Source organism: Tachyglossus aculeatus, chromosome 9 (genome assembly GCF_015852505.1).
Source record: "Tachyglossus aculeatus isolate mTacAcu1 chromosome 9, mTacAcu1.pri, whole genome shotgun sequence".
NCBI classification, from domain to species: domain Eukaryota; kingdom Metazoa; phylum Chordata; class Mammalia; order Monotremata; family Tachyglossidae; genus Tachyglossus; species Tachyglossus aculeatus.
The window spans coordinates 28,087,191-28,375,548 of record NC_052074.1 but is presented as its reverse complement, the minus strand read 5'-3'; the positions used below and the strand labels follow the sequence as shown (position 1 = coordinate 28,375,548).

The 288,358-nt window shown below is 42.0% G+C and overlaps 5 protein-coding genes and 1 non-coding gene across 14 annotated transcripts in view; 4 read left to right on the top strand and 2 right to left on the bottom strand.

Moving 5' to 3' along the window:
* Positions 1-9,626, top strand: part of PLA2G7 (phospholipase A2 group VII) — a 34,662-nt gene extending 25,036 nt beyond the window's left edge. For all 5 annotated transcript variants that reach the window (XM_038751745.1, XM_038751746.1, XM_038751744.1 and 2 more), the window contains 5 exons: positions 796-909; positions 4,879-4,970; positions 7,929-8,099; positions 8,168-8,316; positions 8,928-9,626. In XM_038751745.1, the coding sequence (XP_038607673.1) occupies positions 796-909; positions 4,879-4,970; positions 7,929-8,099; positions 8,168-8,316; positions 8,928-9,022 (621 nt within the window). In that variant the 3' untranslated portion in view covers positions 9,023-9,626. The remainder of the gene's footprint in view (positions 1-795; positions 910-4,878; positions 4,971-7,928; positions 8,100-8,167; positions 8,317-8,927) is intronic.
* Positions 9,401-26,240, bottom strand: TDRD6 (tudor domain containing 6). Its single transcript, XM_038751741.1, has 5 exons — positions 20,239-26,240; positions 16,960-17,078; positions 16,787-16,876; positions 12,832-12,895; positions 9,401-10,002 (listed from the first exon to the last, which is right to left on the bottom strand). The coding sequence occupies exons 1-5, from the start codon at positions 26,198-26,200 to the stop codon at positions 9,845-9,847; spliced, it is 6,393 nt and encodes a 2,130-aa protein (XP_038607669.1). The 5' UTR covers positions 26,201-26,240; the 3' UTR covers positions 9,401-9,844.
* Positions 26,241-33,906: 7,666 nt separating this feature from the next.
* SLC25A27 (solute carrier family 25 member 27) lies at positions 33,907-53,218 on the bottom strand. 2 transcript variants are annotated; one of them, XM_038751425.1, is made up of 9 exons: positions 51,863-53,218; positions 48,865-49,056; positions 46,695-46,779; positions 44,338-44,460; positions 43,192-43,304; positions 42,693-42,777; positions 41,336-41,428; positions 40,100-40,202; positions 33,907-37,456 (listed from the first exon to the last, which is right to left on the bottom strand). In XM_038751425.1, the coding sequence occupies exons 1-9, from the start codon at positions 51,966-51,968 to the stop codon at positions 37,385-37,387; spliced, it is 972 nt and encodes a 323-aa protein (XP_038607353.1). In that variant the 5' UTR covers positions 51,969-53,218; the 3' UTR covers positions 33,907-37,384. The 2 variants fall into 2 exon arrangements, with proteins under 2 accessions (XP_038607353.1, XP_038607352.1); XM_038751424.1 differs by lacking the exon at positions 33,907-37,456 and having other exon boundaries at positions 39,879-40,202.
* Positions 53,219-53,784: 566 nt separating this feature from the next.
* Positions 53,785-99,414, top strand: LOC119932568 (24-hydroxycholesterol 7-alpha-hydroxylase). Of its 2 annotated transcripts, none has more exons than XM_038751869.1 (12): positions 53,785-54,195; positions 63,254-63,317; positions 66,274-66,448; positions 67,650-67,799; positions 69,545-69,638; positions 71,782-71,892; positions 76,763-76,853; positions 80,108-80,241; positions 86,534-86,629; positions 90,102-90,190; positions 96,988-97,075; positions 98,450-99,414. In XM_038751869.1, exons 1-12 carry the CDS (start codon positions 54,022-54,024, stop codon positions 98,519-98,521), a joined length of 1,338 nt encoding a protein of 445 aa, XP_038607797.1. In that variant the 5' UTR covers positions 53,785-54,021; the 3' UTR covers positions 98,522-99,414. The 2 variants fall into 2 exon arrangements, with proteins under 2 accessions (XP_038607797.1, XP_038607796.1); XM_038751868.1 differs by having other exon boundaries at positions 53,787-54,195; positions 63,254-63,389.
* A 25,027-nt stretch (positions 99,415-124,441) lies between these two features.
* On the top strand, positions 124,442-285,843 carry RCAN2 (regulator of calcineurin 2). Of its 3 annotated transcripts, XM_038751419.1 has the most exons (6): positions 124,454-124,536; positions 129,730-129,785; positions 149,335-149,564; positions 261,130-261,303; positions 262,269-262,440; positions 283,105-285,843. In XM_038751419.1, the coding sequence occupies exons 3-6, from the start codon at positions 149,337-149,339 to the stop codon at positions 283,263-283,265; spliced, it is 735 nt and encodes a 244-aa protein (XP_038607347.1). In that variant the 5' UTR covers positions 124,454-124,536; positions 129,730-129,785; positions 149,335-149,336; the 3' UTR covers positions 283,266-285,843. The 3 variants fall into 3 exon arrangements, with proteins under 3 accessions (XP_038607346.1, XP_038607347.1, XP_038607348.1); XM_038751418.1 differs by lacking the exon at positions 129,730-129,785 and having other exon boundaries at positions 124,442-124,536; XM_038751420.1 differs by lacking the exons at positions 124,454-124,536; positions 129,730-129,785; positions 149,335-149,564 and adding an exon at positions 234,448-234,750.
* Positions 239,823-239,960, top strand: LOC119932667. Its single transcript, XR_005452409.1, has one exon. It is a non-coding gene; the product is annotated as a small nucleolar RNA SNORA7 (small nucleolar RNA).
* Positions 285,844-288,358: the final 2,515 nt, after the last annotated feature.

Below are 288,358 nucleotides of genomic sequence, written 5' to 3'. Positions count from 1 at the left end.
CATCTGCTGTGGGACCTTGGGCAAGTCACTTAACTTCTATACCTGTTTCCTAGTCTTTAAAATGGGGATTGACTGAGCCCCATGTGGGACTGTGAGCATGTTGTTGGGTAGGGACCATCTGTATATGTTGCCGATTTGTACTTCCCAAGCGCTTAGTACAGTGCTCTGCATACAGTAAGTGCTCAATAAATGTGATTGAAAGAATGAATGGATGTGGGACCTGGACTGTGTCCAACCTGATTATTTTGTATCTACACCAATGTTTAGTATACTGCCCGTCACATAGCTCTCTTCCTCCCTTCAAAGCCCTATACTGAGAGCTCACCTCTTCCAGGAGGCCTTCCCAAATTGAGCCCCCTTTTTCCTCTCCTCCTTCCCCTCCCCACAGCACTTGTATATATTTGTACAGATTTATTACTCAATTTTACTTGTACATATTTACTATTCTATTTATTTTGTTAATGATGTGCATATGGGTATAATTCTATTCTGACGATTTTGACACCTGTCTACATGTTTTGTTGTCTGTCTCCCCCTTCTAGACTGTGAGCCCGTTGTTGGGTAGGGACCGTCTCTATATGTTGCTGACTTGTACTTCCCAAGAGCTTAGTACAGTGCTCTGCACACAGTAAGTGCTCAATAAATACGATTGAATGAATGAATGGCACATAGTAAATACTTAATACCATGATAAAAGTAGGCTCAAATTGCAAACTTACAATGGGAAGAGGCATAAGAGTATAAACCTTTCATATGAAAAGGTGATTTTTTGTCTTTTGTTGCCACCTCATCTAGGTTCTGCAAAGAGCAAATGAGTGCAGGAATGCTCTTGATTTGATTCTGGATATTAATAGTGGAAAATCAGTAAAGAATGAATTGGGTTTGAAGTTTAAGTTCGAACACCTAAAGGTAAGTGAAGAAAGTGTTTTTTTTTTCCCTAGTATCATGCTCCTCTTCCTTCCCCAAAAGCCACACTAACTTGAGGCAGAAATGACAAGATGAGGTAAGAGGGATGCCACATCCCATATACATTAGAAATTTATTGAAGGCAGGCCTTCCAGTGCTTAGAACAGTGCTTGACACATAGCAAGTGCTTAATACCATTTTCTTTTTTAAAAAGGTATTGCTGGAATCTGCAAGAGAACTGCCCTGCAGTCTGAAAACCCCAAGGAGTTAAATTCCCACAGTGGACAAGGGGCAGCAGCATAGTTTGAGACTTGTCAAAAGAATTTGAGAGTCACTAGTGTTTTGTATGTGTCCAAACATCAGTGAAGCCAACAGGGAACACTTACTGTAGATTGCTTCCTTGTGCGGGCCTCCCACCAGATCCAGAAGCTTACCCTGTTTTTTTTTCACCTACCCCGCAGCCCCGAGGTTCATCGTTGGATGAAACATCGATGGAGGGGATGGTGCATTAAGTTTCATGTCAGGTGTCAGAACTCACTTCTGTTTGAAGTGATTCAAGGTTGGGCCTCCATTCCGTCGTATTTATTGAGTGCTTACTGTGTGCAAAGCATGAACTAAGCACTTGGGAGAGTACAGTATAAAAAAGACACATTCTCTGCCCACAGTTCAGCAGGTTTACTGGAAATAGTCTCACTCCCCCCCCCCCCAACCCAATTTCTACAGGATTCCTGGGCAAGATGCCAATAAATCATGTGGCAGCATTGGAGGGGAATCTAACCCTTTCCCTGACCCCTGCAATCAGAATAGGGTTTACAGCTGCAGCCTTTGAAAGAGAGTGTTCAGGGCTGTTGAGGGGCTTTTTTTTTGGTGAGGAGGTAGGTAGGGGGTGCTTCCTCCTGTTCCCCATCCCCCAACTCTTCAACGGGGTAACTGGGGACAGCAGATCTCCAATAAAGGGGTGGGACATGTATGAGATTCGGGTGAGGGCAACAGTGTAGCTCAACAGGAAAGTGGTTGAGTACATAATTTCTGAGGCTCCTAGAAGAGCAAAATTGATTCCCCTGACAGGAAACTTGAATCAACCTCAGTGATTGGCACAGCATAAGGACTTGATATATCACTCTTGTAATTAATTCTCCAGGCCCATTGCCAGAAACATCAAAGATAGGGTGGTGGGTTGGGGCAGAGTGGAAACTCTTTTCTCCTATATATGTTCTCCAGGGAGTTTAGCCTTCAAGGGTAGGTATGATTCCCTAAGTGAATTAAAAGTTGGGACATGTTTCACTCTAAATCCCTAGGTTGGGAAGGATTGGATTAGAACTCTCTCCACCAAACAGACAAGACTGTTGGAGTGCCTTCACAGTGGCTTACTTTGTCCACTTCAGAGCGTCTCCTTGCAATCTGATGCTTAGCATAGGGTTTGCCCTGGGTAGAAAAGGGGTCCACATAGAAAAATGTCCCTCCCCAAGTCACGCTTTCCTGGAGAAGCAGCGAAGTCAAGTAGAAAGGGCAGAGGTCCTGGGTTCTAATCCCAGCTTCACCATTCACCTGCTGTGTGACCTTGGGCAAGACAATTAACTTCTCTGGGACTCAGTTTCTTTATCTGTAAAAAGGGGATTCAATACCTGTTCTCCCTTCTACTTAAACTGAGCCCTGTGTGAGACAGGGACTGTGTCTGTACAGATTGTCTTGTATCTACCCAGTGGTTAGTACAATGCTTGGCACACACTAAGCACTTGCTACAATTATTATCATCAGACACAACTTGGGGACATGCAGTAGTGTTGATGATCCAATAGGATGATCTTTTATCACCCCCTCGCTTAATAAAATGCCTAGCAAACAGTAAACCCTTAAAAAGTACCATTACCATCAGCAAACAGGAAGGAAAATCTTGTAAAGAAAAGAAAACACAAACTTTTTCTAAAACTAAGATTAGGTGAGACTATCTCTTTTTTCTTTATTACTGAACTTTGAGCTATAAAGACAAAAAAAGTAGAACATGGAGAAAGGGAAGAGAGAAGAATTGAGGAATAAAAGCCTGCATCCCTGTAAACTGTAAGCTTTTTGTGGGCAGGGATCATGTCCACCAACTCTAATATACTGCAGTTTCCCAAGTGCTTAGTACAGTGCCTGCATTCATGTACCCTTGTTATACACTTGAATGATGAAAGAATTAAATTTTCCTGAGTTAATCTGTATAGAAATTATCCTGTAGCTCCTCCTGCTGGCTGAATGAAATAAAGCTAAAATGTGTAATAGGTGAACTTGATCTGCAAATGCTAAAATCAAAGCAAGAACCTTGTGTTTCACAACAGATTAAATTTATTCTGAGCATACATTAGTATGTGGTTGCATTCCTTAAAAATATTGAAAATTACTGTGTTTCACAACAGATTAAATTTATCCCGAACATACATTAGTATGTGGTTGCATTCTTTAACAATATTGAAAATTATTAACAAAATTATTATTTCAGAGAGAATATGGAAGAGGCATGGCCTAGCGGACAGGGCAAAGGCTTGTGAGTCAGAGGACATGTGTTCTAATTATAACCCGGCCACTTGTCTGCTGTGTGATATTGGCCAATTCACTTAATTTCTCTGTGCCTCAGCGACCTCATCTATAAAATGGGGATTAAATCCTTCTCCCTCCAACTTCGACTGTGAGCGCCATCTGAAGCAGGGACTGTGTCCAACCTAGATATCTTGTATCTACCCCAGCACTTAGTATAGTGTGTGCTTAGCAAATACCATTAAATATAGAAGAAAATGGTAAATAGAACTATAATGATGGTATTTAGTGCTGCTTAGGGCAACCTCAATTGGTGCTATTTAATAATAATAATAATAATAATAATGGCATTTGTTAAGCACTTACTATGTGCTATGTGCTATAGAGCACTGTTCTATGTGCTGGGGAGGCTACAAGATGATCAGGTTGCCCCTTGTGGGGCTCACAGTCTTAATCCCCATTTTACAGATGAGGTGACTGAGGCACAGAGAAGTTAAGTGACTTGCCCAAAGTCACACAGCTGACAATTGGCAGAGCCTATATTTGAACCCCGGACCTCTGACTCCCAAGCCCAGGCTCTTTCCACTAAGCCACAGTGTGCAGAGCGCTCTACCAGGCACTTGGGAGAGCACTGTATCCAGCACTTAGTACAGTACCTGGCACATAGTAAGTGGTTAACAAGTACCATAATTTACAACAGATTCAGTAGATATGTTTTCTGCCAACATGAAACTTGAAGTCTGCAATTCCTTCCCAACAGTCTTACAGTTCTGAAAGGTTTCTAAAGTCCCCCTGTTCCTGGAAGAAGTAGAGTCTGTTTTCTTGAAGTGTTGGGAAGGAGGAAAGCTGCTTTGGGCAAACAGCCTCCCTGGGAATGCTAGGGATCATGATCACAGGGCGCACCAGGTCCTGACTTGGTGGGTGGACTTCCTTGGGGGCAGACACAGTGGACCAAGGTCAGCGGGGAGAAAGGCATGTGAGAAACAGTTAAAGAAATCCCTCCAGGGAGCATGCTCACATGCATCCACTCAAGCGATCTCACTGCCATAGGCTCCAAGAGACTCTGCCACTTGTCTGCTCTGTGACTTTGAGCAAGTCATTTCACTTCTCTGGGCCTCAGTTACCTCATCTGTAAAATGGGGGTTAAGACTGTGAGCCCCATACGGAACACTGATTGTGTACAACCTGAGTAACATGTATCTACCCCAGTAAAGAGAGGCTGTTTCCAAGGGTCAGAAGTGTCAGGGTGATTTAGAGCAGGCAGGCCAGAAACAGCAGTTAGGGTGGTGCATCTCTCGGATTCCCAACACAGGGAAGCTAAAAGCTCTTGCCTGGAAAATGAGCCAGTATCTGCAATCTATGAGCGGGCCTTCGGTGACACTCCTGCCATCTTCTAAACTAAACCGTTGTTATGCAAGAAAATGCTGTAAACATCTAAATGTTTTATGTTCCATACAGGATGCTATTGACCCTAATCAAGTGGCAGTAATGGGACATTCCTTTGGGGGAGCTACAGTGATTCAGACCCTTAGCCAAGACAAGAGATTCAGGTAAGAGTAAAGTAAAAGATCACTGTGAACCTTTTCTGGTGCTAGGTTTAGAGGCTTGCTTGGGTTTTAGACAATAATAGGATGGAAGAAACGGCTACATCTAGTTTATTTCCTTTCCTCCACACAGCCTGCTCACTGAACACTGCTAAACTTTACTGGGTAGGCTTCTTCCCTTTTCCTCCAAGCCATCCTTACAACAGATGTTCTGTCATGCCTACAGCATTAGAAACAAGTTTTTCATGGTCAAATTGATTGCTGGAGGCGAAGTTCATGATTTCTGTCCTTGTTTTCCTCTCTCCATTGCCCATGTGTTCTATTCATTTAACTCCCTCCCCAAACTCCCTTACCCCCAACATCCTCCAAGTCTTTCCTCTATTTTGGTAAAATTGAACCTATCAGGTGTGATCCCCTCGACAAAAAAAAATCTCCCCTTCTCTTCGACTCACCCATCTTTCCCAGCAGTATCTCGAGATCTCCCGCCACCTCTTAATCTCCCACCTCACTTTTGCACCTTATCAAAACTCACTTCCTTTCTTCTTTCCCGATCACCATCTTTAACCATTCATTATCCAGTGGCTTCTTCCCCACTGCTTTCAAACATGTTCCTATCCCCTTTCCCTAAAAAAGCAAAAGCTCAATCCTATGGCTCCCTCCATTTATCACACTTTCTCTCTAACCATTCCTCTCCAGACACTTTGAGCAAGTTACCTACCTCCACTGCCTCCACTTCCTCTCCTTCGAGTCTCTCCTTTGCGCTTTCCAATCTGATCTCCACCCCCTTTCTCCACAGAAACTGCCTTCTCTGAGGTCACCAATGACCACCATTCTTGCCAAATCTGATGACTTCTACTCCTATCTTAGTCCTCCTCAACCTCTCAGCTGCCTTTGACACTATGAATCACCCCCCTTCTGTTTAAAACATTACCAAACGGCTTCACTGACACTGTCCTCTCCTGGTTCTCCTCCTGTCTCTTCAATCACTCCTTCTCAGTCTCTTTTGTGTATTCCTCCTCTTCCTCCCACATGTTGGAGTCCCTTGAGACTCAGTTCTGGGTCTCCTTTTATTCTCCATCAACACCCACTCCCTTGGAGAACTCATTCACTCCCATAGCTTCAACTACCATCTCTACACGGGTGTTTCCCTATCTACTTCTCCAGACCCCTCACCTCCCTAGTCTTGCATTTCCACTGCCTTCAGGACATTTCTATCTGGATGTCCCAACACCACTTAAACTAAACATGTCCAAAACAAAACTCTTCACCTTCCCACCCAAATCTGTCCTTCCCCATCTCTCATCACTGTAGACATCTCACAAGCTCTTAACCGTGACATTATTCTCAACTCATCTCTTGTTTCAACCCATGTATTCAATCTGTCACCAAATCCAGTTGGTTCTACCTTCACAACATCACCTAAATCAGCCCTTTTCTCTCCAGCCAAACTTGTACTATGGTGGTCCAAACATTATTCCTATCCTACCTTGACTTCTGCCGTCTGCTTTCTCACTGACCTCCCTGCCTCTGATCTCTTCCCTACTCCAGTCCATAAATCACTGTGATGCCCAGGTCATTTAAAAAAAACATTCAGTCCACATCTCTCTACTCCTCAAGAACCTCCAGTGGTTGCCCGTCCATCTCCATATCAAATTCCTTACTATTGGTTTTAATGCCCTCATTCATCTCCCTTCTTTCTACCTTGCCAATTTCCTACTACAAAAAGTCTGCACATTACACTCCTCTAACCTGCTCATGTGTACCTTAAGCTCATCTATCTTGCGGCTAACCCACTGCCCACCTCCTCTCTCTGGCCTGGAACTCCCTTCCCTTCCATATGACAGACCACCACTCTGCCCATCTTCAAAGTCTTATTAAAATCATATCTCTTCCAAAAGGCTTTCCCCATTAAGGTCTTTTTCTCTACTCCCTCTCCCTTCTGTATTGCCTATGCACTTGGATCTGTACCATTTAAGTACTTGATATTCACCCAACTCTCAACCCCACAGTCTGTATTTCTATTAATGTCTGTTCCTCTAGACTATAAACTCCTTGTGGGCAGGAACCATGTCTACCAGTTCTGTTGTATTTTATTCCCAAGCACTTAATACATGGCTCTGCACACAGTAAGTGCTTAGATACCATTGATTGATTCCGTCCAACCCCCTTAAACTGAATTACTCTTTCAACATGTCAGACTCCTCTTTCTGGATTGGCCTATTTACAGTTAATAGTAAATGCCTGATGAATACCACTATTATTATTATGTGGCAAGTACTGGAGTATATAAAATACTCAGGTCAGGTAGTTCCTGTCCCATATGGGGCTCGCAGTCAGTCAGTTGTATTTATTGAACGCTTATGTGTTCAGTGCACTATACTAAGCCTTGGGAGAGTACAGTATAACAGACACATTCCCTGCCCACAGCGAGTTTATGGTCTAGAGCTCGCAGTCAAAGTAGGAGGGAGAAAAGGTACTAAATTCCAGTTTTCCAGATGAGGAAACTAAGGCATAGAGAAGTTAAGTGACTTCCCCATGGTCACGCAGCAGAGTCAGAATTAGAACCCAGGTCCCCTGACTCCTAGGTGTATGCTCTTGTCAATAGGCCACGCTGAAGCCTAGTAATCCTGTAAAGGTGATGTCATGTTACAGACATGACTTTTTTTTTTCCAAATTGTTGCATCTCTTAATCTGCTGCTTCACCCCCACCCCGATGTCACTGCACATTTCTGGAGTCAGAGGTCATGGGTTCGAATCCTGGCTCTGCCACTTGTCAGCTGTGTAACTTTGGGCAAGTCACTTAACTTCTCTGGGCCAAAGTTACCTCATCTGTAAAATGGGGATGAAGACTATCAGCCCCCTGTGGGACAACCTGATCACCTTGTATACATACCCCCAGCACTTAGAACAGTGCCTTGCACATAGTAAGCGCTTAATAAATGCCATTATTATTATTATTTCTAGGTGTGGAATTGCCCTAGATGCCTGGATGTTACCCTTAAATGACCAAGTCAGTTCCAGAGTTCCTCAGCCACTACTGTTCATCAATTCTGAGAAATTCCAGGATCTTGGAAGTATCCAAAAAATGAGAGCTCTTTACCAGCCTGGTACAGAAAGAAAAATGATCACAATCAAGTAAGTATAAAGTTATTCTGACTGCAAAATGAGGTCACCATGGTATTTAAATATCTATCATTTTTCAGGGGCTCCGTCCATCAGAACTTTGCAGATTTTACCTTTGTGACTGATGACAGGATTGGAAAGTGGCTCATGCTGAAAGGAGATATAAATTCGAATCTTGCCCTTGACCTCAGCAATGAGGCATCTTTAGCTTTCTTGCAAGAACACCTAGGTAAGAAACCAGTGGATCCTAAATAAAATGAACCATATATGTGTGTGTATTATATGTGTGTGTGTGTGTGTGTGTGTGTATATAAACACACATATATAATTAGAGCGAACTATTTGGCTTTATTCCTTCCTGGGAGATGTTTAAAGGCTGAGGTACTGCATCATTCAACAAATCATCCCAGGCCAATTGTGGAATTATCATATTTGATACTGCAAAGTAGCGTTTGCTGCAGAGTGACTCAAAGCAGTAGGCTGCTTTCTAACAAACTATCTCCTTCTTAACCAAAGGCCATGGACTAGGAAGAGAAGCTAAGTCTTGATGGAAGCTTCTTTGGGGCAGGGAGCATGCCTACCAGCCGTGATTGAACTTTCCCAAGCTCTTTCTACCGTACAGTGCTCTGCACGCATTAAGCGCTCTTTGTATGTGATTGTTAACACACAGGCAAATATCCTGACATTCTCTGGCTTTTCTGTAGGTATCTCATAGCACTTTCTTCATTACAGCTCTACACCTGAATTTATTTCTGGACTAGTATGTGAATGCCTAAGAGCGTTGCCCATGCAAGGTGGCTTGGTGTTCATATCTGTACCTGTCTTCTTGCATTTTTATAGGCCTTCAGAGAGACTATGACCAATGGGCTCATCTCCTGGATGGAAAAGATGAGAACTTGATTCCAGGCAGCCCTTTTGATGAGCCTCACCTTTAACCTCCTCCATGTAGGTTTCCTGATACCAAGATTATAGGTTATGGCAGGAATACTCAAATAGCACTATGCCCCTGCTGGAAAGCCCTCATTTTCCTACAAGGCTTTCCTTTAGAATAATTCTTGTCCCACCACTCAATCAATCTTTCACATACTAATTTTCCTTCACCTTTAAACTCCAGAGCAGCTAGGGGAAATGATCTGGGTGGGGATGAGAAAACAATCAGCAGCAGAAATGCTAGAATTCACAGATCAGTTAATAAGAAATTTAGCTGGCTGATAAAGGGGCAGGGCTGTCTGTAGTCTGTACAGATCCTACTATCCACCTATTGTGAGGTAGCTGTTCTCTTGGAAGATTAAAAAAAAAACAACACAAACCACTTTTGTCCAAAGAGTCAACTTTATTCAAGCTAGATTGTATTATAATAACCCCAACATTCAAACAGAAGCTCTATGAAACATGTGACCCAAGTGAAATTCAACACTATTCTAACCTCTGAAATATGCTATCCTTAATAACTGGTACATCTTCAGCTACGGGAGGGTTGATGCTACCCTGTTCACAAATCCTTGGACTTACATCAGACTTGATTTAGCCCCTGCTTAAACCCTGAAGATGAAACAGTATCAGGTGAAGAGTACCATCACTTAATTAACATGTAATTAATATGTAAAATGAACCCTAAAACTGGGAGTAGAGTTCTCCCTGTATATTCTTCATATGCAGACCACTACCCCAAAAACTAGGTGAACAAGGTAACGATCTATGATTTTTCTTTTAAGAACCTTTCAGCATTAGCAGGCTCTTCTGGGAGACAGATGCACTCACAGTTCACCGGAACCTTCTTGGTTTAACTCCTGTAAAGACGACCTCACAAATTCAGGGGTGTTGTCTGAATTGCTAGGCCCCATCTCAGCCTTCATGCTTAAAGCCGAGTCATTAGCAGAGCTCCTTTCTGGTAATACGAGGGGCAAGCCTGAAGCTGAGAACAGAAGGAGCAAGAAAAGATTGATTATTTCTCAAGGCTGTCTATCATTCGTGTCACTTTCACCTCGATCTTTTAATGGCCCTACAAATATTGACCTAGATTCATCTATTTCCTTCTGGACTGGTCTCTTCACTGTATATAAACAAATGCTATTTCAAAAGATTGATGGTGTCCTCAGTATATAGATAGGGTAGCTTCTAATGGTCTGAAACAGCAGATTTCTTAAAATGGTTGTGTGTTTTAATAATAATAATAGTGATGGCATTTATTAAGCACTTACTATGTGCAAAGCACTGTTCTAAGTGCTAGGGAGGTTACAAGGTGATCAGGCTGTCCCAAAGGGGGCTCACAGTCTTTATCCCCATTTTACAGATGAGGTAACTGAGGCCCAGAGTGACTTGCCCAAAGTCACACAGCTGATAATTGGCAGAGCCAGGATTTTAACCCATGACCTCTGAATCCAAAGCCCGTGCCCTTTCCACTGAGCCACGCTGCTTCTCACACAACCAACAAGCTAGTTGTGGTCAGGGAATGTGTCTGCAACTCTGTTGTACTCTCCAAAGTGCTTAGGACAGTGCTCTGCACAGAGTAATGGCTCAGTAAGAGCCATGATCTTCTGACTCTCAAGCCCGTGCTATTTCTGCTATGCCATGCTACTTCTTGAGTCTGAAATTAGAGTTGGGGAAGGGGTGGAATAGGGGAGGGCATGGACAGGCAGAGAGCAATGGTTCCCCATTTCCCCACTCGCCAAAATTCCTGGCTGTTGCCCTCAAAGTTCCTTCCACTCAACTCTTTCCCCTAAGACCTCCAGCTCACACTCCCCTTCTTCCTGGAACTCACTCTCCCTTCATTTCTGATGGACCACTCCTCTCCCCATCTTCAGAAATCACATCTCCTCCATGAGGCCTTCCTTGATTAATTTTGAATCTCCTTCCTCCTGCCACTTCAGCACTTCTATGCCACCCAAGGACTTAAGTCCTAGGAACCCTATTGTAGCACTCGTATACATAGTTTAATTAGTCTAATTTCCTAATTTATAGATGTCTGTCTTTCTTCGCCACCCCACCAGATTATATGAATAATGCTCTCAAAGATTTTAACTACTAATTCTATTTTACTCTCCCAAGTCCTTAATACAGTGCTTTCCATAAAGCAGGCACTCAAAAAAGTTATTGATATGACAATTTGGGCCTTCGGTGTCCCTTGTATGCAAGTCATTTGACAGTTAATATAGGAAGCTCATCTAGAGTGAGATCTCCATTCCCACCAAGTAACAACAACATCAATAAAAACGAAGACTCAAACCCCCTTACATCCCCTGACTTGGGCTACTGAGACCAGAGATAAGTGCACAGGTTTTCTTTCCAGTTTCCAGAAAAATGCAAAGATTATTGAAGATGGAATGGCAGCATAGAGCTGGCCATTCTGTCGTCTCTACTGTTGTTGAGCTTTAACTTGTGATAAAAATATTTCCACTGCAGAGGCAGAGTAGGATTTATCTTAAACCAGATGAAGACAATGTATTGGGAAAACATTAAATAATAGTGGTGAGTGTGGCCTTCTGGTCACTCGATCCTTGCTGAGATGACTCCTGACCCCCCACCCCCCGAGCCCCGTCCACAACATCGCCAAGTTCCACCCTTTCCTCTCCATCCAAACCGCTACCTTTCTGGTTCAATCTCTCATCCTATCCCAACTGGATTACTGCATCAGCCTCCTCTCTGATCTCCCATCCTCCTGCCTCTCCCCACTTCAGTCTATAATTCATGCTGCTGCCCAGATCATCTTTGTACAGAAATGCTCTGGGCATGTTACTCCCCTCCTCAAAAATCTCCAGTGGCTGCCAATCAACCTATGCATCAAGCAAAAACTCCTCCACTCACTGCTTCAAGGCTCTCCATCACCTCACCCCCTCCTACCTCACCTCCCTTCTCTTCTTCTACAGCCCAGCTGGCACCCTCCACTCCTCTGCCGCTAACCTCCTCACTGTCCTTCGTTCTCTCCTGTCCCGCCATTGACCCCTGGCCCACGTCCTTCCCCTGACCTGGAGTGCCCTCCCTCCACACATCCACCAAGCTAACTCTCTTCCTCCCTTCGAAGCCCTACTGAGAGCTCACCTCCTCCAGGAGGCCTTCCCAGACTGAGCCCCCCTTTTTCCTCTCCTCCTCCCCATCCCCCCACCCTACCTCCTTCCCCTCCCCACAGCATCTGTATATATGTTTGTACAGATTTATTACTCTATTTATTTTACTTGTATATATTTACTATTCTATTTATTTTGTTAATGATGTGCATCTAGCTTTATTTCTATTTATTCTGATGACTTGACACCTGTCCACATGTTTTGTTTTGTTGTCTGTCTCCCCCTTCTAGACTGTGAGCCTGTTGTTGGGTAGGGACCATCTCTATATGTTGGCAACTTATACTTCCCAAGCACTTGGTACAGTGCTCTACACACAGTAAGTGTTCAATAAATACGATTGAATGAATGGTAACTGAGGTGAAAAGCTACATATTCAATCGTATTTATTGAGCGCTTACTGTGTGCAGAGCACTGTACTATGTGGTCAACACTCTGCCACAACAAAATGTGTCCAGGTTTAAAAAACAAAAGACAAACTCAAATTTTTCCCAGAGGTAACAGCTTAAGATTACTGCTCCCCATCTATAGATGTCACAGCCAAAAGAAATCATGTGCTTGGTTAATTCTCACCAAATAGTTGTATTTAGTTAAAAATGTATTTTACTGCTTTATATGAAGACACACCTGAGGGCAAAAGGGAGGAATTTAAAATGCTGGATTTAAAAAAATATATATATTACCTTCAGCTGTAGTATCCTCTAAGGGGTTAGAGCTGGCATTCTCTTCTGAAGTTTGAAAAACCACCTTAGAAAACCAAAGTGAATGACAGAATTAAGATGCCCTGAACCTTTGAGACATTCTCAAATACATCTTTCTTAAACTCAACATCCAAATATACTGATAGCCTTGGAAAATTCTATATATGTTTCAACTTAAAATACTGATCAGTTTTCACATAGCCTAGTGGATAGAACATGAGCCTGGGAGTCACAAGGGCCTGGGTTCTAATCCCAGATGAGCCAGGTGTTTGCTGTATGACCCTGGACAAGTCACTTAACTTCTCTGTGCCTCAGTTACCTCAGCTGTAAAATGGGAATAAGACTGTGAGCCCCATACGGGATAGGAACTGTGGCTAACCTGATTAGCTTGTATCTACTGCAGCGCTTAGAACAGCTTAGTGTTTGACACATAAGTGCTTATAACAATTCCCTTCATTATTATTATTACTATGGGTTGCAAGGTAAAAGCCAGCAATTAGACATTGGTCATCTTCTTTACATCATCTCTGTCAGGCTTTTGCTCATTATCCATCTCTCTACTCAGCAGCATTCTTGCTCAGCAATGTATTTCTCTGTACTTTCACTTGCAAGCCCACTTGGCTCATATTTCGGAATACTGTTCCTCAGTGTCCTGGGGGCAGGAGGAAAGAGAATTTAAGATTGTGACAAGGCAGTGTAAGCTCCTGAATTAGAGCCACCAGGATCTAATCAATCAGTCAACTGCATTTATTGAGTGCTTACTATGTGTGCAGCACTATACTAAGTGCTTGGGAGAGCACAACGGAATTAGCAGACAACATTCCCTGCTGCTTACAAACTAGGGGAGTAATGCTTGTCTCAGCAAACCTTCACTGGGCAGGACACTGGAGGAGAATGTCCGGCAGGTGGATGTTCAAACAACTGCTGTATTGATGAGGTGAAGTGCATGTGTGGTAGAGGGTGGGGGGGGACAGAGATGATGGACAGGTCAGCCTGCTGGGCAGAAATCAGAAGTGGGTTGATAGTCTTCATGCAGAGATTTTGGGAAAATTGGAACTTCAACAAAGAGGGGAAAAAAAACCCAAAATGAACACTGTCCTCAACACTGTGGATAACAAATGAAAACATGGGAAATTGTCACCTGACCACTTAGACTCTTTCTCAGTCGCTTTTTCTCTCTCCCACCCCTTAACTGGTTGTCCCATGAGGTCCACCTCCTTTCTCTTTAGGCTCACTCTCACTGCTCATCTACTTTCATGGCTTTAGTGACCATTCCTGTCTGATTGCTAGCCCTCTCACCAGATCTACAATTTTGCAACTCCTCTTACCTCCAACATCTCCACATAGTCTTTCCAATGACATCTCTAACCAACATGGCTGAAATTCAACTCACCTTCCCTCTTAAACATTTCCTTCTAATTTCCCCCATCAGAGTCAACACCACCACCATCCTACCTGTTCTAGATGCTAAGCACCATATCATCCTTCCACTTCACAGTCAGTCTAATAGTAAATCCATCATTTTCTTCCTGTAGTATGTCCTGGATAAACTCTTTCCTCTCCCCTCAGATAGTCTGGTTCAAGATGTCCTCATCCCCCAACTAGATTACTGCATCAGCCTCCTCACTTGTCTCACTGCCTTCAGTCTATACAACTGTCTGCCTGAATCATCTTTCTAAAATGTCATTCAGTACACCCTTTCAATCCTCAAAAACCTCCAGTGGTTACTCATTTTCATTACCCCAGCGCTTAGAATAGTGCTTTGCACATAGTAAGTGCTTAATAAATGCCATTATTATTATTATTATTATTATTATTATTATTTTCTTCTGCATCAAGCAGAGGCTCCTCAAGCTTGTTGTGGATGGGGAAAGTGCCTACCAACAGTATTATGTGGACTCTTCCAAGTGCTTAGTACAGTGATGTGCACACAGTAAGTGTTCAATAAATATCACTGATGGATTACTGTCTACTACTAATAATAATGATGATGGCATTTCTTAAGCGCTTACTATGTGCAAAGCACTGTTCTAAGCGCTGTGAAGGTTACAACGTGATCAGGTTGTCCCTCGTGGGGCTCACAGTCTTAATCCCCATTTTCCAGATGAGGTAACTGAGGCACAGAGAAGTTAAGTGACTTGCCCAAAGTCACACAGCTGACAATTGGCCCACACACTTCATACCTCTAACACCAACCTCCATCTCGTCTATATTATCACTGGCCTCTGACTTGGGATTCCCTTACCCTTCAACAGACCACCACTCTCCCCAGCTTCAAAGTCCTACTAAAATCACCTCCTCCAAGAGGCCTTCCCCGACTAAGCTCTAATTTCCCCTACTTCTCCCTGCCACATCACCTATGCACTTGGATTTGTACCATTTAAGCACTTGATAGTCATCCTGCCCTCAGCCCCACAGCACTTACATACATATTCCCTCTAAATTATAAGCCTGTTGTGGGCAGGGAATGTGTCTGCAACTCTGTTGTCTTGTACTCTCCACAGCGCTTAGTACAGTGCTCCGCACAGAATAATGGCTCAGTAAATACCATTGATCGATTGATCCATAATTTCCTCTAGACTGAAAGTTCCTTGTGGGCAGGGAGCACTTCTACCATCTCTACTGTACTCTCCCAAATTCTTAGTACAGTGCTCTGTACACAATAAGAACTCAAATACCAATGATTGGTTGATGAATGAGAGTGGATGGGTTTTGTTTTATTTCTGCTATTGGCCATTAAAAGCGAATGAAGTTACAAATTTAGTAACTGCACAGGGAAATTATGCATAAAGATCCAAAAGTACAAGTATATTCATTATGGCAGAAAAGAGGCCTTTAACCGAAGACTTATAAACCTGAATGTTTCTGAATATCAGAATTCAGTTTCTTCAATAAATCAATAATATCTGAGCATCGGTGACCAGAACACCTGGGAGAGCACAATAGAATTAGTAGGCATAATCCCTGTCCTTAAGGAGTGTACAATCTAGAAGGGGAGACAGACACTGAAATCATTTGCACACAGGAGGAAGGAGAAGTGAATATTTATGAGGGCACGCTTAACTCACTGTGTACAGAAGTGCTAAGGGTGGGTGCAGAAATGGCTGGTGAGGCATCCAAAATACGCCAAACCACTTGCACTGGCTGGATGAGTCACCTGAAAATTGTCTACCGCAGATTCAGCCCAGCCCGCACCCTCTGCTCCTCTGCCACTAACCTCCTCACTGTACCTCGTTCTCCCCTGTCCCGCCGTCAACCCCTGGCCTACGTCCTTCCCCTGGCCTGGAATGCCCTCCCTCCACACATCTGCCAAGCTAGCGCTCTTCCTCCCTTCAAAGCCCTACTGAGAGCTCACCTCCTCCAGGAGGCCTTCCCAGACTGAGCCCCCTTTTTTCTCTCCTCTTTCCCATCCCCCCCGCCCTACCTCCTTCCCCTCCCCACAGCACTTGTATATTTGTGCAGATTTATTACTCTATTTAACTCGTACATATGTACCATTCTATTTATTTTGTTAATGATATGCATATAGCTATAATTCTATTTGTTCTGACGATTTTGGCACCTGCCTGCATGTTTTGTTTTGTTGTCTGTCTCCCCCTTCTAGACTGTGAGCCCGTTGTTGGGTAGGGACCATCTCTATATGTTGCCAAATTGTACTTCCCAAGCGCTGTGTACAGTGCTCTGCACACAGTAAGCACTCAATAAATACGATTGAATGAATGAGTGAATGGTGGGGGATATAACATGGGGCAGAGAGAAGTTAATCAGGGAAGGTTTCCTGGAAGAGGTGGCAATTTGGAAGGGCTGGCAAGTCTGAAAAGAGAGGGCTTTGGAAATCTCTCTGCAACCCGGCTGTCAAATGCGAAAGTGAGAAAATTAAGTGAAAGATGATACACCAAGTAATTCCCAATAATAATTGTACTGTGTAACTCCTTACATCACAGGGGTTCGTATCTGACTTTGGTATTCCATTCCAAACATTTTCAGGGCTCACGAAGTCTTCGATACCATTCAAAAGGTTCAGAACCTGTATGAGTAGACAAAACTGTTTCAGTTTTTAAGACTTTCCAAAAACAAAACTGTCTGGCTAAATTTTAATAGGCTTCTTACCCTGGTACCATCCTCAGTGATTTCCAAGATCTGACACTCAGACCATGTTTTGTTCAGACTCGACCACACGACACACTTAGAGCCAACCGTAAATCCATCTAGAGAATATACATTTTCACCTTGAATAACAGAATAGAAGACTTATTAGTCTTTATTTTAGATGTCCCCTCATTGCCTACCCCCAATTTCAAAATTTTAGCAGTGAAATTCATGAGATCCCTGAATCGTTTTCACTCCTCCTGGATGCCAAGATGAACGTGTCCATTTTTACACAACTGTTCCTCAATTTTTTCCCCACTTCTTTCCATCCCCTCTTACTACTTTCTTTGTTCTTGTTTAAATGACATTTGTTAAGAGCTTACTATTTACTCCATTTTACAAAGGAAACCAAGGCACAAATAAGTGAAGTGACTTGCCCACAGGGTCACACAACAGCAGACAAGTGGTGCAGCTGTGATTAGAATCCAGGCCCTTCTGACCCCCAAGTCCATGCTCTATCTACTAGACCACAATGCTACTCCTTCCTCTCAGGCTGTGCAACCACTGTGTCTATAAGTAAGAATCTCACATCAAAATGTGATACTGCCTTTTTTGTTCAGTGCTGTTTTAGTACAATTCTCCCTCATCTTGTAGGGCAGGTAAATTCAGGTTATGGATTCAAATGGAACAATGTGTTGAAGACACCTACAAATCACTGGTAAGTTCTAGCTTGACATCTTTACCTCTATGTGCACCTTTTAAGGCATAGCAGTATGAAGTTTACCGTGGGCTTCGGATTACTTAAGGTGGTGGTAGGATTCACTAATTCTAAGGGCTATAGAAGAGTCAGTATCAGAATCACAAATTCCCAGAGCAAAAAAAAAAATCTCCAAATCTCCAAAGAACTCTTGTGTTTAAAGCCAAGGCCTTATATCTATAAGAGGGGAATTTGAGAGGGTGAACATTTTGCCTGGGTCACTGGCATAGAAACTGAACTAAAAGAGCTTTCATAAATGTTTATATGTTTCTTTCCCCTAATAGAGAATAACTTCCTTATAGGCAAGAGACCTGTCAGTTCATTATTCTGTACTTCCCAACACACAGTACCAAGCAGGTGCTTCAGTAAATGCTACTATGAGGGGGAAAAAAAAGCAGTATTGGGTAGAGTAATAAGCTAACAACTTAAAGGTGCTTGGCTGGAAAAGGGCTGAGGTTCGAATTCGGGAGGATCCTTGACTTGTGGAAGTCAAACAGCAAGATGCAGTGTGGCCTTAGTGGATAGAACACGGGCCTGGGATTCAGAAGGACCTGGGTTCTAATCCTGGCTCTGCCACTTCCCTGTGCTTCAGTTACGCTGCCTGTAAAATGGGGATTAAGACTGTGAGTTCCGTGTGGGACATGGACTTTGGCCAACCTGATTACTCTGTAACTATGCCAGCACATAATAAGCATTTAACAAATACCATTAAAACAAAAATGGTATTTAATGGTATTATTAAAGCACTGATAGGCAGTGCTAGAGATCACTATGTTTTTGCAAATGGTCTTGAAGCAGCATGGCCTAGTGGAAACAGCATGGGTCTGGGAGTCACAGGATCTGGGCTCTAATCTCAGCTCCACCATTTGTCTGCTATATGGCCTTAAGCAAGTCACTTCACTTCCCTGTGCCTCATTTAACCTCATCCGCAAAATAGGGATGAAGACTGGGGAGCCCCAAGCGGGGCAAGGACTGTGTTCGAACTGGTAAGCTACCCCAGTGCTTATTATGGTGTCTGGCGCTTATAAGTGTTTAAAAACCAATAAAAAAACATGCATCTCCACTCCAATGTAGAGATTAGCCTGTACTGTTCATTTCATCTTCAGAACTGGTGCACTGTTGATTAAGGGTGTTATCTGAGAGGATTAGATCACTAGTGGTGTACATTTATAGAGAAGTGTGCTTTGAAGGTTGAGCCTACCTGGAAAGGTTCCAGGCCCAATGGCCACCCAACAGAAATCTCTATGACATTGCCCCTTATTGCCCACGTAAGTCTATTGGCAGATTTTCTCTCACATTTTCTCTCACTCTCCCCTCCACCTCTTTCAATGGTCTAAAACCTCTGCTCTGGGGGCCCCCTTACACACCACTCCTCTCCCCCGAAACCTGTGGCCCCCAAGACTCACCCACCCACCTTCCTGCATCCCCTCCAGATGCTCCTGTCCCTGGGCTGGGCCCACATGCCAACAACCCAAACCCACCCAGTCGCTACCTGCTGTCCAAGATGCTTTAAAAAAAAAAACCCAAAACATAAACTTTTCTTTATTCGCTCAGCCCCCTTCAAGCCCCCATCCCCTTTTTCCTTTCCCTAAACCGGTGCCATCAAGGCTGCCCTAGTTTCACTCTGGATCCCTTGAAGCTGGCACCACCTGGGGTCTCGAAGCCATGGGTAGAGGGCACCTGGGGCCCATCCAGGTTTTTATTTTAAAACATCTTGGACAACAGGCAGCGACTGGGTGGGTTTGGGTTGTTGGCACGTGGGCCCAGCCCAGTGGCAGGAGCAGCTGGAGGGGATGCAGGAAGTGGGGTGGGTGAGTCTTGGGGGACAGAGGGGTCGGGGGAGAAGAGTGGTGTGTAAGGGGGCCTCCAGGGTATAGGTTTTAGACCACTGAAAGAGGCCTCCTGGCAGGGAAGGGGCACGAGGGCAACTGCAGAAGGAAGAATTTCAGGAGACCGAAGGCCAAAACCAAATGAGGTTAAGCTCTCATTTCTCAGAGTCACAGCACAGAAAGTTTAGGAATTTCTTTATTGATTTTAAGACAGATTCAAAAACCTAATACTCTAGGGTCTCATAATAATGACTTTTACTTTATTTAAGATCATTTGAGACCTGAAAGCTCTGGTTTTGGATATTACAAATATTGCTTTCCTCCACTAGTCCCGGGACATCGACTTTTATATTTATTGTTATACTGTACTCTCCCAAGCACTTAGTACACTGCTCTGCACACAGTAAGCTCTCAGTACATATGATTGAATGAGTATTTAGCTAGCTTAAGACATTTTTAAAAGTCTGACTTTAAGCATCAATAATCTTGCCAAGTCATTAAGATATTTCTTCCCTCAAAAATAACACCAAGTAGACACGACTGCTGCAGTTGAAGGGAAATATCTGTTTTCAAGATTTAAGTACATCCCGCGCTCATTTATACTACTTAGTTTGAGTGAAGTTTTGAAAAGTTAACTTTGCGCAAATAGGGACCCCACTAAAAAGAGTGGAAAGGGTCCGGAGGTGGGGAGGGAGGGAGACAAAAACTCTATACCTGCAACATGTTTTGTAGATAGAATCCTCTCGTCTTCCCCCATACTGGATTCTTCATCTGAGAGCTGGCTGGTCTGGAACTCAACGACAATATTTCTGTAGTCCCCAAACACTTCATAAAAGGGGCATTCGTTCTGCATTTCTGAACCACGGTTCCTTTTGCGAACAGAAATCCTGTGGGTCTCACAGCCAGAGGATTTTGCGCCACTTGGTTCTTTCAGGTCCTCCACGTGCATCATCTGGTCTTTGGGGCTCATTTCTGAGGCAAACGATTGAACGTCATCATCCACGGGAAACCGCATGGGTTGGGGTTTTGCTTCTCGGTCTTCTGCCTTACAACCAAGTGACAGAGGCACAGAATAGGGCTTCAGTGGCAGAAACTTGACTTCGTAACTCTGAGAAACCTGCACTCTTGGTGGTTTCAGTTCCAACTCTTCTTTTGGTTCATCACCAGTAAGGGAGAGTTGCAGCTCCAATGACTCCAGTTCTACGAACTCCTTCGATTCATCATCTAGAGAAAGTGGTATTTCAAGAGAATCCAATTCAAACACCTCCTTCAGTTTGCTCCCCTGAGGAGAAAGGGGTTCAAATCCAGAAATCCGAGGTGAGCGCTCATCGACCTTTGTCTTTTCTATGCAACAGGCTTGAGCCACATCTTTCTGTACCACACCGGTGTTATCTTTAAATGTCTCCAAACTGTTTGTGGCATTGTTCAAGTAGCGGTCGCTCCAACTTAGCTCCGGACAAAGCAGACCGCCCCTGGAAACCCTCCTCCTTTCTCCAGTTCCAACTTCGGGCCTGTGCATGTGAGGTGCTTCTAAGCGTCGATCTTTCTTCCTCTCCGGCCAAGTGCTCGAGAAGCTTGCCTTGACCGTGTATCTGTTCGCAGTGTCGAACTTGGAGAATTTCTTCATTTTTTCACCGATGCTCTCCCCATTACACTTCAACCCCACCACTGCTAGAGGCACATTGCAGGCATCGCTCTTGAACTCTACCACAGTGACGTCCAATACGTCTCTCGTCACGATTTCAAAAAAATAGTTCTTGGCCTCGGTCGAACAGACCCCCTCCAAGGTGCTGAGTCCTGCCAGGCAGCATGGGAAGGCCTGCATGGGTATGGACAAGAGCTCATCAGGGATGTGCCAGATGACCTCTCGGCCAAAATTCTCAACGTTCCCGTTGTCCACAAGCCTGACCGTTACGAGGTCCCTCCTGACTCTGGCCACAAGGGCTCTGTAGAATTTCCCATCTTCCCTGCACTTGACGATGCAGGCGTCGCCCTGCTGAATGACTACCATGCGGTCCGCGCCCTCCACCGCTCGCGCTCCTGCTTTCTGAACTTCTCTTTCTAAGCGCTTCAGGTTCGGGGTCTCGGCAAACTGGCACCAAAAATATTCGGGTCCGTCTATGACAGTGGCATAAGCTCTTAGAGTCTTAATGTCCGGCCTGCACCAGCTAAGTAAACTGCTCTGCAGCCCGTCGTCGTCTGATAGGGCCGGAGCAGGCGTTTCCTTGACTGTGGGTCCCTCGTGCAGCTTGAACCTGACCATCAATTCTTCGGCAATCACTCCCTGCTCGTCGTGTAGGATCACTTCCCAGGTACCTTCTACCTGTTTTACAAACTCGCACTTTACCTGGGCCTCGTTTGTCCTCTGGGAGAAGTAAGCCACACTCTCGGGGCAGTTTGTCATTTCAGAGAGCGGAATCCTCCCCAGGGAGCAGTGGATGCTCATCTTCGGCACTGCGGCGACAGGCCCGACAAGACTGCTGATATTGCTAGCCTTCACAACTGAGGTGTTGCCGTAATCTATAAACTGGATGGGGATCAGGTCCCCGGACGGCTTCTCCGTGATTACCGCCCGATACCACAAGTCATCTTCCGAAAAAACTGCACAGATCAAGTCTCCCTCTTGATACGGTGGCCTGATGATGGAGTCCGGTCTCGTTGCAGGGCCGTTCAACTTGTCTGAAACAACACCGAGTTCAAGCTCGTCTTCTGTTAACTGCACGTAAAAGTCCGACAGGTTGTTTACGTGAGACACGTAGATATTGGTTTTAAGACCAGAAACAATATTCTTCTGAGGAAGATCGCACAGTTTAAGAGGTGACTCTTCATTGTCGTCATGGTCCTCTGGAATGGAGGCACCTATTTTGGGTATGGGTTTTATCGGAGACTGGATAGGAGACCCCTGCACCTTGTTGTCGAAGATGGCAGCTTCAAAGCCTTGATCATCTATGTAATCCGGACCCTTAGTCGACAGAGTGGCCTTTGTTGAGCTTTGGGGTTGTTTCACTTCTTGAAAGGCTAAACTGATTTTAGGTCTGGAGGATTCTTTCAGGATCTCTGACGGGCCACCCGTGCTTTCCACTGATTTACTTAAAAGTCCGACAGGTGATTTCCTATTTTCGCTTTTTTCTTCTCTTGCGGCTACAGTGGAAAGCAAAACATCACTTTCTACCAACTTTGGGGAGCTTTTGTAACCTAGCAAACTTAACTTCTCATTTAATTTTGCGTTAATCTGAACGCTTTCGTTGTACAGCTCAATGACCAGTCTGCCTTCGGGATCTTTGGCTACCACCATAGCCTTCAAGGGCTGATCCAGGATAGCCTTTTCAAACCAGAGCGCGACCTCTTTGGGGATGTGGTCGTAGGCATCAGACAGGCAACATTTGATGGCTTGCATTGGCAAAAGTAGGAGGTCATAGGCATCACCGGGTAGAGGAAGCAGATCATCGTGCGTCACCTCGTAGGTATTTCCAAAGTCCACAAAGAACACTTCCTTAGACATCTCCTTTTCGGTCACTATTGCCCGATACCAGTTTTGGTCATTATACTTTGCAAGGCACAGGGTTCCAGGACTCAGCATGGTGGTTCTGAGGTTTTGCCAGACCTGAGCGACCTGATTGATGCGACGCGACAGCCGTTCCAGTACAGTGGCGCTTCTCGCAAGCTGGCAATAAAATGCCGACGGATTGTCAATGTGCGTCACACAGACGGCTTCTTCTCCTCCAATCTTGATGTCATGTGTAGAGTAATAATACGACTCGAGCCAAACCCCTGGCGCGAGAGAATTCTGAGACTGCACTGGCTGCGTGTGGCCCTTTTCGGTTAAAAAGTGGCAGATGCTCTGGAAAGGTGTAACTAAGTCCACGATATTGAAAAGCTCCTTACGGTTCAAGGATGCTACTGCAAATACTGTGCATTTTAATTCCAGACTGCGTTCCCAAGCACTACCGACAAAATCCCGAAAGGCCACAGTGGCTGTTTCGTCCCACACTAACGGATCCAGGCCAGTGGGTTGAATCAAGTTATAAAGACTGCACCTGAAAGCCTGGGCCTTTAATTTAAGAAAGTCCTCCCTGATAGCATAGAGATTTTTTACGGACACCACCTCTCGGTTGCCATAGTCAATGAACATGATTTCGACTTGCTCGGGGTGAAGCGCCTCACCGAAAATCAAAGCCCGGCACCATTTCCCATTTTCGGCTCGCCTGGCTAAACAAGCTGGACCGGTCCCCTGGTGGGGGATAGCTGACGTTTTGCAGTAGTCCTGAATTTTGCTCATGAGACCCGCAAGTTCTTGAATGTTTCTGGTCAGCTGGCACCAGAACTTGCCGGGGTTTTCGACAAAGGTCACCTTCACTTCTACCGTGCTCCCGACTTCCAACTGGCCTAGGATGGGGTAGCACGAATCGGTGCCCCAGTAATCCTGCCGGGCTGTGGAGGCAGTTGGAGGGCATTTGGCTTTTCCTCGAGTGGTCGGCACGCTTACGGGGTTGGTGGTAGATCCTCTTTCGGACGGGGGCTCCACGGGGAGTTGCCGTCGGTCGCCTTCCTCTGGCTTCGGCTCCGCGCCGCCCCACCAGGCCCCGGCCCCCTGCTGGCTGCCGGCCTGCCTGGCCGAGTGGACAGATGGCGTGGCCACTTCCACTTCCTCAAGCTCCTGGGATCTGGCATACCCGGCCTGAGCTAACCGCCGGCCGACGTTTTCCTCCCCGATCCTGGCTGTGTCGAAGATCTCGATGGCGTACTGGCCTCCCTCCTTACCCAGCACGTGGATGACCACCTCCTTGTGCAGCACGATCTTTTGGAAGTAGGAAACGGCTTCCGGGCTCCACTTTCCTCCTAGAGGGCAAGCACCTGCCAGGCTGCACTTCAGTGCCATGATTGGCAGCTGCCAGAACTGGGGGAGCAGTTCTTTGACATCGTCGCTGCCCACCACCCCCATGTCGCCCCGGTCTACCAAGTGCACCTCCACGCTTTTGTCTGCCGCCGGCCGAGAGATGACAGCACGGAAGTAGTTGCCGTCCTTCCATTTGACGCAGCAGACGCGGTCAGGCTGGGGCCGGGCGAGGACCCCGTCCATCTTCCCCACAGAAGAGTAGAAACTACACATGTTCCTCGCGAGCTGGCCGAATGGCTCGTTGTGCCTCTTCAGCCGCACCCAGAACTCGGAGGGATCTTTCACGAACTCCACCCGGGCATCATAGAAAGCCTTGGCCTTCAACTGGATCACTTTCAGAGAGAGGCGGGGTAGCTCGTCATAGGAGGAGGAAGCCAGAGGTGTCCTTTGCAACTCTGGGTCCTCCTCCTCCTCCTCCTCCTCCTCCTCCTCCCCCTCTTCTTCTTCTCCTCCCCTGGCCTTGTTTTCTGCCCCGAGCCCAAGCGGCATTCTGTCGACTAAGCAGCAGGCCTGGACCCCGAAGACTCTGTTAAAGTTGATCCCCTCATCCCTATACAGAGTGATGTAGTACACATGCTCCAGGGTGCTGTAGAACTCGACTTTGACGCTCACTGTCTGGCCCAAGAGGAGCGTCCGCAGGCGGCTCACCTGTGAGCGGTCCCAGCCCTGGCCCTGGTCCCACAGCCCGTACAGAGCGCACGGGTAGGTGACCACGGGCAGGCGGAAATACTCGGGCAGCAGGGCGCGCAGGCTCCCACTGCTGACCAGCTCCTTCCGGCCCGAGTCCACATGCAGCACTTGAGCCGGGCGCTGCGGGCTGGAAGCATCCAGCAGCACGGCCCGGTGCCAGCGCCCATCCGGCCCACAGGTTGCGCATGGGGACCCCGGCTTGGCGGGGGGTTCGGCCCTCGCCACCTGGGCCGGACCCCCGTAGGCTACCGCCATGCTGTCCGCCAGGCGGGCCACCTCCCCGGTGAAGCTGTGCAGCTGGCAGTACACGTGGTGCGGGTGGGAGACCTGCGTGACCACCATGCGCTCCATCAGGCCGGCCCGCAGGCCCGGGTGCAAGAACTCGATGGTGGCCAGTGGGTCAGGGGGCCCGGACGGCCCGAGCGGCTCGGACGGCCCCAGGGCCAGGGGGCCCTGGGGCCAGTTCATCAGGTAGCGCTTCAGGAGGGCCCGGAAGACCTGGTCTGACACGGGCCGGACCAGGCCCAGGTTGTGCATCTGGCGGGCCAAGGCGGGCACGTCGAGCAGGACCAGCCGCTGCGGGAGGAGCACGTCCAGCACCCGGCCCTCGACCTCCTTGCCCTGCAGCCGGGCCAGGAAGCTGGTGGCATTGCGGGACCAGTGGTCGGGCTCCCCGCCGCCGGCCGTAGTGGCCGGCACCAGCCCGGCCAGCACGCAGCCCAGCACCTCGGCCTGCAGGAGGGCCGGGGCCAGGCAGGCCAGGTCGGCTGTGATGGTCCGGCCCTCATCCAGCAGGAAGACGCGGCACTGGAGGGCCTGGCGACCGACCACGCGGCCCCGGTGCCAGCGGCCGGAGAAGCGCACAAGGCACATGCTGCCGGGCTGCCCCGGGGCGCAACCCGCCAGCTTGGGGGCCCAACTGCCGACCGCCGGGCCCTGGCCAGCCTGGCCCAGGACCATGTAGTCTTCACGCCGTTCCCCGACCAGCCCCCAGAGCAGCACCGGCACCACCTCCGGGTGGACCTCCACCGACGACACCCTCAGTGTCAGGGTGCTGCCGGCCAGCGGCAGCCCGGCCGACGAACACATGGCCGGAGAGGGCCTGGCTGGGCTAGGGCCCCACGGCCTGGCCTCACCTCACCACACCTCACACTTCACCTCGCCGCACCTCACCTCACACCTCGCCTCACCTCTCCTCACCTCACCTCACACCTCACCTCACCTCCCACTTGGCCTGACCTCACCTCACCTCACCTCCCACCTGACCTGGCCTCACACCTCACCTCACCTCCTCACCTCACAACTCGCCTCACCTCACTTCACCTCACCTCACCTCACAACTCGCCTCACCTCACTTCACCTCACCTCCTCACCTCACCTCACAACTCGCCTCACCTCACCTCACAACTCGCCTCACCTCACCTCACAACTCGCCTCACCTCACTTCACCTCACCTCACCTCACAACTCGCCTCACCTCACCTCACCTCACCTCCTCTCCTCACCTCACAACTCGCCTCACCTCACTTCACCTCACCTCACCTCGCTTCACACCTCGCCTCAGCTCACCTCACGTCACCTCACACCTCGCCTCACCCACCCCAACGGCCGCCCCTGCCCCGCGTAGGGGCTGGTGGCTGAGAGGGACGGGGCAACGAGATGGGAAGGCTTCCCTCTCGGCCCTGAGGGGATGGACACGACGGAAAGGAGGGAAGGGGATGAAGAGAAAGGGAGCCCAACGCGGCCGCTGCGGCCTGAACCGGCGTCACCCAGCGTCCAACGGCTTCGCCGTCCGTCCGGCCACCTGGCCTTTCCACCGGTCACGTGACGGGGAGGGGCCGGGCCGCGGCCCTCAGCTACACGGCCTATAGGGGGCGCTCGGCTGGCGCGCGGGCGGGAAAGGGGGCGTGGCCTGAGCTATCGGCCGCGTTAATAATAATAGTGATGCCATTCATTCATTCATTCAATCGTATTTATTGAGCGCTTACTGTGTGCAGAGCCCTGGACTAAGCGCTTGGAAAGTACAAGTGGGCAACATCTAGAGACGGTCCCTACCCAACAGCGGGCTCACAGTCTAGAAAGGGGAGACAGGCAACAGAACAACACATAGAGAAGCAGCGTGGCTCAGTGGAAAGAACCCGGGCTTTGGAGTCAGAGGTCGTGGGTTCAAATCCCGGCTCCGCCGATTGTCAGCTGGGTGACTTTGAGCAAGTCACTTCTCTGTGCCTCAGTTACCTCATCTATAAAATGGGGATTAAAGCCTGTGAGGCCCTCGTGGGACAACCTGATCACCTTGTAACCTCCCCAGTGCTTAGAACAGCGCATAGTAAGTGCTTAATGAATGCCCTTTATTATTCTTATTATTATATTAACAAAATAAAATAAATAGAATAGTAAATATGTACAAGTAAAATAAATAGAGTAATAAATCTGTACAAACATATATACAGGTGCTGTGGGCAGGGCAGGTAGGGCGGGGGGATGAGGAGGGGGCTCAGTCTGGGAAAGCGCTTACTATGTGCAAAGCACTGTTCTAAGCGCTGGGGAGGTTACAAGGTGATCAGGTTGTCCCACGGAGGGCTCACAGTCTTCATCCCCATTTTACAGATGAGGTAACTGAGGCCCAGAGAAGTGACTTGCCCAAAGTCACACAGCTAAGTGGTGGAGCAGGTGAACCCATGACCTCTGACTCCTAAGCCCGGGCTCTTTCCACTGAACCACGTTGTTTCTCACAACACGCTGCGTTGTTCATTCATACATTGTCGTATTTATTGAGTGCTTACTGTGTGCAGAGCACTGGACTAAGCGCTTGGGAAGTACAAGTCGGCAACAGAGACGGCCCCTACTCAACAACGGGCTCACAGTCTAGAGGGGGGAGATGGGCAAAAAACCAAAACATGTAGACAGGTGTCAAAATCCTCAGAACAAATAGAATTAAAGCTATATGCACATCATTAACAAAATGAATAGAATAGTAAACATGTATAAGTAAAATAAATAGAGTAACAAGTCTGTACAAATATATATACAAGTGTTGTCTGTCTCCCCCTTCTAGACTGTGAGCCCGTTGTTGGGCGGAGACCGTCTCTATATGTTGTTCAATTGTACTTCCCAAGCGCTTAGTCCTGTGCTCTGCACACGGTCAGCGCTCAATAAATACGATTGAATGAATGAATGAGTGAATGACACCTCTCCAGGCCCTTGCAGGAGGGAGATCAGTCCCCAAAGACCCTGTTTACAGAAGGATCATCAGCTCTAATCACGGTAATTACCCGCAGCCCTGAGTCACGGAAATGTCCACACTTGCAGGCACTGAGAAAGCAGTTGCTTTTTTTGTTTGTTTCGAAAAGGATCGGGGCGATTCTGTCCCCTGCTTTAATGTGCAGCGGGGCAGCGGCCTGGACCAACAGATTTGGGTCCCTAAACTGACCAGGAAACTGATTTTGGTGAGCACAATATCCAGCTGCAAAAATCAGGGTATGTCAATCCCATTCTCTAAGCTCCGTGGGGGGAGGGAACGTGCCTGCTAATTCTGTTGTATTGTACTCTCCCAAGCACTTAGTCCAGTGCTCTGCACACAGTAAGCGCTCAGTAGGTACCGCTGATTGTCCCCTAGGCCATGAGTTTGTTATGGATAGGGAATGTGCCTGCTAATTCTGTTGGATTGTACTCTCCCAAGCGCTTAGTCCAGTGCTCTGCACACAGTAAGCGCCCAATAGATACTGTTGATTGTCCCCTAGGCTGTGAATTTGTTATGGACAGGGACTGTGCCTGCTAATTATGTCGCATTGTACTCTCCCAAGCGCTCTGCCCACAGTAAGCATTCAATAGACACTGTTGATTGTCTCCTAGGCCACGAGCTTGTTTTAGAAAGCGAATGTACCTGATAATTCTGTTGCATTGTACTCTCCCAAGTACTTAGTACAGCACTCTGCACTCAGTAAGCATTCAATAGATACCAGTGATTGTCCCCTAGACTGTAAACACCTTCCCTGCCATAACTAATTTGCTGATTCTGTTGCATTGTATTCTCCCAAGTGCTTAGTACAGCGCTCTACACACAGTAAGCGCTCTATAGATACCTTTGATGGTCCCCTAGACTGCAAGCTCATCATGGGCAGGCAATGTGCCTGCTAATTCTGTTGCATTATACTCTCCCAAGAGCTTAGTATAGTGCCCTGCACACAGTAAGTACTCAATAAATACAATTGATTGATATGATTGGAAAATGCGATGAAGTCTCCTTAAACCCCAAAAGGGGTCACCTCAAGCATTTAGAAAATGTGGAAAAGCTACAGCAGTTGATTGCAGAGGGACCTGCCTAGGTGGTGAGAAGTCTAAAAATCACTTCTTGAAGTGGTTTGTTTTCCAAATTCTCCTTCTTACTGTTGTCTTGATCATCGCGCTTGTTACCATTTCAATCTTTCCACCTGTGTCCGTGACCTCCTCCCCTTCAGCCTATAAACCAGATTCTGCATCAGTTTAAAAAGTCAGCATATATTTATGCACACTATTATCATTCAGCTCTTTCATCAATGGCATGGAAAACCTTTTATTGGATTCCAGATGTAAAGAACTTTAAACGGAAGTGTTGAACCATACAAGTTGATCAGGACAATATAATTATCTTCAGAAGGGGATTAAAAGGCAAAATGTAAATATGTACCCTTAGTATGTTGCCTTAAATGTTGAACATTGAAAACAAAATTACCTGCCCCAGAACCTTTCCATATATTGATTTGATGCTCATATGAGTCCAGATGACCAAGTACATTTATTTTAACTGCTAGGTTAGAGGTCTTTCTTGGTCTTTCTGTTCAAAGAGTGACTTAATTGCTGCAGCCCAAGATCTAAAACCCCTGTTGCTTGCCCATAGAGTTTTCTGTTTGTGTTACAGTATTTGTAATGTGCTTTGAGGTCATGATGTTCTGTATCGTAGCTTTTTGAGGGATAATTGACCTCAAACCAAAACAAAAACAGCTGTGTATGACCCACAGAATATGGGTGGGCCCAATTCTCCTATAATAAGTGGGTTGCATTCTTGCAAAACCTTGTATTACATGGTGTAGTGGACACAAGGATTTTGAGGAGGGAGGAGGGTCGAGCGATATTTCAGAAGATCTATGCAGTGGTATGTAGTTCAGATTGGTTTGGGGTTGAGATCAGAGGCTGGGGGTGATCAGTGAGGAAACCTACAAACATAGAGCAGGCTGGTAGCAATTTGGGTGCAAAGGAAAGGATGGATCCGATGAAAAGAAGAGATTCTTGGAGTGTGGTCTGAAGCAATAAGTGTAGGGAAAAGTGACAGAAATTGGCAGTGGAACTCTAGCATAGTATGGCATTTGGAGAACTATAGTTTGTAATGTGTTGAATGACTTCTGCATGCAATTCCTTGCCCATGAAAACATGTTTGAAATAATGTTCCTAACATCAGAACTTGATGCCTTTGAATTTTCCATGGCCCTTAAAAACAGGGTTGATTTTGCTAAATATTAATAATAGTGGTATTTAAGTGCTTATGTTGTGCCAGTCACTGTACTAAACACTGGGGTGGTTACAAGCAAATCGAGTTGGGCACAGCCCCTGTCCCACATGGGGCTTCCACTCTCCATCCCCATTTTACAGATGAGGTAATTGAGGCACAGAGAAGTGAAGTGACTTGCCCAAGGTGACACAGCAGACAAGTGGCAGAGCCAAGATTAGAACCATTGACTTTCTGACTCCCAAGCCTGAATTCTATCCACTTTGCCATGCAATGGATAAAGCACAGGTCTGAGAACCAGAGGACCTGGGTTCTAATCCTGGCTCCACCACTTGCCTACTCTATGACCTTGGGCAAATCACTTAGCTTCTCTGTGCCTCAGTTTCCTTAACTGCCAAATGGGGATTCAATACTTGTTTTCCCTTCTGCTTAAACTGTGTGTCCCATTTGGGACAGGGACTGTCTGAGCTGACTTTTATCTATTCTAGTACTTAGAACAGTGCTTGATACAGTAAGCACTTAACAAACACCATTAAAAAAAATCAAAAGCAAGATCTGGTCCAGATACAGTCTTTTATTCCAGCAAATATATTAGAGATAAATTCAAGAATGCTTGGATCAAGGGTTGTTTTTTTTAAATATAACACCTCTGATTGTGATTCTGAAACGGCGTGCCCCAACACGAAAAGAATGCTGAAATCAAGGGTACTTTTTATTTTCATTTTTTTAACATAATGTCTCTGATTGTGATTCTGAAGCAGCATGACCTAGTAGAAAGAGCACAGGCCTGGGAGTCAGGGGATCTGGGTTCTAATTCTGGCATTGCCACTTGCTTTTTGTGTGCCTTTGGGCAAGTCACTTCACTCCTCTGTGACTCAGTTACCTCATCTGTAAAATAGGAATTAAGAGATGAGCCCCATTTGGGCCAGGGATGTCATTTAACCTAATAACTTTGTATCTACCCCAGCACTTAGAAGTTGTTGCCTTAAATGTTAAACATTGGAAAAAAAAACTGCCCTCCCCAGAACCTTTCCATATATTAATTTGATGCTCTTATGAGTCCAGACAACCTAGTACATTTATTTTAACTTCTAGGTTTAAGGACTTTCTTGGTCTTTCTGTTCAAAGAGTGACTTAGTTGCAGCAGCCCAAGATCTAAAACCCCTGTTGCTTGCCAATAGAGTTTTCTGGTCGCATTACAGTATTTGCAATGTGCTTTGAGGTCATGGTGGCACAAAGTAAGTGCTTAACAAATACTGAACATATGGCATCTACTGAGGGCTGGTTGACCAGGGTTCTTGAAAGAGAGAACCTGACAGAGTTCAGACGTTTCCTCAAAACTCAACAACTTAGTTGAAGTGAAGTGAGTGAAGTGAGCGGCTGAAGTGAGTGGTTTGCAGAGGGTCATTTGCTTTTTCTCATCCTTGCCAGGCATGTTCTTCTTAAGCGGTGCAACGAGTGATTTGGTGGGTGGAATGGAGCACATTCAAAGTACATGCAAATGAGATTTTTGTGCGGAACCTATTTACAGGCAAAATGAATGCAGATTATATCCAATGAAGTGGCGTAGACATACATAACCCAACAAGCAGATACCTTGGTAGCCTCTGGAGCCTATGTTCATTTTTCAGAATTCCTCCTGACCCTAAAGAGTCTTCAGTCAGAATCCTTCACCATCGGTGGCATAACCCTAACAGAGGTTCTCCACCACAGCATTTAGTACAGTGCCTGGCCCATAATACCATAAGTATTCTTATTATTCTTATTCTCCTGCTAGCAGAATCACTGACCTCGCTTATAGCCAAGCCCAATGGACTCGATTCATTTCTAAACAGGTAAGTATTCACAACCTTCCCCCCTCCCTGAACTTATGTATGAATCTTTTTATTCCTTTATCTTCTCATATCTGTAATATATTTTAGTGTCTGTTTCCTCTGCAAGAATGAAGCTTCTTGAAGGCATGACTCAATCAATCAATGGTATTTATTGTGTGCTTACTATGTGCAGAGCACTAAACTAAGCACTGGGGAGTGTGCACTATAATAGATTTATAAGACACATTTCCTACTCACAAGGAGCCCAGTCTAAAGGGGGAAACAGGCATTAAAATAAATTATGGGTATATGCATAAATGCTGCGGGATCTGAGCATGAATATCAAGTTAGGGGGCAGGTTTGCTTGTACCCACCCCAATGCTTAGTACAGTGCCTGGCACACAGTAAGCCCTTAACAAATACCATAATTACTATTATTACAGATCCAAGTGAATAGGCTACACACAAAGTAGAGGAAAAGATGGCTTAGTTGGGATAGCCCTTTTGGATACTCATTTTTTTGTATTCTCCCAAGCAGGGCTCTGCTCCTAGTAGGTGCTCAGTAAATACTAGTGATTGATAACAAGTTGGAAACTTTTTGGGGTGTCACTGGAATGTCTTCATTTTTTGAAGAGATATGTATTTTTCTTGCATTATCACCTCTGACAGTATTAGTCAGTGGGAGCCCTCATATTATCATCACTATCAGCATTTGTTTGCCATGCACAAAATAGTTTTGGATGCTTGGAAGCATGCAATAAAAGTAGAAGAGATAGTCCTTGCCCTCCCCAAATTGCTTTCTTGGAAATGTTTCCCCAATATATAGTATTATTGATTTGATGAAGCAGCAACAGGGTAAGAGGAAAAGGCTGGAGGCCAAGGGGAGAAAGAAAACAAACTCTTGGAGATGGTTTTTTATGGTATTTAAGTGCTAAGTGCCAGGCACTCTACTAAGCACTGGGGTGGATACAACCTGATCAGGTTAGACAATAGTCCCTGTCCCACATGGGGCTCACAGTTTTAATCCTCATTTTACTGATGAGGTAACTGAGGCACAGAGACGTTGGGTGATCTGCTCAAGTTCACACAACAGATACATGGTGGAATTGGGATTGGAATCCAGGTCCTCTTACTCTGAGGCCTGTGCTCTTTCCATTAGGCCACAATGATCACCCTGACAGCATGGTTTTTGGGGTGTGATCTAAAGTGAGACAAGTAGTATGTGGCTGTAAGGACATTGGGTTTGTGTGTAGTCTCCCCTGCCATTTGTTTGCTGCCAGAGGTTTCTTTGGTCCTATGGACGTTCTGGTCAAATAAGGATTTTCTCCTAGAAAAATCCTCTCCAAAAATGTATCTATTCCATTGTCATGGTACATGACTTCTCATCAGAAGAGCTAAAATTTAATATAAACACTTCTATATTTTCACACACAAGCACCCCACAAAGTTTTAACCAAATTTTATTTTATTTAAAATTGGAACATATTGATATGGCTCCTAATGTACAGACAAAATCTACAGTGTTGAAACCTTTGATAAAATTTACTTATTTCCTAAATATTACAAATACCTTAAACATTATTCTGACCAGTCATTTATACTAAGTATACATCAATTGTGTTTAACTTCATTTTAAACAGAAAATTGATTCATGACACAATGATTACATTGCTGCACATGCCTATTCTCATTAAAATTTGCCCAACAGGAGCATAATTACCATGAGTAAAAGTTTAATGAAAGAAAATACTAGGAGTCAGAAGTATTGGCAACAAGAAAAGTGTGGTCTAGAAAGTGCAATATTAGGAGAATTCATTTTACCTACCTGGCAGTTCTGCTCAAGCAGCGTTAGAGGTCTCTAAGCACCCTAATTTACCAGATATATGGTGGTTTCCAAACATCTCCCTCGCACAGTTGGATCACTTGGTCAGTTAGACCTCCCTGTTCTGATCACAAACAATGGTCACGAGTGGCAATACAGTAGTTGGAATAGATGCCCACAGTAAGTTCGTTGGAAACATGTCTACCAACTCAGTTATATCATACTCTCCTAAGCGCTTAGTACAGAGCTCTGTACCCAGTAAGTACTCAATAAATATGATTGATTGAGAGATGCATGAATACCGCCCTCCCTTGACCCACACACAAAAAATGCAAAGGCATCTTTCCCAATATAAATATTAAATATCCATTTTATAAAATAAAGCTTTACTTCATTAACCACCGGAGTTACGTTTCTTCAAGTTCTCATTGAAAGTAAAACCATAATTTACAAGAAAAAAAGGCTTATGGGGTTGGGGACTATGGCTTTGGTCATATTGGTCATATTTGGTCATTCTCTTTGACAATTCTTGTAGTTACCATACAATAATATAGTAATTGTGGTATTTGTAAGTGCTTTCTACATGCCAAACACTGTACTAAGCGGGATAGATACAAGATAAGTCAATCACAGTCCCTGTCCCACATGGGGATCACAGCCTAAGTAAGAGGAAGAAAAGGTATTGAACCCCCATTTTACAGATGAGGGAACTGAGGCCCAGAAATTAGGTCACTTGGCCAAGGTCCCACAGCAGGTAAATGGTGGAGCTGGGATTAGAACCCAGGTCCTCTGACTCCCAAGCCCATGCTCTTTCTACTAGGCCACTAACCTTGGGCTAACCAATCCAAACTTACATTCCCACAGGAAATCAGTTTCTCTGCACTCTTCATAAATCATTTATGCACTTTCCACTTAGAGCCCATAATCCAAGGGAAAATGTGAACTTGATCTGAACATTGTTAAACACAACTTGATGGAAGCACCAGCGTGGCAAGTGAGACTTTGTAGGCTTGATATGTGGCCACAAAAAACTGGTTTCTAAAAACTGAATATTAGAGAAGCCGAAATGGTGTACTGTATAGTCAACGTGAATATTGAGAAGTGTAACTGGTGAGGGAAGGTTATATTACAGTGGCATTATCAAGTTAGCCATTTTTCATTAACATACACTAGCACAAACCTGTGGAAAAATAAGGTTATAGCTTTTACAAGAAAAAACATAATTCATTGAGGGGGATATTTGGGGGTTTTTCTCACAATTCACAACAGCTTTAGGGAAAGGTGGGGAAAGACTATTGCTTTCTTCCCCAGACTTCCCGGGGATATCAGAGAGAGGCACAGAAGGAGGGGGAACAGAAAAAGAGGTATAAGGGAGCTGGAAGAAAGCAACAGATACCCACCCCAGCACTTAGTACTGTGCCTGGAACTCGATAAATGCTTAACAAATACCGAAAAAAAATCCCTAAGCAAATGGCAGAGCAAAAGGGACACCACAGGCAGAGTCGGTGGGGTACTTTTGTGAAACCAGAATAATCATCATTAAAAAAATGTATTGGGGCTGAAATTTGGGTAAACATGATGCACTTGCAAAATCCCTATAACCTCAAAGGAGAAAAGGAGGGAAAGATGAAACAAAGGAAAACAGGAGAGATGAGGAAAGAAGTTTACCATATCTGGTTTACTCAAACAGCAGCTCTACTTTTTAAAGCAATTAGCCTAAAGAATGAACTGGGGGAAGCAACAAGGCAGAGGATACTGAAAAATATTAAGAGTGAGAAGCTGAATAAGGCGGAGGCAAAATTTGAGGCTCATTTTGAAGTCAAAGAGAGCTACTGTTTCTAAAAGTGGTTCCAACTAGTTCCGGCCATTTAAGGGTTTACAATAATAAAATAATGTATCCAAGATAGATCCAGTTTAATTGTACATCTTTGAAAATGCAGTGGCCTTTTGAAGATTTTAGGAGATAAAACTCTGCAGCCAGAGGAATAAAAAGTTATAGGGACTGACTAGTTTACTGCATTTTAAATAGTTCATTAGTGGGCATGAATTTGGAAAGCAGAAAAAATAGGTGGTTTTGCCATAAAAAGGCAGTGCTTGAACATAACTTACTATTATAGCATTAATAAATTTTCTAGAGGTCTAGAACTAACTTCGGTCCTCACATCTGTGAGCTCCTGACCAAACTGTTCAGGAAGAGGAAGGTAGAGCTGCCTTTTGTGACTCTATCATCTTGAATGAGATATGAGGAAAGATATATGCCAAGTTTTCTTTCCCCAAAGGACAGCTCTATTTTTTGTACCTCTTAAGTACTGATGAAAGTAGAAGTTGCTAGAGTTAAAGATTTGCTTGTATCCACCCCAGTGGTACAGTGGCTGGCACATAGTAAGTGCTTATCAAATACCATAATTAGTATTATTAAAAGGAGTTTATTCAATGATCACTCAACCAAAGAAAATCTCAAGTGGTCACTTTGTTGATCAGCCATTCACCTGCTTGTCTACGGTTCTTGATTTCTGACAGGTTATTTTGCATGGTTAGCCAAGGCCAGGGGATTCCTGAAACCCTGGTAGAAAGCATAGTCCTTTTTTGGTCTTGGCATTGCCTGGGTTTTAATCAGTTTCAATGCCTTCCTTTTTTTGTGGCAGGAGAGAGAGGGTCCCATTTAAGATGCTCAAAATATTAATCTCTCTCTCTATAGTCCCCTTTCTTAAAAAGGTGTAAATATGAGCACAAATTGTGGGAAGTAAAAGAGTAACATTCCTGGTTGCATTGAATTCGTAGAACAGGCCTCTGCTTAAAATTCTTTTTGTGCACTTCAGGGTTGATCAGTCACCTTATTTCCTCGCTTCTTGTGTACAACCTCAGTAGGGTGATGTAGCAGCACCTTTCTACCATGTGGAATGATATTGTTTTAGACAACAAAAGAGCAAGGGTTTTGTTTTCTTCTTGGCCATAATTATTCACACCTACTAAGTCTCTCGAAGCACAAGTATAGAATATCAACCCACCCCATAACAAAGTCTCGATGAAAGCACTCAACAAATACCACTGAGTGATTGATTCCGTATCATCCTGAAGAGGTAGAAATAGGTGATGTGTTTACGAATGCCCACACACTGCAGTGATACTGAACAAGTGCTTTGTGTTTTTAAGGTCTTAAAATGGACTAACTCCACTGATCTTTCTGATTTCTTCGTATGTAAGCCAGAATACCAGTGACCAGGGAGTCTGCAAAGTTAACACACACACACACACACACACACACAGTTAGATGCATCTCTTTTAAAATTGGTTACCTATGTTTTCCTGTAATTCATATTAAAACATAACATTTCTAGACTTGCTTCTGTGTCCTGCACACAGAGATGTTGTCCACAATTCCCAGCACTTGACATTCCCAGCCTTCTGAGGTTCATACAATGCTACCCAAGTCATCTATTCCCAATGCCGACAAGGGTCAAAACAATTCATAACAGCCTTTAAACTCCCACTCTCTCCAGCTGCTTTCATACATGGAACAGGAAAACCTATCTGGAATAATGTCCTAGAAAAGTATGATGCACACCACTTACTCAAATGAATGTTATACCCATTTGAAATCAATTCAGCCAGGGATAAAGCATGTATGTAGTAACTCCAGTTTTCCTGTTTGTTTCAATAATTTCGGCAAATATAGTCCCAGTCACAAGCTAGTGAAATTGGGCACGATCCAGAGCAAATTCATATATTCATCAGTTTTGATGATCTGCTTTTCTTGTCAGCTAGCATGATATTTAAAAACATATTGACTATTAACTTCTCAGTCAACTCCTCTTGAAAATGATAACTCAGCTGCTCATATAGTAGACCCTTTTTTTTCCCCATGGATAATAAAGGCCACAGATTCTGGAGTTGTGTGACCTGGCCTTAATCGTATTGCTTTCCCAGATTAGACCATCAAGCAGGCAGTCTACTGAGATGGGAAATCTGGACAAAAGCCCCACCTGGCTACAGTTTCACCTTGAATTTCTGTTATTTCCCTGGTTACCCTTTCTGTCTGAGATTCTTCCACCTCCCACCTTCTAGTGGATGGGTATTTCAGGCAATGGTGGTGATGGGGCTACACAGAACTCTTGCTTCACCTTTCCATCTCCTGACACACTAGGCCAGAGGATATGCGTGAGTCTGAGACAGTATACGTGGGAGGGGTTGTGGCTGATAGTGTTAGTGGTAGGATTTATTAAGTGCTTACTTTGGGCAGAGTACTGTGCTAAGCAATGGGAGCCAGCATGATCCATGTGAAGCAGTGAGGTCTAGAGGAAAAAACATGGGTCTAGGAGTCAGATGACCACGGTTCTAATCTGGGCTCCCCTTCTTGCTTGCTGTGTGACCCTGGGCATGTCACTTTACTGCTCTGTGCCTCAGTTTCCTCATCTATAAAGTGGGGACTCAATACCCATTCACTCTCCCTCTTAGACTGTTAGGCCCTTATGAGACAAGGGACTGTGTCTGATCTGATTATCTTGTATTTTATCCCAGCACTTAGTACAGTGTTTGGCACATAGTAACTGCATAATGAATAGCACAGTTATCATTACTGGGGGGGATGCTGATCATTGTTCCCCCCTCCAGTCAGAGCCATTTTTCTTTTCAGTGGCTAACTCCTCTACCAGGCAGGGCTGTGACAGGCTGAAGTGAAAACTGTTACTGAGAGTACCTGGAGAATCCCCGCTACAGTCCTGCTTTCTGTGTCCCAATGCTAACCTGCAAAACTACCTTTGCTTTTCGACTATGCTGCTTTCTTCTTTTCCCTGTATCATCACCCTACTTGTCCCCCAGTTCCTTTCTCCCTTTTGGTAAGACACTGCTTTTCAAACCTGGCAGACTGGGCTAAGTAGGGTAGGTTGTTGATTTCGTCTTAGAGATTTAACACAGTACACCGTACCTATGCGCTAACCTGGGAGCTGGAGTCAGTATGCTATACCACTGTTCTCATCTGTTGCAGTGTTTCCTTTGAGCATAACTTCATGTGTCCTGTTTGATTTGAGCCACAGATACAGGAGAGATCACCCTTCCTCACTGTGGCTTAGTGGCAAAAGCACAGGCTTTGGAGTCAGAGGTTGTGGGTTCTAATCCCGGGTCTGTTACTTATAGGCTGTGTGACTTTGGGTAAGTCACTTAACTTCTCTGTGCCTCAGTTGTCTCATCTGTAAAATGGGGATTAAGACTGTGGGCCCCATGTGGGACAAGCTGATTACCTCGTATCTATGTCAGTGTTTAGAACAGTGCTTGGCACATAATAAGCACTTAACAAATACCATCATCATCACTCCCTATCTAACACACACAATTTAAGGTACTTCTGTTAACAGTTCATGAATTTAATCTTTGGAATTCTGGTGATAAACACTCCTCCCTGAAGGATTTTCATTTTTGGAAGATTCTCTCCTTTAAGTTTAAACAGAGCCCCAGTCTGGTTAAAAGGTTAACTGTCCCAAACAAGTGGAAGAGGAAGGTTTTGGACTGTATTAGGGTATATGAGTGGAGAAATAGGAATGAAGGAAGATGGATGGAAAGGTAGAAAAGAAAGAGATTATGCTAACTCTGCTGTACTCTATTCTCCCAAGTGCACAGTATAGCACTCTGCACATAGACTTAGTAAATACCAGTGATTAAGGAGAGAAATGAATGAGGAAAGAAGGAAAGTGACAACAGGAAACAAAGCACATCCTAATGGGATCATTGTAGGAATTGGGATATTGAGGGGTGATGGGAAACACTCAAATAATCAATTGCAAATTAGTAAAATATAGAATATTGAAAATGAATATGTAAGAGAAAAATAATTCTAATGGGAAAAAATAAATGTCATAGAGAAAATACTGATTTTACCATTCGCATCCAAGATGGTACAAAGCCTTTATACAGGCTCATGAATCCTTCACCTTTTATAGCCTGTATCAAGCAGTCAATAGAGGATTTATACAACAGTCCCCTAAAAAAAAAGACATACTTTCATTTTTTTCCCCAATATGTAAATACACAAATAATATTCAAACAAAAACACTAACATATTTGAATAGGTCCCTGAGGGGGTACACTTTAGAATTAAAGTTTCTTGATACTTTAAAATTAACCAGTCTCGATTAAAGATGATTTAGACATCATCTAAAGCAGTGTGGCTTAGTGGAAAGAGTATGGGTTTGGGAGTCAGAGGTCATAGGTTCTAATCTCAGCTCCACCACTTGTCAGCTGCGTAACTTTGGGCAAGTCACTTAACTTCTCTGTGCTTCAGTTACCTCATTTATAAAATGGAGTTAAGACTGTGAGCCCCACGTGGGACAACCTGATAACCTTGTATCTACCCCAGTGCTTAGAGCAGTGCTTGGCACATAGTAAGTGCTTAACAAATACCATAATTATTATTATTTACTGTGCTTATGCTAAAATGATACCAGGGCTGACTACTTGTTTTTTTTCCTTCTTCAAAATAAGAGTAATCCAGCCTGATTCATGCCTTTATACAGCTCCTACACCCTCTGACATCTATTTTCTATTGAGTAGCAACAATGTTAATTTGAGCCATGTCTGAGGAAATAGCACTAACTTCACAGGACAGAATCTTAAAACTATTTCTTGAATTTTGTATGTCTTGCTCTCCCCAAAATTTAGAAGCAAGAGGGATGCTCTTAAGGTGTCCAATTTATATTGTAAATTAGCTCATGGCTTAGTGGAAAGAGCACGAGCTTAGGGGCCAGAGGATGTGGGTTTCAATCCCGGCACTGCCACTTGTCTTCTGGGTGACCTTGGGCAAGCCACTTAACTTCTCTGTGCCTCAGTTACCTCATCTGTAAAATGGGGATTAAGACTGTGAGCCCCACGTGGGGCAAACTGATTATCTTGTATCTACCCTAGTGCTTAGAACAGTGCTTGGTACCTAGTAAGCACTTAAAAAGTACCATAATAATAATAATAATAATAATAAAGTAGTCAGTTTCATTCCAGACAAAAGAATCCATTAGTTCAACATGCATTTAATATAAATTATTCCCATTAAAGCAATTTTCCCCCTGCCCAAAACTAAGCGGTCACATTAGTGCAGATTAATTAACATGTGGACATTTATACCTTCCTTGTTTATCTCTGGGTTGATTCATTATTCGACTCTTGATGACATCGGCTGGAGTTCCCAGAGTAGCAGCAACCAATCCAGAACATAAACTAAAAAAACAATCGGTACATCAATCAATTAATGGTATTTATTGAGGGCCTACTGTGTGCAGAGCACTGAACTAAGCACTTGGGAGAATACAGTACAACAGAATTAGTTGACATGTTTCCTGCCCATAACGACCTCAGCTGAAGTAAAATTCATAGTTGCCTACCCTAAATGAGGCCATGGATACCTGATATTCAAGTACAAGGGAACATTAGATGCTTGAAAAGCATGTTATTTGAAATCCCCGTTTTCAGGAATGGAAATTACCACTCAGTGAATGAAACTGGGTGAAGAGGGATGAGTTTGAGATAAAAAAACCTCATCCCATGTTCAGGCTTTGGGCTTTATTTCACATTATTATTATCATTATATTTATTACAATTGTTATATTTCTTAAGTGCTTACTAGGCGTCAAGTCCTGCTTTACGTGCTGGGGTAGATACAAGTTAACCAAGTTGGACACCCATCCCTGGCCCAAATGGGCCTCATGGTCTAAGCAACAAGGAGAACAGGTATTGAATCCCCATTTTACGATTGAGAAAACTGAGGTGGAGAGACATGAAGTGACTTGCCGACAGCCCCAGAGGAAGCAACTGGCAGAAGTAGGATTAGATCCCATGTCCTCTGACTCTTAGGCCCATGGTTTTTTTTTCCCCATTAGGCCACATTGCTCCTCAAATTTTGATGGGCTTTGTTGTACATATATTAATTTATTTTTAAAGTGTAATTGTATGTTTACAGGAAAGAAAATCGGGGGATATTTTGTAGCTGGAAAACCATTCCAGCAATGGGAGACTGAATAACTCGACAAGTATCTCCAACTCTCTCTTGGCCTCTTTCTCTCTTCTCCGCTCATGATTCCAAACTTGTACCTTAGTACAACACAGTGCAGTACAGTGCTTTGCACACAGTAAGCACTCAGTAAGCGATTTCCCATTCAACCCCATTTGGGCTACTTGTAGGGCTTATCATTGTCTCCTACCCAGTCTTCCAATCTGGCAGTCAACATGAGGTTCTGAGCATCTCGAGGGCACAGTGTCTCCCTAAACAGCTGACTGGGTTACAGTCAGACTCCTCTAATGCACCTGTTGGTCTTTAAAGGCAACAGGGGAATCCATTATCAAAGAACAGAATCCTGGTTCTCTCCATCACACCACCACTGTTCCCAGCTTCCACAACAACTCAACCATCCAGGCTTCTGTCTGTGGAAACCTTGCAGAAGAAATATGCTGGAAATAACAGAGGTTACAGAAAAATAATAAATACCTGGATAAGCTATGAGTCAAAATGTTGTCCTGAAGTGATGTGTTCTGCAGTAAGAAGTGTTTCACTGAATCATAAGTGGTCAAATCTAAAAGAAAATGGAACCTTTAATCAGGTATTAGAAATAATAGGGGTTTAAGAGGCTTATCTTGGGCATTAATGAGATCAAAGCCATTCATTAATAGAAAATGTAACAGTAATACTCTAGTTTGAGTCAGATTCTTGGGGCCAGCTTTCTGCAAGTTCTACCTGTCTTCTAACTCCAGATGTTGTCGGTGCCAGGAGGAAGGGAATTGGTCTGGATGATCTGTCAAGATGTCTCCCAGCCCCCTGATGCTAATTACATCAGTTTTGTAGAGAGTTGCCCACTCCAATTCAGACCCCGGCAAGCATTCTTTTCTAGAATTATAGGGTTTCAGTTTTCCTGGCTTTGAAGGCTTCTGGTAGTTTTAATACTTGGGGTGTTTCTGGGTTCATGGTCATCAAAAAAGTTGCAATTTACCTCCCATGTTTACCAGGGCTGCCCTCTGAACATTGGGCACCCAGCCTGCCCAGAGACCACGGAGTCCACCCTCTGTCACAATTTTGGCAAATGCGTGATGCACGCCACGGAATCTGAGGAATAAAAACGCCACATGTGAAGACTCAATTCCTCTGTGGAAACAATCTAAACAGAATAGAGAGAAATGAGACAGAACATCTAAGCAGGAAAGCAAAGACCCATTTCCGCACCCCCATTTTTCTGGAACCAACACTCCTGTTAAAGTGAAAAACAAAACATGGAAGAGAGGGAGAGAAAGTTAACTGGTCCAATAAAGAAAAATCTTACAGAAATCTGATGTAGTCAGTGTATGTTTCCCACCAAGGAAAACACTTCAAAAACCAGTTAATTTTCCATAAATCTACCAAAACCTAATTTGGAACCAATAGGCTATGTATCGAACAAATTTTAGTTTATGTTACCTTTACATTTTTTGTGCATAATTTATTTTTTACTTTTACATTTATAATAATAATGATAATTATTATGATATTTGTTAAGTGCTTAGTATGTATCAAGCACTGTTCTAAGTGCTGGAGTTGATGCAGATTAATCAGGTTGAACACAATCCCTGTCTCACATAGGGCTCACAGTCTTAATCCCCACTTTACAGATGAGGATCCCTGTCCCACATAGGGCTCACAGTCTTAATCCCCACTTTACAGATGAGGTAACTGAGGCCCAGAGAAGTGAAGTGACTTGCCCAAGGTCACACAGCAGACACGTGGTGGAGCCAGGATTAGAACCCAGGTCCTTCTGACTCCAGGCCCGGGCTCTATTCCTTAAGCCATGCTGCTTCTATCTGGCCTATCTCAGACTTGATAGCATAGACAACAATTTTGGGGTCAGGACTGAAAGGGTTTCCTGTCAATTTCCAGTTTGAAAACAAATATTTATTTTTCTTGTCTGAAAAAAAGTTCTCATTAGCTGTGCCAATAAGCCTAGAATGTTTTTACTCACCTGGGCCAACAGACTATTAAGCTAGTTTAAAAAATCCGCCCAGAGCTGAATTAGCAGCAATAATAAATGGAAGCCTGATTTTAAAAGTTCCCCAAATGGAAGCCGAGGAAAATGGGAGTAAAAACCCAGTAACGTTGCAAAACTCACCGGGATGGTTTCCCTTCAAGTTTCCGCTTTCCCTCCATTTGCATTTGAACCTTCACTAGATCAGCAGGGTTGGCAAAAAACTGACCAATGACACCAGCGATCATCCCTCCCATGACTGCTTTCCTAAAACATTGGGAAGGAAAATTAAAAATGCACATCTCAACGACAATTTGCCTCTCCCCATCATTCTCATTCCAGCGAGTTAATGCTAGGACCCTAACTAATCTCAACCCTAGAGAAACTGTGTGGGAAAATAGTATCTTTTCTTCAAAATGCTGATCTCACCAGGGCTCTTATCATCTTTAAAACCACGGTTCTTGAAACTTTCATTGAAAAAAAACCCTCATTTTGAAAGCTAAATACCTTGGTGACCTTTGTAATTTTTGTAATTTATTTTATCCTTTTTTAAAAAACATAGAAGATATAATGGATAACAGCTTCTTAATCATGTTATTTTTTTCAAATCTTCCACCTCCCATTTCTTATTCTTCCGCCTCTCCTCTGATCTTCATACAGAAACTGATTCCTCCTCCTATCCTTTGACAGTGTCTTCCGGTCCTGGGAACTCTCATGCAACGCCAGCTATGTATGACAACGAGTTTTGTCAGAACAATCTTGATTAAGAACATTTACTAAGCGCTTACAATGTACCAGGCCCCAGACAGAGTGTCACAGTAAACACAGGAAAAGCAGTTAAGACTTTCGTCGATATTACCCTAAGTGTAAAAGATTTTTCAAATATCCTAGAGTTACAGGGCACTCATACAGGGTCAGTCAGCTAAAAAGGGTTGCCTCACATGACTTTCTCATCTTCTTCAACAGCAGAGAGATTCACCCCCTGAAATGTGGGATTCAGTCATTGTTCTCCTCCCTGCTTCCTTCATTAGCAAATGTTCTGCTCCTATGAAGCTCCTTCCCCTGGAAGTCCACCCCTGTCTTCTTTCATGGCTGGCCTAACCACAAAATATCCCCAAAGTTTCCAAAGCACAGAAAAAAAAACCCCAACACTGTTCTGTTTCTTCGGTGAGTCGGGGGTGGGAGCAATATGAGTTTAAGGCATCATTCAGATGAGCCAGACCCTTCCTAGAATGGGGGGGGGGGGGGGGGGGGACGGACTTCATTAAAAGTAATACAATTCACAAAATATTTCTACCATGAAAAACCACTAAGACTATGTTCCAAAGGGTAGACATATATTATAAAGCATTTAACCTGCATTTTTCACCAACTAGACTGAAAACTTATGGGCTGCTCTGCGCTGCAGTTGCCCTACAACTCATGAATAGTTCCCCATGAACAGAACTGCTAAAAGCAATATAACTTTAGGGTCTTCTCTGTGACAAAGGGTTTTCAAAAGCCTTAGCTCACATCCATTTTCTGACAAAAAAAGCAGGAAACACTTTCACATTTCAATCTATGTTTCTGTCCACATATTTCAAGCTTTCTATAAATTCCTTCAGGTTTTCAGACCTGGCTACTCTGAAAGAAATCTGTAATTAGCTTGAAATTATAAAGTGCCATTTTCAATTTTTTTTCCCCAAACTGGCAAAGGAATCCACATGCTTTCATCAAGTCTAGGGAAGAGAGGAAGGGATGTGAAAGTCAAAGGAAACTTGTTTCACCTTGGAGAAGTAAGACCCGAGTATTCAGTGACAGTAAGAAAAGAATATATGGACCTGGTCAGGGAACGTATCTACCAACATTGTACTTTACTCTCCCAAGTGCTTAGTACAATGCTGTGCACACAGTAAGCACTCAATAAATACCACTGATTGATGACTTTTTTTAAAGTGGGTTATGAGATTTGGGCACTATTTTGTAGAAAGGATAAAGAGATGGGTCTAATTCCAGCAATCTGAGAATCAAACTTCATTTTTTGGGAAAAATTAGCATTATGGGTATGCTGTAGTTGTGGAGCTAAATATTTCCGACCAGGTTTGTAATTTAGAAGTAATAGGATGACATTTTCCTAATGCTTTTTGCCAACCATTAAGCAAGCTCATCTTAAAAAAGTTCTTTAGCATGGTGTTGACCTAGAATGTGGCAATTATAGTTCACCTGGAACAGATTATTTTGAAAACTAAATCTCTTATCAATTTTTCCATGATCCAGCTGCATGCTCCAAGTTCTTTTTATCAACAGTGTTCTCTTAGTGGCGAGGTTTTATTTCATTTTAATTTGCTTGATGTTTTGGAAGATTCTACTTTTATTTTTAGCTTGTTTTAATGTTTTTATAAAAGAATCATATGAAATTTGTGTTATGAGTTATTTTTAATCAGTGAAGGTATAATCGTATAAATCTAATGTTTTTTAAAAAGGACACTGCCATCGCTGAAATACCCAACTTATAAACTTACCAAAGGGGAAAATGCTTATCTTCACTTTTGCCCAGCACCGATTCCCGAAGATATTCATAGGTAACCATACGCCCACCAGAGTAAACTGAAAAATAGGCATATTTTTTTCATTACATTGAGCTTTCTATTTGCTGTGTTTATTGTGAAGAGCATGCAGTTCTTAAAAACTTAATGTCATGTACACAACCAAGTGATAAAGACCATAAATAGCATTCATAAATTGGCCAGTATTCTATTCATATTTGTTAGGTGAAAGAGAGGGGAATAGAGAAAACAACAATAATCAAACCTGAAATTAGTAACCCAAGGATAGAATGCATTTCAGTGTTCACACAAGTGCCTTTCTTAGTCATCTAAGGACTTGATGATGAATTTTGGTAAAATCTATTAATAAAAATACTGCCACCTGGTACTTGCCCATGCACTTAGTACAGTGCTCTGCACCTAGTTAGTGCTCAATAAATACGATTGATTGATACTTTCCTCTTCCCCAAGCCCACCTCTCAAAATTCTGTAGACAAATCTCACACTCCTCAGCACTTTGGACTTAATCCGATACTTTTAACTCATTAACCATAACAGTATTTGAAATGCTAAAATCAATTCCTATATCTCCCGCATTTTGAAGGGAAGGTACGTTTGGGAACATGGAGTTCCATGAGAAACACAGGGAACTAGAAGAGCAAGTTTGTGTACAATACCTTTGCCCCACACAACCCCAGAGAAATGACTTTACTCCCTCTGATTCTAAGTAGATTGAGTTCAATCTATTTACACTTAATATAGTACTCTTTGCCTGGGTTTCACCCTAAAGAAAATAGTTCAGGAAATTTCCTATAGGATTCACTATATCGATGTTTTTCTTCATGGTATTTATTAAGTCCCTACTATGTGCCAGGCTCTGTACTAAGGCCTGGGGTAGGTACACACTAATCAGGTTGGCCACAGTCCATGTCCCTTACCTTCTCTGTGCCTTATTTGCCTCACCTGTAATATAGGAATTAAGACTCTGAACCCCATGTGAGACATGGACTATGTCCAACCTGATTAGCTTGTATCTACCCCAGGCTTAGTACAGTGTCTGGCATATAGTAGGGACTTAACAAATACCATTAAAAAAACCCCCTCTAACTACTTTCATCCAATTTGCTTTTCTTTCATACAGCTGGTGAAATCACCAGATGTTTTGGGGGCTCATAGTAATGGCATTTATTAAGCGCTTACTATGTGCAAAGCACTGTTCCAAGCGCTGGGGAGGTTACAAGGTGATCAGGTTGTCCCACGGGGGGCTCACAGTCTTAATCCCCATTTTACAGATGAGGTTACTGAGGCACAGAGAAGTGAAGTGACTTGCCCAAAGTCACACAGCTCACAGTTGGCAGAGCCAGGATTTGAACCCATGACCTCTGACTCCAAAGCCCATGCTCTTTCCATTGAGCCACATTGCTCAGGCTCTCAGCTAAGCTACTTCCTTGCCCCTGGAGGCCTTAATTCTCTTCCCTACTACGTTCCCCCTTCTTCCTCTTCTTCCCTCAGTCCCCAGTCAGATCGAGTCTCACTCACCTCTCATTCCTCCCCTCTGCTCCTAGTTAAGGGGAGTGTGGAGCCTGAAAAATAAGGAGACTGCTCCTCCCAAGAAAAAAACTGAAGGCCTGGAAATAAGTACTATCATTTAGTATTAGTCAAGGTAATTTAAAACTGCCCTCTGAAGCTAAAACAAGTAAACCCTAATTTTTAGATTTCCAAAGCAAACTGAACCCAGACTTGCATATTAATTGCAAGGTCTTTGAGAGCAAGAACTATCTTCTATTTCCCGTTTTATTCATTCATTCAGTCGTACTTATTAAGGGTATACTGTGTGCAGAGCACTGTACTAAGCACTTGGGAAGTACAAGTTGGCAACATGCAGAGATGGTCCCCACCCAACAACGGGTTTACGGTATTCTGGCCACAGTAGGAGCTCAATAAACGCTGTTGGTACTGATATTGTTCTGACTATTTTTCTTTTAAATTATAAAACACGTTTAATTCAGTGATAGAATAAAAATCATACATACCCACTGATTTCCAGCTCATTAACTGAAAACACCATTGACTGACTGATTGTGAAACATCTGGGACAAAAGTCAAAGCATGCAACTACTTGAGCAATTAGACCTCCAGTAAGTACCTAAATGTCTGTAAATGGCAGGCGTTACCCCCTGCCAAAGCTTCAGAAAGCCTTCTTCTTGAACTATTCCCATGGCTGTACGCAGCATGCCCCGATAGGGAATGCTGCCTCCTGATGGTTCTCCATAATGAGCAAGAGCAGCTTCCCCTTGAATTTGAAGTCGAGTTTTTGTGAGGTCGAGCGGAAAGGTTGCTATATGAAACACACAAAAAAACCCACTGTTCTGAAACAAAAACATTATGAAATACAAGTGACCCATCATATTCCACACCTGAATTCAATTTCACAAGCAGCATGGGTGAGAAGCAGTATGGTCTAGTGGATCATGCCTTATTGAGAGCTCACCTCTTCCAGGAGGCCTTCCCAGACTGAGCCCCCTTTTTCCTCTCCTCCTCCCCAGCACCCCCCCAGCCCTACCTCCTTCCCCTCCCCACAGCACTTGTATATATTTGTACAGATTTATCACTCTATTTTACTTGTACAGATTTACAACTCCATTTATTTTATTAATAATATGCATAAAGCTATAACTCTATTCTGACGGTTTTGACACCTGTCTACATGTTTTGTTTTTGTTGTCTTTCTCCCCCTTCTAGACTGTGAGCCCTTTGTTATGAGCCCTCTGTCTCTATATGTTGCTGACTTGGACTTCCCAAGCTCTTAGTACAATGCTCTGCACACAGTAAGTGCTCAATAAATATGATTGAATGAATGAATCGAGCACGGGCCTGGGGGTCAGAAGGACCTATTTCTAATCCCAGCTCCACCTACTCATCAGCTGTGTGACCTCTAGACTGCAGACTCATTGTGAGCAGGGAATGTATCTGTTTATTATGTTGTACAACAAGCTTACAGAATTCAGATTAGATCCAGGAGAATTAGAAGGGCTTGTTGACATGAAGATCTAGAATTTTGCATAGGCCATGTGGTCCAATGGGGGTGACAACCATAAGGTGACAGCAAAAAGACCTCAAGGTTTGGGTCCGTGGTTCTTGTTTTGAATTGCAATATTCTTGTTTCTCGAAAACGTTTGTGAGAAAAACCTGATGTGTGATTATTCATCCCTCTTAGTTCACTGAAAGTCTGATTTTTTATTAAATGCCTTAAAAAGTAGAAGTCGGAGCTAGGAGCTTGTGGTTTTTAAGTTGCCTCCCTCAGCACATGAAAAATGTCAAATTGGATCAAAATTGGGTTAGCCCAGTGTTCTGCACTCTGTAGGTGGTTAGTGAATAAAATCCATTGAATTATGGGTTCTGGGACAGTAGACAATTCCAGGAATTCTCCCAGGTTTTCTCTCCGCTCTAGAGACACTCCACTGAAACAGGGCATTTGGAATCCCTTAGTGTGTGTGAACAGCAGAGCAAGGTGTTTTGTGTAACCCTTCTCCCTCCCACCCTCCCCCGTCCCTTCTCCGATCCAATCTGAAAGGCCCCTTATTTTGTTCCCTCAAAATGAGATTCCGGCATATCTGAGGATCCAGGGGACATGAGTTCCCATGTGCCAACTCCGACACAGATATTTCTGTGACTTGGGAAAGTCACAGTCTCTGTGTCTCAGTTTCCCCATCCCAAATACAGAGGCAGAAATACTCACCTACCTGTATCACTGCTGTGAGGATGTAAAATAGCATTTACCTCATTTATAATTGCTATGGAGATGGAAAGTAGCAGTTACCTCATTTATAATTGCTGGAAAGATGTAAAATAGCATTTACCTCATTTGTAACACGTTTAGGTTAACTTTTGTATCCATATTTTCCATCGTAGATCGTCACCAGAATAGTTACCAAGTAGGAGTCAAATGTGCGGTTTAGCTAGAATGTCGGTGAGGTGTGGACAGGGAAAGAGCGGGGGTTGGGTGAATTGTTTGGCAGAGTCTGAAAGGGAAGCTCAAGTTATGAAAGGGCTTTAAGATGCCAAACAAAATGCATGCACCTACGTTTGAAAATGATTATGATTTAATGACTTCCATCAGGATGCGGGAAAAAGCCCAGAACACAGCAGACCTGGTGCTTGCCCACAGAGGAACTCCCAGGTTGGACAGTGTGATTTAGTGTATAGAACTCGGGCCTGGGAGTCAGAAGGAGTGGGTTCTAATCCCAGCTCTGCCACATGTCTGCTGTGTGACCTTGGGCAAGTCACTTCATTTTTCTGTGCCTCTGTTACCTCATTTGTAAAATGGGGATTAAGAGTGTGTGCTCCTTGTGGGACAGGGACTGTGTCCAACCTGATTAATTTGTATCTACCCCAGCGTTTAGTACAGTGTTTGGCATTTAGTAAACACTTAACAAGCACTATTATTGTTATTATTATTATTTCTGATTGAGGAGAAACGGGGCTTGGGGATGATGCTAATGTCTGTCTCCCCCTCTAAACCATAAACTCATCATGGGCAGGGAATGTGCTAATTCTGTTGGACTGGACTCTCCCAAGCCCTTAATACAGTGTTCTGCACATAATAAGCACTCAGTAAATACCACTGATTGACGAATCGCTCTGCTGCTCCCCCGCTAGCCCTGGACTCCTTCCCCAACTGCTACCATTCATTCATTCATTCATTCAATCAATCAGTCAATCATATTTATTGAGCGCTTATTCGGTGCACAGCACTGTACTAAGCGCTTGGGAAGGTACAACACAGCGATGAACAGTGACATTCCCTGCCCACAGTGAATGTCTGGTGGTGGTGGTGGTGGGAAGACAGACATCAATATAAGAAAATAAAATTACAGCTCTGTACATCCCTGCAGGCAGGGAGGGAGGGAGGAATCCCAGCCCTGCCACCTGTCTGCTGTGTGACCTTGGGCAAGTCACTTCACTTCTCTGTGCCTCAGTTATTTGATCTGTAAAACAGGGATTGAGACTGTGAGCCCCATGTGGGACAGGGCCTTTAACCAACCTAATTTGCTTGTATCCACCCTAGTGCTTAGTACAGTGCCTGGCACGTAGTAAGCGCTTAACAAATATAATAATAATAATGATAATAATAATGATAATACCTAGCTCGGCCACGATGGCTGCGCAGCAGGAGAGGAGGAACCTGCTTCCTCTGGGCCATCTCTCTGCCAGGGACCAACGCCTCTCTTCGTCCTTCGAGGGGGACATTCAGCAACAGAATGGGCCTCGTCGATGCTGCCACCACCGGCCCCTCAGGACTGAACCGGTCCACTGCGGATCTGGGAGCCTTGAACGCCCGGGCCCTCCGGTCCTTCAGGGCTGAACTGGTCCAGTCCGGGGGCCTCGAATGCCTGGGCCCTCCTGTCCCTCAGGACTGAGCCAGTCCAGTCCAGAAGCCTCGAACACCCGGGTCCTCCTGTCCTTCAGGACTGAACCAGTCCAGTCCGTGAGCCTTGAACGCTTGGGTCCTCCTGTCCTTCAGGACTGAACCGGTCCAGTCTGGGAGCCTCGAACGCTTGGGCCCTCTTGTCCTCAGGACTGAACCGGTCCAGTCCAGGAGCCTCGAATGCCTGGGTCCTCCTGTCCCTCAGGACTGAGCCGGTCCTGTCCAGGAGGCTCGAATGCTTGGGCCCTCCTGTCCTTCAGGACTGAACCAGTCCAGTCCGTGAGCCTTGAACGCTTGGGTCCTCCTGTCCTTCAGGACTGAACTGGTCCAGTCCGGGAGCCTCGGACGCTTGGGCCCTCCTGTCCTTCAGGACTGAACCAGCCCACTCCAGGAGCCTCGAACACCTACCTGGGTCCTCCTGTCCCTCAGGACTGAGCCGGTCCTGTCCAGGAGCCTCGAACGCTTGGGCCCTCCTTTCCTTCAGGACTGAACCGGCCCACTCCAGGAGCCTCGAATGCCTGGGTCCTCCTGTCCTTCAGGACTGAACCAGTCCGGTACTTAAGGACTGAACTGGTCCAGTCCGGGAGCCTCGAACGCTTGGGCCCTCCTGTCCTTTCAGGACTGAACCGGCCCACTCCAGGAGCCTCGAACGCCCGGGTCCTCCTGTCCTTCAGGACTGAACCGGTCCAGTCCAGAAGCCTCGAACACCCGGGTCCTCCTGTCCTCAGGACTGGTCCGATCCGGTGCAGGAGCCTCGAATGCCTGGGCCCACCTGTTCCTCAGGATTGGACTGAACCGGTCCAGTCCGGGAGCCTCGAACGCTTGGGCCCTCCTGTCCTTCAGGACTGAACTGGTCCAGTCCGGGAGCCTCAAACGCTTGGGCCCTCCTGTCCTTCAGGACTGAACCGGTCCAGTCCAGAAGCCTCGAACACCCGGGTCCTCCTGTCCTCAGGACTGGTCCGATCCGGTGCGGGAGCCTCGAATGCCTGGGCCCACCTGTTCCTCAGGATTGGACTGAACCGGTCCAGTCCGGGAGCCTCGAAAGCTTGGGCCCTCCTGTCCTTCAGGACTGAACCGGTCCAGTCCGGGAGCCTCAAACGCTTGGGCCCTCCTGTCCTTCAGGACTGAACCGGTCCAGTCCAGAAGCCTCGAACACCCGGGTCCTCCTGTCCTCAGGACTGGTCCGATCCGGTGCGGGAGCCTCGAATGCCTGGGCCCACCTGTTCCTCAGGATTGGACTGAACCGGTCCAGTCCGGGAGCCTCGAACGCTTGGGCCCTCCTGTCCTTCAGGACTGAACTGGTCCAGTCCGGGAGCCTCAAACGCTTGGGCCCTCCTGTCCTTCAGGACTGAACCGGTCCGGATCTGGGAGCCTCGGTAGCCCGGGCCCTCCTGTCCTTCAGGACTGAGCCGGTCCTCTCGGGTAGCCTCGAACGGCTGGCGCCGCTAATGTCAAGCGACCCCGACGCTCTCGGGATAAAGGGCTTCTGGGAATGGTAGTCCTCGACTCCGCTCCCTGATTGGCTGGGAGGGAGCCGCCCACCCCATCCCAGCCTCTGCCTCATTGAAGCCTGCCAGCTCGTCTCCATGGCAACGGCCCAGTTGTGATGGTGCGGGGAGGGGGGACCAGTAGGGACGTCCAGTGGCCTGCGCGGACATCGCCCTGCTGACCTAGACCAGCGCAGAGGGAGAAGAAGAGCCAGCAGTTCCGAGTGGCCGTCAGGATGCACTAAGCCAGCAGGAGCAGCTCCCAACTCATCTCCTTCATCCTTTCCCCTTTTCCTCCCGAGTCCCATTTCTCCCCCTTGTTGCGCTTTCCCTCTTCATCCATCCATCTCAGCGTCCTTTAAATCCTGGCCCGGATCGAAGCGGGGAAATGGATGCGATCTTGCCATCCGTAGCGATAGCTCTGGGTCTCGTCCTAATTCTTATCCGTCATCTGAGAAGCCAGCGCGGACCCCCTTGCATCGGAGGCTGGATACCTTGGTTTGGTGCCGCCTATGAATTTGGAAAGGCCCCCTTGGACTTTATAGAGCAAGCCAGAATAAAGGTAATAATGATAATAATCAAGCCGGAGTAACGATAATAATGATGATAATAATACTATAATAATGGTATTTGTTAAGCACTTATTATGTGCCAGGTTCTGGAATAGATATAAGACAATTGGGTTGGACAAAGTTCCTGTTCCACACGGGATTCACAGTCTTAATCCCCATTTTACAGATAAGAGAACTGAAGCCCAGAGAAGTGAAATGACTTGCCCAGGGTCACCCAGGAGACAAGTGGCAGAGGCAGGATTAGAATCTATTCCCTTCTGACTCCCAAACCCGTGAGGGGACCGTGGGAAACGTTAGTTGAACTGAATGAGAACAAGCCCTTGGGATGATTTCCTTCTTTTATGGGTATGACCTCAGGGGCATCTTGAAGGGGTTTAGGGAGCTAAACGAATCTCCTCAAACACAAGACCACCTCATCAAAATCACTGTTGATTATTAATCTCAAAAGTTAAGTTTGCTATACATTCTAGTTTGTGCCTTCTAATTGTTATGGAGTATTTTGGTGGATGTCATCCAGAAGGATTGACTTAAAGGTAAAGTAAAAAAAAAAAAGAAAAGTGTGGGAGCTGGCAATCTACCCAGGTATTCAGTGAATGCCTGCAAAATCACTTTAGAACTTTTGATGACTGCAAAATTTGTTCACAGCTTACTCTTTCAGAATGAATAAACAAATGCCGTCCTTAACTTTTAATTTACAAGGATATTTTATTTAGTGTCACCAGTGTGTTTGCTATTTCAGTAGTAGGTCAGGCAAAAAGTGATAACTTTTGAAATGACTGGTTCAGACTTTCATCTGCCTTCATTATTTATCAGTATGTAAGCATTTTTTTTGAAAGCTGTGGTATAAGAAAATGGTATGTACCATTATAAGTCAAATCTAGAACCCAACAATTGGTTAAAGAATGCTTAGTTAACAAAGTTATGAGAAAAAGGCAATGGATTACTGAATAATAGCAAATTCAGTTTGTTTTTACTTATCTATAGCTACCCATTTATTTGTCTGTTGCATTTATCAAGAATCTTACTGTGTGCAGAGCAATGTGTTTATATATAAAAATCCACCTATGTTGGCTATGGATGCATTTTTCAATCTTTTCCTCCTCTTCTCCCAAAAGAAGACCTGAATTTGAAATGTTCTTTCTTCCCAACTTAAGATCTAGTTATATTCACCTGTACCTCTGTCAATTGTCCATTGTTTGTCCCATTATGCAGTTATTGTTTCTCATAACAGTGGTGGTATTTATTCAGCACTTACTCTCTGCCAGTACTGTACTAAGTGCCGAGGTAGAAACAAGGTGAAACAAATTGAGGGCCACAGTCCAAGAGGGAGAGAGTCTGGGTATTTTATGCCTAGTTTACAGATGAGGAAGCGAAGCAAAAAAGTTCAGTGACCTGACCCAAGGTCTCTCAGCAGAGAAGTGGTGAAGTCAGGTCACACAGAAAATAAATAGAAAAAAAATAGAGTAAGACTAATAGAATAAATAGAGTAAAAATAAAAAAAGGATAAAATTAAATAAAATTAAATTAAAAAATAAAGTAAAAATAGCATAAAAAGTAGAGTAAGTCTCTAGTAGAGACTTAGATATTGTAAATCTAAGTCGGGGAGCCAGTTGTTTTCCCTGCTTATGAGAAGCAGCATGGTATAATGGAAAGACCAGGGCATGGGAGTCATAAGGTTATGGGTTCTAATTCCGGCTCCACCATTTGTGTGCTGTGTGACCTTGGGCAAATCACTTCACTTCTCTGGGCCCCAGTGACCTCATCTATAAACTGGAGATTGAGACTGTGAGCCTCGGATTGGACATGGTCACTGTATTGCTTGTATTGTATTTGCTTGTATCCACCCCAGTGCTTACAAGAATTATTGTGACAATTATTTCCTCTGACTGTGTAATTGGGTTCACACAGGGCTGGCTTCAGAGAGTTCACAGGGGACAGCATCAAAGCTGAGGAATGGCCTGGCACAACCTGGAAGGAATATGGGGGGAAGTCCATTTTAGGGAAAAGTCCGGGCCATAGTGGGGGTGCAATCTCAAAGGGTGTGGTCTGGGGACAATAGCAAGATGTCTTTGGGCAGGGATTATAGCCCAGGCTCAGCAGCAGTGATTTTTTTTTGTGGTATTTGTTAGGCGCTTACTACGTTTCAAGCACCTCTCTACCCTGGGGTACTAGCTAATTAGACTGGACACAGTCCTTGTCCCACGTGGGGTTTACAGTCCAAGTAGGAGGGAAAATGGGTGTTAAATACCCATTTTGCAGTTGGGGAGACTCAGACAAGTTAAGTGACTTATCCAAGGTTACACAGCAGGCAAGTGGCAGAGCAGAGATTAGAACCTAGGTCCTCTGGCTTCCAGGCACGTGCTTTATCCACTAGAACATGCTGCTTCCATGATTAAAAATAGAAAAGCACCCAGCTGTAGTGGAAGTGGAGCTTGGGAGAACAGGGGCCTGGGAGGTGAACACAACCATTCTGAAGCAGTTTGGCGGGGGTGGGGGTCAGGGCTCTAGGTTAAGGGGTTCCAGTGGAATTCCACATGGCATCATATGGAATACTGCATGCACGTTGTAGCATAATGATGTTGTGCAAAGCAGGAGGGGCTAGTGAATTTTTCCACCTTAGGACAACTAGGTGTCTGAAGACCCTGGGCTTATAATAATAATAATGATGATAATAATAATAATGATGATGATGGTATTTGTAAAATGCTTACTTTCTGCCAAGCATTGTTCTAAGTGCTAGGGTAGATACAGTATTGCTCTGCACCCAGTAAGCGCTCAATAAATACGATTTAATGAATGGATACGGTCCCTGTCATCATCAATCGTATTTATTGAGTGCTTACTATGTGCAGAGCACTGTACTAAGCGCTTGGGAAGTACAAATTGGCAACATATAGAGACAGTCCCTACCCAACAGTGGGCTCACAGTCTTAATCCCCATTTTACATTTTGCCCAAGGTCACACAGTGGACAAGTGACAGAGCCGGGATTAGAACCCACATTGTCTGAATCTCAAGTCTGTGCACTTGCCATCCACCTTCAGCATTAACGTATCTGCATATTCAATGATTCATTTGGTTGCTTCACCCCATACCTACAAGATTACATCAGCTGTTTCGCTATGCCCATAGCAGGGTTCATGGCTTTGGCACACAGTTGCACTTACCAGAAGAGTAAGCACTGAAATACCATCAGCTGATTTGACTAACAATTAAACTCAGTCAGACCAGTGCAGCCAGAAGGTCCTGCACAATTAGAACTTTGTTTATGAACCTAATCTTTAAGAAGTTGGACCTAGATAACACTGTAGCATTACTTCTAGCCAAAGCCATTTTTCTCATGCCCAAAGAGGTCATTTCTTGTCACCAAATCCCCAGTTACCTCTTCATCTAAGAGTGTAGTTCAATAAAAGTTTTGAATGAGCCCAATTCCAGTAGTCCTTATATTCAAAATAATAACCAAGTCCTCCACCTAATGAAAATTGGACTCTCACAAGGAGATCTAGTCTTCCCCTCTATGACATCCACTATGTTCAGCTCTTGGGTTATATGTAGGTAGTATTATAGAGTCTCAGACCTGAGCTAAACTCCAAATGTCTGTTGCAATAAGCATCCTTTCGCTTTAAAGGACCAAGATGCAGCCTTTGATGATAGGAGATTTATTTTATTACCAGAAACAGCCTTTCAACATGGCTATACAAATTCCACCACCTTTCTACTGGAGCATGATGACCTCCTGAAATAGCATAGAACTGTTTTGAGGGAATTGGTTCCTGGTAGGTGAGAGCACATCAGCCACTGTGCAACCTTTCTACTTGTGTTGTACCTATCTTCCTTCATTTTTAGGACACCCAGCAGGGCTTAGTTGGCTCCAGAAAAAATCTTTTCTTCCCAAATTCCAATGAAACGAGGGATACCTTGGTCTGGAGCTGATTCTCAGTCACTCAGTGAGTGACCCAAGCTGACCTAGAGAATCTCTCCTCAGTGCAGTGCAGTCTGGCAGCTAATGCAGTATTGTTACTGACAAACATCAACAGCCATTATGACTAGGGTAAACAACTTTACACTAACCAAAACAAGAAACACAATACAGTATTGATACTGATAAACATCAACAGCCATTATGACTAGGGTAAACAACTTTACACTAACCACAACAAAAAACAAAATGCAGTAGTATCAGCAGTCATTATGTCATTATGATTAGTGTACACAACAACTCTAACCCAAATAAAACCAAAACCACAAAAATCCGCAGTATAGTTGTGAGCAGGTAATTTCTATAAAAAAACAACATTTTAATTGTGCTGCATTTTCACCATATGAAAATGTAAATAGAAAGTATCCACAGCCAACTGTGACTGTGTAAGAATTATTTTAGGTAATATTTGTAAAGTGGTTTGAACATGAAATAAATTGAAATTAGGTAGACAATAGTGATATTATGGTCTGTTTTATTGCTGCCATTTATTTAAGTTATTCCCTGTGTCGTTTTAACACCTCTCATACCCACTATCATATAGTGTTTATTGGTTTCTTTCACTTTCTTCTCAACTTGGCAAGAATCTTAACTCTTCATCCCATTTCTTCATTCATGATTTCATTTTTTGCTCAAATCTACCCAGATGAGACTTAAATTGGAGAACCCTCTTGACTGTAAGCTTGTTACAGAGAGGCAATGTGTCTGTTTGTTGCTATATTGTACTCTCCCAAGTGCTTAGTACCATGCTCTGCACACAGTAGGTGCTCAATAAATACCATTGATTGAGTGACTGATTGAGTAAACCTCTCACAATCAGGATTCTGAGAAAGAAAAGGAAAAACTTGTTTGCTGGTTGGTGGTAGGAACATCCAAAGCTGAAGAGAACTTTCATTTGAATGTCTATGGAAACTAAAATCTAAATGGAATTCAGTTCTCCACTTAGAAGTGGCTTTGATTGCAAATACTTGAGACAACATTTTCAAGTTCTCCAAAGCTCACTGTATTGCTCTGAAGCCAATTCAACCTCTTTGAGCTTTACTCCAAATGCTGTTTAGTAGTATTTTAGTGCTCCAGAATGAGTGTTTTCAAAGAAGAAAACAATTTAAAGACTATTCACTTCCTCCTAAGAGTGATGGATTTGGCTTCATTTGAGCAAATGTCTGTCAAAGGCTTTGTGCTTTTCAATGTCTGGCTTTAATTGCATCAGCTTAAGCTTGCACATTTTCTTTCTCTTTTTTGGTGAATCTTACACATCTACCTTTTTGTTTTTGAAGAGAAAAAATATTCTATTAGCCTCCTATTCTGAGCGCAGTAGAAAGGTCAGTGAACATAATTCATTCATTCATTCAATCATTTATTGAGCGCTTACTGTTTGCAGAGCACTGTACTAAGTGCTTGGGAAGTACAAGTTGGCAACATATAGAGACGGTCCCTACCCAGCAGTGGGCTCACAGTCTAAGCGGGCTCACATAATGAATACGGTACCAGTCATGAAGAAAAAATATACTTATTTCAGGTCTTTCTCCCCTCCCCTCCCCCACATACTTTTTCTTCCACTTCCCTACTCTGATAAACAGCCCCATTTTCTCCAACCTTTCCTCAGAGGACCTTCAAATCCTCCGGACCACACCTCATCTTTTTTTCAAATCCCTTCTGAAATCCCACCACCTCCTGGAGGCTTTCCCTGGTAGTTTTTACCTTTCCCCAGGTCAAATCCTCCCATCACTTCAGCACTTATGTATTACCTCTACCACTTGTGTATTCACAAACCACCCATCTAGCACTTCAGTCCATAGTGATTTACATTACTGTTTAAGGCACATACTCATCCAGACACCCATCTTTCCATTCTCTTCTTCCTCTGTCAGTGCACTAGACTGTAAACTCTTTGAACACAGGGACTGTGACTTCTAACTCCTCTGGATTCTCCCAAGCATTTAGAGCAGTGATCAGCACCCAATAGGCACTCAATAAGTTCTATTGATTGACTGATTTAAAGACTCTGGCACTCTTCACTGGACCTGCTGTAGGTTTTCTACCACCATTCTTAAAGTACAAGGGCCCAAACTAGACAAAATCCTCTAATAATAGACCAATACATTTGATTGATTGTTTGATCAAAGGTATTTATTGAGCACTGTGTTCAGAGCATTGTACTAAGTGCTTGGGAAAGTTCAGTACAACAGAGCTGGTAGACACAACCCTTCCCACTACAAATTTACAGTATAGAGGGGGAGACAGATATTACACTGTCAGCCAATCCCAATTTCATAGTGGCCTTTTCAATAACTGAATGACAAAAATTATTGGTATTAAGCCTGAAGTCAAGATGCTCCCAAAGTTTCTTCTGTTGTATTTTTCTTTCTCCATTCTTAGTGCTCAACACTTAGACTAGTGGTTGACCCATAGAAAGCACTTAACAGATACCATAATAATGATAATTCTGAATTTGGGCTTTTTGTGCTTCTTGATATGCAGTCTTTCACTTATCTCTACTGAAGTACATCATTTTTCACAGGAAGACTTTTCCAAATTTCCACGATCTCTTATTTTTTAATAGTAATTTAGGTCCTTACTATGCTCCAGGCACTGAACTGAGTGTTGGGGTTCACAGTAGTAATCTCCATTTTACAAATGAGGTAGCTGAGGTACAGAGAAGTTAAGGGACTTGCCCAAGGTCCCAAAGCAGACAAGTGGCATAGTCAAAATTAGAACCCAGGTCCTTCTGGGATTCACAATCTTAATCCCCATTTTAGAGATGAGGAAACTGGGGCACGGAGAAGTGAAGTGATTTGCCCAAGGTCACACAGAAGACAAGTGGGGAGCTGGGATTAGAGCACAAGACCTCTGACTCCCAAGTCCATGCTTTTTTCAGTAGGCCATGCTGCTTCTCACTTTTTGAATTTTATTCCTGTTTCTGAAGGATTGGAAACCCCTTCCAATTTAGTATCATCTGTAAATTCGATGAGTAAAACCTCAGTTCTTTCCATCAGGCCACCTTTAAAAATATTAACCTTTGAATGGGTCCAGCCTCTAGGCAAATTTCCTAGTTACCCCAGGGCAACTATACTTTATATGCTAGCCACCTAGGCACCCACTTATCAATGTACCCGACAGACAATTACTCTTCCCAACTTCAAAGTCTTACTGAAGGCACATCTCCTCCAAGAGGCCTTCCCTCCTTTCTTCACCCCCCACTCCCTTCTGTGCCACCCCCTGACTTACTCCCTTAAATCATCCTCCCTTCCAGCCCCACAGCATTTATGTACACATCTGCAATTTTATTTATTTACATTGTCAGTCTCCCCCTCTAGACTGTAAGCTTGCTTGGGGTAGGGAGTGTGTCTGGTATATTGCAATATTGTACTCCTCTCCCAAGCGCTTAGTACAGTGCTGTGCACACAGTAAGCACTCAATAAATATGATGGACTTCCTGACTGACAGTGTAGTCAGAATCATATTTTTCTAGCTGGTCAAAATGACTCTATGTGGGTTGAAATTGATAAAACATACTGTTGGATTAAAACTACTATATCCTACTTGAATGTGGCTCACCATTGGCCTAGAAGGAATTTGTATTAATCTGGCATCATTTGCTTTTTACAGAATCATGTGCTCTACTTGATGGTAGCAAATCAATGGATTTGTTGTAATACTATATAATATTGTCTTTACCACATTCATGCTTTTTTCATTTTTAAAAGATGAGACAAAATTTTCCCCTCTTGGACTTAGTTGTTCTTCATGAATTCCAAAAGAAAGGCTAGTTGTCCTGCAATAACAATGGTCACTTCCTTAATTACTCTGGAATTGTTGATGATCATTCTTAATTAACCAATTAATCATTAATTAATTATTAATTTGAGTGTGTACTATGTTCCAAGCACTGGGGTACATACAAAATAATCAGATCAAACACAGTCCCCTGTCCTACATAGGCCTCACGGTGTCATCTGTGTCTGCGTCATCAGGATGTGCTCATTAAACAAATTTTTAGTTATTTCTTGCCCTCTTCACTATTTGATCTCAAGTGGAACTTTCTTCAATCAACTGTCCGCATATGATGATAACAATGATAATTGTGGTATTTGTTAAGTGCTTACTATATGCCAAGCACTGTAGTAAATCCTGGGGTAGATAAAACATAATCTGTCCAGACATAGTCCCTGTCCCACATGGAGATCGTAGTCTAAGGGAGAAGGAGTGTGGTCTAGAGGATAGAACATAGACCTAGGCATCAGAAGGACTGGGTTCTAATCCCAGCTCTGCCACTGTCTGCTGTGTGACCTTGGGAAAATCACTTAACTTCTCTGTGCCTTAGTGACAGCATCTGTAAAATGGGGATTTAGACTGTGAGCACCTTGTGGGACAGGGACTGTGTCCAACCCAATTAGCTTGTATCTGCCCCAGCTCTTTGAATGGTGTCTGGCACCTAGTAAGCACTTAACAACTTGTCTTGTTTTATGCTGTCGAATTGTCTACAACTCATAGCAACCCCATGGACACATCTCTCCCACAATGTCCGCCTCCATCTGCAATTGTTCTGGTAGTGTATTTATAAAGATTTCTTGGTAAAAATAAAAGAAAAGGAGAACAGGTATTTCATTCCAATTTTACAGATGAAGGAACTGATGCATAGAGAAGTTAAGTGGCAAGCAAAGCAGGTAAAAGGGAGCAATTGTTAGAGAAACCACATTTTCTCATGGTCTTTCCTTTGACCTAATGTAATTTTTTGGTTGCCTTTTCTGTCTCCTGTTATTTGCATCTCTTTTCAGCTTTAGTTTCCTAATCATGGTCAAGACAATTGTGCCATTTCTTTAGACAGTATTCTTTTTTAGTATTCTGGACTAATTTTCACTTTTTTTGGTAGTTTGCCCAAGTTGCCCTTCAGATCTTTTATGAAAGCACCCGTCCAACTCAGCTGGCAAGATTTGGCCTACTCAGCAAATTGCTCTGGTCTTTAAAATCCTGAGTTCCAATACAGGCATTCACAATGGATGTAGATACTATAGTGAATACTTTGCTGGTCATTCTTAATAAAATACTGTTGTGATTTCTTTGTTTCAGTATGGACCAATATTTACGGTATTTGCCCTGGGAAATCGCATGACTTTTGTAACTGAAGAAGAAGGTATTAACACATTTTTTAAATCAAAAGAAGTGAGTTTTGAACTAGCAGTTCAAAATCCTGTCTATCGCACAGGTAACTAATACTTTAAAATATTTATCTTAGAAAAACCCTAATGCGTATTTTGGCTTCGCAATGTGGAGAAAGAGTAATGGGGCCTGTTATTTCTTCCCTTGCACGTTCACATTTTTCCTTAATCCAGGCAGGCAAAGTAGTGAAACTACACCAAACCCAATCTGAACACAAATAACTCACAGAAATTCCTAAATAATTTTAGGTTATAAAACTCTTTTATATTTTATATATCTATATTTCTCAAATACACAAAATATTTCTTGCTAGTCAGAGGAACATATTTTTCAGAGCTCGAAACAGAATACAAGGTGGGGCCTTCAGGGTTTGAAGCCCTCCAAACCAGGAAAGACCAATAGAAAAAGACAGAGAGTCGTCATCATCATCATCAATCGTATTTATTGAGCGCTTACTGTGTGCAGAGCACTGTACTAAGCACTTGGGAAGTACAAATTGGCAACATATAGAGACAGTCCCTGCCCAACAGTGGGCTCACAGTCTAAAAGGGTCAGAGAGAGAGAGGAGACATAGAGGATACACAGAGATTAATTCAGGGAGGCGAGAGGCACACAAAGAATTATAGGCAGGCCGACAGCCAAACATTGACTTAGGGGCAGAATGGAAGTAGAGGGAAAAACATACAGTCACAGGGAGAGCAACAGAAAAACTGGTCACAAGGCACATGCACTCAGTAATACATATGTGTGGATGTACTTACAGATACAGAGATTGGTCAATAATTTTCTTTCATGTTTGAAAGTGATGGTACTGACAGAGAAAAGCCTACCTCTGTGGAGGGGCAGCTGATTTTCAATTTATTGCACCTCAAGATTAAAGTTCTCCAGGGATAAAAGGGTAATGTGGCCTAGTGGAAAGAGCAGAAACCCGGGAGTCAAGACAATCTGGTTTCTAATGCCGGCTCTGCCACTTGTCTGCTGTGTGACATTGGACAAGTCACTTAACCCTTCTGTTTCTCAGTTCCCTCATCTGTAAACTGGTGATGAAGACTGTGAGCCCTATGAGGGACAGGGAATGCATCCAACCTGATAAGCTTGTATCTACACAGCACTTACTATAGGCACCTAGTAAGCACTTAACAAATACTATTTAAAAAAAGTCTCATGCTAAGCCAGTTTTAGGTTTGTTGAGCTAGTTATTTTTAAGCAGCTTTTCTCGATCCTTTCCTTTTTTATGATACTCGTTAAGTGCTTACTTGGTGCCAAGCACTAGGGTAGAAGCAAGATAAGCAATCATTCAATCAGTGGTATTTACTGAGCACTTACTATGTGCAGAGCACCTTACTAAGTAGTTGGGAGAATGCAATACAAGAAAATTAGTAGTCACATACCCTGCTCAATATTAGGTTGGACACATTCCCTGTTCCCTATGGAGCTAACAGTCTAAGTAGGAAGGAATAGAGTTTAATCCCCATTTTACAGCTGAGGAGAGGTTAAGAGAGTTGCCCGAGGTCACACAGCAGTAAATGATGATGATTATGGTACTTGTTAAGCGCCAAGCACTGTTCTAAGCGCTGGAGTAGATACAAGTCAATCAGGTTGGACACAACCCAGTTCCTTCTGACTCCCAGGCCCAAGCTCTCGCCATTATGCCACCCTGATTTCCTAAGCAAGGTTAAGCAGTGCTTTCCTGGAAAGGGGCTCTGGGGAAAACTCAGATTATCAACAGATGCTGCTGCTCCTTTCTCATCTTTTCTCATTGCAAGACCACCATCCTGGCCCTACATGGGAGGTTAGGTTTTCCTTGCTTCCGGTAAGATGTGCTCCTGACTTGTGTTTTTCAGGAGTGGTGATGGTTTGCAATGAGGCAGTCACATTCTTGCCTGTCTTTCCTTCATTCATCATTTAGTCATATTTATTAAGCCCTTACTATGTGCAGAGCATTGGACTAAGCGCTTGGGGGACTACAGCTTAACAATAAACAGACCCATTCCCTGCCCACAGTGAGTTTACAGTTTTGAGGGATAGACAGACATTAATAGAAATAAATAAATTACAGATGTGTACGTACACATTGTGGGGCTGGGAGGGGAGATGAATAAAGGGAGCAAGTCAGGATGGTGCAGAAAGGAGTGGGAGAAAAGGAAAAGAGGGTTTAATCAGGGAAGGCTTCTTGGAGGTGATCTGCTTTCAATAAGGCTTTGAAGATCCTGTAACCAGAAGCACTGGGATTTGTCCCGATGAGGACTGGATGCTGGAATTTGGGCACAACCCCAAGGCCATGAGACAAAATAACTTTACGGGTGCCCTTCTTCTTATGTGACTTTCAGTTTTTTAAATGTAACCATCACTTCTGTAAAAATCATCAGAATGATTTTCTACGCTCTTTGAGGTTGACCCTTTATTTAGTTGAGCATGTAAATCATCCCTGTTCCATGTGGGGCTCAAATGGAATCCCCATTTTACAGGTGAGGTAACAGGTACAGAGAAGTGAAGTGATTTGCCCGAGGTCACACAGCAGACAAGGGGCAGAAGTGGAATTAGAACCCGTGACCTTCTGAATCCCAGACCTATGCTCTATCCATTACACCATGCTGCTTCATACACCATGCTGCTGATTGATACGACCTCTCTGTGTTGTCAGCTTTGAAAACAACTGCATCTAATATCACAGAATATAAATTTCCCAGATTTACTGTTGGACCCCTTGACTTTTCTAGAGAGAGAGTATAATCGGGTTGAGTGTCACTTTTCAACACTTTTATCCTCCTAAGTGGCTGATGTACAGGCACTTGAGTTATATAAATGATGCCCCAATAATGTTTGTCTTTGGCACTTTCTTCTGCTTGGTTTATTTTCCTGTTTAACAAAAAATAAAATTCAAAACGTTTACTCTGTTTAAATTTGGCTTTTCTTTGTTTATGCTACAGCATCGATTTCAAAGGAAATCTTTTTTATGAACCATGACAAGCTGTATGGCTTGATAAAAGGGAAAATGAGCATGTCCAATATGCACCATTTCTTAGGAAATTTGGTTGAAGAATTACATGAGCACCTAGAATATCTAGGCACTGAAGGAACTCAGGACCTTTGTGATGTGGTAAGGTAAGGATATTCATAAGCTCTATTTTTAAGTTTTCCTTATTTCCGATCAGAAAATTGCAGGACTAGAACCCAGGACCTTGTGACTCTCAGGCCTGGGCTTTATTCACTAGACTGTGCTGCTTCTTTGCACATAAAGAATGCTCAAAAATGGCATTGATTGTTTATTTGAATGACCTTTTTTTACATCTTTTCCATCGTACCTCTGATTAAAATATTATTTGTTAGCAGATGTGCAATCTATGTAGATGAGGTAACTGAGGCACAGGGAAGTTTAGTGACTTGCCCAAGGCCACACAGCAGACAAGTGGTCAAGCCAGAATTAGAACCCATGACCTTCTGACTCTCAGGCCCGTACTTTATCCACTGGGCCATGCTGCTTCTTCCTGCCCTTAAGAATCCCTGCCCTTAAGTAATTTAGAGTGGCCAAAGAAGGCCATCCCAGCATTCAAATGGACTAAAGAAATTGTGATCTCTGGCCATAAGATTTATTTATATCAGTGTCTGTCTCACCCTCTAGACTGTAAGCTCATTGTGGGCAGGAAATGTGTCTGTTGTATTGTTATATTGTATGCTCCCAAGTGCTTAGTCCAGTGCTGTGCACACAGCAAGCACTCAGTAAATGTGATTGACTGACTGGGAATCCTCCATTTTGATTTGTAGTTGGGGAGGTGATGAACTCCCCCAGGAGTCAGTGTAGATGGAGAAGTGGGAGGACACCCACAGTTGGGGAGTTGGGAGGCAGAGAAAGAGCTGGAAGAAACTGTGGATTTCTGGGAGGAATTCGAAATCCTGTTCATGGTTCAGTCCAAAGTTCAATTGTTCTATCTTCGATTTGGAGCAATGTTGATTATACTTCATTTTATCCATCTGAAGAATAGCTTCTTCAGGCCAAAGATCTTCATTTATTTTTTCTGCATGCTTCTAAGTGCCTAGTACAGAGGACTGCAATAAATACCACTCTTCAGTAGGGTGACGAAAATAATTAATGGAGTCAGTAGTACTTGTTAAATATTTTCACACAGGCTTTCAGCAAAATACCAACCTGTTAAGGATCTTAAAGTGATTTAGTTTCCAAAGGATTTCTTCTGCCCCACTAGTTGGTAACTCAGCATGTAACCGTGGCATTATGCATTCTTTCATAAATAGATGTAAGAATGTATTCCTTTTGGTCTGGCACACCAGCTGTTTCTTTGTATTTCAGGAATGTCCTGTACCCATCCTCAGTGAATATTCTCTTTGGGAAAGGCTGGTTTCCAACAAGTCAAAGGAAAATCAAGGAGTTTGAAGAGCAATTTCGGATCTACGATGAAGGTTTTGAGTTTGGATCCCAGATGCCCGAATCTCTTTTTAGGCAAGAAGTCCTTTTGTTTTTTTAATGGTATTTGTTCAAACACTTGCTATGTATTAAGTTCTGGTGTAGATATAAGATAAATAGTTTGGACACAGTCCCTGTCCCACATGGGGCTCACTGTCTAAGGGGAAAGGAGAGAAGCAGCATGGCTCAGTGGAAAGAGCCCGGGATTTGCAGTCAGAGGTCATGGGTTCAAATCCTTACTCTGCCAGTTGTCAGCTGTGTGACTTTGGGCAAGTCACTTAACTTCTCTGTGCCTCAGTTACCTCATCTGTAAAATGGGGATTAAGACTGTGAGCACCCTGTGGGACAACCTGATCACCTTGTAACCTCCCCAGCACTTAGAACAGTGCTTTGCACATAGTAAGTGCTTAATAAATGCCATTATTATTATTATTATTATATTTAATCCCCATTTTACAGATGAGGAAATTGAGGCACAGAGAAGTTAAGTGACTTGCCCAAGGTCTTACTCAGCAGATAAGTGGCTGGACCTGGAATAGAACCCAGATCTTCTGACTCCCAGGCCCATGCACTTTCCACTGGGGAACACTGCTTCCTTAATTTATTCATCATCAAGTTTCTGCACATTGTGCTTAATAAATGCCATTATAAAAAAGAGAGAGAGAAAAGAGCATATAAAGAGCACAGTGCAATCCTTAACAATGTATTTAGCATTTTTGGGCGGATGACAATAGGGGGCATTTTTGACAAGGGAAGAAAGGAATAGGGAGAAGAATATTCTTTTGTGCTTTTTTTGAAAATCAACATTTTTGTTGTACCAGATAGAGAATGTTTATATTCCTTTGAGATGCGTCACGATTTGGAATATTTTCAGACATTCACTGTTGTCTTTACAGAATAAAACAAGGAAAGTAAGTGATGTGCCTGGATAAGAGAAATATACTTTCCATAGGTGGCTTATGGCAGTACTTGTCAAAAGGAATTCTACCTCATGATACAGAAAGCAGTTTAGTCGTTCTTAATTCTCTGGTAGCAGATCTGTATTAAGACTGGTCCCAAAGAAAAGGAAAAGTGTCCTTTTTTGTTTATTTGTGTGTGTGTGTGTGTATGTATATATGATATTTATTAAGTGCACACTACGTGCCAAGCACTTTAGTAAGCACTTGAGTAGATACAAGCTAATCAAGTTGGACACAGTTCATGTCCCACACAGGGTTCAGAGTCTTAACCCCCATTTTAGCGATGAGGTAACTGAGGCACAGAGAAGTTAAGTGACTTGCCCAAGGTCACACAGCAGACATGTTGCTGAGTTGGGATTAGAACTCGGGCCTTCTGACTCCCTAGCCGGGGCTGATCCTACTAAACCAGGCTGCTCCTGCATCAATTAGCAAACTGTTCACTTCCTTTGACCTGCCCTTCCCAACAGCGTGCTTTTATGTTTTGCCTTTCATCCTCCCTCAGCTTGTTTAATTTTCTCATAAGGGAAAATGAACAGGATACTTGGAAAAGACCGTTTTCTTCATCAAAGCTAATCTCAGAGAGATCCAAATGATTTTATGTGTGTTTGGCAAAGCGATTGAGACGGCACTTTTTTCATTCACCCTTCCCTTTGCCAAAGAGTAGTTACTGTGGTTGTTTTCCCCAGAGGAAATATTTCTGTATGTGGAGAAGCATCTTGGAGATGTAACAATATCTCGTTAGTGATACAGTGTTCCTTTCTAAACCATGTGATCAGAACGCCTTCCCAACAAATATACAGCCATTGTTTCTTTTCCTCATAGAAACTGGTCAAAATCCAAACAGTGGTTTCTGAGACTTTTTGAAAAGGCGATTTCTGACCTTGAGACAAGCAAAACTTCAGGAGATGATTCTAAGGTAAAATTTCCACAAGACTTTTCACTAACAAATGGAGTCTTCCTTTCTAACCTTGACTTTCACAATAAGGATGGCAGGCAGAAAAGCCAGTGAGGATCAACAAGTCAGCCCTCTCCCAAGCTTGCTTCCACTTCTCATCACCTCAGAACTTATTTCTTGCCCTATGTGGTCCTTGCAAAATCAATTCCAAGGCCCTAGCTTTCACATCTGACTTTAAAGGAAAGGCAGATTTAGTTTGCCACTGGAGTTACCTACGTAAATGCTCAATAAATCCAATTGATTGACTGATTGAGGGGAATGCCAAACCTTGAAAATTGAAAGTTTGCAAAGTTGGTACTTCTGAGCCGTATTTAATTATAAATGGCAATGTAACAATGAGAAGCAGCATTGCCTAGTCGAAAGAGCACGTGCCTGGGAATCAGAGGACCTGGGTTGTAATCCAAGCTCTGTCACTTGTCTGTTGTGTGACCTGGGGCAAATCACTTAACTTCTCTGAGCCTCAGTTATCTCATCTGTAAAATGTGGGGATTAAGCGCATATGAGAAGCAGCGTGGCTTAGTGGAAAGAGCATGCGCTTGGGAGTCAGAGGTTGTGGGTTCTATTCCTGGCTCTGCCACTATCAGCTGTGTGACTTTGGGCAAGTCACTTAACTTCACTGTGCCTCAGTTATGTCATCTGTAAAATGGGGATTAAGACTGTGAACCCCACGTCGGACAACCTGATTACCTGGTATCTACCCCAGCACTTAGAACAGTGCTTGGCACATAGTAAGCGCTTAACAAATGCCATTATTATTAAGACTGTGAGTCCCTCAGTGGGATGTGGACTGGTCGAACATGATTATCAAGTATCTATCCGAGAGCTTAATACAGTACCTGACTCATAGTAAGCGCTTGGCAAATACCATAAAAATACAAACAAAAATGAGGTTGTGAAACTGTCAGTCTGGTATTACTGAAACAATTGTTCATCAGATCCACCTTCTCTGGGTGCCCTAAGCCAACAGCTGCTCTTTGGTGAGCTGGAGTGAGGGAACAATAAAAAAAACTTTTACAGACCAGTGGAACAAAAAAAACCCTAGGACATAGCCATGGAGAACTCGGAGGCAGCAGCAACCAAGGGTGTGTCATCTAGAAATAGGATCTCTCTTAGGACAGAAGACTTGAGAAGATGATGTCACCAAGGCAAAATATTGGAAGCAGATCTGGAATTTGCAGGTAGGAAATGCAACAACACAGAAAGGAACAATGCTGATGTACAAGGAGGGCTTGTCCCCTTTGCACACACGGAGCGAAAGTTAACCTTTAGTAGAGTCATCTTCAAAGCCCAGGTGGCTGCATGCGTATTAAAATGCACATACTACCGTTATGTTTTCGTCGCTACTCTCCAATAGAGTCAAATGGCTTCCAGAGACCTAAGTGAAAGAACCAAGCCCATGTATTTAGTAAGTCAGCTGGAAGATGAACTGTAAAACCAGCTAATCCAGCCTATTATAGATAATGGTCTTTTTTGACCTGCAAATTCATCGTTTAGTAGTAGGTAGCATTTATTTAGTCCCTTCTTTGTTCAGTGTGAGAAGTGAGATTCTAGTTCACAAGATTTAAGATGATAATACATTTAGTAAAGATGAAGATGCTCCCTCCTCCCTCCCCCACACTACGGAAAGGTGTATATCAAAAAGATGGGAAAATAGGTAAAATGAAAATTATTCAGTTCGTTCTCAGTTAACTGTATCATTGAGTGAAGCATAGGTCCTGACATTAAAATAGCGGATATTGAACTCACACATTCAGACATGCACACATACATACACATGTGCACACAAACATGCACATGTCCCCTCCCCGCCAAACTCTACTGTTCTCCTGTTGGCTTGATCCAACTTCTGCTTCCAGCCTCAACCCTGGAGCAGCCAATCAGGGGAGCATGTCAGGAAGGGAAGCCCAGTGACCAGAGAGCAGAGAAATAGAGTTGCATAGGCTCTTGCTCAATTAATAATAAATCATCACCATTATATTCCAATCATTCAGCAAGTACCTATACTGTGAAATTTCATACCCCTAAGGGATGCTCTGGGTTTTTTTTTAGCCACCCTCAGTTTTTATCCAGCTCCTAAAATTCTTACATTTGTTTCTCGTGACAGACACTAATGCAGAATGTGCTGGACATCTTAAAGCAGGAAATAAAAAATGAACACATGGGGCCCAGTTATGCAGTATTACTTCTTTGGGCTTCTCAATCCAATGCTGCTCCGGTAAGTGTATCACTGGAAAACATTCTTTCCTTCATGTCCATCTTCTTAGTCAATTGTCGATTGTTATTAGAATGGTGAAGCTAAATAGTACAAAGACAGTATTTTTTGCAGTAACTAGACTTGAGAAGACTAGTCACTGTAAGATATTTCCTTTATACTATTTACTGACAATGATTAATTAATCAATCAACCATGTTTATTGAGAGTTTACTATGTACAGAGCACTGTACTAAGAGCTTGGGAGAGTAATAATAATAATTGTGGTATTTGTTAAGCACTTACTATGTGCCAGGTCCTGTACTAAGCATTGGGGTGGATGCAAGCAAATCGGGTTGGACACGGTCCCCGTCCCCACATGGGCCTCACAGTCTCGATGCCCATTTTACAGATGAGGTAACAGAGGGACAGAGAAGTAAAATGACTTGCCCAAGGTCACACAGCAGACAAGAGGCAGAGTCAAGATTAGAAACCATGACCTTCTGATTCCCAGGCTCATGCTGTATCCACTACACAATGCAGCTTCTTTAGTACAATTCAATAGAATTAGCAGACAAGGTCCCTGCCTGTAATGATCTTATATGGATCAGTCTTTATAACTAATCCATAGAATTCAGATTTTAAAAGCTCTTTTACCCAAATAATTCCAACTGATTTCTTCATTGTTTGGACTGTGAAGACCTATCTGACCTATCTCACCCCTCTGAAGCCCTCTTGGGTTTGGGATGTTTGACCTTATTGATCGAAATTTGGATGGAGTTGAATGTTAGAATAAGTAGCTAGGCAAGTGAGAAGCAGTGTGGCTCGGTGGAAAAGAGCACAGGCTTTGGAGTCAGAGGTCATGGGTTCAAATCCCAGCTCCGCCAATTGTCAGCTGTGTGACTTTGGGCAAGTCACTTAACTTCTCTGTGCCTCAGTTACCTCATCTGTAAAATGGGGATTAAGACTGTGAGCCCCCCATGGGACAACCTGATCAACTTGTAACCTCCCCAGAGCTTAGAACAGTGCTTTGCACAAAGTAAGCGCTTAATAAATGCCATCATTATTAAGTGGAGGTCAATCAGGGTCATGGTCGGATTCCTCTCCGCAGGAGCTGGATGAGGCTTATCTAACTACTAAGTAGCTTTCTGGGTACTGGTAGACATGGTCTCTGGCTCCTGAGAAGCAGCATGGTGTAGAGGATAGAGTCAGAAGGACCTGAGTTCTAATCCTGGCTCAGCCACTTGTCTGCTTTTGAACTGGGGCAAGTCACTTCACTACTCTGGGCCTCAGTTCCCTCACTTGTGAAATGGAGATTAAGATTGTGAGCCCCATGTGGGACAGGGACTGAGGCCAACCTGATTAGCTGGCCCTCATTTACCTCATCTGTAAAATGGGGATTAAGATTGTGAGCCCCATGTGGGATAGAGACTGTGACCAACCTGATTTGCTTGTATCTACCCCAGCTCTTATTAAGTGCCTGGCACACAGTAAGAGCTTAATGAATTCGTGGCACATAGTAAGCACTTAACAAATACCATAAAAATGTATGCTCTCCCATCAGTGTTCCTGCTTTTCAAGCACAAATCATCCCTTCAAGCAACGGAGTCTGTTTAAATCAGATTACTCAAAGCCCAGTGAGCTAGCTGTGGCTGATCTGTGTTTTGTCAACCTACATGGGTTGATGTGGAAGAACATACATGAATGGAATTTTTCAGCTGTTCTCTTGCAAATGTTCAATTAATTTTTTTTAACCCCTCCTGCCTCCCTTCAGCTAATTTCTTTTAATGAGGTTATATGGTGGGACTGAAAATACTGATATGAAAATCTTTACACAATGTCTTCACGCCCCCTGTAGAGTATAAGCTCCTGGTGGGCAGGGATCGTGCTTGCTGAATCTATTAAAATGTACTTTCCCAAGCAGTTAGCACAGTGCTTTGCACACAGTAAGCCCTCAATAAATACCACTGATGAATTGATCATGCATAACATTCAAAAGGTAGACAGCGACTGTCTGGATGAGAAAATCATGGCAGTGGCATCCGAGGTAAGGTCAACCCCAATCAATTAGCAAGATTTATTTATTTATCCTGGTGATATTTGTTGAGCACTTACTATGTTCCAAGTGCTGTACTAAGCACTGGGGTAGAAAAGTTGTCAGGTTAGACAAAGTCCCTGTCCCGCATGGGACTCACAAGTCTTAATCCCCATTTTACAGTTGAGGTAACTGAAGCACAGAGAAGTGAAGTGACTTGACCAAGGTCACATGGAAGACAAGGGGAAGAACCGAACCCAGGTCCTTCTGATTCCCAGGCCCATACTCTATCCAATAGGCCAAGTTGCTTGTGTATTTATTGAGCACTTCCTGAGTGCAGAGAACTATCCTAAGCTCTTGAGTGAGTAGAATAGATTTAGCAACACAATCCCTGTCTTCTAGGAGTTTGCAATCTAGTAGGGAAGAAGCAGAAGTAGCAAGGATAAGAGTATGCACATTCATTCATTCAATCATATTTATTGAGCGCTTACTGTGTGCAAAGCACTGTACTAAGCGTTTGGGGAGTACAAGTTGGCAACATATAGAAATGGTCCCTACCCAACAACGGGCTCACAGTCTAGAAGGGGGAGACAGACAACAAGACAAAATATATTAAAATAAAATAAACAGAATAGTAAATATGTGCAAGTAAAATAAATAGAGTAATAAATCTGTACAAACATATTTACAGGTGCTGTGGGGAGGGGAAGGAGGTAAGGTGGGGGGGGATGGGGAGGCGGAGAGGAAGGAGGGGGCTCAGTCTGGGAAGGCCTCCTGGAGGAGGTGAGCTCTCAGTAGGGCTTTGAAGGGAGGAAGAGAGCTAGCACATGCAGAAGTTGCGTGGCTTAGTGGAAAAAGCACGGGCCTTGGAGTCAGCGGGACCTGGGTTCTCATCCTGGCCCTACCACTTGTCTTCTGGGTGACCTTGGGCAAGTCACGTAGCTTCTCTGCCCCTCAGTAAAATGGGGACTAAGACTGTGAACCCCGCGTGGGACAGGGACTAGCTTGTATGTTCCCCAGCTCTTAGTACAGTGCCTGGCACATAGTAAGTGCTTAACAAATGCCATTAAAAAAAAAGAAGCAGCAGTACCGCAATGCACCTTTATAGGTACCTGGAAGCTACTTGCATTTCAAATGACATAATACTACTACTACTACTAATAATAATAATAAGAATAATGACATTTATTAAGCACTTACTATGTGCAAGGCACTGTTCTAAGCACTGGGGAGGTTACAAGGTGATCAGGTTGTCCCACGGGGGGCTCAGTCTTAGTCCCCATTTTACAGATGAGGTAACTGAGGCCCAGAGAAGTTAAGTGACTTGCCCAAAGTCGCACAGCTGACAATTGGTGGAGCAGGGGTTTGAACCCATGACCTCTGACTCCTAAGCCCGTGCTCTTTCCACTGAGCCACACTGCTTCTCATGATTTCCTTTCAAATGAAAAGTTTGTTGTCAAAATCCAAATACGTTTTGCATTTGGTTGTATCATTATCACAAGCCTTTCTTTTCATCTCCAAGTGCTTAGTACAGTGCTTATTATTCTGTGATACTAGGCCACACTGCTTCTCACTTTGGCGAACTCTCCACTTCAGTGTCTGCCACCCTGTGACAACCATCCTTCTTTGTGCATATCACTGAGTGGAAATTTAATACTGAGAACTGAGAAAACTGAGAACACCAGGAAGGTTCTTCTTTCTTCATAAAGATACTCAGATCTGGCTCAAGAAAAATGCCTTCCTTCCAGTTTTAGAAATAGTCTATTCCCAGACTTGAAGTTTTGCTTTTGACCAGAGGATGGAGTGCAGGGTTTGGTAGAAACTGCATAGCAAGAGCTACATAAAAGAATGGAGAAACGAGTGTTGATGATTCCTCTGTCTTATTCTCAGCCATCTCAGGAATGACTTCCCACAGTAGAAGTTGTCCACGAAGTCAGATGGGGGCCAGAAAGCAGGATTAGCTACTGCAGGAAATTATTTCTGACTTCATTATTTTTAAGTTTTCTCATAAAAAAACGGTGGATTTTTTTGCCTTTTTGATATAACTCTAGTATTTCGTAGCCATAGTAGTAAGGGTATTTATTGTTTTACTAAGTGCAAAGCATTGTGGTTATTTTTTGCAGGTAATTTCAATCTACCAAACTATTCTTAGATGGAAACGTTTAAAATGGCTCTGACTAAGACAGTGGGGAGAGCACCTAATCTTTCCCCTTCTGGCCTTAAAGTCCACATTTACCTTCAATCTTCAACATCCTGATTACTGTTCAGAAAGTTGAACACCCTTTTAAAATTAGTGACTTTCCTAGGTATTAAACTGAAAATGAAGCGTGCTCATGTACAAAACAGGCACCTTGCTTAATCCATTTGAACATCTGTCTGTTTGAAACTTGAAAATCTTCAATATTTGTTGCATGATTTATTGATGATTTATTATTTCTGAAGAGTCTCACATGTGGTCAAATGATGCACATTTTCACTAGGTATTAAGGAATTATGAATGGTATTTCCCACAGTGCATTCCCTGCTTGGATTCCAGATGACATCAGATGAAACAGTTTCGCCAGCTCATTCAATGCTAGTTAAGCCGTGACAGTGATCTAATGATTTTTCTGTAACATAATGTTCTTCAGTAACATGATCCCCACATTACAGAAGAACTGATTGTAATTTATGAGTCTGTTTCATGTTTTATCTGGCCTTTCAGAGATATGATTTATCTTGGGTTTCAAAAATGCTTTCGGAAAGGATTTTGTAATTCTTATAACTCCTCTGAGCAGTTTCCAAGTCAAATATTAAAGATTTAGAGAGTTCTACTTTCATGTCCACTTTACATTTTTTGATATACTTTTCCTTTTGAAGATTGCATTCTGGACTCTTGCATTTCTCCTGTCCCATCCTTATATTTACAAGAACATCATGGAAGACCTAACTTCTGTATTTGGCAAAGCAGGTATGAGATGGGAAATAGATTCATAAGTGAAGACACGTTTTACAAAACCTTTGAGCAATGTAATATCTCAATAATTGCTAATGCTTTTTTCTAAGAATTTTCTACAAAAGGAACCAACCTTGTCAGCTGTTGCAGTATGAAATTACAGATTGGCTGGGTCACAAATCCGAAGAAGGAAAATGCCAAATCAAAAAAAGGGTGATACAAAGAAATAAAGTAACAGTCACACTGAGTGCCTGGGCTAATTTCAGAAGCAATGACCTTCTCTGAGATATTCTTTTCTACTGAGGTGGCAGACAGATGAAAGGGGATGAGACTGGTGATGGAGGCAGGGAAGAAAGCATTAAGTGCTTATTCAGATGAGTTTGCTTGCTGACCTTGAAAGTGAGATTATTATTATTATTATTATTAATGATAATAACACTGATAATACTGATAATATTTGTTAAACACTTACTATATGTCAAACACTGTACTAAGTGCCAGGGCAGATTGTGGGCAGGGAATGTGTCTGTTATTGTTATATTGTGCTCTCCCAAGCAGTTAACACAGTGTTGCACACACAGTAAGTGCTCAATAAATACGATTGAATGAATGAAATACAAGATAAACGAGTCCCACATGGGGCTTACAGTCTACGTAGGAGGGAGAACAGCTCTCTCATTTTGTAGATGAGGGAACTGAGGCACAGAGAAGTGGACTGACTTGCTCAGCAGGTATGTGGGGGGAGCTGGGATTAGAAACCAGGTCTTCTGACTCCTAGGCTTTTGATCTTTCCACTAGGCCACAGTTAAATGTTGTACCCAAAATGGTTCCTTTGTCTTCCCAGGACAATCTCTGATGACATCAGCTCAGCCTCAAAGGCTAACTGAAGATTTGGATCTAAAAGTGGATCAAAAATATGCCCACCCTGTGGAGACTTTGCTATTAAATTGCTATGATTACTAGTCAGCAGTTGACACTGCCCCAGAGAATTAGGCAAACCCTTTGTTTCTATTATTTTGCCTTGTTAGGATTCTATGTGCATTCACACAATGCTATGCTACATGTACTCACGTACTTCTCCCTCCTCATATCCGACAGACCAACGATCCTCCCCCGCCCACTTCAAAGCGTTGTTGAAGGCACATCTCCGAGAAGCCTTCCCTGACTAAGCCCTCCTCTCCTCTTCGCTCACTCTCTTCTGCATCACCCTGACTTGCTCCTTTCACTCATCCTCCCACCCCCAGCTTCACAGCACATATGTATATATCTGTAATTAATGTATTCATATTAATGTGAGCTCATTATGGGCAGAGAATGTGTCTGTTTGTTGTTGTATTGTATGCTCCCAAGCACTTAGTACAGTACTCTGCACACAATTAAGCACTCAATAAATATGAACGAATAAATGAACTTCAGCAGCTGCTGCATTTTCACTTATAGGTGATGCCATTTATTTCCTCTTGTCCCACTCTGGCGTCACCTTGATTTGCTCCTTTATTCACCCCCTCAGCACTTACGCACATATCCATAATTTATTTACTTATATTAATGCCTGTCTCCCTTCTAGACTGCATGCTCACTGTGGACAGGGAATTTGTCTTCCAAGCCTGTTATTTTGTTAATAGTATACTCTCCCCAGTGCTTAGTACAGTGCTCTGCACACACTGAGCACTCAATAAATTTGATTAATTGATTGATTGATTGATACAACTGCAAGCACTTGAATTCGTCAAATGTATTTTTTGAAAGCACTCAAATTCATGTCTCAGAGTTTAAAAGATTTAATAATAAGTAATTAATAATTAAGGTTTTTGTTAAGTGCTTACTATGTGCTAGGCATTGCACTTTTGCCGTGGGGTGGGTACAAGTAAATTGGGTTGGGCACAGTCCCTGACCCATGTGGCCTCACAGTCTCGGTCCCCATTTTACAGATGAGGTAACTGAGGCCCAGAGAAGTGAAATGACTTGCCTAAGGTCACACAGCAGACAGATGGCAGAGCCGGGATTAGAAACCATGACCTCTGACTCCTAGGCCTGTGCTCTATCCACTATGTTTTGACAGTTTAAAGTCAGTTAGGTAGGGACTGTAGTTCTTTATAAATTATTTTCTCTTTGCCTTGACAGGTTTTCTTGGATTTTCCTGGGAATTTATGTTTATGGTTGAACACTCCACACATATGCAAAATTAGTGGGAGCAGCATGGCCTAGTGGATAGAGCACCGGCCCGGGAGTCAGAAGGACCTGGGGTCTCCTCCTGGCTCCTCCACTTGCCTGCAGAGGGGGAGAAGAGGAAAGGAGGGCTTAGTCAGGGAAGGCCTCTTGGAGGATATGTGCCTTCAATAAGGCTTTAAAGGAGGAGAAAATGTTTGCCTGTCAGATATGAAGAGGGAGAGCGTTCCAGGCCAGAGGCAGGACAGAGGCTAGAGGTCAGCGGCTAGATGAGATTGAGGTACAATGAGAAGGTTGTCACTAGAGGAGCAAAATGTGTGAGTCAGGTTGTAGTGGGAGAGTAGAGAGGTAAGGTAGAAGGGGGTGAGGTGATTGAGAGCTTTGAAGCTGACGGTAAGAAGTTTCTGTTTGATGTGGAAGCAGATGGGCAACCCTCCGGTCTCCCCCATTACAGGGCAGGAATCAACCTGTTTGTAATCCTATTGATCACTATTTGCCAAGCACTCTACTGCGTGCTGGGGTAGGTACAATCTGTCCTCCTTTTCATAAGTTCACCAAAGGCTTTGCATGTTCTCTGCACTGAGCAGGCATTCAATAAATACTGTTAACAAATATATGAATAAATGAATGAATGAATCAGAGAAATTAATCAATGAATGAATGAGTGAAGCAGTACAGAGTCCCCAAATCTTGTCTGCTTTGGCTATGAATTGTAGACTGACAAATCTATCAGGAGACATTCATTTCCACTCTTCAAAACCATTTATTAGTCTTTTTTTCTCCCATTCTGGGGAAGGGAAGAACTGGAGAGAAAAAGTGTAGCATTCATAATGCAATTCCTTTATGTCTTCGGGATGCAAAACACTATGCATAGAGCCTGAGAAAGTACAACAGTGGCAAAGGACACATTCCCTGCCCTCAAGGAGTTGAGAGGAGTGTACAGTCTTGATATTTTACTCAGTGAGACATATTGGCAATATCCAATATGGGTAATTGTGTGCAGTTGAATGACAATCTATCTTACCATGCAAGAAAAAGAATGTAAAATATTAGATTTCCACTCCCTCTTTCATTTTATCGCATTTCTTATATGTCTACAGGTAAAGGGAAGATTCAAGTCTCTGAAGATGATCTGAAGAAACTCCCACTAGTTAAATGGTGTGTTTTGGAAGCCATCCGATTAAGAGCTCCTGGTGTCATTACCCGGAAGGTGGTTAAGCCAGTGAAAATTCTGGTAAGCGTTTGAAAGAAACATATTGGGTATTCCATTTTTCATCCTTATAAAGACAATTTTTTTGTCTGATTTTAAACATGCTAATCTTTTCCAGGCCCCGTTTGCAAGAAAGAGTGCTTCCTTTAGATTTTCCCTTCCTCAATGGGGAAGATGTTTATGTTTTTCTACTAGTGGCAGATTTCTAGTAGTACTGTAAGTTCCCTACACACTCTTATGTGGCCTTTTGTCAGTCGATCAATAGTATTTATTGAGCACCCACTAAGCCCTTAGGAGGGTGCATTTGAAACAGAAGACTCAATCCACCCAAAAGGTGTTTATTCTGACCAGCAATGACCCTGCATATTCACACTTGCATATATATATTTGTGAGACCTTCTTAACAGCAGACACTGCTTATTTTATCAATCATTGTAGAATTGGGTAATTACTTTCACCAGTCAAGGATTGGGTCCCTTGCCTTTTCTTCTTGCTAAAAAAATTAGTAGAGTGAGCATTTAAACCACTTAAGTTTAAATGCTGCCATGTTGGGGGACACTTAAGTTCAGTGTGTTAGTTTAATCTCCTTGTGGGCAGGGATTGTGTCTCTTGTATTCTGTCAAGCACTTAGTACAGTGTTCTGCATATAGTAAGTGCTCAGTAAATACCATTGATTGGCATGTCAGCTGAAGAGGCTGAGCAAACAGAATCAGTGTTACAAAGCAGGGACTCATTAATGAAAATAATTTGTACTCAAATGACCCAAAAGGCTGACAGCAGCTTTAAACCAGCATCGTCCTAAATGCCATTTTAGGTTAGAAATTATGGAGACAAAGTGACACCAACACCTTGCTATCAATACTCACTGAGGAATGCTACCTGGTAAGAGCTCTATTTTACTTTTCAAGCAGTTCTTCAAGTGCAGTTTCCTAGATAAATAACAAGAAATTCAAGGCTGTTTGTTCAAAATGCTGTTTGTTGTGCCATTGGTGAAATTTTAGTTTACTGCTGACTTTTCTGTAATATTTTTCTTTTATGAGATTGCACTCAAGAATGGGTTTTTTTCCATGCTGCAGGATCAACCCATCAGTATCTCGGCAAATAGCCAAGTGAATGCTTTCGTTTGTAAATAGCTCTGAATTTTTGCCTTGTGAAACGCAGCTGTAGAAAACTCACATGAAACTTCTGCCAAGGTTTTTTTTTTTTACAGTGAAGAAACAGTTATCTATTTTAATTGAGAGAATTAAGAAATTGCTTTCTGGAGGACTCTTTCATTTTTAATTCCATGTAATTTAAATGTCATGTCGCAAGTGATAAAAATGAATGCTTTCCACAAAATTTGTGTTCATAATGCTATAAAAGGTCTGATGTTTATCATCATGTTCTGCTTCTGATCCATGAACAAAATGTGATCATTAATGTGATTACACCACCATCTTGTATTTGTTAAGCACTTACTATGGGCCAGGTACTGTTTTAAGCACTAGAGAATATACAAGGTAAGCAGGTTGGACACACTCCCTGTCCCATATGAGGTTCACATTCTTAATCCCCATTTTATAGTAGCTGAGGCATAGAGAAGTGAAGTGACTTGCCCAGGTTCATGCAGCAGACCAGTGGCAGAGCCAGAACTAGAACCTATGTCCTTCTGACTCCCAGGCCCAAGATCTATCCACTAGGCCACACATATTTTGCCTCAGTAAATATTGCCACAGAAATACAAATGATCAACTCTATGGTATTTCCAGTGACAATGTATGGATCGAAAGCTGGACAGTGAAGAAACAGGATAGAAAGAACATCGATTCTTTTGAAATGTGGTGTTGAAGAAGGCTTTTGTGAATACCATGGACAGACAGAAAGACAAACAAATGGATTTTAGAGCAAATTAAACCAAAGTGGTCTTTGGAAAGCCAAATGACTCAACTTAGATTAGCATAATTTGAACACATAATCAGGAGGACTAATTCTCTGGAGAAGACACCAATGCTCAGAAAAGTCCAGGGAAAATGTGGAAGAGGCAGACCTGCAGCTAGATGGATAGAGACCATAACAACGATAACGGAAGAACTATTAGAAAGGTAGTGGGTTATGGCAGAGGACAGGACATTTTGGAGAAAGTATATCCATGAAGTCGCTATGAATCGGAAATGACTTGACGGCACTTGATAATAATAACAATACGAACACTACATTTCCAGTCCATCCATCATGTTTCCCCCATTTGCTAGGAGATTGATTAGTTTTGCAGGCAGTTTAAAATACTTAGAAATCCTATTTTCTTTATACGTGTTCCTGCGGAAGGGTGAGTCAAAGTTGGTGACTGAGGGGCTCCAGACTGTGAGAGCAGGAAGAGCCAGAACATGGCAGACAGGCCTTTTTCCACTCTGATTAGCTAGGGCCCTGAGTCCAGGGGGAATTGGGTAGGTAAAGGCTCTTCAGTATAATCATAATGATAGTATTTGTTAAGTGCTTATTATGTGCCAAGCACTGTTCTAAGCTCTGGGGTAGATACAAGGTGATCAGGTTGGAAACAGTCCCTGTCCCACTTGGGACTCTCGGTCTTCATTCATCCCCCTTCTAGACTGTGAACCTGTGGTTGGGTAGGGACTGTCTCTATATGTTGCCGACTTGTACTTCCCAAACTCTTAGTACAGTACTCTGCACACAGTACGCGCTCAATAAATACGATCGAATGAATGGATGAATGAATGAATGAATGAATGAATTCCATTCATTCGATCGTATTTATTGAGTGCTTACTCAGTGCAAAGCACTGTACTAAGCACTTAACCCCCATTTTACAGGTGAGGTAACAGGCACAGAGAGGTGAAGTGACTTGCTCAAGGCACACAGCAGACATGTGGCAGTGGGGAGATTAGAAACCATGTCGTCTGACTTCCAGATTGGTGCTCTTTCCGTTAGACCATGCTGCTTCCCATGGCAGGACAAGAAGACCCTCCCCGGCCATCCCTATCCCCATCCACCCTCCCCTCCAAAGCTTTATTCCCCACCTTCAAAGCCTTTATTAAGGTCATACCTCCTCCAAGAGGCCTTCTTTTATTAAGCCATCTTTCCTCTAGCTGCCTCTCCCTTTTGAATCATCTGTGCTTTTGGACCTGTGGCCATTGAGCATCTGGTGTTCGCTCCACCCTCAACCCCACTGCACTTATGTATATATCTATAAATTGTATATTATTAATAATGTACTATATGAACATCTTTCTCCCTCTCTTGACTGTAAACTCATTGTGAGCAGGAAATGGGTCTACCAACTCTGGTAAATGCTCAATAGATACCATAATTATTATTATAACTCGGTTGTATTGTACTCTCCCAAGCTCCCAAGAAGTCACAAAGTATTCTGCACACAATAAGCACACAGTAAATACCACTGACAGCTGACGGCACAAAACCTTCATTCCCCAGTTTGCCTTATGTAATTTAAATTTTTGCCAGGGAGGTTGGTGGACAAAATGGGATTAGCGTGGAAATCTCAACATCATGGGAAATAATCAAGAATGAGGAAAAGAAAGGAGGGAGAAACTTTGGTATGAAAGAGTCAAATGCACTTTCGCTGCTTCTGCCATAAGTTTAATCTAGCTTGGATCTTAAGGCTGATAATCATTTCCAATTATGTCTACGTAAATCCCCTTTAAATTGTAGGCTCTTTGAGGGAAGCATCCATAGCTTTAGCTGATTTGTGCTCTTTTTTATGGTATTTGTTAAGCTCTTACTATGTGTCAAACACTGTTTTAAGCATTGGGGTAGATACAAGTGAATTGGGTTGGACACAGTCCCTGTCCCCATGGGGCTCACAGTCTAAGTAGGAGGGAGAACTGAAGCACAGAAAAGTTAAGTGACTTGCCCAAGTTCACCCAGCAAGCAATTTGCAAAGCCCAGGATTAGAACACACACGTCCTCTGACTCCCAAACCCTAGCTCTTTCCAGTGGACCATTCAGCTTCCCAATTTTCCATATAATGTTTTTAACTTTTTGTGACAACATTTAGTAAATGTATCTTGGGTGAGGCATATTTAAATGGGCCCAATTTAATAATTTGATTTAAAACACAGGTCTTTTTTAAAAAAATAATATTTGTTAATCAATCAGTGGTATTTACTGAGTGTTTACTTTGTACAGAGCACCATACTTACTGCTTGAGGGATTATAGTACAAGAGAGTTGGTAGACACATTCCCTGCCCACAATGAGTTTAGAAGAGCACCTACTATGTGCCAAGCACTGCTTTAAGCATTGGGATGGAGCGTGGCCTATGAGAAGTAGTGTAACCTAGTGAAGTAAGCAAAGACCTTGAAGTTAGAGGACTTGGGTTCTAATCCCAGCCCCACCACTTGTCTACTGTTTGACCTTGGGTAAGTCACGTTGCTTCTCTGTGCCCCAGTAACTTCCTCTGTAAAATGGGGAGACTCTGAGCCCCATATGGGACATGGGCTGTGTCCACCCTGATTAGTTTGTATGTACCCCAGCTCTTAGTTCAGTGCCTGGCACATAGTAAGCCCTTAACCAATACCACTAAAAAAATAAAATACAAGCTTATTGAGTTGGGCACAGTCTCTGTCATAGGACTCAAAGTCGTGATCCCCATTACATAGGTGAGGTAGCTGAGATACAGAGAATTTGCCTGAAGTCACAAAGCAGACAAGTGGTGGAGCAGGGATTAGAACCCAGATCATCTGTGTCCCAGTCCCATGCTCTTTCCACAAGGCAATACTGCTTCTCTCACGTTATAAACTGCTAAGAGATTGTCTATGTTTTGTGTAGTTGCAGCACGTGATGTGGTGTCTTTATCCAAGTCATGTCAGGTTTTCTGAGACTGGCATCACTCTATAAAACTGAAGAGTGTTTTGTAATTAAATCTAGACCCTGAAAGACAGTTTGAACACATTTATTTTGTCTTTATCCATGTCATGTCAGGTTTTCTGAGACTGGCATCACTCTATAAAACTGAAGAGTGTTTTGTAATTAAATCTAGACCCTGCAAGACAGTTTTAACACATTTATTTTGTGCTAAGTGGTTAGGTGATATATTGATTGTTTGATGGTCTGAGGCATCGAGAAACAAAAATAAATTATCTTGCAAAATTGCCAGCACTTTCACATTGACAATTCAATTTATGGAGAATGGAGTACATGTTACGTTTGATGAAGATAAAGGCAGTCATGTAATAAGTGTTTTGATTCCAGTATTTCATCTGCGCCAAGATTTTCCAGGGCTCAAAAAGCCCTGGCACAATTTAAGCTCAGCCAGGGCATCCCTAGTATTGGCAGCCAATTCTTCTGAGTTCCAATTTAGTATGTAATAATAATAATTATGGCATTTGTTAAGCACTTACTATGTATCAAGCACTGTTCTAATCGCTGGGGTAGTTACAAGTTAATCAGGTTGGACACAGTCCCTGCCCCACATGGGCTCACACTCTAAATCCCCATTTTTTACAGATGAGGTAACTGTGGCACAGAGAAGTTAAGTGACTTGTCCAAGGTCACACAGCAGACAAGTGGTGGAGCTGGGATTAGAATCCATGACCTTCTGACTTCCAGGCCTGTGCTGTATCCACTATGCCATGCTACTTCTCACGTATGTCCCTTATACGGACATAAGGGACATAATCAATCAATCGTATTTATTGAGTGCTTACTGTGTGCAGAGCACTGTACTAAGCGCTTGGGAAGTACAAGTTGGCAATAAGGGACATAATGACCCTTATAGGGTCCCACTCCAGACAGAAAGAAATCACTTCTTTCTGGATTGAAATTCGCTAGAGCTCTGAACTTTCCAGAGAAGTAATAATAACAATGGTAACAACAACAACAGTAATGATAAAAATAATTGTGATATTTTTTAAGTGCTTATTATGTGCCAGGCACTGTTCCAAGCTCTGGGTGGATACAAGCAAATTGGGTTGGGTACAATCCCTGTCCCAAATGGGGCTCACATCTTAATCCCCATTTTACAGATAAGGTAACTGAGGCCCAGAGAAGTGAAGTGACTTGTCCAAGGTCATACAGCAAGCAATTGGGAGAGTGGGGATTAGAACCCAAGTCCTCTGACTCCCATGACCGTGATCTTTCCACTAGGCTATACTGCTTCTTCTAAATATGAAAAAGGAATTGGACTGCCCAATTGGAAGGGAGGAAAACATTCTCCTTGCTGCCCATTGTTATATGATAGGCTAGGGCATCTTTTTACCTGTTTTTTTATATGGACATAATTCTTACAAAAATGTATCATTTGCATGAAGCTTCATTTCTAATTTCATATTTCTTTGCTTCAAAATGTTCTTCCCTTCTAGAATTACACCATTCCTTCAGGTGACATTTTGATGCTGTCTCCATTTTGGCTGCATAGAAATCCAAAGTACTTTCCTGAACCTGAAGTGTTCAAACCTGTAAGTTACTCCTTTTCATTGGATCCTCTCCTTTGTCTTTGGCTCACAAATAGATGTCATACATGGGTTGGACAGAATTCAATAATCAAATAGTAGACTTAGAAAGAACATGCAGAAGCTGGTACAAGGTTTCCCATCTTATGAGGGAAATTTACTAGTTGGTCATAGGATGGGGACTCACAGCATCATGCACAGCACATACATGCATAAATTGGGAGGAAAATAAAGTTTTCTCCATAATCAGGAGTGCATGTGAAAGCAAATATGCCTTATCTTGAAACAGGATTCAGTCCAGGTTTTTCATTCACTCTGAATTTTGTACTTACATGCCAGTACAGTTCCACAAGATAATTGGTTTTTTTGTAACTTTACCAAGAGAAGAAACTGATTCACACAAAAATGTCAAAATAATGTTAAAGGTAAAAACAAGACCTGTCTCTCTATATTGCCGATTTGTACTTCCCAAGCAGGTAGTACAGTGCTCTGCACACAGTAAGCGCTCAATAAATACAATTGAATGAATGACTGAATACAAAACTCTACTCTGGAGTCCTTAAAATCAAACAATTAATCAATTGATCAGTAATTCTTACTGAGCAACAACTGTGCAGAACATTATACTAACTGCTTGAAAGAGTACAGTAAAGTTAGCTGACATAATCCCTGTCCTCAAGCAGCTGGCTTTTGTTTTATTATTATTATTATCATTCTGATTAATAACAGTAATAATACTTGTGGTGTTTGTTAAATGCTTGCTATGTGCCAGAAACTGTACTAATTGCTGGGGTGGATACAAGCAAATCGGGTTGGACACAGATCCTGTCCCACATGAGGCTCACTGTCTCAATCCCCATTTTATAGATGAGGTCACTGAGACCCAGAGAAGTGAAGTGACTTGCCCAAGTTCACACAGCAGACAAGTGGCAGAGCTGGGATTCGAACCCACCAACTTTTGACTCCCAGGCTTGTGTTCTCTCCAATATGCCATGCTTATTTTTATTTTTATAGCATTTGTTAAACTAAACAACTATGGTATTTGCTAAACATTAGGGTAGATACAAGTTAATCTGTTGATCCGACTGAGGAAGGCAGATAATAAAATCATTTACTGATAGGCAGAGAAGGGAAAAGTGAATATGTATATGAGCTAGTGCTTGAGAAGAAAGGTATGGAAGTTACACATTAGTACAATGGGAAGTTGTAAATACACAAGTGAAGTGGCACAGAAATGCTCAGATGGCAGTGATGGAGGAATATGTTCTGGGAAGATTAGTAAATTGTTGGGAAAGGCTTCTTGGAGGAGGAGTGATTTCAGGAAGAGGTTTGAACATGGGAAGAGCAGAGGTCTGTCATATTTGAAGAGGTAGGGAGTTCTAGGTGGAGGGAAGGGTGAGCATTCATTCAATCATATTTATTGAGCGCTTACTGTGTGCAGAGCACTGTACTAAGCACTTGGGAAGTACAAGTTGGCAACATATAGAGACAGTCCCTACCCAACAACAGGCTCACAGTCTAGAAGCGGGAGACAGACAACAAAACAAAACATGTGGACAGGTGTCAAGAGATTGGCAGTAGGAAAGAGAAGAACAAGCCAGGATGAGTAGGTTAACTTGAGAGGTGCAAACTGCAGAGGCTACACTGAGAGTGGATTATGGGCAGGCAACGTGTCTACCAACTCCATTATATTGTACTCTCCCAAGTCCTTAGTACAGTACTCTGTACTAAAAGGAAGAAAACTGAATGAGTGTGTTGAAACCAATGGTCAGGAGCTTCTGCTTAATGCAAGGAAGAATGGGGAACTATTAGGGGTTTTTTGAGGAGTGAGAAAATGTGTGCACAATGACATTTTAGAAAAACTATTCAAACATCAGAGGGCAGGTTGACTTGGAGACAGGAGACCATAGGTAGGGAGGCCAGCAAGGAGGCTGACTCCATAGTAATATGATAAATACCAGGACCCATATAATAATAATAATAATGTTAAGTGCATGTAAGTGCGTGGTGCTTACTATGCGCCAAACACTGTTCTAAGTGCTGGAGCCATATGCGATTGTTTAGATAGAGTGGAAGAGGAGGGATCTGACAATGTGGAGGAAAAACTGAAAGGATTTGATGACAGATCAAATGTGGGGATTGAAAGAGAGAGAGAAGCAAGGATAATGCCAGTATGCTGAGCTTCAGAGTTGAGAAATATGGTGGTGTTGTCTACTGTGATGGGAGAGGTATGTGGAAGAGAGGACTTGGTAGGGAAGATGAGGAGTTCAGTTTTGGGCATATCAAAGATGAGGTGCCACCTGACCATTAGATGGCTAATGGGGCTAGTAGAGAGTGCAGTGGAGAACACGGTGGCTTCCCTAGCAACCGCATGCGTGGTTTTGGTGTGTCATAAATGAGTTTTGAATTTGAGAATCCGTGCATTTTGCAATGTGCTATAGCTCTACCCAACTAGTTGCTTCTTGTATAGAGCATTCCAGCAGTAAATAATCAGGGATAAGAGAGTGCATATGACACTGCACAATCCCAAACCATGAGCCTTCTGTCATAATAATAATGGGATTTACTATCAGCTCATACTGTGCCAAGTGCTAGACTAGGAATGGAAAGGCTGCGTGGCCTAAGAGAAAGTGTGCAGAGGCCTGGGAGTTCTAACCCCAGCTCTGTCATCTGCCTGCTGTGTGACCTCAGGCAAGTCACAAAACATTTCTGTGCCTCAGTTTCCCCATTTGTAAAATGGTGATTCAATACCTCTTCTCCCTCCTACTAAGACTGAGCACCCCATGTGGGAATGGGGACTGTGTCCAACCTGTTATGCTGTATCTACTCCAGTAGAAACAGTACAGTGTTTGGATCATAGTAAGTACTTAACAAATGCCACTTTTTTAAGATAATGGAATTCTAGACTGTGAGCCCGTTGTTGGGTAGGGTTCATCTCTATATGTTGCCAATTTGTACTTCCCAAGCGCTTAGTACAGTGCTCTACACACAGTAAGCACTCAATAAATATGATTGAATGAATAATGGAATCAGACACAGTCCCTGTCCCACACGGGTCTCACAGTCTAAGCACGGGCTGTCAGCCCAGGAGGACCTGAAAGACTCAGACTGTTCTACCATCACGGCGCTTCCCTCTTAAACACATCATAATCACCACTGAATTCCTGACGACCTTTAGGGAGGCTTTAAGATCGTCTTGGAGCCTTTTCACTGGTGCGGTTAATCCAGAAAGTCGTGACATTTTTAATTCCTATGTACCACATAAATTCTTCTTTTAAACCATCTTATTATAAATCTGCAATCCAGAAAAAGACTTGCCTCTGATATTAAAAACAGGTTGGAAAAATTTACCCACAGCCCTGTGGCTCCATATACTGGGATTAGCTGTACAAGGTCATTTTTAGCCCAAAGACTTGAAGTTAAGCTTATTTATACAAGGCTGATTTGGAAAGGGAAAAAAAATGTTTTCTTCCCACAGGAACGTTGGAAAAAGGCAAATTTAGAGAAGAATGCTTTCTTGGATTGCTTCGTGGCATTTGGAGGAGGGAAGTGCCAGTGCCCAGGGAGGTCAGTGAAACAGCTGGATTGTATTTCTTCAGAAATTCTGCAGATAACAGTTCTGAGGACAGGCCTCTGACTCTTCCTTTCAGGAGATCTTGATGCATTTTGATGATTTACGGTAGTGACTAAAGCAGATCCGGTAAAGAACTTCATGTACAGGAAAAAGTAGATTAACCTTCACCTATAAGATAAAAAGCACAGCACTAAGCTTAAACGCTGGTCTTCCGAACAAAGGGAATGAGAGCTAACTAGCTCTTCTTGGAAGTCTATTATAAATGTTTCAGACTCAGAATAGTCTCTCTTTCCACAGCAGGACACCTCAGAGGTTGCCCAAGGCCATCAAACAACACCTATATGAAGAACAGTAGCATTTTAAGAGTTTTAAACTAACATTCTCTCTGATGGCTATGCAGTGAAATCAATCTGAATAACATTGATCGATTAAATGATTGACTGAGAGCCTATTAGAGTTTAATATTAATGCCTTCCTAGCAAAGTACAAGTTTCACCTAAAAGTTGATTAATTTAGATATCCGGTCCAAAAAATATTTCTTTCCCAAGGTAATAATAATAATAATGATAGTATTTATTATGCACTTACTTCATCACAGGCACTGAACTAAGCACTGAGGTGGATACAGGCAAATCAAGTGTGACACTATCCCCGTTCCACATTAGGCTCACAGTCTTCAACCCCATTTTACAGATGAGGTAGCTGAGGCACAGAGAAGTAAAATGACTTGACCAAGGTCACACTAGAGACAAGTGTCAGAGGCAGGATTAGAACTCATGACTTTCTGATTCCCAGGCCCATGCTCTATCCATTACACCATGCCACTTCCTCAAGGGTAGGCAGAGAAAATGGAAAGTATTAGGGAAAGAGACAGCTTTGTTTGAATTATATCTACATAGTTGTCCTTCATATTGGAAGAAGGCATAGCTGACAGGAAAATTCACCCATAAGCACATGGTGGCCAGAAAGGCCAATATGGGGCCCATAGTCCTGACCACATTGTGCATACGATAAGGCTACATCTTGTTGTCTTGTGACCATTTATTAGCCATCAGTATCCACAAACCCTTTATCTCAACCTCTAGTCAGTCAGTCAGCCATATTTATTGAGAGCTTATTGTGTTCAGAGCACTGTACTAAGCAGTTGGGCAAGCAACAGTACAACAATCTAACTGACACATTCCCTGCTCACTATGAGCTTTACAGTCTAGAAACCGGGTCCATTACAGACCTTATTTTTTTTTTAACCAGAAACCAGCTCTACCTCATGGACCAAATGCTTGGGCAGCCATAGGCCCTTGCCCTGACATAGCCAAGGGCAGAATTCGGACCTTAAAATAGACTGCTCATTCATTCTTTGATTCATTCAATCGTATTTATTGAGTGCTTACTGTGTGCAGAGCACTGTAGTAAGTGCTTGGAAAGTACAATTCGGCAAAAGATAGAGACAATCCCTACCCAACAACGGGCTTACAGTCTAGAATGGGAGAGACAGACAAGAAAACAAACCAAGTAGACAGGCATCACTAGCATCAAAATAGATCAATAGAATTATAGATATATACATATCATTAATAAAATGAATAGAATAATAAATATGTACCAATATACACAAGTGCTGTGGGGTGGGGAAGGCCTTGGTCTGTTGAAAATGGACTTTCAGAACAGAGAGACATTGTAAGAACTGCTCACGTCTGGTTAAACTGACATTTTTTCTTTGCTGTTTAAATAAATCCTTGAGCTGGCAATGTGTCAGAATTGAAGCACTGCCCTTTCTCTTGCTAGCCAAGCTCTGAGTTTGGTCTCTCGGAAGGGTGGACACCTCTCCTTGCTCTGTTGAAGGAGCGGCAGTAAGTGTGCTCAAGAAGTGGCCCTCCCAGGTGTGGCAGGGAAGTCTGGGGGGAAAAAAAAAGAAAGACCTGAGACAAGAAGGGAGATTGTTGGAAGTGGGTGGGTCCTTCCCTTGAAAATGCTATTAGGAAAGAACGGCTCTTGCACTTGAAACTTCTGGAAGTAGGGGATGTAAATAAATAAGGTTGCTATGTTTACTAAAGATTTAAACAGAGAAAACCCCATGAGGAAGGGTGAGGCTTATCATTTTGAAAGTGAAGAGGAAGGGAGAAAGCAGGGCTTTATCGGAGCAACATTTTAATTAGCTATAAAACCGGAGTACCATCGTTAGGAGAGAAAAAGCCATACAGATAGATGATGATTGAGAGATGTGAATGCAAAAATGGATGGACAGAATGATGCAGAGAAAAACGGGCAGAAAGAAATGCAATGGAATATCGGAATAGGAGAAAGTGTTTCTTATGCCAAATGGGAAACCAAGAGGGCAATGGGAGAGGTATGTGGGGTGAAGTAGAAGAGATTTTAAATTCATTCATTTATGGAAAAGGGTATTCAACTAACTTGCCCCTGTGGGATGGGGATGACGTCCAACCTGCTTATCTTGTCTCTACTCTAACACTTAGCACAGTGCTTGCCACAGCAGTTAGTCAATCAACACCGAGCCCTTACTGTGTGCAGAGCACAGTTCTAAGCACTTGGGAAAGTACAACTGAGTTGGTAGACACTATCCCTGAGCACTCGGGGAAGAGAAGCAGTGTGACTTAGTGGATAGAACACAAGCCTGGGAGTCCGAAGGACCTGGGTTCTAAATCCCGGCTCCGCCACTTGTCTGCTGTGTGACTTTGAGCAAGTCATTTCACTTCTCTGGGCCTCAGTTACCTCATCTGTAAAATGGGGATTAAGACTGTGAGCCCCATCTGGGACAGGGACTGTTTCCCACCTGATTAGCTTACTAATCAGTGCTTTCTGATTACATAGTAAGTGCTTAACAAATACCACAATTATTATTATTATTAGTCTACATGAAAGTAAGCATTTAACATTATTATTATTAAAAGTCTTAAATTATGAAGTACTAATGCATTATTAGAACATATTTAATCTGGAAGCAAGTTTTTTTGTTTTTGTTGTTGTTTTTTTGGGGGAGGGAGCAATGGCCAAAAGCCAAGCAAATTTTTCTGGAAAGGATTTCAAAGTGGAGTATCACACGATTAAGGTTAAAAAGCACTACATAGTGAAACAGAAAGGGATGTCAGGCAAGTCAAAGCTGCTGTTTCTTCAAAGCTTTGAGGGTTATCATGGGGAAGGGGGATATTTCAATGCCTTGAACATTACTTGCTTCACCAAACCTCAAACTGGTGCAAACCCACAAACCCAGCAGGATTCTCTCTCCCTCTATCTCTCTCTCCAAACAATGAGGAAGGGAATTAGGGTCACATATCGAACTGTCCATCACACAAATAGGATTGCACAATCAGCCAAAATGAAGGACCGCTAGTTAAATAGCTTGGTATAATGTATCACTTTGCCCACCCCTTGTTTCACACCCTACATTTGTTTATATGCTGTCATTTTGTTGGTTTACCTAAAGAGTTTTTATTCATACTTAAAATTATTGTTTAATGTTTTAAGACCATATATTGAAACCCAAAGACTTGAACTGAAAGCATACCAGAATTCAGAAACTGCAGTCCATTTAATGTCATCTGAGAAATTCTAGGCATAAGGAAATGTGTTTTTGAAACTTCCTGTCCCTAAAAAGACTTCACAAGAATTACATTTATATTCTACATTTTATACATGTACATATTACATGTGTATATATTACATTTGTAAATATTACATTTACATATTGAATCTTACATCTGTTTTTGCAAGTCCAAGCATGTGTGCATTCAGGCACCCTAAAACCCATAAGAATTTCTATCAACATAATGTCCATGTTTCAGGTTTATTTAATCAGTGAAGGGCCTTTTTCCTTATTTTCCATGTGGAGGACTTCAGAACTTAATTTTTGTTGGCCTTTTTTTTCGGAAACGCCATTTTATCTCTGGCAAGAAATGAGTTGAAAAACTTTAGTGTTTGATGGAAATTTGAAAACCCAGGTTACCAAGGGCTTCTATAGAATGAAGGAATGCATCCTCTCATCCTCCACAGACAGGCAGAATTAGTTGCTGAATTTTCCCACATTTTCCCTCAGCTTTATTTATAGCCATGGCATGTAATTTTAATAAGGATAGTCAATAAATCGGGGCACAGTGAGTAAGATTCATTATTTAAATGTTCTGGCATTGGAACTAGCCCCAACTTAACTGTACTGTATATAACCCAGAGCTTAGAACAGTTTTTGACACAGAGGAAGTGCTCAACAAATACCATAAATACAAAAACCAAAATCCAGAAAAGTATCAAGAAAATATCACAGTTCCTTCTGAATAGTTATCACATAGCTTCATTTGGCATCATTATTTCTATTTAAAGCACTGCTTTTTTTGAAAAGTATTTGTTAAGTGCATATTCTGTGCCAGGCACAGTGCTAAACTCTTTAATGAATTTTTATTCATTAAATAAAAAAGTGGAGAGGTGGAAAAGTAATGAGCATCCTATACTGAGTATTGAGCTTCATAGAGCAAACTAACTCAAGTTGTTTTCCCAAATGAAGTGGGGAATTGTGACCACCAGTAAGATCATTCATGCCGAAAATTTGCTTTGGAAAGAAAAAAAGGCTATTTTGCCTGAACAATCTGGTTCAGTTATCTGTTTGATCAACATCACTGGGAATGACTCCATGTAGTGTTCCATTCGCTTTGCTTGTGTCGACGGAAGCAAATAACCCGGTTGAGAGGGCCTATCCAATTCCCCTCTTCCTCAAAAAAAAAAAAGAAAACAACACGTTGACCTTTCTCTTCAATGCATCTGTCCTCTCCATCCACTCTCATCCTCATTTCAGCTGGTGAGGCTCCTATGGAACCACCACTATGACCTCAATGTACCTTTGATCTGTAACTGTACTTTACCATCCTTACAGTCACTGTACCTTACTAGTTTGAAGTAAATTCCATGTATTCTTCCCAGCTTGAACCATGTGTTGGTAAACGTTTTTGACGGGTGCTCATAGGAGCCTCTTCTTTCAGTATATACAAGAAAACATCTGCCTGGCAGGACAGGTGGAGATTGGAGCCATCAGGTTTTTAATTTTGGTGAACAGCTATTCATTTGCTCTCCTGTAGAATAAATTTGACAGCCCTGCATGCTTGAAACAGGAGCACAACATAAAAGCATTAGATTAGTAAAGTATGACAACTCCACATTTTTTAAATTCCAGTTGCATATCAGTGCCTAAGTTTCCCCAGGGTTCTTAATGTGTTTCAGTCTATCAGTGGTATTTATTGAGTGCTTATTGAGGGCAGAGGACTGTACTAAGTGCTTGGGAAAGTACAGCATTCATTTATTCATTTGATTGCATTTATTGAGCGCTTACTGTGTGCAAACAGAATTGGTAGGCATGATCCCCTTCCACAGTACGGCAACCATCCTGTGATTTTTTCCAGTATCCTGATGTTATTATTTGTGACATAATATTGAGCTGGTTGGATCACTGGTTTGACCCAATAATTGCATTTCCTATCTTCCAATAGTGCAGGTGAATTGTCTCGACAGGCGAAATTCTAACAATGCAGAGACATCCACAAAGTGACTTTCTTGTATCATAAACTGAATCAGTAGCCTGGGGCTCTTTTTGAAATAGGAATTAATCAATTAGAATAATTAAATTGGAGTTTGTGCATGAGGCTAGTGGAGAAGGCCTGACACTCTAGAGGGAGTGACAAAATCCTCTGTGAACTACATATTGTAGGCTGTGAACTACATATTGGAGCACACAACAGTATGGCTCAGTGGAAAGAGCATGGGCTTGGGAGTCAGAGGTCATGGGTTCAACTCCCTGCTCTGCCAATTGTCAGCTGTGTGACTTTGGCCAAGTCACTTAGCTTCTCTGTGCCTCAGTTACCTCATCTGTAAAATGGGGATTAAGACTGTGAGCCCCAAGTGGGACAACCTGATCACCTTATATCCTCCCCAGCGCTTAGTACAGTGCTTTGCATTAGTAAGTGCTTAACAAATGCCATCATTATTATTATTAAGAATTTATCAGGAATTATAATAATTGTTGCATCTAGTGTTTCTGAGTGGGTATGTGTTGGCATCATGTAAGTTATAAAGAACTGAAAAATTATTGAGTTGGTGATTTCCTGAATTTAACAAAAACTGTTAAATCAATGAATCAGTGGTATTTATTTAGTGATTACTGTATGCAGAGCACCGTACTAAGTGCTTGGGAGAGTACAGTACAACAATAAACACACACATTCCCTGCCCACAACAAGCTAAAGCAGAAAATATCTATCTCTCTGCTTTCTTTTTGTGATATTCGTTAATCACTTACCATCTTCTAGACTGTGAGTCCGTTGTTGGGTAGGAACCATCTCTATATGTTGCCAACTTGTACTTCCCAAGTGCTTAGTTCAGTGCACTGCGCACAGTAAGCGTTCAATAAATATGATTGAATGAATGAATGAATTAGGTGAGACACAGTCCCTGTCCCACATGGGGCTCACAGTCTAAGTAGAAGGGAGAACTGGTATTTAATCCCCATTTTACAATTGAAGGAATTGAGGCCCAGAGAAATTAAGTAAATTCCCCAAGGTCACACAGCAAGCATTTGTCCAAGTCATGATTGGAACCCAGGTCCTCTGACTCCCAGCCCTGTGCTCTTTCCACTAGGTCATACTGCTTCTCTGCCTTCATATTATATCAGTCATATTTGAATGGAATCTGGAATAATGAGTCTGTTTCTCATACAAATAATTACTTGCACTATATGTAAAATGCATATGGAAACTTAATTTGCATAAGCCTAACATTTTTCTTCTTTTTTAAGGTGGTTTGCTCTAATGGAAATTCAAATATTTGTTATTTTAATCCTCTACAAATATGATTTTAATCTATTGGATCCAGTACCCAAGCAGGTAAATTTTAATATCGTGTTTATTTTAAATTATTTTTTCATTCCTATACTTTTCATCTCTTTTCATCTTTCATCTCATTTCCGGTCTTCAATCCAACCATTTCCATAATTCCTTAATGTCAAAGGAAGATACAGTAGAATTTACTTTTGTAGGTAGAAAATAGAAAGAGAGAGAAAACAATTTCTGTTTTGAGTGTGAAGGTTCATTATATGAGAAGGTGACAGAGGAAAAGTATCTATTCTAATCTGGTTTGATCACCTGGTCTGTACAAAGCACTCAGGGAAAATTAGATAGGCTGAGAGTATTGCATTAGCATTATTGAGGAGAGAGAGATGTGGAGAGTGTATTGACTTTTTTTAAAAAAATAAACATTACAACCAATTTATATTTTTCTGTTATGGGGTCAGTCTTCTCAGTAGATATGCCAACATTTTTTATTGGAGAGGGCTAAATCTAATAGTGCTGTCAGCCTTCTTTCAAAGCCTATTTGAATGTATATAAAAATATGGAATTGGAATTTATTGTCAGATCTGGGATATAATCAGTGGGATTGAGTGACCTCTGACCCACCATGGTGTCTTCACAACAACTATCACACATAAGATGGTTCAAGCTAGAAATAGAGCTCTGTTTTAATTTTTTTTATGGTATTTGTTAAGCACTTCTTATGTACCAGGCACCATTCTAAGCGCTGGAGTAGATACAAGTTAATCAGGTTGGACACAGTCCCTATGCAACATGGGGCTCATAGTCTTAATCCCCATTTTACAGATGAGGTAACTGAGGCCCAGAGAAGTGAAGTATCTTGCCCAAGGTCACACAGCAGACAAGCGGTGGAGCCAGGATCTGAACCCATGATCTTCTGACTCCCATCCCCTTGCTCTATTCACTAGCCCACACTGCTTCTCTAATTGCTGTGAGAGGAGACCTCTGAGGTAGTCAAGGGAAGGGCTGAAAAAAAAAAAAACAATGTAAAAATGTCCTTTTCAGTTCTTCACTCATTCCATGAGCAACAGTTTGAAATTCTGAGAACCTGAAATAGCAAAATAATTACAATTCATGAGCTTTTATTTGAGCCTAATCTGAGATTAAGTGGCTGTTAAGAAAATTGTTTTACTAATTGATATGGGAGAGGGTTGTTACAAATGCTTTTTGGGTTTTTTTTTTTTTTTTACTTCAGTGTTTAGCACGGAGTTAATAGTGACCTAAAAAAAGCATGAAAGTGATAGCTTAGTTATATAATTACCTGGCCAATAAAACAGAACCTAAATTTATATCTCAAAGCAAATCATAATCTAATAATGTGGAATTCATCTAATTATAGTGTATGTATTTCTATTTGTTTACATATTTCTATCGCATCTCTATTTTTAGAGTTCTCGCCATTTGATAGGCACCCAGCAACCCGAAGGGCCATGCAGGACTAAATATGAACAAAGAAAATGAAATCCTGCTAGCCTGAAATCCGGGCGACCGCCAGCGCTGAATTGCACTAAAATCGTAATGCCTTAACTGATTCATGCTTCATTAGGCACTTAGTACAGTGCCCTGCACACAGTAAGTGCTCAGTAAATATGATTGAGTGATGCTTTAGTTTAGGAAAGGGTCCAAATCTTGTGAATGTTTGGTGCTCTAATGAAGGACAAAAGAATGGACGTGAAATACCACAACAGTTGTAAAGTAAAACTAGAGGTATTGATTAAAAATGTTTAGAAGGCTAAAAGTAAGAGAATTGTGAACAAGGGTGGGTTTTTTTTGGAATTTTCTTTGGTTTAGACAATAACTAGATTGGTTTAATTGCAATTTTTATCAAGAGCTTTTCCCCAGTTGTTATGCATGTCTGGAAGAGAATCTTTAAGCATAAATCAATTGTGAGGGGAACATATCTAATTTTCCATTCTGTTTGAGATCTGCCCCTTGGTTCATGTCGTTTAATGGCAAATAATAATAGGCTTGGAAGATTTTTGAATCTCTAGAGCACTTCCAATGTTAGCAACACTTGTAGTTCTGTTAATATATTCTATAAACATAAGCATTTCCAGTATTCAAAACAAGGTTAAGATGGTAGATTGGTACTAAAGAGAAATTAGAATCAGTTTTTGAGATATCTTTAAGTATCTTTTATTGGGAAGTCATGTAAATTATGCATGGAGTTGGGAATCTGATTTTGCACCTGTTAGCCACATGTTTAAGCAGATTGAATGACTATCACAAAACCTGGGGAAGGAAAGAATCGTGTGGTAGAGATGTGACTGTGGTCAGTATGGGAGGAGGATGATGGGTGGGAAAATGAAATCATGTACTTGCACTTTATTGCTTAATAAAACGTTGGCTACCAATCCTGGTGCCTCATTTGTTTCACAATAAGACAGCTATGTTAGACACGTTCTTCTCTCTAGCATATTTGCCTTGATGGGTGGCAGTTAGCCCTTAAATATAATGAGCCTACCACTAAATAAATTATTCCCTGGTAGGATATTAGGCATCTTGGGAAACCCATTACCTTTTTCAGACCATTTGTGGCAAAGCAGGTAAAAGAACTCAATCAAAATAATAATAACAATAATAATAATAATAATGGTATTTGTCAAGCGCTTACTATGCGCCAGGCACTGTACTAAGCCCTGGGATAGATACAAGCAAATCGGGTTGGACGAAGTCCCTGTTCCACATGGGGCTCACAGTCTCAATCCCCATTTTACAGATGAGGTAACTGAGGCAAAGTGAAGTGCTTTACCCAAAGTCACACAACAGACAAGTGGCAGAGCCAGGAGTAGAACCCATGACCTTCTGACTTCTGGGCCCATATTCTACCCACTATGCCATGCTGCTTCTCATGCCATGCTGCTGATCTGACTTGTGCTAAAACCAGGAGCTAGATTTCCTATTCAGGAAGGATGAAAATCAAAGAAGAATTCCCTCTCACTTGCCCTTCACTCCCTTTGCACATCTCCTCCAAGAGGCCTTTCAGGACCAAGCCCTCTTTTCCTTTTCTTCAACTTCCTTCTGTAACGCCCTGACTTGCTCCCTTTGTTCATCCCCCCAGTCCCAACCCCATAGCACTTATGTACATATCTATAATTGATATCAATGTCTGTCTCCCACCCTAGATTGTAAGCTCATTTTGGGCAGGGAATGTGTCTGTTATATTGTTATATTGTTCTCTCCCAAGCAGTTAGTACAGTGCTCTGCAACAGTAAGAGCTTAATAAATATGACTAAGCATTAGTTTAAGCTAGTTTAAAAGTGATGGTTTAACTTGTGTCTAAACATTAGTTTGTGTTATGAGTATAATGTGACGACTACAATTTCATCACACGAGTGATGATTGAGTAATGAAAAAACAAATAGGTCCTTTATCTTGAGCTATTGTGTTTTCTAGGACATGTCTATTTTTAAACAGATGATATGATGAAAATGACATTAGTAGTACAACATAAATTTGGACTAACCAGTAAATACCGTAACACATGCAGGAGGAAATAAACACATGGCATGTTTCTGGGATATGAATAATGCTAGCTATCCAGTTCAAATTTAATTATTCCAAATATAAAAACTCTTCCTCAGGCTCAGTTTAACCGTGACAATTGCCTAGTCCTGAACTAATTGGTAGTTTAGTGACCTGACACAATTAATTTACTTCCTCCAGTGTCTAGCCATGGAATCACTTGTTTGTCCAGAACTGGCCAACACCATTCCAGACAGCTGAGAACTAACCCTATTAAATCAGTCTGAAATGTTTAAACCATAAGCATCTGAATAGAAGGGGAAAGATGTGTGAGCACCATTTCAAGTGCAAAGACGCATCCAAGTAATCTCCCCCTCTAGTCTGAGCTCGTCATGGGAAGGGAAAGTATCTGTTTATTGTTATATTATACTCTCCCAAGTGCTTAGTGCACACTGTAAGCGCTCATTGAATACAGTTGAATGAATGAATCAATCAATCAATAATTTACCACCGAGAAAGAATTCCCAAAGAATTGCATGGTGTGAAAATTTGGTGGCATGTCTTCCTTGCTCCGAAGTGGTATATTCCTTCACTTTTGGCTGATGCTTCAAATTCAGAATGCAGCTGTGGGGAACAGCTGTTGTCAGAATTGTGCTGGCTCATGAAGTCTTCTTTATACACGGAGGTGGTCTTCTCCCTTGGGAGGGGATGGTCTTTTTGCAGGCCAAATCCATTCTAGTTCAGGGCTCTCTCTCAATGAGAGAAGGGATTCACTTATATAGGTTAATTTTCCACTAAGGAAATTGCCTGGCTGTTTTCCCCTCTAGACTGTAAGTTTGTTTTGGGCAGGGAACATGTCTACCAACTCCATTATATTGTACCCTGCCAAGTGCTTAGTACAGTGCTCTGCATATGGTAAGCTCTTAATTAGTATAATTGATTGATTGATTGAAAAACTTGTCTAAAAGAATCTAAATGGGTCATGGCTTAGTGGATAGAGCACGGGCTTGGAAGTCAGGGTTCTAATCCGGATTCTGCCACGTGTCTGCTGCATGACCTTGGGCAAGTTATTTCACTTCTCTGGGCCTCATCTGTAAAATGGGGATTAAAACTTTAAATCCCAACTGGTACAGGGACTGTGTCTGACCTGATTACCATGTATCTACTCCAGTGCTTAGAACAGTGCCTGGCATATAGCAAGTGCTTAACAAATACCATAAAAAAGCTTGTAAAGATGCTGACGATGGTCATGACTCACAGCACTTATGTCCATATTTTAAATTTATTTAATTATATTAATGTCTGTCTCCCAAGCAATTAGTACAGTGCTCAGCAAACAGTAAGCACTCAATAAATGTGATTGAATAAATGATTGATGATTGATTGATGATGGCTCTTTGAAAATGCTAGTGTGGGTAAGGGAGTGACTTGTATTCCCCTGAGGGCTAGTATATCTAGGAAGAGAAGAGAAAGCTTCTTATAGTATTAACACCACATGATTTTAAATTTCCCAAACCACCTGCCCTGGAATCCAGCTTTTCAAAACTATTTTCAGCACAATTGGAGCCAACATGCCAGGACCCAGCTAACATTCCCTGCTTCAGAATCCAGACTAGCTTCCCTAAACCTTCACATTCCAATTTTCTTTGGATGTTCCAGACAGTGTAACTGTCATCTGCATGCTCCAACTCCCATATTTTTCCATTTCAGTCTCTTATCTAAAAGCAAACTTCCCTCTGCTACCCATGCCCTGCCTGACCTTCTTTTCTAAGCAGTTCCATTCTTTTTGGAGACAATTATCGTTTGTTCTATCTACTGCAGGGGAGGAGGACACATTCTAGCTTGGGATTGGCCCTCCCAGAAAAAGACTTCATGGGAAAAACAACAACAACTAAAACTGGGTTCCAGGTTGCATTTTCCCCATTCTTCCCACACTGTAAATTTGTTGATGGGCCAAAAAAAACCCCAAAAGATCTAAAGCATAAATGGGCACAGACTCATAAAATGTAACTACTTCTGCAAACCGAGCACAGCACGACTCCTAGTCAGTATGCAAAGCCCCCACTGACCTCGTTCTTCCCCCAGAACCAACTTATCCAGGGCTTCTTTTACTGGAAACTGAGAATTGGCAATGCTTCTCATAAATATCCCTCTCCTTTGGAAAATACATTCAAAAAAGTTATTGAGAAGCAGAGTAAAGGCCATCAAGCAGTGGTATTTATGGGAAGCAGCATGGTGTAATGGATGGAGCACAGGCCTGGGAGTTCGAAGGTCATGGGTTCAGATCCTGGCTCCGCCACTTGCCTGCTCTGTGACCTTAGGCAAGTCACCTCACTTCTCTGTGCCTCAGTTACCTCATCTGTAAAATCTGGATTGAGATTGTGAGTCCCAAGCAGGAAAGGGACTGTGTCCAACCCGATTTGCTTGTATCCACCCCAGCACTTAGAACAGTGCATGGCACATGGTAAGTGTTCAACAAATATCATAATTATTATTACCCTGATATGGCTAGCATTCACTGTGTGTTCTTTGTGAAAGCAGCAACATACATAAGCTGAGAGAACAGGTAAGTATGTCTGTCCGCTGATATGGATTTATATGATTTGCAAAACCTACAAGTTGGAGCTTGCATACTTCCTGTCTTCCAGGCATTGTCAGCCAGTCAGTCAGTAGTATTTACTGAATCAATCAATCAATCAATCAATCGTATTTATTGAGTGCTTACTGTGTGCACAGCACTGTACTAAGTGCTTGGGAAGTACAAGTTGGCAACATATAGAGACAGTCCCTACCCAATAGTGGGCTCAGCACTTACAGTGTACAGAGCACTGTATTAAGCACCTGGGAGATTACAATACAACAATAAACAGATTACATTCCCTCCCCACAATGAGCTTACAGTGTACGGGGGAGACAGACATTAATAGAAGTAAATACACTATAGATTTGTACATAAGTGCTGTGGGGCTAGGACAGGGAATGAATAAAGGGAGCAAGTCAGGGCGATGTTGAAGGGAGTGGGAGAAAAGGAAAAGGAGGGCTTAGCCGGGAAAGGCCTCTTGGAGGAGATGTACTTTCAATAAGGCTTCAAGGGAGAGTAATTGTCTGTCGGATATGAGGAAGGAGACAGGAGGCAGGATGTGGGCGAGAGGTCGATGGTGAGGTAGACGATATTGAGGCACAGTGAGAAGGTTGGCATTTAGAGGAGTGAAGTGTGCTGGTTGGCTTGTAGTAAGGAGAGTAGTGAGGTGAGGTAGGAGCGGGTGAGGTGATGGAGTGCTTGAAAGCCAATGGTGGTTGACTAAAGCCCCTATACTATAGCCTCCAGATCCACTTGCCACATTCTGCAAAAAGCTGTGGCCAGTGGACTGCTTTATTGTGCTTTGTAATGTAGACAGAAAACGTATCCTTGAAGAAAGAGCATGGGCCTGGGAGTCAGAGGACTTGGGTTCTAATCCCAGCTCTGATACGTACCTTCTTTGTGACCTTGGGCAAGTCGTTTATCATTTCTGTGCCTCAGTTGCCTCATCTGCAAAATGATTTAGACTGCGAGCTCCCTGTGGCTCTTGTATAGTATTTGGCACATGATGAGAACTTAACAAATACCATTATTATTATTATTGTCATTATTATCCATAAAGAATAAAAGGAACTTTACATTTTAGGGATCTGAACAAAAATAATAAAGCCCCCTTGTTTTGGGGGACGTTTATGTGGACTGTAGTTTTGGTTGTTTATCTAGATGGATAAAAAATTAGATTCTGGCATGAAAAGTAGATTCATTACTTGCTAAAATTCTTACTGTCAGGAAAATTTTCCAAATATCTAAGCTAATCTTTTCAAATTTATATCAAATTCCTCTTGTCCAGACCTCAGTCTATACAGAAAAATAGTTGCCTTAGTCAAGTACGGTAAGAAAACTAATCAGCACTACCACTCAGAGTTTCCATCTTCCGGTGAAATAATCTCAGTTTCTTTAGCTTTTCCTTTAAAAAGTCCCATAGCTTTACCAGGATTTTCAATGTTTATTAAAAAATATTGCTCCTTCTCTCTCTGATTTCAGTAGTATCAGTACCAGTGTGGCCTAGTAGAAAGAGCACGGGTTTGGGAGTCAGAGGATCTGGGTTCCAATCCTGACCACCACTTATCTGCTGTGTGACCTTTTCATGTCACTTATCTTCACTGTGCCTCAGTTTTCTCATCTCTAAAATGGGGATTCAATACCTCTACTTGGACTGTGAGACAGGAACTGTATCAGACCTGATTATCATATAGCTATCCATGAGCTTAGTACAGTGCTTGGCACAGAGTAAGCACTTAACAAATACCATTTCAAAAAAGGTAGTAGCAAAAGTGTTTATTGAGCACCCACTTGGTACAGTGCATTGTACCAATCTTTTTGAAAGGGAAATTCAGAATAATAGAGTGATACATTTCCTGTTTACAAGGTGCTTACACTTTAACAAAGACAGAAAACATTTACAACCAAAGTGGTCAAAATAAAAAAATAAACTGGGCAGAAATATTCATGAGGGTTTAAAAGGGTGTAAAAATGTGCATAAATGCTAGCGTTGGCTGGAGGGATTATATTTGGCTCAGAGTCCTGGGAAATTAACTGGGGAAAGCCTGTTGGAGGAAGTGGCATTATAAGAGGGTTTGGAGCTGTAACATTCCCCCTTCCCAACGCCGCAATATATATTTTCCTCTCAAGTAACCCTGTTTCCTCCTCTAAGTCCTTGTCTCTTACAGCTTTTCCATATATACTCACCTCCACACACACACCCTCAAAAACACTCCCCACCCTATACACACACACTCTCTTTCTCTCTCATTTACTTTCATATTCACTGGACCTGAACTGTTCTGGTGGAGCCAATAATGAAGGAAAACAGCTCCTGTATGCCTCAAAGCCTGAATACAGAGTGAAGCGCTTTCTTCTCTTGCATCCCCGCCAATTAGAGCATAAACACTATTCTGAACTTTATTATTCTGAACTTTTCAAGCACCTAGTAGAGTGCACTGCACCAATACAACTACAATTACTACTACTATTACAACTGCTCCTACTGCTCCTACTACTGGTATTACTACTACTACTACTATTACTACTAATTCTACTTTACTATTGTTACCAGAACTCCTGCTGCTTCTACTACTACTACTGCTACCACTATTGCTGCTACTACTACTATTACTATTCATTTGCCCATTCAGTCATATTTATTAAGTGCTTACCGTGTGCAAAGCACTGTACTAAGTGCTTGAGAGAGTACAATACAACAATAAACAGACACATTCCCTTTCCACAATGAGCTTACAGTCAACTACTACTTCTTATTCTGCCTGGCTGCTACAACATCTGGCTGAATTCTCCAGAATTTCCCATTCACCGACATAAGGATTCTATCCCCGAGGGGTTCTCAAGGGGTTCTCAAACACTAGTGACAGTCTGTGATGTATGCTTTCAATCATTTTTATTTCTCTCCTTTGGACCTTACCCAAATTTTCTGTGGCTAATTTTAGTTTGGTTGTGGGGGTGGCGGGTCAAAACTAAACAGACCGATAATGGCAAGCACAGACTGGGAAATGGCTTTTCTGTTGATGTTTTTGAAATGTCAAGTTAGTTCTCAGGGTATTTCCCCAGGGAAAATACACCAAAAAAGTATTTTAAAATAAAAGAAGAAAACAGCCAAAGCCACACATTCCCCCTAGTTCCCGCCTCCCACCCCTAACCTAGGTCACCCCACCTAGGGTAACAAAATGTCGTCTGTTGCCCTTCTTCAAAAACCATATGACATTGAATGATCGATCGTTCGTATTTACTGAGATAAAGGTAATATTAAAATGATGGTGAACTTCATTCTTCCTTTTTCTAGCCAAGGATATGCACTTCCAAGCACTTCTGCCCATGCACTCCAATAATTAAAATAAGTAAAATAATTTTACATTTAAATAATTTTATTATTTAATAATCTAATTTAATTAAATTGAATACGTTTATTAAATGATTAAACATGTCATTTTCTTTAGTCCATATGCTATGCTGCTGCCTGGTTCATCTTCCTGAAACATCACTGAACACATCAATCAATGGTATTTATTGAGTGCTTATGATGTGAGGAGCACTGTATTAAGCGCTCCAAAGCGCAATATACAATACAATATAACAGAGTTGGCAGACACATTCCCTCCCCACAGGGATCTTACAGTCTAGAGGGACTGTCTCCCCTTTCCTCAAAAGCTTCTAATAGTGGTTCATCTTTCTACATATCCTTCAATCAATCAATCAGTGGTATTTATTGAGCACTTACTGTATTCATTCATTCATTCATTCAATCATATTTATTGAACACTTACTGTGTGCAGAGCACTGTACTAAGCACTTGGGAAGTACAAGCTGGCAACATATAGAGACGGTCCCTACCCAACAATGGGCTCACAGTCTAGAAGGGGGAGACAGACAACAAAACGAAACATGTGGACAGGTGTCGTCATCAAAATAAATAGAAGTAAAGCAAGATGCACATCATTAACAAAATAAATAGAATAGTGAATATGTACAAGTAAAATAAATAGAGTAATAAATCTGTACAAACATATATACAGGTGCAGTGAGGAGGGGAAGGAGGTAGGGCAGGGGGCATGGGGAGGGGGAGAGGAAAGAGGGGGCTCAGTCTGGGAAGGCCTCCTGGAGGAGGTGAGCTCTCAGTAGGGCTTTGAAGGGAGGAAGAGAGCTAGCTTGGCGGATGTGCGGAGGGAGGGAATTCCAGGCCAGGGAAAGGATGTGGGCCGGGGGTCAATGGTGGGACAGGTGAGAATGAGGCACAGTGAGGAGGTTAGTGGCAGAGGAGCAGAGGGTGCGGGCTGGGCTGTAGAAGGAAAGAAGGGAGGTGAGGTAGGAGGGGGCGAGGTGATGGACAGCCTTGAAGCCGAGAGTGAGGAGTTTTTGCCTGATGCGTAGGTTGACTGGTAGCCACTGGAGATTTTTGAGGAGGGGAGTAACAGGCCCAGAGCGTTTCTGCACAAAGATGATCTGGGCAGCAGCGTGAAGTACAGACTGAAGTGGGGAGAGACAGGAGGATGGGAGATCAGAGAGGAGGCTGATGCAGTAATCCAGTCGGGATAGGATGAAAGATTGAACCAGCAGGGTAGCGGTTTGGATGGAGAGGTGTATTGAGCACCTTACTCAGTGCTTGGGAGAATACAATATAACAGAGCTGGCATACATGTTCCCTGCCCACAGTGAGCTTACTGTCTAGAGAACAAACTTGAAAAGACTCCTTATCATTGGCTCTGAGGCAGAGATATTGAGACAGAGAAGAGAAGAGACAGGAAGACAGAGATCCAGTAAAAAGAGAAGACAGACAGAAAGACTCACAGAGGTGAGGGGCAGAGAGGTCCAAAAACGAAGCTGCAGACAAAGACAGAAACCCCAGTGAGGAGAGAAATTCAGACACTTTATTCTCCCAACTTTACTTCCTCGCAGATGAAAGGGAGTGGGGGTCAAAGGTGGAAGCTAAGTGAAGAGGCTGTCCATGACCTTCTGAGAAAAGTTCCCAAAACGGGCTTTAAGAAAAGTTCTGAGAAAAGCCCACCTGCAGTTTGGCTGAAGCAGAGAAAATACCACTGACCCTTAAAATGAGGCAGAGTCCAATCTCCTGCCTCAAGTCCAGCCAGTTAGAGACCCTCACCCTGATCCAATGTGGGAATCCCAGCTCCGCCACTTGCCTACTGCAGGATCTTGGGAAAGTAACTAAACTTCTCTGTGGCTCAGTTTCCTCATCTGTAAAATGATTCAAAACCTATTCTCCCTCCTACCTAGACTGTGAGCCCTATGTGAGACGGGGACCACATCCGACTAGATTATCTTGTGTCTACCTTCGCAATTAGTACACCTTGGCATCTAGTAAGTGTTCAACACTATTATTATATCTCCTGATGGGTATACTTCACTGATTTAGCCTGTTTATTGCTCCAACCATTTTCTGGCCTCTCCTTCCAGTCTGTTTCCTTGAATGTCTCACAGCCCATAATTAATCTAACATGGGACATTTAATTGTGATTCTGCGGGTCTTACTAGGAAGTCACAGAAAGAGCCAGTAATGAGAACATCTGGGAAAAATGCATTTGGTGAATAAATGTCTCTCCAGTGCTCCCCAGAGCATTGGCTGTAAAAGAATGTCAGCTAAGGATGAGAAGCAGCATGGTGTAGTAGCGAGTGCACGAGTCTGGGAGTAAGAAGGTCATGGGTTCTAAACCCCACCCTGTCACTTGTCTGCTGTGTGACCTTGGGCAAGTCACTTCACTTCTCTGGGCCTCAGTTACCTCATCTGTAAAATGAGGATTGAGACTGTGAGCCCCATGTGGGACAGGGATTGTGTTCCACCCGATTTGCTTATATCCTCCCCAGGGTTTAGTACAGTGCCTAGCACATGATAAATGCATAACAAATACCATTCATTCATTCAATGGTATTTATTGAGCACTTACTGTGTGCAGAGCACTGTACTAAGCACTTGGGAAGTACAAGTTGGCAACATATAGAGATGGTCCCTATCCAACAGTGGGCTTACAGTCTAGAAGGGGGAGACAGACAACAAAACAAAACATATTAACAAAATAAAATAAATAGAATAGTAAATATGTACAAGTAAAATAGAGTAATAAATATGTACAAACATATATACAGTGGTCTTATTGGCATTGTTGCTTGATAACGAACACTGAAGGGAACCATAAATCTGTCAGTTTTAGATAGGGACCACAGCCGTTACTGTCTGTGTGCTATATATAGTGCTCTGGTCACCCCCATTTGGGGAATGCCATATACTCAATCCACACCACTTGCTTCCTTCCCTTCTTCAATCCCTCTGCTTGTCAACTTCACAAAAACCAGGAAGTCTCAATGGAAAACAGTGGACTTCTACTCCTCTTATAGTATTAGCTGTGGCAAATGTCTAGAATGTAGCTTCTTTGCAGTTCTTAAAATACTATATTGATGATTTTGACACCTGTTTACATGTTTTGTTTTGTTGTCTGTCTCCCCCTTCTAGACTGTGAGCCCGTTATTGGGTAGGGACCATCTCTATATGTTGCCGACTTATACTTCCCAAGCGCTTAGTACAGTACTCTGCACACAGTAAGTGCTCAATAAATACGATTGAATGAATGAATGAAGAGAGGGATTGTGTTTTTTACTGTTATATCACTCTCAGAAGCACATAATATGGTGTTCTGCCCTTAGGAGGTGCTCAATACTGATTGACTGAATTTGAAACCAGGCCACACGTTGTGCACTCTTCCTGAAACACATTTTCATTCAATCATATTTATTGAGTGCATTCTGTGTGCAGAGCACTGAGCTAAGTGCTTGAGAGAGTAAAATATAGCAATAAACAGCCACATTCCCTGCCCACAATGATCTTACAGTCTAGAAGATAAGATAACTTTAGGTAACAAAACCACCATTAAAATGCAATAATAATTAGTATCCAGAATAGCTGATGTTTTGTCCTGCAAAAACGTAAGAGACTAAATTCATTCTAGATCTTTCCTTTTGTTTCCTCTAGGTCTTCCAGTTATCTCACTTAAATGGGTTGAAAATAATTTCTCTGCTTGGGTTTATTTGTTTTTTTCTCAAATAGAAATAATTCCCTCCTCCATTTTACCTTTCTTGGATGCTCAGAAATTATAGCAGTATTCGTTCTTGCAGGAACCCATTTTCCATGATAATCATTCATGTTCATGAGCTGATGAAATGTCTTAATAGGAAAAATGCATCTTTTTCTCCTCTGTTTTTAAAAGAGGTTATGTCAACCCTCAGAAGGTAAGTAGTGGAAAAAGTTTATGAACCAAGCTTTATGTGGAGTAGGGAAGCAGTGTTGTCTAGTGGAAAGAGTTTCGGCCTAAAAGTCAGGGGGCCACTCTCACTTACTGTGTGACCTTGGGCTTATCGATTAACTCCTCTGTGCCTTAGTTTCTTTGTCTGTAAAATTGAGATTAAATGCCTGTTCTCCCTCATTCTTAGCCTGTGAGTTCCATGTTGGACAGGACTGTCCCTGACCAGATTATCTTGTGTACCCCAGTGCTTAGTACAGTGATTGACACAGCAAACGGTTAACTAATACCCCAATTATCATTAGTAAGGTAGAGAAGGGAACGGGGGTAAGAATGGAATACAATAATTGTCCTCGTGGTTAATCCCTGAATTTCTGATTTATCAAAGTTAGAAATACTTGTAAACAATCTACTCCAAACTCCTTATTATTTTATGTCCTTTATTAATGATGATAATAATACTAATTGTGGTATGTTAAATGTGTACTATGTGCTAGGTACTGTACTAAGTGTTGAGAGTGGGAAACAAGCAAATTGGATTGGACACGGTCCCTGTGCCACATGGGGCTCATATTTTTATTTCTTATATTCTTATGAGGCTCATTTTACAGATTAGGTATCTGAGGCACAAAAAAGTCAAGTGACTTTCCCAAGGTCACACAGAAGACAAGTAGTGGAGCCAGGATTAGAACTCAGGTCCTTCTGATGCCCAGCCCTGTGCTCTATCCACTAGGCGACCTACTTCTCTTTATGGGATATTGAGGATGCAGATCTATTTTCCTTTATTCAGTGACTCTTTATGCCCTGCCAGATAACATCCTTGATAAAAAAAAATGAGAAGCCATTTCTACAACCATTTTATAATGAACACTGCATTATAAAATGCAAAGTTTCATCAAGACCACTGACCTTGCTAAATAACTCATTCTGGTCCAAGGGAGATAGTAATGCAATCCTCTCACTCTGTTTCAATCTAATGGTATTATCATCTCCTATTTTAAGGGTGTTTACAGAACCCAAATAATACCTAGATATATAAAGGTGATTACAGCCATTGAAGTTTGACCTTTGAAAATCCTCTCCTTATAAGCAGGCCCAGAAATGATTTGATATCTCAAAGCTATTAAATTATTTTCATTTATTATAAACTTGAGTCCATACTGAATGCTCATTTTGTTCAAGACATAAAACTGGGCCAGTTTCCCAAATCTTTGAAAGGAGACAATACTGAAAAAGGCTGTTTTTCCTCATTTGTGAGCTTACAGCTTCAGGAATTGATGGGCTTTGTGAGCAGGGAATGTGCCTACAAATTCTATTGTATTGTGTTCTCCAAAGAACTTAAGTACGGTATACAATAAATACCACTGATTGATTGATCGAACTTGATCTTTGCCTTTCCTCAGCACAATCACATAAAACAAGAATAACAAACTAAATGATCGCAGGGTACCATTTTATGCTGGGGTCATTCTCCATAGTTTTAGCAGTTCTGTTACTCAGACTTCTTAATGTGTTGGCAAGACAGCTAATGAGGGGAAAATTTGGTTGTGTTGATTAATTCTTCACACTGACCTCTTTTTTTGATCCTCACCCAGTTAAAACACACTGGGAATTTTGCCTGGACATTTTTGTAAAAAGACAATTTAGGACTTTAGTTCTCTTCCTTTCACTCAGGCAAGGCAAATTGAGAGTTTTGCTCAGTTAAGAGGCAGAAAAACAAAGAATTAAGTGGTCTTTTTAATAAAAACTTCCATTTTTATTAGCTGTTTCTTATTTTCCCAGCTTTCACTAAAACAAACACAATCCCAGCTTCAATTGATTTTCTGTCATAACTTGCAGTAGAGAAGACAGTTACAAGTATGGAAATAAATGTGTCTCTCTATAGGATAAGTGATCTCTTCCCTATTTTCTCTCCTAGATTTCCCTGGGGTTTTTTTGTTGTTGTTGTTTTTACTTTGCAATTATTTTTGCCACTGTATTTCAATTTTTTTTATAATGATTTGGGCACTTATAGTTTGCTATACTATAAGCTCCATTTGAGCAGGGAGAAGTCTTGTGCTATTGTTGAACATTCCTACATGCTTAGTTCAATACATTACAGCCAATCAATCAATCAATGCATTTACTGAGTGCTTTCTATGTGCATAGAACTGGAATAAATGATTGATTAATTGGCTCTGAGGTTTTCAACATCTCCAATCACTTCTTACCTCCTTTTCATTCTCTCTATAGCACTTAAAAGACCCTCAATAAATACTACTACTGCTACTGCTACTATTTTTACTACTGCTTCTTCTATCAATCCCCCAAATGGCCTTAATCTCCAAGATAAACAGATGGAAAATTTAAAGAGTTAAGATGAAATTTAGGGCTATTAATATAACAGGGATAACCAATATCATTCTTCAGTTTGAAAAAAAGCTACTTTGCCATTGTATCAACTTCTCATACATGTAGAGGGAATAGGACACCCCTCTGTGAATGAATGGATGATTAATTATTTCTTTGCTCATTTATCTCCCTAACAGGTACCCTTGTGCCTTTTCTAAGGTCATAGTCTCAGAAAGTGCTTAGTGCTCAGAAAGTGCTTAGTACAGTGCTCTGCACACAGTAAGCACTCAATAAATACGATTGAATGAAGAAATGATCAGTTATTCATGGTCATTTAATCTCTCATGGTGTCTTCGTTACAGCAAGGCCAAATACTTCATTTGACAACTAAGATGTATGTTTACTACCTTGATCTCTTCTCATAAAGACATCTCTATTTGCAAGACCTGTTGAAGAGAGAATGAAGAGGAGGTAAGGGGTGATTGGAGATGTTGAAAACCTCAGAGTCAATTCATCAGACAATCAGTGGGATTTATTGAGCACTGATTGTGAGCAGAGCACTTTTCTGGGCTTTTGGGAGAGTGCAATATCTTAGGGTTGGTAGACATGATCTCTGCCATCAAGAAGTTTGAGATCTAGATCCACTGAGGAGGGGTGTTTTATTTTCAATGCTGGATATTTTCTTTCATCCAGAAACAATGGATCTACATCTATGACATTTGAACTTGGATGACATTTCCAGTCCCACTAGATGGTGCTAGGTAATTGATTTAAAGAGCACTGAATTCTGATGTATCATCAAAGATTAGCAACACTGAAATTTGCTCTATTTTTATTTTTCTTCTTAATCCACTATGGGAACTTTTTTTTAATTAGTAAAGATGGCTGTATTAAAGAATAGGAAACATATTTTCTGAGCTCTTATTACCTGTTGAGACATCACTGGTTTTTTCACTTTTTAAAAAAATGGTATTTATTAAGTGCTTACTGTATGCTATACTAAAGCACTGGGGTAGATACAAGCTAATCCATTGGAAACAGTCCCTGTACCACATGGGACCCATAATCTTAATCCCCATTTTACAGATGAGGGAACTGAGACACAGAGAAGTCAAGTGACTTGCCCAGGGTCACACAGCAGAACTGTGGCAGAGCCGGGTTTAGAACCCAGGTTCTTCTGACTCCCAAGCCCATGTTCTGTCCACTATACCACACTGCTTCTCATTTTCTACCAAAGTTATAGCAGTGCCTCATAATAACAATAACAATGGTATTTATAAGTCCTTACTACACGCCAAGTGTCAAACTAAGCACTGTGATAAATACAAGATATTTCGGCAAGACACAGTCCATGGTCCTTAACCCTCATTTTACAGATGAGGAAACTGAGGCACAGAGAAGTTAAATGAGTAGACCAAGGTCACCCAGCAGGCAAATGGCAGAGTCCGAATTAGAACCCAGAGCCTCTGTCTCCCAAGACCATGTTCTTTTCTCCTAGGCCACAGTACATCCTTAGAGAGACTGTGTTTTAATGTTCCAATGGCAGCTCCCGATTAAAAGTAATGCTGGGGCACCACAGATGTTAATTAGCATTTGGTTCCAAAATCTTTTTCAGGGAAGCCATCAGTACAGTGCTTGGTACACAGTAAGCACTTAAAAAGTACCATGATTATTATTATTATCATTGAATCCATTGACTACCAAATGCAGGTTTAATCTTTATCACTAATGTTATCGAAGGAGCCTTTGATGTATAGTGGCTTTGGACAAGGAAAATGACAAAGCCTGACAACTAATCCAGATTTTATTCCCTTTGAGCTTGCTGGGGGAAGGGAATGTATCTGTTAAATTGTTGTGCTGTATTTTCCCAAGCGCTTAATACAATACCCTGCACACCATAAGCACTCAGTAAATACGATTGATTGATGGATTGATTGACTCCATTTCTTCCGTTTACACTAAGTGTATGAACACTTCTGTGTGGAACTGCAGAAATGAAATGTGTTTTCCACTTGGGCTTGGAAGATTTTGTTGTAAGTTGGATTTTCCCCCAATCTCTGATGTACCATGATTACAATTAATGCTATTTATTGGTCCCTTACTGTGTGCAGAGCAATGTACTAAGAACACTGAGTGTAGCACTGTGTGATCACAAATAACAGATGTGGGAAGGAGTGATAAAGAAGGGCTGGGGAGACAGAAGGAAGGCAAATTCACGAGGTGTTTTTTGCCAGGGGGAAGCAGAAAGCCATCCTGGGAGCTGCAGAATGTGGGCTAAACCAAAGGTCCGTGCAAAAATGTGGGAGAAGTGGTAACATCAGCAAGAAGTGCATTCTGAGCGTTGTGCTTTGCCCACTGATTTGGCACAACTGTTAGGTGCTCTGTCCACAGGAAGCGCTCAATAAATATCCTTGAGAGAACGTTGCTGTCTAATCTTTTCTTGGTAGCCCATTCCAGTGTTTTATTGTTGGGATTGGCAAAATGTTCTTTGCCCACTAAATTTTCTCCAGCTTTAATTTATATCCTTGTCCTCTTGCTTGGCTTTCAGTGGAGGTGGAGAACAAACCATAAAATACTAGAGAAGCAGCGTGGCTCAGTGGAAAGAGCCCGGGCTTTGGAGTCAGGGGTCATGGGTTCAAATCCCGGCTCTGCCAGTTGCCAGCTGTGTGACTTTGGGCAAGTCACTTCACTTCTCTGGGCCTCAATTCCCTCATCTGTAAAATGGGGATGAAGACTGTGAGCACCCCGTGGAACAACCTGATCACCTTGTAACCTCCCCAGTGCTTAGAACAGTACTTTGCACACAGTAAGTGCTTAATAAATGCTATCATCATTATTATTATATTACTATCAAAAAACTGGATTCAGCTATTGTCATCCCTTACCCTTTTCTTCTCTGGGCAAAAAAAGACTTTTAGCTTTTTCCAAGGGATCTATTTCTCACTCCTTCAACTATTTTTAAAGGACTTATTCCTCTAGATTGTAAGCTCGTTGTGGGCAGGGAACATATTTACTAACTCTGTTGAACTGTACTCTCCCAAGCACTTAGTACAGTGCTCTGCATAAGGTAAGCACTCAATAAATATCATTAGTGATGATGACTTTTGTCACTTTTCGGTACTCCTCTTTCTCCATAACGCGTCTAAACCACAGTGACCAAAACTATACTCCATAGTTTGAATCTGCTCAGTGCAGAGTATAGCAAAAAGATGATTTCTCAATCTCTGCAGAGCACATTCAATGTTGCAAATATGCTACATTTCACCAGAAAGATTGTTGACTGAAGAGAAGACATTTCTCATTTCCTTTTATTCTCCACCTTCGTGCAAAGCTCTCTGTGAAATCTTCGTGCCAGGAAGATTGTGTGACGTTCCGAAGAGTACAAGAAGAAAGCAATGAAAGAGAAGCTGATGAGAAAAGCATAATCCTAACTGGTTGAATTGACCATAAAATTCCAGAACTCAGGTAAAGTCAAAAAGAGAGTGAAGTTATCAGACGCTTTGTCCCCCATTTTTAGCCACCTCAGTTCACAGTTGGAAACAGCTCATTTGGGAGGTTATTTTTTAGGGATAGTCAGAAGGGATTTGGCTTTGGCTGCTCCTTGATCTAAAATAGCTGAAAGATGAAACTGTTTTCCCACTGGCACCATAGATACTGTGCTTCGTTCAGGAAGAAACTTGAAAAGCTCCGTAACATTCCTTTCTTCTTATCGCGTTCCCATTTGCTTAACTTTCCTTTGGGAAAAAAAATCTATTTGCTCTTGTAATAATAATGATGGCATTTATTAAGTGCTTACTATGTGCAAAGCACTATCCCAACCTTCCTATTGTAATAATAAAATTAAATGTGGTATTTTTTAAGTGGTGTTTGTTAATGCTTACTTCATGGTAACCACTATATTAAGCTCTGGGTTAGATACAAGTTAATCAAGTTGGACAAGTTCACATCCCACATGGGGCTAACATTCCCCACTTTACAGATGAGACAATTTGAGGCACAGAAAAGTGAAGTGATTTGCCCAAGGTCACACAGCAGAGAGGTGGCAGAGATAGGATTAGAACCCAGGTCCATCTGACGCCCAGGCCTGTGCTCTATCCAATAGGCCACTGTTAAGTGCTTACTGTGTGCCAAGCTCGGTACTAAGTTCTGAAGTAGATACAAGTTAATCACGTCTGAGACTGTCCCTGTCCCACATGGGAATAACAGTCTAAATAGGATATAGAACAGATATCAATCCCCATTTTCCTGATGCAGAACTTGAGGCGTAGAGCAGTTAAGTGACTTGCCCAAGGTAACATGGCAGGTGAGTGGTAGAGTCAGGATTAGAACCAAGGTCTTTGACTCCCAGGTTCATGCGCTTTCCACTAGGCCATGCTGCATATCAGTGTGTCAAATCAATCAATCAATCTATTGTATTTATTGAGCGCTTACTGTGTGCAAAGCACCACACTAAGCATTTAGGAGACTACAAAGAGAATACAGTCTAGACTGTAAGCTCCTTGTGGTCAGGGAAAGTGTCAACCAACTCTGTTATAGTGTACTCTCTGTGGCGCTCAGTACAGTGTCCTGCTCCCCTTAAATGCTCAATAAGTACCATTAGTGGATTGATAGATTGATGGCAGAGTGCAATCACAACATCTGCAAGCATTACTCTGTTGTTGCAACTAACTACTCTGCTTCACCATTCCTGAAGAGAAATGACCTCCAAGAAAGTGAAGCTGGGACTGGCTGAAATGGGAATAGTTTTTTCTGGCCACCTTTCCTCTTGTCCCTGCCCAGGGCTCCTACTAACAATCAATCACTGCTATTTGTTGAGCATTTACTGTGTACAGAACACTGTATTAAGCACTTGGGGGAGTACAATATCACAATATAACAGAACTGGCACACATGTTCCCTGCCTACAAAGAGTCTATCACTACAATTCTCCCGCACCTCTGATGCACAAAATACCAGTGGTCAGAAACATGTCAAAGACAGTTTAAAGTCTACAGTCTACAATTCTCCCACACCTCCGCTGCACACAATACCAGTGGTATTTTGGAGTCAGATCAACTAGTGAAAATTGTACTGTTTAAAGTATCAGATGCCGTTCACATGCTGCCAAACAAAAATGGAAACAATGAAAACATTTTAAATACCTCCTCTAACTATTCAAACACAAATAATGAAGACAATATCGAAAGAATGCACTCTTAGCTCTGAAAGGCCAACAGTGTTGGGAACAGCCCACAATTCTTCAAGCCCTTCAAGCACTTCAGAGGAAAATCCCTCATTTTTTTTTCATTTAAAAGGATGTAATGTGTTTCTCTGGAGCAATGGCTGTCACTTTGGGCATTGAAAGTGCTCACATTTAATACTTTGAAATTTGCTAGCCATTGTGCTTAGCCTCAAGTAATTGACTCCTTTCCTAGCTGAGAGTCTATCTAGCTAAGTCTTGTGAGAATCCAATAATCGGTGTTCCCTTTGGTTATTTTTTATTGTTGTTGTTTTATTACTGATTGAAGAACAGTTGTTGATGCAAATAGTGGGTCTAGTTTTCTCCAGCACAGACTATGCTGTCCTTTGGCCTAACTCTGAGTCACATACTCCATTGCTGGCCAGACCAAGCCTAGCAGATGGTTTAGCCCCTGGCTTAACAGCCCGGCTTTTGTTCATCAAACTTTTATTTTGGCCCTGCCAGTCTTAAAGCTCAGAGGCTGTAAATGCTACCGTGCAAATTTGGTCTTTAGTATTTTCCGTGTCTTTAGTATTTCACATTGATCTTACTAATTACATTGTGACGTCCACTCGATCGATCAAGCACATTTATTTAGCTTTTATTTTTATTTTTTGGATATTTGTTAAGTGCTTACTATATTCCAGATACTGTACTAAGTGTGGGGGTAAATACAAGCTAATCAGGTTGATCACAGTCCATGCCCCACATGGGGGCTCACAATCTTCTTCACCATTTTGCAGATGAGATAACTGAGGCACCAAGAAGTTAAGTGACTGCCCAAGGTCACAGAGCAGACATGAGATAGACCTGGGATTAGAAAACAGGTGCTTCTGACTCCCAAGTCTGTGCTCTATTCACTAGGTCATGCTGCTTCCCATTTATTGAGCGCTTCCTGGGTGCAGAGCAGTGCTTGGGAAAGTACAGTATAGCCGAGTTAGTGGACAGACATGTTCCCTGCTCACAGTGAGTTTACAGTTTAGAAGGGGAGACAGACATTGATATAAATAAATAAATTGCATGTAATAAATAGATTACTGATGATCTTGTCAGTCACGGTCATGGGGACCTTCCCAGATTCTCAAATGGAGCCTGTGTGGAGTTGTCACACAGATTTCACTAGTATTGGAGCAAAAGCCATGTCTTCATATATTGGCAGGCAAGCAATTATTTGAAACCTGAGTTCTAATCCTGACTCTGCCGCTTGTAGGCTATATGACCTTGGGCAAGTCACTTAACTTCTCTATGCCTCAAGTTAGTTCATCTGTAAAAATGGAATTAAGACTGTGAGCCCTGTTTGGGACAGGGACTGTGTCCAATCCAGTTAGTATCTACCCAGCACTTGCTACAGTGCCTAGCACATAGTCTGACTTTAACAAATCCCATAAAAAAAGATCATTCACAGTAGTATAAGGTGACTTAAGTATATCATTGAAGGGCTCTTCCCAACTCTTCAAAACTGCTTCATTATCTGTGATGAGCGCTTAGTACAGTGCTTTGCACACAGTACTCACTCAACAAATACGATTGAATGAAGGATAGAGCCATCCCTGCTCTTATCAGATGCAGGTGGGGGTGTGTTTGATTCCACAGAATCCTTCAGAGTTGTGTAGAAATCTGTGATTTGGCTTCAATCTGTGAATCTCTTCTGCTTTGGCATCCCATCACTTGGATTTCTTAAACATATTTCTTTGGTTGCTCTGCATTCTAATGTTTTGTTAAATATCTTTTCACTCAAAGCTGAGAGGATGTTCCAGGTTTGTTGATGAGCTGCTGGTTTTAAGTTGCTCTTTGATCTTGAATTCATTCTCATCAAGCCTCTCTTGGTGTTTTCTCCTGACAGCAACCACATAGTAATAATGGTGGTAGTTGTTAAGCTCTTCCGGTGTGCCAAACACCGCACTAAGTGCTGGGGTAAAAACAAGATAATCAAGTTGGACATAGAGTCTCTGTCCACATGGGGCTCACAGTTTAAGTAGAAGGCGACTAGGTTTTAATCCCCATTTTACAGATGAGGAAACTGAAGCCCACAGAAGTGACTTACCCAAGGTCACACAGGAAAAAGGTGGTGGAGATGGGGTAAGAACCCACGTCCTCTGACTTCTAGGCCCCTGCTCTTTTCACTAGGCTTTGCTGCTTCTCTCCTACTTAGAGGCCGTCCGATGTCATTCCTGTTAGTCAAGGAAGATAGTTTTTCCTGCCCCTCCAGAAAGCTTCCAACTTGTCATGAAGTTTCCTGCCTCTTCATTCTCCAGTAGTTTGGCATTTAGCCATTTGGGTGGTTTGCTGGCAGCTTTGCAATATGTTGTCTTTTTCATTAGTGAGAATTTGGAACATAATCAGTAATGATCGATCCACTACTTGGCACCGTGCATGGAAGTAGTAATATGAACATCATTCAGGTTTCCTGCTGGACGATAATTTAATCAAAAAGGTGCCACTACTTTGATATTGGGTACATTTAAGTACCCCTTTTCCTTATTGGTGATTACAAGGTGATGTTTAATAGTTTTAGAATAATAATGATAAAAATAATAATAATGATAATGATAACTGTGTTTTTTGTTAAGCATTTACTATATGTCAAGTACTGTACTAAGTGCTGGGACAGATTCAACATAATAAGGTCCCACATGGGGTTCATAATCTAAATAGGAGGGAGAATAGGTATTGAATCCCCATTTCACAGATGAGGGAACAGAGGCACGGAAAAGTTAAATGACTTGCCCAAGATCACACAGGAGACAAGTGGTGGAGCCAGGATTAGAACCCAGGTCCTCTGACTCCCAGGAACGTGACTCACTGAGCATGAGTAGCTACTGCTGTTTAACTTATGAAGCCTGTGTAATTCACTGATTTTTCTCTGAAAATATTTTGGCATCGTTATCTGTGCATGTTTTGAAATCTCCCATGAGAATGAATTTATCAGACATTGGCGCTATTGTGATGTGTGTTTAAATCTTTTTCAAATCTTCCTTCCTTCTTATGGGTATCTGTCACTGTGAGGGTATATGCACTGATAACCTGACAGCCCCTTTTTTTAGAAGTATTTTTAAATGCTCATAATACCCCTGGGCTGAGAGGAAAATTTAAGACAAAGCACAGTCTGATAGTGAGGCGCATGACTGCCAGACATCATTTAGAAGATCTCTCCTGAAAAAAAGAAAGTGCACCTGATGCTTATTTCTGCCGGCTGTCCTTCCCTGGGAATTAATGTAAAAATGTTTACCTCAGAAGTGTACTGTGAATGTCTTACCAGGTAGCTCATCATTAACCAATTTATTTGCTATACTTTGTATAGCTTCACAAATATTATTATTTAAGCATTTACTATGTGCCTGGCACTGTTCTAAGTGCTGACAAACTAATCAGATTGATTATAATCCTTGATTACATTCCACCTGTTCAAGTCCTGCCCTTTCAACAAGTACCCTTAGCCCTACACTTATATGCCTTGGCATTGGAGCACATTCTAAACTTAAATTAACTCACAATGTTAATGATATCAACAGTAGCAGCTTTTTTTGTGAATATATCATATCTGTCAGCCTTCCCCTTAACGTTGTGGATTTAAACTTTAAGCTCCTTGAGGGCAAAGATTCTGTCTTTTACTTAGTTGTCCTCTTCCACATGCTCTGCACCCATAAGGCACTCAATAAATACTGTTGAGTGATTGACTGATTGACTGAGTGATTGACTGAGGATCAAAGTGGAACCATGCACGAGTTCAAGTGGTCATCAGACCTAGCTGAAATTTGGGCCGACTCAGGGATCTATGGGAATCCCTTAGGTTAGAAAATGCAAACACCCTTCCTATAGCCATGGAAAATTTAATTTAAATAATGAGCATTTACTTCCTCATTCGCCTACCCAGGATTTAAGAGTAAGAAAATACAAATATCAAATTTCCTCTCCCAGACTCATCCCCTTCCCACTGTGGCTTCTCAGTGTTCTGCTTCCTCTCTCCTTTTCATTGAAGTCTTTTTCCTGCTCCAACGTCTGAATAAAAACATAAAGAATCAAGAGGTTTTGTCCGTAATAACCAGTCATGTCCATTCCAGGAGTATGAATCAAAACATTTTGTCCTCTTCTTGCACACTGGTAAACTTCTCTGATGTTGTTTCGTAATCAAGTATGCCTGCCTTTTTGTACCTGGAACTGTTCTAGTGAAAGTTTTACAAACTAGTTTTTACCCCAATAACAAATGTTTCAGTGATGCAAATACTCTACTTCCATGATTTGAAAGCTGCCAACCCCACATTGATTTGGCAATGTAACCCCCCCTTTATGGTGCATAACTGAATCATAATAACGTTGGGAGGAGAGGTGTTTTTTCTGTCAATAGAAATCTATTCCAGCACTCTACACTTTGCTTCAAGGCACTGCATCTGTTTTAATTTTCCATTAGTCTACTCCTTAATGAAATTTTAACTTAGTTATAAGGCAAAGAGGAAGAAATTTGAAAAAAAAATTCAACAGGCCCTGTAGCATTTTGCAATAAGGCAAGAGAGTATTAACTAAATGGATTTAAACCTGCTAATAATGATTATGGTATTTGTTTAGTGCTTACTATGTGCCAAGCACAGTACTAAGGAGGAGCCAAATACAAAATAATCAGGTTGGACCCAGCCCCTTTCCCTCATGAGTTTAGAGTCCAAGTTGGAGGGAGAAGAGATTTTTAATCCCCATTTTACAGATGAGGTAACTGAAGCACAGAGAAATTCAGTGATTTGTCCAAGGTCATACAGATGATTAGAATCCAGGAGGCCTTCCCAGACTGAGCCCCCTCCTTTCTCTCCCCCCCCCTCCCCCCAGCACCTGTATATATGTATATATGCTTGCACATATTTATTACTCTATTTATTTTACTTGTGCATATTTATTCTATTTATTTTATTTTGTTAATATGTTTTGTTTTGTTGTCTGTCTCCCCCTTCTAGACTGTGCGCCCGCTGTTGGGTAGGGACCATCTCTATATGTTGCCAACTTGTACTTCCCAAGCACTTAGTAAAGTGCTCTGCACACAGTAAGCGCTCAATAAATATGATTGAATGAATGAACCCAGGTCCTCTGACTCCCAGGATTGTGCTCTCTCCCAGTAGACCATCTTCAACTGCTTTACATTCTGAAAATATAATGTTCTCCATAGGGCCCATTTATCTGGTAATATCTGTAATGTCCATAACGTCTGTAATTTCCATAGCCTGTCCATAATGATCCTTTCCCCCAAAAAACACAGCTTTGTCACCAAAAAGCAGTTTTTTTCTTTCTGTCTCCGTCTCCCTCTCGCGCTTTCCTCCCATATCACTTCCCCTCTTTCTTCCTCTCCTCCATGTATTTCTCCCCATCTCCCTTTCTGCCCCTCTTTCCCTCTATCTCTCTCCATCTCCCTGTCTGTCCTTCTCCTCCTCTATCTCTCTCCAACTCCCTCTGTCTCTCTATCTCTCTCCATTTCCCTCTGTCCTTCTATCTCTCTTTATCTCCCTCTGTCCCTCTATCTCTCTCCATTTCCCTCTGTCCCTCTATCTCTCTCCATCTCCCTGTCTGTCCTTCTCCTCCTCTATCTCTCCATCTCCCACTCTGTCCCTAATCTCTCTCCATCTCCCACTCTGTCCCTAATCTCTCTCCATCTCCCACCCTGTCCCTAATCTCTCTCCATCTCCCTGTCCTTCTCCTCCTCTATCTCTCTCCATCTCCCACTCTGTCCATCTCTCTCCATCTCCCTGTCTGTCCTTCTCTTTCTCTATCTCTCTCCATCTCCCTGTCTTTCTCCTCCTCTATCTCTCTCCATCTCCCTGTCTGTCCTCGTCCTCTATCTCTCTCCATCTCCCACTCTGTCCCTCTATCTCTCTCCATCTCCCTGTCTGTTCTTCTCCTCCTCTATCTCTCTCTCCATCTCCCTGTCAGCCCTTCTCCTCTATCTCTCTCCATCTCCTTTATCTCTCTCTCTATCCTGGCTCTTCCTTGGCCTGACCTGACCTTTGGGGGCGATGTCAGGGTCAGAGTCAGGATCAGTCCGTTCTTCCCTCCTCTCCGCCCGCCCCCTACCCCAGGCCAACTCACACACACCGACACACACACACACACACACACACACACACACACACACACACACACATTCAATCGTATTTACTGAGCCCTTACTGCGTGCAGAGCACTGTACTAAGCGCCTGGAAAGTACAATCCAGCAACAAATAGCGGCAACCCCTACCCACAAACGGGCTGGCAGTCTAGAAGCACACAGGCCCGCGGAGATGAACAGATGCACACACACACACACACACACTCGCAGGCAGGCACACACAGACACCCAACGACCCGTGGTCAGACGGAGGGGCTCGCAGCGGGGGCTGTTTCGGGAGGTCTGGCGGGCTGGGGGAGGCTGGGCCAGGGAGGAGCTCCCCCCACTCCCCCCGGAGGATGGGGGGCGGGGAGAAGGGAGGGAAGAGGGGGCGGGGAGAGGGGAGGGGGCGGGTCAGAGCTGGGAGGCCGAACCCACCCACAGACACCCACACAGACACTCACACAGAAACACACATACACACACAGAGGCACACACAGACAGACAGAGGGCCCCTCCTCCTCCCCGCCCTCCTGGCTTTCAGGGGCATCGAGGCCAGCACAGGTGGGTGACAACGCGGTCCTCTCCCTCTGCCCCTCCCCGGCCCCCCGGGGAGGTGGGGGAGTGGAGGCTGCATTCATTCATTCATTCAATCGTATTTATTGAGCGCTTACTGTGTGCAGAGCACTGTACTAAGCGCTTGGGAAGTAGAAGTTTGCAGGGAGGGAGGCTGCGGAGATGGGCGCGGGGAGGCCGGCGTGGAGGCTGCGGGATGAGGCTGCGGAGATGCTCCTTCCCCTCCCCACAGCACATGTATATATGTTCGTACATATTTATCACTCTATTTTACTTGTACATATTTATTCTATTTATTTTATTTTGTTACTATGTTTCGTTTTGTTGTCTGTCTCCCCCTTCTACACTGTGAGCCCGCTGTTGGGTAGGGACCGTCTCTAGATGTTGCCGACTTGTACTTCCCAAGCGCTTAGTACAGTGCTCTGCACACAGTAAGCGCTCAATAAATACGATTGAATGAATAGATGAATGGGCGCGGGGAGGCCGGGGTGGAGGCCGAAGGGAGGCCGTGGAGATGGGCAAGAGGAGGCCGGGGTGGAGGCTGCAGGGTGAGGCTGCAGAGATGCAAATCCCGGCTCTGTCACTTGTCAGCCGTGCGACTTTGGGCAAGTCACTTAACTTCTCTGGGCCTCAGTTCCCTCATCTGTAAAATGGGGGTTAAGACTGTGAGCCCCCTGTGGGACAACCTCATTACCTTGTGACCTCCCCAGCTCTTAGAATAGTGCTTTGCACATAGTAAGCGCATAATAAATGTCATCATTATTATTATTATGGGCGCGAGGAGGCCGGGGTGGAGGCCGCGGAGATGATTGCCAGGAGGCCGGGGTGGAGGCTGCAGGGTGAGGCTGTGAGCCCACGGTTGGGTAGGGACCGTCTCTATATGTTGCCAACTTGTACTTCCCAAGCGTTTAGTACAGTGCTCTGCACACAGTAAGCGCTCAATAAATATGATTGATTGATTGAGGCTGCAGGAGGCTGCAAAGATGCAAATCCCGGCTCTGTCACTTGTCAGCTGTGCGACTTTGGTCAAGTCACTTAACTTCTCTGGGCCTCAGTTCCCTCATCTGTAAAATGGGGGTTAAGACTGTGAGCCCCCTGTGGGACAACCTCGTTACCTTGTGACTTCCCCAGCGCTTAGAACAGTGCTTTAATAATAATGGCATTTGTTAAGCGCTTACTATGTGCAAAGCACTGTTCTAAGCGCTGAGGGGATACAAGGTGATCAGGTTGTCCCGCGTGGGGCTCACAGTCATCATCCCCATTTTACAGATGAGGTAATTGAGGCTCTGAGAAGTTAAGTGACTTGCCCAAGGTCACACAGCAGACATGTGGCGGATCCGGGATTCGAACCCACGACCTCTGACTCCAAAGCCCGTGCTCTTTCCACCGAACCACGCTGCTTCTCTATGTGCTTTGCACGTAGTAAGCGCTTAATAAATGTTATATTATTATTATTATTATTATTATTATTATTATTATTATTTTATTTATGGGCGCGGGAAGGCTGGGGTGGAGGCTGCGGGACACCGCGGAGATGGTCATTCATTCAGTCAGTCGTATTTATTGAGCGCTGACTGTGTGCAGAGCACTGGACTAATAAATAATAATAATAATAATGATGGTATTTGTTAAGCCCTTACTATGTGCAAAGCACTGTTCTAAGCGCTGGGGAGGTTACAAGGTGATCAGGTTGTCCCACGGGGGGCTCACACTCTCCACCTCCCATTTTACAGATGAGGGAATTGAGGCTCAGAGAAGTGAAGTGACTTGCCCAAAGTCACATTGCTGACAGTTGGCAGAGCTGGGATTTGAACCCATGACCTCTGACTCCAAAGCCCGGGCTCTTTCCACTGAGCAACGCTGCTTCTCGAGGGAAGCAGCTTGGGAAGTACAAATCGGCAACAGATAGTAATAGTAGTATTTGTTAAGCGCTTACTGTGTGCCAAGCACTGTTCTAAGCGCTGGGGGCGGGGGGGGGATACAAGGGGATCAGGTTGTCCCCCGTGGGACTCCCAGTCTTCAGCCCCATTTGACAGATGAGGTCACTGAGGCCCAGAGAAGTGAAGTGGCTTGCCCAAAGTCACCCAGCTGACAAGTGGCAGAGTCGGGATTAGAACCCAGGACCTCTGACTCCCAAGCCTGGGTTCCTGCCACTGAGGCACAATGATTAGCTCCCAATCTAGAACGGGAACTGCGCGGCCACCTCCTCCGCGCCGGCCTCCGGGCGGCGGGTTCGAGTCCCGCTCCGGCCGAGGGACGCGCGGCTGGCGTCTACTACAGCGCCCTGCCCCCAGCAAGCTCTCCGCAAACCCCACGGGGGGAGGGAAGGGGGCGGAGCCCCGGGATCGCCAGGAGGGAGGAAGGCGGCTACCTACAGGCCGCCCCCGCCGGCCCTGGGCTGAGCTCCCCGGGGGTGACCTGGCCTGCGCGGGATTAGCCGGCCGCTAAAAATAAATTCCACTTTATAAAAGAGAAAAGAGAAACGTTCTGTGCCCTGGGACCGCATTAGAGGAGGGAGACCAGGCAAAACCTCCCATGGGAGTGCATCACTTCATCGGGTATTGCCTCTATTTGTCCCTGAATTGTCCCTCCCAAATGCTTGGCACAGTGAGCCCGTTATTGGGTAGGGACCATCTCTCTCTGTTGACGATTTGTACTTCCCAAGCGCTTAGTACAGTGCTCTGCACCCCGTAAGCGCTCAGTAAATATGATTGAATGAATGTTCTGTGCACAGTAAGCACTCAATAAATACCACTGAATGAATGAGGGACCCGGATTTGGTCGCCCCTGACACCCCCAATTCATGCATTCATTCAACTGTATTTAATAACAATAATAATAATAATAATAATGGTATTTGTTAAGTGCTTTCCATGTGCCAAGCACTGTTCTAAGCACTGGGGTAGATACAAGGTAATCAGGTTGTTCCACATGGGGCTCACAGACTTAAGTCCCGTTTTACAGTTGAGGTAACTGAGGCACGGAGAAGTGAAGTGACTTGCCCAAAGTCACACTGCTGATAAGCAGGGCCAGGATTAGAACCCATGACCTCTGACTCCCAAGCCCAGGCTCTTTCCACTAAACCACGCCGCTTGGGTAGGGACTGTCTCTATATGTTGCCAACTTGTACTTCACAAGCGCTTAGTACAGTGCTCTGCACACAGTAAGTGCTCAATAAATATGATTGAATGAATAAATGAATACTATGTGCAGAGCACTGTACTAAGCGCTTGGGAAGGACAGTTCAGCAGTAGAGAGACAGTCTTGTTCTCCCTACTTAGATTGTGAGTGGGACAGGGATTGGGTCCGACCTGATTATCCTGCATTTCCCTGGGCTTAGAAGAGTGTTTGACTCATATTAAGCACTTAAGTACCACTATTATTATTATTATTATTATTATTAGATTCAAAACCATCACTTTGGACACAGTCCCTATCCCACATGGAGCTCACAGTCTACGTAGGAGGGAGTAGGATTTAATCCCCATTTTATCAATGAGGTAGTTGAGGCACGAAGAAGCGGAGAGACCTGCCCACGGTAACAAATGGGAGAGCTGGGATTAGAACCCAGGTCCTCTGACTCCCAGACTCTTCCCAGTGGTAACCAGATATCAGTGTGTCTATTTAAAGAAACTGTAGCTTCTATTTTCTTTGTTCTTCAAGATGAGAAAATGGTTATGAATGGAAAAGTACTGCCCTAGCCATCCAAGAGAAACATGGTCTGGCCTGAAATACACTTCTCCAGCTTTTTGCTTCCAAGAATTCAATCACTTTCCCTTAATTCCTTGCTCCCCTCCCCAAAAGAAACCCCCCAAATCATGTCTCATATTTTATTTCTCCCCCCCCTCAAAACTTTACAATAAATTTGCCGATGTTAATAGGTATGCCAGATATATTTTGTCATCACTGATAAAGTTCTCTAGTGCTCAGTAAGTCAGAGAATAATAATAATAATAATAATGACAGCAATTGTTAAGCGCTTGCTATGTGCCAGGCACTGTGCTAAACCCTGGGGTGGGCAGAGAAGAGCAGTGTGGCTTGGGAGTCAGAGGTTGTGGGTTCTAATCCTGGCTCCGCCACTTATCACTGTGTGACTTTGGGCAAATCACTTAACTTCTCTGTGCCTTGGTTACCTCTCCTGTAAAATGGGGATTAAGACTGTGAGCCCCACGTGGGACAACCTGAATACCTTGTATCTACCCCAGCGTTTAGAACAGTGCATGGCACATAGTAAGTACTTAGCAAATACCATCATCATCATAATAATGATGGTATTTGTTAAGCACTTACTTTGTGCCAAGCACTGTTCTAAACACTAAGCACTGTTCTAAGCATTGTCATTATTATTACAAGCAAATCGGGTGGGACACAATCCCTGCCCTTCATCGGGCTCACAGTCTTAATCCCCTTTTTACAGATGAGGGAATTGAGGCCCAGAGAAGTAAAGTGTCTTGTCCAAGGCCACACAGCAGACAAGTGGTGGAGACAGGATTAGAACCCATGATTTTCTGACCCCCAGGCCCATGCTTTTTCCACTACGCCATGCTGCGTCCCAGAAGAGTGTCCTGGGAGGTCACAGTTATTGAATTAATCAGCAGGTGCTTGAATGGGAGAAGTGTCTGAAAAACGGAGCCTGTAAAATATAAAATCGTAGTCTTGAACTGTAGCCATCCAATCCACTCCTGAACCTTCAAGGTGACTCTCAGATGCCAGACTGAGGCAGGCAGGTTTTGAAACCACCAAGGAGCCTGTGTTTGAAGGTGATGATTCTTATGACAGCATGATTTCATCAGCTTGTGCAGACAAGGCTAAAACAGTCAGTCAGTCGTGCTTATTGAATGTTCACTGTGTGCAGAACACTCTACTAAGCCCTTGGGAAAATACAATGACAATATTATGACAAAAAGTAAATGTTTGAAAAATTCAAGGGACGTGCCCAAGTTAAATTCAGAGAGGCTAGCAATGCGTAGATGAATGAGAGACCAGGCACTTGAAGGAATGCTGGAGACAAGATTAGACTTCATTTCTTAATAATAATGGTATTAAGTGCTTACTATGTGTCAAGCACTGGGGCAGATTGAAGACAATCAGTATTTGTCAATAATAGTAATTGAGTACTTACTCAATACAGAGCACTTGGGAGGTACAACAGAGTTAGTAGAAACAATTCTTGCTCTCCAGGATTACTTCAAGTTGTAGCAGATGGCTCTGATCGGACACAGTCCAAGAGAGAACTGGTATGTTATCCCATTTTACAGATAATAATAATAATAATAATGGCATTTGTTAATCACTATGCAAACTGACTTTTATTAAAGCTTTATTAAGATCACATCTCTGCCAAGAGGCCTTCCCCAGTTAAACCCTCCTTTCCCTGACTTTCACTCCCTTCTTCATCATCTTTGCACTTGGATCTCTAATAATAATAATAATAATAATAATGGCATTTTTTAAGCACTTACTATGTGCAAAGCACTGTTCTAAGTGCTGGGGAGGATACAAGGTGATCAGGTTGTCCCACGTGGGGCTCACAGTCTTCATCCCCATTTTACAGATGAGGTCACTGAGGCACAGAGAAGTTAAGTGACTTGCCCAAAGTCACACAGCTGACAATTGGTGGGGCCAGGATTTGAACCTCTGACCTCTGACTCCCAAGCCCGTGCTCTTTCCATTGAGCCACGCTGCTTCTCTGCAGATGAGATCATTGAAGTTCAGGGAAGATAAAGTGACTTGCCCAAAGTTAGATAGCAAGCAAGTGATGAGAACCCAGGTCTGCTGATCCCAGTCCTGTGCTCTTTCCACTACACTAGTTCCCATGCCAATCAATTGAAGGCATTTTTTGAGAAATTGCTGTAGGCAAAGCCCTGTCCTAAGAGCTTGGGAGAGTACAATACAACAGAGTAAGCAGACCCATTCCCTTTCCATGAGCGTACAACCTAAAATAAAGGTCCTCTGGCCTTGGAGCATTATAGCAGGGATTCTCTCAATCTTTATTCAGTAATGAGCACTAGGCTGACATAAATAACGGTTTGGAAGCACCAGGGCTTTGTTGACAAGCTGTGTTGAGAGTAGAAACCAACAGGCTCAGCACTCTTACCCCCAACCCACCCCAGCCCATAAGCAAACAGCAGGTCTGGAGTAAAATGGAAGAGTGTGGGGGGCCGCAACAGAAACAGCAGGGGTTGGTTGGGCTTGGGACCTAGTGAACCCAGTCACTCCTTCCCCCCATTTCTACCCCTTACCACCACGTCCCCACTTTTCTCCTCCTCATCCCCCCACTTCTCCTCACCTCTTTCCCCCATGTCTTCTCCTCAAATCCTCCCCCTACTTCTCCTCCCCACTAACCCCAACACCTATTCTAGGACTTTTTCTTCTAACGGAGCCGAATTCACCCCGGTTCCAGCTTACTTCCAACCCTGTTTACAGTCCTCATCCCACCTTTTAAGTTGCACAATCTCTCCGTGCACTTTAACTTTAATCTTCCATTTTATCATTTCACTGATTTTCAAAAAATGTGTTTTCTGAACCCTTCATTTCAGTGTTCCTCATTCTCTACCTTCATTCACAAAGTGCACTCGGTGCTTCAGTGGAGCACTATTTTACTCTTCATGGGAAGATCACTTTTCTTAAGTTCCTGAGCAGTAAGTTGAAAATTTCCACATTAACTATTCCTTTTCTCAGCAGAATAGGAAGGACATTAAGGGTATACTTTAGACTTGTATTTAAAATATGTTAATTTGTCAAAAAAATTCTAGTGTAATAGTATTTTCTAGTTGATTTTAGGTTAGATTGTTCTTGTATGGAATTTATAGGTCAAAATAAAATAATGTTGTTTTATTCATTTGCTGCCAAACTTTGTTTTCATTATGAAACTTTTACTACTCATTTCCTTTTTGATTTCATTGTCCAGCAGGCCAAGGCACACATAGCACATTTTTAATGAACTACTTTGAATATTAGTTGTTTTTTTTAATCATCAAACACCCTGAAGACAGTGCCAGGTGCATAGTAAGCATTTAACAATGCCATAATTATAAGGTAGAAGAGAATTATTTTCAGGATCTTTAAAAAAAAGGTGGCAGTGAGTAGCGTTCTCTAGAGATAACACAGCTCTCAAAAACATCTCAAATTAAACTTTGGCATTTCAAAATGACCGCAGGAAAGTTTTCTCAGCTATGGGAAGCAGGGAGGCCTACCAATAAGGGTTATAAATGAATTGCTGCTTTGTTACCATTCTATACCTCCCGCCAAGGGATAGCTTCAATGTTCGGAAGAATCTTACCAAAAGAGCCAGTACCCTGAGAGTGAGAGAGCTATTTTTCAAAGTTTGGTCATTTCTTTAATATTTCCATTTGGGGTTTATGTGACTAGGACCAAATAAGGTGCTTGAGGGTGTATGTCATCTATTCAATTATTTATTCAGCTATTTCACCCTGGCATATTCATTCTAATGTGGCTATAGAATCTGTTACCCTGGCAACTCCCTTGTGGCCTACAGCACAGCGGCAAGGTCACTTGGGCTATAAATGGGTTTTGAATGTAAAACTCTTGTATGCATTTTAAAATGTGCTGTGCCCGTTCTGTCTACTAGTTGATTGTTGCAGCGACTGCCTCAGTAAAAACGTGACTGGAAGGAGCAAGAGAGGGCAAGTGGCACTCATTATGCAAACCACTGACTGCAGTTCTCAGTAGCAACTTTTGTGACTGGATCGTTTATGACAGGAGATGCCATTAGAAGCAGCATGGCCTAATGGATAAAGCCCAGGCCTGGCAGTCAGAAGGACCTGGGTTCTAATTCTGGCTCAGTCATTTGTATGCTGTATGACCTTGGCCAAGTCATTTAACTCCTCAGTGCCTCAGTACCCTCATCTGTAAAACAGGAATAAGACAGTGAGCCACAGGTTGAACTGTGTCCAGGCTGATTAGCTTGTACCTGTCCCAGTGCTTAGGACTATGTGCCTGGCTCATAGTAAGTGCTTAACAAATACCATTAAAAGAAAAAAATCTGCTGTTGTTCTTCCTCCCAGTCCCACTCTGGAAATACAGTCCCCTCTCAGTAGAATCTAAGTTCCTTGAGGTCCAGGGACAAGTGTTCGGCTTCTGCTGCTCTCTTCCCAAAAATTTAGTATGGTGCTGAAAAATACCATTGATTTACTGATATGGGTATTTAATAAATATGGCCTGTGGATATGCTCTTTTTGCATGGTATAGCAAAGTAACTAGCTGCCTGGGTTAGTCTGATATTGTACTTATTGTAATTTTCATCTGTATTTCCATCCTTTGTTGCTTTCTCTCTTCATGGAAATCTTTCTCACATCTTTGTCCACCACTCTCATTTCTCATGGCCTCAACTCTTCTATGGTTTGTTGTTCTGTTCTTCCTTATTTCTTTTATCTGCCTCTTTTTCATTTTGACCCTATCCTCTTGTCAATCAATCATTGGTATTTATTGAGTACTCACAGTGTGAGGAGCACTTACAAGAGGATTCCCCTGTTGTATGAATCCTCATTTTCCTGCCTTTGTTTCCTTGATTTTTTTTTCCTCATGACTTTTTTATTGGTATATGATAGCAAGATTTATATTAAATGAAACAAAACGTTTCTTTAATCTGTCCTGAGGCCATACAGCAATGGTTATTTTACTAACAGGTTGACGTCTTTTATTTTTGCTTACCTTCTTTTTTTCCCATCTCTGAGCTTTTTTAAAAATTGGTTTAGTTTGTCAACAACTGCGGGTTTCAGTAGGGTAATGTATAAGGTGTACTCAAGGCTGGCAATCTTTTATTTTGGAAAAAGCTAGTGTGAAAAATGGGCTGGCTCCAGAGATTTAGTCTATGGCCAGGGCTGTGGCTATTCTAGCGGACACTGAGCTTTTCGAGACCATCTCCCAGTTCTCATCTTCTAAGATGGTTTGGGGAAGGTGAGATCATCTTGGAGGTATGGTCTAAGGGACTTGATGTGATTGTATTCTGGTCACAGGGAAAATGAGACGGTCTGGAGCCTTGTTCCTAAGAGAGGTAGTGTCTACTGTTGAAGGGGATGTGGCCTGAGGATTCCTTGATCCAATCAATCATCCATGGCATTGAGCACCTAGGTGCTAGGTAATAATAATAATGGCATTTATTAAGCACTTACTATGTGCAAAGCACTGTTCTAAGCACTGGGGAGGTTACAAGGTGATCAGGTTGTCCCACATGGAGCTCACAGTCTTAATCCCCATTTTACAGATGAGTTAACTGAGGCCCAGAGAAGTTAAGTGACTTTTCCAAAGTCACACAGCTGACAATTAGCAGAGCTGGGATTTGAACCCATGACCTCTGACTCCAATGCCCGGGCTCTTTCCACTAAGCCACGCTGCTTAGCTACTGTACTAAACGCTTAGGATAGTACCACTGCAGCTTTCATTTGATTGGGGGAGACAGCCAAAAAATATTTCCAGATAAATGAAAGCTGAGGGAAGGATAAGTTTAAGACAAATTCATCAACAGCGTGGTCTAGTGGAAAGAGTCCAGGCCTGAGAGTCAGAGGACCTGAGTGCTAATTCTGGCTTCATCACTTTTCTGCTGAGTGACCTTGGACAAGTCACATAACATCTAGGTGTCTGTTACCTCATCTGTAAAATGGTGTTTAAGAATGTGAACCTCATGTGGGACATGGACTGAACCCAACCTGATTAGCTTGTGTCTACCCCAGTGCTTTGTACAGTGCCTGGCACATAGTAAGCACTTAACGAATATCATTTTTAAAAATTAGTTGAATGTTTGGGTAACTATTTGAATAATATCTACTAAAAAGAAATATCTGTACGGGAGAAAAATACACAAGGATTGAGGATGGGTATTGGTCTGACAGGAGTGGGATGTTTTAAGAGACTTCCTAGTGTCCAGCCCCGGCAGATCAAAATCCAACGTCACTCCTGATAAATCAGTCAGAGCGCTTACAGTGTGAATGTGCACTGTACTAAACGTTTGGGAGAGTACAGTATAACAGAGTTGATACACATGTTCCCTGCCCACAATGAACTTACAATCTAAAGAGGCTTCAGGGTTGAGAGACTGTGGGCTGCAATGGGTTATAGTGCTTGTAGTAGCAGTAATAATAATAATAATGATAATGGCACTAGTAAGTAGTAGTAATAATAATGGTATTTATTGAATTCTTGCCATGTGAAATGCTCTGTCCTAAGCGTTTGAGAGTGTACTGATAGCGTTTAATAAATATGATCTATCCTGAAACTGGCATCAGCCCTGAAAGGATGGACTTTGAGGGTGCTTTAAATCCCAGCCTGAGTCATCACCAAGTCAGGTCATGTGACAGAGGAAGTCAGAAGCAAGAAGCAGTGTGGCCTAGTGGAAAGAGCACAGGCCTGGGAGTCAGAGGACTTGGGTTCTAATTCAGTCTCTGCCAAATGCTTGCTGGGTAATCTTGGGTAAGTCATTTAACTTCTCTGTGCCTCAGTTCTCCTGTTCTCCCTCCTATTTAGACTGTGAGCCCCAGGCGTGACAGGGATTGTGTCCAACCTAATTAACTTCTATCTATCTCAGCCTGGCACATAAGAGCATAATAAATACCATAAAGAAAAAATGGAACCTGTCAGCAGGCCTTCACCCACACTGGTTTCAGCTGATCCTTCACTCAAACTGATTTCAGCTGTTCCTTAGCTGAAGTAAAAAGCACTCTTTGTCAATTTCCCCTTTGTTGGTGAAGAATCCTGAAGACATTTTGCGTCTTTTCAAGCATTTATTCACCCTTCTGCAGGCTTGGCATCCACAGGTGAGGAAACACTTTGGTGAGAAAATATAAAGTGGAAGAAGGCTTTTTTTAAGAACCGTTTAGACTGTAAACTTCATAGCAAACTCCATTAGATTATAAAATCCTTGAGGGTAGGGATGGAGTGCAGGGCTGGAGGGGAGGAAGGTCTTACTACCTCTACTGTACTCTCCTGAGCACTTAGTCCAGTGCTGTATGCGGAGCAAGTGCTCAATAAATGCTACTGATTGATTGAAAATGAGAGATGGCCCATAATATGATCATCTTCACTACCAAAGCTATTTATTCTTAATCCCTTTCCCAGTTCTCGGTCAATCTCCTCTACACCCTGCAAAAGTTCTTGTCTTTGCTCTTATTTCCTCCTTACCTGGATTCCCTCCTTACACTTTGTTGTAAAGTACTCTCCCAGGTGTTTGTGCAGTGCTCTGCACACGGTAAGCACTTATTAATACTTTTGATTATTCATTCATTTATTCAATCATATTTATTGAGCATGTAGTGTGTGGAGGGCACTGTATTAAGCACTTGGGAAACTACAATACAGCAATAATAAGAGATGATCCCTGCCCATGATGACCTCACAGTCTTAATTATGGGCTGCTTTTCCTCCACTACTCTGACTGTTCCCAGGCTCCCAATCGACCAATGGTACTTACTGAGCACTTACTATGTGCAGAGCACTGTACTAAGTAGTTGGGAGAGAACCGAAGAAAAGAGTTGGTAGATATGAGTGAGTTTACAGTCTAGAATCTCACGCCTTTATCCTCTGGCTTCTCCAATTTCTTCACCATTTTTCCACACTGATCTAACATGGGTTTGTTCCTTTATGGTATCTTACTATTTGCCAGACACTGTTCTAAGTACTGGGGTAGATATAAATTACTCAGGTCGGATCCAGTCCCTGTCCCACATGGGGCTCCTGGTCTTAAACCCCTTTTGCAGATGAGGTAACTGAGGCAAAAAGAAGTGAAATGACTTGCCCAAGATCACATAGCAGACAAGCAGTGAGATGGGGGCGGGGGGAGGAGCCTTCTCCGGTTCTCTTGACCTCCGTTCTTGCTCCAGGTAAAATCCAGACTCCTTTTTCCATCTTTTTTCCTCACTCCCTGGAACCTCCCGACTTTGCTCCTTTCCACCTGGTGCTGGAAGGACTCAAAACTCTCTGTGGTAAAAGTGTACATGTCTGTGAGGGTGGGAGTTGGCACGTGTGTCTATGGGCATGGAGAAAGTTCAGAGAAGCACTTAAAAAATCCTGTGAAGAAAGGGAGAGAGGAGGTGAGGAACATAACCCGGGTAACAAACTAAATAATTCCTCCCCTTCACAACTGTCTAAATTTATCAGGTATTTGTGGGTTGTTATCATCCTGTCCTTTAGTCTTTACTGAGGCAAATTGAATGCCTCTTGTTCTCTTCTTCTTTCTCATCAAATTGGGAAAGGTTCATTCTTATGATAATTTGCCACTATCGTGATGACATTATTTCTACTAATAGAGTTATATATAGCTGTTCTTGAGGCTTGAAGATGTCACTACTGGCAGAAAGATTTTTATCATGGTGTGCAGGTATGTTTGCAAAATCAATGGGTGACCCTTTTCCTGCACTGTTGTATTTGTTGCCCACAATGCTTTGGGCAGTTTCTCCCCCTCCAGAATATAAGCTTGTTATGGGCAGAGAATGTGTCTTCCAATTATATGTTGTACTCTCCCAAGCACCTAGTACAGTGCTCTGCACATAGTAAGTGCTTGATAAGTACCATCGACTGAGTGATTCTCATGTCGGTCTAGACTGTAAGCTTGTTGTGGGCACGGAATGTGTCTATTGTTATAGTGCTCTCTCCCAAGCACTTAGTACAGTGCTCTGCACACAGTAAGCACTCACTAAATAGGATTGAATGAATGAATTTTGGGAGCTCTCCTCAAGGCTTCCCCTCCAAAATCATCACCCTGCTTCTAGGTTCTGCAAGTCAGCCCCACCTGCATTTTGCATTGTTGCTTTTCTTAGATAATGATGGGGAGAAGATCTGGCAAAGCCCCAGGGTTGAGTTTTGGTAACTGGCTTCCCTGAGGCAGGAAGAAATTTTCTCCTTATCCCATTCCGGCAGCATTTTTGGTACATAGCATATGTGCGCTCTTTGTGATGTCATTGCATTGTGTCCCTCACCAGCTGTGGGAGCCACAGGTTTCCCCCCTTTGACGTTTCCCTTGGACCACCTTCCTCAGAGCGCTGCATTTGTACCCCCCTCCCCACTGCATGCCCCTTAGACATGTGCTCGGGGGGGGGGTTGCTTCATTTGAGAATGGTTTGAAGCCCACCTTGCAGGCCTCCCTTTGTTTAATCATGATGGTCTTTGTTCAGTGCTTACTATGTACCAAGCACCGTTCTAAGGGCTGCTGTAGATACAAGCTAATCAGGTTGGACACAGTCCCTGTCCCACGTGGGGCTCACGGTTTTAACCTCCATTTTAAAGATAAGATAACTGAGGCACAGAGAAGTTAAGTGACTTGCCCTAGGTCACACAGCTGACAAGTGGTGGAACTGGGATTAGAGCCCAGGTCCTTCTGAGTCACAGGCCCATGCTCTATCCACTAGGCCACAGTACTTCATTTCTGCGTGGAGCAGTTTCAGGATTTCATTCAGCTCCTCAGGGCAGCCAAACTTTTTTCCTAGTTGCCAAAGTCCACACCTAGTGATGGTGTCAACTGCTTCTATGGACACTTATGACTCCCTTCTGCATCGCCTTTGCACTTGGATTTGGACCCTTTATTCACTATTTCCCCTCCCACCATGGCCCCACAGCATGTAAGTACATATCCTTTAGACTGTAAGCTTACTGTTGGCAGAGAATGTGTCTACCAACTCAGTTCTATTGGACTCTCCCAAGCGTTTAGTGCAGGGCTCTGCACACAGAAAGTGCTCACTAAATACGATTGATATCATTAATATACTTATTTACATTAATGTCTGTCTCCCCCTCCAGACTGTAAGATCACTGTGGGCAGGGAACCTGTCTACCAACTCTGTTATATCATCATCATCATCAATCGTATTTATTGAGCACTTACTGTGTGCAGAGCACTGTACTAAGCACTTGGGAAGTACAAGTTGGGAACAATATGCTACTCTTCCTGAATAGCTCTCCTCACAGTAAGCGCTCAATAAATGTGATTAACTATACCCGGGCAGCAAAAATTAAGTCTCCTGTGCCCTTCAGTGGTCTAAAGCCGCACTGCAATTGTAGGAGTACCTGATTAACAGTATTCCTCAGTAACCAGTCCGGGAAATATTCTGGCTGGGATCAAGTCAACAACAGAGAGCAGCCCTATTTTTGCAGTCCTCTGTCTCCCTAGTCTCTTGAAGATGGTGCTTATGGAAAATTTTGTTGCACTTCCTCAGTGTTCCTTTTTTTATGGTATTTAAGCGCTTACTATGTGCCAGGCACTGAACTAAGCGCTGGGATTAGTAAAAGCTAATCAGGTTTGGTACAGTTCCTGTCCCACATGGGGCTCCCAGTTTTAGTCCCCATTTTACAGAGGAGGTAACTAAGTCCTAGAGAAGTTAAGTGATTTGGCCAAGGTCACACAGTGGACAGGTGGCAGAGCTGGGACTAAAACCCAGGTCTTATTGTGGTATTTATTAAGCACTTACTATGTGTCAGGCAATTTTCTCAGCTCTGGGGTGGACACAATCCCTGGCTCATGTTGGGCTCACTGTCTCAATCCCCATTTTACAGATGAGATTTTCCAGATTTAGCCACATATTCCCTGTGTGCTTGTAAATCTGAGCAGATTATACATTCTCATACAGGGGCGTTGCCATTCTTCAGGGTTCCAACTGCAGTGATGTCTTTCATTAAGTGTAGATACAAAAGTCATGCCTTATGTTGGCAGAAAAATTATTCTGTCATAAAGAGTCAGCCTCAAAAGTGTGATGTGGGTCAAAGAGGTCACTGAAACATTCTTGCTATCTCTTTAAATCTCCTCTTTATCTGTTATGAGACTAGAGCTGTCTGTTGCTCAGGGTTACTGTTGATGGGGTATTTTTTAACATGGATCTGTAAAAGTTGATGGTTTGGTGTTGGGTCTACATAATAATTAGAATTATAGGATGCATTAACTGCTTACCACTAGAAGTAGTGTGGTTCAGTGGAAAGAGCCCAGACCTGGGATTCAGAAATCTAGTACTGGCTCTGCCACTTCTCTGCTGCTTGACTTTGGGAAAGTCACTTCATGTCTCTGGGTCTCAGTCACGTACTCTGTAAAATGGGGATTAAGACAGTGAGCCCCATGTGGAACAGGGACTGTGTCCAAGATTAGCTTGTATCTACTCCAGTGCTTAATACAGTGCCTGGCACATAGTAAGCAGTGAACAAATACCATTTTAAAAACAAACCAAGGACTTATTTCTTTTCCAGTTGCCAATTGGGTCTTTTCATGCCTGTTATCAGGATTATTTTCCCCCATTATTTATAAATACCTGCTTTGTTTTGGGAACAAAAAAATATAAAATATCTTTGTCGTAAATAATAAACCAAGCAATAATTGCATGGAATTTGCAGTTACTACATGCTAAAGAAATACTGAATGTAATAAACTGTGGCAGTAAGAACAGTTTCATTAACAATAACCAGTCTGGAACCTTAAATGACAGGTATATTTGGTTATGTTAAGTGTAGTTGGGTATATTTGTTGGATAATGCCCATTCAAAATTAAACTGAAATCTAGGATTCAGGACTACATAAAAGAGAGAGAAGAGATCTGCTCCAACAGCTGTTCTCTTCATCCTTCCTGACACGCTTATCAGTCACAAAATAAAGTCATGGAAAAAAAGGAGGCTTTTTCTGAAGCTTGGAGACAAAACAGAACCAAAGCTTCTTGGATGTGACCTTGGATGATTAGAGGCAGACAAAAGCAAATGTGTCTCTCTTTGCATTCCCAGGAGAAGCAGAATGTCATCTAACAGCTATGGGAACTTCATGCTGGGCCTACATTAAAGGCTTCTTTCTCAAACCTGAATTCATTAAAATGTTTCTGTTCTATTAGGCACGATGATTTTTCTTAATAGCTGAGGTTAAATCCTGCGTGAGAGTGGAGGATAGGGATTTTGAGTGCTCAAGTAATTACCGTGGAAACAATAGTGACAATTAATTAGTGAAGAATCATGGACTTAGGTGCTTCTGTGATTATATTCCCCATGGCTCCTGATGTTATACTGCAATAGTACTAGTTATGTGACTTCTGAGCCCCATGCTCTTGTATCTGTATGCTTTTGACACTTGATGTTCACCCCCCACTCAGACCCACAACACTTTTCTTTAATGGTATTTAAGCACTTATTATGTGTTGGACACTGTACTGAGCTCTGGGATAGACACAAGCTAATCAGGTTGAACACAGTCCATGTCCTAGCTGGGGCTGCCAGTCCTAATCCCTATTTAAAAGAACAGAGAAGCAGCTTGGTTTAGTGGATACAGCAAGGGCCTGGGAGCCAGAAGGATCTGAGTTCTAATCCCAGCTTCACCACTTGTCTGCTGTGTGACCTTGGGCAAGTCTTTTCATCTGTAAAATGGGGATTAAGCTGTGAGCCCCATTTGGGACAGGGGCTGTGTCCAACCTGATTAGCTTGTATCTACTCCAGCACGTAGGATGGTGCTTGACACATAGTAAGCACTTATCAAATACCATTTTACAGGTGAGGTAACTGAGGCCCAGAAAAGTTAAGTGACTTGCCCTAGGTCACACAGCAGACAGTGGAGCCAGCTTTACCAATGACCTGCTGTGTGACTGCTGACAGGCCACTTAGTTGCTTTTCTCAAATGCTAAAGGAAAAATAGTTTTAGAAGCCTTAATAAATAGTTGGGGAATAAAAGACCTCTGAAGCCCACATTACTAATAAATGCACCCAAAGCTTTTCCGGTTATTGCCTGTGTTGCCTGATATTTGATTCCAGCAATCTTATATTATTACTGCAGGGGAACGAAATGGAAGCTTTATTTTGGCTGAACCAAAGGACATTTGCTCGGAACTGGGTCTTTGGAAAGTCAGAAACATTTCAAATGGGCAATTCAGGTTATGCCTCCTTTTCTACCGTCTATAATGAGTCTCCTCATCCTCCTCCCACTAGATCTGTTGCCATTATTAATCCACCTCTTTTCATGACCGCTAGTAAGTGCTAAAAATGATGGTGAATAACGAGCTAAAAAGTTAGTTTTATTGGGACAAATGAAAACAGTAAAATCATATTTAAAATTAACAGGAGGAGATTTCAGATGAGAGGAGGAAGAAGGAGAAAGGCAATTTGGGAGGAACTGTGAGGAAGGTGGGGGAATAAAAAGAGGTGGAGAAGGAAAATGGGGAAAATGAACTGACAAGAAACCTAATTAGGTAGCAACACCTCAAGTTACAGTACTTGGAGTTCTGAAATGCAGAGGTAGTGTTCTTGAATGACCTTGGGTTCTAGGAAAATTGATGGTAACACATTGATTCAGAAGGAATGAATGAGCTAAGAGCTAGAAGGTTCAAAGATATCACCATGACTGACACTTTTTAATAATGTTTCCTACATTATTGTTGCATCTATCATTAGCAGAATGCTGCATACCATGTCACTCATTGCTGTTTTACTCTATAAAAATCCTGTCAACTTGTAAAACAAAAAGTACTGCATGATCAGGTAGAGCAAGACTGAGACAGAAGCATAAGTAGCAACATCCCTATCAACCCTACTTGCATATTGATAACCATTTTTTATGGTGTGTGTTAAGCCCTTATATGTTCTAGGCACTCTACTAAGTGCTAAGGTAGATACAAGAAAATCAGGTTGGACACAGTCCATGTCCCACAGGGCGTTCACAGTCTTCCTCCTCATTTTACAGAGGAGGTAACTGAGGCACAGAGAAATGAAGTGACTTGCCCAAGGTCACCCAGCTGATGAGTGGTGTGGCTGGGATTAGAACCCAAGTCATCTGATTCCCAGTCCTGTGCTCTTTCCTCTAGGCCATGCTGCTTGTCTCTTCTAGACTGTAAAGCTAGCTGTGGGCAGGGAACTCATCACCAACTCTGTTACAGTGTAGTCTTCCAAACGCGTAGCACAGTGCTCTACAGGCACAGTAAGCATGCGGCAAATACGATTGATTCACATCAACCGGCTTTGAGGCCTACCTCCAAACAGTGCTACTGCTCACTACAGGCTCTGTTTTTCTGGCACAACTGTGGGAGGGCAAAGAGACAGAGAAGCAAATATTCTTGCCCTTTTAGGGATGGGAGCCAAAGGGGACTGGAAGGTCATTGCACAATAGGAAATCCCATTAGCATTCTATCTCTGTCAGTCCTGAACCTTTGAAAAAAACTGTTGTCACCAGCAGAGAGCTGGAGACTGCATTATTCAAGACCTGATATGAGATGTCAGGCTAGTAATATCTCAGTTTTGTCCTTCATTTCTTTTGTGTCCAATATAAGATCAGGGCTGGGAACAGATTGCCACTGCTGAAATCAGTATTGGAAGTGGTCTATAGTTCTTCCTAATTTAAGAGTCTGTGTAATAATTGCTCTTTTATTTCCATAGACCTGCAATAGGGGTGAATCTGATTCTGTAGAAGGGTGTCCATTTACCTGATTTTTTTCAGGTGGTCTGTCCCTGAAGCAGCGTGGTATAGTGGATAGAGCACAGGCTTAGGAGTCAGAAGGTCATGGGTTCTAATCCCAGCTCTCCACTTGTCCACTGTGTGGCCTTGGGTAAGTCATTTCATTTCTCTGGGCCTCGGTTACCTCATCAGTAAAGTGGAGATTGAGACTGTGAGTCTCTCAGGGGACAGGGACTGTGTCCAACCTGAATTGTTGGTATCTACCCCGCTGCTCAGTACAGTGCCTGGCACATAGTAAGCACTTAAAAAAATACCACAATTATTATTGTTATGTGTATCATATGCCTAAATACTTTTTAGTCACCAAGCCCCCCTCCATCTCAGCTCCTGCATCAAAGTCCTAAATTCCAAATGAGTCAGGGGAGGAGGGCGGTAATGTAGTGCCTCTGGAGCGATCTTGCCTGTTTCCTTGAGACTCAACCAGAAGGGATTTTCAAGTGATAAATTTATTTCCCATGGTATAAAAGGAAGCTACGGAGAGTAAATCTAGTTACTATCGTAATTTTTGAGTTATTTTGGACTAAACATTATTTAAGTTGATTATTATTGAGTTCTTACTGTGTGCAGAGCGCTGTACCAAGTACTCGGGAAAGTACAATGTAATAGAGTTGGTAGTCATGATCCTTGCCAACAGGAAGCTATAATCTACAGCATCTTTCTCTGCAGGCTTAACTCTCAGATTACCACGTAACAACTGATTCTTGTTAATCAAATCCTCCATTTGGCCCTGAAGGTTTTAAGTATCAGTGATTTTGAATACTGCCTTGCAAATACTGACTTTAGTATTGTCATTTTTCCCATTTTGATTTTAATTAAATCTTGATTATGATCATTATCTTGTTTGAGATTTTAGTTCTTCATGGATGCTGGGGCCTTCACGGGACTCTTAAGTACTTCCTGGTGGGGCTTTTCAATCTCATGTCTGCTTTAAATAATTCCCAACCTAGGATGGTCAGTAATGCTCATGGTGGGCAGGGAATGTATCTGTTTATTGTGGTATGGTACTCTCCCAAGCACTTAGTACAGTGCTATACACTCAGTGCATGCTCAATAAATATGATTGACTAGTTTAGTGTCCTACAGCAAAGTGCTACCAATTTCAATTTCTCTGGAAAAAGTCCAGTCATATTCTCACCCGTGAAACTCATCAAGGTTGATATCGGAAATCAAATGAGCAGTTCTATGCTGAAATGGGTAATGACTCTCAGAAATGTTTTTAGAAAAGTTAGTCCCACAGCGGTTAATACTGTTGCAGCAGTGTGTGACCAAATCAACAGAACTTTGGAGACGCTAATGTGGCTAAGTAGGTTAAGCATGCAGAGTGAAATTACTGTTGGATGTGTGAAAATATTGAATATTTCAGTCTTTAAATTTTAAATCATCTTCTATTATGTAACATTATGGCAAAAAGCCAGCTTTTTGAGCTCATTTGTGAGCAGAGAACATGTCTATCAAATCTGTTCTATTGAACTCCCCCAAATGCTGTCCACATAGTAAGTGCTCAATAAATACGGCTGATTTATACTGTCTGTAAAAATCATTCCTAGTAGTCAGCCACCCCGATGCCCTCATGCGATCGAGTCATCCAAAAGAAATCAAGGAGATGTGAAATCGGGTTAGACTTCAAAAGAGAATTCTGCCTTCAAAGGGTTGTACAATTCTTATTAAGCATGTTTGTTAACAATACTTTAATTGTCAATACAATTGAAGAGAATGCAAAATGGAGATTCAAATGGAAATTTAAAACCGCAAACTCAGATTTAAACCCGAAAACCACCAAATAGATCACCAACCCTCACTTTTCTGGCCTGTGTTCATAAAGGGCTTAATTCTTATGAAGTGGAGTTTGCTTCTAAGAGCTGTAGGAAGACAGCTTCATTGTACCAGAAAAGCAGTGTGGTCTAGTGGAAAGAGCATGGGCCCAGGAGTCAGAAGACCTAGGTTCTTATTTTCCACTTGCCTGCTGTGAATCACTTCAATCAATCAATCAATTATTTTTCAATCAATTATATTTATTGAGAGCTTGGTGTATACTAAGCACTTGGGAGAGTACAGTACAATAGAGTTGGTAGGCACATTCCCTGCCCACAGTGAGCTTACAGTCTAGAAGGGGAGACTGACATTAATATAAATAATGGATATGCACATAAATTCAGAGGGGCTTTGGGAAGGATGAGTAAAGGGAGCAAATTCAAGAGCGAAGGTGGTGCAGGAAGGAGTGGGAGAAGAGAAAATGAGGGCTTAGACAGGGAAGACCACTTGGAATTAATAACTCCAATTCCAGACTCCAGACTTAATAACTCTAGACTTAATAACTCTGTGCCTCAGTCTCTTCATGTCTCCACTGTAGATTAAATACCTGTTCTCCTACTTTAGACTGTTAACCCTAAGTGGGGTAGGGATTGGGTTTGACCTGATTAGCTTGTATCTACCCCAGGGAGAAGCAGTGTTGCCTAGTGGCTTCTTTCCAAAGATTGACTGTAATACAGAACAGTCAATTTTATTTGCATACCGGAGAAGGGAATAGTTTGAAAATTTGACAGTCCGGTATAAAACTGGATGAGTGGCAACCCTAGTCACATCTTACATTTAGTCTTCTCACTGTGCCTCAGTCTTGCCAGCAACCCCTTGGCCATGTCCTGCTTCTGGCCTGGAATGCCCTCCCTCCTCAAATCTGACAGACAATCACTCTCCCCCATTCCAAAGCCTTATTGAAGGCACATCTCTTCCCAGAGGCCTTCCTGTAGTCCCACCTTCCTCTAAGTCCCACCTTTCCTCATCTCCCACTCCTTTCTGCGTTGCCCTGACTTGTTCCCTTTCCTCTTCCCCTCTCCCAGCCCCACAGCACTTAGGAACATATCTGTAATTTTATTTATTTGTGTTCTTGTCTGCCTCCTCCCCTCTAGACTGTTAGCTCATTGTAGACAGGAAATGTGTCTGCTTATTGTTGTATTATACTATCCCAAGCGCTTAGTACAGCACTTACGCACCATAAGCACTCAATAAATATGAATGAATGAATGAGTAAAGTGCTCTGTAACCCATCAGTGGGTCATTCTGTAATGACAGCATTAAAATGTATTTTTGGCATCTGACATATTAATAGAGGAATTGTAAAGCTTAATCATTCATTCAGTTGCACTGTACTAAGCACTTGGGAGAATGCAATATAACAAGAAATACAGTCCCTGCCCACAATGAGCGTAATTCATGATCCCCACCAAGATAAGAAATCCCTGAATTACTAAATTGTCATATAATAATAATAATAATAATAATATAATAAGTATCTTTTCATTTTACTGGGCTGCAATCTTTCTTAGTCTTGCTATGATCCAAAGCAAACAAAATTTATGTTTAAAAATATCATTTGGAATTCTTATGATTTTTCCCTAATTTTTCTAACCTGAGAGATGCATTCTATTTCTTGTGGAAATCTCTCACTCCCTGAATTTATTCAAAAGATTACAAAAAAATTTCACTCTCTGTTTTTTTTATTAACTTGTTGATTCTGGTTATCATTCATTAACACACTGATTGCGTTAGACGTGTTTATCAAGGACAGCTCAAGGAGTGGCCAATGATGACAGAAAATTTGGTGAAGTTTATTTTACAAAGTCTTATTGCTGTTTAAAGAGCTTTTTGATGTTTTCCCAAGAAAAAGCTTGAAGAAGATGCCTCTGACAGTTAACTATAAAGAAGCTAAGTGGCCTAGTGGATAAAGCACGAGCCTGGGAGTCAGAAGGACCTGGATTCTAGTTCCTGCTCTGCCACTTGTGTGCTATGTGACCTTGGGCAAGTCACTTCACTTCTCTCTACCTCAGTTACCTCATCTGTAAAATGGGGTTTAAGACTGTGAGCCCCATGCGCGACAGGGACTGTGTCCAACGTGATTAGCTTGTATTTACCCCAGTGCTTGACACATAGTAAGCTTCTGCTCAAACAGAACCACTTCTCTGCAATGTGCTTTGCTAGTTTCTTTGTAGTTTTAGTTGTGGTCTAACAATGTCTGAGGCTTTCCTTGTTATACAGGATCAATAAATGATCTCCCTTGCCTTTGATTTCTCAATTTTAGTTCACCAGGCAGCAGTGTTTTGGATATCCTGCTGTCATCCAGTCTCCTTGCTTTTTTAAAAAAATGGTACTTAAGCGCTTATTATGTACCAGGCACTACACTAGGGTAGTACAAGGTTGTACACGGTCCATGTGCCCTATGGGGCTCATAGTCTTAATTCCCATTTTGCAGATGAGGTAACTGAGGCACAGAGAAATTAAGTGACTTGCCCAAGGTCACACAGCAGACAACTGACACGGCCGGGATTAGGACTCAAGTCCTGAACAGGACTTGAGGACTTGAGGACTTGAGCATGGTCCCAGGTCCATGCTCTATCAATGGATCTAGGCCAGGCTGATCCATATGTACTCAGCTCAGTTGTGTCGCAGTAATCCCTGCAACTTTTTCTAGTTTCAATTCTGGAAGACTGACTTTAGGTGCAGATGATATTGAAAATACTGTTACACGAAGAAAGGGACATTTTTGTGATTCACTTCCTGTATTTTTCCCTTCCATTAATCATCCTTTTAAATAGGTTGACAGAGTTTAAAATTCATATGCAGTACAGACAATTGCATTTTATTTAGCTGAACTATTTGAGAAAAGTCTGTCAAGCTTTTGAAATTTATGTGCCCTAGAAGCTTTCTTAAAGCAGTTGAGACTTTGAAAACGTGTTTTGGTTGCATGTTTGGAGGAAAATACTCTATGAATCAATAAATTGAATAGAATAGGTAATTATTCTAAAACAGTGGGCCTTAGACCTTTTACTACTGCTGGCCTTTATCTGCTGAATGCTTGTAAGTGAGAATTATGTCCTCTATTTAATTTTCTCTTAATTTTTTTTCTATCCATTGTGAACTGCTGGCAGTTCGTTTTGAGGTGCCTAGCTCTCAGGGGTTTTGTTATTAACTTATGACATATAAAGTCTATTTTATGTTAACATTTGCTACTTTGGACATATAGAGGCCATAACCCTCTTAAAATGGAGAAACTGAGTCACAGAGTTGATTTCACTTTACCCCAGGTTACATAGTGAGTCAGAATGAAACAAAATAGAAATCAGGACGCTCGTTCCCAGGTCACTGCCTTGGCTTCTTAAACATTTCTCTAAGTAAAAACAGGTAGTTTGCCAATATTATATTCACCTTTTAAAACTTTATTGAAAGTAATGGGCTTAGAAAATGTCTTGGAAAGTTAGTCACATTGTTTCAGTTTAGAGCTGAAGCTCATGCTATCTGAGTAAATTAAAATGAGTCATGAGCAGGGAATTACACAGTCTTATTTAATTTGTTCAGCAATGAATATTTCTCCAAGAGAAAGAGGAAAACTAGAATACACAGCTACCTTGAAAAAATATAGAAATATGGATTCAATTTTAATTAGGATTTTAAAATGTTTTTGCAAAAGATAAAGCTCAAAATCAATAGTTTATTTTTTTTGTCTGTTGCTTGGCAGACGATCATGAATCAATCATATTCATTCAGTGCTTACTTTGTGCAGAGCACTGTGCTAAGTGCTTAGGAGAGTACAATATGACAGAGTTGGCAGACACGTTCCCTGCCCACAGAGAGCACATCATAACTCTTCATTGTCAAAGTCTTTTCCTGTGATTCATTAATCAGGATGCATCATGAAACCATAGTACACCCAATGCCTAATTGTTTATTATTTCTCAGTATCTTGTGTTAAAATGAGTAATGCATACAAATGTGATTGCAGATTTATAAAAATGGAATTTAGCAGAAATAAAATATGTTCAAATGCTTTGTTAAAGTCATCGATCAGTTGAATCGTTTACATATTAACTTAGGCTGTTCTCTGTAATGAAAAAATAGTCAGATGGGTGAGGTTATTAATAGAATTAATCCTGACAATATGGCATTTGCCATACTTTGTATAACTTAACAAATATTATTATTATTTAAGCACTTAGTATGTGCCAGGTGCTGTTCTAAGTGCTGACAAGCTAATCAGGTTGGACATAGTCCCTGTCCCACATGGGGCTCACAGTCTTAATCCCCATTTTACAGTTGAAGTAACTGAGGCACTGGGAAATTAAGCAATTTGCCCAAGCTCACACAGCAAGCAGTCAGCAGGGTCAGGATTAGAACCCAGGTCCTTGTGATTCCCAGGCCCGTGCTCTCTCCATTGGGCCACGCTGTGCTTATTGATTGACTGGCTGGCCTTCTTTAAGGGTTGATGACATTGATGCAGAGCACAGTGAGCCTCTGTAGTTATTTTTTTCTTTCTTGGATAGGTTTAAGGAAAACCGACTGTTGTTCTTATGCATATTTTTTTTTTTTTTTTTGCTTTTCTCCAATAGGGATGAGGGGAGAATCTTATTTCGTTGGAATGAGAAACCCTGGTCAGTATGGCTGCATTCCAGATGATGGAGGACTCTTCTTACTGTACTGCATGATGGACAGCCACAGGGATGTCACCAGATGTTTCACAGAGGAAGCTTTCCATGCAATCACCGACTTCAATGATCTTCCAAACTCCCTGTTTGCATGCAACGTTCACCAGTCAGTATTTGAAGGAGAAGACAGTAAGGTAGAATCTGTTTTTCATTTTCAGAACACGGGGAAGTTGTTTCAAGAGATCCTCTATTCTAAGACCGCGTTTTCCAGAGACTTCGTGTTCTAATTTTAATCTGTATTTCTGTAGTATAGCTTTTGATTGTCCAGTGCCTGGCATGATAGAATTGTTTTATTATTTGCAAAATGTGACAGATGAACATGATGCTCATTATAAGACTGCTTTGGAAAGCCCACAAACCAAAGACACTAAGGGGGATAGTTATAGTAAATGGATTTAGAAACAAAAATAAAAAGTGATTTTTGAAAATATTTATATGTTTTAGATTAAATCTAGTTGCAAGAGCATGGGCATTGGGATCAGAGGACCCATTTCTAATCCCAGTTCTGCCAATTGCTTGCTTTGTGACTTTGGACAAGTCAGTTAACTCTCTGTGCTTCATTTACCTCACCTGTAAAATGGGGTTTAAATCCTCCTCCTTCCAGTGTAGACTGTGAGTCCCATGTGGGTCAACCCAATAAAAGTGTGTGTTCCCTAGATCTAAGAACAGGGCTTGACATAATAAACACTTAGCAAGTACCAAAAAAAAGAAAAATTTGGATTCTTCCCTTGGAATAAAAGAAGGCTACCTTCATCTTCAACTTTTAAAATGCCTCATTTCATTTTAAGAAATATAACATGAAAAAATAGCAGCCCAAATCTCCAAGCTTGGTAAATAATAATAATTATGGTGTTTCCTAAGTGCTTACTATGTGCCAAGCACTGACTAAACACTGAGTTAATAGTAATACTGATTTGTGGTATTTGTTAAGTGCTTACTATGTACCAGACACTTTACCAAGTGCTGGGGTAGACACAAGCTAGTCAGGTTGGACACAGTCCCTGTCCCATGCGGGGCTCACAGTCTTAATCCCCATTTTAAAGATGAGGAAATTGAAGCTACTTGCCCAAGGTCACACAACGGACAAGTGGTAGAGTCAGGATTAGAACCCAGGTCCTTCTGACTCCCAGGCCTGTGCTCTATCCACTAGGCCACAGTACTTCTCATGTACAATGTAAGCAGATTGAACACAGGTTCTGTCACACATAGGGCTCACAGTACAAACATGTGCTGCCAATAATTTTTAAGAAATAGGCAATTGTAAAAATTGGTTGTGATACATCAGAGCTAAGTCCCACCTCTTGGTTTTGTTTGCTGATAATGTGTAGTGCTGTGTTGTTTTCCCTATATGGTCTCAATTTCAATTCTGGGTACCCTTGGAACATTTTCTGTGTCCCTCGGGCATAAGGCTATGAATGATTATCCTGGCTTGCAAAAGAGATGAGTCAGATTTATTGGTTATTCATTGACGTTATTTTGTGGTTGAATTTAGGAGTTATCCATCATGTCAAAATAGTTGTTAGCTGCTTGTGAAAATGGTCAGAAAACTCACACATACAGGTGTGAGAATCTAAATGATTTAAGCATTTTGCATTTTGCATTTCAGAACCTGACCACTGTTTTTCGGGGACAGTGCCACGCTTGCTGGTGTTAGGGAAAGATAAGTGTAAAATAGTGTGATTGTCAGATGGGCTCTTAATTTTCTCCCTAAACCTACCTACCAAATACCCACTTTCTAGCTTACCTTGAAATCTCCCAAACTCCTCACTATTGGCGTTAAAGTACTCCACCACTTTGCCCCCTCATACCTCACCTTACTTCTCTCTTTCTACAACCCGCCGGCACACTTGGCTTCTCTTGTGCTAATCTCACTGTGCCTCCATCTCATCTGTCTTGCTATCAACCCCCTAGCCCACGTCCTGCCTCTGGCATGGAATGCCCTCCTTCCTCAAGTCCAATAGACAATTACTCTCCCCGACTTCAAAGTCTTATTGAAGGCACATCTCGTCTAAGAGGCCTTCCCAGACTAAGCCCTACTTTTCCTCATCTCCCACTCCCTTCTGTGTCACCGTGACTTGCTCCCTTTGCTCTTTCCCCCTCCCAGCCCCACTACACTTATGTTCGTATCTGTAATTTTATTTCATTCATTCATTTAATTGTATTTATTGAGCACGTACTATGTGCAGAGCACTGTACTAAGCTCTTGGGAGAGTACGATACAACAATAAACACTCATATTCTGTGCCCACAATGAGCTTACAGTCTAGAGTGGAGGAGACAGAAATCATTGCAAATAAGTAAAATTACCAATATGTACATGAGTGCTGTGGGGTTGGGAGGGGGAAAGAGCAAAGTGAGCAGGTCAGAGTGCAGAAGGGAGTTTATTATATTCAATTATTTATATTGATTCCTTTGGAAATTCCTTTATGTCAGCCTCTATATTGGAGCATAACTCTGTGGGCAGGGAATGTATCATTTGCTTGTTTTGTATTGCTTAGCACAGTGTGTTGTGCCCAGTGTATACTCAATAAATAAAAATGGGACTACTATTATGACTAGTACTTCTACTCTAAAAATACAGGCGGGTACACAAACTGCACTAAAGAATAGTAATGATTATCAACAGTGAGAAGCCGAGGGTCGGATGGCATATCTAGCAGCATCGTTTTGGAGATATGATGAAGCCAGCATTTTTTTTTCATATTTTGACAAGTAATTTAGATGATGGACTAGAAAATGTGCTCAGCGAGTTAGCCAATTAAGTTGTCTAAGGGAGCTTTCCATTTGAAAATCGGATTAGAATTTTAAATGGGCATGCCAGGTTAGAGAAATGGAAAGAAACAAATGGGGGTGAAATTCAATAGAAGTGAATGCACAATTGGTGACATCAAAACCACCAAGAAGGATGAATTCCCGGTCACCCAGAGTGCTTTGGAACTGATCCCAGAGTCAAACCAGAATGCTCAAGTCCCCCAAATCCTTTTTGGCTCAAAGTCAATCAGTCAACATCCGACTTAGACCATGAGCCCCATGTGGGACAGGGACTGTGTCCAACCTGATTATCTGGTACCTATCAAAGTCGTTAGAACAGTCCTTGACACAAGTGCGTAACCAATGCCACAAAAAAGTCAATCAGTGATACTTACTGAGCACCTACTGCATGCAGAGTACTGTACTAAATGCTTGGGAAGAGTACAATACAGCAGGGTTGGTAGACACAGTCTCTGCCCACAAGGAGCTTACAGTCTAGAGGTGTTTCGAAGTGTTTAGATTCGTGTGGTCAGTTTCAAGGTCACTGAATAACTTTGCAATCAGCAGTGTAAATTAGGTTGTACAGATGCAGTCTTCAAGAATTAAAGCCAACTATACAATTGTGAAAGGGAGTGATTACAGCAAACATAAAATTTATGCTATACAGATGTTTAAGAAACAGACATTTTCAGTGGGGTGGCCAACATATTTTGGGGTCATGGTAGAATAATGTGAGGACATCGGTGTGGGGTGAAAGCTACCTTTGGAGAGTGGGAATTACAGTGATATTTCCACTCTTGTCGATGAGCTGTCTCATACTGTGGCTCGCAGATTTGGGCTATCCTGTTGACTCATTATCTGTTATTGTTGCTGTGGAAACAGCCCTATTCTGGGAATCAGGAGACCTGGGTTCAATCAATGGTATCTATTGAGTGCTTACTGTGTGCAGAGCACTGTACTAAGTGATTTGGAGAGGACTGTATAAGAGTTGGTGTATATACATTCCCTGCCTGAAGGAGCTGGCAGTCTAAGCACTGTACCAAGCACTTGGGAGAGTACAATGCAATAGAAGAAGCAGCGTGGCTTAATGGAAAGAGCCCAGGTTTGGGAGTCAGAGGTCATGGGTTCAAGTCCCCGCTCTGCCACTTATCAGCTGTGTGACTTTGGGCATGTCGCTTAATTTCTCTGTGCCCAAGTTGCCTCATCTGTAAAATGGGGATTAGGACTGTGAGCCTCACGTGGAACAACCTGATTACCTGTATCTACCCCAGCGCTTAGAACAGTGCTTGGCACATAGTAAGCGCTTAACAAATACCATAATAATTATTATTATTAACAGAGTTGGTAGACACATTGGAGCTTCTAGTCTAGAGCACTGAACTAAGCCCTTGGGAGAGTACAGAGCAACAGAGTTGATAGACATGTTTCCTGCCTACAAGGAGCTTACAGTCTAAGCACTGTAGTAAGCGCTTGGCTGAGTACAATACAAGAGAGTTGTTAAACACATCCCTTGCCCACCAAGAGCTTACAGTCTAGAGATTCTAGTCCTACTTCTGCCATAGTTAGCTAATGAAGGAGAAGACCACACATCCTCTAGGCTGTATGCTTTTTGAGGGCAGGGGTGGAGTCTCCCAACTCTCTTGCAATGTACTCTTCCAGATGCTTAGTACAGTGTTCTGCACACAATAAGACCTCAATACCATGGATTGATTGTGGCGGACTATTTACTGAACTCCCAGTATGGCTGCTCGCCTGTTGCACTCCGTGTTCCAACAGAAATATCCATCAGGGGTGAGAGCACGTCATTCATTTATTCAGTCAATGAATTGAGCCCTTACTGTATGCAGAGGAATGTACTAAGCGCTTGGGAGAGTACAATATAACCATAAACATACACATTCTCTGCCCAAAAAGAGCTTACAGACTAGAGGGGGAGGCAGACATTAATATAAATTAATTGCAGCAGGCTTACCTAAGCCTGTAGCATTGGAGCCATTTCTTCTATGCACGTTATTGGCTCATCTTTTATGTCTGAGGGGAGACTCTGTCCTGACCACTTGATCCATGTGTAGAGAAAATCTCATCTAAGCTTATTCTAGTCAGCACTAGAATGGTAGGAGCTGTGGAGCTGTGGTCGGCACAGAGGAATGGGGGTGCAGAAATCACCTCGACAAATCCAGAGCTGCCAGTAGGAGCACTTCCCCCTTTTTGTAAAAACCTGTTAGAAATGGCATGGCCTAGTGGAAAGAGCATGGATGAGGGATTCAGAGGACATGGGTTCTAATACTGGCTCCACCGTTGGTTTGCTATGTGATCTTGGGCAAGTTAACTAACTTCTCTGCACCTCAGTTACTTCATCTGTAAAGTGGGGATTGAGACTGTGATCCCCATGTTGGACATAGACAATACATCTACCTCAGTGCTTAGTATAGTGCCTGGCACATAGTAAATGCTTAACATAATAAGCATTTTTTTTTAAAAAAATCCTTCTTTCCAGCTCTGAGCACAGTATCGTGTTTCAAAAATCAGGGAACATTGAGGAGAAGAACTTGTCCCAGTTATGGAACTTTTCTGGGTACTAGAATATTTAGATATGCTGGCTTCCTATTCCCATTTTGGGATGATCAGTGAGGTCGAAAATAGGACTGCTCAGAAATGAAGATAATGAAATCTAATCCTCGTGTATCACATTCACATCTGAATAGCACAATGTTCTAGTACAAAAATGAAAGTATCATATTGCTAAGTCATCATGGTTTCTACAGATGTATTACATCTTGAGTAGTAGTATGGAATTTTACTTGTTTTCTATTTTTATTATTAGGGTATTTGTTCTTTCTGTGTGCCAAGCACTGTTCTAAGTGAGGGGGTAGATACAAGATAATCAGGTTGGTCACCAACCCTGTCCATGGAGTTCACTGCTATGGAGGGAAAAACGGAAGAGCATAATAGGTTGCAGATGAGAGGCCAGATATTTCAATCAGTCAATCGCATTTATTGAGCGCTTACTTTATGCAAAGCACTGTATTAAACACTTGGAAAAGTACAATAGAACAGAGTTGGTAGACACCTTGACTGCCCATGAGGAGCTTGTAATCTAGCTTATCAGTATTCAGTGCATTAACACGTCTCTGGGTTTCCTAGCTATGGCCTAATGGAAAAAACATGGGCCGCGAGTCAGGGGACCTGAGTTCTAGAACAAGAAAGCCGTGCGAGATTGATTTTGATGATTGCTAATGCATGCTGCCGTGTGGTGTGTTTTGGTTCTGATATTGGGGACTTGTTTATAGTCCATGGAGGAAAAAATGAAACTGCTACATGCAGATTACTCTTTGCTTGCTAAATCTCTAAGCATCTATGTTTTTGTACAAAATAAATTTAGATTGGGAGTACTCATAGCCAGCAACACTCAAGTTAATTCATTTCTCATCAACCCAACTCCTTTTTTGTTTTTCTCCCTCTGCTCTCACTGAAGAGCAGAGGAAGAAGAGGAGTAGCAAATGTGAACATGAATACAATTACTTGTTCAGCTGCTGGGGGAGAGAGGAGCTTCAATTAATCAAACTTACTCAGCAGTTACTTTGTGCAGAGCACTATACTAAGCTCTTTGGAGGATGCGACAGGATTAGTATACGTGGCCCCTGCCCTCAAGGATTTTTCAGTAGAATGCGGGGGAGACACTTCAAAGAAATTATTCATATACTTGTCCATCATAGTAGAAGACGCCATGGATGTTCACCTCTGAGTTTGTGTGTGCCTAAAAAAGCCAGGGAAGGATGCATGATATCATCCTCATTGTGAACATTGAAAGGCTGCTCCTTTTATTCTTAATTAATTAATGATGGTATTTGTTAAGCGTTTATTATGTGCCAAGCACTGTTCAAAGCTCTGGGGTAGATACATAATAATTAGGTTGTCCCACATGGATCTCAAAGTCTTAATCCCCATTTTACAGATGAGCTAACTGAACACTAAATTAAATGATTGCCCAAAGTCACATAGCTGATAAATGGCAGAGCCAGGATTAGAACCAGTGATGACTGACTCCCAAGCCCGTGCTCTTTCCACTAAGCCACGCTGCTTCTCTTCTCTTGTTGCCATGCTTAATGCTTGTAGTGTCTGGTTCTTTTTTCCCTTTTACATCATCATGTCTCATTTCTTAGGAAGTTTTTGCTCAACTCAATCACTGCTCAAAGAGCTACTCTCTTCTTGATAGTAAAAAAAAACAAAAGACAGCTATAATATCCTGTCTATTCACTTCCCCAACTCCACTTTTAGCATTGTTTGGTTGCGTTAAACAGCATAAATAGAAATGCTTTTTGTAGGAATGTTCCAGTTCTTCTTTCATGACAGGGGATCTCTAAAAATATCAGCAGGCAACCAAAAATATCAGCAGGCAAATACCTACATTTGAAAAATATAAGTGGAGGAAGGAAGTTTATTATTACTGTTATTAATAATAATAATGATAATGGTATTAAGTGCTTACTATGTGACAGGCACTGTACTACAGTGCCTGTACTAAGCACTGGGGTGGATACAAGCAAATTGAGTTCAACACAGTCCTTTTCCCACAGTCACAGTCTGTCCCCATTTTACAGATGAGGTAACTGATGCTCAGAGAAGTGAAGTGACTTGCCCACAGTTACACAGCATACATATGGGGGAGCCAGGATTAGAACCCATGACCTTCTGACTCCCAGAATACACTGGGACTTCCAACTCCCAGAGTATTAAAGAGCTACCATGTTCCCACTACTGTTAAGCAGTTGTTCTTAGTCTTCCCATTTCTTGTTTCTGGGAGCAACATTATTGAAGAATCCATCCATCTTCCCTCTCAGTCTCCCAGGTAACCTGGGACTTAGAAATCAACCCTGGCAGTAGCAGTTCTCCACCTCAAAAGAAAGCACTTAAGTATTGTGATTTGACACCCACGAGTTAAAACGGAGTCATCTCATACATTAAATAGAACAGTTTGAAATTCTGTGAAGTACTGAGAAAGCTAAGGTGTGACAATAATGATTTTCCAATATATGAGGGACTATTTTAAAGAGGATGGAAGTGTTTTCCATACCTGCTGTGGGCATAGCAAAAAGAAGTAGGTGTAAATTGTGGCCTGAGGTGTTTTGTTTTTTGTTTTTTTTTTCTTAGAATTAAGAAAGAACTTCCTGGCACTGACAGTAGTTTCACATTAACATGGATTCCTGATGGAAGCTGTCCCTTCCTTCCCTTTGGTTCTTGCACTATTAAAAGCATTTATTCCCTAATGATATGAGAGGCACATGGAGATTCCTAGGGATTTTGACGGCAGAAGTTTCTCTTTGGCAGTGTCTTTTAGGGGACATTGACTCTTAGATGGAATTCCATTTCTTAGTGCATTTATTTCAGCAATAATTTACAAAATAATATTCAAATGAGCTGAAAGAATTAACATTCTTCCCAAGTGACTAATTTGCCCACAGGGAATAGTTCACACATCAAAAGGATGTAGCTCATTGTGTTGATGACATTTTTTGAACGATCATGATTACTTTTTGCCCCTCTGGCAATTAACTCGGAAAGAGCATAGGACTGGAAATCATGAGACTTGGGTTCTAATCCATCTCTGATGTTCATCTGCTGTATGATCTTGTGCACATCACTTCAATTCTCTTTGCCTCAGTTTCCTCATCTGTAAAATGGAGATTAACTACCTCTCCTTCCCACCTCTTAGACTGTGAGCCCCATATGAGACAAGAATTTTGTCCATTATGATTGTTTTATCTTTTCCAGCACTTAGGACAGTGCTCAGAGTATGGTAAGCCCTTAAAAACACTATGATGATAATGATTATAATTTAATAATGATCAAATCTTAAATTTTTGCTGAGTTCATCAGTAGCATTCTTTTGAGTACCAAACTCTGTTCAGAGCACTGTACTGAGTACTTAGGAGAGAACGTTAAGGCTAGTAGGGATGAACCTTGCCCTCCAGAAATTTATAGTCTAGCAGAGTTCATCAAATGAAAATGACAATAATAATAGTTATGGTCTTTGTTGTGTCAACAATGTGCCAAGCACTGTTCTAATCACCTGTGAAGAACTTTATATACTTTTGTGAATTATAGTTACTGACCCCCTATTGACCAGAAATAATTAATTTGTTTATGAATTGACCTTCCTGTGAGGCAGTAACTTAGGCAAGGGGAAGACAAGAGTCATATAACTATTAACTTTCATGTTTGTGGTTTTTAGGCCAAGAATTTGAATGAGAACAAATATTGACTGGAAAGAAAAGGAATCATCACCATACTTCCATTTAAACCAGATTTGGTCACTCTTAGGGGTCACAAAAAGATATAAAATTTTGATTACTGCTCTGTAACAATGCTCTGTATTTTCTGACACCATTTTGAGTGTAATTTTGCTGAAGTATTTTAATCCTTTTGTTATTCAGATATGTCCACCAAACTCTAATCCTATTTAACCCCTTTCTCCGGGTTAAGCTATAGGGATGCAGCTAAATGTCTCTTGAAGCTGCCTAGCCTTACTGAGCATTGCTTCGAGTCCCCTGAGAGGAGCTTATAGTTACTTCTTCATCAGGGATTATTGGACTTGATGTCCACTGGTCTTCTTCCTGCACTCTCTGTGGTGTCTCAGGACCTAATAATTGTGGTATTTGTTGAACACTTAATATGTGCCTTGCTGGGAGTAGATACAAGAAAATCAGATCAGACATATGCCCTGTCCCATGTGGGACTCTCAGCAATCAGTCAATCGGTGCTATTTATTGAATGCTTACTGTGTGCAGAGCACTGAATTAAATACCTGGGAGAGTAGCGTGACTCAGTGGAAAGAGTATGGGCTTGAGAGTCAGAGGTCATGGATTCTAATCCCAGCTCTGCCACTTGCCTGCTGTGTGACCTTGGGCAAATCACTTAACTTCTCTGTGCCTGTTACCTCATCTGTAAAATGAGGATTAATACTGTGAGCCCCATGTGGGACAACCTGATTACCTTGTATCTCCCCCAGGGCTTAGAGCAGTGCTTGACACATAGTAAGAGCTTAACAAATATCATTATTATTATAGAATTGTCAGACATGATCCCTGCCCTCAAGGAGCATCCAGTCTAGAGGGGAGGAGCTTACCTCAGGGGGATGGAGAACAGGTATTTTATAGATGAGGAAACCAAGGCACAGAGAAGTTAAATGACTTGCCTAATGTAACACAGCAGGCAAACGGCAAAGCTAGGATTAAGATCCAGGTCTCCTGACCTTAATAATAATAATAATAATAACAATTGTGGCATTTAAGTGCTTATTATGTGCCAAGCACTGTACTAAGTGCTGGAATAGATACAAGATAATCTGGTTGGACCCAGTCCCTACCCCACAAAGGACTCGTGGTCTTAGTCCCCATTTTACAGATGAGGTAACTGAGGAACAGAGAAGTGAAGTGACTTGCCCAAGGTCACACAGCAGGCAAGTGGCAGAGCCGGGACTAGAATCCAAGTCCTTCTGATGCTCAGGCCCGTGCTCTTTCCACTAGGCATTATTGTTTCTCGCTGCTTCAATCCGGTGCACTAAACACAAGGCTGTGGTCTTCTCTGGCTACAGTTGTGCTGATTGGTCAACCAAGCAGGGAGCCAATTCACTCCCTGAAGATCCTTCTGAGACAGTAGACTGGTTTAGATTGAGCCACTTCTTTTCAGGAGAGTCCCCAAGTAGACTAAAAGCCATCTGAGTCTACCCTGACCCTGGGCATGGCAGGTGGGAAAATTGGGTCCATTATTCTCTTTTCTTCAAATGCTGTCGAGTTGTTTCTGCCCCATAGCAACTCCTTGAACACACCCTCTTCAGAACATCTCATCTTCTGTCATAAGGTCATTTGTTGCTGAATTGCACTTTCCAAGCACTTAGTACAGTGCTGTGCACATGGTAAGCACTTAATAAATATGATGGAATGAATGAATGAATAAATTCTGGTATGTGTATCCATAGAGTTTTCCTAGTAAAGATACAGAAGTGGTTTACCATTGCCGCCTTCTACGCAGTAAAAACTTGAGTCTCTGCCGTTATCTTTGATCAATGTTTCGGTCATGTGGTCATCTGCCTTTGAGTCTTTCCCATACTGCTGCTTCCCAGCACAGGTGAATCAATTTTTATCTGACGCTTCAGTTTAGACCTTTCTATTATGGGTAGCCCTATATAGCATAGCTCTAAGCTTCAGCAGCGTACACACACTCTCCTACCATGATAATGGATTGATTCATAAGAGATTCTCATTTAGCTTGGCAAAAATCCTCCTCTAGCAGCTGATCTAGAGTCCTGAGGTGAGCCAAGGGAGGAACTAAGGGGTGTTTGGCACAGTCACTAGCAGTGTCCTCACCTATTCTGAGCACAACACTCACAAGGGATGGTCTAAAAAAAGCACCACAAATGCCGGAGAGGGGAGCATTTGGGACTCAAGAGATGAACTCTGTTTCCCTTTGGGCCTAAGAGCTCTCCTGCAATGGAGTGAATCTGTTGCAATCAAACAATTAGTGTATTTATTGAGAGTTTTCTGTGAGCAAAGCACTGTGCTAAGTGCTTCTTCCTTCAAACGTTTTTCTCCCAAATGGAAACCTTTCCCTTTTCTAAAAGGTTCTGAGCAGTGATGCTTTGAAGATAGTGTTTTATAATTTCATACTAGTGATAATTAGAGTATTTATTAAGCACTTACTGTCAAATACTATGCTAAGTGCTGGGGTTGACCCAACATCATCATTAATATCATCATTATTATTATTTGAATGGTGTTTGTTAAGCATTTATTATGTGCCAGGCACTGTTCTAAACTCCAGGGTAGGTAGAAGGTAATCAGGTTGGACACAGTTCATGTACTGCATGGGGCTTACAGCCTTAATCCTCATTTTACAGAGGAGATAGCTGAGAAAAAGAGAAGTTTAGTTACTTTCCCATGGTCACACAGCAGAGAAGTGGCAGAGCCAGGATTAGAACCCAGGTCATTCTGACTCCCAGGCCTGTGCTCTATCCACTAGGCTACGCTGATTCCCTTAACAAATGTTGTATTTATTAAGTTGTTATTATGTGTCCATCTCTACTATAAGCGCTGGAGTAGATACAAGTTCATCAAGTCAGACAGAGTTCCTGTTCTATATGGAGTTTAAATAGAGGGGAGAGCAGGCACTGAATTCCTGTTTAACAGCTGAGGAAACTGAGGCACAGAGAAGTTAAGTGACTTGCCCAGGGTCAAACAGCAAACAACTGGCAAAGCCAGAATAAGAACCCAAGTCCTTTGATTCCCAGGACTGTGCTCTTCCCCCTAGGCCATGCTGCTCCTTGCTATGCCACACTGCTCCTCAAGCTGGCAAGCCCAAGATGGTAATTAGACTTTAGTCCCTGCCCCAGAAGGGTTCACACTGTAATTTACTTCTTGATTTTAAGGGTCATTCATGGCATAGTAGATAGACGACAGACCTGGGAGTCAGAAGATCATGGGTTCTAATCCCGGCTCTGCACATGTCTGCTGTGTGACCTTGGGCAAGTGACTTCACTTCTTTGTGCCTCAGTTACTTCATCTGTAAAATGGGGATTGAGACTGTGAGCCCCACATGGGACAAGGACTGTGTCCAACCTCGTTTGCTTGTATCCACCCCGGTGCTTTGTACAGTGGCTGACACAAAGTAAGTGCTTAAGGGCATCTCTCCATAGATTTTGATTTAGGCTTCTCTTAGCATAAGGTACATAGTCTTTTCTTTTCCGTCAAAGTTTGGTTTTAAAATGTTTCTGGAGAACTAAATAACTTGGCACTGATGATCAGAAATCTAGTTGGCAAAATACATGCTTGTTTTCTAGTTTTTTGCTTTCTATAATGGAAGGAAAACAGAAACTTGTTGTGCCCCAGATGTACCTTGTTCTAGAAATTGAATCTCAAATTGGTTTTCAAAGTTAGCCGTGTGCTCAGCATTGCACTATGTATAGATATTACGAGTTCATGCTTGCATTTCTTGTTGGCATCAATCAGAAAATAGAGTTTAAAATTGTCTTTACATTTCATGGAAAATTCCTGACTTAGAATTGCTGCATTGTGCATCACCTGTATTATCAGTCAATCAGTGGTATTTCACCTACTTGCATTTGCAAGAGTACACTGGTATTTATAGACAGGATCCCTGATCCTCAAGGAGCTTACAGTATAGTGGGGAAGATGGAAATTAAAATGAATTACGTACAGAAAGAAAAAAGGGGATATGTACATGAATTCAGGTTTAAGTAACAGTGCATGTAAGATATGTGCATAACTGTTGAAGGAGGTTGTGAGTTTTGAAGTGACCTTGTGTTAAGAGCACAGGCCTGGGTGTCTAAGGATCTGGGTTTGAATTCTGACTCTACCAGTTGCCTGCTGTGTGGCAATTGAGTTAACTCTTCTGTGCCTGTTTTCTCATCTTTAAAATCGGGATTCAATACCTGCCCTCTCTCCTACTTAGAATGTGAGTCCTATGGGGGACAAGAACTAGGTGTATTGTGGTTAATTGTATTATGAAGATGATGATGATGGTATTTGTTAAGCGCTTACTATGTGCTAAGTACTGTTCTAAGCCCTGGGATAGATACAAGGTAATCAGGCTATCCCATGTAGGGCTCATGCTCTTAACCCCCATTTTCCAGACGAGGTAACTAAGGCACAGAGAAGTTAAGTGGCTTGCCCAAAGTCACACAGCTACATGGCAGTCGGGATTAGAACCCATGACCTCTGACTTCCAAGCCTGTGCTCTTTCCACTAAGCCACACTGCTTCTCAGTATCTACCCCAGTGCTCGGAACAGTGCTTGTCACATAGTTGCACTTAACAAATACCATCATTATTATTATTAAGTGTTTAGGTGGCACAGAAGAGCTAAAGTACCGGTTAGGGAGATGTGAATGGGGGAGATTTGAAACATTATTATGTTTTTTAATTGTATTTGTTAAGCTCTTACTATGTGCCAGGCACTGTACTAAGCACTGGGGTAGATACAAGCTAATCAGGTTGGACACAGTCCCTGTACCACATGGGACTCAGTCTTAATCCCCATTTTACAGATCAGGAAACTGAGGCACAGAGAAGTGAAGGGACTTGCCCAACTTCATACAGCAGACAAGTACACAGTCAGGATTAGAACCCAGGTTCTTCTGACTCTCAGGTCTGGGCTCTAACACTAGCCCATGCAGCTTCTTAAATGGGGAAGGCCTTCTGTAGGAAATAGGATTTCAGAAGGTCTTTCATATTGGAAAAGGTGTTGTCTATCAAATTTAAATGGAGAGTGTTCTGGTAGGGTGAAGGATTTGAGCGAGAGAGAGGCGGCAGGTGAGGCCAGAATGAGGGACAGCGAGTAGGTTAGCTTGTGTTCCCCTTCTAGACTGTGAGTCCATTTTTGGGTAGGGACTGTCTCTATATGTTGCCAACTTGTATTTCCCAGTGCTTAGTACAGTGCTCTGCACACAGTAAGCGCTCAGTAAATATGATTGAATGAATGAATGAATGACCAAGATTGGAAACTGGGGTATAGTGGGTGAAGAGAGTGAGTAGGAGGGAGAGAATTGATGAAGTGCCTTAAAGCCCAGGGTCAGAAGTTTCTGATCAATGCTGAGAGAAATGGAAAACTATTGGCAGATTTTGAGGGTTGGGGATATGTGCTCAGAACCATGTTTTAGAAAAAAACGATCCAGGGAGCAGAGTGGAATTGGAATTGGGAGAGATTGGTGGCAAGAAGATCAGTGAGGTGGCTGCTTCAGTAGTTAAGCTGGGATATGACAAGCATCTGGGCCAGATTGGTGCCTGTTTGGATGGAAAAATGTTATGGAGAGAAAACTGACAGGATTTGGTGATGAATTGAAGAAGGGATTGAAAGAGAAGGAGGATTAAGCCAAGGTTGTAGGTTTAGGAAACCTGGAAGATGGAGGCATTTTCACCAATGATGAGGAAGTTAAGCGGAGAAGAGGATTTGGGATGCAAGATGAGGCACTGAGTTTGATATATTGAGCTTGAGGTCCTTGGAGGACATCTATATACCAGGTCCAGGAGGAAGGTAGAAATTTGAGCTTGCAGAGGAGAGAAGCAGGGCTAGTGAGGTAGATTTGGGAGTCATCCATATAGAGTTGGGAGAGGATGAGTGTCAAAGAATAAGTGGGAGGGGAGAAAGGGACCCTGAATAAGGCTTGAGAGAGATTCACAATTGGAGCAGGAGGCAGAAAACTCAACGATATGCTGAGAAGCATCAGGCAGAGGAGAATCAGAAGACAACTGTGTCAGTAAAGCTAAGATTTGCAGCATGGCCTAGTAGAAGGAGCATGGGCTTGGCCGGGAGTCAGAGGCCCTGGATTCTAATCCTGCCTCTAACACTTACCTGTTGGGTAATCTTGGGCAAGTCACAACTTCTCTGTGCCTCAGTTCCCTCAGCTACAAAATGGGGATTCAGTATCTGTTCTCCCTCCTACTTGGTGAGCTCCAGGTGGGAACTGATTATTCTGTATCTATCCCAGTCCTTAGTACAGTGCTTGGTGCAAAGTCAGTGCTTAACAAGCACCACAGTTATTATTATTAGTGTTTCCAGGAGAAGAGAATGGTCCATGGTTCCAAAGGCAGCCATGAGGTTGAGGAGGAATGAAGTGGAGTCTGATAGATCTGTAAAGTAGGAAGAAATTCATTCATTCAATCACATTTATTGAGCACTTAACTGTGTGCAAACACTGTACAAAACGCTTGGTGAGAGTTCACTATAACAACAAACAGACACATTCCGTGCCTACAAAGAGCCACAGCCTAGAGATTGATAAGCTCATTGAGGGTAGAGAATATGTCAATCAATCCTGTTGTATTGTTCTCTCCCAAGCACTTAGTACAGTGCTCTGTATAAAGTAAGGCCTCAGTTAATGCCACTGATTGATTGAGAGTGGCCTTAGTGGAGTGATGTGGACACTAACTGGGTGGAAGAGGGTCAAGAAGGTAGTTGGAAGAGAAATGGCAACAGCAAGTGTATGCAGCCCATTTAAGGAGTATTTCAGTGTTTGTTTGGAACATTCTTCCATTCTGGTTTCAGGTATCCCTTCTTCCTTTTCAGGTTGAGATATTTTCCCAAATATCTAGTACAGTACTCTGGATATATCTGGAACTCTATAAAAGATGACAGTTTAATAAAGGCACTTATAACAATATAGTGGTAACACTTGTTTAAGAATTTGAGAATTACTATCTATGCTTGCCTTGTCAAAAGGCCTTTGATAGATCAATGGTATTTACTGAGGGTTTACTGTATGCAGAACAATGTCGATCGATGGTATTTATTGAGTGTTTGCTCTGTTTAGAGCACTGTATGAAGCGCTTGGGAGAGTACAATATAACAGAGCTGATAGACACATTCCCTGCCCACAGCGAGCCTACAGTCTAGAGGGGTAGACCGACATTTATATTAATAACTATTTTACAGCATGGCCTTGTGGATAGAGCATGGGCCTGGGAGTCAGAAGGACCTAGATTCTAATCCTGGCTCCTCCACTTGTCTGCTGTGTGACCTTGGACAAGTTACTTCACTTCTCTGGGACTCAGTTCCCTCATCTGTATAATGGGGATGAAGACTGTGAGCCCCATGTGGGCTAGGGACTGTGTCCAACCTAATTAGGTTGGATCTACCCCAGCTCTTAGAACAGTGCTTGCCACATTTAAGTGCTTAACAAATGCCGTTATTATTGTTATATATCAAATATAATGGAAATAATTTTTAATAATTGTGTATTAAGTGCTTACTATGTGCTAAGCACTGTTCTAAGTGCTGGGGCTGATACAAGGTAATCAGGTTGGACACAGTCGTTGTCCCTCATGGGGCTCACAATCTTGATCCCCATTTTACAGATGAGGAAACTGAGGCCCAGAGAAGTTAAGTACTTGCTCAAGGTCATGTGACAGACATGTGGCAGAGCCGGAATCAGAACCCATGACCTCTGACTCCCAGGCCTGTGCTCTTTCCACTAGGTCATGCTGTTTAGAAGTGTTCAAAATATTAGAAGGCATTTCCTTGGTGGGGTGGGTGCCAGATGCCTCCAAACTTGTTGCTGTCCGAGAGGAGGGGAGGAGGAGGAGAAAGAGAGAGCAAGAGGCTCCGCTGAATTTGTGAAGAGGGTCTGGAGTAGAGCCGGGTCCTTGGGGAAGGAGCCAGTCACCTTCCCGATAGTGATGCACTTCCCAATATCATCATCAACAATATCCGCTCTGACAGCACGGCACAGCCCTCTCATTCGGCTCCAGAGACTCAGCGTGCTGACAGGCCTCTGAGGCGCAACCTCACACCTTCAGGAGACAGCTTCCAGTAGCATTACGTGGTCCCGTCTCTGAGCCTGGGAAAGGCTATCACCAAAGATGGCAACGGACAGCGTTTTTCAAGCTTTGCTCTTCTGTGGTGAAAATCCCAAATCGCCAAGCGGATTCCTGTGGGGCCTTGAGAAGATGAGGAGGAGGAGGAGAAGTATGACTTTGTTGATAGAGCACAGGACTGAAAGTCAGAAGGACGTGGGTTCTAATCCCTGCTCCACCACTTGTCTGCTGTGTGACTTTGGGGAAGTCACTTCACTTCTCCTTGCCTCAGTTCCCTCATCTGTAAAATGGGGATGAAAACTGTGAGCCCCATATGGGACAGAGATTGAGTCCCACCTGATTAGCTTGAATCTACCCCAGTGCTTAGAGTGCTCCACACATAGTAAGTGCTTAACAAGTACCATCGTTATTATTATTACCATTACTAGTAATGATAATAATAATAATAACAATAAAAAGGAGGAGGGAAGAATCAGCATTCATCTTAGCAAGATTCCTGCAAGTTTTCTTCCCAGGCAAGTAAACAGTGTCAGGGTCACAGCAGTCTGTGGGGATGGATGATTTTGCAGGCGGGAGAGTGGGCTTGATCTCCTTTTCACCAAGTAAAATACTCTGTAGTTTTCTTATTCAAACGTTTAGTTGCTATTTTACTTGTGAAAGAACTGTAACCTATAAGAGGAGAGGGTCTGCTTTGACGCCACTGCATCGCTAAGGCCTCTAGCTGTTGAGTCATCATTATTTTTAGGTAGCTACGTGCTTTTTTAGGTGTTCTAAGAATAGCATTTAGGCCTGTGCTCCGTTGAAAGTCACCTTAGCAAAGATGCTATTACTGCTCAGAGGCTGGAATGGAATGTGTTCTTTATTCCTGGATCCTTAGTACCCTTACTGTTGCTTTCATTTACCTTCTCTCTTTCTACCTTTTAAGGGGGTCTGTTGTTCACACAATAATGTTATCGGGTATTTCCACTTGAAATAGTGTAACGCTATCTGCCGTGTGTGCGTGCGTGTGTGTGTTAACCTCCCTACAGATACCCAGATAGAAAACAGTGTTAAATTAAGGTGCTTTATACAACTAATGAAGTATTTCTTGGTGTTACTTGCATGTAGGCAAGTGAACGTTATGTCATTTCTGGATCAGTTGAACCACTGATGTCCACATTTCAATGTAAAGAAATATAAGTTTATATTATAAATTTGGCCATCTTTTTAGTCAAGAATAGGGTCATAAAGTGAATTTTTGCAGCAGTGGAAATTTGCATTATTTTTCTATCACATGGATCCTCGTTTTATGATTAAGAACGTTACTGAATTCTCTGCCTCGCCTTTTAGATAAAGATTGCAGATATCAATGGCCTAGCATTTAAAACAGATTTTCTCATATAATCTGTCTGCAGATAAGGAATCTCCTTCAACTATATTGGCACTGGGGTGTAAATTATGGAGCTCATTGTTATTGTTCAATAAACCAGGAACCTAGACTTCTTTGAGTGTTTCATCTCTGTGCTATAATACTACAACCACTTATCTATCTTATCCTATCCACTTATCTTATCAGAGAAGCAGCATGACTCAGTGGAAAGAGCCCGGGCTTTGGAGTCATAGGTCACGGGTTCAAATCCCGGCTCCGCCAATTGTCAGCTGTGTGACTTTGGACAAGTCACTTAACTTCTCTGTGCCTCAGTTACCTCATCTGTAAAATGGGGATTAAGACCGTGAGCCCCACGTGGGACACCCTGATCACCTTGTATCCCCCCAGTGCTTAGAACAGTGCTTTGCACATAGTAAGTGCTTAACAAATACCATCATTACTATTATTATTATTATTATCTAATTTTTAATGGAATGTAACAGACCACAATCCCTCTCATTCTATTGAGATCATATTTTTCCATGTATCCCCTCAACCTAAAACTTGGATTTTAAATGTTTTAGAATTTAGAATCAAGAATGTAGATTTTAGAATCTCAGTTTGAGAAGCGACATGGCCACTGGAAATAGCACCACCAGGAGTCAGAGGACCTGGGTTCCAATCCCAGATCCTCCGTTTGTCTGCTGTGTGACCTTGGGCAAGTTACTTCACTTCTCTGGGACCCAGTGACCCCATCTGTAAAATGGGGATTAAGACTGTGAGCCCCAGGTGGGACATGGATTGTGTCCATCCTGGTTATCTTGTAATAATAATAATAATAATAATAATGGTATTTGTTAAGTGCTTACTATGTGCCAAGCATTGTTCGAAGTGCTGGAGTAGATACAGGATAATCAGGTTGTCCCATGTGGGGGACACTTTTAAACCCCATTTTACAGATGAGGTAACTGAGGCACAGAGAAGTGAAATGACTTGCCCAAGGTCACACAGGAGACAAATGTCAGAGTCAGGATTAGAACCCACATCCTCTGGCTCCCAAGCCCATGCTCTTTCCACTAAGCCATGCTACTTCTCTAAGTACCTATCCCAGGGCTTAGTACAGTGCCTGGCACATAGTAAGCACTTAATAAATCCCATAAAAAAATTCCAGCTAATAAGTGGTATAGGTAAATGGGGGTCTTTTAATGAATTCCTGTACTAATATAACTGATGTAGAAACATGGCAGCAGGAAAATGTGAACAGTCTACAAGGCACGTATTCCCTCTGACTGACTGCTGACTCAGCTGAGTGCCATTGGTGGCTGTGAATGATACCAAACTGTGGCCATTCTGGTTTGATTTCATTCCTATCCTCCCCTTCCTACTTGTCCCAGTCATCCTCAGTCCCTCATGCAGAATGATCCAATAATTTTTGCCACAATATCTCTAACCAGAAAGGGCAACATTTGCTACTTACATAACTAATTTTCATGGCAACAAAATATGGTATGAAAGATTGCCTAGTGGATAGAGCATGGACCTGGGAATCAGAAGGAACTGGGTTCTAATCCTTACTCTTCCACTTCTCTGCTGTTTCATTGATATACCAGCAGTTCACTACTGTAGTGCACTGCAACTCTCAGTAAATTTCAATGCTTGCTTCCAATGACAGTGAAAAATTAACATTCATTAAAGTTGTCCTTTCACTACTCTGAATAATTACAATCTCTCTAGACTGTAAGCTTGTTGTGGGCAGGGAGTGGTCTGTTTATTTTTGTACTCTCCTCAGTGCTCGGTACAGTGCTCTGCACACAGTAAGCACATAATAAATATGATTGACTGAATGAACAAAAAAGCACAATAACTAGAATCAGAGTGGTGATTTTTGTCTGGCTAACTTCATTATCATCACCTTCTGCATTTATTGAGTGCCTACTGTGTGCAGAACACTGTTATCAGGTGTTTGGGAACATACAATAAAATGAAAAAACCCAAGCAACGGTATTTGATTGCTCACTGTGTGCCGAGCACTGTACTAAGCACTTGGGAGAGTATAAGACAACAGAGTTGGTAGACAGGTTCCCAGCTCACAATGTGCTTACAGTTTAGGGGGTGAGACAAGACATTAATATAAATTTCAGTGATGAAAGTGATGCTCCAATGCTTAAGTAACTTACGCTCTAAAGGGAAAAAAAAAACAAGTAAGCACAATGTCAAATATACAGTAGGCAACAGATTAAGGACATTAAAGGTGTTTAGGTTTTTCTATGTCCATGGCTTCAATATCCAGGTTAATCATGAATTCATTGGCTTCCATTGGTGATAGTGAATGTTCTGTTGGAATATTATTGATTCATCTTTGAAATCTCCTTTGTGCATGAAGAACTTTCTTCATAATGTTTTGCCAGCTCCAGTATATATTTGGGGATTTATTATAATAATAACGTTGGTATTGAAGTGCTTACTATGTGCCAAGCACTGTTCTAAGCCTTGGAGGGGGATATAAGGTAATCAAGGTTGTCCCACATGGGGCGCACAGTCAATCCCCATTTTACAGATGAGGGAACTGAGGCACAGAGAAGTTAAGTGACTTGTCCAAGGTCACACAGCTGACAAGTGACAGAGCCAGAATTAGAACCCATGACCTCTGACTCCCAAGCCTGGACTCTTTCCACTGAGCCACACTGCTTCTCTAATCCTCTACATAGTGGCTAGAAATTCTGATTTATGCATAGTAGTGATCAGGTATAGCATGTGAAAGCTTTGAGCAGTTGCTACTGGAGAACCATCTATTGCTTCAGTATTTCTGTGAAGAAATGCTGAGTTTCATGGGTTCAATATTAAACAAAACAACATGCCTGAATAGCTTTTCTTAAATTACAACGGTTTTCACAAAATTCAAACCCACTCTTAGTGCTCTATTGTACTTTCTCAAGTGCTTAGTACAGTGATCTGCACACAGTAAGTGCTCAATAAATACAATTGAATGAATGAATGAGAAGGGAACTCAAGAGTGTCTGGAGTGAATAGTTCCTATATTGTCCTCTTGTCCCTCAGAGTTCAGGGATACTTAATTTTTGAAAACTTTAATCCCACTCTAATATTCTGCGCTATTATTTTCTCCTCAGCAATCATCCCTCTTCTATCAATGAAGGAAGATCGGTGTATTCAAGAGAGTTTAATTACTCTGTATCAAGCACTGTATTAGGCATTGGGATAGCTATATAATGGGCTCATCCTTCACCAACTTCCCCATATGAAGTTGCTGGTTCCTATCCAGTGTTTTCTCTGGCCCTACCTGGTGGTAGTTTCACTTCAATTTAGGCACATAGCCCCGCTTGGTTGTTTTTCTAGAATCAATCCCAGCAGAGCTCTGATTTGTCCGTAGTTATAAAGGTGAAAGTTTCCAAATTTGACCAGAGGGGACTTAGGTGGATATGTAATGTATTTTTAATTGAAATTTTAGGAATCAATAGTATTCACTGGGCACCTGGCTACCAAAACACTGTAGAAGGAGTGTAAGAGAACACTGGAGAAACAGCATGGCTTAGTGAAAAGAGCACACCCCTAGGAGTCAGGGGCCTTGTGTTCTAATCCAGCCTCTGCCACTTATCAGCTGTGTGACCTTGGGCAAGTCACCTAACTTTGTGATTCACTTACTTCATCTGTAAAATGGGGATTAAAACTGTGAGCCCTATGTGGGACATTGACTGTGTCCAATCTGATTAGCTTGTCTCTGTCCCAGCACTTAGTACATTGCCTGGTACATAGTAAATGTTTGACAAACATCATAAAAGAACAACAATATGGTACTCAGGGCTTGGGAGAGTATACTCAATCAATCAGTGGCATTTATTGCACTCTTACTATGTGCAGAGCACTATGCTAAGCACCTGGGAGAGTATATTATATCAGAGTTGGTAGACATATTCCCCACCCACAAGGAGTTTACAGTCTAGCCTACAAAGTATGGATACCATTCTTTTCGTGCAGAAGAAAAAGGAAATCTTTAACAGCAGCAAGGAGTGTGATCCTCTGTTTTAGTAGCTCTTTGGCATGATGTCATCTATAACTGACCAGGTTTCCAAAGTTATCATTCACTGTTGCAAGTTATTGATCTTTAGAAAACGCTCATTCTCCATAATGTTGACTGGACAGAGGCCCTCAGGTCAGAGTAGTCAATCAGTCAATCAATAAAGCCATAATAGTTATAATTTCAGACCCTTAGATTTGAGTAAATCATCAGAACATTTATTATACCTTTTCTGTAAATCTGACCGAGTTTCTTAGAAATCTCTGAAGGAATGAGATAGTTATTCATTGTCGTTTTTTCTTTGAGAAGTAAAAACTCCTATTTGCTTTACTTTTCATCATTTCCCTTGGAAGCTTGATTAGTTTATGTGCTTTCTTTGAAAACAAGCTCTGAGTAATTAAAGCTGTTATAGGTTTTTAGGGAGACACAAGTTGGCTTAGTAGGAGAGCTTTTCTCTGCTTGTTTCATCTGGCTAAATACAGAAACAGATTTTGAGGATTTACATAATTACAATCAGTGAAGTTAACTTGTTAAATTGCCTTCAAATGGAATTATGTATGCAGAAGGGAGAAGGGAGAGTAAGACTCCCGCTCCAAGAACAAAAAGTTTTAAGGCCCCTTTTCATTCTCTGGAAGCTGTTTTTTGTACTGTTCAGCTCTTAGTGCAGTAATCCCCTCTTCTGCCCCAATTAAACTGTGGCAGTGACATTTTAAAACAGTCAAATGAAGAAAAGTTCCTCTGGAAAAGAATATAGCGCATTCAAACATACATACACACACAAGCACAAATTACAGGAGGCCTATCTGCCTCAATGTATGCTAGTTCACTTAATAAGTGTTATTTATAGAGCTCTTATTGTGTGAAGAGTTTGAGATGGTACAGATGGTTCCTGACTTCTGGGAGCTTACAGTTTGATGGGGAAGACAGACATTGAAAAAATATAGATGTGGGATGATATACGATGGTCAGGAGTATCTGATGCAGAGAGGAATGGGAAACCATTGGAGGTTTGTGAGGAGGGGAGAAGTATGCACAGAATGACTTTTTTAGATAAAATGGATGAGACAGCAGAGTGAAGTAGGTTGGAAGCAGCGAGGTCAGGGAATCCTGAGGGAATCGAGTAGCTGCTAGGGAGAAGGGGACAGGGGAAGGGAAAGGAGCCAACGACCTTCCTCTGCTGCTTCCCATATCTCATCATCATCATGGTGGTATTTGTTAAGTGCATACTCTGTGTCAGGCACCATATTAAGCGCTGGGATTGATACAAGCAAATCCTGTTGGACACAGTCTCCGTTCCACACTGGCTCACAGTCTTAATTCCTATTGGACAGATGAGGTAACTGAGGCCCAGAGAAGTGAAGTGACTTACCCAAGGTCACACAGCAGACAAGCGGCAGAGTCTAGATTAGAACCCAGGTCCTTCCGACTCCCAGGCCCATATTCTGTGCACTAGGCCACACTACTTCTAGGTTTTAAGAGGATGAATATGTTATACTTTTTTAATGTTTATTTCCTGGGTGCTTTTTAAGTTACATTTCTAAAGTCCATTCAGTCTTTCCTGAGATATTGTCCTATTTGATAGTAGACTTCCTCTTGTGTCTTGAGAAATCTATCTCTAAAACAAGCTGTGCATTTCATCCTTTGGATACAGTGTACACTTTCAACTCCTTCCTTAACCCTATAGCATATTTCTCCAAGCACACTCTTGTACATATCCTGAACCTATCAATTATTCACATCTGCCATATTCTTCTCTGCTAGAGGTCATTTTCCTGATCGATGGTATCTGGGAGATGCTACACAAAAGTATTATAAAGGCCATATTGCTGAGGGCCATACTTTTTCTTCTTTCCTTCCTCTTTAAGTTTAATTTTTAATAACTTCTGGAATCTATACCTAGTAGCCTTCCAAAATGCCTCTGACCGGTTTTTTCATACCCCTTGAACTACTTCTTTTTTTTAATGGTGTCTGGCACTTCTATGTACCAGGCACTGTACTAAGCACTGGGGTGGATACAAGCTAATCAGGTTGGACACAGTCAATGTACTACATGAGGCTCACACCCTTAATCTCTGTTTTACAGATGAGGGAACTACGCACAGAGAAGTTAAGTGAATTGCCCAAAGTCATTCAGCAGACAAGTGGCCAGCTGGGATTAGAACTCAGGTCCTTCTGACTTCCAGTCTTGTGCTCTATTCATTAGGCCATGCTACCACTTCTTGGTATGAGCTTCATTCTCTTGGTCCTGATTATATTGGTAGACTGCGATTATCCTCTTGCTTTAGTCAGGCATCCATTTCTCACTTTCTCTGACAGATGCAAAGTTCTATCACAGTTCTAAGACTGGTTTAAATGATTTAGTTTGTAGGGGCTGCTGCTACTTCCCTCGGAGAAAGCATTTTATATTTGAGACATTCCCACACACCAATTGGTTCAGAGGCAGTAGTCAATCAGTCAGTCATATTGAGCGCTTACTGTGTGCAGAGCACTGCACTAAGCACTTGAGAGAGTACAGTACAGTGGAGTTCGTAGACATGTTCAATCAATTGTATTTATTGAGCGCTTACTGTGTGCAGAGCACTGTACTAAGCGCTTGGGAAGTACAAGTTGGCAACATATAGAGACGGTCCCTACCCAGCCTTGCCCACCCTGAGCCAAACTAGTTCTACCCCATACCTAATTTCAATTTATCCCCAGTCTCAGGGCCCTGTTATTTCCACTTCTGTCCCTTTGAGATGCTAAGTCCAATTATTACTTTTATATGAGCTCATTTTAAAAATAGGTGAATGGAATCCTATCATCCTATCCCGTCTGGACTACTGCACTAGCCTTCTCTCTGATCTCCCAACCTCGTGTCTCTCTCCACTTCAATCCATACTTCATGCTGCTGCCCGGATTATCTTTGTCCAGAAATGCTCTGGACATATTACTCCCCTCCTCAAAAACCTCCAATGGCTACCGATCAATCTGCGCATCAGGCAGAAACTCCTCACCCTGGGCTTCAAGGCTCTCCATCACCTCGCCCCCTCCTACCTCACCTCCCTTCTCTCCTTCTACTGCCCTGCCCGCACCCTCCGCTCCTCCACCACTAATCTCCTCACTGTACCTCGCTCTCACCTGTCCCGCCATCGACCCCCGGCCCATGTCATCCCCCGGGCCTGGAATGCCCTCCCTCTGCCCATCCGCCAAGCTAGCTCTCTTCCTCCCTTCAAGGCCCTGCTGAGAGCTCACCTCCTCCAGGAGGCCTTCCCAGACTGAGCCCCTTCTTTCCTCTCCCCCTCGTCCCCCTCTCCATCCCCCCATCTTACCTCCTTCCCTTCCCCACAGCACCTGTATATATGTATATATGGTTGTACATATTTATTACTCTATTTATTTATTTATTTATTTATTTTACTTGTACATTTCTATCCTACTTATTTTATTTTGTTGGTATGTTTGGTTCTGTTCTCTGTCTCCCCCTTTTAGACTGTGAGCCCACTGTTGGGCAGGGACTGTCTCTATGTGATGCCAATTTGTACTTCCCAAGTGCTTAGTACAGTGCTCTGCACATAGTAAGCGCTCAATAAATACGATTGATTGATTGATTGATTGATTGAATTATCACAAACCTTTCTGTTGTTTGGTTAAGTAAGGTAAATTTTATTCTTCTCATTTTTCCTGTTACCCCTTCATTATTTCTACTAAAATTAGTTGAAATTTTAAACCAATGAATCAATTGTATCTATTGAGCTCTTATGTTGTGCAGAGCAGTGTTCTAAACACTTGCACAGAGTACAATATAACAGAGTTGGTAGACATTTTCTCTGATGAGCTTACACTCTTTCATTTTGAAAACATCAAACCTGGCTGCTTTTTCTTCTCTTCAAAAAGAAAAAAAAGAATATTATGCCCTCCAGGTTGAACATACCTCTGAATTCACTTTCCACGCTCTGTATTTCCCCTAGGTGTTTTTCTCACATTCTAATATGATTTGCCTTTTTGAAACTGAGGCCCCTCATAATAGATTCAGTGTTGTAAATGGGTTCTCTTAGTTGACAATAATTTCCAGGGTTCTGAGTGATTTGCCACAGTTTCATCCTCTCAAATGTGTTGCTATTTTTGTGATATTTGTATCACAGTGAAAGTTCTCTTTAGTTATAATCTGCAGTCTCCACAGTTCCTCTAGACTGTAAGCTCATTGTTGGCAGGGAATATATCTACCAAATTCATTGTATCGTACTCTCCCAAGCAGATAGTACAGTGCTCTGCACACTGTATGCGCCCAATAAATATGATTGATTGATTTAGTTGGGTGCTTGCTGTCACTTCTGTAGTTTTAGGTCATTTTGTCTTCTAAAGATCTGTGTCCAGAGATACATTTTCCCTTCATTCATAATTACTGTTAATCAGCTGAATCTGATATGGTGAACATGATTTGTTTAGTCTCCACTGAAATTCACAATAGCTTCCATTTTAGTGTCTTCTCAATAATTTCATGACTGTTTTTCTATCAATTCAGTAGTGAGGATGTGAAAAGTACAAGACTGACCCAAAAGGGAATTCAGCGAGGTGAGTAGCTGTTTCCTGCTGACCGATTCAGCCCTGGGCTGATCCTGTGAATGCAGAGAAACATCACGGAAGACCAGGCTTCACTTCTTCAATCTGAAGAAATCCTAACTTGCCCTGACCTTTGGTCATCCCTGACTGAAGGGTCTAGAGAGATTCACTCCAGAGCTAACCAAGTTTAGTTTAACAATCTGGCAAGCTCAAAGTGGTCCACTAAAAAAGCAGACTATGGGGCTCAATCCCAAGTGGACCTAGAGTGCTAATTCATTCCCAAACCAACCTAGACTTTGCTGAGTCTGAGTCATCGTGCTGTGGGCTTGAAGAAAATACCTCAGACCAAATCCTTAAAGCCCTCTTTCCCCTGGTGCTCTCCCTTCTGCGTCATCTGTGCACCTGGATCTCTGACCTTTGGACAATTGATATACGTGCCATTTCCAACCCCCACAGCACTTATGTACGTATCTTTAAATTGTATGTTATAAATTGTTTATAATAATGTTTGTCTCCCCCTCTAGACTGTAAACTCATTATTAGCAGGGTAGGAATCCACTAATTCTGTTGTACTGAGCTCTGTTCATAGTAAGCACTCAATGAAGAGGAGCTGCATGGCCTAGTGGATAGAGTATGGACCTGGGAATCAGAAGAACCTGGTTCTAATCCCAGCTCCTCCACTTACCTGCTGTGTGACCTTGGGCTAGTCACTTCACTTTTCTGTGCCTCAGTTTCCTCATCTATAAAATGGGGATTTAGACTGTGAGCCCCATGTGGGACAGGGACTATGTCTAACATAATTAGCTTGCATCTACCCCAGTGCTAAATTGAGTGCACGGCACAAAGTAAGCACTTAACAAATACCATAAAAAACAACCTTTGATTGATTGATTGAATCAGGCTTTTAGGTCCACTGACTATGATCGCACTTAGGAGGGAAGTTTGTCCCTAATTCTTTCACACTCTTCATCTGATCTTTGGCCCTGGGTCCATTCCATAACCTTGTTATGTCATCACCTGAGGCGTAAGCAACTCAAGGAACCCAGTACTGACCCATACTGAATTGAGGGAATTCAACCTAGAGTCAGAATACTAGCAAGGCCAATGGCGAGCTGCCAGTTTGTTAGCATAACTGATTAATCTTACACTGATATGACCTAAAAAAAACCTTTGCATAAGCCAAATCTGATTGTCCCCTTCCCCTCTATACCTATCAATCAATTGTATTTATTGAGCACTTACTGTGTGCAGACTGCAGTAAGCTCTTGGGATAGTACCGTATAACACAGTTGGTAGACACATTCCCTGCCCACAGTGAGTTTACAGTCTAGAGGGGGATAAAGACAGTAATATAAATAAATTACGGATATGTACAGAAGTGCTGTGGGGCCTATGGAGGAGTGAATAAGGGGGCAAATCCAAGTTCAAGGGCAATACAGAAGGGAGTGGGAGAAGGTGAAATGAAGGCTTATTTGGGGAAGGCTTCTCAGAGATGTGCTTTAAATAAGGATTCGAAGATGGGGAGAGTTGGATATGAAGAAGGAGGACGTTCCAGACTAGTGGCAGGATGTACTCAAGGAGTCGGCGTTGAGATAGATGAGATGGAGATAATAATAATGATGATAATGATGGTATTTGTTAAGTGCTTACTGTGTGCCAAGCACTGTTCAGGTTAACACTCCCCCCAAATTCCTAAATTATCATTAATCAGTGCCACTTTTGTGGTGATTTTACTAGTTTCTATTCAATGGGATATGACTGGCAGTCTAGCCAGTCTAATATTTTAATAGCCACTGCCAAGGTGACAGGTTTGCCCAGTTTTGGAATGCAACAGGGGCCCTAGAAGCTGATCTGTATGTGCCCGGAGGGCAGAGAGAAACAGACCCCCCCCCCCCAAAGTGGGAGTGGGGGTGCAGAAAACCCTGGAACCAGGAGATGTCAATGTGGATCAGCTCCTTGTGGGCAAGGAACATGTCAGTCAACTCTGTTATACTGGACTCCCCCAAGTGCTTAGTACAGTACTCAGTGCAGTACGGCAGGTAGTGAACCTGGACCAAGGGATGTAGTGGGGCTGGGAGGTGACGGATGGAACACCAGCTGCAGAAAGATGTTTAAAAAGAAGAAGGATAATTGTGGTGTTTAAGCGCTTATTTAAAATGAAAGTGCTCTGGCACAGGTAACCATGAATGTTAGGGTTGGGATAGGGGAGTTTAGATCTTGGTCTTAATTTTCTCACAATTTGGCCACAACTGCATCTAGTTAAATCCCAGTATCACAAAGATGCTAGATCAGAGGATGCTAGTACAGGTGAGGGAAGACTTTTGACTTACGATTTTATGCCTTTTCCATATTTAAAAATAAAGACAACCATAGCCAACTCCTCACAAACTCAAAATTTACAATCTTACTAATAAAGTCCTTTCTAAATCATGATATTAAGTGTATTTCAACCACATTTTTAAAGCTTCCTGAAAGTGAAATGTTTGGCTTGAGGGATGAAGATTTCAGATACAACTTCAAGTGAGAACCTCCTAGGTTTTTGTTAATATTTGAACCCCGATTAGTATTTTATAAATGGAATACGTCAAGGTGTGGGTATTTGTGTTAAGTTTCCAAATGCTTCTATGCTAAATACAGGATAATCACATTAGAGACAGCACCTGTCCCCCATGAATCCCACAGTCTGAGGGAGGGAGAAATACTTTATATTCCCAATTTACAGTTGTGTAAACTGAGGAAAAGATACGTTAACTGACCTTCAAAGTGGTGGAGCTGGAATTGGAACCCAGAATTTCTATTTTCCCAGTCCCTTGTTCTTCCTACTGTGCTGGGGTTAACGTGTCAATATCATTGTCTCTCCTGCGTCTCTGTCTCCGTCTCTCTGTCTCTCTCCTCTGTCTCTCTCTCTCTCTCTCTCTTTCTTTCCACATCTTTATGTATTTCTCATTGTTTTAGAATGACGATTTCCTTCATCCCACTTCCCTTTCAAATATACCTTGTGCATTTCTTCTTTAAATGTCAGTATGCCACAGTATTTTTTTAAAATTTAGGAGGAAATACGATTGAGTGAATGCATATCCATCTTTTCATCCTGGGGTTTGAGACTCAGTCATTCCCCTTTAGCTGTTTTCAGAACCAGCTGCTGCTTTTGTCCCTACCTCTCCAAGCTATAAAAATTCAGCCTCCTGCTGTTTTTTTTTTCTATTCAGGTTAACAAAATTGCTGCGTGAAGAGCAGCACAACATCTATGTCCTCTCAATTGACTGATTGTTGAGAATTATCGTTGCCCCAAATTGCCCAGGATGGTGTTACAAGGAAGACAAGGACTTGCTTAGGGCCACAAATTCTGAGTTCGATTTTTGTGTAAATTATTCACCTCCTGGAGCTGTGTGCATATGGAGGAGAGGGAGGGAGGGGGCACAGCCTCACCCATCCTAAATTAGCCACTGAGGTAGGCACCCACGTGCCTCAGTGGCAGTACTGCTTTATCAAGCACTGACTGAACTAGTTAATAATAATAATAATGGCATTTATTAAGCACTTACTACGTGCAAAGCACTGTTCTAAGCACTGGGGAGGATACAAGGTGATCAGGTTGTCCCACGGGGGGCTCACAGTCTTAATCCCCATTTTACAGATGAGGTAACTGAGGCACAGAGAAGTTAAGTGAGTTGCCCAAAGTCACACAGCTGACAATTGGCGAAGCCCTTGACCTCTGATTCCAAAGCCCGTGCTATTTCCACTGAGCCACGCTGCTTCTCTAGCTGCTAGTTGCAACTAGTTGCTTGGGAGAGTATAGTAGACATGTTCCAAGCCCCAGAGACCCTTAAAGACCAGCTTTTTAAAACAGTATTTCCTAAGTACTTACTATGTGCCAGACATTGTAGTAAACACTGGGGTCGACACAAGCTAATCAAGTTGGATACAGTCCCTGTCCCACATGGGGCTCACAGCCTTAACCCCCATTTTACAGATGAGGTAACTGAGGCACAGAGAAGTGAAGTGACTTATCCAAGATGTTCTAACTGCATTCAAACTGTAACTTGAGATATCTCTGCCTCCTCAGGCTAATAAGAAGCTCAAGGCAGGCTTGGGAGGTCTTCCCCCCCAGCACTGAGCTCCCGTTGATGGATCCAGCTTGTCTTGTTAGTTTCAAACTGTAAGCTCCCCCGTAAACTGTAAGCTCCTTGTGGGCAGGGATCACATTGACCCATTCTGTCGAACTTTCCCAAGCACTTAGTACAGTGGCCCGAACACAATAAATAACACAGTGATTGATTGACTGGGACCCTGCAGGAGATCTGTGTTGGTAAGCTGCACCCCACCACCTCCTGGCAAGGTATTTTTTTTAGCAGAGAAGTGCGCTGTTGGCGATGCCAATGGGAAATATGGATTGGGTGTGGGTGACAGACTCAGTGTTGCTACATGTGGCTTCTGGGTAGCTTCCACCCTGTGTCCTTCGCCCAAATGATGCTGTGTGCCGTATGGAACGAGCAGAAGAGGCGATGTGATAGTTTCTGCTGATAATCAGGCTGTCCTAGGTTAAAACCTCTCAAAGTTCTCGCCTGAGCTCACTCCAAGCCTAACCAGAGTTGGGTCTTTTGCAATTCTGAGGTGCTCAGCTTTTTACACCAGTTATTTTTAGGTAGAGCACCCAGAGATTGTTGGTAATAATAATAATTATAGTAATAATCATTGTGAAATTTGTTAAGCACTTAGTACAGTGCTTTGCACAGAGTAAGTGCTCAATAAATATGATTGAATGAATGTGCCAGGCACTGTACTAAGTTTTGGTGTGGATATGAGCAAATCGGGTTGGACACAGACCTTGTCCGTTGTGGGGCTCACAGTTTTCATTCCCATTTTACAGATGAGGGAACTGAGGCACAGAGACATGAACTAGTCATAAGGTTCCATAACAGAATAACTCAAATCTTTTCAGCCCAATTAATCCAGAACTAATAATGGAAAAGATAAGCAGAATTTTAAATCCAAATTTGGCTTTACCACCACAGATGGTACTTAACACTTCTGAAGAGGGTGGACGATGAAGTGGGGAAAAGACAGCAGAAAAGTGTCTGGAATTTTAGGCCTCACAAGTCCCCTGGGTGAGAGAGAAGGAAGGAACTTGGAAATCCTAAGATACGCAGTTTCCTGAACAAAATGTTTATACTGTTCTGGTCAGTTGTATTTATTGAGCACTTACTGTATGCAAAGTTCCATATTAAGTGCTTGGGAGAGTACAATATAACAATAAAAAGACACATTCCTTGCCCACCATGAGCTTACAGTCTAGAGGGGGAGACAGACATTAATATAAATAAATAAATGACAGATATGGACATAAGTGCTTTGGGACTGGGAGGGGGAATCAATGAAGGGAGCAAGTCAGGGCAACACAGAAGGGAGTGGAAGAAGAGGAAAGGAGGGCTTAGTCAGGGAAGGCCTCTTGGAGAAGATGTGCCTTCAATAAGGCTTTGAGGCTGGTGAGAGTCATCATCTGTCAGCTATGAAGAGAATAAGCATTCCAGGCCAGAGGCAGGATGGGGGCGAGCATTGTTCCAGGCCTCAACTACCAACCTTTGCATGTCAAAGAAATATAAGTACTGTAAATGTAAGAATGATGTAATAGACAAAGTTGCATACTATCAAAAGTACTGTCCCAGTGGAATAAGAAATTTAATGAGTGGAAAAAAGTGAGGTCCATTTTATCCTCTCTTCTTGGCACTCCCTCTAGACTGTAAGCTCTCCCTAGATTGAAAGCTTGTTGTGGGCATAATGTTATACTCTCCCAGCATTTAGTACATTACCCACCAAACAGTAAGCTCTCAACAAATGCGATTGATTGATCTACTGGGCATTTGATATTCACCCCATGCTCAGTCCTGCAGCCCTTATGTAGATATCTAGAAATTACATATTATAAATTATTTATACTAATGTCTTTCTCCCCCTCTAGACCTGTAAGCTTATTGTGAGCAGGGAACATATCTACCAACTCTGTTTTATTGTACCCTCCGAAGTGTTTAATATATACTGCTCTACACACAGTAAGCAGTCAATAAATTCTATTGATGATTGATAGGATAAATCTCAATGATCCTAATGGCAGTCAGTCATCAAGTCTCTGCTGAAAGTTCTGTTATATGGCACTTAAGTGATATACATATACAGTTTATTTTAGGCATTTTATCATTTGTTTATAAATGCTTTTAACATTGTTTAGTCTCCCTGAACCTTCATCAAGTACTCCTTTTCAGTACCTTCTGTTCTTTTTAAACTTAAATGAATTGGTGATTTTCCAGATTTTTTCATTTTCATGCTGCCTTGTGTATTTTCTCTGCCCAATGAACCTCTGCCTCTGTAGATAAGCAATTCAAAGAGTAAGTGTCCTCACTAAACTTGATTTTAAGTACCATTTCATGTCCAGTTGGCACTTAGTAAGTAATGATCATAAATATTTCCAATTATATTGATGGTAAATGTTGGTTCTTCTGAAATCACCTTTCTATCTTTTCTGGGTAAAATGAATCTAAATATAAATCAACAACTTTAAGAGCCTTTAAAGTGCTTGTTGCTAGGTCATGCTGGGAAAGGAAAGTTTTCAAAATTGTCTCCTAATTTCACATTGAGGCTTTTTTCCTAGACACTCCAGACCCTTCTGTTAAGCAATCACAGAAGCACACAATTAAACTGTGATTGCTGCTGCTCTTAAGCAACTCTTGAACCTCAAGATCAATAATGTATCCTTCACAATCAGGGACAGCTTTTTTTACCACTAACTCCATTCCCATGTAGTGGCCTGGGAGTCAGAGGACCTGGGTACTAATCCTGCTCTGCCACTTTCTTGCTGTGTGACCTTGGGCAAGTCAGTTAACTTCTCTGTGCCTGTTTCTTTAACTGTAAAATGGAGATACCTGTTCTCACTGCTACTTTGACTCTGCACCCCATACAGATGGGGTCTGTGTCCAACTTATCTTGTACCTACCCCAGAGCTTAAAACAATGTTTGATGCACACTAAGTACTTAGAGAAGCAGCGTGGCTCAGTGGAAAGAACATGGGCTTTGGAGTCAGAGGTCATGGGTTCAAATCCCGGCTCTGCCAATTGTCAGCTGTGTGACTTTGGGTAAGGCACTTCACTTCTCAGGGCCTCAGTTACCTCATCGGTAAAATGGGGATGAAGACTGTGAGCACCAGGTGGGACAACCTGATCACCCTGTATCCTCCCCAGTGCTTAGAACAGTGCTTTGCACATAGTAAGTGCTTAACAAATGAAATCATCATCAACAAATGCCATACAAAAGGAAAAATGGTCTTAATTACTGAACCAAGATCCTGTTACCAAGGTCATGGGATGACCCTGCTTTTACTTTATCTGTGTAAAGTTACTTTGCTTATCTTGGGTGCAGTTAATCTATATGAGAAAGATTTGGGATGAAGAGAAGAGAACAATACTGACAGAATTTAGGAATCAGTTTTGTATCGTTCCCATATAGTTGCTGAAATATATGTCTTTCCTCTTGGTTTAATGTGACTCTTATTGGTAGTACAAGACTTTCTTCCAAAAGAGCTAAAATTTGAAGATTTTGATCTGAGGTTGGGAAAAATCGAAATGAAAGAGCAATAGTTTAGTCTCATAGGTTGGGTTTGTGGATTAAAAGTGTCTCCTACTTGTCATCTATATAAGTGTGTTGGGACTTAATCAATCTTGCATCTAAAAATTAATCATTCCACAGGCATGGGAAAATTTAACCAGCCATGATGTGGAAAAGTGCCTGGATTTTCAATGTCAATTGTCATTTTGGTCAAAAAGTTTGTAGAATCCACATTCCAGTCCCTTTTATAAGCATCACTGGTGCCACCTGCTGTTTTTTCCACGGTTCAACAAAACTCCCCTTAAAGCAGGATAAACTATGCATCCATTTGTGTCAACACACACAAAAGCATGTTGCTATTGAAATTTCTTTCAAATATTTTGGCAGTCGAGACAACACACTGGAGGATGAAATTTTGCTTCAAAGCAAAATGCAGCAAGAAATCACTTTTACATAGACTACTGGAAGTTAGAAATGGAATTAATAGGCCAACCGTTCTTTAATGTCCATTACACTGAAACCTGTTCTTTATCTTGCCTTTATTTTGGAGGCTAAACTTTATTATGAGGGACGGGCTTTGATGATTCCATGATTGCATAACTCTTGTTACAAAATTGTGTGAACTGTAAATTGGCCCATTGTTGATACTTCTTTCCCTTTCCTCCTAATCAGTCATATGTGGTTGTACTTGTGGGTATACATGCATATAAACTATTATTCACTAGCACAGAATATGAGACTGGATGTTTTGCTAGTGAATAGCTATGAAATCACCCTTACTTTAGTGTTCATGCTTTTTGGGTTTCATCAATCAATCAATCAATAGTATTTAAGGTATTTACTGAACACTTTCCATATGCAGAACACTATACTAAGTGCTCAGAAGAGTACAATTCAACTGAATTAGCAGATGTCCCCTGTCCATAACAAACTTACAGTCTAGAAGGGGAGACAGACATTAATATGGATAAATAAGTAATTTATAATATATATTTTTTAAGATACGTACCTAAGTGCTGTGGACTTGGGGGTGGGGCGAATATCAAATGTCCAGAGGTCACAGATCGAAGTGCATAGGTGACACTGAAGGGAAATCGAGTGGGGGAAAAGAGGACTTAATCGGGAAAGATTTCATGGAGAATATGTGGCCTTAATGATTTGAAGATGGAGACAGTGGTGGTCTGGCATTTATGGAGGGGTCCACATTTCCTGTCGGGGCAAACACTTTCTTGTCCATTGCCTCAGCTTGCCAATTACTTAACAGACATGAGAGAAGTGGGACAGTGGTAGAAGGCAGAGCGATGAGAAGAATGTCACAAAGGAGCCTTAGACATCAAGGATGGAGCTAGATAGGTGCAACAATTGAGAAGCAGCATTGCCTAGTGGATAGAGCATGAGCCCGGGAGTCAGAAGGACCTGGGTTCTAATCCTGGCTCTGCCACTTGTCTGCTGTGCGACCTTGGGCAAGTGACTTCACTTCTCCGGGCCTCAGTTACCTCATTTGTAAAGTGGGGATTAAGACTGTGAACCTCATATGGAACAGGGACTGTGTCCAACCTGATTTGCTTATATCAATCCCAGCTCTTAGTACAGGCCTGACACATAGTCAGGACTAAAATACCAGTTATTCTTATTCTTATTTTTATCGTTATCTTTATCCTAATTTTGAAGTGTTGGGACATACAGATACCCAGGATTCCCGGTGCCCACCATCTTTGTGGAATGACTGAAGTACTGATTTTGCCTTCACCCTCTGGCCAGACATTCACCAGGATTATCATTGAGGTTGTCAGTATTTATTGACTGCTCATCTTGTGTAAAGCACTGTACCAGGCACTTGGGAGCACACACTGAGAGAAGAAAGTTCAGTCACTGCCCTCAAGGAGTTTACAATTTAAGGGGGATTATAGTCCAAAAAAGTTTGCGCATAATCAGAACAATAGAGTCCTGTCATTGTTCTTTAGATTGAAGAGGAAGCCTCTGGCAGTGATATAATATCCATGAATGTGAATGTACCCTTTAGCTGTGCTTCATGGTGTCGTTATATCCCCATTTTTCTATTTGCAGCAATCCTGAGTTGGCTCCCTTTTCTGTGTCTCCATGAGTTAAATGCCTCTTCTATTCCCTTTATCACCCCCTGAAATCTTTTCAATTTGTCCACATCTTTCTAGCGCTGATAATTCCAAATCAAAACCCTGTTACTCAGGCGCAGTTTTATCAGGTATATAGCAAAGATCTCCCTGCCCATGATGCAGTATTTAATTGTAAGCAGCTCAAAATAGCACTGGCCTTCTGTAGTTGCCATATCCTAGTTCCAGTTTAATCTATCCTGTTATCTCCTGTGACCCTTCATCCTTTCAATTATTTGATCTTCAGGAACTTTCCAAGTTTTTCCTGCTTAGATTCTCTGTGGGTGGAGTCCACGTGATGGGATCCAGAAGTAAATCTTGTGGCCAAATCTCTGTAGTGCAAATGTTTTCCAATCCTGCATTTTCATATATGGTATTCATAGTTTTGTTTGTCTGCCAAGGATAGGCTTGATTTACTTTTCTTATGGCTGTTAGCCTTTACCTCCATTTCTATACCGTACAGATAATGACTTTTTCCCCATTGTTTGATTTTTGATTTTTTTTTATTGCCTGAAATCTTTTCAATTTGTCCACATCCTTCTAGCTCTGATAATTCCAAATTGAAATCCTGTTAGGTGCAGTTTTATCACGATATATAGCAAAGATCTCCCTGCTCCATGGTGAAGTATTTAAGTTGTATGCAGCTGTTTTTTTCATTGCCTGTCCTATTTCCTCAAAATTCCTTCAAAAATAGGCTTCAGCAACCCCATATTCCCATAGTTGATATCCCCTGGAAATCAGAGGGTCTGGATTCTTATCACAGCTCAACACAGATTTGAACTCGTGGAGCTCAACAGGAAGGCTTTTTCCAAAAGAGCGGTCTTGAGCTATGACATCCATCTTATCCATCCATCCGTCCATACTAAGATGTTTGCCTTCCTCCAGGTAATTTTGGGCATAGGGGATTTTTCAAAAGTTTTTATACCTCGGTTGATTTTTTTTTTTTTTTGCTTTATGTCTTCAGATTAGCTTCACAATCCATCTTGTTGTTATGGATGTGTGTTCTACCACCTCCTAATGTCTACCTCTAATAACCCATCATAAACATGTTATTCATAGCCCTTTTAACATTTCTTACCTTTCCCTGTAAGATCCATAACTTTTCCCTCCACTGATGTCATCATAAATAGCATGCTTACTGTACTGTTATAATAAATTCTCTATAGTTAAGTATATTGGAGAAGCAACATGGCATAGTGGATAGAGCACAGGAGTGGTAGTCCGAAGGTCCTGGGTTCTAATCCCAGCTCCACACTTCTCTGCTGGGTGACCTTGGGCAAGTCATTTCACTTCTCTCTGCCTCAGTTACCTCATCTATAAAATGGGGATTAAGACTGTGAGCTCCATGTGGGACAGGAACTGCGTCCAACCTGATAAGCTTGGGCCTGCTCCAGTGCTTGGCACATAATAAGCACTTAACAAAAACCTTCATTTATATACAAATATATATGTATATATATATATATACATCCATATATACTGTATACACATGTAGTATTTGTTAAGCACTTACTGGTTTCTAGTTCAAGTTATGTTCAAGGCAAGCTGTAACGTGTTTAAGTTCTTAGTTATCAATCAGTGATATTTATTCATTCATTAATTCATTCAGTCGTATTTATCGATTGTTACTATGTGCAAAGCACTGTACTAAGCACTTGGGAGAGTACAATATAACAGAGTTGACAGAAATGAGCTTACAGTCTGGAGGAGGATCCAGTCCAGTACTGTACTGAGGGCTGAAGTAGATACAAGATAATTAGGTCGGACACAGTTCCTGTCTCAGAAGGGGCTCACAGTCTAAGGGAGTGGGAGAGCAAGTATTCAGTCCCCATCTTTCCAAAGAGGAAGCTGAGGCACAGTGAAGCCAAGTGACTTACCTAAGGTCACACATCAAGTGGCAGAGCTGTGATAAGATGCCAGCTCCTCTGACTCCCAGACCTGTGCTGTTTCCACTAAACCACAGTTTTTATTAAACCGTGTATCATTAAGAATGTCATTTAAGAAAATTTGGTGACATATCAGAAATTCTGGCTTGTAACTAAGAGAAGCAGAGTATCGTTTTTATATTGTTATTATAACAGCTTAATGACTCTTTCTGTATTACATTTGGAAGTCTAATTTCAGGTTTCTCTGTAAGACCTCCCCTGCATAAATAATTTCCTTCATCTTTTCAAAATCCCTGCCTTCCTCCTTCATTCAAACTCTTTTCAAGTGCTTGGTTCTTATTTTCCATTCTAGTCTTCCCAAGATTCAGCACATCTCGAAAGCTAGGTTTTCACGACCCATTCCCAAGAGGAAGAACGGCTCCTCCATCTTTCCCTGGGTTTTCCCCTTAAAAAATAAAAAGAACATTTCTTAAATTTCCATTACAGTAAAATGCAAGCTCCTAGGGGACCCAGCCTGAATCTTTTTTGTAATTCCCTTCCCATTCAGGATCTTGAGTAGTGCCAGATTGGCCCAATGAAGAAATTAGCCAGTGAAGTTTCAGAATTTGACAATCTAGAAAATAATTCACTCCAAGGGCCTCTTTATTCCTTTTTTAATTTTCCAAAGTGAACAGAATGAGTTTAAATAGCCTGGAAAAAATTCCAAACATCAGTGGGAGACTAAAGAAAAACTGTCCTTAACTTCAGAGAGTGTGTTTGATCTGCCCTGTCAAAATTTATGCCCACGAGGATAGCATTATGACATTCCATTTTCACAAAGTTCCTAGGAGGCAGGCCAATAATGAAGAAGTCTCCATTAGCACAGATTTGTTTCTTCTTCCCACTTAAGACACAGTGAGCAAGTTTAAAACACTAAGATGTTTGCCTTCCTCCTGGTAATTTTGGGCATAGGGGATTTTTCAAAGTTTTTATACCTTGGTTTATTTATCTATTTTTTTGCTTTATGTCTTCAGATTAGCTTCACAAAGGGTGAGCATTAGGCTTCAAGACAAGCTAATGTGTGATACTGTGGTGCATTTTAAAAATTTACTTTTTTAAATGGTATTAAACTTCTTACTGTACCTAGGACAGGGCTATGTACTCACTTAATTCTGCTGTTGCACATGACCTTGGGTGAGTCATTTCTCTTTGTGCTTTAATTTCAACCTCTGTAAATTAAGAATAACAATGCATTCACACCCCTCCATCACAGAGGCATAGTTACACTAGAGTTGTTTTTGAGCTCTTAAGAGAATGGTGATAATGGAAAACAACTCGTGTGTATAATTAGAAACACTCTCTCCTCTTCAAGGCAATAGGTAGCCTTAAACTGTCAACTCTACCAGTTCAGCTGATGACTTTGTTGTCATAAAGGTCACAGTGTGGATTTTCCTCAGCAGCCAAATCTGATTTTATGCTTTAGCCTCCCCTACTCCCTGGGATTCAGGTTCAGCTTCCAGGGGCAACCCTACACGCTGAGGCTGCTAGGTATGAAAACCAAAGCTGGGCCCTATTACTACTGATTTTCTTGGAAAGGAAGGTAAGTTTGAATTTGAGGCAGTTAAGGAAATGGTTCCACAGTGGAATGACACCCTTTGACTTGTGAATCGTTGCTCAGTGGAAAGAGCACGGGCTTTGGAGTCAGAGGTCATGGGTTCAAATTCCGGCTCTGCCAATTGTCAGCTGTGTGACTTTGGGCATGTCATTTAACTTCTCTGTGCCTCAGTTACCTCATCTATAAAATGTGGATTAAGACTGTGAGCCCCCCATGGGACAACCTGATCACCTTGTAACCTCCCCAGTGCTTAGAACAGTGCTTGGCACGTAGTAAGTGCTTAATAAATGCTATTATTATTATTATTATTATAATCATTCATCAGGCGAAATCTCTTAGATGATCCCATATAGGAGGGCTTTGTAGCATCTCCTGATCTAGAAGCAGCATGGTGTAGTAGGTAGAGCGTGGGCCTGGGTGTCAGAAGGTCATGAGTTCTAATCCCAGCTCTGCAGCTTGTCCACTGTGTGACCTTAGGCAAGTCACTTCATTTCTCTGTGCCTCAGTTACCTCACCTGTAAAATGGGGATTGAGACTGGAAAGCCACATGGGACAGGGATTGTGCCCCACCTGATCTGCTTGTATCCACCCCAGAGCTTAGAACAGTGCCTGGCACAAAGTAAGCACTTAAAAACCATCATTATTATTATTACTGTTACAAAGTTGCCCTCCTGGGCAAGGAGCATGTCTACCAATTCTGCTTTTTTGGACTCTCCGAAGCACTTAGCACAGTGCTCTGCCCACAGTAAGTGCTCAATAAATACAATTGATTGATAGATCGACCAGAGGGCAGTGCCAGAGAAGAGGGAGATGGGACTTTGGTCTGGTGCTGACCCCCATGGCAAGGGGAGGGGGGACTCCAGTCTGGGCCATCACAGTCAGAGCTTTCTAGCCTCAGGGGTAGACAGCTACTATTCCCACTCTCACTGCTTCACTTGGGACTGTGTGATGGTTGGTAGGTGGCAGAACATGGAGAGTTGCTGCTGCTGCTGCTGCCATGCATAGTACTGTGGGAGGGCTGTCCGGGCTGGCTGTAGAGAGATAATAACAATAATTGTGGTACTTGTTAAGCGCTTACTATGTCAGACACAGTCCCTATCCCCCATGGGGCTCAATCCCCATTTCATAGATGAAGGAACTGAGACAAAGAGAAGTGAAGTGACTTGTCCAAGGTCCCACAGCAGGGAAGCACCAGGGCTGGATTAGAACCCAGGTCCTTCCGACTCCGAGGCCTGCGCTGTAGCCACTAGGCCATGTCGCTTCTAGATGCCAACATTGCCGCACCCTGGACTGTGGGAGGGATGAGAACCAGGAGCTCTCCCAGTGATGCATGGAGATCTGGAAATGATGGCACCGTGCCCAGGACTGTGGGATGCCTGAGTGGCTTCCACAATCAACCCAGACAGTCTGCTGTGGGCACGTGGCAGGGCCGGGCTCTGGGCTAGCATCAGACAGTGTTATACAGAAGCAGCATGGTGTAGTGGCAAGAGCACAGACTTTGGGAGTAAGAGGACTTGAGTTCTAATTCTGACTCTGCCACTTGTCTACTGTGTGACCTTGGGCAAGTCGCTTAATTTCTCTGTGCCTCAGTTTCCTCATCTGTAAAATGGGGATTAAGACTGTGAGCCCCACATGGGACAGCCTGAATACCTCGTATCTACTCCAGGGCATAGAACATTGCTCGGCACATAGTAAGTACTTAATACCATTATAATAATAATAATAATAGTAATTAAATGCTTACTATGTGACAGACACAGTGCTAAATGCTTGAGTAGGTAAAAGTTAATAATAATAATGATGGCATTTATTAAGCGCTTACTATGTGCAAAGCACTGTTCTAAGCACTGGGAAGGTGATCGGGTTGTCCTACATGGGGCTCACAGTCTTAATCCCCATTTTACAGATGAGGGAACTGAGTCACAGAGAAGTTAAGTGACTTGCCCTAAGTCACACAGCTGACAATTGGCGGAGCTGGGATTTGAACCCATGACCTCTGACTCCAAAGCCCATGCTCTTTCCACTGAGCACGCTGCTTCTCTAATCAGGTTGGACACAGTCCCTGCCCCACATGGGGCTCACAGTCTTGATCCCCATTTGATAGGTGAGTTAACCATGGCACAGAGAAATGAAGTGACTTGCCCAAGGACACACAGCAGGCAAGTGGCGGAGCTGGGGTTAGAGCCAGATCCTTCTGACTCCTAGCCCTGGATTCTGTCCACTAGCCCACACTGCTGATCTTAAATGACTGGCAGATTTCAGTTCTAGGGAAGGAGGTGCCAGGATGGGTCTTAGTTCAACCCTTTTGACTCAGGATTAGTAGAAATGATAGGATGCCCAGATTCATTCATTCACTCAATCGTATTTATTGAGCTCTTACTGTGTGCAGAGCACTGTACTAAGCGCTTGGGAAGTACAAGTTGGCAACATATAGAGACGGTCCCTACCCAGCAAGAGGCTCACAGTCTAGGAGGGGGAGACAGACAACAAAACAAAACATGTGGACAGGTGTCAAGTCGTCAGAACAAATAGAATTAAAGCTAAATGCACATCATTAACAAAATAAATAGAATAGTAAATATGTACAAGAGAATAGTCAATATGCACAAGGAATAGTAAATATGTACAAGATACAGATACATTTGTAATCTGACTGAGGGCCCCTTTGCTAACCGGGCAGCCCTTTTGAGGACCTGGGAAGATAGTTCCAGACTCAGGAGCGCAGTGGCAGTCGGGGTTCAGGAAGAAAGGGGAAAGCACATCACAGGGGTGGTTAATAATAATAGCAATAATTGTGCTATTTGTTAAGCACTTACTATGTTCCAGACACTGTACTAAGTGCTGGTGTGGATACAAGCAGTTTGAGTGGGAAACAGTCCCTGTCCAACATGGGGCTCACAGTCTTAATCCCCATTTTCTGGATGAGGTGACTGAGGCACAGAAAAGTGAAGTAACTTGCCCGAGGTCACTATAGAAGCCAAGTGGTAGGGCTGGGATTAGAACCCATGACCTTCTGACTCCCAGGCTCGTGCTCTAGCCACTAGTCTCAACTTCACAGACTGAAACACTGCACACTGAAAACCTAACATGGCCAGAGAACTGCGGATTTAAAGGAAACAATCCTTCAACAGCAGTGGCCAGAAGTAAGAAACAGGGGCCGGAGGCAAGTGAAGAAGAGTTGCATGTCTCAGTCTGGCCACCTCTTACACAGGAAATACATAAAATGGATTATCTGCCAGATAATACAGATTATAGGGAATAGACTTATATGTTCTTAAACAGAAGTGCTATTAAGACAGTCATTACACAAGTGATTCCATACTGTATTTAGTGCAAGGGTGGACAATTACTATTATCTTTTTTTTAATGGTGTGATAGCACTTATTATATGCTTGGTGCTCTACTAAGCACTGGGGTAGAAACAAAGTAATCTTGTTGGACACAGCCCTTGTCCCACATAGGGATCAATCAAACAATCAGTCAATTGTATTTATTGACCACTTACTGTGTGCAGAGCACTGTACTAAGCACTTGGGAGACACATATAACAGACACACTCCCTGCCCACAGTGAGTTTACAGTGTAGAGAGGGGGACACTTGCATATGGGAGAAATATGTATGTATGCCTATGCAGTCTTAATCCCCATTTTGCAGATGATGTAACTGAGGCCCAGAGAAGTGAAGTGACTTGCCCAAGATCTCATGGCAGAGAAGTGGCAGAGCCAAAATTGGAACACGGAACCTCTGGTTTCCAAGCCCGTGCTCTATCCACTAGACCACACTATTTCCTTAATTCTTTTGGCTGGAGAGCCACTTCCGTAGTTTCAGGAGCCTAGTGAGGGCCATAGATAAACTCCTTATAGTGAGTAGCGGGAGAATGGGGTTTTTACAAGGCAGAAGAGGCTCTACTTCCACCTGCTTTGGCTCCTAACAGCCTCCGAATCCACCACAGATGTCGTCAGCAATCCCCACCACTTCTGCTCTGAGGCAAATGATTATTGCTGACTGCATCCTCAGCGGGCTCAGAAGCAGTCGGGAGCTATCAAGGAAAACGTTCAGTAGCTTCTGTCAACCAATTGGCTGCTTGAATCCTGCCAGTGAATCACTTGGTAGTCCATTCTTGTCTACCCCTGATTTACTGCCTACATTGATAGGCAGCCTGGCTTCCCTTAAGTGCCCTGCCTCTGGGCTCTCTCAGAATGATGTTGAATCTAAAATATTATGATTGCAAATTCCCCGGCTCTTTGTTTCTAGTTCATCCTTCCACTGATCCTTGACCGCAAAGCATAGTTGAATTAATAGAATATTCATATAAGCTGGAAGCAGCAAGAGCACTTAACTCTATTAAAGACAATCACGGAGATGAAGATCCAACTTGTGTCAGATTTCGGGGACAGACAGTGAGAGAGAATCAGACACTCAAGCGTGTAGACGCACAGGCACGTTCATAGACTGTAAACTCATGGGTAGGGAATGTGTCTGTTTATTGTGTCTCCCAAGCACTTAGTACAGTGCTCTCCACACAGTAAGTGCTCAGTAAAGACGATTGAATGAATAAATGTCTTTGCTTCAAGACTACTAGTGACAGCAAGGAAGGTAGAGGAAAAAAAGAGAGCCAGTGCTTCCCCTTTCTGGGAACATCTGCTGCTGTTACTGAAGGTGTGTCTTTGGTGATTTCCACATTGCATGCAGCTCCAGAAGTGACAATCTCTTTTTTTTATGGTATTTAAGCACTTACTGTGTGATAGACACTGTATTTAACAAAGGGGTAGATACAAGCTAATCAGGTCAGACACAAGGCTCAGAGTCTTATTCCTCAGTTCACAGATGAGGTAACTTGAGGCCCAGAGAAGTGCTGTGACTTGCCCAGGGTCACACAGCAGACAAGTGATGGAGCTGGGATCAGAACCCAGGTCCCTCTGACTCCTTTTGGCTCCCGTGCTCCATCCAGTAGGACACACTGCTTCCGAACATCTTGGGAAATGGCTACAGAAACAGTAGTTTGAGGAGATATGACAACAATCACGGAGGCGGGGGCGACCATGGTGGAAGTCAGAAATGCCATCTCTATGGAGATGAAGAGAGCAGCCGTTGATCTCCCCGGAATTGGTACTGTGGTGGGGGGAAGGTGAGGGGCAGGTCATTAGCTTTGCCCTTTCTCCTTATGGGGAATGGTAATTGACTGCATAATAATTTTACAGAACCAGAGATGGTGGAGGTGGGAAGTGGATTCATTAAAATGGCATCACCCCTCATTAAGAGGGTGAATACTTGTAGGGAAAGCATCATAGCCTAGTGGATAGAAGTGGGACTCAGAAGATCTGGGTTCTAATCCCAACTCCTCCACTTTTCTGCTGGGTGACCTTGGGCAAGTCACTTCACTTCTCCGTGCCTCAGTTCTCCCATGAGTAAAATGGGGATTAAGACTGTGGGCCTCATGTGGGACAGGGACTGTGGCCAACCTGATTAGCTAGTATCAACCCCAGCACTTAGAACAGTGCTTGACACATAGTAGGTGCTAAACAAATGCCATTATTATTAATACTGTTATTACTATTACCTCTCAAAAAAAATAATTGATCCTTGAGGTGCATGTGACATTATACTCCTCATCTCGGCTTTCAGTGAAACATTTGTCTACTCAACTGATTTAGTCAAGTACGGCCCCTCGGAGGAGATGTTCCTTCAATGAGGCTTTGAAGTTGGGGAGATAAATGTGTGTCGGATATGAGGGGAAGGGCCTTCCAGGACAGAGGCAGGACTTGTGTGGGAGGTCGGCGGCAAGATAGACTGTGGTCAGTATCCCCCAACCCATTCTAGTCCTCTAGACTGTAAGCTCGTTGTGGGCAGGGAATGTGTCTGTTGATTGTTATAGTGTAGTCAGCCCAGCGCTTAGCACAGTACTCTGCACACAGTAAGTGCTTGATAAATACCGACTGACTGACTCTAACAAGAGTCAAGACAAGAAGGCTACAGGGAGTGGTGAGGAGTGGTGCTGACTGGGAAAGGCGCCATAATTCATTTTATTGATTCACTTTTTAATTTTTTAAAAAATTTGGACACTTGTTAGGCTCTTACAATGGGCAAAGTCCATTAATGCTGTGGGAAACTACAAATATATTAATTCAGACACAGAGATAGCAGCAGCTAAAAGAGACCGGAACAAGGTGACACAGAGGGTGGAAGTAGTAGAGGATCCATTCTTAAACTGATCCACTCCCATTCTCAAGTGTTTGTGCCCGGAGATGAGATTACCAGACATTGTCCTTTTTCCTTGTGGACAGGGAATGTGTCTGTTATATTGTTGTATTGTACTCTCCAGCTTAGTACAGTGCTCTACACACAATAAGTACTCAATAAATACAATCGATTGATTGATTTATATCCTGAGAGCTTGCTCTCCTGCAATGATTGTTAAGATTAACGGAACACCTTCACTTTCTTCATAAATAAAGGAAATTAGTGAAATGCTTCCTCACTTGAAATTCTCGTGACAGTGCTAAAACTAATAGATTCATCTTCTGTTTAACCAGAAGGTGGAGACATATAACTTCAAACATTCCATCTCTTATCATTTACTGCACACACACTATGGATTTTAGGTACAGTTCTTGCATATCTTTGATGTAGCATTCTTAGTATTAAGTAATCTGATCAAGTTGCCTTCCAGACTGGTGAATGTTAGTAACTTTATAATGTGTCCATTAAACTCACAGAGTGAGGAAGATCTTAACTTTTCAGTGGAGAAGTGGAAAGGCTTATGTAAAAGGAAACTGATAAGATAAAACTCGGGATTTTAGGTTGAATTGCCAATGAATGAATGCCAATGAATTGCCAATGTATGAAAATTCACCTAGACAAAAAAGAAAACATTTACAGCTGTTGTTCTGCTCAAGCAGTGTGAGATCAAAGAGTCAATCAATCAATCGTATTTAATGAGTGCTTATTATGTGCAGAGTGAAGTACTAAGTGCTTGGGAGAGCATTCATTAATTCATTCAATTGTATTTTTTGAGCGCTTTCTGTGTGCAGAGCACTGTACTAAGTGCTTGGGAAGTACAAGTCGGAAACATGTAGAGACAGTCCCTACCCAACAACGGGCTCACAGTCTAGAAGGGGGAGACAGAAAACACAAAACATGTAGACAGGTGTCAAAAGCGTCAGAACAGATAGAATGAGGAAGGCATGATTGAGGGCCCCTTTTCCAGTCCTTCTCCATTCAGAGTGGGCAGTTGCCCGGAGTGGTTTTAGGATGATCTGGGTGATTGGTCCATTTGGGGGTCCTAATAAGTTCCAAATAACTGTTTCCAAGGATTGGGATCGTGGAACTCTTGAGCACTTTTAGGCATATGGGTGAGCGATCCCAATTCACCAAGACTGCCCCAATCTCCTAGGCTTCCTCAGCTGTAATTAAGACCTGGATCAGCCAGTCCAGAAGCCCCAGGGCAAAGCTACTCCTAAATCACAATGTATACCATTTGGATCAGAACTATAAGTGCCTATATATATATATTTGATCTCCTCCCTTTTCCCCTTGGGGATTAATCTCACTGGGATAACTATTTCTCATGCCTAATCAGTCAAGGCTAGCTAGAGTCCTCATATCCACAAAAGGGTGAATTCAGAGTGTGCTTTTTATCACAAAAAAATTGAAATTGTGCAGGAGCATTATCCAGTAACTGTGACTCTTATAGCAGAGTTGATAGATATATTACCCACCCACAACAAACTCATTTGGCATTATTTAGTGAAGACATCACATGACTTTAGATTATTCTGTGTCCAGCAAATAGTTATAATACTCCTAGCATTTGAACTGTATTTACACCTATAACAAGTCAAAGCCAATAGATGAAATCATGAGTCTGCGGTGATCCTAAAGGTAAGCATAATTACACCCAAACTTTAATGCCAATGTGTGCTTGTTCTATTCTTAAGGGCTTCTTGTTAGGAGAAGCAGCATAGTTTAGTGGATAGAGCACAGGTTTGGGAGTCAGAAGGACCTGGGTTCTAATCCTGCCTCCCCCATATGTGTGTGTGACCTTAGTCAGGTCCTTTAACTTCTCTGGACCTCAGTTACCTCATGTGTAAAATGGGGATTAAGAGTACATGTGCGACAGAGACTGTGTCCAATCTGATTACTTATATCTACTCTAGTGCCAAGTATAGTTCTTGGCACATAGAAAGCACTTAACAAGTACCGTAATTACTATTAATTATCATTATTAGGAGCTTCCATTACTTCCTTTGGTAATTCTTTCCCTGTGTCCAGGATGGCCAAACCTCACAAACTCAAGAGCCACAAATGAAAAACATAATATGGCTGAGAACTGTCAACCAAGAACTGATAACTATCCCGGCTCATTGCTTCATGCCCTTTTCCAGACTTGCCTTTGCATTTCTTCAGAAGAAGCTGAGGGAGGGCAGAGATTTGTAATAAGGGATGCCATTTAAGGAGCTAAAGCACTGCCAGAAAAATAAAGGGACAAACATGAAGGACATTTTCAGCCACTAATATCATGTTCTTTGTTTAAATATATTTCAATGGTTTTGTTATGGTATTAAGCACTTACTATGTGCCGGGCATTGTACTAAGCTCAAGAGAAGATACAATCCAACCAGGTTGGACACAGTCCATGTACCCCAGGGGCTCACAATCTTAATCCCATTTTTTGTGGTATATGAGTGCTTACTATGTGCCAGACACTGTACTAAACTTGGGGGAAGATACAAGCCAATCAGGTTGGACACAGTCCATGTCCCCATGTGGGCTCACAGTCTTAATCTCCACTTTTAGATGGGTTAACTGAGGCACAGAGAAGTGAAGTGACTTGCCCAAGGTCATACAGCAGACACAGGTGGCAGAGTTTGGATTAGAACCCTGGTTCTGACTGCCAGGCCTGTGATCTATCCACTAAGTCCCACTCTTCTGCCTCTAGTTAATGAGTACTCTTATTTTGCAAAATGACTGTGAATCCAAAGGGATGGTGTAGCAAACTGCTTATTCTGATGTCCGTACAGGAGAAAATATCGTAGATGAGAACCTTAGCCACAGCTTCAGCGTGACAATGGATGGCATCTTTGGCAGCTGGCTGTAGCAAATAGCTGGCCTGCCACACAGCTATTGGCTGCATATTGGATGGATATAAAAGTGCAAGAAGGATCTAATTTAATAATGTTGAAAATTGCACTTCCCAAAGCCCACAGAGAATTATGAACATCTTTATAGTGCAAAAGAAGTTATCTCTTAAAGCTATCTGAAAGAGGGGCTTAGAAATCATAAAAGATTAATGATTCCAGGATTATGACCAGAAAATGCCCACTTGATGTTTCAGACAGTAGTATTCCTGATGACTAAAAAAAAGTTGGGCCTTTTAAAACATTGATCGTACATACTGATGACTTGGAAAATCAGAACATCTCTTTGGGGAAAGGACAATGTAAAAGCACTGAGTAGTTGATAATAGTGCCAGAGCCTTTTAGTAGATGAGCTCCTGGAAGTGCTCAAATGTATATCATTATTCCCCTCTCCTACCCAAATCAGCCATAAAAAGTGAGCTCTGGCCCAAGAACCCAAACCCTAAAAGACATTAGGGTGATCCTAATGAGAATCAGGCATCGAACAATAATATATTTCACACCTCCTGCTTACCCCTTCCTCTTTCCTTTGTGTTTTGTTTTCTTCAAAGAGTGGTTTAGAGAGACAGGTTGAGGGAGGAGGAAAACTGAGAGGATTTGGCTGTGAGCCCACTTCTAGACTGTGAGCCCACTGTTGGGTAGGGACTGTCTCTATATGTTGCCAATTTGTACTTCCCAAGCGCTTAGTACAGTGCTCTGCACACAGTAAGCACTCAATTAATATGATTGATTGATTGATTTGATGCAAATATACCAAGTTCAGGTGAGGCTAACAAAAAATCAAGATAATTTTACCATTCAGTATATCAGACACTCCAGTTTACAAAAAAAAAAAACCCACTAGATTCATTCATTCATTCAATTGTATTTATTGAGTGCTTACTGTGTGCAGAACACCGTACTAAGCTCTTGCACTGTACTAAGCACTTGATCTACTGAGTCCTCTAGGCTGCAAGTTCCTTGTGGGAAGGGAACATGTCTACTCACTCTGTGGTTTATTGTATTCTCCTAAGTGCTTATTACAGTGCTTGATACACAGTAAGTGCTCAGTAAATATGACTAAGAGATCTATTGAGTCTAGAGCCATCTTGCTGCGTGTTCTGGACAAAGCTCTCTGGGCTTAACTGAAAACACTAAGGAAAGCAAGTTTATTTCAAAGTAAAATAGGAAGGGAATTTTGGATTGCCAATCTTGAACTTTATCCCCTGAGCCATCGAGAAAACTTAAAGAGTGCTTCAACAGGTTAGGGGAACTTCATAAGGTATTCTTATGCTTTGGAACTAATTGATTTGGGTTCCATTTTTGATTTCTCATGAATATAATTAAAGAACTAGGATGTGTAATGTCCTAATGGGTTGCTAAATCCAGGAGTTACTTTGAAGTGGAGAAAATCGGATTGCTTTATATTCATGAAATGTAAGCTAATGAACCTGGCATTGTCACATTCTAAAATAATATTCCTGCATTATTGTTAGAAGAGTATTTTTCCATAATGAAAGACTGAAAACAGATTTGAAAAGCAGCATGGCGTAGTGGATAGAGCATGGGTCTAGGAGTCAGAAGGTCAGGGGTCTTTCATTTAATTATTATAATTAAGTGCTGTTGAGTCATTTCCAATTTATAGCAACTCCATGGATGTACTTTCTCCAGAACGTCCTGTCCTCTGCCGTAATCCGCAACCTTTCTAATGGTTCTTCCATTATTGTTGTTATGGTCTCTATCCATCTAGCTGCTGGTCTGCCTCTTCTATGGTTTCCCGGGACTTTTCCTAGCATTAATGTCTTCTCCAGAGAATTCGTTCTCCTGATTATGTGTCCAAAATATGCTAATCTAAGTTGAGTCATTTGGCCTTCCAAAGACCACTTTAATTTGCTCCAAAATCCATTTTTTCGGGGGGGGGGGGGGGGCAGTCCGTGGCGCAAATGCCTTCTCCAACACCACATTTCAAAAGAATCGATGTTCTTTCTATCCTGTATTTTTCACCTTCCAGCTTTTGGATCCATACATTGTCACTGGAAACACCATAGAGTTGGCAATTTGTATTTTTGTGGCAATTGTTACATCAGCACATTTAATGACTTTTTCTAAGCTCTTCATAGCAAGTCTTCCTAACATTAATCTTCAGTGTATTTCTTGGCTACTAGTTCATTTACTACTGATTATCAATCCCAGGAGAGAAAAATTGTCAACTATTTCAATCTTCTCTCTGTCCACTACAAATGTGTTAATACAAGTACAAATCTACTTACAAATTACTTACAAAAAGAAACAGGCATTATTACTCTACTTTTACAGGGCCTACTATTTTAGCATAAGATGACTATGGAAAAGTGTTGAAAACCCTTTTAAAGACACTTCTCCGAGTGACTGAGAACATTTATTTAAATAGTGTTTTGCTGGAAATTGTCAGGCAGCTACATTGCTAACAGAAGCATTTATCTCCTTGAAATATTTTGTTGTGTTTCTTTCCATGTTTTAAAGAGGGCCCTAGCAACAAGAAAGCTCCTTTGAAACCAGAAAGATGGGTTTCATTTTCAAACCAAGAAAAATGCCAAAGGAATACAGAATACCGAGAAACAGCTTGGGCACCGCTGGGAGTCAGAAGATTCTAATCCCAGCTCTGCCACTTGTTTGCAGTGTGACCTTGGGCAAGTCATTTAACTTCTCTCTGCCTCATTTACCTCATCTGTAAAATGGGGATTAAGATTGTGAGCCCCATGTGGGGCAGGGACTGTGTCTAATCTGATATGCTTGTATCTATCCCAGGGGTTAGTATAGTGCTCGACATATAGTAAACTGTTAAGAAATACCATTAAAAAGAGAATAGCATCATACACACCATCCAACTCATCTACTTTATTAATCTTGCAGAGCAATGCAGAAAAAGACAAGTCTGTTTATTAAGATATGCAAATAATGTTGTTTTTTATTATAAATTAATTTTCAGTTTTTTCAATTAACCATTGCTAAATAATTACCAAATGCCTTCACAATCCAGTAAACAATGAATATGTGCAACCACAATGTGAGAGATTAATTTTATCAATCCCATTGTTCAGATGAAGAAAATACAGACTTCTATTTGAGGTTTAACTTAATTTTTTTATGGTACTTGTTAAGTGCTTACTATGTGCCAGGCACTGTTCTAAGCACTGGGGTCGATACAAAGTAATCAGATTGGACAAAGTCCATGTGCCACATGGGGCTCACAGTCTTAATTCCCATTTTGCCGATGAGGTAACTGAGACACAGAAAAGTTAAGAGACTTGCTCAAGGTCACAGAGCGACAGGTGGCAGAGCTGGAATTAGAACCCAGGTCCTTCTGGCTCTCAAGGCCCATGTTCTATTTGCTAAGGCACTTCTTCTCAATCAATAAATGGTATTTACAGCAACAAGGAGAATTAACAGATGGGTTTTAGGGGCTCCAGCCCCCCCAGAGTTGTGCCAATCATGCATGTTCTGACCCTACCAATATGGTCACCATTTGGAACATTATTCATTCAATCACATTAATTGAGCACTTTCTATGTGCAGAGCACTGTACTTAGTGATTGGGAGAGTACACCCATTCAATCGTATTTATTGAGCGCTTACTGTGTGCAAAGCACTGCACTAAGCGCTTGGGAAGTACAAGTTGGAAACATATAGAGATGGTCCCAACCCAACAATGAGCTCATCATCTAGAGGGGGAGACAGACATTAATACAAATAGATAAAGCAATAAATTACAGATATATACAGATAGATACATATGTGCTGTGGAGAGTCATTCATTCAATCGTAGTTATTGAGCGCTTACTGTGTGCAAAGCACTGTACTAAGCACTTGGGAAGTACAAGTTGGAAACATATAGAGATGGTCCCTACCCAACAACGAGCTCACGGTCTAGAGGGGGAGACAGACATTAATACAAATTGATAAAGCAATAAATTACAGATAGATACATATGTGCTGTGGGGAGTCATTCATTCAATCGTATTGAGCGCTTACTGTGTGCAAAGCACTGTACTAAGTGCAACACATATTATGCTTGAGTTCTTTTGGTATTTATATAATCTTAATTTATTCAAAATAGATGGTTTTTGGAAACTAGTGCATTGATTTTAAAATGGAAAATGTATCATTATTCAGAAACATTCACTAATGAATGACAAGTTTGGGGCCTGTTGTGGAAATGAATACGGGCTGCTACAAAAGCATTAATAATGGTGGATTTTAATACTTTATGGCTTCAATTAATTGATTTTAATGGGACCTGACTCCTGTTACAAAACACTGCACCGAGCAATTGGAAGAGTATACCAGAAGTGAAAAGCACAGTCCTCTCCCACTTGGGACTTATAGACTAATGGGGGAGAACCCAGAGATAAATTATTTACAAATAATAGGAGCAGAGGAAAGAACAAGGATATGGTAGCTAGAAGCTTGAGTAAAACGGGATGAAAGAGATGAATAATGAGCAGCTGAATATGCATCCATACACAAGTGTTGAGGATGGATATGTGAATACGGGTCAATGCTTAATTTGGTGGTATTTATCGAGCTCTTACTGTGTGAAGAGCACTTTATGGAGCATTTGGGAAAGTACAGTACAACAGAGTTGCTAGTTGCTGCACTATAGACTGTAAGCTTGTTGGGGGCAGGGAATGTGTCTGTTTGTTGTTGTATTATACTCTCCCAAGTGCTCCACACACAGTAAGGCTTAATAAATACGATTGAATGAACTGAATGAATCGATGTGACTTGGGGCATTGGGAATTAATCAGAGAAGAGGGGGGAGCAATCAATCAATTGTATTTATTGAGTGCCTACTGCTTGTGGACCATTGCACTAAGCACTTGGGAGAGTAAAGTATAACAGTTGCTAGACATATTCAGGTCTGAAGACTGAAAGGCAAAATTGAAGGTGGGGATGGGATTCCAGGTAAGAGGAGAGAGAGAGGCATGAGAGTGGAGAGGGAAGTACAGGTACGTGATTGTGAGAGGGGTGAAGAAAAATGAAAAGATGGAGAAACCTGGTGGAAAGGATTGAAGCCAATAGTGAGGAGTCTGTGCTTATTGCAGAGGGAAATGGGGAGCCACAGGAGGGGTTTTGAGGAGTGAAGAGAGAAGTGCTGAGTGATATTTCTACAGTAGCCTGTAGAGCAGACTGAAGCGAAGAGGAAACTGCTGAATAGGTGAGGAGGTTGAGGGAGTTTTCCAATCATGATTCTATTAGAGCTTGAATCAAAGTAGTGACTGTTTGACTGAGGGGAAGAGAGTACATCTGTGCTATCTTCAAGGAAGAACCATCAGGATTTGGCAGTGTGTTGAATGAGAGAGTTTAAGACAGGAGAAGAAGATGAAACTGCATTTGCAGCCTTCTTGGGCAGGGAGGATGGTGGTGATGGTATTGGACAGGGTTCACGATAGGTTTGTGGCTTTTCTAATCTATGGAAGACTCCCGGGACAACTTGAATTCACTCTCCCCTCCTCTGATTGTTCCCCCTTAGAAGGATCTGATTGGTGGGCAAATCTGTCTATTCATCTCCCACACCAAATTTCCAATTTCTAATGGTTCTGAATCCCTGGGAGGATGGGTATAAAGTGGGCACTTTACGACTCTATCTTGAGTCTCATGGCAGCTGCCACTCTCCTTCCCAGGTCTCTTGACTACCAGAACTGTGCTCTGTGCACAGTAATCCCTAAATGAATTCATCCCTTCATTCACTAAATAGTATTCTTGAGTTCTTACTGTGTGCAGCACTTAAAGAAGCAGCATGGCTCAGTGGAAAGAGCACGAGCTTTGGAGTCAGAGGTCACCATTTGTCAGCAGTGTGACTTTGGGCAAGTCACTTAACTTCTCTGTGCCTCAGTTCCCTCATCTGTAAAATGGGGATGAAGACTGTGAGCCCCACGTGGGACAACCTGATCACCTTGTAACCTCCCCAGTGCTTAGAACAGTGCTTTGCACATAGATAAATGCCATCATCATCATTATCATCATCACTGTACTCAGTGTTTGGGAGAGTATAACAATAAACAGACGTATTCCTTGCCCATGATGGGCTTACTACTGTCCATAGTAAAAACAAAAACTCTGGTAAAATGATTTCTTCCTTATTGGGAGCAGGTCTTGGGGGAGTGGGGTAGAATCCGGGTTAGCAGGTGGTCTTCTGAGAGGTGAGTCGTGAGAGAGGCCCTTAGCAGAACAATCAGGACCCAAATCCACCATGCCTCCTCCTCCTCCCACCCTGACCTCAGAGGCAGCCTGGCTAGGGGATAGAGCACAGGCTTGGGAGTCAGAAGGTCATGGGTTCTAATCCTGGCTTCCCCAGTTGTCTGCTGTATGGCCTTGGGCAGGTCACTTCACTTCTCTGTGTCTCAATTACCTCGTCTGTAAAATGGGGATTAAGCCTGTGAGTCCCATGCAGAAAAGGGACTATGTCCAACCCAATTTGCTTGTATCCACCCCAGGGGTTAGTACAGTGCCTGGCACATAGGCACTTAACAAATACCATGATTATTAGTAGTAGGAGTGTCCAAATCAAATCTTTGTAGACTTGAGAAAGGGAATAATCATTTGGTAAAGCCACTTCAGAAACTGAGGGGAATTCATGATACGTGAAGATTCATTCATTCATTCAATAGTATTTATTGAGCACTTACTGTTTTCAGAACACTGTACTAAGCACTTGGGAAGTACAAGTCGGCAACAGAGACAGTCCCTACCCAGCAATGGGCTCACAGTCTGTAAGCGGGAGACAGACAACAAAACAAAACAAGTAGACAGGTGTCAAAACGGTCAGAATAAATAAAATTATAGCTATATGCACATCATTAGTAAAATAGAGTAGTAAATATGTACAAGTAAAATAAAGTAATAAATATGTACAAATAGATACAAGTGCTGTGGGGAAGGGAAGGGAGTAGGGCAGAGGGAGGGAGGTGATGGGGAGGGGAGGAGAGGAAAAGGGGGGCTCAGTATGGGAAGGCCTCCTGGAGGAGGTGAGCTCTCTGCCATGTAGTTAGATTAGTTTCATGGTACCTTTAACAGAGATGGAAAAGCCCATAAGAGAAGAAATGGGGGATGAGGAATAACAAAAGAGTTTATGACATTAAAGAGAAGCCTAATCACAACTGGAGTCAGTTCTTAAGGGGAAATGTAGGCCAGAGAGAATGACATAGGAATAATAAAGTTGTTTGGCCGAAATGAATTTATATTGAGAATTTGGACAGAGTGAAATAAGGGCTTCCGAATGCCAGATAGTATCTAAGGGAGATATTAGCAGTCCTGATGAAGATGGAAATTTGGGGATGGGGTACAGAGATGATCCAGAGATTCTTTATCTGTCACTGAGGGATGTAGCAGAGAAGCAGCATGGCCTGTGGTTAAAGCATGGTCCTGGGAGCCAGAGGACTTGGGTTCTAATTCTGGCTCCACCATTTGCCTGCTATATGACCTTGGGCAAATCCCTTAACTTTTCTGTGCCTCAGTTTCCTCAACTGTGATGTGGGAATTCAATACCTATTCTCCTTCCTACTTGACTGTGAGCCTCATGTAAGACAGGGCCTGTGTCTGTCCTGATTAACTTGTATCTTCCCCGGTGCATAGAACAGTACTTGACACTCATTAAGCACTTAACAAATTCCATGAAAAAAAAAAGCTATTCCCTGTCCTATCGTTCCTCCAGTTTTTTGGCCAACTGGTCTGTTCTAGGAGAACCCAAGCTAGCTCCAAGTCCCTGTCTGCTGAGCTCAATACCCACCAGACTCAAGGGCTGCAGGAGACAGAGTTGATGCTGAACTCTGTCTCTGTGCATCCTGGACCCTATCCCAGTATCCAAAATGGAGGACTGAGGTGTTCCACCCCATCTTCCGCATCCTGATTTTTTTTTTTACCTAAAATATTCCCTGCCATTTATAAGATGAGGCTGCAGAAGACTGAGGGGCTCTCTCATTGCCATTTCTTAGGTGAGATTTTATGTAAGAGGGCTGCGTGGTATGCGGGAGATGACTGGGTGTCCTTTTTCTAACCTTAGGAGGGGGTCCGCCAGGTTGGGGGGTAGGAGGGGGCGTCCCCAGGACATGCTTTCTAAAAGTGATAAAATGGAGTCCGCAGTTAAATCAATAATGAGTTTCCCGGGATACCAAAATGGCTCAATATGTGATTATGTATGTAGCATGCAACCTATATTAAAGCCTATGGGTCTCTTCTCTGCTTCCTTTGGGGTATAATTACAGGCAGTCACAGCATAACTGATGGGACACTTCTTGAATTCCAAGGACTGCGTTACTTTTAAATGGCATAGCCAGAATCAAAATTACAAAGTACAGTTCTTCAGGGAACTGGCCAGTAGCAATTTACTCTAGCAATCATAAATGAAAACTGTTCCTCCATATGTACTATTTGCAAAAGGCCAGACTGACGTCACTCGGATTCAGAAATAGCTCTGATTTTAAAGTGTTCCCTGCATAATGCAGCAGTGAATATGTTCTCAGAATTGGAGCAGGGCACTATCTTCTTCTGCCTTGGATACAGATATATGAATATTCACTCTTTTACAAACTGCGTATATGTGGCGGTTAATCCATCCACTAGGAAACACTTTCTGAGGTTTAAGCTCACTCACCAGATCTCAGACCAGGAAGGGACAATATCAAAAAGAGCCTTCTTCACCATATGTTTATTTTTCAAATAGTACCAGTAGAAGAAATAATACAGACATAATAGCAGAGAGCACTTGTATCTACTATTTTGTTCTTTTAAGCAAAATAACTTATCAGAAAGGCATTATTTAAAATGTGGTTTAATAAACAATGAAGCAGATCAGGAAACTTTCCATTTTTTTTTCAATCTCCTGGAAATCTGTGAGAAGGTAAGGGAAGTGTGTCATATGCTAGATCTGTAATGTCCATTGCCATGGTGACCACACCTCCTGGCTATCTAGTGTGCATTTCATTTTAGGGACAGAAAATTTACACCCTTTACTGTTTGCATCACCTTCTCCCTTTCAGTCTGCACTCTTGCTGTCTGTAGTGTCTTGCAAGAAATGGCCATCACTGGAGCCAGGTAGTGATATCGGGGTCAATGGTTGGAGTTCAGACAGAGGCAGTAGGTGGACTTGATGTGGGGGAGTGGAAGGGGAGGAGGAAATAATTGTGATATGTGTTAAGCACGTACTAGGTGCCAAGCACAGTACAAAGCACTGGGGTAGATACAAGGTCTCAAATGGGGTTCACAGTCCAAGTAAGTAGAACAGGCAATGAATCCCCATTTTGCAGTTGATGGAACAGAGGCACAGAAGAGACTAGTGATCTCCCCAAGGTCACACAGCAGATAAGTGGTGGAGCCGGGAGTAGAACCCAGGTCCTTTGACTCCCAAGCCTTTGCTCTTTCCAACAAACAGGATTGTCCTTTCTCTGTGGCCACCACCAGAAATGGCACAGGTAATAATACTAATGATGGTATTTATTAAAAGCGTACTGTGTGCCAAGCACTGTTCTAAGAGCTAGAATAGATACAAGTTAAACTGAGGCCCAGAGAAGTTAAGCAACTTGCCCACGTCACGCAGCAAAGTGGCAGAGTAGGGATTAGAACCCAGGTCCTTCTAACTCCCGGGCCCTTCTCTATCTACAAAGCCATACTTAGTCCAGAGCACTGTGGTTCTATCTACAAAGCCACACTTAGTCCAGAGCACTGCACCCAATGGGGTTTCAATAAATGCCTTTACTACTAACTGTTCCGAGTTCTATGTTGCCTGTATAAATCTTTGGTTGCATGTAGGCTGGTTTATGACTCCCATTTTCTCCATCCCTATCGTCAGACCACATGCTGTAGTTCATTTGCAAACTGATTCATAATCATTTGCATGTGTTCTTGTGTCAGTGTCTCTAGAGCCAAGTCATCCACATTAGTCATCCCTGAACTAAAGTTTCTCAAAGAGTTTTGAAGATGTCCTTGACCTAGAATAATAATAATGCTGGTATTTGTTAAGTGCTTATAATGTGCCAAGCACTGTTCTAAACACTGGGGTAGATACAAGGTATTCAGGTTGTCCCACGTGGGGCTCACAGTCTTAATCCCCATTTTACAGTTGAGGTAACTGAGGCATAGAGAAGTTGTGATTTGCCCAAAGTCACACAGCTGACAAGTGGCAGAGCAGGGATTAGAAAACTGGAGTTTTCTTATTGATCCATAGTGGGTAGAGCCCGGGCTTGGGAGTCAGAAGAATATGGGTTCTAATCCCAGCTCTGCCACTCATCTGCTCCGTGACCTTGGGCAAGTCACTTCACTGTCCTGTGCCTCGGTTACCTCATCTATAAAATGGGGATTAAGACTGTGAGCCAACCTGATAAGAACAGTGCTTGGCACATAGTGAACGCTAAATGAATGCCACTAATAACTATGTAATGATTCCATGAGCAGGATAGCTAGGGCAGGGGGCAATGGGGTGGGGTGTGGGGGAAGGCATACCTTCCCAGAATTGGACCCTCTGGGCTGGAGATGCTGCTAACAGGAACGGAGACATGGCACACTGCAATCTGTAGGCACAGCATATTGCAGACTAGCAGATTCTAGACTGTGAGCCCACTGTTGGATAGGGACTGTCTCTATATGTTGCCAACTTGTACTTCTCAAGCACTTAGTACAGTGCTCTGCAAACAGTAAGCGCTCAATAAATATGATTGAATGAATGAATGAATAAATTTACATAGTAAAAATAATAATTATGGTATTTGTTAAATGCTTACTATGTGTCAGGCACTGTACGAAGCACTAGGGTAGATACAAGCAAATAGGGTTGGACACAGTCCCCATTTTACAGATGAGGTAACTGAGGCTCAGATAATAATAATAATAGTATTTGTTAAGCGCTTACTATGTTCCGAGCACTGTTCTAAGTGCTGGGATAGAAACAAGGTAATCAGGTTGGCCCATGTGGGGCTCCCAGTCCTAATCCCCATTTTACAAATGAGGTAACTGTGGCACAGAGAAGTGAAGTGACTTGCCCAAGGTCACACACCAGACAAGTGGCAGAGCAGGGATTAGAACCCATGACCTTCTGATGCCCAGGCCCATGCTCTATCTAGTATGCCAAGCTGCCTCTCTGTTTTAAAGGCACGTGTTACCTAGATCTTAACCACGAGCTTCACAACTAGTAAAGAACTGCCATAGTTGGCTCACAAGCCACAGTTTGGAGCCTCTTCGTTGTGGTTAATTGGAATCAGGGAAATAATACACTGCAGAAAGGAGGCTTCTTAGCACATTATAATCCAATCTATAACCCAGAGGGACCAAAATCCAAAGCACCCAGAGGAAAAAAAGTCACAGGAAACATACGCACTAAAACTTCAGTGTCTGTGAACCTGAAACACGAATCTAAATCTGTTCACACCAGATAAATGGATTTAAGCTCTTTCTACTCCAGATGGTATGGATAGCACCCAACACATCTCTTAAGTAGCTCAACTGGAGAAGTAGTTTTCCAAATGCATATTCAGACTTTGTAATTGCCAGTTGCATTTGAAAAAAAATAGAATTATTTTTGAGAATGAGGGGCACTGGCAAAGGGAATTGCTTTCTTCAAATGTGGGTGAAATAACTCTGATTCTAAGTTTGCTTTATAACACACATTTCATCTGAAAAGCTCAGTGCCTTCACACAGAGTAAACTGTTTGAGTAAGCTCTAGTATATACTCCAGTTCTCTTCTCCGATATTATTTTTATTCTTCATAACAAAACATTAAACTTAAGAACTTCCTTTTGCTCCATAAGACCTTACTTCTATACTGGATTTCTGTCTGGAGCAAATTTACTAGTTGGAAGGGTCATAATTGAAGAATTAGTAATCGATCAATGGTATTTGAGTGCTTACTTTGCACAGAGCAGTGTACTAAGTGCTAGGGAGGATACAATACAATTGTGTTAGTAGACACTGTCCCTGCCTACAAGGAGCATAACTTGCATTGCAGATAAATCGGTAGTATTTATTGAGCATCTGTTTGCAGAGCACTGTATTAGGCACTTGGGAGAGTACCATACAATATTCTTGGTAGACACATTCTCCCAATCATCAAGGAACTTACAATCTAGTGAGGGAGACAGACACTAAATTAGAGATAGGTGGAAGAAGGAAATGGGGTGAGGTGGGTTTATCCATGGGTTAGTGCATAATAAATGTGCAGAAGAGAAGCAGTGTTGCCTAGTGGAAAGAACACAGGCCTGGGAATCAGAAGGACCTGGGTTCTAATTCCAGCTTCACCACTTATCTGCTGTGTGACTTAGGGCAAGCCACTTCACTTCTCTGGACCTCAGTTACCTCATCTGTAAAATGGAGATATTGATGTGAGCCCCACAGTCAGTGGGACAGGGATTGGGTCCAATCTGATAAGCTTGTGTCTACCCCAGCACTTAGTACAGTGCTGGCACATAGTCAGTGCTTAAGGTTGGTAGTCACAATCCCTACTCACAAGGAACTGTGTGTCAAGCACTCTACTAAGCACTGGGGAAGATACAAGATAATCAGGTCAGACACAGTTCCTATACCCCGTGGGGCTCACTGTCTATATTAACCTCTCTGGGGATTCCTGTTCCAACTGGATCACTGACATCGACCATCTGAACTCACTTGGAACCAAGTGTGCCTTAGTTCTGATTGGGGTGATTTATGGAGATCCAAAGATCAGCACGCAAATACAGTCGGTAAGCTCCATGGAAGAGGAGCCAAATCGTTCCAGCAGTCCCGTCCAAGAAAGTAGTGTAAGCAGGTCTCCCTAGAATCCATTTTCTCTTCTTCTGAGGTTTATCTAGAGGAGGGTAAACCCCAATTAATAATGTAAGAGGGAGAAGCTGATTCAGCGAATCTTAAGTAAATGCCACACTCTAGAAGTTTTATTGATGTCTCTCGATAGACCCCATTATTTAATTATCCTGTTTTAGCAGCCTTTGTCCAGATTTAATGCTGCTGTAGATTATCCGTTTGGAATTCTAGATGACTCCTTTGAAATCATTTGCTAGGCACTTAATTTGACCAGTGTTAATGACATCATAAAATCAGAGCCGAATAGAGGATTTTGATGTCTCAGATGTTGTTCGAACTATACATTCCTTTTCATAGATACTTAATGTTGTCATGGAAAATGACAAATGAACTGCTGATTAATCGCTAAAACAGCTTTCAAAAATTAGCCATTTCCTCGTATTGTTTCAATTTGCAAATTTAAAGTAGAAGAAGATTCATTGTTACTTAAAAAAAATTCTTCTGAAAAAAAAATGAGATGAAATAAAACATAGTCTTCTCTTTGTGACACCTGAAGCTAGATTCGAGCTCATTCATTCAGTCCTATTAATTGAGCACATACTGTGTGTGGAGCACTGTACTAAGTGCTTGGGAGAGTGCAATACAATAATAAATAGACACATTCCCTGCCTGCTCAGTAAAGCTGGATCAATACTTCCAAAAATGAGCATGAACTATGGCTCTGGGGATTAACAAATCTTTAGCTATTAATTAACAATGAAATAATTTGCAGTCAAAATTGTATTTTAAATCTAATGGGCCAGGCAAAAAGCATAAAGATTTCTCAACATCATACCTCCTAGTCTCTTTTTTTCTCTGCCTAGACAGGATGGATTAGAGATAAGAAATGATTTTGGACTAAATTCCAAGGTTTGTACTTTCCTGCTGCAAGGCTGTTAGGTTTTCAATTTGGAACTTGTTTCATCAGGCAAAGGGGCCACATTGCCTTTTGGCAATGCTTTATTCAATCGATTTTCAGTTACATCTCTCCAGTGTCCTCTCTGTTTGACAGCTTGGCTGCCTCCTAAAAAAGAGAAAGGAGGAAGATAAAGGGATGGAGTGGAAAGGAAAAAGATGGGGCAATGTACACTAATTCTTTCAGGGTGTCCATAGATTTGACCAATCGAAAGAAGAGTAGATGAGATTATTGGGGTTTTTATGGATTGAAAAGATAAGCATCTGAGCTCCACTGAAATAAAGCTTCTTCATCCCCAGAATATGTTTGCAGCCCAAATCAGTCACTATCTCACATATTTGTTTCATGTCATAGGTCACAAATATGTACTTCAAGATGTTCGGGCATCTTAAATAGAGAACCTGAGAAAAATCATAATGAAACTGAGACGTAAAAACCAGATCACAGGTCTTAGAATGTGACCAACATATTAAAACCTTCCTCAAACTGCATGAAGAGTAGCAAAACCTGCAGCTTCTCTGTATTTCAGGATATAGGCATTTGAAAAAAATGCTACTTACTTGTCATGAAGAGTCTTTTCATGTTTGAGCATTTGGCTGACATGCGGGAAATGTGGCCAGCACACTTTGCTGTACTTTCTTTGCTCAAGGATAGATCCTTGCTGCATTATTGGGTGTATTCCATAAAGGAATGGGCTCTGTTTTCAAGCCTGCCTCTTGAAACTCACTCTACCCCAGTGCTTAGTACAGTGTCAGTCTTCTTCCAGAGGAGTCTTTGTGAGGGTAGCAGTATGGCCTAGTGGAGAGAGTACAGGCCTCGGAGTCAGAAGGTCATGGGTTCTAATCCCGGCTCAGCCTCTTGTCTGCCGTCTGGCCTTTGGCAAGTCACTTTATTTTACTGTGTCTCTGCTACCTCCTCTGTAAAATGGGGATTGAGACTGTGAGCCCCACGTGGGACAGGGACTTTGTCCAACTTGATTTGCTCAGGTTAGTATAGTCTAGTGCCTGGCACATAGTGAGCATTTAACAAATACACAGTTATTATTAACAAATACCACCTGGGCCTTTTTTTTAAACAAGGTGACACAGAGGGTGGAAGTCACAGAGGATCCATTCAATTCACTTACTGCTGTTTTCAGGTATTCAGGCCCGGAGTCAAGGATTACCTGGCATTATATATTCATCTGGAAAACATATAGAGGGAAAAGCAATAGAATTTGAAGCAGTGTTTCCCAGGATACCTTTTCATACCCTTAAAAAATGGAAGTTTTTTTATGCACCACCACCAAGAATCACAGCACTCTTGAGGGAAGGGAACTACCTATCAAGTAGATAGCTAGTTATATAGATATTGATAGAAGGATAAGTAGATAGAAAGAAGAATTGAGAGGGTAAATTGAATGACTTAGGAAATATTGAAGAAAACTGGTGGTAAATCTAAGCACAAAATCAGACTAAGAGAACCATGTAGAGAGTATGTCAGCCTTTGATATTGTTCTTTTCATGTGCAATGGGCAAATTTATGGGAACCTTGAAAAGAATTAGCCCTATTGATTGATACACATGATTTCATTATTATGAGGTGATTGTATTTATTATCCTAGGCCTCAAAATGAATGGCTATCTGAATTTAGGAGTAATTTTATGTCGGAGTTTATGCTTCCAGTTACTTCATTATCTAGATGATCTAGTGGCTCTTGCACTAATCAGTTCTGGGTCTCAAGCTGTGTGGATAAAATAAAGCCTGTTTGCCAGTGCGGGCACCAAAAATAAAAGCTTTGATCATGCCAGCTCAGCATGAATCCTATTTGCAAATGCTATAGTCTCTTCTGATTAAACTTTTCAGTTCACATCACGAGCTACATATATTTTTGCTGGCATAAAGAAATGTCAGCAAAGAGGTGGTCTAAGAGAAAGCCAGTGGATTAACTACTCTTGTTCCAGTAAACAAAGACCTATAGCTTTGTTTTATACTTTCTAAACTGCCCTGTATATTATAATTGTTTACAATCTACAGCTAATCTACATTAAGTTCTATCACTCTTTCTTCTGCGAGATAAAAATTAATTAAATTTCAGTAGCTGTACTGCCAGGGCTTCCGTCAATCAATCTGTTGTATTTATTTAGCACTTACTATACAAAGTGTTTGGGAGAGTACAGTACAACAGAATTGGCAGAAATGTTCCCTGGCCATAAAGAGCCTACAGTCTAGAGGAATAGACTTCCCAATGTCTCCCTCCATACATATTAAATTGACATGTTGCCATGCCCCACTGCTAGATCACAAACTTCTTGAAAGCAAGAATCAGGTCTTCTAACTATAATACTCTCCCAAGCACTCAGGATACAGTACATTAGATGCTCAGTGAATGATAATGATTAATGAAATATATTAATTGCTTTCACAATGAGCCTTCGTGTCACTTTAGAGATAATCCCAGGTAGTATGAATAGAGGTGTACAGTCCAATTTCTTTATTATTAATGATTGCAATAAAAATAATTGTGGTATTTGTTAAGCATTTAGTATTTATCAAGTACATAGTATGCAGCCTGATAAACTTATATCAACCCGAGTCCTTACAGCAGTGCTTAACACAAAGTAAGCACTTAAAGAATACCATTCAAATAGAAGCAAAGCACTGCACTGAGCACTGGGGTAAATAAAAGCTGGATAACAGTCCCTGTCGCACATGTGGCTCACAGTCTAAGAAGGAGGAAGAATAAGTATTGAATCCTTATTTTACAGCTGACTGAGGCACAGAGAATTTAAGTGACTTGCCCAGGGTCAACCAGCAGTGGCAGAGTCAGGATTAGAACTCAGGTCCTCTGACTCCCAGCCCGTATTATTTCCACTAGGCCACTCTGCTTCTCTGTCCTTGAAACGGGAGCAGTCACTGCCCTTTCTTTGCTTCCTGGCTGCCTCTGCCTCCTGCAGAAGACAGTTCAGGGCTAGGTTCCAAGGACAGGAACTGGACTTTATAGGCCTTTCCAGTACTTCTGGCCTCCAGGCCACTTTCCGTTTCCACTCCTGCTGCCCAGTTCGTAGTCCAAAGAATTGAGATTGGGCAGCAACTCAGAGCAAAGTGATCTTGCTATGTTTGTGATGAGGCATTTGCAAAGTGGCAACAGTGGCAGGAAAAGAGAAGCAGCGTACATAGTGGCTAGAGCCCAGGCCTGGAAGTCAGAAGGACCTGCGTTCTAATCCCGGTTCTGCCACTTGTCCTGCTGTGTGACCTTGGGTAAGTCGCTTCACTTTTCTGTGCCTCAGTTACCTCACCTGTAAAATTGGAATTAATACTGAGCCCTATGTGGCAAAGGGACTGTGTCCAACCTGATTATCTTGTACCTACCCCAGAGCTTAGTCCAGTGCCTGGCCCATAGTTGGTGTTTAACAAATACCATAAGAAAACACTGAAAGAGAATTTAACTAATGCTACCTCCGCTTGTTTTGCCTCTTCCTGCTCCAGTAATACTAATATTACTGGCTGCCAAGTGTCCACCTAGCATGGTGCACTGTTCTAAGTAACTGGGAAGTACAGAATAAAGAAGTGACATATTCCCTGGTCCCACAAGGAGCTTACACTCTAGAATAATTTTAATAATAGTGGAATTTATATTGCAGAATTTGTTAAGCACTTTACACCAACCACTAAACTAAGAGGGCTGGAGGAGATACACTACAGTCAGGTTGGACAGAGTCCTTGTCCCACACGGAGCTCACAGTCTAAGTAGCAGGAAGACCTGATATTGAATCCCCAACTGAGAAGGGAAGTTAAAGGGGGTGAGATATGGCAGGCAAGTGGGAAGCAACATGGCCTAGTGGAAGGAGTACTGCTCAAGGGGTCTAATGATCTGGGTTCTAATTCCAACTCCAACAGTTGCCTGCTGTGTGACCTCTGTGCCTCAGTTTCCTCATGTTCAATGGGGATTAAGACAATATGGACAGGGAGGTTATCTTGTATCTACCCCAGTGCTTAGTACATTGCCTGGCTCATAGTAAGAGCTTAACAAATTGCTATAAAGTGAAAGAGACCCACACATTGGAAGCTATTGGCAACCAGTGGTGACTTCTCAGTCCTTTGTCTTCTGCTGCTGTATCGTTCCAAGCCAAGGAAGTCAGGTTAGTGGGTGTATCTGGTATCTCTTTCTACAGAGGGGACAGGATTACTCTCTCACTCAGCAATTTTGTGACAGAAGATTCCCACTTTCCACAAATCTGCACATCGCATCACATACACACTATTACTGAGAATCATGCATGGGCTGAAAAACCTTAGAAACAACTCCAATAACCAAAAGAAAATGGTGGGTGGAGATCTGAACCCTTAATAATAATAATAATAATGGTGGTATTTGTTAAATGCTTACTATGTGCAAAGCACTGCTCTAAGCACTGGGGGGGATTTAAGGTGATCAGGTTGTCCCACTTAGGGCTCACAGTCTTAATCCCCATGTTACAGATGAGGTAACTGAGGCACAGAGAGGTTAAGTGGCTTGCCCAAGGTCAAACAGCTGACAAGTGGCAGAGTCAGGATTCAAATCCATGACCTCTGGCTCCCAAGCCCGTGCTCTTTCCACTGAGCCACGCTGCTTCTCTAATCCTCTACATATTGGCTAGAAATTCTGATTTATGCATAGTAGTGATCAGGTATAGCATGTGAAAGCTATAGTCTTTAACCTTTGGTCAGGGCAAGGGTGAAGAGTAGGAGAGATAAATTGAGTTATCCTCTGGATTGTAAGTTCATTGTGAGAGAGAATATGTCCACCAACTCTTGTACTCTCCCAAGGGCTTAGTACTGTGCTCTGTGCACAGCACTCAATAAATATGATTGCTTGATTGGCAGGATCTCAGGATAAAGTCACAATTTCATCTACTCCCAGTCCCCTTCCTATGACCCATCTAAAACCCTGGCGGTCTGGCCCTCCACATCCTCTTTCTGCTACCTGAAGATTTCAACGATTGTTACTGTGGTGACTTGGTGACAATGACAGTGGTGACAATGGTGACTTGTCCTCTTTCTAGATCAGTTACCATTCTAATAACCCTCCCAAAACACAGGCCATGAAGGTGGGTACAGCAAATCTAGTTGAATTTGTAGAGGGATTTAGACAGACTGTAGGTGAAATATGTTTGGTGTAGTATACCAGCTCCTAATAAATGCATTTTCAGTTCTGATTGCCCCATATAAATCCTAGCATGCCAACATACAGAACTCTCTCCATAAACTACATTAGCAGCTAAATGAATGGATGGAAAAGATTGCATCTGAAAGCATTGTAATTCATTTTCTGAACCAAATATAATGAAATTAAGTAGATTTTGGTAGGAAAAAATTAAATCAGTAAGAAAAATGCAATGCTGATTTTAAAGAAGGCTCACATTTTCAATGCCATATGTAGAAACAGAACTTCTTCCATAATTGATAAGTAATTTAGCAGTAGCAAAAAAAGAAAATATATGACTCTCAATCTTGAGCCGAAGTTAATGGGTCAGTGTAATTAAATGATCTATCTGGATCTTAAACTGACATTTCAAATTCATCCTAACCAGCCAAGTATTTCAAGTTTCACAGAAGCATTATTTCAGGCATAAAGGATGTAACTTTCAAGAAAGATCTTATAAATAGCCTGAGCTGTCTCATTATTTTCAATCTTCCACGGGATATTTCGTTTATTAATACCACTAAGAGAAAGTATTCTCTTTGACCCTCTTCTTGATGGTATCATTTAAAAAATCTAGGTTTATCCCTGACTCATGAAATAAAGCATCCAAACGATAAGGATTTGGAACCAGTATCAGGTAGGATCTTAGCAGTATAATTAACTGAGACAAGATCCCCACCATCTATGATCTATCAAGCAATCAGAGAAGAGAAGCAGTGTAGACTAATGGATAGAGCGTGGGCCTGGGAGTTTGACGACTTGGGTTCCAATCCCAGCTCTACCACTTGCCTGCTGTGTGACCTTGGCCAAGTCATTTAACTTCTCTGTGCCTGTTACCTCATCTGTAAAATGGGGATTGACTGTGAGCCCCATGTAGGACATGGACTGTGTCCAGCCTGATTGGCTTGTATCTACCCCAGTACTTAGTACAGTGCCTGGAACATATAAGTGCTTAATTCATGACATTAATACCATTTTATTAATAATCAATGGTAGTTATTGAGTGCTTACTGTGTGTAGAGCACTGTAATAATAATGATGGTATTTGTTAAGCACTTACTATGTGCCAAGCACTGTTCTAAGTGCTGGAGGGGATACTAGGTGATCAGGTTGTCCCACCTGGGGCTCACAGACTTAATCCCCATTTTACAGATGAGGTAATTGAGGCACAGAGAAGTTAAGTGACTTGCCCAAAGCCACATAGCTGACAAGCATCAGAGCTGGGATTAGACCCATGACCTCTGACTCCCAAGCCCAGGCTCTTTCCACGGAGCCACACTGCTTCTCAACACTGCACTAAACACTTGGAACAGTACAATACAACAGAGTTGATAAATACGTTCCCTGCTCACAAGGAGTTTACAGTCTAGCAACAATACAGTCTACCAACACTACAGAGTTGGTAGACACATTTGCTGCCTATGAGCTCACAATTTAGAGGGGAAACAGATATTAATATAAATAAATAAATTACATAGATGTTTATAGGTGCTGTGGGATTGGAAGTACTTGTATCCCTGATTGTAAACACCTCACAATAATTCTAGTACCCTAATTTTGTAGTATTTGTTAAGCACTTACTATGTTCCAGGCACTATATTAAGCACTGGGGTAGACAAAAGCTAATCAGGTTGGACACAGTCCATATTCCATGTGTGGCTCACAGTCTTATTCCCTGTTCTACAGGTGAGGTAACTGAGGCACAGAGAAGCTAAGTGACTTGTCCAAGGTCACACAGCAACAAGTGACAGAATCAGGGTTAAAACCAAGGTCTTTCTGACACCCAGGCCCATGCTCTACCCACTAGGCAGTTCTGCCTCTCTATTAGTGTTACAGAGGACCACCAAAAAAAGACAAGAGTAGTGGAGAACCAGAGAGAAGCTGCTTCTGAATAGGAAGGGTTAGAGACTTCTCTAAATACAGTCTTGGTTCTTTGAAATGGTAACATCAGTGAAAAAAGATTTGGGGTCCTTTTCATTCAGAATCAATACAGGAGCTGGGAAAAGCAAAAACAAAAAACAAAACAAAATACCCAGCAGCTACCAGAGGCTGAATGAATTGACTTGAAAATGGGACCATTATAATCACCAGCTTGGAAGCTGAAATTGGACAGCGATAAGCTTTGCGAGTAGCCAAGAGGAAATTTTTACTAAATTATTTCTTCTTTCCTTTCTCTCTCCATTTTCCCATTCTTCCTCCCCCAAAACAAAAGAGGGAGAGAATACAGTGCTAAACACTTAGTACAGTGCTTCGTTCACAGCAAGTGCTCAGTAAATGTGATTGAAGGAATGAATGGAAAGAGGAAGAGGGAGAGCAGAGATATGTGGTATTTCACCCTGAAGAATCCCAGGGAGCTTTTCCAACTAGATGTATGTAGTTGAAACATAACCGCTTTGAGGGGTTGGAGAGTGGGTATTTTGGGGAGTTCAAATTTTTGTTTGAAATCAGGCAAGGATTGCTCTTCCAATATGACTGTTTCATAACCGGACATAGCTAAGGTGACCATTCATGCAGTTTCGTACTGGGTAGGTCGATGCATTATCGGGGTAAGAGAGTTTGCATATGCTGATGAAGCTTAGAGCAATGCCATATAGGGCTATCCATAATGGAGGTGTCTAAGTCAAAGCATCAGACAGTGGCAGCAGCGGCATGGGAAAGAGTCAGAGGTGCATGATCATGATCAAACTGTTGATCAAGGACAACACAAAGATTCAAGTTTTTACTGGGTGGAAGAAGACAATGGTAAACCGCTTCCATATCTTTACCAAGAAAACTCTATGGATGCACATGCCAGAATGACTTTATGACAGAAGATGGAATGTACCGAAGAGGGTGTGTCCATGGAGTTGCTATGGGTCAGAAATGGGTCAGCACTTAGAACAGTGCTTGGCACGTAGTACAAATACCATCATATTAAATGACCTGATGGTGCTTGAAATAGGTCAGTTCTCAGCTGGCCTATCCCCTGCTCAATTCTAGATTGTAAGCTCTCTGATGGCAGGGATCGTGTCTACCAAATCAAATGAATTGTACTCTTCCATGCGCTTAGTACACTGCTCTCCCAAAAGTAAGTGCTCAATAAATACCCCTGATTGGGTGATTCTGATCCAGAACTAAAGATCATGAGCCTGAGTTCTGCCATGAAGCTTTATTGAAATGGGCCTCGTTCCAATGCTAAGAAGCTGACTTTATTCCAAGACTTTACTGTTTGTGACCCTGACTCGTCGCTTACTGTTTCATCTAGCCCATCAGTGATGATGATGGAACTGCTTGGAGATTTATATGAAGTGTTTATGAGGGATTCTGATCTCATGACCATATATAATAATTGTGAAAATTGTTAAGTGCTTCCTATGTACAAAGGAATGTACTAAATGCTGGGGTAGATAAAAGGTCCCACATGGGGCTCATTCACATTATAAGTAGGAGGGAGGACACAAATTGAATCTCCATTTTGCAGATGAGGGAACTGGGGCACAGAGATGTGAAGTGACTTGTCCAAGGTCACACAGAAGACAAGTGGTAGGATTATAACCCAGGTCTTCAGACTCCCAGACCCATGCTCTTTCCACTAAATCATGCTGCTTCAGACCCTGAGCTTGATCTGAAGCCTAGTATCATTTTACCCCCAACCTGCCTGACAGTTTCAATAGGATATGCTGGCATTCTAGGTTCAATCTTCTATCTCCTTGCTTAGGCGGCCAAATGCAATGTCAGTGTTTAACTTTGTTTTGTCATAGATTTTTAGATTGTGTGGAGTTTCCCTATTGCAAAATGCTACTTTTTTATGTTTTCTGAACACATCCATCTGGAACACCTAGCTGACTCAACAAAGTGGTTTGCATTAATTTGCTTTGTTTGTGTTTAGCACTGTACCAAGCACAAGATAATTAAAAAAGGGTCTTATGATCCTGGGATGATGCCTGTATCCTGTTGAAGCCAAACTTCTTGGACACCTCTGATGATAATTTTGGATTCTACTATTCCTCTCAGCAATCAATCTTATTTATTGAGTGCTTACTGTGTGCAGAGCACTTGGCTAAGCAGTTGGGAAAGAAAAATACAGCACAGTTGGTAGACATGTTCCCTGCCCACAAGGAACTTACAATCTGGAGAGGGAGACAGACATTAAAATAAGTTACAGATATGTATCCAAGTGCTGTGGGGCTGAGGGTGTAGTGAATAACAAGAACTTAATAATAATGATGGTGTTTAAGTGCTTACTATCCAAATGCATAGGCCTTCCAGAAGGGAGAGGGAGAAGGGGGACTGAGGGTTTAGTAGAGGAAGGCCTCTTAGAAGAGATGTGATTTTAGTAATACTCCAAACATGGGGAGAGCAGTGGTCTGTTATGTGTGGAGGGGGATGGAGTTCCAGAACAGCAGGAAGGTTTGAGTAAAGGAATCAGTGGCTAGATAGATGAGACTGAGGTACAGTGAATAGTTAATAGTAGATCAGCAGTCTTACTCATTTTTGGAAAGTGGTTTCCTGGCTTATTCTCATTCATGGTTCAGTTTTTTCCTTAAGTATTTGCAAAGCAAAACACAATATGACTAAAATTGTTTGATTTAGAAGTGCTTAAATTCCTTCTAGAGTAGTGAATCGTCCCTAAAGATGGCAAACACACAAATATGATATGTTATATTGATACATCAAGTGATTAGGATAGTGCTCTGCACCCAGTAAATGCTCAATAAGTACCACTGATGGACTGATATCGCATTTCAGCGACATCTCCAGTTAAAGTCTATTGTGCATGTATGACAAAACCAGCAGATGTGATAAGTGATACATATTAGGGGAAAATACTGCAATGAAAACTTTCAAGGAGGTAATTTGGTAAGACACAAGGCCATTTCAGAGAATCCTGTGTATAAAGAGCACAGGCCTGGGAGCCAGAGGACCTGGGTTCTAATCCCCGCTCTGCCACTTTCCACTTTGTGACCCTGGACAAATAATAATAATAATAGCAATAATAATGCTGGTATTTAAGTGCTTACTATGTGCCAAGCACTGTTCTAAGCACTGGGGTAGATACAAGGTTGGTTAGGTTGTCCCACATGGGGTTCACAGTCTTAATCCCCATTTTACAGTTGAGGTTACTGAGTAACAGAGAATTGAAGTGACTTGCCCAAAGTCACACAGCTGACAAGTAGCAGAGCCAAGATTAGAACCCAAAACCTCTGACTCCCAAGCCCGTGCTCTTTCTGCTAAGCCACGCTGCTTCTTCACTTTTTAACTTAATCACTTAACTTCTCTGTGCCTTGGTTTCCCCCATTTGTAAATTGGGGATTCAGTCAGTCACATTTATTGAGTGCTTACTGTGTGCAGAGCACTGTACTAAGCACTTGGGAGAGTACAATATAACAAATTCCCTTCCCACAACTAATTTACACTCTAGAGGATCCAATACCCGTTCTCCCTCCGGCTTAGATTGTGAGTCCCATTTAGGACCTGATGATCTTACATCTACTCTAGTGCTTAGTACAGTGCTTGGCATGTAGTAAATGCTTAACAAATATTATTATTCTTTGTGATGTTTAATGCTTACTGTGTGCCATGCACTGTACTAAGTGCTGGTGTGAATAAAAGAAAATCAGATTGGACACAGTCCCTGTCCCACATAGGGCTCGGAGTCTTAATTCCCACTTTACAGATGAGGCACAGAGAAGTTAAACAACTTGCCCAAGGATACATAGCAGATACGTGGCAGAGCTAGGATCAGAAACCAGGCCCTTCCGTCTCCCAGGCCTGTTCTCTATCCACTGAGTCACGCTGTTATAAAGTGTAATTATCATTGAGACATGATGTTAACTGCTTGAAAATGTTACCTCTGTTGGTTCTCGTACAGCAAGCATAGGTAGCATGAAGTTCATCCATTGGGTGGTACACAGACACGTTCACATAGTAAATAAACAATATGCTCCCTGGCATCCAACACAAAGGGAATGGATTAGTCACCAGAAGAAAGTATAGAGCTTTTAAAATAATGCGTCTTTGAATTAAAATTATGGGATAAGGTAAATATATTCTCCAGGAGCTGTGAGAAAGTGAAGAAGAAAGGGAAAGGTTGCAGATTGGTGTATTTTTCGTGAAATATTTCTTTTTGGAAACAAATTCTATAAGGAGCAGAAGCATTAACAAACATCAAACCTTTTCATAGGTTATTTGGCTTTTTCCTCTGGGAGCCAAGTTACATGTTCAGGCAATATGACAGCCAATTAGTGGGAAAGAAGGCAACATGGAGGTACTGTGATAATAGTAAATTTGAACAGAACGCTGCTTTTGCTCACAGGAATACAAGATACGCAGTGGAGAGGGACCTCTCTCGTGCATCTTGTACTAGCAGCAGTGCGACATTATACCCTTTGGGGCCTCTGTTCAGCAGTGACACTATCTAATATAATAATGTATTTCCACAAGATTAATAGACCATGTTCATTCCAGATGAGGGATAAAATGCAGGAAGTGGTAGCATCCCACCCCTTTGTTTTCCATTAATTTTAACTCTTGGAATTGACATGTAACTTAGTCTTAATTCAGCATTCAGAAGGAGAAGGAAAATTCAGATTTGCAACTAAGATAGAAAAAGCCTTATTATGCATTAAGCAAATAGCACCTGCAAGCACTTTGCTCTTCTATTTCGAGTAGAGTTTCAAGGCAAAGCTTTTGATTTTAAATACCATATTTAGCTCTACCTTTGAAACTATCTTAATATTACATCTCTGATCAAGATCTTGGCACCTCTGGTAATAAGTGCTTTAAACATTCCAAGGCAGGTATGAATAAGCTCCTGAAATATGATTAAGATGAAAAAAGAAACATAACCAACCCATGAATTGCAAGCCTCTCTTCAGTTACTAGTAATAGTTCAGCTTTTACAGGTCTTTCAATTCAAGCATTTAAAAGCAAATCCTGCAGAAAAATCAGAGCCAATCACCAACCAGGATCAGTCTTGCCAAGAAGTATAAACAGCATGGGCTTTCTCAGAACTTTAAGCAAAAGTGAACCCAGTTTTTTAATGTAACTCAGTTGTGAATTAGAATTTGTGAAAAATCTGTCACTTCTCTAGACCTGGTTAAAATGGAAATGTCTGCATTATTGTGTTTGAATACCAGATGATCTCCTTTAAAGTCCAAAGCTAGATAATGAACACAAAGTTGACAGCTAGGGTCAGAATTCTTCAGCTATTGCCTTTGAACTCGAAAAGAATCTCCAAACCTGACTTGGGTTTTGATCAACTATCAATGCCAAGCCAACTGAGAGTGACATCTCTAAGTTTAAAACTCTTGGAGGACTTAAATAAAGTCCAGATACTGATGTTTTTTTACCTGAAGTGTCTCGGACTCTAGACTTTGAGCTCTTTATGGGTAGGAAACATTTCTACCAACTCTATTATATTGTACTCTCCCAAGTGCTTAGTACAGTGCTCTGCACATCATCAAAGCTTAATAAATTCCGTTGATGAGGATGATGATGATAAGTTAATTTGGTGAAGTTAATCCTGCTCTGAGATCTGGCTAGCAAACAAGGAATTTTGAATACCTTAATTCGTGATAGTGATGGGTAGTTCAATTGGGACAGGTTATTCCAAACCATATTTAATGGTGATGATTATATTGCAAATAATGGCCAGTTTCCCTAAAAACCTGAATCCACTAGGCCACATCTCTTTAGAGACAGATACACTATGATTAACTGGTTGGCTGGCCTTAAATGCCAAGTTCCAGTGCTTAGAACAGTGCTTTGCACATAGTAAGTGCTTAACAAATGCCATCATTATTTATTAAGACTACCAAGCATGTATTTCCTCTTGGCTTGGTAAATCTTGATGTTCCGCTGACTTAAATGGAACATCTGTTCCAATCAGCCTCCTGAGAATTACAAGGGAAGGAGAAAAGATTCCAGGGCCTGAAGTTAATTTTAGCATCATAAAAGTCTGGGTCAGCATTATTTCTAAGGCCATAAAACTGCTTTTTACTGGAGGTCTAGAGCCTTGGGGCATTTAAGGGGTTAAGAGTTTCCCCTTTCAACCATATATGTGTATATGTATATACACATAAAGGCAAAGAAGATAAGGAAAAAAAACAGCAGTGAGGTGACAAGCTAGATTTTTCCAGCTCATATTAAGCCAGATATGCCCTCTGGTAAGAAAAGGATAGATCAAGTGTTTGTGATTATGTTTACTGAGAAGCAGTTTGCCCTAGTTTAACTGAACTGTGTACTGGGAACAAAGAACTCAGCTCTAAATTTCGATTTTCTATCTCAATTTCTAGACTATGAACCCAGGAATAATACTTCCTGACTTTTCTCATTCTCAAGAGAATCTAAGTCTTATCCTAGAGGAAGATATTTAATCAGTTAATCATATTGATAGTATTTACTGAGCTCTTACTGTTCATTCAGTTGTGTTGAGTGTTTACTGTGTGCAGAGCAATGTACTAAGGGCTACACAATATTTATAAAGTAATTCTTTATAAGTAAGCTCAGTGCTGGGTTTGTACATTTGACTAACTAGGGTAATTAGGAAATGTTACTGAGGAATGCCCAAGTCTAAATATATCAGTGTTTTCATTGGGCTATTGGTGAAGGTGAAATCAACAGGGGAGGGAATCATGAGTTTCTGTGTTCTTTGAAATATAGTAGTGAAAGTGGCCTCAGATTTTTCCTTACACATTTTTCTTAGGGAAATGTGTTTACTGTTAGGCAGAATGCTCCATCCCAATCAATCAATCAATAATATTTACTGAACACTTATTAATAATAATAATAATAATGTTGGCATTTATTAAGTGCTTACTATGTTCAAAGCACTGTTCTAAGCACTGGGGAGGTTACAAGGTGATCAGGTTGTCCCACGGGGGGGCTCACAGTCTTCATCCGCATTTTACAGATGAGGGAACTGAGGCACAGAGAAGTGAAGTGATTTGCCCAAAGTCATACAGCTGACAATTGGCAGAGCCGGGATTTGAACCCATGACCTCTGACTCCAAAGCCCGTGCTCTTTCCGCTCAGCTATGCTGTACTAAGTGCTTGGGAGAGTCCAAATTAGTAGACACAGACCCAATCTATCAGGGGATGATGGACCCAAAAATAATTATCAGACAGGACTAGAAAGGCATAAAGGTGTTCATTTATTCATTCAATTGTATTGAGCACTTACTGTGTGTAGAGAACTGTACTAAGCACGTATGTAAGTGAGTTAAAGATTAAGTGATAAGGTATGTAAGATATGTACAGAAATGCTTCGGAGATTGTGAGGGCTCAAGTGCTTAGGTAATAGTGATGATAGCATGCAATAAATGCTGTTAGAAGTACTGCACTGTACTATTAATAATTATAGTACTTATTAAGTGCTTACTATGTGCCAAGAACTGCTCTAAGTGCTGGGGTAGATACAAGTTAATCAGTTTGGGCACAGTTCTTGTCCCACATGGGGCTCCCACTCTTAATCCCCATTTTGCAGATGAAGGAATTGAGGCGCAGAGAAGTGAGGTGACTTGCCCAAGGTCGCACAGCAGACAAGTCCAGGTCTTTCTGACTCCCGTTCCCTTGCTCTATCCACTGGGCCATGCTGCTTCTGTACTAGGTACTTGGAAAACACAAAAGAACAAGCAGGTAGCCAGAAATGCTGAAGTGGATTTGATTTAAATTTGGCAGGGCATGCCTTCAGAAAAACAACAAAATATAAAAACATTACTTTTGAGGGTGGGAGGTGGGGCTCAACCTTAATTAATGAAAATGAATTGGGACTAGAAGCAGAGTCAAATAAGGTTAAAAGAAAAAAGAAACCCAAACCCATACCTTACTAGACCAGTGCTATGATCTCTGTGAAGTCGATAAATGTTGTCTGACTGGTCTGTTCACTGCAGCCTCATGCTGATAGGGGAGACCAACCCATTGAAATGAGAGATGTTGTGATTTGAACTAGAGGTGTTGAGCACAGGGCGAGAGGATGGTTCTGTGTGCAGAGCACTGTTGTAAGCACTCGGGTGAGTACAGTACACTGGAATTGGTAAACACGTTCCCTGCCCACAGGGAGCTTACAGCCTAGAAGCCTTGGTGTGGGACAGGGACTGTGTAATTTTATTGACCTGTATCTGCTAAGTGCTTAACAGATAATGCAATTATAATTATTATTTGGGGGTATAATTTGATTTGCTCTTTCCAAGTCTATCTTCCCTTGAATAGAATCAGACCAATAATATGTATCATTGTTGCGGTATCATTGAGTGCTGAGATTATTCAATGTTAGGCGCCATATAAATTCAAGATGTTAAAAACTACCCAAGGGTGGACTAGATGACCTTTGAAGACCCATTTTAGATTATGTTTCTATGAATCCGTAGTTATTTAAGGGTGAAGATGAATTGGGCTAAATTTTGGCCTGTTTCAAATTTAATTAGTGAGACAAAACCAGTTTCATCTAAACGTATTTCCCTTTAGTATTTTTCATTTATTTATATTAAATAGGTGCTGAATTAAAATATTACCCCTTTAAATTCCAGCCAGTTGAATTCAGAGTCAAACTCTGAATGTTTCTAGTGCACTTTCAAAATGCGTCCTATCCATGTTACTGAAAATGAATCATTGTGCAGATCATTTAAATAGCAGATAACTGACAAATATATATATCTCATTCTGAGAACACCAAATCCTACAGCCATCTCATAAGAACCATTTCCCAAAAGGAGAGATTTTTGTGGGGGGAGAGGAGTGGGAGGTGAGAAGGATGCCTGAGAAAGACAGAGAAACTCAGCTTCTTAGTTCCCATCTTCAGTAATGACTAACTAGGATTCGAAATGTTTTTCAGTGTGGTGGATCAAACTCAACTCTTTCAATGATAAAAATGGTCAAATGGTTTCTGATCATGGATTCAGCTCTTGCTTCACCTTTCAGGTTTTTGGCAATGGGACCCCAGAACTCGCTTGACCTAGTTAGCTGTAGTTTATGTCACTTGCTCAGATTGGTTACCCTTGACGGCTTTAATATTTGGGCATAAAAGGCAGCCACTCTCTAGGATTCACTGCAGCCATCCCAACAGCAGTTCTTGCCAACCCTGACTTTGGCTGGGGCCTTCTTGTCAGGGTTGTCAGGTTGTAACTCCCTGATTTCCTATTACAACCCAGCCCGCACACTTTTCTCCTCAACTTAACGCCAACCTACTTACTGGACTTCGATCCCATCTATCTCACCACCGAGCTCTCACCCACATCCTGCCTCTGGTCTGGAATGCCCTCCCTCTTCATATCTGACAGATGATCACTCTCGCCCACTTCAAAGCCTTATTGAAGGTACATCTCCTCCCAAGAGGCCTTCCCTGACTAAGCTCTCATTTCCTCTTCTCTCACTCCCTTCTGCATCACCCTTGCCCTTGGATTTCCTCCCTTTATTCACCCCTCCCTTAGTCCCACAGCACTTATGTGCATATCTGTAATTCATTTATTTATATTCATGTCTGTTTCCCCTGTCTAGACCGTAAGCTCGCTGGGAGCAGGGAACGTGTCTGCCAACTCTATATACTATACTCTTCCAAGCCCTTAGTGCAGTGCTCTGCACTGAGTAAGCACTCAATAAATATGGTTGATTGATTGAGTGGTTCCATAGGTGAGTGAGTGCATGGAGAAACAAAGCAAGTAGACCAGAAAGGATCATATGGGTACAAGGACCCTGGGCTGGGGTGGGCCTGTCATACTTCTTCTGCCCTGAGTCTTCCGGCGACTTCACCTTCTCTACAGTTATCTGTAAAAATGGCGAGCTGTACTTCCTAGTTCTACTGAGAAGCAGCATGGAATAGTGGAGAGAGCACAGGCCTGAGAGTCAGAAGGTCATGGGTTCTAATCCCGGCTTAGCCACTTGTCTGCTGTGTAACCTTGGGAAAGTCACTTTACTTCTCTGTGCCTCCGTTACCTCATCTGTAAAATGGAGATTGAGACTGTGAGCCCTAGGTGGAAAGGGACTGTGGTCAACCTGATTTGCTTGTATCTTCCTCAGTGTTTAATAAAGTGACTGGCACAGAGTAAGCGCTTAACAAAAACTATAATTATTACTGAATAAGAAGAGACTTGAGCTGAACCATTCACTGTGCCAAAGGTGTGAAACGGACTTTGCGGCAGCATTCTGGGGATGGTATCTCCCATCAGGAGAGCCTGAGAGGGTTTTTTTATGGTATTTGTTAAGCACTTTCTCTGTGCCTGACACTGTACTAAGCACTGGGTTAGATGCAAGTTAATCAGGTTGGACATAGTCCCTGTCCCACATGGGGCTCACAAGTCTTAATCCCCATTTTACAGATGAGGTAACTGAGGCACAGAGAAACGAAGTGACTTGCCCAAGGTCACACAGCAGACACATGGAGGAGCTAGGATTAGAACCCAGGTCCTTCTCACTTCTAGGACTGTGCTATATCCAGTAGGCCATGTTATACCAAGACCCTGCACAGAGGAATTGATTATAGTTCTAGCAGCTATGCAATACCACTCCCTCACCCCTGCTACTCATAAGTCAGTTAGACGTGTATTGTTGGAAGAACAGTCCCGAATTCTCCAACACTCTACCTAAAACACATAGGCAAAATCCTGGTAAAATCATAACTTCTCCAGAAAGCCTTCCTTGACTAACCTCTCATCTCCCCACCCTATTTTCCTTGCCTTTCGAGTCACCTATACACTTTTGCATATAATGCCCCTGAATACTCCGATACTCACACCTCACATCCCTCTCCCAGAGCACTTATGTACATTCATTCAATTGTATTTATTGAGTGCTTACTGTGTGCAGAGCACTATACTAAGTGCTGTATTTAGCACTGTACTAAGCTCAGATATATACATATCTTCCCATACCTGTACTATATTTCATTTTTGGTCTTCCCCACTAGATTATAAAGTCTTTGTGGAATGGGGACATATGTACCAACTCTCTTGTACTTTCCCAAGTGCTTAACACGCCTTGTATGCAGTTAGTACTCAATAAATACCGTCGGTTGATTACGGGAAAACTGAATGTACTGAACAGTTTTGAGATTGTTTCTCCAAACCCAACATAGTTCTTTTCATTGTCATTCCAAAATTCAAGGAAAATCCTGATGGAACAACCTTTTGTGAAGATTGATGACATGTGCTAGATTCACAGCTGCTGTTGTTTTGCCAAAAATTTATGTTCTATAAATTTAGTGTCTTGTGAAGACCTGCCTTCAACTTATGCTATGTTTATTAGAAACATTCGGGGGTTTTTAAATGTTTTTAATTGGATTTTTTTCTTTTGTATTTCATCTGTTCATGTTCTTCCCTCCGGGAATTACTAAAGGTTGAGGAATATCTAAAGGAAAAATAACACCTCCCACGTGATTTTGTAATGCTTCCCACTGCCTACTCAGATATTTTAAGAATTTTCACTTATTAGGTTGAATTCTATATTAGAGGTCCACATTTTAAAAAGCTACTATTGTGAATATGAATAACCAATGCCAATATTTTTTTATTACACTTCAATTTATAATTCCTGGCAAATAGAGCATAGAAATTACAGCAGCTAGCAATCAAAACTATTCTGATTCTATAATCCTGTCTCATCTCCCAAAATGAGATCTATTCCTGCATATACAAAATTCCTGGGAAAATCCAGATTGTTTCAAGAAATGGGATTGGCAATTTAGTAGGTAATTCAATTTACAACAGGGGTGGATTGTCCATGTTTGGGACAAATGACCAGGTGTGTGTGATGAGGAGGAACATGAGGGCAGAAAGAGGGTAAAAGACAGAGAATGAGGATATGAATGGCAAAATAATTATTTATTTATCTATGTACTTATTTATATTTTTGCCTGTCTCCCCCTCTGGACTGTAAGACTGTTGTGGGTAGGGAATGTCTGTTTATTGTGGTATTCTCCCCAGTGCTTAGTACAGTGCTCTGCATACAATAAGCACTCACTAAATATGAACAACTGTCAAAGGAGTCTGCAGGGGAGATAAAAGGCAGCTGACTGAATTATGAAAAGGGAGAGAGCACAAAAAGAAAAGATAAAACCTACAGTCCAGTCCAGTGGTATGTCAACCAAATAGTAAAAATGGTTTCCCCAGGACTTTGCCTCCCCAGATCCATTTGTCCTTTACCCAAACCACTATCTAATAACATTCCAGTTTTGCAGATTTAGAAAACAGGAAAGTAAAAAGGTAGGGCAAATCAAAGGCTAACCTCTAATCTGAATTCTTGTCTCTTGGTACTGGCTCAGGTCTATGCTTTATCCAGTTAGTAGGTTGATCAATGGTATTTACTGAGCATTTACAGTATAAAGAGCCCTGTCCTAAGTATAATATAAAACAGTTGGTAGACATGATCCCTGAACTATATCCAGATCTTGAAGGAAAGAATAAGCAATCTTTTCTGAAAAGTTTGATTAGCATGCATCTCCTCGCTCCTCAAAGCCCTCTAATGGTTGCCCATCTCCTTCTGTGTCAAACAAATAATACTTGCCACTGTCTTCAAGACTCTCACCAACTCTTGCCATTTTACATTTCAGCTCTCCACACCTGCTCTTACCCAGCTTGCGTGCCTCAACCCCCCAGCACTTAGAACAGTGCTTGGCACATAGTAAGCACTTAACAAATATGATAATTATTATTATTATTATTATTAATCCTTCTTTCCAACTACAGTATTTACTTGCATGATTGCCTCACCTTTTTCACATAACAGGGAAGGGGCTTTTATTATTCAGCATCCTTTAAAATTTAATATAGCTTTAAGAGGAGCAGAAGAAAAAAGAGGAAAAGGGAAAAAAAGGAGGAGGAAAGGTGGGGATAAGGAAGAGGAAGGTAAGATGTCACTTAGACTGCTTTTCTTCTATTTGTACTTTTTCAAATGCTGTATACAATAGGCGCTCAATAAATTACCCCTCCCACATCCTGCCTTTTCCTCCACTACTCCACCTAGCCCGAAGTTCCCACATCTCAGTGAAGAAAATCCATCCCCAGCATAGCTTAAGCTTGTATCTGTGGAATTAGTGCTTTCTGTCCCTTCTCTTCTTCCTATCTTGGCTCATGCTGCTATCCCTGCTTACCAAAATAATCTTTATTCCACTTCAAAAGTCGGGGGAAGAGGGAGAGAATTATGCGATGGAAGTAATTATGCAAGTAAATGAGGCAAATCCCATTCCAAAGCCCTTACTTGTGCTCTTCTCCCAAGGGTGGAGCTGCTTTTTCTCTCAAATATGCTTACGTTCGACACTTAGCAGTTTGAAGCCCTCATAATAGTAATAATATTTGTTAAGTGCTTTACTATGAGCCAAGAACTGTACTTAGTGCTGGGGTAGATACAAGATAATTGGGTTGGACATATTCCCTATTCCACATGGGGCTCACAGTCTGAATCCCCATTTTCCAGATGAGGAAACTGAAGTGCAGTGAAGTGAAATGACTTGTCCAAGATCACTCGACCGACAAGTGACAGAGCCAGGATTAGAACCCAGGATCTTCTGACTCCCAGGCCTTTGCTTTTTCCACTAGGCTTCACTACGTCTCGTAATAGTCTCCCTCCTCCAACTACCCTTCCAAGGCTAAGTATCAGCGTGGCTCAGTGGAAAAAGCACGGGCTTGGGAGTCAGAAGTCATGGGTTCAAATCCCTGCTCTGCCAATTGTCAGCTGTGTGACTTTGGGCAAGACACTTAACTTCTCTGTGCCTCAGTTACCTCATCTGTAAAATGGGGATTAAGACTGTGAACCCCACGTGGGACAACCTGATCACCTTGTATCCTCCCCAGCACTTAGAACAGTGCTTTGCACATAGTAAGCACTTAACAAATGCCATTATTATTATTATTGTTATTATTCTACCTTGAGTCATAGCAACTCAACAGCTGCCTGTAGAACTTTGTTTCTATTTATGCCCATCCTTAGCCCTTGTGGATTTATGTGTATTTCTAAATGTATTCTAATTTCACTGTTTGTAAAAATTTTAGGCCAGTCTCCCCCATTGCTTCTTGAGAGCAAGACCCAGTTTTTGACTGTTTCTGTTGAAGCTTCTCAAACACTTAGTCCATGCCTTTTCATTCAGTAGATGCTTAATGAATACCATCACTGCTACTGTTGCTACTCGTGATTTAGCCGTTCTCCCGCATGAAAGAAGGGGGCTGGCTTAAAAGATCCCTTCCAGCTCTATGATTCCATGGGTTTTGATTGTGTAGACAAAAGATGTGTTTGTTGTCACATTTATTCTGTGACCCCGTTTTGTCTGAATGACCTTGCTGGCCACCCGGATCTGAATAGACTGTCACATTGCCTGGAGACAAAAGGCATAGCTATCATCAAGATCATCATAAATAGCATTTATTGTGTTTCTATTTTGGGAGAGGGTGTCTAACAGGCTAAAGGCCAGTCTTGTGGTCATTTAGGTTTTATTTTTAGTATGCTTTGAGAGCATTAGAATAAATTAAACCAATACACCCTGAGTAGCCCTTCTGATTGGCATACAAATATTAGTTAGAGCCAAGCAATTTTCCAAACGCTCCGCTTCCTGCTTGTTTTTGAAGCAGAAAAAATGCAAACCTTAACCTTTGAAGGCTCAACTGCAGAATCATTTCCCCCACAAAACAGAGCCTCCAGTGTCAGATTTTTTCCTCCTTTTTGCAAACACAAGCACTCAGCTGAAACAACGGCTATGACTCAGTTCCCAGCGAATGCTGCCTGAATTGATTTAGTCTGAGTTCAGATTTAGCACATAATCATGTTCAATTTGCTCTACTGCACTGCCTAGAGATAAAAGGCTTGAAAAAAAAAATAGATTTAGCTTATGTCAGTCTTTGTGATGATGTCATTGCCGTGAGAGATGGACTAGGGCTGTTACTATGCTGTGCCTGCTAAATTGCAGATTTCATTAGGCAGAGGCAGCCCTAGGTGAAAGGAGCGACTCTCTGCCCACGACTCAACGCCTTTCAGCCTCTAAGACTTTGCAATAGAAATTCTGAATTGGAGGTTTGCACATAATTTACAGCTTCGAGGTTGTAGAACGTTCATATTTAATCCAAGAGGGGGAATGCCAGCCCGTAGCATGGACTGTGATGTCTCCACTCTGATTGCCTGTGTGGTGGATGTGGAGATTTTTACCAATCAAGAGGTTAAGGTATGCACCTGCCATCATTTTTATTACTGCTGTTGCTGCTGCTTCTAAAAGCCTTTTAATTTAGAGATAGATGAGTCTGTTTTGCTGTTTTAAAGTGAGAAGGCAGATGGGGTTCTGATATGCTTTTTGAAGCACATGTGACTGAATGATATCCTAATTAAGCAAGTTAGATGACAGCGTACACCGATTATTTTTTCTGATGAGATAAGCGCTGCCATTGTCTGTTTTCTAGTGTTCTCCGGGAGGTGACATTCTTGACACTCTGTTCATAATGCGTATATTGTACTTTTTTGTCATTTCTTCAGAATTCCAGAGGGAAACTAACCTGTCCTACATTTTGGAAAGATGGTTGCTGTCAAGTAATAGGAGACTATATGCATATTAAGCATTGATCTCTAGTATTTTAACCCAGGAAAACATCCCATTTGTAATTTAATTTAAATAGGTAAAGACTTCATAGTGTGTTCTTTTAATGAAGCATGAGAGTTCTGATCTTAACAATTCCCTTTCTACCAAAATTAGCTTCAGAAAGACATCGTATTTAGAAAGGAATTGTTTCTGTACAGTTGTTCACAGATGAAGTTTAGGCAGGTGAGTTGGTGGGATTGGGGAAAACAGTTTTGGATTTTAATAGTCTAAACTGGTTCTGACTGATTTCTTGCAGGAATTGTCTGGCATGGCTAAATGTCTCCTGACAAAATCGATTATATTAGCCATTGGTTTTGCTTTATAAAGAGACTTCTTAGTTGTCTAACTGGGAATTTGAATGACTTTCATAAGTGAACTAGGAAAGCTAAGCCTCAGAAGCAGCATTTTATTTCAACTCTTCAGAAAGAAAAATATCATGACGATTCAGTTTCTAAAACTGAATAGGAGAAAGAAGGAGTGATTGGACTGAGTAGCAGAGAATGTTTCTACCAATTCTGTTACACTGTTCTATAACAAGTGATAAGTACAGTGTTCTTCACACAGGAAGCCTCGATTAATGTCACTGATTGACTGATCCTATGACCAACTTATTTGCCATCAACGCTCTAGGCTTTACTAAGAAAGCCCAATATCCCTGTTACTTTGTACTGTATTATGTGTATGAGAGACACAGAAAGTACTCTACACAAAGGCTCATTTGTCAAGGGGGCATTGCGGACTGGCATTTCTCTCAGCGTCCCGGTGATGGAAACGTTACCTAAGGAAGCTTGAGAGGAGAGCAAGGCAAAGGCTGAGGAGCAGAAATTCCAGGCCACTACTTCTGTCCTTTGGGCTATGGTTACCTTGCTCGATTTTGCTAGAATAGCCTTTCTCCACACATCCAGTCAGCCCGCTTTCCGAAACAGTTCAGACGTCTCTCCCAAGAGACTCCGGGACACTGAAATAAATCTTGGGGCTCTGTCTAGGGATCAGGAATAGCCCCAACCCCATCAAAACCCCTGTCCAAATTAAGCACTCTTCATATGTGGCCAACAGGAGGCTTTTCTCGTCCCTTGATGCTATGCTCCAAGGCCCCAACTTCAGGACAGTCTTGAAATGGATTCAAGAATCCATTTGTTATTGCATGTTTTTAGTCATGGCTCAAAGGTGGCCATCTCTCATTTTGTACTCCGGCTAGTTTTTATCATTTGGCTCTGTAAAGCATAGGGCGAGGAATGGAGGCCAGAGTCTGTGAACCGGCCCTGATGGATTTGGTGAGCCACCATGTTGCCGTTCCGGATCAAACACCTGACTCTTTCATTAAGCAGCTGCCTGTTTGTCTGGGGATGAGGCAGGACCCTAACCGGTGGCTAAACCAGAGGCCAACGGAGCCTCTTGTCTGGGAGAAGAGTGGAAATGAGAAGGGCCCTCTGGGTTCCAGATGGGGCTGAGGAGGTGCAGCCTGTCTGAAAGGGGCAAAACCAACAAGGAATATGTTGCATCTGTGCTTATGGTTCCAAGAAATTGGAGTGGGTGAGCTATGGCCTCCTGCCCTACCCAAAATGTTTTGCCTCTCTATGCCCTCCTGCCTTACCCAAATTGCTTTGCCTCACTATGGCCTCCTGTGCTACCCAAAATGCTTTGCCTCCACTGCCTCCATTCCATGAGGCTCACCATTGCTCCTGCCCCATAGAGCTGGAGTCCCTGATTTTGCATAATCTTTCTGGGAGGTGTGTATCTATGCCAGATTTTCTACTCATGAAAAAGGTTCCCAGAATTATTAATAATTATGGTACTTGTTAAGTGTTTACTGTGTTCCAAGCACTGTTCTAAGTGCTAGGATAGACACAAGTGAATCAGGTTGGACACAGTCCCTGTCCCTCACAGGGCTCACACTCTTAATCCCCATTTAACAGATGAGGTAACTGAGGCCCAGAGAATCGAAGAGACTTCCCCAAGGTCACACATCAGACAATTGGCAGAGCTGGGATTAGAACCCAGATCCTTCTGACCCCTAGGCCCATAATCTGTCCACTAAGTCACACTACTTCTCACTATTAACTATTGACTTCCAGATCCAAGCCTGGGTTTCAGACTGAGAATTGTAGGAGATGGGAAGTTCAGATTTTTTTCAATAATCTTGCTTTAGGAGACTGCAGGTGTTGGGGCCTGAACAGATGGAGTGTTTTCTGTTATATCACATATTTTACTCTCCCAAGCACCTAGTACAGGGCTCTGCATACAGTAAGCGCTCAAAAATATGATTGATGAATTGCTGAAGTGAAGCAAAGCACATCTTTAAAAATCCTCTTGCTTCCACTTATTTTTTCTCACTTAAGGTGACTATTGGTAATTATTGTCCATGCTTAATCGCTTCCCTATTAAAAGAGTTAATGAAAGTTCAGTGCTCTTCTACCTCTCGTTGCAGCTTATATCCAATACACACAGCAGAAATGATGATGGAATTCATAGGTTTAATCCATTGCTTCTTGGTGCAGGATAATGGATAAATGAAGCAATGAAATAAAAAGCAAGATGTGTGCTTAACAGAGATGTACTTTGTATTATCCTTTGTCATTGTCAACCAAGCCCCAAGAAAATCATCAAATTGCTGTAAAATTTTTCTAGTCAATTTTGCTCTCAAGGGATCTAGAGACCCATCAGTTTCCTAAAGCTCATCTGGTTTGTAGTTTACCATTTCAAAACCTAAGCTCTTTTTGGAAAAAACGATTTACACATTGTCAGAATTTTCCTGCTGGAGAATTATGTTACACATCCGTACTGGTCCCAAATCTGTAAATGCTGCAGAGCCTTAGTTTCCTTTTTAGCAGATCTATAGAGCTGATCAGGGGAATTTGCAAGCATAATGGAATTTCCCAACACTGAGAGCATTATGTTCCACCTCTTTAGAAAAGATCGAGTGTGTTCCAGGCCTTTGGCTTTTCCAAACTGAATTACATTCTCTACCCTGTTAATAATAATAATGTGTTGTATTTGGTAAGCACTTGCTATGTGCCATGCATTGTACTAAGTGCTGGAGTGGATACAAGCAAATTGGGTTGGACACAGTCCCTGTCTCATGCAGGGCTCACAGTCTTAATCCCCATTTTACAGATGAGGTAACTGAGGTCCAGAGAAGTTAAGTGACTTGTCCAAGGCCACACAGCAGACAAGTTGCAGTCCTGGGATTAGAACTCATGACCTTCTGACACCCAGGCCCGTGCTCTATCCACTAGGCCATGCTACTTCCCCAGCCTGCATTTTTTCACTTAATCTCTCAGTTTTGATTTGCTCTTTTAGGAAGCTCTTGTTGAAAGTACTAGAAGATATTATCAAGTGGTAAAGGAGATTCAATGAATTTTTAAGAGATTTGATAAATTAATCTAACATTCCATTGTGTACACAACCCACAAATCTATGAAGAAGTTGTGTGTAATCCTTGGATATTTTGAAAGTGACAATGAAATGCTGTAGGCCTACATCTGTAGCCTCGGTTGTCAAAGTTGTGGAAGGGAAACAGCATGGCCTAGTGGAAAGAACACAGGCCTCGGAGTCAGAGAACGTGTGTTCTAATCCTGGCTCCATCACTCATCTATGGTGTGACCCTGGGCAGGTCACTTAACCTCCCCATGCCTCAGTTACCTCATCTGTAAAATGGGCATTAAGACTGTGAGCCCCATATGGAGCATGGACAGAGTTCAACCTGATTAGCATGTATCTACCCCAGAGCTTAGTATAGTGCCTGGCACATAAAAGGTGCTTAACAGATACCATTAAATGCCCGCCCTCCCACTCTTAGCCTGTGAGCCCCATGTGGGACAGCATCTGGATGTTTAGCACAGTGCTTGACACATAGTAAATGCTTCACAAATACCTCAATTATTAATAGTAGAGATAGAAAATTAAGTAAATTGCAGATAGGAGGATATATAAATGAGTTTTTGTCTTGGTAAGATATGGAAAAATGTGATAGTAGGAAAGTTGACCTTTCCACTAAGAAAAGATAAGGAAGAGGAGTTTTAGGGTAATGCGATATGCCTTTAAGATATAGGAAATTTCCATCAACAGACAATAAGTGCTAGGGGAGAGAGCAAAGCAGAAAAGAACAGGAGCAGAGGCTGATTCATAAATGATTTAAAACACATTAATAAACCAGGTCTTGTTATTGTAAAACTCGAATTGCCTGACTTAATTATTAGAGAAATAATAAGTGGTTTTAGGAATGAATTGAATCCAGACTGTGGAAATGGTGAAGGCAGTTGCCTATTTATATACTGTGCTAAAGGCACCTAAAAAGTTGAACTCCCAGGGAATATGCTTCCTTATTTGAATTTTACAAGGGTTTGACAATCCTTAAGAGGATATCTCTAAAAGAATTTCCTCAGGAGGTTGCGATATTGCTAACTATAGTAAGGGAAGAAGCTCTCACATTATCAAATAGCTTTTATGTAAAAGCCTGGAAAGGTAAATGCACTATTTATCAAAAGATAAGAGGGTAGTTAAGAGGGCAATTTGGGATGAAATTTCAAGTAGAATATGTACTTCTTGCACCAAACAGGGCTAAAGAATTTGCAGTTTCGGAACTCTAGAGACTAAATGGTGAGTGGAAGAAGGAATAAGGACACATGGAAATAACTACTATTAATCAATGGTATTGATTGAGTCCCCTCTCAGGGTCACACCTGGAGAATTTTCAGTACTCTACCAATCTCAACTATAGGAGGGAGAGTCAGGCAGAGGCATATCCATTCCATTCCTAGCTTGGGCAGTGGCTAGCGAATGGAAGGCAATCTGCTACAAGTCAAAACTCACCTGTGCTGGGCAGCAGCCACAAGAATCAAGGGTGAAGACTCAAGTTTACTGCGCAGAAGGAGGCAGTGGTAAACCACTTACAAATTTTTACCAAGAAAACTCTTTGGATACACTACCAGAACAATTGCAGATGGAGGTAGGGTGTTCTGGAAAAGATGTGTGCATAGTGTCACTAGGGGTCGAAGATGACTCAATGGCGTAAGACAAGATAATTGATTGAGTGCTTACTGAACTAAGCACTTAGTATAACAGAGTTAGTAAATATGTTCCCTGCCCTGTAGAAATAGATGCGGGAGGTTTCAATCAGTCAATGGAATGTGTTGAACTCTTACTGACTATTAAGCGCTGTACTAAACACATACATACAGTGGAAGCAAGGCTCCCTCTCTGCCGTCAAGGGGCTTATCAGTTACAGGAAGGGGGAGACAAAAATTATTTATAGTGAAATCAGAAGGGATGAAGATAAATCTATCATAGTCAGTGTGGTCTAGAAGAAGGAGCAGGGGGCCCAAGATTTAGGAGATCTGGGTCCTAATCCTGGCTCTGCTGTTGGCCTGCCATATGTCCTTAAGCAAGTCACCTAACTTGTTTGTTCCTTGGTTTCCTCAACTGTAAAATGGGGACTAAATGCCTGTCTTTCCTTAGACTCTGAGTCCCATGTGGGATGCGAACTTTTCAACCTGATTATTTTGTGTCTAGCCCAGCACTTAAATGTATGGCTCATAAGAGGCACATAACAAATGTTACAATTATTATATCAATATGATATTGCAGTATTGAATGCTTAAGTAAATATATAAATATACTTTATAAGAAATAAAATGCTTTACATGCTAACAATAACTAATGGTGGTATTTGTTAAGTGCTTACTATGTGCCAGGCACTGAATTAAGCACTGGGGTGGGTATAAGCAAATTAGGTTGGACACAGTCCCTGTCCCACATGGGGAATACAGTCTTAATCCCCATTAAGATGAGGTAACTGAGGCATAGAGAAGTTAATCGACTTGCCCAAGATCACACAACTGGCAGAGCCAGGATTAAAACCCAGGTCTTTCTGTCTCCCAGGCCTGGGCCCTATCCACTAGGCCATGGTGCTTCTCTAATGGTAGGTATTGGATTGAGGTGAATTAATGTGAGGAATTAATTGCCCGTGAATTAACTGCGCAAGTATTCTTGAAGAGGGTGAGCTTTTAGGAGGATTTTGAAGATGAGGAGAGCTGTGGTCTGGTAGATGTCAACCCGGAAGAAAAGTGTGAGTGAGGATTTGGAGGCAGGAGAGTTGAGATCATAGGAAAATGAGAAGGTGAGAATTTGGGAGAAGTGGAAAGTATGTGCTGTGGGGGCCACTGGTGAAGAGAGTTCATAAGGAAAATAGAGAAAGCTGCTGGAGAGCCTTAAAGCCAATAATACTAATAATAATAATAGCATTTATTAAGCACTTACTATGTGCAAAGCACTGTTCTAAGTGCTGGGGAGGTTACAAAGTGATCAGGTTGTCCCACGGGGGCCTCACAGTCTTCATCCCCATTTTACAGATGAGGTAACCGAGGCACAGAGAAGTTAACTGACTTGCCCAAAGTCACACAGCTGACAATTGTAAGGAGTTTCTGCTTGGTGCAGAGGGAAATGGGTAACCAATTGTTTTTGTTTTGACTATTACTTCTGACCACCTGGATCTAGCCAAAGCTCTAATCCAGTTGCATTTTTTTCCCTATGGTATTTGTTAAGCACTTACTATGTGCCAGGCACTATTTCTAAGCAATGGGGTAGATACAATGTAATCAGGTTGGACACGGACCTTGTCCCACATGGGGCTCACAGTCTTAATCCCCATTTTACAGATGAGGGAAGTGAGGCACTGAGAAGTGAAGTGACTTGCCCAAGGCCACAAAACAGACAAGTGGTGGAGCTGGGATTAGAACCCAGAACCTTCTGGTTTCCAGGCGCATACTCTATCCACTAAGCCACGCTGCTTCTCCAGTTCCATTATGTATTAATTTTTTACTCCAACCTGTGTACAGATATGGGCTGAGAAATGCTCCAAGAAGATGATCTGTGCAGAAGCATTTAGAATGGATTGAAGGAAGAGGCTGGAGGCAAGAAGAAGAATGAGGAGGCTGATGTAGTAGCACTAATGTGATATGATAAAAACTTACACCACTTTAGTAGCTGCTTGGGTGGAGAGGAAGGAAATGATCCAGGAAATATTATGAAGAATCTGCAAGATTGAACAGTTGATGGAACATGAGAGCTAAAAGATAGGGAGGAATCAAGGATGGTGTCAAAGTCTGGGCTTCTGGGGCAGCGTTTACATAAAAGCATTCAAGTATGTCGAGAAGGAGAAAGCAATTCATAATAGATATATATGACAAGGTACAATAATAGACAAAGTTACATGGCAGAGGGTGACCAAAGATTTTGGTTGAAGTACATCAAGTAAGAAAATATGACGGTAGAATGAGAATGGAAATTATATTCATTGAAAAGTGAGATGGAAACTATCAACCACAGAGGTGTCTTGTGGTTGGAAACATCTGCAACTACTGCAATGGATGTAGTCTTTTGCCTTCATTTGTAATAGCAGAAGGATTACAGGAACCAAAAAATAAAGGCCTAAACTATCCATTTAAAATCACAGTGGAACACTTGAGCAACTTAGAAAAGCTAGAAAGAAGTTGGATTCATCAATCAGTGGTATTTATTGAGCACTTACTGTACAGTACATTGTAGTAAGCACTTGGGAGTACAGTACAATAGAGTGGGTAGACATGATTCCTGCTGATAAGGAGTTTATAGTCCTGAGGAGACAGACATTAAAATTAGATATAGGGGAAATGGCAGAGAATAAGGATATGTACATACATAAGTGCTGTGAGGGTGGGGTGAAAATTAAATGCTCATTGGCTGCAGGTACAAGTGACTTAGGAGAGGAAATAGGATAAGTCATCATCAGTAGTGTTTAGAAGAACATTTACTATGTGTGGAGCACTGTACTGTCTGAGAGAGTACAATAGGAAAGAGTTAGCAGAAATGTTCCCTGCTAATGACAAACTTAGAGTCTAGAGGGAGAGACACAAGTTAATATAAATTATTTCTATTATAGAATTTAAAGATTTGTACACAAGTGCTGTGGGGTTGAGGGCAGGGCCCATATCAAATGCCCAAAGGTCACGGGTCCAAGTGCAAAGATGACACAGAAGGGAACGAGGGGTTAAGCAGAGACCTCTTGAGTTGATGAAGAGAATAATGAATTGCAACAGTTCATATTGGAGTATAAAACTAATACATTATGGAACTGAAGTAGAGCTTCAACTAGAACTAGATCCAAGTTGTCAGAAGTAACACTCAGATTGCGCACTAGAAAAATATTGCAACCGTGAGTTCTTGTAATAATATAAATTAAATCTGGGAAAGTAAATTGTATTGCTATAGGGAATTGTAGAGAAATTTGGGATTTAGAAATATACTCAGTACTTGGGATAATTAAAATAATTTTTATTTACCAAAGAACGTCTTGGAAAAAGTGATATATCAGGTGGTATTTAAAGAAATATGGGGTTACACGGCACTTACAAAATTGAGTATAAGAAATTATGTTATTCTCTCCAAGGAACTGCACTATCAGTATGATGCTTAGCACACAGAAAGTGGTTAACTAATACTACTATTATTATTGTTATTATTATTATTATCATCATTATTATGACTGGAACTGAGTGATGGTTGTTTGGATGGAGAAGGGGAAGATACTGGAAATACAGAGAAATAACTGACAGGATTTAGGGAGAAACCAAATGTGAGCATTGGAAGAGAGTGAGAAGTTAAGGATAATGCCAAGGTACACCCCTAAGAAATTGTTATGTTGCCAATTGTGATAGGAAAGTTAGGTGGGGAGGGGATCTGGAAGGGTTGGTGATACTTTATCAAACTAATCTAAGTGCTCAGAGAGGCTAACACATCCAATCTTATTTCTAGAATTCTTTTTAAGGAGACTAGCTATACTTCCCTGCATTTATTTCATTCCCCAAATTCAATTTCTTAAATCCTTTTACCCTGATCTTGCTGGAATGTTTTCCCATTTTTATGTTGAATTTGAATAGCCTATTATCACCAACTCTGTCTGCCTATGTCTCACGTATTTTTGGTTAACAACCTCCAGGCTGTAAGCAATTGCAACTTCTTTTTCTAATTGGAGTTGAATGTTATCTGTTTCCTTCCTTAGATAGTTGCAACACATTTGTAGCACAACAGACTTTAATTATGTTCAGTATTTTGAAGCTCATGTGAGGTGAGAGAAACATTCAGGGACTATATGGTGTAGTGGATAAAGCGTGGCCTGGGAGTCCAAAGGTCATGTCTCTTCAAGTCACTTCACTTCCCTGTGCCTCAGTTACTTCATCTGTACAGTAGGGATGAAAACTGGGAGCCCCATGTGGGACAGGGACTGTGTCCAACCTGATTTGCTTGTATCCACCACCATGCTTAGTACAGTGCCTGGCACATAGTAAGCCCTTAAAAATACTATTATTATTATTTATTATTAGACAAGTCACTTGAATTTTCTGTGCATCAGCTACCTCATCTGAAAAATGGGGATTGAGACTATGAGCCCCATTTGGGACAGGTAGTTTGTCCAACTTGATTTGCTTGTATCTGCCCCAGCGTTTAGTACAATGCCTGGCACATAGTAAGCACTTAACAAATGCAACAATTATTATTATTATTATCCCTTGATTTTTGTGTTTATCTTTGAAGCTTGTCAGTTGCCATTTGGTAGGTTGCTACATTTTGTCTCACAGAGAGTCCTATTCAGGCAGTGGGTCTCCTTTCACAATAGGTGGAAGCTTGCTTCCTGCAGAGACTCTGGAAAAGGAGAGGGCTGTCTTATCTTTGCATCTCTGAAAGGATAATTGTTCTCCCTTCCGAAACCACAAAGTGTGAGGATTTAACTCAATGATGAACAATCGAAGTGCGGTGTTACAAGAACAGGGTTAAAATGGTGGCTGACTGATACCATTTTACATATGCCTTAGGGGTTTAGACAGAGAAATAGTACCTGGGTTAGAAAGTTAAATTTCTTTGATGTGTTGAAATTATATTCAGAGTTCTGTTGTTAGGCCCAAGACGATAAACCAATAATTTTCCCTATTCTCAGTTTTCCCATCCCACCAGTAGAGTTCAATTCTATTTAAGTTCAACAATACACGTCTACTCTAGTTGCTGTAAAGAATAAGTTAAATAGAACAACTTTAAAATGGGGATGCATGTCACCAGATTGATGGGTACAGGAGCCCAATGTAGTTGTTCAAAAGGAATACAGTGTTTATTTCTCTAAACTTGTTCATCTTTTCAGGCTATTTAGGTCCTTCTTGTATACTAAATGGGATTCCCAAGAATTAAATCCATTAACACAACTCCAAAAAGATGTACATCTTTCTTCCTAGCAGTATCAATCCCACTAATTTTAAAGAGCCAGAAAGATTAGTCCATGTTTTCAACCCTATAACATCCCATAGGGGTTGTATGTGTGGAAGGAAAATCTTGACTCATTATCGCCCCTTCTCTATCAAGACACAGTCTAAATCCTGAAATTCAAGGGAATCCAGCAGGTTGAATCCAAACTGATTAAATTAAGAGAGAAGAACAAAGAAGGTGCTCTCATGGTGGTCATTGCTGTATTCCTCTAAACCAGGAGAAGGCCTGAGTAACTTGATTCAGAAGTCAAAAGGTTAAACCTAGCCATAGTTAGGAACATGTTTAGAAGCTGTCTCTAAGAAGAAATTCTCACTGGATATTAGGGACAGGGTTGTAGTCCTGAAGAAAGAAGAATCAATTAAGGGATCTACCCCATTGTATCTGATCCTTAAAGAAAAGAAGGCATTAGTTGACATGTAAAGGAGGAAGGAAAAACCCCAGGGTGAGTAATTATAAACTGATGTCATTGAAGATATTGAAGAAAGAAACGAGGAAATTCACCCAATTAAATTATTTTTAAGGAAGGTAATTTAATTTATCTTTGGGAAATAGGAAAAAATCCCACAGGAAGGAAGTTTAAGCACCAAAGTAATTGGGAAATGATGGTGGTGGTTACTCTTCAACAACGCTGTGCTAAAGATACTTGGAAAAAACATCCCTCTGCAAAAAATAAAATTTAAAAAGAGTAAAGGGAAGCCAAATGAGCCAAATAAAACATCACATAAAGACCTGAAACACAAATGAAAATGCCACAAAAAGTGGAAACTAGGCCATTTTACAAAAGAGAATTATAAGAGGTAGAAATTATTTACAGAACTAAAATGAGAAAAGCAAAAACAGAAAATGAAGTGCAACTTTTGAGACATAAAAGTTTACAGTCTAGCAGGAGAGACAGATACTAAATACACCAGGAAAATGGCAATCTTAAAGATGGTGTTGAAAAGGCTTTGTTACTTTTATTACATTTTTTCTTCACATAATAGGTCATCCAGGTCGGTTTTGTCTTTGGGACAGAGAGAGGGCAGGGTTTTTGAGAAGAGAACAGGTGGGATAGGGCTTGGGTATGGTGGGCATCTTTGTAGTGCTACTGGGTTAGTTAAACCCATTAATAATAATTGTGATATTTGTTAAACGCTTACTCTGTGCAAAGTTCCGGGGTGGATACAATGCGGTCAACTCAGGCACATTTTCTGCCCCACCTGAGAATCAGGATCTAAGGGAGAGAAAAGACAGGTATTTAATACCCATTTCACAGATGAGGAAATAGGTGTAGATAGGTTAAGCGGATTGCCCAGAGTTACACAGCAGGCAAGTGGCAGAGCTGGAGCTAAAATCTGAGTCTCCTCACCCCCGAGTACTGTCCTCTTTTCCACTAGAACACACTGTTTCTCCTGTTTTGAGGTCTGTCTAATTGGGCTCAGAATTTTGGCCCTTTCAGTCCTGATCTTGAACACTGAGGTCTTGTTGGAAGCATATAGTCTTGAAGTCTGGTCTCAAAGGAGACCTAATAATAATGACGGTATTTGTTAAGCATTTACTGTGTATCAAGCACTGTTCTAAGCTTATCTGGTAGGGCACAGTCCTTGTCCCACATGGGGATCATAATCTTAATCCCCATTTTACAGATGAGGTAGCTGAGGCCCAGAGAAGTTAAGTGACTTGCCCAAGGTCACACAGCAGACACGAGGCAGAGCCAGGATTAGAATCCAGGTTCTGCTAACTCCCAAGTCTGTGCTACATCCCCATGATGTTGCTATCTTTGAATATGCTCTACTGGAGCCCCAAACACTGGGGTTTGTTTGGTGGAAGGCCATAGAAACCTAGGGGAAGATTTAGGATTACTCAAACAAATTAGGTACGAATCTGGAAGGCCCCAAAATTTAAATATTAAAATTGTGATCCTTAGACACTATTTATTGAGAACCCAGGGAGAATGGTCATATGTTTAAACTGTAAAAAAGGAAAAACAATCTCCCCACAAGATTATTAGTTTCTTGAGACCAGGGCTCATGTACTGTACTCTCCCAAGGACTTATTACCGTGCTCTCTGAGCATAGTAAGTATTCAGTGATACTGCTGATGTTTTAGTATTTTGTTTGTGGGGAAATAAAAGAATTGATGGATCTACTGAGATTTCCAGGTTATAAAACAGCGTGACATTTGAGGGAAATATTCTTCTAATCCCCATTACTATCACTTGAAGCAGTTCTTTGGGAATGAAGTTGAATTTTGTAAGCTCATTGTGGGCAGGGAATGTGTCTGTTATATTGTTGTGCTGTACTTGCCCGAGCACTTAGTATAGTGCCGAGCACTCAGTAAGTGCTCAGTAAATACGATTAATTGATTGATTCTAATGGTAGCACTCTCTATTCCCGGGCAATACTAAATGCATGAGTCTGTGTCCTGCATTCTCTATCATGTTAATCAATCAATAGTATTTATTGAGCATTTACTGTATGCAGAGCACTGTACACAGTAACACAGTACCTTACATAGTACACAGCACTGTACATATGTTCCTTACACAAGAATGCCAAAGACATGTCAATAGTCTACATCACTAATTCGACTTCCGTTTATATCGCTTATTCATTCAATTTATTCAATCGTATTTATTGAGCACTTAAGATGTGCAAAGCACTGTAATAAGCACTTGGTAGAGTACAGTATAGCATTGCTTCATACATTGACTTCAAACTATCACATTTTCAGTAATGGCATGCCAGGTGGTGGTAATAACCTGTTTGCCAGTTGTCTGCAAGAATGTTCCTCTCCTCGATTTCAATACATGTTCTTGGTGTGTTTTGCTTGACTATCTGGTGTGTATCTCTCCTCTTCTGTTTCCATATAGAAAAGTGATTCTGCAACCTCCATTCATCACAAAGGCACTTTGCAACATAATTGACTTTCCATGATAATGGCTTTAACTCTAAGTAGTTGCTTGTTAACAATAATACCGTGGCTTTTGTATAGCACTTGTATTTCCAAAGCGTTTTCAAATTACTTATGTCATTTTTGCCTTTATAATAACCCTGTGTGGTGGGTAGATAGGCAGGTTTTCTTATCCCCATTTTAGAGATGACAAAACTTAGATACAGAGATGTTAAGTGATGACAGAGCTCGCACTTAAACTCAGAATCTCTAGCTTCCAGACCATCACTCTTCCACTACACCATGCTGCCTACTCTAAGTTCAGTTCTGGTGCTACTACAATAACTTTTTAATGAACATGGAGAGGGGGGTAAGGAGGAATTCCAGACAGGAGAGAGGGCATAATAATAATAATGATGATGGCATTTATTAAACACTTACTATGTGCAAAGCACTGTTCTAAGCACTGGGGAGGTTACAAGGTGATCAGGTTGTCCCCCGGGGGCTCACAGCCTTAATCCCCATTTTACAGATGAGGTAACTGAAGCACAGAGAAGTTGTGACTTGCCCAAAGTCACACAGCTGACAATTGGCGGAGCTGGGATTTGAACCCATGACCTCTGACTCCACTGCTCATGCTCTTTCCACTAAGCCATGAGCAAGGGTTAAAAAGTGAAAGGGATAAGAATGAGGCAGAGTGATAGAGGAATAATAATAATAATGATTTCATGTATTAAGCACTTACTATGTGCAAAGCACTGTTCTAAGCGCTGGGGAGGTTACAAGGTGATCAGGGTGTCCCACATGGGGCTCACAGTCTTCATCCTCATTTTACAGATGAGGTAACTGAGGCCCAGAGAAGTGAAGTAACTTGCCCAAAGTCACACAGCTGACAAGTGGTGGAGCCGGGATTTGAACCCATGACCTCTGACTCCAAAGTCCGTGCCCTTTCCACTGAGCCACGCTGCTTCTCTGAAGATTAGCTTGAAAGGAGCTAAGTGTGTGCTGTACATTCTAGTGGAAGAGGAGGAAGGATAAAGTAGAGGAGAAAAAGAGCTGATCTAGTGCCTTAAAGCCAAAAGTCAAGAGTTTTGTCTTGATTTAGAGAGGGTGTAGGCCCCAGTACCAATCAATCAATCAATGGTATTTATTTAATTAAGCAACCAATCAATGGTATTTGTTGAGCTCTTATGTACAGAGGACTGTACTAAGCAGTTAGGAGAATACAGTAGAATTAGAAGACACATTCCCCACCCTCAACGAGCTTACAGTCAAGAGGGGTAGACAGACATTAATATAAATGAGTAAATCATAATATATAATATATCATTTATACATAAGTGCTGTGGGGTTGAGGGTGTGGCAATTATCAAATACCTAAAGGTCGCAATTCCAGGTAAGCACTTACTGTGTTCAAGAACTGTAATGAGCACTAGGGAGAGTACAATTCGGTAGAATTGCTAGTTGTGATCCTTGCCTTCAAGGCGTTTAAAATCTAGTGTATTAAGTTCTCTTTTTTCCCCAGTTTGCTCTCTCTTCTCTGTCAACTATGCACTTGGGTATGTCCCTTTTGAACATTTGATATTCACCCCAACCCCATAGCACTTGTGTACATATCTTTAAATCAAATATAAATGATTTATATTGATCTCTGCCTCCCCTCTAGATTGTATGCTTGTTATGGGCAGGGAATGTTGCAATGTAGTCTCCCAGGTGCTTAAGTACAGTGCTCTGAACATAGTAAGCACTCAAAAAATACTGTTGATTGATTGAGAGTGGAGTTGTGCTTCTGCCAGCTTGTGCATAGTAAATGCTTAATAAATACCATTACTATTTTTGTGTCATCAGTAATGAAGATTTCTGTTCAAAGGACCATCAGTGTATTCATGAGGAAGTAGTCCCAGCAGGGATCCAGAAAAATAACTGACAGTTGTGTGCAGAAGAGGGTGTAGCGGTTCCCAAGGCAGCCAGCTGCCAGTTAATGTTGCTGTGGCACAGAATAGGCACTATACTAATAATGATAATAATGATGGCATTTGTTAAGCACTTACTATGTGCAAAGCACTGTTCTAAGCACTGGGGAGGGTACAAGGTGATCAGGTTGTCCCACGTGGGGCTCACAGTCTTCATCCCCATTTTACAAATGAGGTAACTGAGGCACAGAGAAGTTAAGTGACTTGTCCAAAGTCACACAGCTGACAATTGGCAGAGCTGGGATTAGAACCCATGACCTCAGACTCCCAAGCCCATGCTCTTTCCACTGAGCCACACTGCTTCTCTACAGTCCCTTTGACCAGAAATCAGTCCTGCATGTAAAAACCTCTACAGGCCCTTCACAGTATGCTACAGTGATCATAATAATTGAGGTATTCATTAAGCACTTACTGTTTATCAGGCACTATACTAAGCGCTGGGGTGGATTCAAGCAAATCAGGTTGGGCACAGTCCCTGTCACTCATTCATTCATTCAGTCATTTATTGAGCACTTACTGTGTGCAGAGCAGTGTACTAAGTGCTTGGGAAGTACAAGTTGGCAACATATACAGATGGTTCGTCCCTAACAACAGGCTCACGGTCTAGAAGGGGGAGACAGATAACAAAACAAAACATGTGGACAAGTGTCAAGTCACCAGAATAAATAAAAATAAAGCTAGGTGCACATCATTAACAAAATAAATAGAATAGTAAATATGTACAAGTAAAATAAATAGAGTAATAAATCTGTACAAACATATATACAGGAGCTGTGGGGAGGAGAAGGAGATGGGGAGGAGGAGAGGAAAAAGGGGGCTCAGTCTGGGAGTCCCATGTGGGGCTCACAGTCTTAATCCCCATTTTACAGATGAGGTAACTGAGGCTCAGAAAAGTGAAGTGACTTGCCCTAGGTCACACAGCAGAGTCGGCATTAGAGCCCAGATCCTTCTGACTCCCGAGTCTGGGCTCTATCCACTAGACCATGCTGCATCAATTGATTCCTCTCAGCCATCTCTTTTGTGAGCTAAAAAATTCCCATTCCATCATCTTTTCAACAGACATCCTATTTCCTGTAACATCAGAACAGTCTTCAGGGCAATCTCCAAGCTCTTTGAATATTTTGTGACATTACAGTGTCCAGAATTGGAGCCCAAATTTCAACGGGCCCCTGAGTCCTGTAATGAAATCACCTCCCAGTTCCTGTGTATCTTCCTCTTGTTTATACATCTTTTTAAGCAGTCCTATATGACCAGTTTATGTTTTGCTTACACCTGGGATGAAAGTGGAAGAAATTGCCTATCAAATCACTATCTTTTGCTTAACCCTGTTGCCTCTTGGCTATAGGCATTATTGTTCTCAGGTGGCTCCAGTGAACTAACAGAATCTTCTTTTTTGAAAGATTACCCTGCAGGGAAGGGTAAACTCCTTTATTTTGGTATTTTCATATTTCATCGCTTCTTAACAAATTTACTGTGTTCTCAGGGAGAACTTGTGTTTGCTTTTCAGAGTTGAGTTCACGCTAAGCCTGGCTTTGAAACAGTTCGATTAATTGTGTTGTTTTATGCTAGAGTGGAAACCTTGGGTAAATTTTATGACCAAAAGCCCAGAGCAAAGATAATGTCAACATTTAAAGGTTTGATTTTAAAAGATTTAGGGTTCTTGCATGCCTCGTGCATTCAGATCAAATGATTTTTTTAGTGTTTGTAGGAAAGGGAAATGGACTGTTTAAATGCATAATAAATTGGAAATAAGTGTAACATAACATTAGATGCTAAGCATCATTGGTCTTAGCTTTGAGTTGACAAACCGGAAACTCAAGTGACCCTCTTCTGCAATTGTGTTGGTGTGTTTAAGATTTACTGGGGAAGTCTTCATCATGAAATGCCTAGAGTTCTAGAATGAATTTAGTTTTCTTTTTCATTACTTTGCTCATTTTCCAAGTCATCATTGTACATGTGTAAATGGATATATGCATCAGCAGCATTTATTGAGCTTCTGCTGTGTGCAGAGGAACTGTACTAGGTTTTTGTTTTTGCTTTGTTTTTATGGTATTTGTTAAGTGCTTACTATATGACAGACACTGTACTAAGTGCTGGGATAGATAGAAGCAAATCAGGTTGGACACAGTCCCTGTCCCACATGGCTCACAGTCTTAATCCTGATTACAGATGAAGTAACTGAGGCACAGAGAAAGTGAAGTAACTTGCCCAAGGTGACACAGCAGAGAAGTGGTGGAGCCAGAATTAGAACCAAGGTCCTTCTGACTCCTAGGCCTGTGTTCAATCTACTAGGCCACTCTGCTTCTCGGAGAAGAGTACAATTAAAGTAAAAGATGTGTTCCCTCCCCTCTGGGAGTGTACAGTCTACACAGTTACTTCAACATTGTTTCATTCACACTAGTCACTCAGTAGTTTATAACTTCCCCATTAAAAGAGTAAAATAATTCCATTCATTCTGTTGTGCTTCTGCAGAAAAATAACTCTTGCACAACTGAAAGGTGGAAAAATAGATTACATCATGGCAGCCCTGGAGGCTATAAACTTAACAAGGGTAGGAGCATGTCTTTTACTTCTATTGTAGGTTCTCAAGAGCTTAAAAAAGTGTTTTGTCACAATAAATGTTGTCGATTGGAATGATGAAGTTTAGTTTAGTTTGAATGATGAAGTTTAGTTTGGCTCTTATTCTCCATCCCTATATGCATCCCAAATTGCCACTACAGCATGTCTGCGCCTTTTAAGCATTTGTATACTCACTTCCAGCCTGATAATTAGGTCCTTCAAGAGGAATATGTAAGTACTTCAGAAGAAGGCCAGAATCAGAGGTGCTGAACAGTTCATCTAGCCAGGATTGCCATAAAAAGTCCTCTGTAATTTCTGTATTTTTGAAAGCTTTCATTTTATGGTATTTGTTAAGCACTTACCATGTGCCAGGCACTGTATTTACCACTGGAGTAGATACAAGGTGATCAGGTTATACACAGCCCCTTTCCCACAGAGGGATCACAGTCTTAATCCCCATTTTACAGATGAGCTGCAGGGAAGTGACTTGTCCAAGGTCTCACAGCAGAAAGGTAGCAGAGCCAGGATAAGAACCCAGGCCCTCTGACTCCCAGGCTTGTGCTGTTTCCACTAGATAATGCTGCTTCTGCATCCTGTAGTCATGTGCAGTTGCTACTTCCATCTTAGCCACAAATTTTGATGCTGTCTGAATACGTAATTGCTACCATTTCCAGTCCTCTAGCAGCTGGATCCTAAAGCAGAAGATTCTCCCTGGGTTTGATCTTTTGAGATAACAATAACAATGTTACTAATAATAATGATAATAATAATAATATTTGTTCAGTTCATACTGTGAGCCCCAGTGCTGGGGTAGATACAAGATATTCAGATCACAGTCCTTGTCCCACATGGTGCTCACAATCCAAGGGGGAGAGAGAACAGGTAACTAATCCCCATTTGCAGATAAGGAAATTGAGACACAGAGAAGTTAAGTGACTAGCCCAAGGTCATCCATTAGGCAACTGGCAGAGTCCAGATTACAACCCAAATCCTCTGACTCCAAGGCCTGTGCTCTTTCCATTGAGTCATACTGCTTCCCAATGGAATAGAAGATGTCTTCCATTCTTCTCATTCTATGATTTCATGAATATATTTAAAGGGAATAAGTCTTTCATATGGAGAATTTAGCACAGATTGAGTGTGATTCTGTATTGATTCAGCTCTTATTCTCCATCCCTATTTGCATCCCAAATTGCCACTATGGCATGTCTGCACCTTTTAAACATTTGTATCCTCCCTCGTGACTTCCATCCTCATAATTAGGTCCTTGTAAAGTGTTTACTCTGTACCAAACACTGTTCTAAGTGCTGGGGTAGATGGAAGTTAATCAGGAGGAGACAGTCCTTGTCCCATAAGGGGCTTAGACTCTTAATCCCTAATTTACAGTTTAGGTAGCTGAGGTGCAGCGAAGTGAAGTGATTTGCCCAAAGTCACGTTGCAGGCATGTGGTGGAGCTGGGATTAGAATCCAGGTCATTCTGAATCCTAGGCCCGTGCTCTGTCCACTAGGCCACACTGTTTCTACTTATGTACGTATTTTTATACTCTATTGTTTCCTCCTATCTGCAGTTTATTTTAGTGCCTCTCCCCTGTTAGTGTGTAAGATCCATGAAAGCAGGGATCAGGTCTCCTAATTCAGTTGTATTTTTTTCTAGTGCCTAGTACAGTGTTTTGAACAAAGTCAGCACAATAAGCACTATTGATTGATTGATTGACTGATTGAAAAGTATGTAAAATCAGGTTCCTGAGGCAACCCTTGCCATACATTTGAACGGATTAGTGATTTGTGTGTTACTACAGTTATTCTATGCAACCCTACTGTGTTAAAATTACACATTTTACTGAAAAATCAAACCCATTAAATTATGATGGTCCTGTGTTGATAAACAGCTCTGTGAGAAAAAAAGTGCTCACTCTAGTAAAAAAAAAGTAACTCGTCATGAGCCCCAGGAATCTATTATGTGTTTAGGAAGAGATCATTTCTAAATAGTTCCCTGGTACTCTTGAAATGGTATCCCGCCTCCTATAGAACATTTTATGCCAACGAAAAATTTACCCTTTGAAGGACCAAGTCAGTATAAATGACAAAATGGAAAATTAGGGCCCAATTTGGTTGGAAATGATGGTGCTGACAAGAATGGAACCACTTTCATCTTGAAAACAGGACAATTTTGAAGGAGTCAAATGAAGTGAATTTTTCTTTTTCTTTTTCTCACTATCCTAAATCATTCCCGTTTACCCGAACCAAACTGCATTTCTTCTTTGTCCCCTAGGCAGAATCTGATCAAGCTGCAATGCATTTTGCTTCATTTCCAATAAACAATTCAGCTCTGGGGTCCGTTAGTATCTGTTCAAGAACTTAATGAAACACGCATTCCGATTTCCAGGAACGGCAAAGAATGTCAGAGTCAGAAAGTGCCGTTTTGTCGCCTTTTCTGTTTTCACCCAGATCACATCCCCGTTTACCTCACAAAATGACGCACTTGCAGGCTCCACTCATCTGGAAACCAAAGACTCCTTCAAGATTAAATAAATTGTTCCCCCAGCACCACCACCGGAATGATTTAATATGGTCCGGAGAATTGTCAATTCCATTTCACACCCGGTGATTGAGCATAGAAAAAAATATAGCCACAATTTACATCTCTTTTTTAGAAGAGCGAGGGCTGGTTTCCTCCAGGAGTAAGTAGGCTTTCATCTTTGACGTATTCTCAAATGCCATGGAATGTGTTCAGTGCTGTAGCTGGCAACAACTGTAAAAAGAAGGAGGATTTACTCATCATCAGTGGTATTTATTGAGTGCTTTCTATATGCAGAGTGCTGTACTAAGCGCTTGGGAGAGTACAATAAAACACAGTTGGAAGACAGGTTCCCTGCCCATAATGAGCTTACAGGCTAGAGGAGGAGAACTCCTGGGTAAATCGGAGGATTGGGCCTCTAGGAATTTGGATTTCAATTCTCAATCCTACCCCTGAGCTGAAAGTGTTTGCAGCATTTGTTTGATGCCCAGTCTGCTCATCTGAAAAACCGTTAGCCAAACTAGTTTGGTTATGACTGCCTTCTGGGAGTAATTTTAACTTGGCCCAGGACTGAAAGGAACATCAGTAGGTTTGCAGCAAGCAGCTAATAGGTGTAAATCACCAGCTTGGTGACTTAATCATCACAGCAAAAAATTCATCTGTTTCGAAGTCATGCCTGACTTTTTTTGTTATGGGCAATGTTAAGTGCTTACTATATTCCGGGCACAGTACTAAGCACGGTGGTAAATACAAGCTAATCAGATTAGACACAGTCCATGTCTCATATGGGACTCACAGTCTTAATCTCCATTTTCCAGATGAGGTGACTGAGGCACAGAGAAGTTAAATGACTTGCCTTAAATCACAAGTGGTGGCCCAGCCCACACCCTCTGCTCCTCTGCCACTAACCTCCTCACTGTACCTCGTTCTCACCTGTCCTGCCATTGACCCCCGGCTCACATCCTCCCCCTGGCCTGGAATGCCCTCCCTCCACACATCCACCAAGCTAGCTCTCTTCCTCCCTTCAAAGCCCTACTGAGAGCTCACCTCCTCCAGGAGGCCTTCCCAGACTGAGCCCCCTTTTGCCTCTCCTCCTCCCCATCCCCCATCCTACCCCCTTCCCCTCCCCAAAGCACCTGTATATATGTTTGTACAGATTTATTACTCTATTTTACTTGCACATATTTACTATTCTATTAATTTTGTTAATGATATGCATCTAGCTTTAATTCTATTTGTTCTGATAACTTGACACCTGTCCACATGTTTTGTTTTGTTTGTAGCCCCCTTCTAGACTGTGAGCCCGTTGTTGGGTAGGGACCATCTCTATATGTTGCCGACATGTACTTCCCAAGCGCTTAGTACAGTGCTCTGCACACAGTAAGTGCTCAATAAATACGGTTGAATGAATGAATGAATGAATGAATGGAGCCAGGGTTGGAACCAGGTCCTTCTGACTCCCAAGCCTGTGCTCTATCCATTAGACCACGCTGCTTCCCAGCTAACAGATTAACTCATATCCATACGAGTGCTTTAAACAGTGTTTGGCACATAGTAAATGCTTAACAATTACCTCTATTATTTTTAGGAGTATTGGGATATAGCTGAATCCCCCTTTCTTCTCTCTGCTTTCTTGTTCCCAGTATCCCCTGTCGTGCTGCTTGGAGAAGTAGCATGGTTTAGTGAGTAGAGCACAGGCCCGGGATTTGGGTTCTAACCCTGGCTCCACCACATGTCTGCTGTGTGACCTTGGGCAAGTCACTTAACTTCTCTGGGCCTCAGTTACCTCATCTGGAAGATGGGGATTAAAACTGGGAGCCCCATGTGGGACAGGAACCCCAGCACTTAGAACAGTGCTTGGTACATAGTAAGTGCTTAAAAACTACCATAATTATTAATTACTGTGTGGCAAATGCTTTTTAAAGGGATAGGAAAACCCCAGATTTGAGATTTGGTTCTTAGTGCCTTTACTTCAGATCCCATTGATTTCCCACATTTTTACATGTTCAATTTGATGTTAAAGAGACAACTATCAACATATTTTCACACTTGCTGTGTTCAATTTTCCGGTACCATTGGAAAAAAAATATCAGGTTTTCTCATAGACTCAAATGAATTGTTAGGTTGGGAAGTACTGTTTACCTTCAAAAGAATTTGGAACATCTGGGATTGAAGTTCAATATTCTTCTTTTTATCATTATTATTATTGTATTGATATGGTACTTGTGAAGCACTTACTATGTATGAAGTACTGTTCTAAGCGCTGGGATAGATACAAGTTCAATCAGGCTGAACAAAGTCCCTGTCCTACTTGGGGCTCACAGTCTAAGTAGTCTATTTGAATTGTGAAAAGTGAAAATGAGCTGTCCCAAATGAAGAGGAGGAAGAGAAGAGTTAAGGCCATGAATGAAGTGTGCCCTGAGAGATATTTCCCTTGGGGATTACTTCTTGCATTCCACTTGGTCACTCATTTGGGTCACTTAACTATACAGTTGGGCTCTTTGATCTACAGGACTAAATCCCCCTAAATGGGAAGATTTGTCCATTTGTCTCAATACCTGGTTAAAGCAGTGTACTGGATGCAAATAAGCCTAACTGGTGCCTCACCTAGGAAAAACAGACTTGAGGCTGGCAGAGGAAAACGTTCTGAAATTTCAAGCTGCTCTAAAGGGTTTGTTCCTTTTTTGCTATTGAAAATGCTCCAAACTCTTTCAGGGCAGACTGCTTTGACTTTGGCTACCTCTGACTATATGCTAGGACATCTACACTGTAGAAATTATATTGCTCAATATGGTACTTCCTTAAATGTAGGCATAGGAATCATGCAGTCTCACATGGGAATTATTTTACATCAGTGAGTTGCAATATTTGTTATGTCACAAATGGGTGTGTTGTGAGGTAAACACGGGGCTTTTTCTTGTTCCATGTCTCGTCCTCCCCCTACCCTTTTCTTCCTTATTTCTTCCCTGACTCATTTGTCTGATGTGCTCTCTATCTCTTTCCCCTTTTCCTCTTCTCCGTCTTTCCCTGGCTCTCTCTTCTCTTTCCCTCTTTCCATTATCTCTCTCCTTCCCTTTCTCCCTCTTTCCATGTTCTCCCTCTTTCCCTCTCTATCTTTCCTCTCTCTCCCTTTTTCCCTTTCTCACCCTCCTTCCCTTCTCTCCCCTTTCCTTTCTCCCCGACTCCCTTCTCTTCTTTCCTGTTCTTCCTTTCTCATCTCACCTATCCCTCTCTCCCTCTTTTCCCTTCTGATCCCCCTCTCTCCCTTCCTTCCCTTTCCCCCTTCTCTCAAACTCAGATTTTTCATTGTTTGAGTACTAACTAGGAATATTTTTATGTTTTGAAGATATTGAATGTTCATTTTGATCTTATTACTATTGAAACATTATTCAAATCTAACTATGAGCCATGATTAAAGTTCAGAAATGTGCCTAGAGAAGAAAATGTTGGGAAGGACCTTAAAACATAACAAGGGGCTGATCCTTTAATGGAAAACTTAGTCATTGTCAATGACGCTGAAAACATCTTCTCACTCAGATCAGTGCAGGCCTTCCCAAAGGGATGAATGTCAGAGACAGATCTCAAGACCTTAACTAAGCTGTTAAAGTGTGAACTTGATTGAGAGTGACTCAAGAGACTATTTATGTGTTTCAGATGTTTTGAAAGGAAAGTTCCAGTGAAATGTTTCAAGGAGTAGAATGTTTCCTCTATTGAACCACCCTGGCCCATAAACATGGGCACAACTTAAATCGTTCTCAAAGTATTTGAGGTCTGTTAGATACAAATCTAAGTGTCTAGTTTCTATGGAAATTAGCATTATATAAATATCTTGGGATTGGAATGTGGCAATGCATTTTTTTAACATTATGGTAAGGTGCCGAAAATTGAGATTACTCTCCTTTCGCAATTTATTTTTAATTTTGCTCTTTCCATCCATAATTTATTTCCATCTATAATTTATTTTACTAAACTCTATGCTCTATGTGAGCAGGGAATGTGTCTACTAACTGTTGTATTCTCTCAAGTGCTCTACACCCACTAAATATGATTACTGGTCTATTTTGAAAAACAAAATGAGTTCCTATTAATAAATGGTAATTCAGAGAGGCTAGGATTTATATCAGAGTTGTTGAAGATTTCCTGACTTTTCTGATTTGTTTTTAAATATTCAGAATATGTCATTTTTGGAGTGTTTTCCGTTAGTCTGAGTTACCAGCTGAATAGCTCTATTAAGCATGGAAAAGTTGCTTGGTAAATCTAATGAACTCACAAATTCCTCAAAGACCGCATTGTAAAGTGAGAGTGGTTTACCAGGAAATTAAAAGTCATTCTTCAGTCTCAGTTCCCACAGGGTGCAAAGGCTTGCAGACACACTAATTTCCAAGACTTTTCAAATTTGCTAGACAGAATGGACTACATTTTCCAAGACATAGATCTCTCTCTCTCTCTCTCTCTCTCTCTCTCTCTCTCTCTCTCTCTCTCTCTCTCTCTCTCTCTCTCTCTCTCTCTCTCTCTCTCTCTCTCTCTCTCTCTCAAGTGCTTATTATGTACCAGACACTGTTCTAAGTGCTGGGGTAGTTATAAGGTGACCAGATTGGACACAGTCCATGTCCCACATGGGTCTCATGTTCTTAATCCCTATTTCACAGATAAGGTATCTGAGGCACAGAGAAGCAAGGTGACTTGCCCAAGGAAACACAGCAGATAAGTAGTGGATTCGGGATTAGAACTCAGGTCCTTCTGACTCCCAGACTAATAGTCTAGACACTAGGCCATGCTGCTTCTCCTTGATACTTCTATAGGCTTCTGGCCTATTGGTCTATCCATTCAGTAAATGTGACAGTATAGTTTAGGTCATTGTGAAAGCAGACCCACTAACCCTCATTCTAGTTTAATCAATGCATTCTTTCAGCTCACCTTTTAACAAAACACTTATTATTTCTCTATCTCTCACCCTGCTAAAGATAGTTATACTCCTGCTCTTATCCACTAAGACTATAAGCTCCTGTTGCAGGGATCTTGTCTACCAATTACATAGTATTGCACTCTCCCAAGTGCTTAGTGCAGTGCTGTGCACACAGTGCAGTTGTGCAGTTGATACAAACACCACTGATTGTTTCCCCCAAACTCCTTGTCTCCATCTTCATCTGTCACAATTGGTTTATTAAAATGGCAGCCAAGTTTTATTTTTGAAGGTCATCCTTCAGCAACTTCTTGAGCTAGGAATGTCTTCCTTTTTTTATGGTAGTTGTTAAGCGCTTACTATACAACAGACACTGTACTCAGCACTGGGTAGAGGTACAAGATAATCAGGTTGAACGTTGTCCCTGTCCCACACAGGGCTCACAGTCTTAATCCCCAGTTTACAGATGAGGTAACTGAGGCACAGAGAAGTTGTGACACACAGCAGACGTGTCAGAGGCAGAATTAGAACCCAGGTCCTCTGACTCCCAGGCCTGTGCTCTTTCCACTAGACGACGCTGCTTCTCTTACTAGACCATGCTGCTTCTCTCTGTTGTAGCCTAATGCCTGCAGTACAGGTTAAATAAATGGTCTTTTTTAAAATGTCAATTAAAATCCTGTTACAACTTTACTCCCTGTTGGACTATGTGATTTTTTGAAACAGAATTTGCAACTGGTTGAATACTTTAGGAAAGGATGAATTATTAATATGGAAATAATCAAATGCTTAAATTGTATTGTTGTATATGGCATCACAGAAGTTCAAAGACTAAAAGAGTTCCCTGTTTCTTCTTTCAGGAGAAATTTGAGGGACTGTTCCGAACCTATGATGATTGTGTGACATTTCAGCTATTCAAGAGCTTTAGACGTGTGCGAATAAACTTCAGTAATCCTAAATCTGCAGCTCGAGCCAGAATAGAGCTTCATGAAACACAGTTCAGAGGGAAAAAGTTAAAGCTCTACTTTGCCCAGGTAACTATGTTTCTTTTTTGAATTTGAAGGATATTTGCTTAATTCCATTATCATGATTTAGTCTTCCCAGAGCTCTTCATTATTTTAAAAGGTTTGTGATTCACTGAGAAAAGGTCAGTATGTTTTTTCCATTGTGACAGGGTCAAGAATAAAGTGCAAAATTCACTGATTACAATTCTGTGATTGCCAGTATGCTATATCTGTACAGCAGTGGTACCTGAAAGCGGGGGCTGGGGGTGGGGGTCTTCCCCTATGAGTACCCCCCGCCACACCCTATCTTGCTACCTTCAGGAATGCCAGCAGTAAGATCAGTCAATCAATCAAAGAGTATTTATTGAGCCCTTACTGTGTGCAGAGCATTGTATTGAGCACTAGGGAGAATAGAGTAAGTAGACACATTGCCTGCCCACAAGAAGCTTACATTCTAGAGGGAGAGGCATTTCAGGGGAGCCCAGGAAATCCAGGGCTCAGGCCACTAGAGGCTAGTCTCCTGATATGTTCACTTCTTGATTGTACAATAACAACAGTTATGGTACTTGTTAAGCACTTACTATGTGCCAATCACTGTTCTAAGCGCTGGGGTAGATACAAGTTAATCAGGTTGGACACAGTCTCTGTCCCACTTGGGGCTCGCAGTCTTCATCCCCATTTTACAGATGAGGTAACTAAGGCCCAGAGAAGTGAAGCGAATTGCCCAAGGTCACACAGCAGACATGTGGCAGAGCGGGGACTAGAACCCAGGTCCTTCTGACGCCCGGCCCTATCCACTAAGCCTCACTACTTCTCCCAAACGCATAGTACAGTGTTCTGTACATAGTAAGCACTCAACAAATATGATCGATTGCTTGGTAGCCCAAGGACCACCAGATTCATCAGCTTTGGACCAGAGGACACATTCCAGCTGTAAACTACAGTAAATATCCTGAACTGAAATGAGCCCCGTGTCTGTGCTTCTGCTCCGAAAGGTTCAGACGTCTGACTCCGATGGAGACAAACTTCACTTGGCTCCTCCGCAGCCCGCGAAACAGTTCCTCATCTCACCTCCAGCGTCTCCCCCGGTAGGCTGGCAGCCCATCGATGATGCCACTCCAGTTATCAACTACGACCTCCTCTATGCTGTGGCCAAACTAGGCCCAGGTAGGCTCCGCGACCCCTTTTCTTCCCCAAGCGCTTAGTATGGTACTTTGCACACAGTAAGCACTCGATAAATATGACTGAATGAATAATCAGGTTACTGCTTTCAGCACCCCGTAAAACTGAGGGAAATGGACCCCATGACACAGAGGATGAAACACCACAACTCATCGTGGGTAGGGAAGTGCCCATTATGTTATTCTGTCATCCTCTCCTGAGTGCTAAAGTAGAGAAGCAGCGTGGCTCAGTGGAAAGAGCACAGGCTTGGGAGTCAGAGGTCATGGGTTCTAATTCTGGCTCCACCACTTAGCTCCTGTGTGACTTTGGGCAAGTCATTTAACTTCTCTCTGCCTCAGTTACCTCATCTGGAAAATGGGGATTAAGACTGTGAGCCCCATGTGGGACAGCCTGATTACCTTGTATCTCCCCCAGCACTTAGAACAGTGCTTGGCACATAGTAAGCGCTTAACAAATACCAAACTTATTATTATTGTTATTATTATTATTACAGTGCTCTGCACACAGTATGCGGTCAATAAATACCATTGACTGACTGTAGCTGCATTTTTATTCCTTACCCCAGGCTCCTAACAAGGTTTTATAGTCCCTACCCTATTTTTTTTAATGGTATTTGTTAAGAGCTTACTATGTGCCAGCCACTGAACTAAGCACTGGGGGAGATAAAAGCTTGACTCATTTTACAGATGAGGGAACAGAGAAGTGAAGTGACTTCCCCAAGGTCACAAAGCAGAGAAGTAGCAGAGCCGGCATTAAAACCCAGGTCCCTTGGATTCCCACGCCCAAGCTCTAACCACTAGAATACGCTGTTTCTCTATTTCTAATGGATTTATTGCTTTAAGTATAAAAGGAGAAGGGATGTAGAGGTGAAAATGCTGAATCTGAATTCAAGCATCAGGATGAGTCATGGTTTGCATTTGTCAGATCTGCCCTAGATTTATGGTACTTTGTGCTGCTGCATCTAGCAAAGGTCTAAGAAGGATGCTGAATCAGTGTGAGCTTTGTGAAAGTTATTTCTTAGCAGCAAAACTGAAAACACCGGTAATGGACTATGACAAGGTTACCATTATAAAATTATGAGTAAGAATGATTTGATGAATCAGCAGTCACTAGAAGCGAATCTATACTGTATTCTCCCAAGTGCTTAGAATTATGCTCTGCATACAGTAAGTGGTCAGTAAATACCATTAATTGATTGTGAGAAGAGGTTTGTGATCTGGGGGCTATATCCCAGAATTCTGCCCCACAGCACTTCTGCACATATCCAGAATTTATTTATTTTCTGTCTCCTCTTTTAGCCTGTAAACTCCTTGTCGGGGATCGTGTTTACCAACTCTGTTAAACTGTATTCTCCCAAGCACTTAGTACACAGGAAGTCCCCAACAAATACAGTGGATTGATTGATTGAAATCTCAAACCCCAAATAAAGTTCTAATTTTTATAGGATCTTCAGATAAGTAAGTTTCTAAAATGTCTATCAATGAGGTCGTTATAATATTTGAACTCACCATTTTGAGGGTGAGGGTTTTTTTAAATAAGCTCAGTAGAGAGATCGTCAGTGAGATTGTGTTTCAGTGAATAGCAGGTCCCAAAATATCAAGGAATGAAATATCCTTAAAGGGAGACATTAGAAAAATAAATCATTTGAATAATGGGAAAGGGCGTGTTTGAGAATTATGGAGGAATTCATCGTCTGGCCCATTTAAAGCCAGTGCAAATGAATTCTTCTTGTAGTTGTGATCTGTGAAGGGGCATGGCTTGGCAGATAAAGCATGGACATGGGAGCCAGAGGACCTGGGTTCTAATCCTGGCTCTGCTTGCTTGTCTGCTGTGATCTTGGAAGAGTCACTTAACTTCTCTGTGCACCTCAGTTCCCTCATCTGCAGAATGGAGATCCAATCCCTAGTCTTCCTCCGTCCTGGACTGTGAGCCCCATGTGGGACCTCATTATCCTGTATCTATCCCAGCGCTTGTAGCTACTCCAGTGCTTAGTACAGTGCTTGGCATGGCACATAATAAATGCTTAATATTCTTCTTCTTCTTCTTCTTCTTCTTATTATTATTATTATTATGCAATGCCTTTCCCAAGAAGAGATTACCAATCTAAGCTATGCCATTCTGTTAAATCGTTTGGACTATGTACCCTCACGGTGCTTCATTCTCGCCTGTCCCGCCATTGACCCCCGGCCCACATCCTCCCCCTGGCCTGGAATACCCTCCCTCTGCACATCCGCCAAGCTAGCTCTCTTCCTCCCTTCAAAACCCTTCTGAGAGCTCTCCTCCCCCAGGAGGCCTTCCCAGACTGAGCCCCCTCCTTCCTCTCCCCCTCCCTATCCCCCCTCCCTACCTCCTTCCCCTCCCCACAGCACCTGCTTATATGTTTGTACAGATTTATTACTCTATTTTACTTGTACATATTTACTATTCTATTTATTTTTTTTGTTAATATGTTTTGTTTTGTTGTCTGTCTCCCCCTACTAGACTGTGAACCCGTTGTTGGGTAGGGACCATCTCTATATGTTGCCAACTTGTTCTTCCCAAGCGCTTAGTACAGTGCTCTGCACATAGTAAGTGCTCAATAAATACAATTGAATGAATGAATACTATATGATACTTCCTGGGTCTATGAAAAAATAGAGAATGAATTAAGTTCACCAAAAGTGTTTGTCCTACTGGCTCTCTCACAATCCCAGCATTGGCTGACAGAATGTATCAGCTCAGCCCTCTTGATGCCTTATCATCTCTCCCCCTCTATGCAGGAATAGTCTTCATGTCCCATTAGAACACATCTGCCCCGTTTTCATTGGTTTTCAATGGTTTAATAGTGAAGGGACACAGTGCTCTGAGAAACAAAGTGGCTTAGAGAAGCAGCATGGCCTAGTGGATAGAGCATGTGCCTGGGAATCGGAAGGACTGGTTCTAATCCTGGCTCTGCCACCTGTCTGCAGTGTGACCTTGGGCACTTCACTTCTCTGTGCCTTAGTTTCCTCATCTGAAAAATGGGGATTAAGACTTTGAGCCCCATGTGAGGCAGGGACTGTGTCAAACTTGATTAGCTTGTATCTACCCCAGTACTTAGTACAGTGCCTTAGCACATAGTTAACACTTAATGAATACCATAAAAAAGCCACACATACAAAAACACATGAACTGCTTCCCAAAGTAGCCAATTGCCCCAGGTTTGGCCGCCTTTTGTTCTGGGAGCCTGGAAGAATGATGATTAAAGTGGCTCCTGGAAATTGGAGTTACTACCCCAATGCTTATACCCCAACTGCCTGTACCCCAAGGTGGAAAGAGGCAGAGAGGGAGATATTCTCTGGTCACCCATGCAAGGGAGTCTGCCCACTGTAAAGTACTTCCTCAAGTCCCACAGAAACTGGAGTTTCCCCAAAACCTGCATATGGAGGAAGAGTTGAGTTAGGCTGCTTTGACTTTTCAATCAATCAGTGGTATTTATTAAGAACTTTCTGTGAGCAGAGCACTGTACTAGATGCTTGGGAGACTACAATACAGTAGGGTTAGCAGACCTGATTCCTATCCTCAGGGGATTTACAGACTATGAGAGGAGCTTTTCTCCCAGCCACCATAGCTCCTTGGGGCTCTAACTATCTTGAGACAAGATCTCTTGAGACATAATAATAATAATAATGTTGGTATTTATTAAGCACTTACTATGTGCCAGCACTGTTCTAAGTGCTGGGGGGAATACAAGGTAATCAAGGTTGTCCCACGGGTGGCTCACTGTCTTAATCCCCATTTTACAGATGAGGGAACTGAGGCACAGAAAAGTTAAGTGACTTGCCCAAAGTCACACTGCTGACAAGTGGTGGAGCCGGGATTCGAACCCATGACCTCTGACTCCCAAGCCTGGGCTCTTTCCACTGAGCCACGCTGCTTCTCTTACTTCACTTGCCCTTGGCACTCCCTGGAATTGACTCCAAAAAGATTAATCCTCTTGTCCTGAGCCTTACCGAAATTGCGTTCATCCAGGTGTTTTAGCATTATTATTATTAGTATATTTGTTAAGCACTTACTATGTTTCAGGCACTGTTCAAGCGCTAGGGTAGATACAAGTTAATCAAACCAAGCACATTCCCCTGTCCCACATGGTACTCATGTTCTAAGTAATTGAACCCCCATTTTACAAATGAGGAAACTGAGGCACAGAGACATTAAGTGACTTGCCCAAAGTCACAGAGCAGGCAAATGGCAGAGCTAGGATCAGAACCCAGGTTCTCTGCCTCCCGGAATCAGACTCTTTCCATTAAGCCATACTGCTCCACACTAGGCCATGCTAAGTGCTCATCTTAGTTGATGGCGGAAAGATGGCTTTGTCACCTCTGATATGATTTCAAAAGATGCCAATGAAGGATTGGAACAATAGGCAAAATTCTTCCCTCTCCCTTATAGATAGTTTCTTCAATGGAGCCAGCTTACCCTGTTGCTGCTGTTCTAACTCATTTCATAAGCACTGAACTCAAATAAATCATTGGCTCTTTAAAAAGGGATTCTTACTTAGTCTTATCTATTTTTAACATGATCTACTGAAGTGCTACTTTTATCATTTGATTGGCAACATAATTTCAGTAGCATATTGTAATTCATTCAATTTTAGTCAACCAATATTTCAGTTCCAGAAATACATAGACAGATTGGAGGGAGGCCAGAGACAAGCTACACAAATGATTAGCTGAATGGAAGTTTTGGCTTAGGAAAAATGATTAACAGAGCTATATTGGTACAGCTGGTGACTAAGAAAAGATGGAATAGGCTTTGGATGCTTAAAAAGGCACAGCTAAAGAAGGATCTGCATTATATTGTACGGCACTACGTGATAAAACTAAACAGTAGGATGACATTAGCTGTCAAGAAATTCCGAAAGTAACCACTAGATTTAGGAAACCTGTGAACTGAGAAGGATATTTGAGAGCATGTTAATAAAGAAGGCTCCCTCCTAGGGGAAGTTGATGGCAGAGGAGAGGAGTTCAGGAGTGGGATAGGAGAAATGGGAAGGCCCACAGTTTACAGAACCCACCCAGCCCCTTTCACTCTATGGTAAAGGCACTGAAACATAAAAGAGCAACCACTCAGAATGATGCAGAGAGCAGGAAGACAGGCAGTTGCTTCATAAAGGGAGTCAAAATGGGCCATTCTCTTTGGACGGTGATTTTCAATCCGATCACTGAGTCGCTGATGGTGTCACAAATGTATATGGTCACAATCTGGGCACAAGCCCAGGTGTCTGAAGGACCTAGAGTTCACTCTTCCAACCTCAGTTACAATATGGGGTGACACCAAAATCAGTGTAATGCTTCTTGAGGATCTGTGACCTTTGGGCATTGATATTCACCTCACCTTCAACCCCACAACGTTAATGTACTTATCTATAAATCATACATTATGAATTATGTATGTATACGAATGTCTGTCTCCTCCTCTAAACTGTAAGCTTTTAGGCCAAGTACGTCTACCAACTCTGTTGTATTGCACCCTCCCAAGTGCTTAGTGCAGTGCTCAGCACATACTCAGTAAATACCATTGATGATGATGATGACAGTGGTTGAGGCACAGCCCCAGGATGAAGAAACAAGTTGCTTAGGTCAGAAATTGAAGATTTCTTACAGAAAACTGCTGATTTCAGTTGAAAAGCATGTTTGTCTTTTTGTGTCCTGAAACCAAACTGAGGTGATTTCAATATAACAGATTTTCAGATAGCAAATGAAAATTTAGGGTCACCTGTAGTTTGCTTAAATACGAGTTTGGTGCCTTATGAGTCTATGGCGAATTTGTGAATGTCTTCTCATTTTGAATCATTTAAGATCAGATTGGACACACACACAAACAGAATAGGATTCCACAACCATAAGGAGTAATCAGGCCTTTTCATTTTTTTTAATGTAATCTTCCAATTCCAGAAATAGTAGTACCATTTTCTCTAAGCACAAAATTACAAAGAAATTCCTAAAACAATTTTTTTTAATTGTATTGATTCCCTGTCACAACATTATGAATCATAACATTTAGGTGAATCCTCTTGCTAGCTGGGTAGTGAATCAATCCCCGTTCTGAAGCAGTGGAATGTGAAATATCACTCATTATTCTGCTCTCTAGGGTAGCCCTGCACGAAGGTCATATTCATTGTCATTTAAAGAGCCTGCAGGGAGCAATATGAAAAGTCATTCTTTTTTCCTTCTATTTTAAGCCCTCCTTGTTAATGAGATCAGTTTTAAGTAACTGCAGAGGTGCTTTGGAACTGTGTTGCAGATTTCATTGTGTGTACCTGCTATATTTAGCATTTCATTTTTAAAGAAGCAGTCTTTCTTCAAAGCATGTCCTACCAAAGGAAAGATTTATGGTATTTTTTGACTGGCATCTGAGACTATTTTACAGTTTGGGAAAGCTAGATTTCAGTTTTTCCTTTACACATGGAAAAACACTGAGCTTTCTGGACTTAGAAGCTAGGGGTTTTTTAGATTAATTCATTCAAATAGTTTCATGTGAACAGAATGCTAAGTGAAAGGAATACCATTATTTTGAATGACTATTACCAAATTCTAACCATGTTCTTCTAAAAGAATTTAATTAAATGTGAATTAAAATATCAGTTTTTCAGGAAAATATTAATAAAGCCTTATAAAGTTTTACCTTCAGAAGTTTTCTTAAGCCCCAGATTGTAGGACTGGTACCCAGGTTGATAATTTTCCATCTACTCCACGAAGTTGCTTTCTCTGTTAATTATAATGGCATTGGTTAAGCATTTACTGTGAGCTAAGCACTGGGATAGATATATGATCATTAGATCAGTCACAGTCTCTGCCCCACTTGTGGCTCAAGGTAGGAAGTTGGTTACAAAAAAGATGCCGAGTGACGGATAAATATGCAGCCCATCTGTGGTCCTCTGTCAGGGTGCTTGTGTGCTGCAGCAGGAATCATAATAACAATAATAATAATAATGTTATTTGTTAAGTGCTTATTATGTGCCAAGCACTGTGGTAGATACAAGACTATCAAGTTCCACAAGGGACTCAAAGTGTAAGTAGGAAGGAGAACAGGGATTGAATCCCCGTTTTACAGCTGAGGGAACTGAGGCTCAAAGAAGTGAAGTGACTTGGCCAAGGTCATACAGCAGGCAAGTGGCAGAGCAGTGATTAGAACCCAGGTCTTCTGACTCCCAGGTTCGTGCTCTCACCACTAGGCCATGCTGCTTCTCCATTCTCTGCAAGTCGGCCATTCCCCCGCCCACCCAGCTCTCAGCTGCAAGAGTCGCTGCTGTGGCCACAAAGAGAAAGTCTCTCTTGGGCGAAAGTAAACTAAACCATCAGCCCCCTACCCCTTCCTGCTCCCCGGCCCACCCACTCAAGGATGGCACACAGTATATTAAACAAGTGTGCTGTGGATTATTTCATGTGGATTTTTTTTTTCAGTTTGGCAGTGTGTGGAGGCCTTTGGAGTGGGAAAGTCAAGCAATTCTCATGACTGGATATCTTGGAGAGCAGCCTCTAGTCATCAATCAATCAGTGCTATTTTCTGAGTGCCTTCTGAATATTCATTCATTAAATCATGTTTATTGAGCGCTTACTATGTGCAGAGCACTGTACTAAGCACTTGGAAAGTACAACTCAGCAGTAGAGACATACCCTCTAGACTGTCAGTTCATCGTGGGCAGGGAATGTGTCTGCCAACTCTGTCCTAAGCACTTACTCTCCCAAGCACTTAGTACAGAGCTCTGCACCCAGTAAGCACTCAATAAATACCATTGATTGAGTGCCAAACACTGTACTAAGCATTTGGAAGAGTACAATAGAAACAAAACACACTCCCTACCCACAAGTAGGCAAAAATAAAATGGGAGAAATGGACAAAAATTATTTACAAATAGATTGAGTGGGAAGAAGGACATTAATGGAACAGGTAGACGAATGAGTGTTTCAGAATTTTAATTAGAATAAATCAAAACAAGCAAGGTGCAGAGGGTTGGAGGAGAAGAGGGAGGTGAGTCGCTGTGCTTTCTTCCTCCTCTCAAACCCCATTCTTCTATAGAGGTCATCAGAGAGAGTGTGTGTGTGGTAGACAAAGATGGAGAATATATAAAACCGTGCCTGTGCTGTGTGTAATAGTAATAAGAATAATAGCCTTAAGTGCTTACTCTGTGCCAGGCCCTGCAACACTTCAACCTCGCAACACTTGATTAGTGTTGCGAGGTTGAAGACAAAATAAAGAATGTGGCTGTATCTACTCGGCTTGGGTGTCAAGGAAGAGAGCAGTTTGCTAAGCATCATCTCTCATTCGGGGAAGCTACAGTAGTACTGCAGTGTTATGCTGTTTATATGAACATCTGTTCAGGTACTACTGGACACCCTTAGAACTGTATCAGTTGTTGCCGGGGGAAAGAGGAGACGTTGAAATACTTTCAGAGTCTCTGAAGAAATAGCTCTGAGTCAGGTTGTGTCTCCTAACTTCCAGATGTATGTTCAGGTCTCTGGACTGCAGCAAAAGCAACATCCCTATTTTTGGAACTGCACTATATGCTTGACTTGGCAAAAATATTCCTTGGTATTTGCGTAAAAGCTTTCTTCCAAAATGCCTGGATACGTTCCTCCAGTTGACACCCAGCCATACTTAGTTAATGTGAACTAGAATTATGCATCCATTTATTATTACCTCAGAAGAATAGACCTCATTATTTGTCAGTCTAATAAGCATTGATCGCGTACTTTCTCTTCATGGGATCCTATAGAAGACTTAGTAGAGAGTAGCTGAGGACAGTGAAGATAGAGTCCCTACCTCAAGGAACTTAAAATCTGAAAGGCATTGACAAGGCAAGGACTCAAACGATTACCAAAATGTTGCTGTCAAGATGTGTGGGGTGGTGGGAATTTCTGGAGCCCAAAGGCCTTAGAGAAGCAGTGTGCCCTAGTGGATAGAGCACGGGCTTAGGAGTCAGAAAGATCTGGGTTCTTATCCCGGCTCTGCCACTTGCCTGCCGTGTGCTTTGGGCAAGTTACTTGACTTTTCTGTGCCTCAGTAATCTCATCTGTAAAATGAGGATAAGGATTGCGAGACCTATGTGGGACATGGACTGCCCAACATGATTAGCTTGTATCTACCCCAGTGTGTAGTAAGTGCTTAAAAAATACCATTTTTTAAATAATTAGTCCAGAGTGACTTCATAAAGGATATGATAGACTAGTAGGTGGGCAGATATACAGTGCTTGGCACATGGTAAGCACTTAACAAATATCATCATCATTAATATCATTGTTATTATTGCAAACAATAAAAACAAACTGCAGTTATCATCAGTCATCCTTTCCCCAAGAATTGTAGACTTAATCTGCTTTCCCTTTGAAAAATCACACAATAGTCATTTGACAACTTTCCCATTACTACTACTAATAATAATAATTATTATGGTATTTGTACCATAATACTGTACTAAACCCTGGGGTAGATACAAGCAAATGGGGTTGGACACAGTCCCTGTCCCACCCAGGGCTCACAGTCTTCATCCCCATTTGACAGATGAGGTAACTGAGACACAGAGAAGTTAAGTCATTTGCCCAAGGGACATACAGAAGACAAGTGGTGGAGTCAGGATTAGAACCCATGACCTTCTAACTCCCAGGCCCATGCTCTATCCCCTACTCCTTGCTACTACTTGAAAAAGTTATATCCTAAAGGATGGGGCAGTTATGGTGTTCCAGCTGTCCATTTTGACCTGCTGTAGCATGAGCATTTGTCTTTGGTGGACCTAGGAGGGAATATAGGGTCTCCCAAACACAGTGCCACACAAGGATCGAGAAAATTGTCTTTCGAGGGTGTCTTCATCCTTGGGGGTTAAAGATTCCATGTACTCTAAAGACAAGTTGAAATGTCAGCACAATCTTTCCTCAAGTTTTTTTTCCCCCCTAAGAAAACGACCCCTGTTTTTATCAGCAAAGCAGTGTGCGTAGAATTAACAGCATAATGTAAATAAAAGTCATTGTTCAAACTCCAGAGTTTATGCTTTGCAGATCTGGGAATACAGAGTCAAAACACTTCTTCCCTGCCAAGCAGCATGGCTCAGTGGAAAGAGCCCAGGCTTGGGAGTCAGAGGTCATGGGTTCTAATCCTGGCTCCGCCACTTATCAGCTCTGTAACTTTGGGCAAATCACTTCACTTCTCTGTGCTTCAGTTTACCTCATCTGTAAAATGGGGATTAAGACTGTGAGTTCCCTGTGGAACAACCTGATCACCTTGTAACCTCCCCAGCGCTTAGAACAGTGCTTGGCACATAGTAAGTGCTTAATAAGTGCCATTATTATTATTATTTGATCGTAGGCAGAGAACCAACTTAACCATCTCTTCCCTAAATTGCCTTCCATTTTCTGTCTTTACCTTAGTATATCAAGTATTGAAAAGATGAACTTAAATGGAATTAATCGATGTAATACCATCTGGCAATTGAGAAAGCCTTAAGTAGCTTTCATTACGAAATTCAATTCCAAAGCTAGTATAAAACTTACCCTTGCAATCCAATTTCCTCTAATATATCTCTTTAATATTTTCACTCTGGCAAATTTTTACACTTGTAATTAAACAGTATGCTAATAATGCTTTTAATCCCCAAAGTGCCAGACAGTTACCCTATCAATACTATATTTTACTTCTTCCTTAAACTTAAGCTGTATAAAACTATTTTAAGACTCTCTAGTCAGAGTATTATTTCCAGGTTATGATCTATTTGAACGTTCATATAACTTTTTAACCAATCACTGGTATTGAGTGTCTGCTTATTGTTGTATTGTACTTTCCCAAGCTATTAGCACAGTGTTGTGCACACAGTAAGTGTTCAATAAATATGACAATGAAAGAATGAGTGTCTCCTGTAGCATGGCATAGTGGATAGAGCACAGGCCTGGAAGTCAGAAGGTCATGGGTTCTAATCCAGGCTCTGCCACTTGTATACTGTGTGGCCTTGGGCAAGTCACTTCATTTCTCTGTGCTTCAGTTACCTCATCTGTAAAATGGGGATTAAGAGTGTGATCCCTATGCAGGACTGTGTCCAACCCAATTTGCTTGTATCCACCCCAGCACTTAGTACTGTGCCTGTCATATAGTAAACACTTAGTAAATACTATTATTATTATTATCATTATTATTATTATTATTATTACTGAGCATGAAGCCCAGTATTAAATACTTGAGAGAATACAGCAGAAGCCATACAGGCTCCCTGCACTTCAAAGAACTCAGAATCTTAACTCGATTTTATAGAACTGCCCTAATGTCTAATGCTTACTTGGCCACTTTTCAGTTCCATTTATCAATAGCTTTATTCTCCAGTCTGGGCTGTTTCTGCTCATTTTTCTCATTCTCTTTGTCACTGTGTATATTCAAACTTGTTTTCTTTCTTGTCCACTGTTAATGTTGAAGTGTGCTGCTGTCATTTTTAATGGATTGTTCATGCTGCCCATTTGTTCCTTTTGCTAAAACCCACTAATGCAAAATTATTTTAGTTGTAGCCGTTATAGATATCCACATTAAGACCTTCTTTAGCTTTTTTTATTTTATTTATTTTTTTATGGTATTTGTTAAGCACTTACTATGTGCCAGGCACTGTAGTAAGCACTGGGGTAGATATAAGCTAATCAGGTTGGACACAGTCCATGTCCCACATGGGGCTTACAGTCTTAATTCTGTTTTAAGATGAGGTAACTAAGACACAGAGAAGTTAAGTGATTTGTCCTTGTTCACTCAACCGACAAGTGGTGGAGCGATTAGAACCCAGGTCTCTGACTTCCAGGCTTCTGTTCTATCCATTAGGCCATGCTGCTTCATGCTGCTTAGGTTTGGTGACTCCCTATCATATTTTTGCAATCCAGTGCTATTTCCATTCTCATTGAATTGTCATTTTTCTTATTTTACCCACATGAATTTAATTCTGGTTATCCTGTGCCCTGTAATCTTGCCCATTATTGCTTCACATCACTTGCAAATGTAATTTGCAGTATTAGCTGCTTGACTTATTTGGTAGCTTTTTTTAAATGCAAGTCACCCACATCCAGTATTTTTTTCCTCTGCAAACCCACATTCCTGAGTCCAATTACTTTTTCATCTTGAGAACCTAGAATCTGCTACAGTTCAAAAACTATAACTTTGACATAAATTCTTTAGTGTTAGAAATGTTGCAAAACTTTCACCTACAGCCTTGAATCTCTTGACCATCTTATTGTCTTTTGAAAAAGACTAGTCCCTACTCCTCCCACCCCTAAATCTCTGGAAACTATAGCTGCCCTTCATTTTCAAAAATGACATTACTGATGGCTGAAAAAATGATAAGCGGACACATTTCCTTATACATCATTTGTAGACTGTAAGCTCATTGTGGGCAAGAAGTGTGTCTACCAACTCCGTTATAGTGTACTCTCCCAAGCGCTTAGTACAGTGCTCTGCATACTGTAAGCACTCAATAACTGTGATTAATTGACTATGTAAGAATGAATCCTTGCTTAGGGATACTCCCTGTAAACTCACACAACCAAATAGCTTTTTGAGCCATTAAAAGGTTGAATGCTGTCACTCAATTTTACAATTCAGGCCACACCTGTGACCATTGAATGATGTCATGCAATGAGTTACCTGGTGTGACGCAAGGGCACCACATCTGATGTCTAAAGAAATTCCAGTAATACACCCATGTGCCCTACTCAGTATCAAATGACAGGATAGACTATCCAGCAATCCTGGAAGATGATCATCCCAAGAGTATTAAAGCATTACGGACTGGTGGAAAGAGCATCCTTCTGAGAATCAGGAAACCTTAATTCAATCATATGTATTGAGAGCTTACTGTGTGCAAAGCACTCTACTGAGTGCTTGGGAGAGTACAATATAACAACAGACACATTCCCTGCTCACAATGAGCTCGTAGTCTAGAGGGGGAGACAGACATTTATATACATAAATGAATAAACACATGCTTATGTACTATGGGGATGAAAGAAGGGAGCAAGTCAGGACAAAACAGAAGGGAGTGGGAGAAGAGAGGAGGGCTTAGTCAGGGAAGGCTTTTTGGAGGAGTTGTGCCTTCAATAAAGGCTTTGAAGTAGAGGAGAGCGATTATCTGATATGAAGAGGGAGGGCATTCCAGGCCAGACATAGGACGTGGGCAAGAGGTCGGCAGTGAGATAGATGATATGGAGGTACAGTGAGGAGGTTAGTATATTAGAGGAACAAGTGTGCGGGCTGAATTGTAGTCGGAGAATAATGAGGTGACATAGGAGGGAGCAAGGTGATTAAGTACTTTAAACCTGTGAGTAGAAGCCCCAGCTCTGCCCCAGCACTCAGAACAGTGAAGCAGCATGGCTCAGTGGAAAGAGCACGGACTTTGGAGTCAGAGGTCATGGGTTCAAATCCCGACTCCACCAATTGTCAGCTGTGTGACTCTGGGCAAGTCACTTAACTTCTCTGTGCCTCAGTTACCTCATCTGTAAAATGGGGATTAAAACATTTTTAACCTCCCGGGGGACAACCTGATCACCTTGTAACATCCCCAATGCTTAGAACAGTGCTTTGCACATAGTAAGCGCTTAATAAATGTCATCATCATTATTATTATTATTAACAGTGCTTTGCACATAGTAAATGCTTAAGAAAGACCATCATCATCAACACTGGCCTAATCAATCAATCAATCAATCGTATTTATTGAGCGCTTACTGTGTGCAGAGCACTGTACTAAGTGCTTGGGAAGTACAAGTTGGCAACATATAGAGACAGTCCCTACCCAACAGTGGCCTAATGTGTGACTTAAGTTACTTAACCTCTCTGAGCCTCAGTTTACACATCTGTAAAATGGGGATAAGATTCCTGATCTGTCAGGTTATGAACTCAGTGGGAGACAGGGACTGTATCCTCCAATTTACCCTGACACCTAGAACAAGGCTTCAGCACCTAATGCCATTATCGTTGTTATCATTATTATTATCAAGATGATTAAGCATTTCTCTTTGCAAAGCATCTTCATTAGGTGGGGTGAGTCAGGCATATGGACAATAGTGGAATATCTAAATAGCTACTTTATGCTGAGTGGAAATTGAAGTAAATATAAACAGGAGGGATAGAAAACACCTTCAAAGACACAATGAAAAAAGCATGTCAAATAACTCAACAAAGAAACCCACCTGGCCTTTAAAAATGAATATTATAACCCCCACAAAGGGAGAAGTCAAAAGAGCTCCAGGCTTTCAAAAGCAGAAAATGCAGTAGTGCCACAAGACAGAATCTTTAAATGTGCACATTGTGGGAGGGGTTATTAGTCACTCATACATTACAAATAAAATCTCACCAACTCTAACATTGCCTTAACACCATTAATGGGTCAAGACCAATAGTCCACATGATCCAGTATTCCATCTGTAGCAGTAGCCAAAGGATGCTCGGAGAAATGAAGTGATAGTTGACTTCCCTGACATCCACTGCAATGTTGCCATTCCAACAACACGTTGTGTTTTTCTAAGGGTTCCGAACTTAATTCTGAAAGAGTTCCGAACTTAATAATTGATTCTACTAATTTCCCCAGTAAAGATTTACAGATATCTACATTCCCAGGATCGTAGCTGAGACCCTTTTTTTTATGATATTTGTCAAGGGCTTACTATGTGTCAAACACTGTTCTAAGCGCTGGGGTAGATACAAATTAATTAGGTTGGACACAATCCCTATCCCACAAGGGGCTCCCGGGGGGGTTACATTAGTAGTCTACTATTCCTCAGTTGAGATTGTTTTGAAAACCCCAAAACAGCTCACTTTTGTGTTCTCTCCTCCCCCCACCCCACTTTTCACTTCCTCTGGCTTATTCTCTCTTTCTCTTCTGGATTCTATTAAAAAGGTACTAATTTACCCTCTATCCAGAAGACTGAATTTATATAACCTATATTCACATTTTTGTTCCATATGGGCAATTCACCTTAAGGTTATAATGAAACCTGGGAATTTGTTGTTTATAAATTTTATGACAAGTGAAATGCCATTTTTAGGCCTCCTCCAAATCTCATTTCTCCTTCCCTACAAATAGTTTTCTTATCTGGATCACTAGGAGATCATTCAATCAATCCATCAATCATATTTATTGAGCACTTGCTGTGTGCAAAGCACTGTACTAAGCGCTCGGATGACAATATAACAATCTAACAGACCCACAGGATCAGAGCAGATGGTGCACTCATCTCTCTGATAATGTGGTCCTATATTCTTGATGAACCCAAAATTTAGGAAAAGTCACAGTATGTACACGGACGCTGTGCAGAGGCAAAACTGTTTCTTCCAACACTTCATTTCGTTGTACCCAGGTAGACACAGGCTTTCAGTAGAATGTTCCCCATTTCCATCATGTTCTACCCAAAATTCACAGTGAAAGTAATCAATCAATCGCTAGTATTTATTGAGTGCTTACTATGTGGCGAGCACTGTACTAAGCACTTTGCAGACTACAATGCAGCAGAATTTGCAGACACATTCTCTGCTCATAATGAATTTACAGTCTAGAGGGAGAGTGCATAGTACAGGAGAACTGACTGTATAGTCATAACTAGTAGACCCAATATATTTCAAATTTTAAAAGGGTACATTACCAACACATTCAATCACCTTGTTTAAATACCAGAACTGTGCTCATTTTAACTACTTTTGAAGAATTAAGCCAGTGAAACAAAGAAAGATCACCTCTTTTAATGAAAGTAGGCTGAAGAGGCTGAGGTAATGCATCCGAAGAGCCCTGTTGTGGCAAAATAACCAGCTCTAAATATACGAATGATTTCCTTCATTCCAGAGAACAGTATGTTTGGGTACCTTATTTGTCTCCAGATCGGAGGCGGCCCTAGCTGTATTGAAAACCCTAGTTTTCTTCTCAGGAAAAAAGATACTCTGTATGTAAATTATCCTATTAAGAGGATAAGACCTTCAAACGAGTGTGATTTCCCTTTAAGAGCAGAGGAGAAGTCGTACTGTGTCTCTACAGTACCAGGCAGTGCCTTGCATTGTGTGCATTGGGACTGCAGATCTGCTTGCAGATGACAGTGACCAATTGCCCCCGGTGCTGGACGGCAGCACTGACGTCAACCCCCATGGCTGAGAAATTAGCTAAAGCCCACAGGGAAGAGAGACCAAAAAATAAATATGTTTTCAATCCAGCCAAACTAAAGCTATATCTCCTTTCAGTTTCTGGCCTCTCAGCAGCTTTAATACTTCACTGGATTTTGATAATAGAGAAGATTTCCCAAATTAGAGCAGTGAAATGTCGTAGTTAATGCGATCAGAGCTATAAAATATCCCCAGTACCCAGAAATCTGACCTTATTAGCATAATTCTAAAGCAGCTCTCCATCCTCCAGACTAACTCACTACATCCCATGACCCATAGCCTGAAAATTCCCATTCGACTGACATCGCTGTCCATCTCACTTTCTGAAGGCAGATTAAATAATGATACTATTTGTTAAACCCATATGATTATGAAAAGTAAATTATGATAAAAGGAATAGACTCACAGCTAGGTCCCAATGCAGTCAGATGTGCAATAAGCATAATGTTCCTGTTAACCATGGGAAACTTCCAGTCCAAGTAGCAACAGTGCAAACTCCAAGGGTTATTAATAATAATAATAATAAAAATGGTGTTTGTAAAATGCTTAATCTTTGCTGGGCACTGTTCTAAGCACTGAGGTGGATACAAGCAAATTGGGTTGGACACGGTCCCTGTCCCAGAAGGGGCTCACAGTCTCAATCCCCATTTTCCAGGTGAGGAAACTGAGGTACAGAAAAGTAAAGAAACTTGCACAGCAGACAAGTGGCAGAGCTGGGAATAGAACCCATGACCTCTGACTCCCAGACCCAATATCTAAACTCTGCGCCACAAAATAAAAGAATGATGATAATGATGATGATGATGGCCTAGTGGACCTGGGAATTGGAGTCACTTGCCTGCTGTTTGCCCTTAATGTTTCTTCCAGTACAGGTACATGGATTTGCCAAATCGACTTACGTTGTCAGACTAATGTGCCCTAGGGAGAGTAATAATGGCATTTATTGAACAACTACTGAGTGCAATTTACTGTACTAAGTGCTTGGGAAAGTACAAAGGACAAGATACATTCCCTGCCCACATGGAGATTGTATTCTACTTGGGAATGACAGACATGGACAAAGTTACTAATCAATCAGTCAATCATATTTATTAATCACTTACTCTATGCAGAACACTGTACTAAGAACTTGGGAGAGTACAAGATTAATAGGATTGGCAGAAACGTTCCCTGCTCACAGGGAGTATGTCATTTTACATCATTTGTAGGGTGCAGCTCACAGCCTGCAAATGGTGTACGTTCTTCAATTCCCTTTCACCTGCCTAGTGCTTAGTACAATACTTGTCATAAAGTGGGTGCTTAAAAAGACTACAATTATTACATCAGTATTATTATTATCATTATGAATAATTCCCCAATAACATTCTAGCCAAAATGTTTGATGGAAGTTATGTTTTATGGCAAGATCAGGGTGACTGTGATTAGGATGACCAGATCAGAGGTGGTGGGCTTATTTGGGGAAGACTTCCTGGAGGAGCTGGCTGCACTGGAGGATTGGTGGATTTGATAAGGGGGGGACTTCCCCACAGGAGGGAAGATATGAGGCATGGAGCAGAGGTGTCAGAGTCAGACCCTAGGTATGTGATGAGGATGGCTCCGCCACTTGTATCCAGGGTGACCTTGGGCAGGTTGCTTCACATCTCTGTGCCTCAGTTCCCTCGTCTACAAAATGGGGATTCAGTCCCTGTTCTCCCTCTTACTTAGACCGTGAACCCCATTTGGGGGACCTGATGATCTTGTATCTACCCCAGCACTTAGTACAGTGCTTGGCATATATTGAAGCACTTAATACCATTCTTCTTATTATTATTATTATTTTTACATCTCCCTTCGTTGAACGGTGGAGGGTTTCAGTCTGGGCACGAGGACCTTGTGACCAAGAACATTCCTGAAGGGACTGATTATAGAGTTAGTGACTTGCACAATATCAACTTATACTCTTTGGTCAGGACCCTGCTGGGGCAATAAGAGCAAGAGGTGGGCAATGGAGTTGCATATTGCACACACGATAATCCTATGGGCAAAAGCCATTTATGGCCAAGTGGATCACAGCAGAGAGCCAATTGAGATGCCTTAGACAAGCTCAAAGTTCCCAATTAAGCCTCCACTGAGGTCTTCATCACCCATGTTAGTTACCTGCTTTCAGGATCCCTGCTGTTTTCCCCCGTCATGAGGGACCCTATGTTTTTCATTTTCCCTATTCTACTCCCTTCTGTGTCACTTAGGCACTTGCCTTCAAATGCTCTTTAAGCATTTGGTATTCACCCCACCCTAAGCACCACAGCAACTATGTACCCAGCCAAAATGTATTTGTATTAGTGTCTGTCACCCCCTCCAGACTAAGCTCCAAGTGGGCAGAGAACTTGATGCTTTATACAGTACCTGGTACGTAGAAAGCCCTTAACAAATACCATGATGATGAACAACAACAACGACTCTGTTGTATTGAACTCTCCCAAGCACTTAGTACAGTCCTCTGCACACAATAAGCACCAGAAGCAGCATGGCCTAGTGGAAAGAGCACAGGCCTGGGAATCAGAGGACCTGGATTCTAATCCTGACTCTGCCTAAATGTCTGCTGTGTGACCTTGGGCAAGTCACTTAACTTGTCTGTGCCTCGGTTTTTTCTGTTGTAAAATGGGTGCTTTGCACATAGTAAGTGCTTAATAAATGCTATTATTATTATTATTACTTAGGCTGTGAACCCCATGTGGTACAGGGACGGTGTCCAACCTGAATGTCTTATATCTACCCCAGCACTTAGTGCAGTGCTTGACACATAATTAGTGCTTAACAAATAAAGTAAGAACAACAGTAACTAATAATGATGCTAGTAAATGTTTGAATAAATATCATTAACTAATTGATCAGAAACCTCTACTGTCAGTGGCAGAGCAGACTTTTCAATGCCCTACCGTGATGAGGTATGGGTTAGATGTGGAGAGAGGCAGAGAAAGAAGGTGAGATGGGGAGGAGTGAAGAGTATGAGCTGGTGTGTGCTGACTAAAAGAGCAGATATGTGAGGGTGAGAGTGCTGGAGAGCCTTGAAATCACTGATCAGGAGCTTCTGCTTTGTGAGGAGGACGATAGGTGAAGATTGAAGATTGATGAGGAGCACAGTGACACATTTAATTGTGAGCCTCTTGTGAGATATGGACTATGTCGGACCTGCTTATGTAGTATCTGCCCCAGCATTTAGAATAGTGTTTGGTACCATAGTAAGTGTGTTCTATCAATCTTGTCTTCTGACTGTGGGCGGGGATTGTGTTTACCAGTTCTTTTGTATTTTACTCCCCCAAGCACTTAGTATAGTGCTCTGCACACAGTAAGTGCTCAATAAATACACTTGCTTTCTTGATTGATTGATTGATTAAACAAGCACCACTATTATTTATTCTGTTAAATACAGAATGACATTTTAGAAAGGTAATCCAGAAGTCTGAGAGGGAAGAAGCTGGGGGCAGGGAGGTTAGTGAAAAGGATGGTGAAGCAGTCCGGTTGATGAGAATTTGAACCTAAGTGGGCAAAAAGGGAGGAATGCCTAAAATGGGACATCTTGCAATTAGGTAATACCCTTCTATATTGACTATCACACCATCTTTGTGAGGTGAATTGTTATTCGCGGGCTCCAAACGAGGAATCTGAGCCACAGAGATGATTCACTCAAATCCCACAGTGAAGTGAGGCTGGAGGAGGCATGCAAATCTGGGAGTTGAGTCACTCAACCAAGTACTGGCTCACAGACTCTGTTATAGAAGGAACGAGGCCTGTGACCAGGCAAATTCTGGGACATCAACTGGGAAGGTTCCTCTGGCTCCCTTGACTTGCCCACTAGAGAATTCAGGCAATGGCGTGGGAAGGGAGAAAAGTGGCAGAATCCTCTGGGATTTACATCATGTGTCCTACCCCTCCACTCTCTGAAAATGGCCTGTAAGTCGGGATGGTCTGACAGTCTAATTTTCCTATGCATGCATACCTCACTTCTGGAAAGCAATGTTAGTTTCATTTGCAGTGAGAAGACTGGTGGAGAGATCATGGGCCCTTAAGCAGAGGACCCTGGTTTGTCGCTCCTCTAGACTGTAAGCTCATTGTGGGCAGGGAATGTGTCTATAAGATTGTTAGATGGTACTCCCTCAAGCGCTTAGTACGGTGCTCTGTACAGTAAGTGCTCAATAAATACAATTGATTGATCTATTTGTTGTGGGTAGGGAATGTGCGTGATGATTGTTGCATCCTACTCTCCCAAATGCTGAGTACAGTGGTCTGCCCACAGTAAGTGCTCAATAAATACGATTAAATGAATGAATGAATGATTTACTTCCCAGGGCTCAGTTTCCTTATCCATAAAATGGGGATTCAATGCCCATTCTCCCGCCTGTGTAGACTATGAACCCCATGTGGGATGGGAGCTGTTTTTCTGACCTGATCATCTAGCATCGACCCCAGTGCGGTACTAACCATGGTATTCTGTTTGACGGGACACAGGCATGAGCTCTTTTTCTCACCGTCCTGTTTCTTCATTTTCAGGAGAGAAGTACGAGCTGCACGCAGGGACCGAGTCCACACCAAGCGTGGTGGTGCACGTGTGCGACAGCGACCTGGAGGAGGAAGAAGACACCAAGAACTCTCCCAAGCCCAAAATCGTCCAGACCCGTCGCCCTGGTCTTCCCCCACCTGTGTCTAACTGAGCCCTCCTCTATGCCGCAAACAGTATTATCCCTCTCTTCTCTCGTGACTTCTCTTTGTAGGGTTTTCTGTTTATTTCGTTTTGCATTGGTGTGTCTGAAGGCATCACCTGCCTTGAAAGAGTCCTGGACACTTAGCTCATCCGGTCTCCCTTTCCCATAATCAAGCCTTGCTTCTCAAGGGCTAGGAAGAGGTGGCGTTATGTTTCCCGAGCCGTATCGTTCACCGCAAAAGTGTCACACATCTCACCCGATGGGCTGTGCTAAGATGACATCATGTCAAGTACATCATTGTCAGAATACGCACCGACGTAGTCCCACTCCCTAAATGAAAACCCAGGAGCGTCACTTAATAAACACCCCCTGGGGTTTTTATTTGCTTTGTCAGGCCTCACCCTGAGGTGTATTGAGTGTTTTTCCTAGCCACAGTGATAGGACCATACATACCCTTGAATTTTGACTGCCTATGAAATGCTATCCTCTTGTCTCACTCAGTCCTCTGCAACCCATTCATTCATTCTTCATTCAGTTGTATTTATTGAACGCTTACTGTGTACAAAGCACTGACTAAGCGCTTGGGGGAGGACCCCATCACTCCGTATGCTAAGCATGGTCACCAGCATCGAATCATTGGAGGATTCATTCTAAACCATTCATTTGTTGCATCCAGTAGACTGCAGTGAGAGCTAGGTAGATTTCAAAGTCATTTTAGATTGTCAGCCGAGGCAGACCTTACTTGACTTTTTTTTCTTTACTTTTTGGCGTGTGCTCTTGAGAAAGTTCTTCGTACATCTCAGTTTAAATTTCTGGAGAGGAAATTAACCCCGAAGATGTCTCTTGGTGAGTTAGAGACATCCCTCGTGTAGAGAGGGCTTTCATATTCCTGTTAAGGATGCATGTGCAGTTGGAGAGACTGAAATGATAATGTTGGTCATAAGTAGCTTTACAGTATCGAAACATTCTTTTTTTGTATATTTGTATTAATGTCTCGGTTGTGCTAGCCAAAGGGATGATGCTGTTATTTGTGAGTGTTCATCTTTTACCTGCCTAGAAACATCGTTATGCATTTTTGCTAAATCATTCATGTAATGTTCAAGATTTGGACTAAATAACTGAGTATTGAAGGGGTTCAAAACCTCTCCTGCTAGATTATAATTAAGTAATAAACACTCTGCTATTAAAATATATGCACTTTTTCTCCATTTAACAAAGTGAATGATAATTTCTTTCCCAAGTATAATTGTAATTGATTACACTAAACCAGAAAATAAAAAAATCAATATATCTTCCCCGGTTCTAACTCCCACATGCTGTACATAAGATTTGTTTTGGGTAAATGCAATTTTCTATTCCTCTCTCCCAAAGTGCATTACAGAATATACACCTGTAAACTCTTATCTTCTGCTCGATGATACCGGCATAGTTCATCAATTACTGTACATTATAAATTAGTTTGATGTATGATGCCAGCTAGGATGGAGTGGGAAAAGACTTTTGTGGCCACAACCACACACACACACACACACACACACACACACACACACACACAGAGAGAGAGAGAGAGAGAGAGAGAGACAGAGACAGAGAGACAGAGAGAAACCAAGAATACAGCGAAAAGATTGAAGGAGTTGCAGTGTTTCCAAGAGCTAAGTTCTACAGGTTAATGGTTCTTAAAGAGATTTCAGTGTGAAGAAATACTGCCCTCTTTTGGAATCTGTTTTTCATTACTTTGAGTTAAAGAAGGAAAACTCAATAATCAATCAATCAATTGCATTTATTGAGAGCTTACAATTTGCAGAGCACTTTACTAAGCACTTAGGAGAGTACAATGCAGTAGAATCTGCAGGCACGTTCCCTGTCCATAATGACCAGCTAGCTCTCTTGCTCTGCATTCTCTGCTACAGCTCACTTAACCTCGTTTCCTTAGCCAGAGTTTTCAGAATGCGTGTTCAAAAGAAATCCCCATGAAGGGAAATATGGCACAGTAATAATCATAATGATGGCATTTGTTAAGAGCTTACTATGTGCGAGAGAAATCAGACATCTTGACTGTAAGCCCCTTGTAGGCAGGAAACATGTCTGCCAACTCTTTTATATTGTACCCTCCCAAATGCTTAGTAAAATGCTTTGGACACAGTAAGTATTCAGTAAATGTGATGGACCGATTGATTTTAGAGACCAGTGGAAATGCTGTAGATCTCCTCACAGCATTAGCGCTAAACATTAGAGAAGATCTGGTGTCTGATGGCTTGAAGGATTGATCGTGCCTCTGCCAAATAGAAGTCCTTCCTTGTCTCAGTATTAATCTGTTCCCAATTGAGCAACTCTGTCATTTCAGTGAAGAGGGGAGTGATTTCTTGTGGAGAAGTACATGGAGGAGAGTCATCCAAGAGGTGTCACTGGAGCCTACTAGCACTGTGAAGTCAGCATTTGCATCGACACACATTATGCAAACCCCATATTCTTTTCAATTCTAAGAGAGTTTAAAAAAAAGGGTGACGGTCCCACTGAATGAATAATCTGTGCACGTGTACCACTCAGAGAGCTTGGACTTCAAATAAATTTGGTGAATGATACTCTCATCCACGTGGTTTATTTGTGCTGGGCTTTGGCAGGGAAAGAACTTGCAGGGCTTAAAAGCTTTTGGGCACTCTCCTTTGACTTGGAAGCAGAGGCAACAGATGGTGTGCGGGTGTGGCTGAGAAGACGAATGCCCTATCAAAAATGCACATCGGGGCATTCCTTGGCACGCTCACGTCCTTTCCGCTCAAAGGGCCTGTTGCTGGTTTCGAGGCCTCCTTCCTATTAGTCCAGTTGTCCCCAAGTCTGTGCTCTAGGCAAGAGCAGCTCGTCTTTTGTTTGCTGCCCCTGACCAGTATGTATGCTGCTGTGACCCTTCCACATCCACGGCCTTATAGAATAATAGTAACAACAGTGTCAAGCGTGGACCTCATTGTGCCTTCAAATCGTGTTCTGCCATCACGTCTTGTCTGTGAGCTCTCCCATTTCAGTTCCCCTACAGTGGCCCTTATGGAATACTGCTATCATCCATTCCTCGGATGGGTCCCATCCAGGAAAACTGTGTCGTGACAAGCTTTGTCTGGTTACTGCTGAGCTGACTCTGACCCAAACAGGACTTATTTGTGTGGGCCATCTTGTCCTGCCTTTCGAGATTGTGCGGTTCAAAGATGTCACTGCTGAGACTAGCACCAGGAGGTGATCTTTGTGTCTTTTGAGGAAGGTCCGGGGCTCATAGCAATATGGCAGAACAGGACAAATGGCCCCAAAGGCCTACCTCTCGCTGTGGAGCTCAGTGCCCTGTTGTTCATCATCAATCGTATTTATTTGTTTGTTTATTTGTTTATTTATTTGTTGCCAAACTATCAGTATCCCAAATGGCATGCTGTCCAGATTTTGTGTAGTTTTCTTCATGAAGGTATAATCCCAGCTCTGCCACTTGTCTGCTATGAGAACTTGGGCAAGTCACTTGAACTTTTCTGTGCTTCAGGTACATAGTGTCTAACCCAATTAGCTTCTTTGTTCATTCACTCAATCGTATTTATCGAGTGCTTGCTTTGTGCAGGGCATTGTACTAAGTGCTTGGAAGAGTACAATGTAACAATTAACAGACACATTCCCTGGCCATATCAAGCTTACGGTCTAGAGGGCTTGTATCTATCCTAGCTCTTAGTACAGTACCTGGCACATAGCAAATGCTTAACAAATTCCATACAAAAAGTCTATCCTCAATGATCATGAGTGGTATTTATTAAGGGCTTGTTATGCACAGAGCACTGTACTAAATGCAGGGAAGTGTACTCACTTTAGTGTCTTGAGGCTCTTTTGCTCTGCAGGAAATGAGTGCTTTGGAAAACTGGTTCAAAGCTGTAGATTTGTAGTTTGGAAAGGAAATACTGATGTGATACCTAGAGGGACTCACTTTTATTAAGTTCTCAAATCCTTTGTGATGGATAGAAAACTACCAACCTGATGCTTGAAAAAATCCCCCCATCTCCTATCCAACCCCAGTGATGCAGGTAAAAGCCATATGCCTCTTAGTCGTGAAAACAAACAGCACGCATCATTGCTTAGGTTTGTCCTTCATGAGTCTGAAGGGTACATTGACCACAAGGACCAGAGTGATGATCTGTGCTCTTCTCATGTAAGATACTTAAATCTTCTGAGCATATGGAATCTTCTTGCCTTATTTTATACCACAGACCCCACTTGTGTTGGAGAGGCATAAATAAAATGCATCCTTAGGGATTTTTTTTCCCAAAGATTCCTTAGAGACCTACAGATTTTATTCTGCAGCATAATAATGTTCATAGTTCTTGGACAAATCACTTAATTTTTTGTGCCTCAGTTGCCTCACTAGTAAAATGGAAATTAAATTTCTGTTCTCACCCCTTAGCCACTCAGATTGTGTCGTGGACAGTTGAGTGCTTTTGTTTTTTCATTTTAAACATTAAGTTAATTTCTCCTTGGATTATACACTGTCTTCCTTCAAAGAAGCTCAAACCATTTTCATATTCATTTCTCAAAGCTCTCCATAGCTTGTTACTATTATAAAAAGAAAATTCAAGACAATGTGCAAATACTTTTTTTATAACTCATGTATGCCTGGTGGCCTATAAGTAGTAGGCTGATAAATGATAGGCTGTGGGAAAAAAAAGATTTTTCCCAGCTAAAATTTTCAGGTATCCCATAAAAAAAAGCAGGATTTTCTCTCAAAAGTCATTTCAAGTCTGTGACACAAGGAATAAGAGGGACACCTCCTCAAAATTGGTGGAACAACCAACCATCCAGTGACAATTCCATTTTTATCCTAGGGTACCAACTTAAACACACCGCCATCCCATCCATTAACATTTTCTTCAATCTTCTTAAAAACACAATCTAGAAAAATAGCTTGACCTTTGAATCCTCCCAAGGTCTCTAGGAAGTAGGTGGGGCTGAGTATCATTTTCCACATGTCGCAGTCAGAGAAGCCAAATCCCAGGAAGAGGCCTTGTCCTGAATTCAGTTTACGCATGTTCCAGCCAGGACCATATTACCATTAAAACTGTTTCCATGGCAATTCATCCAGTGTTTTT

Bases quoted from the DNA above. Each gene is read 5' to 3' on its own strand.
- TDRD6 (XM_038751741.1), bottom strand. From the start codon at position 26,200: ATGTGTTCGTCGGCCGGGCTGCCGCTGGCCGGCAGCACCCTGACACTG. The intron at 17,079-20,238 runs GTATAGAGTTTT...CTGTTATTCAAG, and splicing joins ATCTACAAAACATGTTGCAG to GTGAAAATGTATATTCTCTA. The intron at 16,877-16,959 runs GTAAGAAGCCTA...CTACTCATACAG, and splicing joins TCACTGAGGATGGTACCAGG to GTTCTGAACCTTTTGAATGG.
- SLC25A27 (XM_038751425.1), bottom strand. From the start codon at position 51,968: ATGTCCCCCTCGAAGGACGAAGAGAGGCGTTGGTCCCTGGCAGAGAGA. The intron at 49,057-51,862 runs GTATTATCATTA...TGTTTCATATAG, and splicing joins AGCCATCGTGGCCGAGCTAG to CAACCTTTCCGCTCGACCTC. The intron at 43,305-44,337 runs GTGAGTTTTGCA...TTTATTCCTCAG, and splicing joins CTTGAAGGGAAACCATCCCG to ATTCCGTGGCGTGCATCACG.
- LOC119932568 (XM_038751868.1), top strand. From the start codon at position 54,022: ATGGATGCGATCTTGCCATCCGTAGCGATAGCTCTGGGTCTCGTCCTA. The intron at 67,800-69,544 runs GCAAGAAGTCCT...TTTTCCTCATAG, and splicing joins ATGCCCGAATCTCTTTTTAG to AAACTGGTCAAAATCCAAAC. The intron at 69,639-71,781 runs GTAAAATTTCCA...TTCTCGTGACAG, and splicing joins CTTCAGGAGATGATTCTAAG to ACACTAATGCAGAATGTGCT.
- RCAN2 (XM_038751418.1), top strand. From the start codon at position 149,337: ATGAGGGGAGAATCTTATTTCGTTGGAATGAGAAACCCTGGTCAGTAT. The intron at 149,565-261,129 runs GTAGAATCTGTT...TTCTTCTTTCAG, and splicing joins TTGAAGGAGAAGACAGTAAG to GAGAAATTTGAGGGACTGTT. The intron at 262,441-283,104 runs GTAGGCTCCGCG...CTTCATTTTCAG, and splicing joins TGTGGCCAAACTAGGCCCAG to GAGAGAAGTACGAGCTGCAC.